Source organism: Pan troglodytes, chromosome 3, assembly GCF_028858775.2.
Source record: "Pan troglodytes isolate AG18354 chromosome 3, NHGRI_mPanTro3-v2.0_pri, whole genome shotgun sequence".
NCBI classification, from domain to species: domain Eukaryota; kingdom Metazoa; phylum Chordata; class Mammalia; order Primates; family Hominidae; genus Pan; species Pan troglodytes.
In genome coordinates, this window is record NC_072401.2 from 181,273,450 (window position 1) to 181,561,807 (window position 288,358).

The window sequence follows — 288,358 nt, forward strand, 5'->3', positions numbered from 1 at the left end:
ATTATTTTTTGTAGAGAGAGGGTCTTGCTATTTTTCCCAGGCTTGTCAAACTCCTGCCCTTAAGGGATCCTCCTGCCTTGCCCTCCCAAAGTGTTGGGAATATAGGCATGGGCCACCATGCCCTGCCAGTATATTTTATTTGAATTTGGTAAAACCAATACAAACTCATAACTCTAAAGGAAAGAATCTCGCTCTGTCGCCCAGGCTGGAGTGCAGTGGAGCGATCTCGGCTCACTGCAAGCTCTGCCTCCCGAGTTCACCCCATTCTCTTGCCTCAGCCTCCTGAGTAGCTGGGACTACAGGCACCTGCCACCACGCCCAGCTAATTTTTTGTATTTTTAGTAGAGACAGGGTTTCACCGTGTTAGCCAGGATGATCTCAGTCTCCTGACCTTGTGATCTGTCTGCCTCGGCCTCCCAAAGTGATGGGATTACAGGTGTGAACCACGGCGCCCGGCCGGAAAGATTCTTTTTAAACATCAAGTAATAACTAATCAGTGAACTGCCAGTTAATTTGAACTGATTGGTGATACAAGCAACATGAGACATTAGGACTGGCATTCAAGGATGAAAATAGAGCTACAAATAATCAAATATTATTATGGATGCCCAATTATTAAGCAAACAACATCTCATTGAATAGATTACACATCTCCAGAGTAGTTTATATTATATGGGTGTAGGAGTATTAAAATATAGTCACTAGACCTTCAATAACAGTGAAGCTCACTTCTATATTACCTAAAAATATTATTGTTTACATGGTATAATAATGCTCCTGGGAAGTCTTCTCAGATATCTGAATATAAACAAAGTCTCTTAATGGAAGGGGCTGTCAAAAATTGTAGTGTAATTCCATATGTGTGGCTTTATGAACATTCACATACAAAACAACACACACGTGTGTATGTGTCAGACATATGGTGTTGTAATGCCTTTATAAGACGGCTTCACTACATATAACTTACTATAAAACAAATATTGTTATTTAAATTATTATCAGCAGAAAATTGCCTGTTGTACTGTATTTTATAGAGAAGACAGCTCATAAATGCACTAAAGTGCAAAGACATTTTAAAAAAGGCAATAATGAATTTTCAATAATGAAGCCTAGTAATAGCAGTGTAAGAAAGCATCTGAAAGCTGATAAAATCTATATTTTAGCACTGTTTCTATATGTACAAGGTAAGGCTTTCTGATCTCAATTGTCAGTATGAATTTTTTGTTTCAATTTATAAAGATCAAATTCACATTTTTGAAGTGAGTTATTATTGCATATCTTCATTTAAGGTCAGGCACAATTTTGAACATGTTAATCAAAAAGAATACTTATTGTCATATCTCACTTCTGACATTTAAGAAAAACTCTTCATGCAAATTAAGTATGTGACTAAACTACCAAAAGAGTGTATCAAATACTTAACACAGAAATACAATGAACTTCTCTATATTGACTGAAGTCCTTCATGTGCCTCTTCTCAAGTGCAAATTAGACTCAGATTTCTCCTCTTTGAAGTACAGTTACCCTTGTACATACGCTGCTTAAAGCGTTACTTATATCTATCATGAATCAAAATTAAAGTATCCCTTTAAAATATTTCCAGGCACAAGATTTTTATATCTTATTAAAAATACCCAATTCAGAAGGATTGTTGGATTCATCAAGCTATATTTTTGTAACTTATAATTGGCTTTTTAAAAACTTAAAATATTAGTTTATTTTCTCCTAAGATAATTTCCTTCAAATACTCAACTTCTTTATCACATCTGATTTTTAATGATTACCTATTTTCTTCTAATTTCCAGAGTCTCTCTATTTATAATACAAATTGTACTTCATCACACAGGAACCTTAATTGGATATAATTGGGATGAAAGTGTTCTCACTCATGCTTTACGAGTCTCAAAGGCAAAAAAAAAAAATGTAGCAAATCAGCAGAAAAACCCACACCCTTCTTTCCACAGTGGTGGAGAGGAAGCTCACAGGAAGCCCTGGCAGTCAGACTTGGCAACGGCTCACTCTCACTGGAGCTTTCATTGCTAGAGTGAGCACTCCATTTCCAAGAGTCTTTCATCTATCTGAGCATCCATTGACAATCATGTACAGCAGAAAATAGTACCTTGTGTAATCAAGAGTGTTTTCCAAAACCTGGTAAGTAAAACCAGGATGCCAGGCAAGGTTAGAATGCCACAGAATAAATAGGGGCTGCTTTGTTCTGGTTTAGTAAATTTGTTTAGCTTTTCTTATGTCCCATTTCAATGATGTGCTGTTGTTTCAAAAGGGATAGGACAAGGTATTTGCCCTTGGCTTCCAAGGGCAAAATCTCTTGGATTTTACTCTACGTAGAGGATATGTCTTTGATCATGTCATTTTTTTTCTGTCTCTCAAATTTATATTTAACTATCCTTTAATAAATTAGAGAGCATCATGCAATTTCAACAACAAAAAATTATTGCTTAATTCTATGGGGTCACATTGTGAATTTATTATCTAATTTTGGTATAATATTCATCTTCTATTATGGTCCAATAAGCAGAAGAACAATGAGACTTCATCTCTTGTTTTAAATCCTACTTTAATTCTTACCAAGTGGTTTATTTGATCATAATTATTTTGGCATCAGTGTAAACCTGGCTATTATTGTTTATCCAGCATAAGCCCGTGAGACACCTGAAAACTTCACATGACAAAATGATGCAGAAAATTTCATTACATTTCTGTAAAAAGTCATACACTTAGTGTTGCAGGTCAGGTTCCCTGGGAAACAGACTGGAGCTGGTGATTTGTGTGCTAGAAGTTTATTAAGGAGTGCTCTCAGGATCAACTCCTGAGAGAAAGAAAAGAAAGCAGGATTTAGTAGGGAGAAATTAGGCTGCTGCATAGTCACTACAAAGGCCTAAGTCTGTCCTTTAGGTAGTTCTAGAGCTGGTATGGCCTACCAAATTTGCCTTATGAAAGGTATGGTATCTGGATCTTTATACCTCATAGCATCCAACCATGTACTCATGAGATCACAGATAAGGCAGGAGAAGCAAACCTCTTCAGCAAAGGGCAATCAATCACCAGGAGCCACAACACTGTGGCACCACAGTTAACGCTCCAAGGATCCAGAGAAATGTGTGCTTTCACTTTGAAAGGTGGTGTGGAATATTGGAGTTGTAGCCTGTGGCATCCATTACTCACATGTTAATATATCTTGATTCAGTACTAACCTTTTTTTCTTGAATTTTTGGAATTAAGGGCTTGGTACATATTTGACCATTGGAAATCCAAATACTTCCTGTTTTATATCACAGAAATGTTGGTGCCTTCATAGCACCAAGACATGTAATTCATCAAAATGGTACATATAGTTCCTTTCCTTTTTTCTGTATCCTTGATTCTTGTCCCACATCTTATGTGTACACTTTGTTAGAAGCAGATCTTTGAGCAGCAACTAAAGAAGTGTTCAGCTAGTCCTGTGTCTGCTGTTATAGGAGGAAGTGTGTTTCCTCAAAGTTAGAGTAGATGTAGCCAAGTAGATCATGAGTAGCTACTGAAGTGCTAGCAGCAGCAGTATGATGCAAAAAAGCACATGCTGGCACCCCTTTTTGATAAACTAGCAGATACAATGATTTTTTCTTTCCATTATAAATACAACTATTTGGGCAGATACAGCAGTAAGCCTTGATCAATTTTCATGGAAAGATAACAGTTATGAATAATAGTGTAAAACAAACAGAACACAGGCTTATATCATTTGCAAACTCAATAACTGAATTTTGAAAAGTTTAAAATTGACTGTATAATGAAATATTGAAAAAGAGTTGGGAATAAGAGAGAAGAACTATGCATTAGACAGTTGTATCCTCTGAAATGTTACTGCTTATTGGATCATCCTTGGGCACTTTTCCTGAGAAAGGCTCAGACAAAGCTGTAAATAGAGGCAGTTTGGGGATCAATGGCCAGAACCTAGGGCCCTGAATATTGAGTCAGAGGTATGGAATCTATCACAGTTTCAATCAAACCACGAAATGTTTGGAAATGGCCAATAAAAGCCCAAACAAAAAATCAATACATTTCTAACATCTAGAATTGAATAAGTAACAGAAGATGGTGATCAAATATGGAACACAAGATTCTGAAACAACAAATCTGACTGGCAGAATAATAAATAGTGCTCTTAAACAGCAGGTGTTAAAAAGGTTGTGAAAATATGATTGCAAGTCATAAAATATCTTAGCACCTAAAATGTTCAAGCACTGAGCTATATCAAATTTTCAGGATGTGTCCTCAAATAATATGTAGAGGCATGTAAGTTGACGAAGAAAGAAAGAGGGAAAGAAAGAGATAGAAAGAAAGGAAGAAAGAAAGAAAGAGACAGAAAGAAAGAAAGAAAGAAAGGCTTGTAGTGCTCTTATATACCAGATATTAGCTAAGCATCCTAAAAGGTTTTTGTTTGGTTTTTTTTTTTTGAGACAGGGTCTGGCTCTGTCACCCAGGCTGGAGTGCAGTGGCACAATCTCAGCTCACTGCAACCTCCAACTCCCAGGCTCAAGGGATTCTCCCATCTCTCAGCCTCCTGAGTAGCTAGGACTACAGGCATACCCGCCTAATATTTAAATATTTTGTAGAGACAGAGTTTCGCCATGTTGCCCAGACTAGTCTCCAACTCCTGAGCTCAAGCCATCCACCGGCCTCAGCCTATCATAGTGCTGGGATTACAGGCGTGAGCCACCACTCCTGGCCTCTAAAAGTTAAAGGATAATAATTATATTTCTTAATTTAAAAATAGATAGATATACTCATTCTCATCTTATATTTGAGGAACTGGCTTGGGAAAGTTAAGTAATTTACCCAAGTGGACACAGCCAGTAAGTCATAAACCAGATATTTTTTCCCTCTCCAATTTCTTTTCTATTCCTCTTAAGTTTTCCTTTAAAATAAGTACATAATAGGATAACACTGTTTACAATTTTCAAGATTGTAGTAATTTTTGTCACATTTTCTGTAATATTTTTCACTTGATAAAATTTGAAGAAAATTACAATTATGGTAATCATCTTTATGTATACAAGACTCAGCATATAATGAAAAATGTTATAGACAAAAAGCATCACAAACCACACTCACTCATTTCCATCTCTATTTGAAAACAAAAGCTATGGCCCTACTTGGATGACATGCATGAAGCCCGCAAAGCTAAGGTAAATGTGTAACTTTTCCAAAAGAAAATGGACCTATTTGGGAAGGTTGGAATTTTACCAAAAAATTTTAATATAAAGACCCCTTCAAAGTTGCTTGTTGGATGGAAAATCAAAAGAAGTTACAGGATATCAAAGAGAGTGTGGTAAGTTCATGTATCCTGGAAATTATTCAGCTATTTCATAAATTTAATCAGAGGAGTGGAATGTAATTACCATGCCTGCCCACTGATGTCGTCACTTTTGAATCACTCGTCTTTCTTCAGTATTTTTCAGTAAAACATAGTAGATTTCTCAGCTCTGCCGCTTTCTGTCAACACACATCTGCACAACAGTATTTGTAACTTCTCAGCAACCTAGTTTTTAAGCATCTGTCTATCCAAGTACATGTTGAATTGTAAAGGAGAATTTCTATTTTGTGATGCCCTTCAGAAAACAAGAAAGGCAGTTGATACTTTCAAAACCTGCAAATAATTTCTAAGTAAAAGTTTTGAAGAAAAGTCTTCTTACTCTGAGCTCAGATAGAAAACATGTGATGTTGTGTATTTCATTTAATTTTGCTACATGAATGAAGGATACAACTCCAGATGGCTTTGTGACTCATGATTTTCTATGTGAATGCTCATTAGCATCAATGCCTCTGCTAATGAGGCCAAAATGCATTTTCCTATAGGGATGAAAATCTTAACTTTATAATCTGGGTCAAAGAAGATCTTGATTAAATAAAGTCTCTGAAGAAACATTAGGATGATATATCTTTATCTATTATGTAGAGAGTCAGTGGTTTCTTAAAAATAGGACATATCTTAAAACATACCTTTGTATATAAATAATTGTTTTTTGAAAAGAGATTGGTCAATTTCTGAATAATTCAGGAAGAATGAATTCTTCCAGTGCCTCACTGTCTTGGATGATTTTGACCATATTTATGAGAACCCTTTTTCTTTCTTTAAGACCCTGAGGTCACCATTATGGATGCTGTTTAAAGAACCATGTAGTCTTTTCCATCCTGCCACTCTGGAAGAAGAAATCGAGAGCTCAATTATGCAAACTTTGCAAAGCTGGTAAAAGCACTTCTTCAAGATGGAATTGACAACTACAAAGTCTTGTCAGTTTCTTTGTGGACAGAAATCTCCAGATACCTGAAAACAAAGAACATTTTAAAATGTTTCCTTCAGATGAATTTAAAATTGAAATGTGGATTCATAATACCTTCTGTGCTAATAGAGTCAGCATCCATAATACATCCCCTATCCAAATTGACTTTAGCACCAAGGAGGTAAGAAAAAGGAAATATTGTGCCATTAATTTAATTAAAATTAGTCGAGAAGAATTCTGGCATTATTTGGCACAATTCTATCTTTATCCGAAAAAAGTAAGTAGGAAGTTTCTGCTTATTGTGTATATTTGAAGCTACATTCTTGAGTAGGATTTTGTATTTCCAAAATCATAAAATGTGCAAAATGTTGTATTTGTTTATGTTCATTATTATCAGAAGGAGGTACTTAGCTTTTATCAAAATATCCAAGGAAAGTGTCACTCCAAAGTCTTCATTTCCTCAACATAATTATTTTAAATAAAATAATAAAAATACAGTATAATTGTAAAAATAATATGCATTTATATATCATTTTATAATTCATTACAGTAACAGTATGAGTTCTGATTTCACTTTTTGCACTTGAGAAATGAGGGACTTAAGAAAATTAGACAGCTTGTTTAGGGTAACACAACTGGTAAGGGGCAGATCCAGGTTTTAACAAGTGTCTTCTTACCCTAAAGCATACACTGTGCTGATTTCCTTTAAGGAGAGGTAAGTAAAGGGCCCCCAGGGCTCTGAGGGAAGGCTTGATCCTAAGTGGTCCCTTAGACAGAATTTTAAAGGAAGTTAGTGTTTGAACTGAGGCTTGAAACAAGACAAGAATTTAATTGGAAAGGGAAAAAAAATCCAATTCATGGTACCAAAATAAGCAGAAACCAAGAACAGTACTTGTGAAGACAGGCTGAGTCATCTGATGCAGCTCTTTCTATGAGTTTTTGAAAAATTATTGTTACGGTCATCTCATTTTGAGAAAGGAGGAAAGGAAGAGCAGATGGCCTCGGGTTGGGGAATTTCCTACAATATATTGTTATAATTAACTTACTTCGGCTAAAACTAAGACTAGAGATTAGAGAGCGTATGCTTAGGTGGTAGACATATTTGGTTTATGATGTTCTATGCATCAGAGACAATTTGTAAAAAGAGGGGAATGTTAAAATTTTGAATATGATTAAGCTTTGTCAGCCTAAGTGTGTTAGCTATGAACTGATAATGATTAGGAACTCATTTTTTCCAAGCTGTCTTGAGGCATCATGGCTGAGCCAGTAGCCATACAGTCCTCCTTCCATGCTGGCAGAGCTTCGGTTTGTTCACTTGCTCCTTTCTCTTCCTAAGACTCAGAGTCACATCTTTATTAGTATAAGCCAGTCATTTAGGTCTCATGTCCCTTAACAGCACTTTATTTGGGAATAGATATTCATTGCAATTTTGGCCAAGAAACAGAAGTAAACTGCTACAACCAACTTTTTACCAGGAGAGAGAAAAGCCAACTAATGACTAACGGAGAAAATAGTAGGAAAAGAAACCTGGGGCACTTGGTGACATCAGTTCTTCAAACTACAATACCTTGAGGAATTTCTTAGTGAGCTAAAACATATTCCTTATTGTATAAGGTGATTCCATTAGAGTTTTCTATGCCTTGCAACAGGAAGCTTTATCACTGACACGACCTGAGTGAGACTAACTCCAATGAAACAGAATCACAGCATTAAAACTGTCATTTATTATGTACTTAAATCAGGAAAATGTACTTAAATGTACTTTAAAAATGTACTTTAAAATGTGCTTAAAACACAAAATCAGTAGTAAGATATAACAGCAAATTAAGGAGAAAAGTAAACATTTATACTAAGAAGGGAAGTTCAGAAAGGTAATTGGGGTTTTTCCACAGTGGAATATTAGCCTGGTATTTTGGGAAGACAGTCCTGACAGAATTTCTGTAGAACAGTATAAAAACTGGAAAAATGTAAGATATATCAGAAATGTCAGATTGATAATAACCACGATTCTTTTTGACCACAGGGAAGACTGGTAGACTAAAGATGGCTGCACATATTTAGGGAAACCCCATTGAGAGAATGGGGCCTTATTCCCCCTTCCCTTGAATCTGAGGTAACCTGTGACTACTTTTGACCAATAAAGTGTGGCAGATGCCATGACATCATGTGGTTCTCAGTCTTGCCTTTAAGAAAATGGGCAGCTTCCTTCTCGCTCTCTTGGAGTCTTTTGGGTTGCTGTATCAGAAGTCCACTCTCTTGGTAAGACCACAGAAAGAAGCTCTGAGTTGACCTCAGCAGAGAGAATGGCCCAGAGGAGCCCATTGTTCCAGATGTTTATGCCAAATTTCAGGCATGTGAGTGACATAATCTTAGACACTCCAGACAAACTTAATAACCAGTTCAGTAACACCAAATAACCCCAGAAGAGGCCACATAGAGCAGAAGAATTGATCAAATTCTTGATCCACTAGTGATGAGATAAAAGAATTGTTTTTTGAAGCCCCTGAATTTGGGGGATTTTTTGCATTTTTTTGTTATTGTTGTTGCTTTGTTAGCACATGGGCACGGTGGCTCATGCCTGTAATTTCAGCACTTTGGGAGGCCGAGGCAGGCAGATCACCCCAGTTCAAGACCAGCCTGGTGAAACCGTGCGTTTTGTAAAAATACAAAAATTAACAGGGCGTGGTGGTGCATGCCTATAGTCCCAGCTACTCGGGAGGCTGAGGCAGGAGAATCGCTTGAACCTGGGAGGCAGAGGTTGCAGTGAGCCTCCCAGCCTGGGCAACAGAGCGAGACTCCACCTTAAAATAAATAAATAACTGAAATAAATATAGATAAAATAAATGTAGTTATGAATTCTTAGGTTATTGTGGTTACTTAAACCCAGTTTGCCAATGGACTGAGGACATTAAGAATACCAAAATGCAAGATAACTCAAGAAATGGTAAAAATATAATATTGATAGAATTTAGTGATGCATGAAATTTTGATGGTCCAGTGAAGGAGAGGGAGGTGTGCCAGATGATCACTTTATGCTATCCTAGAAGGCAGAAAATATTCTGTCAATTGTCTTAACCAGTATCTGGAACTGAGTAGAAAGGGCACATTTCTAAGGAAGAGGTGTAGAATAAGTTTCACATTTTCTGAGAATTCATTTGGATGTCCATGGAAATTTTAGAGTTCAGAAGATAAAGAAAACCAGGCTGGGCGTGGTGGCTCATGCCTGTAATCCCAGCGCTTTGGGAGGCCGAGACGGGTGGATTGCTTGAGAGCAGCCTGGCCAACAGGGCAAATCCTCGTCTCAACTGAAAATACAGAAGTTAGCCGGGTGTGGTGGCAGGTACCTGTACTCCCAGGTACTTGGAAGGTTGAAGCATGAGAATCCCTTAAACCCAGGAGGCGGAGGTTGCAGTGAGCTGAGATTGAGCCACACTGCGCTCCAGCCTAGGTGACAGAATAAAACTCTGTCTCAAATTAAAAAAAATACAAAAACAAAAAATAAAGAAAACCAGAGATAATGTTTAGAAGTTACAGACAAGGCAAATTTCAATGCACAGAAATATTTTAATCCTCGTAAAAATGGTTGAATAAAATGCTGCTATAGTTCATTCATATAGAAACTATATATTTTATACTATTTCACTGGACTTTTTCAAAATTTTACAAAGAAAAACTCAGTCTTTTAGGCCCACCTACACCAAAAAAATAGCATTCTTATTTACTCTCTTGGGCATTAGCTACAAAAAATGAAGAATTGTGTTAGTTTCTGTGATTTTTTTAATCTACAGAAAAATTGTGTACTTAAAAAAGTCAAGTATTTAACCTGAATTATTTCTCAATTGAAATAAACTTTCTTTAAAAATCTATAATTTTATTTAGGCTGCTGTTTAAACTGTAGATAAAAGTGTGGCAAATCTACAATTATGCATTTCATTTTCTTCTATTTTTTATGAACATGAGGCATTTTTCTTTATTTAAATATTTAAAGTTTCCTTATATTAAAGTATATTAAAACACAATTTAGATTTAGGATTGACTGAGCCACAACTTGTTCAAGAATACTTGAATTATTTTTCCAAGAACAGTTTTAGACAAAGTTTGATTCTATGATGAATGCTCTTTCAATGGAAATAAATCATACTACTGAAGGTAAAGAAGTCTGTTATTGAGGTCAATTACCATGTCAGGGTGTCCTTGAAGCCTCAGCAATTGAATGGTCATGTCTATAGCCTGGAGAATGTAAGGCTGGAAACATATTTTTGATGATTATGAGCAAGTTAGTGTGAATGGTGACTGCAACAAGCAGAACTGTAGGTCTGGAGGGGAAATAATAGTCACTGGCGGCATCTTCCAGAGCACTAACAAACAATGATTCCTGGCAAGAATGACTATATCACATTTTGTAGAAATACAGATGAATTTCAAGCCTATTCTACCAGCCTAAATTTAAGAATTACCTGGCTCTGTTCAACCACCTCATGAATGCCTCTCATGATACTTAAAACTAAATAAACTTTATCTAGAGATCTTTCTGCATAAAATTTCTGTTTCTGTTTTTCATTTTTTCATATACACAGACACACAAACACAGGATGTAATAATAAAAAAATCACATGACTTAATTCATAATTGTCATTAAATATAACCAAATGCTAAAATTTGTATGCTATATGCATAGATATATAGATACATAGATATTTATGTATATGTCCATCTATGTGGATCAGTAAGATGTAAATATATATATATATATGAAATTATGTACATACTTAGTTTTACATTGGAATTTTTCTGATTCTAATGCAAGGACAATATATATGTATATATATTCATTAATTCACACATGTATTCATATATATATATATAAGTTTTCATCAGCTATGAACATATGGCAGATAATTCACTAAAAATGAAACTTTCCATCATAAAATTGTAGGCATTTATGTGAAATAATTGATCTTGAATTAATGTGAGAAATATACTTGTTTCCTTCCTTCTACCACAAAAAGTACATGAGGAGCAGTTAGATACCTATAAAACTGCAAATAACAGAGAAATTTTAATTTATGATTCAGATGCCCAACCTCTTTCTATAGCTCTCAAGTCCATCTCAAATACTAGTCCCAATGGCTCTTGGTATATCAATTTAGATCAGAGCCTCTCCTCTAAGGAGATGCCATTTGGTCTTAATGCTTCTAGACCTCACAGAGGTTCCCAGTCTCCTGGCCCCAGAATACTCTGTTTTTACAGAGGCACATTGCAAAACCTGAACTTTCAGGAAAGGGTGACAACGTTTTGGTGATGCTTCAGAGTAACTGTAAAAGGAGTGTGAGTTATGGGATTGCTTGTCAAAGGAGAGTCATAGCATGGACCTGCGCTCCCATTACAGCTTCCTGGGCAGCTTTGGATCAACTGCCATTAGAAGGTACTATTAGTCCAGCACCTTGATCTTGGACTTCTCAGCTTCCACAACTATGAGAAAATAAACTTCTGTTCTTTATGTTCTTTCTTTCTTTATTTTTTTAATAGACGGAGCTTCGCACTTGTTGTCCAGGCGGGAGTGCCAATATCCCTGATGAACATCAGTGCAAAAATCCTCAATAAAATACTGGCAAGCTAAATCCAGCAGCACATCGAAAGCTTATCCACCATGATCAAGTGGGCTTCATCCCTGGGATGCAAGGCTGGTCCAACATATGCAAATCAATAAACGTAATCCAGCATATAAACAGAACCAAAGACAAAAACCACATGATTATCTCAACAGATGCAGAAAAGGCCTTTGACAAAATTCAACAGCCGTTCATGCTAAAAACTCTCAATAAATTAGGTATTGATGGGACATATCTCAAAATAATAAGAGCTATTTATGACAAACCCACAGCCAATATCATACTGAATAGGCAAAAACTGGAAGCATTCCCTTTGAAAACTGGCACAAGACAGGGATGCCCTCTCTCACCACTCCTATTCAACATAGTGTTGGAAGTTCTGGCCAGGGCAATCAGGCAGGAGAAAGAAACAAAGAGCATTCAATTAGGAAAAGAGGAAGTCAAATTGTCTCTGTTTGCAGATGACATAATTGTATATTTAGAAAACCCCATTGTCTCAGTCCAAAATATCCTTAAGCTGATAAGCTACTTCAGAAAAGTCTCAGGATACAAAATCAAGATGCAAAAATTACAAGCATTCCTATACAGCAATAACAGACAAACAGAGAGTCAAACTATGAGTGAACTCCCATACACAATCGCTTCAAAGAGAATAAAATACCTAGGAATACAATTTACAAGGGATGTGAAGGACCTCTTTAAGGAGAACTACAAATAACTGCTCAAGGAAGTAAGAGAGGTCACAAACAAATGGAAAAACATTCCATGCTCATGGATAGGAAGAATCAATATCATGAAAATGGCCATACTGCCCAAAGTAATTTACAGATTCAATGCTATCCCCATCAAGCTACCATTGACTTTCTTCACAGAATTGGAAAAAATTACTTTGAATTGCATATGAAACAAAAAAAGAGCCTGCATAGCCAAGACAATCCTAAGCAGAAAGAACAAAGGTGGAGACATCACACTACCTGACTTCAAACTATACTACAAGGCTACAGTAACCAAAACAGCATGGTACTGGTACCAAAACAGATATACAGACCAATGGAACAGAACAGAAGCCTCAGAAATAACACCACACATCTAGAGCCATCTGATCTTTGACAAAACTGACAAAAACAAGCAATGGGGAAAGGATTCCCTATTTAACAAATGGTGCTGGGAAAACTGGCTAGCCATAGGCAGAACACTGAAACTTGATCCCTTCCCTACACCTTAAACAAAAATTAACTCAAGATGGATTAAAGACTTAAATGTTAGACCTAAAACCATAAAAACCCTAGTAGAAAACCTAGTCAATACCATTCAGGATGTAGGCATGGGCAAAGACTTCATTACTAAAACACGAAAAGCAATGGCAGCAAAAGCCAAAATCAACAAATGGGATCTAATTAAACTAAAGAGTTCTGCATAGTAAAAGAAACTGTTATCAGAGTGAACAGACAACCTACAGAATGGGAGAGAATTTTTGCAATCTATCCATCTGACAAAGGACTAATATCCAGAATCTGCAAGGAATGTAAACAAATTTACAAGAAAAAAATAAACATCTCATCAAAAAGTGCAAAAAGTGGGTGAAGGATATTAACAGGCACTTCTCAAAAGAAGATATTTATGTGGTCAACAAACATATGAAAAAAAGCTCATCATCACTGGTCATTAGAGAAATGTAAATCAAAACCACAATGAGAAACTATCTCACTCCATTTAGAATGGTGATCATTAAAAAGTCAGGAAACAACTGCTGTGGAGAAATAGGAATGCTTTAACACTGTTGGTGGGAGTATAAATTAGTTCATCCATTGTGGAAGACAGTGTGGCAATTCCTCAAGGATCTAGAACCAGAAATACCATTTGACTCAGCAATCCCATTACTGGGTATATACCCAAAGGAGTATAAATCATTCTACTATAAAGACACTTGCACATGTATGTTTATTGTAGCACTGTTCACAGTAGCAAAGACTTGAAACCAATCCAAATGCCCATCAATGATAGACTGGATAAAGAAAATGTGGCACATATACACCATGGAATACTATGCAGCCATAAAAAAGGATGAGTTCATGTCCTTTGCAGGGACATGGATGAAGCAGGAAACCATCGTTCTCAGCAAACTAACACAGGAACAGAAAACCAAACACCCCATGTTCTCACTCATAAGTGGGAGCTGAACAATGAGAACACTTGGACATAGGGAGGGGAACATCACACACCGGGGCCTGTCGGGTGGTAGGGGGATAGGGGAGAGATAGCATTAGCAGAAATACCTAATGTAGATGATGGGTTTGTGGGTGCAGCAAACCACCATGGCACATGTATACCTATGTAACAAACCTGCACATTCTGCACATGTATCCCAGAAATTAAGGTATAATTTAAAAAACAAACAAACAACAAAAAGAAAAAAAACAGGCCAGGTCAAATATATCTGCAAGCTGAGCTTCCAAACTCGTCCTCAGTTTAAGGGCTCAGATAATCAACACGTCTCTAAACCCAGGGGCTACAGATCGAATTGTGTCTCCGCAAAATTCATATGTTGAAGCCCTAAGCTGCAATGTGATGATATTTGGAGATGATGCCATGGTGAGATAATTAGGTTTAGACGTGGTCATGAGAACAGGGGCCTCATCATGGGACTAGTGCTCTTCTAAGAAGAGAAGGAGACTAAAGCTTACTGGCTTGGCTCTGTGAGGACACAGCAAGCTAGGAAGAGAGCCTTTGCCAGGAACTGGATCTGCCAGCACCTTGATCTTGGACTTCTCAGCTTCCAGAACTGTGAGAAAATAAACTTCTGTTCTTTATTTTATTCATTTATTTATTTTTTAATAGACGGAGTTTCACACTTGTTGTCCAGGATGGAGTGCAATGGCTCAATCTTGGCTGAATGCAACCTCCTCCTCCTGGGTTCAAGTGATTCTCCTGCCTCAGCCTCCCGAGTAGCTGGGACTACAGGCGCGTGCCACCACGCCCAGCTAATTTTTTGTATTTTTAGTAGAGACAGGGTTTCATCGTGTTAGCCAGGATTGTCTCGTTCTCCTGACCTCATGATCTGCCCGCTGTGGCCTCCCAAAGTGCTGGGATTACAGGCATGAGCCACCATGCCCAGCCAACTTCTGTTCTTTATACAACACCAGATCTATCATATTTTGTTATGGCAGCCCAAACTGATTAATAAAACAGCAGCGCTTTAGAGTCAGGTGTTTTAGTTTTTCTGGGTGCCAGAGTTAAGGTAAAATGCCAGGCATTTGACTAGAAACGAGGTTTCAAAGCCTGATCCATATGTAGAAAAGGAATAAAAATAATTGTACATGTATCTTTGGAAAGAAAATGGAATGAAGTCAAAGCAGACTTATTAGTGAAACACACTAAAGAAGCAAGGAATAGTCAGAGGTATCAAGACTTCTCCACTGCAAGGAGCTGGATGCAAGAACTGGATCTGGTATACCGTGCTTGAGGACATCAGACTGGCTGTCCTGAATGTAGTTAGGAGGCCAGCTTCGGAGATACTGAGATAGAATCTGGAGCATGCTTTGGAGATATTGATGTTTCATATGCATGTGAATGAAACTGTGAACAGGGAGAGAGCTGCTAGGAACACTGGTGGTTTTTCACACTTGGAAGTGAAAGAAGACCTACTAAGGGGACAGAAGTCACTGGCTCAGTGTAAAGCAGCAAATCGTCTGGGAAGACCTGTGAAGTGTCAGAAAATCTTTAGGATTCAGGGTGACAAGAAACACAGGGAAAATGGTATGGAAGATAATTTAGAGGAATGCACTGATGAGAAGACTAGACAGAATTTACGGCCTGTTTACCATGCAGTGAGAGCGCTCCTTTCAGACTTGGGCATCTAAGAATTCAACAATCTAAAACACCTAGTAATCCTGATAAAATGTAAGAATCATTCTTCATATTGCTAGCTAACCTTCAAGACATAAGGTAACGTCATAGAAACCAAATTTAAAAAGTAGCAGGAATCCAGAGTAATGGATTAAAGCTCAAGCTTGTCTCGGGCAATTCACCAGAACTCACTGAGTCCCTAGATTTGTTTCAGCAAAGCTGAGCCTTTCATATCATCCTCCGTTGAAGGGAGAACTGGAGGATGGATATACAGGATGGGGTTTGTGTGTGTGTATGTGTATTCTAGCAGTACATACTCTGGTGACAAGAGACATCAACAAAGCTTGTCTCTTGTAGCCCATGTGCTGGGGTAAACTATCTTTCCACTGGAAAATTTACACTGCCCTTCTTGATCAAAGTTAAGAGTCAGATTTTTATTGACAATATGACCAAGTAAAATCACAGTCACAAAAATAATGTAAAAGGGATTACATTTATAGCTTCACAGGTTCTTTGCAAAAGGAAAAGCAGATCCTCTCAGGTGGAACAAATGTTCAACGCAGGCTTCCTGCATCTCCCATAAATAAATCTTCATGGATCTGAGCTTACTGATCAAGTATCAAACAGAGAGAGACATAAGCCAACGTCACCCAGAGACGTTAGAATTAATGAAGAGCAGAAGGAGACCCCCAAGAATGTTGATTTTAGAATCAGGGTTTTAAAGTGTCTACAGAACTAAAAGTTAAGCACTATCCCAAATATTAGGCAAATACGAAAAAGCAAAATAGAGTACTTCTAAAAATGAAAATAAACACTAAAATTCAGATCCCAAAAGACTGCTAATTATAACTTACTAAACAGTGACTTGGTGAAAGAGGTATTAAACAGAATTCAGTTAAGTGAGAACTACAGAATCTTAATAGAGAGGTTAGAAAAACGCAGATTTAATAGTGAGATATAGTATTATAATAGAAATGCAAACTACATAAGAATGTGAACTGTATTAGAGACATTCACTATTATGAGCTATATAATATACATAATAGATACATGTTTGAAATTTCAGAAGAAGCAGAGAGAAACAGTAGCAAAAACCCATGTTTAATAGCATTTTACATTTTTTCTAGAAATAATTTTAAATCTAAATCTTTAAATTTGGGAACTATTTTAAAAAACAATGTTACCAATAAACAGAGACTAGCAGATTGGTCTGTTGTATTAAACCTACAAACTAAAAGCCAAGAAGAATATTATAAAAGCAGCCAGAGAGAAAAGAAAAAAGGCCCTAACCCAAGACTGACCATTGGAATAAGAGAAATCTGCAAATCACAGGAGTTTAAAGCAGAGGATAGTCGAGTTACAAATAAAGAACACTGAAATAGATGGGGCGGGGTGGCTCACGCCTGTAATCCCAGTGCTTTGGGAGGCCAAGGCAGGTGGATCACCTGAGGTCAGGAGATCGAGACCAGCCTGACCAACATAGTGAAATTCCGTTTCTACTAAAAATACAAAAAATTAGCTGGGCGTGGTGGCGGGTGCCTGTAATCCAAGCTATTTAGGAGGCTGAGGCAGGAGAATTGCTTGAACCCCGGAGGCAGAGGTTGCAGTGAGCCGAGATCACGCTATTGCACTCCAGCCTGGGCAACAAAAACGAAACTCCATTCCCCCCAAAAAAGAATATTAAAATAATAGCCATTAATCTAGAACATTAAAATTGCTGGTATATCATTCAAGAAAAATAAAATAAAAACTGTGACATTCGCATCTTCTTCCAAAAATGAACTTCTAAATGTTGTGCTATAGGAAGACTACAAAATCTGAATACACCTATATTCATTAAACAAACAGAATTAGGAGGCAAAAATAAGTTTAAAAATTGGTCCTGACGAATATTTAAGAGAGAAAAGTTGCAATTGGATACAAAATCTGCCAAAGATTAGAGAACAGTGGAACACTCTAAAATTCATGTCATACTAGTTATAACCTTAAAAAACAAACCAAAAACAAGATGAGAAGGTAAATGAGACAGGATAGGCTAGGCTGTTTTGCATACATTATTTCAATACATTCTCAGAGCTACCCTATGAGATAAGTACAGTATAATTATTTACTGTTACAGATAAAGAAATTCAATCCAGAAATGTGAAGTTACTTGTCCCATGCTACGCAAAGCAGAGACAGGACGTTAACGTAGTTTTATTTAAGAGACTGCAATTACTAATGTGAGACGAATATCCTGTTTCCACTCCTTTTTAATTATGTAATCTTGGGCAAGTAATTTAACCTTCCCAAGCTTCAATTTCTTCCTCTATAAAAGGAAGTATGTATACTAACAAAAGAAGTTTTCATAATTATTAAGTGTAAGTAGTTTTGAGGATTATATGCGATAAAGGAGCAGATTTAAATCCATATAAAATCTGTAAGCCAGCATCTAGTGGAAAAATATTAAATACCATTTATTAATAAATTATTAATGTATGAATTTTTATTATTGTGCTCTACTCAATATTGTAAATGTGTGCTTTTTTTAAAAAAAACTCAAATATATTTAGGCTAGAATGTTTATGTACAGTGAAAAATGAGACCCTCTAATAACATGAATCTCCAAGATTTCCTGGAGGGGCTATAAACTAAGCCCAAGCTGCCTACCACTCAGCAAGTGCTGGGCAATTTGTGATTATATGAACATACCATAGATCTTATTAACAGTGTCTTTTCAAGGTTTCCTATTTTAAATAATTCTTTCTATATGTGTAAAATTACAATTGTTGTCTTTGACAAGATGGTCTGAGAGTAAAGGGGGACTTTTAAAGATATGGACTGTGAAATTGCCATTACCCTGGGTTTCACTCTGTAATCATTATTTTTCCAATTAGAAAAATTTCACACATGACTACAGAAATAATGATGTGAAAATAATTTTTTTCCTATTTCAAGAATTTCGAGTGTTTTTGGGAGGAGGTTATATAATGAAGAAAATAGTAGCTCTAAAATAATATATTGGCATACTGGAATCTTAAGCTTCATTTCTGCAAATCACATACTTTATTCCTTTGATTGAAAAATAGGCCTAAGTTCATAGAACATAACAGGGAGAAAAAGAAGCCTTATTTTTAAAAATTCAGTTTATGTAAACTGCCTCCACGTAGGAAAAGATGTGATAATTTTAAAAACATCTACCTAACAGATAATTAATATTGTACAAATAATTGAAAACAATATTAGCATTTTGTGGATATTTTAAATTTTTAATTGTACTCATATTGTGTTCTTAATAATTCTGATGACCTTTTCTAAATTATGTCTAACTCAACTGATTTGCTGGACCTGATACTCTGGGCTAATGTCCTTGACCACCTTTTCAATGAAGGATAGGTTCTAGAGAATACAATCTAAATCATGGCAAATGCAGGATTAGGGCTTTAACAAAATAAATCCACATCAGCACAATCCTGCTTCATCTCATTCATGCTTTGCCTGCTCTTCATTATCCCAACTCTGCTGCTATGGTAATTATTTATGCTGTGAATTATTGTCATACTGTTAAATATAGCTTTGAAAATGACAAGACCAATCTTTATTTATTGTCAACCAATCACCCTGCCTAGAATCAACAAAAGTAAATTATATTTCTGTTAAGCATTTATTGAAAACATTGCATATTATCACTTAACTTCTTGGAGGAGCAGAGCCAAGTGGGAAGCTAAACAATGGGAATGAAATGGCTCGGATTCTCCTGTCTCAAACACCCTTTACAATAGGTATGAAATGGCCTAAAACTAACACTTTATGATTCCATAATAAGAAACAAGAAATAAATTTCTGATCGTCATCCCTATATCTGCCTCTCCCTCAGATTCTCCCATCTCACTTTTTCTTTTACTGCACAAATGAGTTCTTTCTTCAAATCTATCCCACCTCTGACCTCTTCTCTTCATCTGCACTGCTAATGTTCTGGAGCAAAACGCTGTTGTGTCTACTCAGATTCTTGCAATAACCCCATAACACGTTCCTCTTCTTCTGCTTTGGCCACCAATCCATCTATTCTCAATTTGGTAAGCACAGTGACCACATGGAAAACCAAATCCTTCTGTCTGAAAACACTCCAATGGTTTTCTAGTTCTAGAATTTATCTAAAGTCAGCCTAAAAGTTCACCAGGCCTTACAGGACCTGGTGCCTGCCCTCCAAAACCTCTCTGGACCCATTTCCTACAATTCACTCTTGTTTGCTCTGGCCCAGCTATATCAGCCCTCTTTCTGTCACTCAAAAAATGCACATGCTGATGAACAGAAGAGAACACTGTTGGTGGGAATGTAAATTAGTACAACCCCTATGGAAAATAGTATGGAAATTTCTCAAAGAACTAAAAATAGAACTACCATACGATCCAGCAATCCCACTACTGGGTATCTACCCAAAAGAAAATAAATCATTATAGCAAAAAGATACCTCCATTGGTATGTTTATTGCAGCACTATTCACAATAACAAATATTTGGAATCAACTTGTGTCCACCAATGGAAGATTGCATAAAGAAAGTGTGATACACACACACACAAGAATAGTAATCACCATGAAGAAGAATGAAATCATGGCTTTTGCAACAACATGGATGGAACTGGAGGTCATTGTCTTATGGGAAACAACTCAAACACAGAAAGACAACTACAGTGTATTCTCACTCATAAGTCTAACTAAATAGTGTGTAAATATGGAAGCAGAGTATAGAATGTTGGACAATGGGGACTCGGAAGGGTGGGGAGGTGGGACAGGGTGCATTGTTTGGTGGGTACAGTGTGCATTGTTCTAGTGATGGATGAACTGAAGGCCCTGACTTCACCATAATCCAATATAACAAATGCAATATAATCAATGTAGAAAAATTGCACTTCTACCTCATGAATATAAACAAAAAATACTAATGCACTTGCTTTTACTTCACTGGATATTCCTCTTCCTTCAAGATACCAACATGGGTTTCTATCATCCTTTATTTCCTTACACGTATTATTCCTTCCTTTGAAGTCTTTTTCACTGCACTCTTACAGATTTCTTAAAAAACAACACACACACACTCCTCACATTCTCTCTTTCCCTCTCTCTAGCCCCTTCATGCTTGATTTTTCTCATTGTGGTTAACATCATTGAACTTACTGTAATTGTACTTACTGATTTTTCATTAAAGTCTGTTCTCCCTATTTTCACAACTAAAGGTAAGCCACATAATATCAGGGATTCTTGCCTGTTTTATTCACTGGTGGACTTCCAGTACCTGGAATATTGCCCAACACATGTTAACCACTCATTATATGTTGAATGAATGCATGAATGTGAATGCATGACTGAAAAATTGAGAACTTTCCCCAGCAACATTCAAATCAGTCATCTGTGTCACTTTCCTTTATGAAACATACAAACATATCTACGTCTGGACCCATCCTCTCCTCCTGTGTCTTGCTATAAGTTTTCAGCCAATTCCTGTACACTTGCTATGCCCATAATGAGTATTTGCTTACCTAAAAAGGAACTTTAATCTTTTAACTTCTGAACATTTTCTCATTTATTAAACTTCTTTTAGTTCTCTTCTCCCCCTTACCCAGCTGGGATTACATTACTCTATTTTACTAAATCTTCTTTCAGTAACCTAACCTCCCTGCCTCTCACTCTTTTTATTGTATCCATCTAGCAAAACAGAAACCTAGATGAACTAATTCTATCAGAGACTTCCTCCATGCTTAATCTGGGCTGCACTGGATAATTCAAGTGCTCAATCTTATTGGCATTCCTACTACATGAGTCAGGTCAATTCTGATCAGCTCTGCACTAGACATTTCTATTTGCATGTCTTAAAACACAAACATGTAAATGATAGCACAGCAAACATTTAGGGAAGACAAGATATTTCTAATGAAGGCCAGTAATGGATTCAAAATGAATTAAAAACAACAATTGAGCAGAGTCCAAATCTACCTTAGAGACATCTAGGATAATAAAATTTTTAGGTGTCCCCTGTATGGTTTCTTTCATACTTCTGTGACAGCTTAATTAGCCATGGAACTAAAATTTCACGACTAACGTTCTTTAACTATTAAAACGAAGAAAGAGAAACTGATTAAAATGAAAATCAAACAAATACACTTGTGACATAGCCTATACTGCAATATTGATTAATATAAAACAGTTTATTATCATTAAATCAAAAAATTTGAAGAATGCATGTTCATTCAGTTCCTAGGAAATAACATATTTTAAATATCTCTCCAGCTGAAGCTGATTTTTTCTTCCCCTGTAGATCTTTTCTGTTTAATAACTCACCAATCTTCCTCAGTGCCAGATCTTAGAGACTTAACCCTCAAACAGAGGCAATCTCATATAAATGAAAGGCCAAGCACACACTGCACTCCAATTGTGTGTTACATCCCTCAGGCACCTATGGGTTTATTTCTCAAATCCACTGCCCATTTTGTTTTTATTGTCACATCCCATAAGATAAAACATATCTAATCAATAAAATCAGAAAAATATAATAAAATAAAATGTTTCATTACTATTTGGCAAATGGAAATTAAAAAATGAAATATATAAAAAACAAAAACAAATAAAAATACAAGAAATAGGAACACTTTTACACTGTTGGTGGGACTGTAAACTAGTTCAACCATTGTGGAAGTCAGTGTGGCGATTCCTCAGGGATCTAGAACTAGAAATACCATTTGACCCAGCAATCCCATTACTGGGTATATACCCAAAGGACTATAAATCATGCTGCTATAAAGACACATGCACACGTATGTTTATTGCGGCACTATTCACAATAGCAAAGACTTGGAACCAACCCAAATGTCCAACAATGATAGACTGGATTAAGAAAATGTGGCACATGTACACCATGGAATACTATGCAGCCATAAAAAATGATGAGTTCATGTCCTTTGTAGGGACATGGATGAAATTGGAAATCATCATTCTCAGTAAACTATCGCAAGAGCAAAAAACCAAACACTGCAAATTCTCACTCATAGGTGGGAATTGAACATTGGGAACACATGGACATAGGAGGGGGAACATCACACTCTGGGGACTGTTGTGGGGTGGGGGGAGGGGGGAGGGATAGCATTGGGAGATATACCTAATGCTAGATGACGAGTTAGTGGGTGCAGCCCACCAGCATGGCACATGTATACATATGTAACTAACCTGCACAATGTGCACATGTACCCTAAAACTTATAGTATAATGATAAAAAAAAATTCGAATTTAGAGTTGCACGAAATATTAGTAATTATATAACAAAATCTGTTTAATACAACTGGATTAATACCAAATATCAATTGATAAAATAAGTAATAGAATAAACACCTGTTGGTGCTCCAAACTTAGTTGAATCAGAGTTTTCTAAAAAATATTAAAATAGCTTGGGCTTCTGGAGATATGTCTACCAGATTAACAGCTTGATCAAATCTATAGAATAAGTTGGGAGTGAGATCTAATTAGCCTCACATTGCATTTGAATTTTTTAAATTATATTTTCAAAAACTTCTTAAGGTAAATAGTAGAATGCTATCTTCATTTACTTGGGCCCCTATAATAAAGCACCATAATCTAGGTAGCTTAAAAACAACAGGAATTTAATTCTCACAGTTTGGAGGCGTTAGACAGTCCAAGAGCAAGTTTCCGGCAGATTTTGTGTCTAGCGGGTGCCCACTTTCTGGCTTGTAGTTAGCCTTCCTTTGGCTATAGCCTCACATAACAGGAGGGGAGAAGGAATTTTCTAGAACCTCTTCCATAAAGACATTAATCCCATTCATAAGGGCTTCATTCTCATGACATAATCATCTCTCAAAAGTCCCGCCTCCTAATAATATCACCTTGGGGAACAGGATTTCAATATATGAATTTGGGAGGACATAAATATTCAGTCCACTGCAATTACATTTTTTCTGGTAATTGTGTATTTTTTTAAATGAGGCGAAATTCATCCAAATAAAGACAAAGTTTTTATTTTTCTTACTAAAAATATAGAGAAGCATTATTTCCTTAGCCAATTGAAAGATCATTGATTGTATTATACATAAGCATCAAAAAAATTCACATTTACATTAAACATATACCTGTATGAAAAAACAGAAAACATAATATTTTTGTTCTTTTTATTGATAATCCTATGGGATTTGCTTATATATGTATATTTTTATTATACATAGTGATTTCTCCTTACTCTGGCACTAGTCTAGTATTAATAAAAGACAAGTTTGTTATCTATTTAGTATATTCTTGTCTCTGAGCTGATCAAGATAAGAAATTATTTTTAGGGCCAGTGCAGTGGTGCAGGCCTGTATTCCTAGCACCTTGGGAGACTGAGGTGGTAAAATTGCTTGAGCGCAGGAATTTGAGACCAGCCGGGCCAACATGGTGACATGGTGAAACCCTGTTTCTATAAAAATATACAAAAATTAGCCCAGTGCGTTGGTGCACGCCTGTAGTCCCTACTACTTCGGAGGCTGAAGTGGGAGGATCCCTTGATCCTGGGAGGTAGACGTTGCAGCGTGAGCCAAGATCATGCCACTGCACTCCAGCCTGGGCGATACAGCCAGATTTTGTCTCAAGAAAAGGAAGAAAGAAATTCTTCTCAGGTTTAATTTCAAAATAACTATTTTTAGAAAAGTTTTATTTGAATTTAGCTACTTTAAGAAATATTGTGGCTTTCCCACCTATAAAATATTCCCATAAGTTTGAGTCTATATGTCCTTCTATAGAATTATGTCACTTATATTAAATGCAGTTCTTTTTAGTGCCTTAGTGTCTTCAAGTGACAGATCTGTCAGAAGCTCAAACCTAAAACACAGACTGAAAACATAATAAGTTTTACTGTCCTACGCCTGTTCTGTAAGTTTCCTCATGTTTCTTGCAATAATCATAATAAAATGATAATGTGTAATATAATGAATTCCTGCTCTAAGAAGTAAAAAATAACACACTTCTTGCAGAGTGGTCTCATGCTAAGCATGAAAACTGACAACAGCAAGATACTTAAAACCATCAAGCCTGATAGAGTCCTGATGTGGTCAGCTGGGCCACCTGGCAGCCAGGCCTTACATGCTGTAACCACAAGGCTTGAACTCCAGCCTCCTGTTCACACAATGGGAGGGGCTGTGTTCCTGAACCACGGCAATGGCGGGACAGCAGATTAGGCCACTGATTTGTCTTGTACATCTGCAACAATGAGTCCTGATCAATCCAGAGAATGGTATCACGTGCTTCCTCCCATGAAGGATAAACTAGCAAAATTGGGCCGGAGCCAAGTATTTGCCACAGTATAATGTGGTTGAATCCCAGGCCCTGACAATCTCAGGGGCAGGCCTGGGCCTCTTCCAGTCTCATAGCTCAGGAAGTCCTTCCTCCTTCTCCCAGGGCCTACTGTCTGACCCTGCTGGGTCCCTGTCGTCTGAGTCAGAGTAAAATATGTAATAGGAGATCCAAATACCTACTTTTTATCCTGCTTCCCTGTTGCCTTAGTAAACCTGTTGCCAGCAAGCCTGATGTGTGTGTTGTCAAATAAATTATATTTTTAGTTATTAAGTGACAAGACAATAGGAAGCCTTTTCTAGCTTCAGAGGAGGTTAGGCATCACTCAGACATCCTGAGCTTTAAGTTGAGTGTGGTGACTGGATAGGACTTGGGTTGTGTCTCTGAAGAAGGGTAAAAATGTGTTCTATGTGTGGGAATTAGAATGCACAAAGATTTTCTCCTTTTATATTAAGCAGAGTAGTAGCTGGGAGGTGGCTGCCCACACAGGAGCTGTACCTCCATGCCCCCTTGTAGCTAGATGTGGTCATAGCACTGATTCCTCTCAAAGGAATGAGAGCAAAAGGAATGTGTGCTGTTCCAAGGCAAAGGGTTTAAGATGCAAGAATGGAGTGCGGGCCCGAGGTGGGTTTTTTATTTCTACTTTACCACTTGGAAACACTCAATAAGGAAGCCCTAGGAAATTATGGAATCATGTAAACGAAGAAGCCTGGGCTGCTGAAAGCTTGCATGGAAAAGAACTGTCTCTGAAGATGAAAAATCTCTTAGAACTGTTACGTAAGACACAGATGTCTGTGGTCCCTTACATATTTGAGTCTATTTATTTTTACAGCCTGAATTCAAGTTTAACTGAAAGAAGTCTGCTTGTTATTTTATTTTATTTATTTATTTTGAGACAGGGTCTCACTCTGTCGCCCAGGCTGAGTGCAGTGGCACAATCACAGCTCACTGCAGCCTCGAACTCCCGGCTCAAGCAATCCTCCCACCTCAGCCTTCTGAGTAGCTGGGACTACAGGGACACCATCATGCTCAGCTAATTTTTTATTTCTTATACAGTGTAGGGGTCACACTATGTTGCCTGGCTGGTCTCAAACTCCTAGACTCCAGCAGTCGTCCCTCCTCAGCCTCCCAAAGTGCTGGGATAATACGTGTGATCCAACATGCCTGGCTTACATATTTTATTAAGTGGACAGACTTGGTACTATTTATTAGTATTCATTGGATGATCACATGATCCAAATTCATAAATATCAGGAGAGCAGTTATAATTGGGTAAAGTGAGGAAACACATGGCATATCCCAATAATATAGATCATAGAAAAAATGAAAAAAGGGTTAGTATTACTGCAAAGAGGAGAGTAATTCTAGAAAGGTGGTTCCTATTCACTGATATTCTGATTTTCCAAAACATTAGTTAGTAACAATGTCTAATGATGAGATAATCTAACTAATTTCAATATTAGGTGTACTTTAATATATGTGCCATTATAAGTCACCAGCTCATTAGTTCTAATATGTTAGAACTTAAAGTCTTCAATTAGACTGCACTGCAATCTAGGACAGCTAATAGGTTCCTCTCTCTCTCTCTTTCTCTCTCTCTCTCTCTCTCTCCCCCCCCCTCACTCCCTCCCTTTCTCTTTTATAATAAATAATTTTCCTGATTGGCCATTCAGTTGAGTATGTGAGTCCCATTTGCACCAATTAACACATCCACCAGCTTGGAGCTCCCACCCATTTAAATGGTCTGATATTCTCCCAGGATTCCTCTCTCTATGTGGTTCCTCCAGCAGCCTTTGGGCTAGGTCATAATCTGTCATCACCACTGGGCCTAGCTCTGCATCCTCTCCAGGCTGTTCTCCTTTTGCCCCCTTAATGGAAATTCCCCTGCAGCCCCCTTGTGGCGGCCTGAGAAAGGAATTCAATTCTGGAATTCCATCAATATCTAATTCTTTTTTCCTTTTCTCACATCTTTTCTCAAGTTCCCAAAAGTTCAGCTATGGCTCAGAAACCCATAGTCAGTCATCAGCAAAATGTCCTATATTTCTACCCCTGTGTCATTGCTTATGTCTCCCAGAATTTCATTCTTCCCTGCAGCCGTGGATGTCTACCGCTACCAGTGACACCTGTGCAACCAATCATGTCCAGGGCTCTCACCTTCACTAACCAGCATAAAAATGTCTAATAATTCTCTCTATCCACACTTGCAGAAGGCATTCTCAAAATAGAGGTTATAAACTGACCTTGCATCACAGTGTTTTTTTTTTTTTCCCAAAAACTCTCCCTTCTATTATCTAAAATGGGTGAGGAAAGGAGAAAAGTTGGGTTAAAAGATACTTGGAGGTAGTTTCCCATTGTGCATATGACCACGGATAGCAGCCAAGATGGATGTTCAGGCAGTCTCGTTCCCACATACATTTTCACGTGTGATAATTTAGTTTCAAATTTCTCATTTTTCTTACCCCCAGCTTGAACCCTTTTGAAAAAACCTTAGTACATCAGATAATATGTACGTATTTGGTTACCAGTTATCACAGAGCAAGATGTCACAATGTCCGCTATCAAGTTCTCTGCCTCAGAGCTGAAAGCAGGATAGAAAGGAAGCTACAGAAATCTGTGCGCCACAGATAGTTTTCCCTTAGATCCACTCAGCTTTCAGCAAACTGGAGAATTACAGACCCAAAGACTACTCCAAGGAGTGAGGGATTTCCCCTCAGACAGTTTTCACATTACCCTTTACAGGGGTGCATATGGAGCTCAGTAGATCTGCCTGAGTTTCAAAATACAACCTCCACTCTCTGGACAACCCACTCTTAGAGCTTAGGCATCACTATATGCCTGAAACCTGCAGAACTGATGCCATTATATCCTTTGTCCTATTTTAAATCTGCCCACTTCAGAGATCCTAGGACCAACGACTATCCATTTATTCTGGAATTCTCTCAACATCTAATTATTTTTTCCTTTTCTCACATCTCTTCTCAAGTTCCCAAAACTTCAATTATGGCTCAGAAACCCATAGTCAGTCATCAGCAAAATGTCCTATATTTCTACCCCTTCTCTAACTTTCCTTTCCTTTTATTGAAGCCTAATTCCCTAAGGACCACTTCCCTGCACTGCTGGAAGTAGCATCTGTCTTCTCTCCCATGGCCTTCATAGCTGGGCCTGGAGGTAGAATTTTGATATTCTAGTTCTTCATTATTTTCCAAGATCATCATATTCATGCCAACAGATTATACCATGCACTGCATCTCCGTGTCTCACTCTTCTGCAAAACCACTGTGTCTCCCACTCATTTCTTGAAGATTCTAACTCCTGGAGTTAGAATCACTATCTTCATAGTTCATGTCATAATTAATGATGATTTCTGTATCCATTTAGTGTATTTTTCCAAAATCCTGCATTCACAGTTTTTGCCCTTACGTCTACTGATGACCTTGTTCTCCACCCTGTTTGTCTCTCACTCCATGACCATGTGTCTCGTCATTGTTAATCAATCCAAGTCTTCTTATTATATCAACTTCGAGCATCCCAATTTTCAACCACCACCACGTACCTTTTTAGTTCATTCCCTGTAATACACTGATTCCAACCATTCTTCAACCTCCAAAATAACTACATGCATCTTACTGCCATTTTCTGTGCATTATCATTCCCTTATCATCCTCTTATTCTTAATTCTGATCTAAAGGCTTGGATTTTATGGTACATCATTATTTTCATGTCTTGCATTATTCTTTATTTTTGTTACCTCTCGTTTTCTTGTTTCATTTTATATACTTTTAGCATAATTCCAGTGCTGATTAAATTCACTTCTCCACCTACTCTGGGCTTGTCACCGTGAAGCTGCATGGACTACATCATTTTCTGATAGACCTCAGTGTAAACTCATGACCACAAACCTCAAAGGGAAGTTATCCCACAGTTTGATAGACAATTTAGCCTTTTCTCTTACAGATAATTTTTTATACTCTCTCTCTCCTCAAAATTCAAATACCACATGCCATCTTCCCTCCCAATTGATCTATTTTATGTATAAAATGAAAGCAATCTGAAAGAACTTCTAAAAGCTACTTTATTACTTTTTCTCAGCTGTGATGGTTCACGTTATGTGTTGACTTGACTGGGGCCACACGGTGCCCAGACATTTGGCCGAAAATCTTTCTGTGTTTCTGTGAGACTGCGTCTGGATGACATTAACACTTTATGGGTAAACTGAGTATAGTAGATTGCCTTCCCTTATGTGGGTGGACCTTACTCAGTCAATTCAAGGCCTGAACAAAAGAGACAGGCTGAGTAAGCAGAAACTCCTTGCATCTGACCATTGGTGCTGGGACATCAGTCTTTTCTTGACTTCAGACTTGAAATAAGAAACTGGCTTTTCCTGAGTCCTGAGCCTGTGGGCTTTCAGACTAGCACTCCCACCTTTGGTTCTCCTGGTTTGCCAGCTTACTGACTCTGGATCTTGGGACCTCCCAGTCTCTATATTTGCATGAGTAAATTTTTTATCATAAATGTTTCATGTAGGGCATCATAAAAGATGGTATCATTGTCTTACTTACCAACCACCCAAACCTTCTCATCCCGAAGTTTAGTGTAGTGTTGATGAGGAGCTTCTAGTGAATTACTCACAGAGATTGATAACCCTGCCAAAAATTAACGTGCTCTGGCATTGCAAAGGAATGTAGTCCCTGCAAAACCAAGGCAGGGATGGAATAGGAGAAATAAGAACCCCACGTATCTGTCCTTACAGTATCATCTCCAGCACCTTCCATTAACCAAGCCCAGCCAGAAGCCTGAGGGCAGGAAGCAACTGGAGTCCCTAGGGCCAGCCTCCCAGGACACAAAGCCAGGCAGATAAGCCAAGACGAAAACAGGATCACAAGCAAAACCAAGCAAGCACGCACATCCTAAATATACACATTTGGTATACTCATAAAAAAAGCACATGTTCATTTCTATTCAATTAAAATGCCATCTAAATCTTTCTCTTAATTTATTTTTCACCATGACAAAGCACTTTTAGTTCTATAATAAGTAAACTGGTAAGTATTGAACATACCTATTTTGTTCTTTAGTATTATTTCAATCTTGAAAGTGAAATTTTTATTATATTCTTATAGATAAAATAGCTAATTTTCAAAAATGAGCAAAGTTTATAGATTGATCATCTGTGCATAAATCTTTGGCTTCTTTACATAGTTACATTAAAGTAATTAATTCAATACTTATGTTGGCATTCATCAGATACAATCCTGATTTTTATATACACACATATGTATGTGTATATATATATATATACACACACACATTTTAATATATATGTATATATAATGATTTCAAATTAGTTCCTCAAAACTATGCAAGAATCATATTTTACCTAATATGGTTGAAAGTACAATATAATTGCCTTAATAATTATGATATGATTTCCTCAAGATTTGTGGGGAGAGAACTTTAAATTTTAAACACTTACATATAAAAATAGGAATTCTCTTAAAATTCATACTTTAATTTTTTTATTTTACTTTTCAAGTCAAAACATAAAAATAAGTGTATTTAAGATTTATTTCTATATATTTGAAAATCAGGTGTGCTTACCTTAAAAATTACTACAATGTAATTTGTAAGATAATTTGTTTTGCCTCCCAAATGTTATGAAAGCATGTTGTTAATTTAAATACCATGGGTTAAAACCTATTACAGAATATGAAAACATTTCACACCTCTTCTAAAGCATAATTTAAAAAATACAATTGTGGAATTCTCTCTCATTTTGATTACCTAGAAGGTACCATTGTGATATTGTGGGTGCTAGCATAGAGCTATATTGTTTCTCTCTAGCTAGATGGCTAGGGCCAATATGATACTTAAAAAACTGTTCTAAAACAAGAATAACGATGTTGCAAAATTATCGGCAGTACTATGTTAGCAATCTCTTTTGAGCACTTGTGAATATATTTCCAGGAAATTCTAGCAACATCTTCCATGTGTATAATTGCACAGACTCAGATTTAACTTTTTAAATGATCTAATAAAGCAGTCAAAATTTTAGATTTCTTGAAGAAATAGAAAATATTTTTGTGTTTCTGTCATAATTATGCTGTTATTGTTTAAACATTCCTTACAGTGAATAGACTAATGTCTTGAAACTATTATAAGGCAATAGTCACATTGGCTTTTTTCCAACTTCTCTATTTTATTTATGTCTAACCATTTTACTTTTCCATCTTGAGTACTTTCTTTTATTATTGTAAATTAACAAATTATGGTTGTATATATTTATGGAGTACAAAGTGATGTTATGATTAATACAATGTAGAAAATTTAATCAAGCTATATAACATATCATTACCTCAAATACTTATTTCATGTGATGAAGACATTTGGAATTTACTCTTCATGATTTTGGAATGTGCCATACACTGTTATTAACTATAGTCACCACATTGGGCAATAGATAAAAAAAAAAACCATTATTTCCCCCAAGGCTTTAAACCCTTTCACTGTCATCTCCCCATTCTCCCCATTTCCTAGCCTCTGATAATCACCATCCTTTGTGTTATGACTTTGACTGTTTAAATTCCAAACAGGAGTGGGAACATGTGGTATTTATCTTTATATTCCTAGCTTATTTCACATAGCATAATGTTCTCCAATTCCATCCATGTTCAAATCACAGAATTTATTCCTTTCATAAGGCTGAATATATTCCCTTGTGTATATGTACCATATTTTTAATGCATTCATCTGTTGATAGACACTTTGCTTGATTCCATATTTTGGCTGTTATGAACAGTTCTGCAAAGAACACTGGAGTGCAAACATTTCTTTGACATACTGATTTCAAATCTTTTGGGTAAAGACTTGGAAGTGAGGTTGCTAGATCATATGGTAACTATATTTTTACTTTTTTCACAAACCTCCCTATTGTTTTTCATAAAGGCTGTAACTTACATTCTCACCAACAGTGTACAAGGATTCCCTTTTCCCCATATACTTCCCAACATTTATCTTTTTTATATATATAATAGCCATTCTAACAGAAGAGACAAGCTCTGGTTTAATTTTCATTTCCCTAATGATTAGTGATGTTGAGCATTTTTTCATCTAGCTGTTGCCTATTTGTATGTCTTCTTTTAAGAAGTATCTATTTCAACTCGCTTACTCATTTTAAAATCAGATTGTTTTCTTTCTATATAGTCATTTGGGTTTTTTATGCATTTTGAATATTAACCTTTTATCAAATGTATAGCTTGCAAATATTTTCTACCAATCTATATGTTATATCTTCACTTTTATTTGTTTCATTTGTTGTGTAGAAGCCTTTTTTCTTGATACAATTACATTTGTCTATTTTTGCTTTTGTTGTCTATGTTCTTGGAGTCCAATCTTAATAATTATTGCCCATCCCAATGTCATAGAGATTTTCCCCTAAGTTTTATTTTGTAGGTTTATAGTTCCAAGTCTTTTGTTTAAGTTCTTAATCCATTTTGGGTAAATTTTTGTACATGATGTGAGATAAGGGTCCAATTTTATTCTTCTGCATATGGATATCCAGTTTTCCCAACATAATTTATTGAAAATACAGCCTATTTCCCATTGTGTATTCTGGACACCTTTGTCAAAAATCAATTGACTGTACATGTTTGGGTTCATTTCTGGACTCCCCATTTTGTTTCATTGACTGATGTGTCTGTTTTATGCCAGTACCATGCTGTTTAATTACTATCAGTTTGTGATATAGTTTGAAATCAGGAATTTTGAGGCCTCCAGCTTTGGGTTTTTTGGTCATGATTGCCTTGGTTATTGTGGTTCTTTTGTGGTTCCATATGAATTCCAAGATCATTTTTTTCCATTTTTCTGAAATATGGCATTTCAAACAGTATGGACATTTTAACAATATTTTTTCTTTCAATCCATGAACATAACATTTCTTTCCATTTATTTGTATCTTCTTCAACTTATTTCATTAATGTTTTATAGGTTTCAGGGTACAGGTATTCCACTACTTTGGTTAAATTTATTTTTAAGAGGTTTTCTATCTTTTTGTAGCTGTTGTAAATGGGATTGCTTTCTTGATTTCTTTCTCAGAACGTGTGTTGTTAGTGTATAGAAACGCTATGGAATTTTCTTGTTAATGTATCCTGCAACTTTTCTGTATTTGTTTATTAGTTCTAACAGGTTTTTGGCAAATTCTTTAAGGTTTTTTATGTATAAGATCATGTCTCTAGCAAACAGGGACATTTTCACTTCTTTCTTTCCTATTTGGGTGCTTTTTACTTCTTTCTCTTGCCTACTTGCTCTGGCTAGGATTTCCATTACCATGTTGAATAAAGTGATAAAGAGTGGTTACTCTTATCTTGTTCTGGATCTTAGAGAAAAGAGCTTCAATTTTTTCACCATTGACTATAATGTGAGCTGTGAGTTTATCATAGACGGCCTTTATTGTGTTGAGGTGCATTCCTTCTATACCTAATTTGTTGAGAGGGGTTTTTTTTAATCATTAAAACGTATTTGAATTTTGTCAGATAAATTTTCTGTGATATGACCATACTTTTTTTGTTCTTCATTCTATTGTTACAAGGTATCACATTTATTGAGTTGTATGTATTGAACCACCCCAGAATCCCAGGGTTAAACCCACTTGATAATGGTGAATGATCCTTTTCATGTGCTGTTGAACTCACTTTTCTAGTATTTTGCTGAGGATTTTTGCATCTATTTTCATCAAAGAAATTAGCCTAAAGTTTCCCTTTCTTGTGATATCCTTGTCTACATTTGGTAAAACGATGTTACTAGTCTCATAAAAAGAGTCTGGAAGTATTCTCTCATTTTCAATTTTTCAGAAGAGCTTATAAGGATTATGCTAGTTTGAATGTCATTTGCCCCACTAAAACTAATATTAAAATTTAATCCGCAGTATGGCAGTTTTGGGGAGTGGAGCCTAGTAAAAGGTGTTTGGGTCATGGGTTACATCTCTTATGAATAAATTAAGATTAAGACCCTCCCACAGGGGTTAGTGTGTTCTTCCTCTTGTGAGGATGGATTAATTATCACTGGCATGGGTTGTTATAAATAATCTGGTTTCTCTGGTTTCTCTCTCTCGCTTCCTCTCTCACGATATCATCTCTCGGCACACATGTGCTCCCCTTCCACTTCTCACCATGAGTTGAAGCAATGTGAGGTCCTCTCCAGATGCAGCTGCCCAATTTTGAACCTTGCAGTCACCAGAATTGTTAGCAAAATACACTTACTTTCTTTATAAATTACCCAACCTCAGTCTGTTATAACAACACTAAATAGACTAAGGGATTATTTGTTATTTAAATGCTAGATTATTAGATCTTTAAATGGTAGACTTCAGCAGTGAAGTCATCAGGTCCTGGGCCTTTCTTTGATGATAGACTTTGTTTATTATTGATTCAATCTTCTTACTAGTGATTGATCTATTCAAACTTTATATTTCTTCATGGTTCAGTCTTGGTAGACTGTATGTGTCTTAGAATTTGTCCATTTCTTCTAGGTTACCCAACTTCTTGGCATATAATTGTTCATCTCACTCTATTCTCTCCTCTCCTAAAAGCTCATAACTTTCATGGCATTAAACACACACACACACACACACACACACACACACACACAATTTCAAAGAAACTGATTTTTAAAGCATAGAAAAAATGTGTTGAGATTACATTTGTTATAAGTTAATGTTAAAGTTATCTTAGAAGTATATATATATATATACACATATATATATGTTAATCATTAACAACACTGCAAAGAGATGACAGTGATAGTAACATGCCCTTGAATTTCGTTAAGGTATATCTTAGATTTAACCAAGACACACTAGTTTACAGGAGCTGGAAAATATATTCTAAAGTGTCTTTTGGAAGGTTCGTAGAAAATACTGAAAATGCAAAATGGGATAATGTACATAATTTTCTTATTTTTCAGAAGTTAAAGGGAAAAGACATTTCCTTGATCAAAATGAAAGGTGAAAGTAAAAGTGAAACACATGAGCTAGGCAGAGATGGAGTACAAAGCATTTTGAATTTAGAATTTGTTTTGTATGAAGAATTTTTTAAGAGATGCTCAAATAATTAAGTTTCCAGAGACAACATCTTTTTCCATGAAGTTATTAAGGCTATGAAAAGACCTGTAAATTTTCTCTTTTGCATTTAAGATTACTGGGTTTTATAAAATTTTGATGTCTGTTAGGTGATTTATATGGCTGGAAAGCAGACAACAGAAAATATATATTTTTTAAACAGAATAACTCACTTTTTATTTACTTAAAAACTTATAAAAAGTTAACTGAAATATTGACTGATTTGTCTAGGCATTTCATTAAACTTCTTAGGTCTATTGGGATACATATCAACCCAGCATATAACTAAATAAAGAAGTGGTTATATGTGTCAGTAAATACAATTAAACAAATTAGTTAATGTAGACAATTCAATTTTATTTCAATGAAAAATAAGTAAAACAATTCTTTTTGGAATTTAAGCAAGAAATAAGGACTTGATGCAGCATATTTAATAGATTTAGGATTGACTTTGGTTATTTCTGAACTTTCTAATATTTCAGGAACTAAGAGCTGACTGTCAAAATTGTTAATTTAGAATACTTGTACTTTAAATGTGAGTATAATATAATTTACAATTATACCCAATACATTATTTGCCATGTGTAAATCAAGTAATCAAGAGTTTCATATATTCTTTTTTCAAAAAGCAATTACAAGAATAGAAGAAAGGTGATGTGATTATAATACACTAATGACAGAATTTAGTGTCTTAGCTGATGTTTCATATGCTTCAAAGTATGAGTGCCACAACCATATAATAACAGGGAAAAACAACTCATGATTTACATTTCTTCATGAACAAAACCTTAAAATGAATATCACCTTAAGGTCAGGAGTTCAAGACCAGCCTGGTTAACATGGTGAAACCACGCCTCTACTAAAAATACAAAAAGTAGCTGGGTATGTAAGCGCATGCCTGTAATCCCAGCTACTCTGGAGGCCGAGGCAGAAGAATTGCTTGAACTGGGAGGTGGAGTTTGCAGTGAGCCAAGATTGCGCCACTGCACAACAACCTGGGTGACAGAGCGACACTCCACCTCAAAAAAAAAAAAAAAAAAAAAAAAAGAATATTACCTCAATTATGGAAGTACTTTTAACTCAATCTTCAAAGCATATATAAAATGTTGAGATTATATAGTCTTAATTTAGAGGAAAAGTGGTACAGATTAAATATATATTTACCATCAAATAAATATCTTTATTATTATCTTGTTTTTATTGCCTTATTGTAAATTTCTCTCTTTATTTTCCATATGCATAATCTACCTGGGTCAGGAAAGAAGATATAATAAATAAATAGGAGATACACACACACTCAAAACTGTGTTTTCATTCTTGAATATGAAAAGATAATTAAAAGCATCCTTATTGAAAAATAAAAAGAGAGGGCAGCCAAGATGGCCGAATAGGAACAGCTCCGGTCTACAGCTCCCAGCGTGAGTGACGCAGAAGATGGGTGATTTCTGCATTTCCATCTGAGGTACCAGGTTCATCTCACTAGGGAGTGCCAGACAGTGGGTGCAGGACAGTGGGTGCAGCGCACCGTGCACGAGCCGAAGCAGGGCGAGGCATTGCCTCACTCAGGAAGTGCAAGGGGTCAGGGAGTTCCCTTTCCTAGTCAAAGAAAGGGGTGACAGACAGCACCTGGAAAATCAGGTCACTCCCACCCTAATACTGCGCTTTTCTGACGGGCTTAAAAAACGGCGCACCAGGAGATTATATCCCGCACCTGGCTCGGAGGGTCCTATGCCCACGGAGTCTCCCTGATCGCTAGCACAGCAGTCTGAGATCAAACTGCAAGGTGGCAGCAGCTGGGGGAGGGGCGCCCGCCATTGCCCAGGCTTGCTTAGGTAAACAAAGCAGCCAGGAAGCTCAAATTGGGTGGAGCCCACCACAGCTCAAGGAGGCCTGCCTGCCTCTGTAGGCTCCACCTCTGGGGGCAGGGCACAGACAAACAAAAAGACAGCAGTAACCTCTGCAGACTTAAATGTCCCTGTCTGATAGCTTTGATGAGAGCAGTGGTTCTCCCAACACGCAGCTGGAGATCTGAGAACGGGCAGACTGCCTCCTCAAGTGGGTCCCTGACCCCTGACCCGCCTAACTGGGAGGCACCACCCAGTAGGGGCAGACTGACACCTCACATGGCCAGGTACTCCTCTGAGACAAAACTTCCAGAGGAACAATCAGACAGCAGCATTCGCGGTTCACAAAAATCCGCTGTTCTGCAGCCACCGCTGCTGATACCCAGGCAAACAGGGTCTGGAGTGGACCTATGGCAAACTCCAACTGACCTGCAGCTCAGGGTCCTGTCTGTTACAAGGAAAACTAACAAACAGAAAGGACATCCACACCAAAAACCCATCTGTACATCACCATCATCAAAGACCAAAAGTAGATAAAACCACAAAGATGGGGAAAAAACGGAGCAGAAAAACTGGAAACTCTAAAAAGCAGAGCAACTCTCCTCCTCCAAAGGAACGCAGTTCCTCACCAGTAATGGAACAAAGCTGGATGGAGAATGAGTATGACGAGTTGAGAGAAGAAGGCTTCAGATGATCAAACTACTCCGAGCTACAGGAGGAAATTCAAACCAAAGGCAAAGAAGTTAAAAACTTTGAAAAAAATTTAGACGAATGTATAACTAGAATAACCAATACAGAGAAGTGCTTAAAGGAGCTGATGGAGCTGAAAGCCAAGGCTCGAGAACTACGTGAAGAATGCAGAAGCCTCAGGAACCAATGCGATCAACTGGAAGAAAGGGTATCAGTGATGGAAGATGAAATGAATGAAATGAAGTGAGAAGGGAAGTTCAGAGAAAAAACAATAAAAAGAAATGAATAAAGCCTCCAAGAAATATGGGACTATGTGAAAAGACCAAATCTACGTCTGATTGGTGTACCTGAAAGTGATGGGGAGAATGGAACCAAGTTGGAAAACACTCTGCAGGATATTATCCAGGAGAACTTCCCCAGTCTAGCAAGGCAGGCCAACATTCAGATTCAGGAAATACAGAGAACGCCACAAAGATACTCCTCGAGAAGAGCAACTCTAAGACACATAATTGTCAGATTCACCAAAGTGGAAATGAAGGAAAAAATGTTAAGGGCAGCCAGAGAGAAAGGTCGGGTTACCCACAAAGGGAAGCCCATCAGACTAACAGCGGATCTCTTGGCAGAAACTCTGCAAGCCAGAAGAGAGTGGGGGCCAATATTCAACATTCTTAAAGAAAAGAATTTTCAATCCAGAATTTCATATCCAGCCACACTAAGCTTCGTAAGTGAAGGAGAAATAAAATACTTTACAGACAAGCAAATGCTGAGAGATTTTGTCACCACCAGACCTGCCCTAAAAGAGCTCCTGAAGGAAGCACTAAACATGGAAAGGAACAACCGGTACCAGCTGCTGCCAAATAATGCCAAAATGTAAAGACCATCGAGACTAGGAAGAAACTGCATCAACTAACAAGCAAAATAACCAGCTAACATCATAATGACAGGATCAAATTCACACATGACAATATTAACTTTAAATGTAAATGGACTAAATGCTCCAATTAAAAGACACAGACTGGCAAATTGGATAAAGAGTCAAGACCCATCAGTGTGCTGTATTCAGGAAACCCATCTCATGTGCAGAGACACACATAGGCTCAAAATAAAAGGATGGAGGAAGATCTACCAAGCAAATGGAAAACAAAAAAAGGCAGGGGTTGCAATCCTAGTCTCTGATAAAACAGACTTGAAACCAACAAAGATCAAAAGACACAAAGAAGGCCATTACATAATGGTAAAGGGATCAATTCAACAAGAAGAGCTAACTATCCTAAATATATATGCACCCAATACAGGAGCACCCACATTCATAAAGCAAGTCCTGAGTGACCTACAAAGAGACTTAGACTCCCGCACAATAATAATGGGAGACTTTAACACCCCACTGTCAATATTAGACAGATCAACGAGACAGAAAGTTAACAAGGATATCCAGGAATTGAACTCAGCTCTGCACCAAGCGGACCTAATAGACATCTACAGAACTCTCCACCCCAAATCAACAGAATATACATTTTTTTCAGCACCACACCACACCTATTCCAAAATTGACCACATAGTTTGAAGCAAAGCTCTCCTCAGCAAATGTAAAAGAACAGAAATTATAACAAACTGTCTCTCAGACCACAGTGCAATCAAACTAGAACTCAGGATTAAGAAACTCACTCAAAACCACTCAACTACATGCAAACTGAACAACCTGCTCCTGAATGACTACTGGGTACATAACGAAATGAAGGCAGAAATAAAGATGTTCTTTGAAACCAACGAGAACAAAGACACAACATACCAGAATCTCTGGGACACATTCAAAGCAGTGTGTAGAGGGAAATTTATAGCACTAAACGCCCACAAGAGAAAGCAGGAAAGGTCCAAAATTGACACCCTAACACCACAATTAAAAGAACTAGAAAAGCAAGAGAAAACACATTCAAAAGCTAGCAGAAGGCAAGAAATAACTAAAATCAGAGCAGAACTGAAGGAAATAGAGACACAAAAAACCCTTCAAAACTTAACGAATCCAGGAGCTGGTTTTTTGAAAGGATCAACAAAATTGATAGGCCACTAGCAAGACTAATAAAGAAGAAAAGAGAGGAGAATCAAATAGACACAATAAAAAATGAAAAAGGGGATATCACCACCGATCCCACAGAAATACAAACTACCATCAAAGAATACTACAAACACCTCTACACAAATAAACTAGAAGATCTAGAAGAAAGGGATAAATTCCTCGACACATACACTCTCCCAAGACTAAATCAGGAAGAAGTTGAATCTCTGAATAGACCAATAGCAGGCTCTGAAGTTGTGGCAATAATCAATAGCTTATCAACCAAAAAGAGTCCAGGACGAGATGGATTCACAGCCAAATTCTACCAGAGGTACAAGGAGGAACTGGTACCATTCCTTCTGATACTATGCCAATGAATAGAAAAAGAGGGAATCCTCCCTAACTCATTTTATGAGGCCAGCATCATCCTGATACCAAAGCCAGGCAGAGACACAACCAAAAAAGATAATTTTAGACCAATATCCTTCATGAACATTGATGCAAAAATCCTCAATAAAATACTGGCAAACTGAATCCAGCAGCACATCAAAAACCTTATCCACCACGATCAAGTGGGCTTCATCCCTGGGATGCAAGGCTGGTTCAGTATATGCAAATCAATAAATGTAATCCAGCATCTAAACAGAACCAAAGAAAAAAAACACATGATTATCTCAATAGATGCAGAAAAGGCCTTTGACAAAATTCAACAACCCTTCATGCTAAAAACTCTCAATAAATTAGGTATTGATGGGACATATCTCAAAATAATAAGAGCTATCTATGACACACCCACAGCCAATATCATACTGAATGGGCAAAAACTGGAAGCATTCCCTTTGAAAACTGGCACAAGACAGGGATGCCCTCTCTCACCACTCCTATTCAACATAGTGTTGGAAGTTCTGGCCAGGGCAATCAGGCAGGAGAAAGAAACAAAGAGCATTCAATTAGGAAAAGAGGAAGTCAAATTGTCTCTGTTTGCAGATGACATAATTGTATATTTAGAAAACCCCATTGTCTCAGTCCAAAATATCCTTAAGCTGATAAGCTACTTCAGCATAGTCTCAGGATACAAAATCAAGATGCAAAAATTACAAGCATTCCTATACAGCAATAACAGACAAACAGAGAGCCAAACTATGAGTGAACTCCCATTCACAATTGCTTCAAAGAGAATAAAATACCTAGGAATGCAACTTACAAGGGACGTGAAGGACCTCTTCAAGGAGAACTACAAACCACTGCTCAATGAAATAAAAGAGGATACAAAGAAATGGAAGAACATTCCATGCTCATGGGTAGGAAGAATCAATATCATGAAAATGGCCATACTGCCCAAGGTAATTTGTAGATTCAATGCCATCCCCATCAAGCTACCAATGACTTTCTTCACAGAATTGGAAAAAACTACTTTAAAGTTCATACGGAACCAAAAAAGAGCCCGCATCGCCAAGTCAATCCTAAGCCAAAAGAACAAAGCTGGAGGCATCACGCTACCTGACTTCAAACTATATTACAAGGCTACAGTAACCAAAACAGCATGGTACTGGAACCAAAACAGAGATATAGATCAATGGAACAGAGCTGAGCCCTCAGAAATAATGCCGCATATCTACAACTATCTGATCTTTGACAAACCTGACAAAAACAAGCAATGGGGAAAGGATTCCCTATTTAATAAATGGTGCTGGGAAAACTGGCTAGCCATATGTAGACAGCTGAAACTGGATCCCTTCCTTACACCTTATACAGAAATTAATTCAAGATGGATTAAACACTTAAACGTTAGACCTAAAACCATAAAAACCCTAGAAGAAAACCTAGGCATTACCATTCAGGACATAGGCATGGGCAAGGACTTCATGTCTAAAACACCAAAAGCAATGGCAACAAAAGACAAAATTGACAAATGGGATCTAATTAAACTAAAGAGCTTCTGCACAGCAAAAGAAACTACCATCAGAGTGAACAGGCAACCTACAAAATGGGAGAAAATTTTCGCAACCTACTCATCTGACAAAGGGCTAATATCCAGAATCTACAATGAACTCAAACAAATTTACAAGAAAAAACAAACAACCCCATCAAAATGGGGGGAAGGATATGAACAGACACTTCTCAAAAGAAGACATTTATGCAGCCAAAAGACACATGAAAAAATGCTCATCATCACTGGTCATCAGAGAAATGCAAATCAAAACCACAATGAGATACCATCTCACACCAGTTAGAATGGCAATCATTAAAAAGTCAGGAAACAACAGGTGCTGGAGAGGATGTGGAGAAATAGGAACACTTTTACACTGTTGGTGGGACTGTAAACTAGTTCAACCATTGTGGAAGTCAGTGTGGCGATTCCTCAGGGATCTAGAACTAGAAATACCATTTGACCCAGCAATCCCATTACTGGGTATATACCCAAAGACTATAAATCATGCTGCTATAAAGACACATGCACACGTATGTTTATTGCGGCACTATTCACAATAGCAAAGACTTGGAACCAACCCAAATGTCCAACAATGATAGACTGGATTAAGAAAATGTGGCACATATACACCATGGAATACTATGCAGCCATAAAAAATGATGAGTTCGTGTCCTTTGTAGGGACATGGATGAAATTGGAAATCATCATTCTCAGTAAACTATCACAAGGACAAAAAACCAAACACCGCATATTCTCACTCATAGGTGGGAATTGAACAATGGAACACATGGACACAGGAAGGGGAACATCACACTCTGGGGACTGTTGAGGGGTGGGGGGAGGGGGAAGGATAGCATTAGGAGATATAACTAATGCTAAATGAGGAGTTAATGGGTGCAGCACACAAGCATGGCATATGTATGCATATGTAACTAACCTGCACATTGTGCACATGTACCCTAAAACTTAAAGTATAATAATAATAAAATCAAATAAAATAAAAATAAAAAGAATCTTCCATTTAAAAGGTAACTTTTGCCACCGGATCTCCAAGTGTTCTATATCCCCTAATCAAAACTCATAATATTGTGGAAATATAAATTGTAGCATAATGAGTGTTCACCAGGTAGAGAGAATCCATGTTTCTATATTTTGACATAGACTTGTGGAAATTAGAGAAATTTTTTTCAGCTAACCTACTTAAGAACCTTACAGTACATAGACACCTATATGTATTTTGTATTGATTTTCTTCCTGGATATATTTATATTGTTACCATAGTGTTTTGTTTAATTTTGTTGATAAAAACCATGTGAAATGAAGATAACTAATGAAAAAAACCATGTATGATCATTTTATCTGCCCATATTAGCAATTTTGAACATTATTTCAAAGTGTCCCAGTTGCCTTACAATCCTTAATTATTTGGCTAACTGTATCATTTTATTTTGTGTGCACTGAACAGAAGAGAAAAAGCATCAAGTTAATACAATTATCCTATCACTGTAAAAATTGGTCCCATTTTCTTAAAAACAATTTATATCTTATTTTAACAAAATAGGAGACTATATTTTTGTTTTGTTTTGTTTTTGAATCGCAGACTGTAAATTGAATAAGATTAAAACTTTTTTTGTGACAAAGTAATACACCTTTTATTGGATGCCTTGGGAAACAAAACTTTTTAGTTTAGTTTTGTTTTCTAGAAAAGCTTCTTTAGTGATTCAAAGTTTGGGAAGCTTGTCTGGTGGCCCCACATTAAGGAAAGGACATCAAAATCCCCAAAGGGAACCAACCTTATCGTGAGAAGGGAGACTCTAGGCTGGAGACACCAAGAACATAAAGTTGGGGCTGAAGTATATAGGACTATTATATCAATCTTAGGGAGTAAATTACTTATGAAGTCCCTGAATAACAATCCATCAAATGAAACAAACGCCATTTTGAATTTGTGTAGCAGGACCATAAGCAAATAGCACCTGTGAAGGAATGACATTTTCTATTTTGTTCTCTACTTGGAGGATGGGAGAAGAACTGAGCTCTTGGAACTGAATAACTTAACAATTCTTGGACAAATAGACAGAGGAGGAAGATATACTAGTATTTATGTTGCTAATGGTCAGTTGTGCCTTGGTGTTTACTTAGAAAAGTAAATGATATACAACTACATTTAAATCCTGGGTTCATAAAACTCACTATAATAGTCTATTATACCAGATATTCTGTCATATCTAGCTCTGATTTAATTCAGCAAGTGTTTATTGAAGATGTATTATGTATCAGGAATTTTAATAATGCTACAAAATCCATAATATATTCTGTCAATCAGTTTTTCATAGGAGAATTCTGTTAATATGTTCAAGGTTAGGCTAATTCATGCTAACATAAACTTCTATTATAAAGCAAAATTTCTGAAATGCTTCATAAATATTTTTAAGTCCAAATAAGATCAAATATATTGTACATTTCTATTCTCTGTGTTCTAGACTCTTTAAAGTACCAACTTTGCTATGCTCCATTTTTTTGCCTTAATAGGTGCATTAGTTTATCAAATATGGTTTTATCGATTATTAAAGAGAGATGCTTCTTCTACCCTTACAGAAGACATAGTGATTATGCTCTCATGACATAAAATCATTTGGGTAAAGAAGAAAAAAAGTCTCATTATCCAGATGTTGAGTTTGAATAATACTAAACATCTGGTGTTTTATGATAAATTTTTCTTCACTCTGAAAAGCTTTAATTTGAGAGACCGAAGACTCAAATGTCAGCCCTAAAATATGTCTTAGCCTAAAATTAACACACAAGTATTTGTAATATGTTGGAGGAGTTATTTCAAGAGGTGGCTGACACAGAAATGCATAATCTGATGCTCTGAACCTCACCCAAAAGAATCATTCTATGAGTACACAAGCAGAGAGATTCTCACCTAAACATTTTGGCTTTTAAGTTTCCTGTCATTTATTTGTCCAATGGCTTCTCTTATCCATATGCCCAGATTCTAAGTGTTAATAACTGTCCAACTCTCAAAATACATAATTTATCATTTATTCAGAGTGGTTAGGACTGGAAAGTTTGCAAGTTCTTACACAAAGACCACAAAAATTAAGTAGCAAAGGTATTTTTAAAATAAGATTTGCCATGTAGTATGGGATATAATTTACTTACTGTGATGAAAATAAGAAATTTTTAAACAGCTAAATATATGATTGAAAACCAAGTGTTTACTATAAACATACCTGTCACAAATTTTACATACAACCATCTACAATTAATTTTTTACTTGGTGTAAAAGTCAAAGTTTAATTTTTCCCCATAGTGTACCTAGCATCATTGATTGGAAAGACCATCCTTTTCTACTGCTAGAGAGTGCCACCTTTGTCACAAAGCCAATGTTATATTTGTGCCAGTTCTGGACTATTTGATCCTATTGGAAGTTTGTCTACATTTGTGTTACCACCATACTGTCTTGCTTAATTTACTTTTTAATAATCTCACCAGCATAATAAAAGGGGGAAATAGGAATTACTGTCATGAAAGTTAGAAATCCTTTTTCACTGACATTGTTTAGAATTCCAGTTCATGTTGATAAAAAGTAACCAACATCTTGTCATTTTTATTATAATTTTAAAAATCTGTATAGATGGTTTATCTCCTTGTGGCCTGAAGCCAGTGTGGACCATTATATCACCCACCCTCTTCCTGTTCTTGATAGTCTGTCTATAATTTATTTGTTATGTGGTCTAAACTTCGTACCTTTTTTTTCTCTTTTTTTTTTTTTTGAGAGAGTCTCTCTGTCAACAAGCCTTGAGTGCAGTGGTGCAATCTCGGCTCACTGCACCCTCCACCTCTGGGCTCAAACTATCCTCTCACCTCAGCTCACTAGTAGCTGGTACTGCAGGCGCACCACCATGCCGGGCTAATTTTTGTATTTTTTGTAGAGATGGGGTTTCGCCATGTTGTCCAGGCTGGTCTTGAACTCCTGGGCTCAAGTGATCCACCAACCTTGGCCTCTCAAAGTGCTGGGATTACAGGTGTGAGTCTCAGCAATTTTTAATTCCCTGTAAATTTCATAATTGATATAAAAATGAAATAAAAGATAATAGCAACAACAAAATTGCAATTTTCACTGGAATTGCAATGAATCTTTAGAGCATCTTGAAATTAATTGGCAAAGTCTATAGAAGGAGAGTTCATGCATGTTGGAATGGCATAGGCTATACTCCTTTATACTTTGTTTTAATTTATTTTTCTCAATAATGATCTATATTTTTCTGCATACACAGCTTGCATATCTTTTACTACATTATTATAAAGTATTTTTGAACTACTCCAAATGGCATTCCTCATGACATGACTAAATTCATTTATTATAAAAAATTATCCATAGAAGTGTTTGAAATTTCCACCTAGGAAACCTTGCCATCTGAGGATAATTTTGATGGTACATTTAAATATGAAAACAAATCAATAAAACACCAAGAGACATAAAATGTTCATGATTTTGATGTAAGGTGACCATTTTTAACAAAACACAAAAAAATCACAAAGGGAACAATTGATCAATAGAACTATGTATTAATTTTTTATTGCTGTGTAACAATTACTGCAAATTTAGTGGCTTAAAACAACACCTGTTTATCAGCTTTCAGTCTTGTAGATCAGAAGGCCAGAAATGGCAGAGCTAGGTTCTCTGCTTAGGGTCTCTTAACATTAAAAATAAAGTGTCAGCTGCCCTGTAGTATCATCTGGGAGTTTCTGATCCCATATGGTCTGATATATTTCAGTTCCTTATGGTTGTGGGAATGAGGTTCTCTTTGAGAGGGGCCACTCTTAGGCTCTAGCTCTGGTGACAACAAAGGGCAGAAATTTGGGGCCATCTTAGAATTCTGCCTACCACAGCTGTGTTTAAATTAGTTACGTTCTTTCATTAATAGAAGACTTTTGCAATATATGTAACCATAAATAACTCATGTTTATAAATTATAAGGAACTTCTAGAAATGAATGAGGACGAACATAAGGAATATCTGACAGAATCTTATCAGTATTGAGAATCTACAGCATTATGAAGATAAGAAATCAAGTGAAGGAAATTTTTACAGTATAAATGTATATGACCATAAAGAGATCCTATTTGTAAGTTATAGGGAACTTAGAGAAATCAATGGGAAAACATGGAGAAAGTCATACAACATAGAGACTCATATAGATTTAAATAGGCCTTTAATAATTATACTTCATCCAAATGACCATTAAAACATAAAAAGTGGATGTAGTTATTACACAGAATCAGATAGTTGAAAGTACAGAGTACGTCCACATAAAGCTTCACTAGACTTAACAGATGCAGTGAAGAAAATAAGTAATAGCACAAATCAGAAAGGTCTAAGACTTTCAGGTGCAGGACTTGGGTCCTTTGACTATTTCACCGTGTATGCCTTATCTTATGATTATTAACCACAAGGTTACAATTTTATTGAGTCTCTCTTATATTTCATCAGTCATGTATCTAAAAGCATACGTGTAATCAGATAAACCAGGTGCAAAACATCCATGTACGCATTTTTACAGAGCATCCTATCCACACTGGTGTACGGTGCTTCTAGGCAGATTCTGATATTGAACTGCATAGTATAAATCACTACCTAGTATATTTCACCCTGATCTTGGCCAGAGATTAATACCGTAGTTCCAGACACCATTGGAGAAAAAGCCTAAAGTTCCCCTCAACTAGCTGCAAGTTAACACTCTGCCTGTATTTTCTTCAGTCCCATTATTAATCAGAGAAAAAATGAAATAAAACCTCATTTGCGTATCAATAGTCCATTAAGTGGATTCAAATTTAAAGACTGAGAAGGTGTACATATTATGACTGAAATTTCCATTCCTGCATACGTGCCCAATAGAAATGTATGTACATATACTTCTTACATGTAAGCAATAATAGCTGAAAATTGTAAACAACCCAGATTCCATCATAGCGATATGTTTAAATAAGTCATGGTATTTTCATATACTTAATTACCACCTAACAATGAAAATAAACCACACTACAGGCAACAATACAGTAGAAACTCCCAAACATAATATTCGGCATACGATGTTAACTTAAAAGAATAGATGAATCTATTTATACAAATTTCAAAACAAGGCAACACCAAACTACAGTGTTTAGGGATGAATTTGTAGCTGATAAAATAATAAGCATAAGCAACTAAGCGGTTACCATGAAAATCTTTTGAAGAGCAGGGAGAAGGTATTGATTAGCTGGAGAAATGAAGTAGGTTTCCCAGTGGAGTCTGTCTGGATGTTCAATTTGAAATAACTTATTGAGCTGTGTGCTATACTTTTGAGCACTTTTCTGTTATGTGTTTATCACTCATAATTGGAAGATATAAAATGTTCAAAATATTCAGTTGAATTTCATAAATATGTCATGATTTTATACAAATTGAGTTTCAGTTTACCTCTAAATAAAACAAAGTGACAATATTTAATACATACATAATTAGAGAGATGGTCACATGAAATTACATTACTTATCAATTGTGACATCAGAAGTGTGAATTTTAATACATAGTTATCCCCATAAAAGAAGTCAGCAGGCCGGGCGCTGCGGCTCACGCCTATAATTCCAGCACTTTGGGAGGCCGAGGCGGGCGGATCACGAGGTCAGGAGATCGAGACCATCCCGGCGAACACGGTGAAACCCCGTCTCTACTAAAAAATTAAAAAAAAAAATAGCCAGGCGTGGTGGCGGGTGCCTGTAGTCCCAGCTACTCTGGAGGCTGAGGCAGGAGAATGGCGTGAACCCAGGAGGCGGAGCTTGCAGTGAGCCGAGATCGCGCCACTGCCCTCTTGCCTGGGCAACAGAGCAAGACTCCATCTCAAAAAAAAAAAAAAAGAAAGAAAAAAGAAAAAAAGAAGAAGTCAGCAGTTTGGGGTAATAAAAACTATTCATCTAATGATTTTTTTTTTTTTTTCTGAGACAGAGTCTTGCTCTGTTGCCCAGGCTGGAGTGCAGTGGCATGATCTCAGTTCACTGAAACCTTTGCCTCCCAGGTTCATGTGATTCTGCTGCCTCAGTCTCCCAAGTAGCTGGGATTACAGGTGTCCACCACCACGCCCAGCTAATTTTTTGTATTTTTAGTAGAGATGGGATTTCACTATGTTGACCAGGCTAGTCTTGAACTCCTGATCTCAAGTGATCCACCCACCTCGGCATCCCAAAGTGTAGGGATTACAGGCCTGAACCATGCTGCCCAGACCATCTTACGATTTTTTAACTGAAATCTGCAGAGATTATACGACAAGGTGCTGCAGCACTTGTCAATATTCTACTTGCTTAGCTTTACTTTACTTTTTCAAATTGTTTCACCCTTAACATTAAGAGTATCTCCTTTGTTTCCAGAATTTATGAGATTTTTCACCACCTGAAATAGTGTTTGACAGGCATTTTCCATCTGTCTGCTTTGAACTACACCTCTCTCTCCTCATCATCCCATTTGGGCTGACAACACACTGTTGATTAGTCTTCTGATGCCTAGGACATCACTTCATCACTGCACTTTCTACTCAGAGTAAATCATTAAGTATTTTTATAGTGTTAGTTTGAAAGTTGAATAATCATTTTTAAAAAGCAATTTGGAACACCTTTGCTGTTTGGATGCCTTTGATGTCTACTAATGGATGTTATTTTTCTGTCAAATTTTGCATAACATTTTTAACGGAAATATATAATTTTTTTATATGAGAACAATTTGGAAAGTTTATAACTTTTATTCTGAAGTCTTGGTGCATAAAGAGAAAAAATCCACTTTGATCTGCTTCCTCAGATTAAAGTATTAATAAAACCAAGAGAGCAAGTTTAAACTTTCTTTATAAGTTGGTTCCTTTTTGTCTATAACATTACAAAGATGTAATTTTGTGCAGTAGGGGGAATTGGAAAGCTGAAAAAGGCTGAAGGTCTTTGAGTGGTCAAGAAGTAATGATTCTGTCACAGCCAAAAGAACAGTGAGATGAGAGAAACAAAACAATCTTTGTCAAATTTAAGAATGTTTATTTTTTTCTCTTCCCCAAACTGCCAACAAGGAAAGTATTATACTTATTCTTTCTCCAGAAACGAACCCTCCTAACTATACTTTAATTTTAAAGTCCAAAGTTTGCAACAAATTTAAACTAGCCCCACCAAGATCACTCTGTATTATTTCCTTCATAATATCTATCACTAACTATAATTATCCACCTTATTTAATTGCAAATAATTATAAACCAATGTTGATTATTTGCCTCTTCAGCTAGAATATTGTCTGAACTCCTGGTCTCGTTTTTCGCCTATTCTCTTCACTCATTAAAACGCAACTTCTCACTACAACCCCAATGACGCTGCTATAGCTAAGATCAAAATAACCCCAAGTTTTCAATCCAGGGGCCATTTCTCTTTCAATATCTTAAAGGCTGCTCAGCAGCATTCTGAATTTTCAAACACAACCTCCCCTTCCATCTTTGCCCCAAGGCCCCATTTAAATCATTTCTTCTCTCCTATTCTAGGATCAGAGGTGTTTCTGGTTTTCCTCCCCTTCACTGGCCACTGCTTTAAAGTTCCTTTGTTAAATCATCTTTCTGTACTTGAACTTTAAAAGCTGAGTGCCTGGGAACCCCAGTCTAGCCCTGCTCTCTCTTCCCTTCTGCAAGCCCTCTCTAGAAGCTCTCTTCCCTCTCTTCCCTTCTGCAAGCCCTCTCTAGAAGCTCTAGGTTAATCTGTGGAGAGACCTGTATGACCTTTCCATGTGAGTGTGGAAAAAAATCTCAAATTTCACGCATTAAAAATGGAAATTTTGTTCCCTTTTCTATGCCCCAAATATATTGTCACTGTTCTGTTTGGTGTTCAGGAACATATCTATAGGTCCCAAATTACTTTAGATACCAACAAATTTTTCTTCTCACAAAATAAAAATAAGGGTCAGGTACAGTGGCTCATGCCTGTAATCCCAACGCTTTGGAAGACTGAGGCGGGAGGATTGCTTGAGCTCAGGAGCTTGAGACCAAACAGGGCAACATAGGGAGACCCTATTTCTAATCCCCCCCCCCCAAAAAAAAGCAGGACACGGTATCACACATCTATAATCTCAGCTTCTCAGGAGGCTGAGGTGGGAGGATCACTTGAGCCCAGGAATTTGAGGCTTCAGTGAGCTAGGATCACACTGCTGCACTCTAGCCTGGGTGGAGTGAGATGCTATCTCTAAATTAGTTAATTAATTAATTAAAGACAATCATTCCTCAGCAAAAATATGATGAATGGCACTTACCACTTGTATTAAGATGATTGTTTGTTTGCTCTGAAGAAGGGTGAACACAGATAATTAATTCAGTAATCAAATGAATTCATACCAGACCAAATAGAATCCCTTATATATATATATTTTTTAAAAAATGCTTTTTTTTTGTACTGTGTCTTGGATGAATTCCTGAAATTATGCACTAGTGCCCTACTTCTCTGATCATGTGTGGCTTAGAGTTTATTGTCTCTATCGAGGTCATTCATCTCTTTTTATGATATATTTTTTATTTCAAGGTTTTCTAATTAATTACTTTTATATCCATTTTTCCTTGCTTCATTTCTGCCTGTTTTTACTCATTTAATAATTTCTTTTCCTTTTTATAAATGCTGTTTTTCACTTACATTTTGAAAATTCTAAGCATGCATTTTTTACAATCACTTTACTGTTTTCTTTACATATCAGTAGATGTATCTCCTGATTGTTGATTTCCTTGCCTAACTTTTGAAGTTCTGCTCACATATTTTAGAATTTTGGTTTGCACACCTGAGTAAACTTTCTCTCTGCTTTGGTGATGATTTTTTTCTGTTCTTCCTCTGAATGCCCCCGTAGGGGGGGCATTTGCAATCTGCATTTGCAGTCTTCCTACTACCTTTGGCAATATTGTAGAACCAAGAGTTAAGGGAACTGTCTAGCCTGGATGAAGTCCACAACCTGCTGCCTCCCGAATTCCTAGGAAAACAGATTTATAGAAGCCCTAGTTACAGGTACAGCTCAGCAGCTCAGCAGTAGCACTTTTCAGCCTCCTTTCAAGGGCAGAGGGACTTGACAATAAATCTTTACTTCAGGCAGCGTGTCTGGCTCCTGTTGTATATGTCATATTGGTTGATTTACGTACTCACTGTCCTTCAAGGAGATGAAACTCCAGTCCGTCTTTGCAAGCTTGTATTCTCAGATCAAGTCAGCAGATCTAATTTCACATCGTTTTTTGTTTGTTTCTGTTATGCTTATTATTGTCCATGAACTTTTTCTTCTATTTTTTGGCTGCACCTTTTTATTCAGCTTATCATTGCTGTATATCTGAAGCAGAGGAAAAACTCAAAAGTATGAACTTACGATGCCATCTAGACTAAGAATTTTCTTGGTATTGAAGTTGTATGCAAAAAGATGACAGGACTGGTTTTTGTCTTTATTTTTTACACTGAATTTATAATAATTTCTTAAATAGATTTCACAGTGTTTTGGACCTAGTGCCTGTGTGTTGAGAAGCCTCATCTTTTGTTAATACTGAACATTAACTCACAACTCACAATTTTTTTTTCTACCAAATATGCCTTTTTTATTTCTTTATGCAAAACATGTGGAATGGTAAAGCTAATTATTAGAGGATGACCGTCAGGAAACAATAAATAGTTGTTAACCTGCATTATTTGTTATGTTAATATTTCTACTCTAAAAATATTTCTCACCAAGTCTTATAAGTTCCACATTAGATGTTTTATATCGTTTAACATGTCATTCTTCTTTAACTCAAAATACTAAAAAATGACCTTAAAGTGACTCCATTTATGTTGCCTGGTTTTGTTTATTTAAATAGCCTCAGGATTAGTGCACATTGGAGATTTTGACAGGTTTAATTATTCTACACATTTAACTGGTGAGAATTTAATTACTCTAGTGTTCCCAGAGAGCTGATGACACAGGTGAGATCTTAAAAAATAATAAATAAACAAAGATATGTATAATGTGTGTCTCTACCAATTTATAGTTAGGAATATTTTACACTTCATAGGATATACCTTATTTAAACCTCCATTTAACAATTCTGGAATGTTAGTGTTTTCTAGGTTAATTAGCATCTAAAATTAATTGAATATAATATCAAATATATATTATTTTATTTGCATTATATACTTATGTAACATATAACAGAAATACATAATATATATAGATATTTCTAAGGTTTTCATTTTGAAATAGTTTTGGATTTAACAGTAAGTTTGGAAGAACAGTACAAATACTTTTCATGTGTCCTTCCCTTCAGTTAGAGATATCACAAATGTTATGAAATATTTGAAAGTAAGTTACTAATGCGATGTCCCTTTAGTTTTAAATTCTTCATTGAGTGTTTTCTAAAAGCAAGGACTTTTTTGTAGGGGGTGGGTGGCTTAACTACAGTGCAATGATCAAAATTAGAAAATTCACAGAAGTAGAATCCTATTATCAAATCTGCATTCATTGTGTAAGTTGTATCAATTATTCAACTAACATTTATTATAACAAATACGGTAAAACAACGTCTTTCCTGGTCCGGGGTCTAAACCAGCATCATATGTGGCACACACCTCACTCATGTCCTTTAATGTGGAACAATTCCACAGTCTCTGTTTGTCTTTTATGACTTTGACATTTTTTTTCATGTAAGGGAACAGGCTTATTATTTTGTTGAATGACCTTGACTTGGCTTTCATGATATTTTCTAATGATTACATTATGCATTTTGGGCAGGAATACCATCAAATTACTGTTGTACCCTTCACAATAAATTATAGCACCTGGATATCATACTTATTTTTTCTCTGTACCGGTGAGGTTAACTTTGATCATTTGCTTTTCTTCACTTTAAAGTTTCCACTTTCTCTTTGTAATTAATTTGTAATAAACTGGGGAGCTATTTTAAGACCATGTCAAATATCTCATTTCTTGTCAAAATTTTATTCACTGTATTAGCATCCAGGTAATTTTTGCCTGAAACTATCATTAATATGATGCCACCTGGTGATTTTCCAGTTTTATCATTCATCCTACACTTGTTAGTTGGTATTCTAGCACGAAGAAAACTTTTCAGTACTGTCCCATTTAATTATGTAAGCATGTATTTAATTAGGTATGTATGAATTCATGGTTCCTTATTTTATTCAATGGCTCATAATCCATAAATATCATTAGTATTACCAATGCTTACACTGTTTTAGATTTGGCCTCTGGAAATCCCTCAAAGGTTACTCATATGTCCTTTGAATTGTCACCATTATTCTTTGCATGGTCCTTTACTTTTTGAAAAGCACAAAAAGATGATTCAGATCAACTGTATTAAGAATTGGGTATTTCTGCAAGAAGCTCTCCTTCTTTTATGTGGAAAATGTATTTAGAAACCAAAATATGGACACTAGGTGTCCTTACTCATAATGGAATGTCTTTGCTTCTAGGTCCTTTTATCAGACAGTTATAAACTGCAAATATGCATACGTAGACTTTTCCTGTCTCTTTACAGCTTCAAGATCCTCCATTGTATGGATATGTCAGAGTTCATTCAGTCCTACATATGGGCATTTAGCTTTTTTTCAACTTTTTGCAATTACAAACTGTATTGTAATGATTCGCTTTGTACATATGTTTTTTAATGTCTGCCATAATGGTAATTTCTAGAATTGAAATTGCTGCTAAAAAGGTAAAATATATGTAATATGTTAGATATTGCCAAGAAGGATGTATCAATTTGCTTTTTCACAGCAGCATCTGAGTGCTGGTTTCCCACTGCGTCTCCAATAGAATGTGTCCTCATACTCATTTAAACTTTTGCCGTTCTCTTAGGTGATAAATGGCATGTCATGCAGCTTTAATTTCCACTTCTCTAATTCTGAACATATTTCATATTTCATATGTTCAGTGAAGCTGAACATATTTTGCTAAGTTTAAGAGCCATTCATATATATTTGTTGTGAATTGTCTGTGATTTTTGGCCCATTTTTCTATAAGATCTTAAATTTTTTAATATTAGGGATATTAGTTGTTTATCTGTAATATACTTTTCATTTTTTTTCCAACTTTCAGTTGTCTTTTGATAGTATTTATAGTGCTTGTTATCTGATAAATTTTTTTTACGGAAAATTCATCAATATTGTATTTTCTTTTTCTTTTTTGAGATGGAGTCTTGCTTTGTTGCTCAGGCTGGAGTGCAGTGTCATGAGCTAGGCTCACTGCAACCTCCACCTCCCAGGTTCAAGCGATTCTCCCGCCTCAGCCTCCCGAATAGCTGGGATTACAGGTGCCCACCACTATGCCCAGCTAATTTTTATATTTTTAGTAAAGATGGGGTTTCACCATGTTGGCCAGGCTGGTCTCAAACTCATGGCCTCAAGTGATCCGCCTGCCTCAGCCTCCCAAAGTGCTGGGATTACAGGCATGAGCCACCATGCCCAACCTGTATTTTGTTTTTCCTTTTGTTTTTTAAGTCTGAATTCTGAGTCATAGCTAAAAACAAAACAAAACTTTTTCTGCTTTCATACTGCAGAGAAATACATCCATATGTTATTATGGTTGTTGTAAATATTTTCCTTATTGTTTGTTTCCGTGTTTGCTTACATTTAAATTTTGGTTTCACTTTGAATTTATTCTTTTGCACATTATGATATTTGGATCTAATAGTACATGTTTTTCAAGTGGCCAACTAGTTGTCCCGGAACTATTTGTTGGAGTTTGTCTTTGATCTGAATATTTAGATGCTATTTGTATCAGATATCCAATTTCATATGTAGGTTTATTTCTAGACAGCCTTTGTGGATTTGTACAGTTGCCTACTTACATGCCCATACTCCACTGTTTTAAAATAAAGATTTTTATATATTAAAACATCATAGGTTGCCAATCATTCCTTACAGTTTTCTTTTTCATTGATTTCTTAACAGCTTTTGCATGCTTCTTCCCCTGTGAACTTCATTATTAACTTCTCTTGCTCCTCACAAGCATTTTTTGGTATTTTTATTGTGATGACATTACATTTATAACTTTCTTTATAAAAGCTGACCTATTTATGATGTTGAGTCATTCTAAACACTAATAGAAGTTTAATAGAAGTTTTTTTCTATTTTTTATTCTCGTTTATGGTGGTTGAAGAGAAATGCACATACTTTAAAGGCTTAGAAAATGTGGTTATAATTAACATCAGCACCTATTTTATTGATGCAATCTAATTTCTAGGTTTTTTTAAAATTTCTCTTTTCAAATATGTTGTATGAGCTATGTCAAGCACTTATCTAAGATACCAACAGCTAACCTTTCCTGATTTTCCCACTTTGTAATAAGTGAGAGATTATTTTCTTCATGTGTAGTAATTTTTCTCTCTATTCCAGTGCTTTATGTATTTGTTGCCATATCTATATTTTACAGCTCTCATACCTGTTAAAGAGTAAGTTCAATGAAATTGTAGTTTCCCTCTTTTTCATGTATTTTAAGTTACATAAATTAAAAGAGATGTTTATGCTAGAATGTTTATGTGTAGATTTGACAATGGTGCCAAATTAACACAGGTAAAATGCACAAAACTGATATTTCAGACATAGGCTTGAACTAATCACCTAAATTATATATAGTATATTATTTTTTGTGCCATACATTAGAGCCTATATACAAGATATATCAACCAAAAGGACTACTTAATTATATATTTTTAATTGCTGTTAGAGCATTAAATCTATTTTTATTTAAAATGTATGTAGTCATTTTTTGTTATTTAAAGAAGTATAGCTACGGAAATAAGAAATGTAAGTTGTATAGTAGGAAATATTATTGGAAAACATTAATGATTATACAAATAATCAGATAATTATTTTCTAGCATAGTAATATAACTTTCAAATTTAGTGTAAATTTGAAAAATGTTTACACTGAATCCTTATGTGCTTAAAACCTGGTCTTCTACTAACATTATATTATAATTGTTTATCACATTTCAACAGATACACCTTTTTCTCTATCCATCCATCAAACTGTCTTATTTATGATGCCTTTCAAAGTAAATTGGAAGCATCACTGCACCTTCCCCTAAATACTTCAGCATCCGTGTCATTAACCAAGGTTCAATATTTTGTTATAATTTACTCAAATGAAATAAAACAAATTTTAATTGTCTATTCACTAGGTTCTGAAAAATACCTGTCCTTAGTAATCCTTACCTCTACCAATATATAAAACAATACAACCAACTCAAATCATTTCCTTATGTGTGTTTCTAGAAAATCCCCTCACCCCACTCTCAAGACAAGCACCTGACTTTTTTCCAAAATAGATTAATTTCATGGTCATAAAAGTTTACATGCATGGAATCATATCGCATGTGCTCTTTAGTGTAAGTTTTCTTTCCATTATTGTATAGTTTTTTGGTATTAATCAGAGTTGCGTGCATCAGTAATTTTTCTTTATCTCTGGGTAGCGTTCAATTGTTAAATACACTAATGTTTTCTCGGTGAATATTGGAGTACTTTCCAGTTTTAAATTATTATAAAGTGGCTATTAATATTCTTGTACAGGTTTTTGCGAACATTTTTCATTTATCTTAAGTACATGTCTAGGAATGTCATCACTACATTACGGAGCAAGTTAATATTTAGTTTATAGGAAACTGACAAATTGTTTCTCCAGTGATGATACCATTTCAAATTTCCACCAACAATTTATGAGAGTTGTAATTGCTCAACACACTTGTCAACACTGTTTTGTCAGTCTTTTCCTATTTTTAGTCATTTTGGTGGATGTGTTGTGGTATTTCATTCGTAGTTTTAATTTATATTTCTATAATGATGAATAATTTGAGCACTTTCTAACCGTGTAATGGTAACTTGCATATCTTCATTTTGAAGTGTCTAGGTACTTTGTCTTTTATTATTTCTCATAGGAGATAGATGTACATTTTCTATGTGAGCCCTTTGTCACATACATAGGTTATGAGTGTTTTCTGTTGGCTAATGCTCACCTAAGTTTTTTTTTTTTTTTTTTTTTTTTTTTTTTTTTTTGAGACGGAGTCTCGCTCTGTCGCCCAGGCTGGAGTGCAGTGGCGCGATCTCGGCTCACTGCAAGCTCCGCCTCCCGGGTTCACGCCATTCTCCTGCCTCAGCCTCCCGAGTAGCTGGGACTACAGGCGCCCGCTACCACGCCCGGCTAATTTTTTGTATTTTTAGTAGAGACGGGGTTTCACCGTGTTAGCCAGGATGGTCTCGATCTCCTGACCTCGTGATCCGCCCGCCTCGGCCTCCCAAAGTGCTGGGATTACAGGCGTGAGCCACCGCGCCCGGCTCACCTAAGTATTTTTTAAAGATGCCTCTGCTGTGGTTCGAATGTATGGGTTCCTCCAACATTTATAAGCTGGAACCTAATATCCAATGTGATAGTCTTAAGAGGTGGGGACTTTTGGGAATTGATTAAGTCATGAGCTCTCCTCTCACATGAATGAAATTACTGCTGTTATAAAAGAGGTTGAAGGGAACACTATCGTTTCTTTTTGTTCTTCCATCCTTTCTGCCATGTGAGAACACACTGTTCATCACCTCTAGTGGACACAGCCACAAAGTGCCATCTTGGAAGCAGAGAGTTAGTCATAACTAGACACTGAATCTGTTGACATCTTGATCTTGGTATTCCTAGCCTCCAGAACTTTGATAAATACATTTTAAATCTCTTTTTGATACTATGTCAATGCCACAGTTTTGATTATTCTGGATTTATAGTAGCCATGAATTCAAACAACATGCATTCAATTTTTGTTCTTATTTTCTAAAATTTCAGAGGTATTCGAGGTCTCTGGTGTTTCCATATACATTTTAGAATCATCTTGTCAATTTACTTTATTAAAAAAAGCTTTTGAGAGGGATTTTAGTGGGGATAACTGTAAATGTATGGATCAATTGGGGAATAATTAAAATCTAGATACTACTGACTCATCTATTCCATGAATACTGTATACATATTTATTTAAAATTTTTCTTAGCAATATCATATCATTTCTAGAATTGGTAAGGATACAACTAAAACATTTGATTATTACTTTATGTTTCTACTTCAGAAAACGACACTCTTAATATCACTTTACAATGTTATGTGATGAAGATATTATTATATTTAAAAACATCTACACTGATACGAGTTATGGAGAGTTAATACTTAAGTTCAAGGTTTAGGTAACCTTGACTATATACAAATTTGCAGCCTCTTATAAGACCTTGTACATTGATTTGACTCGTGTTCAGTTGCCTGATTATGAATGACCTTTTGATGAGCGATCTAGGGCAAATTACTTTATCTCTCTGTAATTCTGTTTTCTCAGCTCTAAATGGGTGAAATAGTGGTGGGGTTGCAAGGCTTTGCAGACAGAATAGAAGTAAGTTCTTAGAACAGTGTTTGAACACTGAAAAGCACCATAATGATCAACTGTTTTCCTTTTCATTCATGACCTTTTCTTCCCTTTCCTTCTGCATGCCAAGCCCTTCCCTGCTTTAGAGTCTTTCTGTTCCCTTTGCCTATTTTCTCAGCTCCTCTGAGGGAGACTTCCTTTTTATCTTTCACTCATAGCTTGAATGTTCTTTCTCTTGAAGAAGATTCCCAATCATTTAATATGAAGAGAAGCTCTCTGTTCTCTATCTCAACAATATGTTTATTATCTTTATGGCAATCAAAAGGCTTTCAAAAAGTGCTCTTGTTTTGTTTTATATTACTTTGCATATTTGTTTTTGATATTCAATGTAGAAATTAGGCACTGTGCCTCCTATGTTTACCAATATATGTTAATAGTATGGTACAGTGCCTTTCTAATGTAGATACTTAGCTAATATTTATCAAATACATGAATCTTCAATGAGGCAGAATAGCCCTGGCTATACTCTAAATGTTTGTGTCCCCCTAAAATATATATATTTCAAACTAGTTCCCAGTGTAGTGTTATTAGAAAGTAGAACATTTGGGAGATGATTAGGTCATGAGTGTGTCACCCACATAAATGGGATGAGGGCCCTTATAAAAGAGGCCTGAAGGAGCTCTGTCATCCTTCCATGTGAGACACAGCAAAAAGGCACCATCTATGACACAGAGAAGGAGCACTGACCAGACACTGAATGAGTCGGCCCCTTGATCTTGGACTTCCCAGCCTCCAGAACTATGAGAAATAAATTTCTGTTGTTTATGAATTATGCACTTTGTCGTATTTTGTTATAGCAGCCTGAATGAACTCAGAAATACTTTATTACTGAGAAGTGGGGTGCTGATGTAACAGATACCTAAAAATGTGGAGGCAGCTTTGGGACTGGGTAATGGGTGGAGGCGGGAAGAATTTGCAGGTGGGTACTAGAAAAAGCCTACATTGCTGTGACAGGAGCATTAAGGACTGTTTTGGTGGGGGCTCAGAAAAAGAGGAGAGCTGCAGAGAACCGCAGTCTTCACAGAGATTACATACATTGTTATGAACAGAATATTGGTAGAAATATGGATGGCAAAGACCATTCCGATTAAGTCATATAAAAATGAGAAACATGCTTTTTTTTGGAAATTGGAGGAAAGGTGATTCTTGTAATAAAATGGCAAGGAAGTTGGCTGAATTTTGATCATGGCCTAGTGTTTTGTGGAAGGCTGAACTTGTGAGCAATGAATTTAGGATATTTGGTGGAAGAAACATAGCAAAGTGTTGAGGGTGTGGCATGCCTTTTGTTTACTACTTATAGTAAAATGTGAGAAGGGAGAAATGACCTAAAGATAGAATTTCTAGTCCAAAGGGTAGCACAATGTAAAGATTTGGAGTATTCTAAGCCTGGTCATGTTGTGAAGAATAAAGACACTTGTTTGGGAGAGAACAACAGCAGTGCAGCAAAGTGACTGATAAGGACATTGCCATGGATTTGCGGAAGCCAGGTGCTATTTATCAAGACAATAGAAAATGACTGCAAAAGTGTCTCAGGGATCAGCAGGGCTGCCACCCTCATCAAACACCCAGAGTGCCAGTACCTGAGGGACAGAACTATGTCAAAATGGGGGTGTCAGGCACTTGTCAGATCTCAATGCTCATTGTTCTGCCACTGCCTCAAGTCTCTGCTCCCTAAATTTTGGTATAGGGATCCTCAGCTGTCCCAGGTATGGCTCCAGTGGCCCCACAGGCCACAGCGACCACCTTTCAGGGGACACAGGCAGTAAACCTTGGAAGTACCCATGTGAGCCATCTCCACCAGCCAGCAGAATTGAGGGTTGTGGGGCATGGCTGCCTACATCATGATCTCAGTGGATGTCCCAGAGCATCGCAAGGCCCAGGCAGAGAACTGCTGCAGGGGTGAGGCACCACAGAGAGCCTCCACTAGGGCAATGCTTAGTAAAGCTATGGAGACAGGGCCACCTCTGTGATCCCAGGCTGGTCGAACCACAGACATTCAGTTCCAGTCCAGAAAAGCCAGAGAGCATGACGGCAACCTGTGAGAGCTGTGGTATGAACTGCACCCAGAAAAGTTATGAGACAGGGCTTCCTGGAGCCTTGGGAGCCCACCCCCAACCCCAGTGTGTCCAGAAGGCTGGACATGGAAACTATTATCAAAATTACTCTGGATACTTAAGATTTAATGTCATTTTCCCTGCTGAATTTTGGACTCGGTTGGAGCTTGTCACTTCTCCTTTCTTTCCTATTTCTCCCTTTTGGAATGGGAAGATTTATCCTATGCCTGTGCAACCATTATATTTTGGAACCTCACAACTCACAGGCTCACAACTAGAGAAAAATTTGCCTCAGAATAAATCTAACCTTGAGTCTCACTGATGTCTGATTTAGAAAACATTTAGATAACGTCTTTGGACTTAGGCTTTAAAGTTGATGCTGGGACTAGTTAAGATTTTGGGTGCGTTTGGGATGGAGTGAGTGTATTTTCCATATGAGAAGGATGTGGATTTTGAGTGGACAGGGGTGGAATACTACAATATGGTTATTTGTTTTTTCTCCCCCAAATTTATATATTGCAACCTAATACCCAATTTAGTAGTATTAAGAGACAGGACCTTTGGTAGGTGATTAGATCATGAGGGCTCCACCCTCATGAATGGAATTCTTGACCTTATAAAAGAGGACTGAGGGAGCTTGTTCACCCTTCCAATATGTGAGCACACAACAACAAGGTGCCATCTATGAAGCAGAGAGTTTTCCCCAGACATGGAACCTGCTGGCACCTTGATCTTGGACTTCCCAGTCTCCAGAAAGATGAGCAAGAAATCTCTTTTATTTATAAATTGCCTAGTTTAAGACATTTTGTTGGCTGGGCGCGGTGGCTCACACCTGTAATCCCAGCACTTTGGGAGGCCTAGGCGGGCGGATCAGGAGGTCAGCAGATCGATACGATCCTGGCTAACACCGTGAAACCCTGTCTCTACTAAAAATACAAAAAATTAGCCGGGGGTGGTGGTGGGCGCCTGTAGTCCCAGCTACTCGGGAGGCTGAGGCAGGACAATGGCGTGAACCCGGGATGGGAAGCTTGCAGTGAGCCAAGATCGTGCCACTCTACTCCAGCCTGGGCGACAGAGTGAGACTCCATCTCAAAAAAGAAAAAAAAAAAAAGATATTTTGTTATAGCAGCCTAAATGGACTAAGATAGCTCTCATTTTAGAAATTTTGATAATGGTTCTTAAGTAGAAATTTTGTCTTTTCAAATTCACTGCAAAGTACCATCTGTGAGTTCTTATTTTGAAATATTGCCAACATTCAAGATAATAATAATAATATATATATATATATATGGCTATTCTTATTCTTCCCAGTAACTTGAAATTAAGACGTGTGGAGAGGATTTTCAAGGTGCACTTATTGTCAACAAAAGGGTCCTCTTGTCTCCAGAATTAACTATTCAAACACAGTTCTTACAAAATTGTTGTTTTTGTTTGTTTCAAATAGTGCTCACAGTACTTATTATTTATTAATTTAGCAAATACTGACTTTTTTCTAGATTCTTAGCATTCTTCTGAGAGAAAACATGACTGAACAAGACAGAGCTCATGTTACAGAGTGTTAAAGGAGCACAAGATTTTTTTAAAGAATATTGAAGAGGACCTGAGCAAAGACTTGAAGGAGGTGACCTCTTTCTTCAATTTCATTTTCTGCCCTTTTTCTTTAAAGACTTACCATATGCCCTGGCCACATAGGATTACTCTAAGTCTTATACATTCTATATTTTTCCACCTCTGTTTTCTTGTTTTCATATTTTCATATTTTTCCTCCACCTAGAATAGGTTTTCTTTGTTTTTATGTCTCTGCCACCATCCTGGTTATAGCTACTATTACAGCTGCTGTTACTTTTTACTGGTCTCCACAATATCCTTTCATCCCATACAGTAAGTCCTCACTTAACACCATCCGTAAGTTCTTGGAAACTGCTACTGTAAGTGAAACAACATGTAATAAAACCAATTTTCTTATAGACTAATTAATATAAACAAGAGTTCTGTTTGTACATATATTTCTGATCACAAAACTGTCACCAAATTCTACATAAAGACCCAAACATTTCTATTAGTAAAAATTGGAATAAATGTAAGCTATACATACATTTAAGAAAGATTAATCAAAACAAGTAAGATAATTATTTACCACCTTTCGGTGATGGTGAGTGACTGTGGTCATCATGGAATTTAATCAAGGAATACATGTTTAATCAAGGAATACATGTTTGTGAAGCAAAACTTGTAAGGAGCAACCTCCCCTCACCACAAAGTTCAAAAGCAATCATAAAGAGGGTGAGCTCACTGAGTGCTTTCCTACCACACCGTTCATTGCCACGCATCTGTATGATTGTTGTCTACTTGGTGAATTTCTAGTTTACAATCATTTGTATTTTTTCATTCGCTCATTTTTCAACCTGCTTATTTCAGTTCAGGGTTGCAGGTGGCCTCAGCCTGTCCTGACAGCTCAAGGAGCTAGGCGGGACCACCCCAGCCAGACACCCTCCCATCGCAGGGTGACTCATGTTCACCCACAGACACTCACACTCGCCCACACTCATTCATCCACATTCACTCACACTCACCTACATTCACTCTTTCATCCACACTCACCCTCACTCAGTCACACACTCAGCCACGTTCACACCCACACTCATACTCAGCTATACTCACATTCATCCACACTCAGTCACTCTCACCCTCACTCACCCACTCACACTCACCCAAACTCACACTCACCCACACACTCACCCATACTCACATTCATCCACAGTCACACTCACCCTCACTCACCCACACTCACCCAAACTCACTCACACTCACCCACACTCACCTATACTCACATTCATCCACATTCACTGACACTCACCTACACTCACTCATCCACACTCAGTCACACCCACACTCACACCCACACACACCTTCACTCACACTTACCCCCGATCACACTCAACCACACTCACATTAATCCACCTTCATTCACTCACCTACACTCATCCAGACTTACACTCACCTATACTCATTCACTCTCACACACACACATACCCCCACTCACACCCCCACTCACATCCTCAAACACAAATTCACCCACACTCGTCCTCACTCACTCGTACTCATACCCACACTCACACTCACCCTCATACTCACCCTCATTCACCCTCACCCACACTCACCCTCACCCTCACTCACCCTCACCCTCACTCACCCACATTCACCCACACCACTCATACCCACACTGGGACATGGGAAACTGCTAGGAAACTTAATGGGCACAGCTTTGGGATATGGGCGGAAACCTTAGTGCTCAGGGAAAACCTAGGCAGAGAGAACATGCAGACTCCACACAGACAAGGGCTCAGACAGGAACGAGACAGGTGGTAGGGCTCGACTTCAGAGACAAGGCTTGGCCACCAGACCAAATGGAGGACTAGTTAAAACAGCGACAGGGCAGAAGCACCTCCTCATAAGACACACCCACCAGTGTGCCATTGTCAGTTTACCTCTGCCATAGCAACATCTGGAAGTTACTGCCCCTTTCCATGGCAACAACGCAACGAGTCAGAAATTACCACCCTTTTCCTAGAAATTTCTGCATAATCCACCCCTTCATTTGCATGTAACTAAAAATGAGTATAATTATGACTTCAAAACTGCCTCTGAGCTGCTGCTGCTGCTCTGGGCACACTGCCTATGGGGTAGCCCCACTCTGCTGGGGCAGTACCTCCACTGCTGCTGGGGCAGTACCTCCACGGCTGCTGTACACTGCGCTTCAGTAAGAGTTGCTATTTCACATCACCTGCTGGCCCTTGAATGCCTTCCTGAGCGAAGCCAAGAACCCTCCCAGGCTCGACTGTCCTGCATCAGAAGCAAATGTTTTCCTTATCCATGTAATAAGGAAACAACGTGGAAGAAAAGGCTGTTCTGCAGGACCTGCTCCGCTCTCCGCAGGCGTTACTGACCAGTTAGTCAGGACTATATTTCCAACCGATCACTTCGTTATGATCATAAAAGACAAAATAATGCCTCAGCCCACAGGCCCTGTGCGATGTGCCAGTGACCACCCCCTGGCGGCACTCATCATCTGCCATGTGCCACCTGTTACTACTCTGCCCATCATTCCAGGGTCTTTCCGGCTTCAGAGCCAGAGCATGAACTACCCCTCTGCCTAGACTCCCCTCTCACCCATGCTGGGCATTGCTGACATAACGCCCGCTCATGATGCAAACACAACAACAATTCACTTCCTTAAGCAGCTCCCTGCTTGCTATCCTCCCCTACCTGTCCTTAGCCAATATTCTATTACATGAGTACAGAACACCCCGAATCTCCCCTTTTTCTAAAACTATATTAAAGTCCTGCTTCGGCTGGGCACAGTGGCTCATGCCTGTAATCCCACCATTTTGGGAGGCCAAGGCAGGAGCATCACCTGAGGTCAGGAGTTTGAGATCAGCCTGGCCAACATGGTAAAACCCCATCTCCACTAAAAATACAAAAAAATTAGCTGGGCATGGTGGCACACGCCTGTAGTCCGAGCTACTTGGAAGGCTGAGGCAGGAAAATCACTTGAACCTGGGAGGCAGAGGTTGTAGTGAGCCGAGATTGCACCACTGCACTCCAGCCTGGGTGACAGAGCAAGATCCTGTCTCAAAATTAATAAATAAATAAAATTTAAAAGTCCTGCTTCATCAGTTACTCTATGTTTGCTTTACCTTCTGTTATAAAGAAGACAGGACTGTTTTTTTGTTTTTTTTTTTTTTTTTTCTTTTCTTACTGAGTGCTGCAATTTACCTCCTTGGTAAATCTTTTCATAGAGTAGATTTTTAATAAATGTTTGTTGATGAATGGTCTATTTTTTATTAAAATGACTCTTTAGAAAGATAAAAGAAATGCCCGCAAGTTAAACAGTTTTAAAAGCTGACAACCACCAAACAACACAAAATACAGAAAAATAGTATATCTATTGCCTGCCAGACACACTGCTTAACACATTTCCCCCCTACATTTTGTGTACTCTTTGATTGCCTCTGCAAATGACAATTTTGTATTTTTCTATGGAGAGAAAAGAAAATTAATGTACTCTTTCTTCTTGCATAGTGTATTAAAATGTGTTCTTTTTTTAAATGATAGCTGGGGCACATAAAACATGTGATTTCACACACAAATGTGCTTATTTCTATCAGTTTGAGTCTTTAAATGTGGGATTTTGGTAGCTTTTATTGACATGATGCGACAGCCAGGTAGGAGGGGGGTCCTTGGAGGAACTCCAACCAGCCTGACCACTGAAGTGGAGCCTCTTGAGAAGTTCCTGATGTTTGCAGCAAGGAGGGACCTGGCCCTCCTCTTCCTGTGTGGAAACTAGGATTCCAACTGCAGGGTAGGAAGTGCTCTAGCAGGGACTCCGGCCTTGCAAGAGTCCCTGTTTCCCCTTTTCACCCAATAAAACCCTGTTCCGCTCACCCTTCAAACCATCTGCGAACCTACATTTTCATGGCTATGGAACGAACAAGGACCCTGTCTTTAGCTGAACTAAGGAAATGTCCTGCAACAATGATACACCTTAAAGGCATATGGTCCATTTACTGTATACATCTTGTATTATTATACATATTTCTGACATGAGAATATTGTCCTTTTGACTCTGTTTTCAATTTCAGGTGGTTGATAATTGGTGGTGTTTTCCACACACTGTCTTCTTACGTTGAATGTCTCAAACATAGGCTTGTCTTTCATCCTCAAACTTGGAATTCTGGATGCCGCAGGACATGATTATATAGTAATGCGGCCCCTACTCTTGCAACTGTGTGTCTTGAGGCTTGCAAGTCAGCATAGTGGTGATAGGAGTGCTTTGGAAAACCATTCCTCTCTCTGGCTCTGATAACTGCTAGGAACTAAATTACACACTGGAGTGATCTGAGACCCCATGGATATCCCAAAAACCCCAAACTAAATTTGTTCTCAAAGCAATTTCCTCTTAGATAAATCCTAAAATTGCCATCTTGCCATTCCAATGCTCTCTTGGAGGAAGGGAAGACAGAGTAGAAGGAAATAACACTCAATAGATTTTGATTAAAATATCTTTCCTTTAAACACATGGCCACGTGAGCACATCATGAGGATGCTTCACTGGACTTATGAAAGAGCCTCTTTTGGAGGTGAAAGTTACTGAACTTCAGCAATTGTAAGCTTTATGGTAAATCCATTTCTGTAATTAATTATTTGGGATATATTTTCTGCTATGTCACTCAAATATTAAAAAACCAGACCAAGGTTTTGTGATTTAAAATTGTCTTTTAGGAAGGGCAGAATGTATGATGTCAATTTTGTCTTGTTTTGTCTTGTTTTCTGGAGACCCAGAGGTGGGGGAGAATTAGCACTTTTTAATTTCAGATTATTTTGATCATTTGCTTTTCTATAAGTTGTTCTTCTCAACCTCTCTTCACTTTTTTACTGCTTTCCTCTTTTGTCCTTTCTTTTTACCAAGATAAAGTGATTGGTTTTATGAATGTAGCTACCAGTCCAAGTTACCAGGCCCATACAGTATCGTGGATTATGGAAGGAGGGTCCCCAATCTTCTATTACGAAACCAAGTGAAGTTTCTGGGGTGATACCTGCAGATAGGACTTGACAAGTAAGAGGAAGCATTTTCAGGGGTTAAAAAATGGCTGGTTTAGTTCAATGAAGGGACTTTATGATAGCCTTCCAACGGAGATTTGCTGTTATCTTCACAGCCTTGCAGCTATGCCAGCTGAAGTCATTATGTTTCAAATACCAGGAGCAGGATAACCCCGTGTTTACAGCTCTCGACATCAGTCTTTTCTTTCCTTCCAGTCTTTCCTTTCATTCTTTCCTTTCTTTTCTCGCTTCCTTTAATTTCTCTTTTTCCTTTTCATATATTTTTATTGTTATTGTTTAATATTTTTGCATCTATAGATACATCAACCTCTAACTTTATATTCTTATCATATGTTTGTCATTTTTTAAATTTTTTAAAATTTGGTTTGCTAGTCTACCTTAGCAAGTTAGGAAATGTTCCTCATTTGTGCATTTTGTAAAATATAAAGGATGGGTTTTTTAAACATAAAGTTCTGTATACCTTGCACAAGCATATAATAGGGGCTCAATAAATAATTATTGATTTGATAACTTGCCAACAACCTCAGCTTTCTTCAGTTATTTTATCCTCTCTAACTTTATGCCTTTATATTAGTGTCATCTTTTTAGCTCTAATTTCACAGCTGCTGTAATAGCTTCCAGGAAGAAATTTCCGAATCACTTTGACAATGAAGTCTAAGTGATTAGACTTGGTTTGATGGTATGATTTGGCATGTTTTCTTCTCCATAGACTTTTTGAGTTTTGTCAGGAAAAAAGGAATATTGTCCCAATGTATAATTCCAGGGACTATATGTAATCCATGGGGGAGAATTTGTGTCTATGCGCGCGCGCGCGCGTGCGTGTGTGTGTGTGTGTGTGTGTGCAAGTAAAGGAATGGGTTTTTGATTATTGAACTTTCTGATACTCATCCCACAATGGTGGCCCATGTGGGAAGTGGTAAATGACACTATTGCTTCATGAGCCTGGCCCTAAATATTGCTACATACATAACCATGAATCCTAAGGTGCGATGAAAACCAGGGCTAGATGGGGTATAAGTAGGGCTGCCCTTTCTTGTGCTACAAACAGCTCTTTTCTGCTTGAACCTTCGTGAGACTGCCAGAAGGTGAGACAGAAAATATGGAAGAGATATACGTGATTTGGAGTTCCCCCCAAACTCCAACATTAGAGCTATCATTTAAGTCAGTAAACTGGGAGAGGCAGACTCATCCTCAGTCTGGGTGGGCACCATTGAATCAGCTGCCACTATGGATTGGATAAAGGCAGGCAGAGGAGTGGGGAAGGACTGGACTGGCTGAGTCTTCTGGCCTCCATCTTTTTCCTGTGCTGGATCCTTCCTGCCCTGGAACATCGTACTTCAAGTTCTTCAGCTTTGGGACTCTTGGACCTTCAACCACAGACTGAAGGCTGCACTGCCGTCTTCTCTACTTTTGAGGTTTTGGGACTCGAACTGGCTTCCTTGCTCCTCAGCTTGCAGACGACCTATTGTGGGGCCTCACCTTGTGACCCTGTGAGTCAATACTCCTTAATAAACTCCCCTTTATATATACATCCATCCTATTAGTTCTGCCCCTCTGGAAATCCCTGACTAATAAATCTTTCTTACTTTTTTTTTTTCTTTTGAATTTCCTCCCCTTTTAGGGTCGGGGTTTTGATCTGTTTGATTAAACATTACTTGAAAATTTTAGTTATGTGCTCTGCAATTATGTGCCTAGTTAGGCATGCTATTGACATTTTTATATATTCCACACAGGAAATCCTCTGCAGTAATGCAGCTTTTCACTTTGGTTACAATTATTAGACATACAAATTTCTGCTTAAACTTCATTGTATCCTCACAATCTGTGGGATAAAGACAAATTAGCAGCTCTCCTTACAGAATGAAAACAGAACATGCTAGTTTATTCTGTTTAAATTTTTCATGAAACGCATCAATGAATTCAACATCAGCTTGTCAGTTGAACCTATTTCCCCCTTTTATCTCAGATAGCCACATAATTTATTTTGGAAGGTATCTGCTTTGTTGTTTCTATCTCACTGAATTCTCATTTCCTGGATTCTCTGCCATATGGTAGTACTTTTTTATAAAGTTCCAGTTCAAAAATGCCACACATAACCAAAAAAATACACAAAAGAGAAATTCAATGACAGTCAATGATTCCTAGTCACATAGACTAGAATCAGCTTTCAAGGAAGGTGACATGGCAAGAATATTACTTGTAAGAACAAGGGACTCTGATCTATATCACCGTTATTCACCCCAACTCTTGTAAAGATGTCATTAAAATATTTCTTGTGTTAAACATTCCAATATGCTATTAAAATAAGGTCATTTATCCTCAAAGATCTGTGATAAGACAGTCTTTCTCATTCTTAATAATTGTATCTAGATTACATATTTGCTATTAAACCTATCCTTACTTTTGGTAACAGTATAATGAATCATAATAAGAGTTATATTAGGCCAGTTGCGTTGGCTCATGCCTGTAATCCCAGCACTTTGGGAGGTTGAGGGGGGCAGATCACCTGAGGTCAGTAGTTCCAGACTAGCCTGGCCAACATGGTGAAACCCTGTCTCTACTACAAATACAAGAAATTAGCCAGGTATGGTGGTGCATACCTGTAATCCCAGCTACTCGGGAGGCTGAGGCAGAAGAATCACTTGAATCCAGGAGGCGGAGGTTGCAGTGAGCCGAGATTGTGCCACTGCACTCCAGGGGGGTGACAGAGAGAGACTCTGTCGCAGAAAATAAATAAATAAATAAAAATAAAAATTATGTTATTACATCATCAGACTTTTAAAAAATCATTGAGCGATGAATTGAGTAACATATAATAGGGATAAATATGAATTTTAAATCCTAACCCATAGGTACATTGTCTTAGAAAAGTTAAACTGCTTTTACATGAAGTAACTACTACTACTAATACCAAAGTGATGAACTTTATAATCCAGGCATCTTTATATGTTATACTTGTATGTTTAATAGACAAATTATTTGTATAGTGTGAGAAAGGTTAAAACAATACTGATTTGAAACTGAGTAAACCATTAAGAATGAATTATTTCCATTTATACTTAGAAAGAAAGATACATTAAAAATTTTCATGCTGAAATGATATTAAAATAATTATATTTATTTTTAAGATAATATTTGATGATTAGGACAAAGTTTCAGCATAAGAACTTAAGGATAGAATTAAGATTTATCAAATGTACTTTTAGTACTTTTGTGCTATTTCTTTCAAAATCTTCAGTTCATTGGATACTTACCTCCATAGAAAGATTACTTAGTATTTGTAGCATATTATGTGATTTTGTCTTAGACTCAAAGAAATCTCATTATTGTGTAAATTCTCTAGGCTTCTAATATAATATCAGAGTCTGGGATACGTCGTTCAACCTTAAGAGAATATGGCTATATAAGCCATAAACCACTTAATGGATTTCTTCAGTTATAATAATAACCAATTTCTATATAATCCTTTAGATTAAACATAATGGTATTCACGCATATCCGTATATCTAAAACAATTATTTCAAATGAGTACTATTGAAATAAAATAACATAGGCTAATGAAATACCCACCCCTCCCTCAAATTGATACAGCTTCATAATCAGAATCAAAATAGTATCAAATGGATACTGTTTCCAATTCGTAGCTTCAGAATGATAAATTACAATTTTTTCTGAGCATATGCTCAACATAGATTTTAAAACACAAAATCTACTGTAGCTGTTGAAAATTTAGCAGATAAAATCTTATGCGTTTCAGAAGTATGGATGAAAATAAGAACAATGAAATCACAATTATTTTCTTTAAAAATATAAGTGTTGCTTTAGGTGGAAAAATGTTTTTGCCTAAATTAAGAAGTGTTACATTCAATTATGACCTGTGAAAGTAAAGCTGCTTTCTCTAATAATACAGAATTTTCTTCATTTCTTTGTGTAATAATAAATATTTTGAGGTATTATGATTATCTTGGAAAATGCTTATGTCAAATTTTATTAATTTACTGTAGGGATCTATACTTAATCTTTTACTGTAATTACAGTAGGAATATCTCTATTTTTAGCTCCTTAATCTTTTACTGTAATTACGGTAGAAATATCTATTTTTAGCTCTACTTCAGGGGTTGTCCTTCCGGAAAAAAATGAACTTCTTTAAAGGAATACTTTGCTAGTAATTTTTTTCCAGTTTCTTTCTAAAGTAAATCACTTCAACTTTTAAAATTATCACTTTATGTTTGAAATGTTATTTGTTTTCCAAGGCATCAAAAGACATCCAATAAGCAACTGCATTAAAATTTGTTTTACATATTTGGATTGCATTCCATCTAAAGATATTTTTAATTTCAGTGAAATCCAGCAATTTTTTATGTTTTACATAATATTTAATGTTGTTAAAATATATTTTATGATCTTTTAAATCTCATTATTTTATTACAGTCATTTCTTTCTTAATAGTAATTAATATAATTATGACCATTGCTGATATGCTTTGGCTGTGTCCCCTCCAAAATCTCTTTGAATTGTAGCTCCCATAATTCCCATATGTCAGGGGAGGGACCTGGTGGGAGGTAATTGAATCACAGGGGTGGGTCTTCCCCATGCTGTTCTCTTGATAGTGAATAAGTCTCATGAGAGTGGATGGTTTTACAAAGGAGAGTTCCCCTGCACATGTGGTCTTGCCTGCCGCCATGTAAGAAGTGCCTTTGCTCCTCCTTCACCTTCCGCCATGATTATGAGGCCTCCACAGCCATGTGGAAGGAACTGTGAGTCAAAGCTTCTCACCATACCAGTTTTGGGTACATCTTTTTTAGCAGCATGAGGACAGACTACTACAATTGCTAATATTAACAATAAGAACTGATTATTCAGATCTATCTCAAATGAATCCTTATGTGGGGCAACTTTTCAGGTATTGTAGTTAGTGTCAGTTGATCATTCTATTTCTCTCCTCACAAACACCCAGTTGTAGGTTGAATTGTTTCTCCAAAATGATATACTGAATTCTAACCCTGAGTATCTGTAAGTATGACCTTACTTAGAAATAGAGTCCTTGCAGATGTAATCAATTTAAGATGAAGTAATTCTGGATTTGGGTGGGTTCTAGTTTAATATAACTGGTGTCCTTACGGGAAAAGCAAAGGGACATTTGTCCATTTAGTAAAATATGAAGAATAGATTTTTTAATTGTAAAATTCCATATAACTTGCACAAGCATATAATAGGTGCTCAATAAATATTGATTTGATATCTTGCCAACAACCTTAGCTTTCTTCCATTATTTTATCCTCTGTAACAGACAGTGACGACAAGAAGAACCAAGGGGCAACAGAAGCAGAGATTGAAGTTGTGTATCAATAAGCCAAGGAACAGCAAGGATTGCCAGCAACAGCAACAGCTGAAAGAAAGAAATAGGAACCAAGTCTCCCCCAGACCCTTCAGAGAGAGCATGGCTCAACTGATGCTTAGAATTCACACTTATTTCTGACCTCAAGAATTTGAGAGAATAAATTTCTACTGTTTTAAGCCAGAGAGTTTGTGATAGTTTGTTACAGCAGACCTAGAAAACTAATACAGTTTCTTTCACCTCTTCATTTAAACAGTCATCCATTGCTTTTATAATTACCGGCTCATTTCTGTTCCTTGGATTCTCAAAGGGAGGGTCATAATCCTTTTCATATCTGTAATGAAAATTCCTACCACAAAATAGTTGCTTAATAAATGTAACATAATTGAATTAGTTAACTGGTAACCATATTAGAAAGAAAATAAGCATGATTTTTTTAATGTAATGATAGAACACCTATCATTATGTTATACATTTACTAGCATTTAAACCCTTCACTTAATTCTGCTAATATTTGCTGGTTGTACTTTATTATGAGCCTGCTGGGATAAGTATGATCTGGAGTCATCAGGGCTGGAGAAAATATATAGACAGCTAAAAGGTGTAACATAAACATTTTTTAAAAATGATTAAATTGAAAATATAAGAGAGGATTAAGCTACACACTTATCAAACCTTGACAAATATTGTTTTTCATACTTTTAAAATTATTTCAAGGACCATAATTTAGGTAAATGGTTGAAAACATGGAATAAATATGAATGTAAGAGTGAAATGCCAAATTTTATGTTAGTAATCATTTTATGAATGCAGCCTATGTTACAATGTAGTATATAAACATTTTGTAATCAGGCTGATCTTTTACATATGTTTACAAGCTGTAGAAAATTTTGGTTATGAGTTTTGACTTTTGTGTCAGGGTAAATTAAATTCAATGCTAAAATATAACAATTATCTAAAATGACACCGGGAATATATCTTAACCTCTTTTACATTCACTTTCTTCATTTGTAATCATCACTTATGTATTCTATATCTAGAGTCATTCTTTCATAAAAGGAATGAGGGTTCTTTGGACAATGGCTAATATTATGATTGGGACAGGAAATTTCATAATGAACCTACAGCATATTAGAGTGCCAAATATTGAGTGCTGAAAAAAAAAAAAGTAGGAAAATTCTAGAGGCAGTTGACAGACGGAAGAAAGTACTACTCAGGTGAGGTTTCTGTTTTTATAGGTCTTAGCCTGGGGACAAGTCAAAGCTGGTATCATGTACAGTGGCTCAAATTCTAAGAGAAAACAGTCTTTCCAGCTTGGAAAACCAAAACACAAAATTTGAGGCAATAAAAGCTGCTGGAAAGTCAGGTGAGAAATCTGAAAAGGGAACAGCTAAAGCAAGGGAGAAAGAAATTCTGTAAATATCTACCCCAATCCCTTGGGCATTCCAGAAACATGTCAGGGTGAGACAAATTCCAGCTAAGGATAAAAAGCTTCAATGATAATTGAGTCATCATCTCAGAGACAGCTTGCAGTTTGAGGACAGTGAAGTTAATTACTTCTAAAAACAACAAATAAAAACAAAATCCAGTGTCATAGCAGCATAACATTTAATTGTCTAGGATGAATGTAAATATGGTTCAACCTCAAGATAAAGACAATCAACAGAGATAAACCCTGAGTTTTCCCAGCTTTAGAAGTAACAAAACTGTAAAGAAATATTTGCTTTCCTATGCCATATACTTGCTTATAATAAATAAAAAGATAGGAAATCTCATCATGTAAATAGAAACTACAAGACAAAACCAAATTATATATTTTAGAGATTTAAAAATTACTTTGGGGCTTAAGAGCAGAATAGAAACGGCATATTAAGACTTCAGGAATTCAAATATAGACCAATAGAATGTATCCAGTTTGAAGAATATGAAGAAATATAAAACTAACAGAACCTAAGGTATTTGTGGGTAATATCAAAGTTCTAAAATATGCATAACTGGAGTCATATAAAAAGAGGAGAGAATGAGGATATAGCAGGAAATTAATATTTACAGAAATAATTGCAGAAAACTAATAAATTTGAAAAATAAAACATAAAGTGACAGATTCAAGAAGTTCAGAAAATACCCAGGAGGATTAAAAAGCAGCACTACATGCTTCTTCACAGCTCAGTTAGACAACTACAAATTAAAGGCAACATTTTCAAAACATTGAGACAAATATACTTTAAATATATGCAAACAATAGCTTCAAAATCCATTGACAATGCATCAGAAATCATGGAGGTAGTATTGTAGGATCCTTCAATCACTGAGAGGAAAAAACAAAACACAAAAAACAAAACCTGTGAACCAAAAATTGTATCTCTACTGAAAATATCTGTAAAAAATGATAAAATAAAATATGTTTAGGTTATAAAAGTAAATAATAACTTTGTTCCACCCCCAAATTCATAGGTTAAAACTGTAACCCCAAGGGCATGGTATTGGGAGACTGGGCCTTTGGTATTAATTAGGTTTAGATGAGTCCATGAGAGTGAAACTCTTATGATATGATGAATGATCTGATAAAAAGAAGAAGAGACAAAAGATCCAGGGATTAATGACCTTATAAAAAGAGGAAAATACACAAGATGCATTTCCTTCCTTCCTGTGAGAATACAATGAAAAGTAGCCATCTGCACACCAGAAGTGGGCCTTTTCCAGATACCATATCTGCCAGCATATTGATCTTGAACTTTCCAGCCTTCAGAAATGCAAAAAATAAATTTATGGGTTTTTGTTGTTGTTGTTGTTGTTGTTTTGAGACAGAGTCTAGCTCTGTCACCCAGGCTGGAGTGCAGTGGCGCGATCTCAACTCACTGCAAGCTCCACCTCCCAGGTTCACGCCATTCTCCTGCCACAGCCTCCCGAGTAGCTGGGGACTACAGGTGCCTGCCACCACACCCGTCTAATTTTTTGTATTGTTTTTTTAGTGGAGACGGGATTTCACTGTGTTAGCCAGGATGGTCTCTATTTCCTGACCTTGTGATCCACCTGCCTCCGTCTCCCAAAGTGCTGGGATTACACGTGTGAGCCACCACACCCAGCCTAAATTTATGTTTTTTAAGTCACTCAGTCTATAGTATTTTGTTATAGCAGGCCAAGCCAACTAAGACAATAACTAACAGAATTCAGCACCATCAGGCTGCAATACAAGAAAAAAAAACCTCTAAAGAAAGTCTTTTAGGTGGATGGGAAATGACACTAGATGAAACTAATGCAAAATATATGGATGCAGCTAAGACAGTCCCAACAGGCAAATTTATAGCTTTAAACATTTACACCAGGACAGAATATAGGTCTTTTATAAAAAGCCTGATTTTTTTCATCTTTAGAAGCAATAAAAAGAAGAGAAAAGAAAGACAAAACACCTTAGATATACAAATATAAATATGCATAGACACAAACAAAATTTAAAAACATAGGGAAAATTACCAAAGACTGAAATTGGTTTTTGAGGTAATCAACAAATTTTCTGATAGCTAGATTAAGAAATAGGGAGACAGTAGACAAGTTAGCAGTGTCAGGTATGAGAGGGGATTATAACTAAAGATCCTAAAGATACAAAATTGAAATAAGGGAAAGTTATGAACGATGTTATACCAAAAAAAGGCCATCTTAGATGAGAAGAATAAACTTTTTGAAAAATATTATTTACCGAAAAGGACCCTAAAAGAAACAGAAAATCTGAAGTTAATAGCAACAGAATAGTGTGCCTAGAAATACATTTAGCAAAAATATTTAAGAAATGTTTACAGAGAATGTTATAAATTTATTAAAATTACCTCTAAAAAATTTAAAGCCCATATCCTTATGTTTATAGGTAAAAACATAAGCACTTCAACATGAAATTTCTCTTCAAACTAACCTTTGAATCCAATACAGTTTTCATTCATAACACCAATATGAATATTTGGGGATTTAATAATTTGAGGCTAAATCTATTCAACAAGAGAAAAATACCAGACGTAGGATGTGGTTTTATTATATTTACAAGCTAAGGCATTCTGTCACTCTTTGCTGAATGCTGGCAAAATAGATAATATTTCTGGGTCAGGGACAAAGGACTTCAAAACTCACGACACAGCAAACAGCATCAGTTCCTCCTGCCTTCAGTTCTCATGAGAGATGAAGATGGTTTAGAAACATGTCTGTAGATGCACTAGATTGCATTACAGGAGAGAAACATTAAGTATTGGGGAATTTGTCTGTTTATGGGAAACAGTAATCAAAGCTATTCTTTATACACAAGGGTAACATTACCTTATCCCTCAAGAATGTTGGTTGTAAATACAACTGAGCAATGGCTCAGATATATAGGGATCAAGGCCTGCATTCTTACACCTAGGATTATGGGAGACCCATGGAGGATTGTACTTCACACATAACAGTGTAGAGAGTATATTGGCATGGAGATAGGTTCACTGACAAATAGAATTCAACTGAGTACCAGAAAACAGATCTATACAGATATGAGAGCAAGATATATGACCAGACATTGCACTGCAGATACAAAATAGGAAAAGGATCCAAAATAAATGGTGCCAGTAAAATTCATCATCTACATGGGAAAAAATGAAATCAGATCCTTACTTAGCATTATACTGTAGAATCAATTCAGGGGATATAAAGAGGATTTTGTACAAAATTAAACATTTAAATTTAGAAAACATATAGAAGAATGCCCTTATGACTGAAATCGAAAAGGATTTCTTAAACAAGACAAATCATAGGGTAAATTTTGAAAAGCATGACTATTGTAAGAGTTAAAGAAAGAGAAAAGAAACATGAAATGTGGCTTAACAGTCAAACACTGGTTTATCTTAGAGAAATAAACCTGAGAGGAGCTTCTGGCTGATTTAGGTCAGGAGCACTCTCTCTTACAGACTAAGAACATATATTGGTTTTAGGGTAAAGGGTTTATCACAAGCTTGGAATGTTTCTGTGTGGGGAAGAAGTTTATGGCGGGGTTGGAAAGTCTCTGGGCAGAGGAGAGGTTATCTTGGGACTGACATCTTTCCGGACGGAGGGGAGGTTATCTGGGAGATGGCATGTCTCTGGTCGAGGAGGGGTTTGGAATGTTTCTGGTGGGAGATGTTATTCGTGGTTTATGGTCATGCTGAACTTAGCTATTAGGCTGATGCCCTTTGGATTTAGACAGTTTTTGATCAAGGTGAGCTTAAAATGGTGGTACTTGTCCAAGATGGCGATGCTCCTGCTATGTCAACTGTATTAAAATGAAAGCACTTTTTCACTAAATGATACAACAAAAATGAAAATACCCGTCTTTTTCACAAATTAAGATAAAATATTTATAGCACTTTAAGCTGATAAATAAAGTCCAGAATGTAAAATAATTTCCCATGAACCAAGAAATAAAAAGCAAAAACCAAAACAGACAAGAGCTGAGAAGATTGGGTGGTGGAGGGAGAAGAGAGAGAGAGAGAGAGAGAAGAGTAAAAGCCATAAACAGGCAATTCACATGAAAGAGAGAACACATTGTGAGAATGAACAATGGAATTAGAGCCCAGCTTTTCTAGTTATCAGGGGAATATAAATTTAAACCATAATGGGCATTTTTTTCATACTTACCATACTGACAAATATTAAGAATTCAAAGACTATTTTGAACCTTCATAGAATTCTGAGGCAGTTTATACTTTTTCAGCTTCATCATACCTGGCAAATGCAAGACACACATAGCCTACTAAATTTAGTCAATCCACTTGTATATAGGACAAAATACATACATCTGTACATGAGACTACATGAAAAAGTGTTTCTGGCAGTATCACTTCTAAAGTAAAACATGGGAAACAATTCAAATGTCCAGTGACAGTATATTCACAAACGTGTGTGTGTGTGTATACAAATGTGTGTGTGTATATACAGATATTTGTATATATCTATATATGTGTGTATATATGTATACACATGTGTGTATATATATGTATACACGTGTGTGTATATATGTATACACACGTATGTGTGTATATATGTACACACATAGATGTGCGTATGTATATGTATACACACATAGATGTGCGTATGTATATGTATACACACATAGATGTGCGTATGTATATGTATACACACATCTATGTGCGTATGTATATGTATACACACATCTATGTGCGTATGTATATGTATACACACATCTATGTGTGTATGTATATGTATACACATATGTGTGTGTATATATGTACACACATATGTGTGTGTATATGTACATGTGTGTGTATATATGTACACACGTGTGTACGTATGTATGAACATATGTGTGTATGTATGTACACACATATGTGTGTGTATATATGTACACATGTGTGTGTATATATGTACACACATATGTGTGTGTATATATATGTGTATATATAGATATATATACACATAAATATTCAAAAATATCAAAAAATATAAATATCATAGTGAAAATAAGATAACTAAAGTTACATAACTCAGTATGAATTTGTCTTGGAAAATAAAGAATGAGTATATAAAAGGTTGTCACAGAAGAAAATATAGAGTATGATATAGTTATGTCTTTTTTTTATTATTATACTTTAAGTTCTAGGGTACATGTGCACAACGTGCAGGTTTGTTACATAGGTATACATGTGCCATGTTGGTTTGCTGCACCCATTAACTTGTCATTTACATTAGGGATCTCTCCTAATGCTATCCCTTCCCCGTCCATCCACCCCACCACAGGCCTCAGTGTGTGATGCTCCCCACCCTGTGTCCAAGTGTTCTCACTGTTAAATTCCCACCTATAAGTGAGACCACACGGTGTTTGGTTTTCTGTCTTTGCGATAGTATGCTCAGAATTATGTTTCCCAGCTTCATCCATGTCCCCACAAAGGACATGAACTCATCCTTTTTATGGCTGCATAGTATTCCATGGTGTCTATGTGGCACATTTTCTTAATCCAGTCTATCATTGATGGACATTTTGATTGGTCCCAAGTCTTTGCTACTGTGAACAGTGCCACAATAAACATACATGTGTATGTGTCTTTATAGTAGCATGATTTATAATCCTTTGAGTATATACCCAGTAATGTGACAACTGGGTCAAATGGCATTTCTAGTTCTAGATCCTTGACAAATCGCTACAGTGTCTTCCACAATGGTTGAACTAGTTTACACTCCCACCAACAGTGCAAAAGCATTCCTATTTCTCCATGTCCTCTCCAGCACCTATTTTTTCCTGACTTTTTAATGATCACCATTCTAACTGGTGTGAGATGGTATCTCATTGTGGATTTGATTTGCATTTCTCTGATGACCAGTGATGATGAGCATTTTTTCATGTGTCTGCTGGCTGCATAAATGTCTTCTTTTGAGAAGCATCTGTCCATATCCTTTGCCCACTTTTTGATGGGGTTATTTTTTTCTTGTAAATTTGTTTGAGTTCATTGTAGATTCTGGATATTAGCCCTTTGTCAGATGAGTAGATTGCAAAAATTTTCTCCCATTCTGTAGGTTGCCTGTTCACTCTCATGACAATTTCTTTTGCTGTTCAGAAGCTCTTTAGTTTAATTAGATCCCATTTGTCAATTTTGGTGTTTCTTGCCATTGCTTTTGGTGTTTTAGTCATGAAGTCCTTGCCCATGCCTATGTCCTGAATGGTATTGCCTAGGTTTTCTTCTAGGGCTTTTATGGTTTTAGGTCTAACATTTATGTCTTTAATCCATGTTGAATTAATTTTTGTATAAGGCATAAGGAAGGGACAAGTTTCAACTTTCTACATATAGCTAGCCAGTATTCCCAGCACCATTTATTAAATAGGGAATCCTTTCACCATTTCTTGTTTTTGTCAGGTTTGTCAAAGAACAAATGGTTGTAGATGTGTGATGTCATTTCTGAGGCCTCTGTTCTGTTCCATTGGTCTATATCTCTGTTTTGGTTACCAGTACCATGCTGTTTTGGTTACTGTAGCCTTGTAATATAGTTTGAAGTCAGGTAGCCTGATGCCTCCAGCTTTGTTCTTTTGGCTTAGGATTATCTTGGCAATGTGGGCTCTTTTTTGGTTCCATATGAACTTTAAAGTGGATTTTTCCAATTCTGTGAAGAAAGTCATTGGTAGCTTGATGGGGATGGTATAAATTACCTTGGGCATTATGGCCATTTTCACAATATTGATTCTTCCTATCCATGAGCATGGAATGTTCTTCCATTTGTTTGTGTCCTCTCTTATTTCATTGAACAGTCATTTGTAGTTCTCCTTGAAGTGGTCCTTCACATCCCTTGTAAGTTGTATTCCTAGGTATTTTATTCTCTTTGTAGCAATTGTGTGTGAATGGGAGTTCACTCATGATTTGGTTCTCTGTTTGTCTGTTATTGATGTATAGGAATGCTTGTGATTTTTGCACATTGATTTTGTATCCTGAGACTTTGCTGAAGTAGCTTATCAGCTTAAGGAGATTTTGGGCTGAGACCATGGGGTTTTCTAAATATACAATCATGTCATCTGCAAACAGGGAAAATTTGACTTTGTTTTTTCCTAATTGAATACCCTTTATTTATTTATCTTGCCTGATTGCCCTGGCCAGAACTTCCAACACTATGTCGAATGGGAGTGGTGAGAGAGGGCATCCCTGTCTTGTGCCAGTTTTCAAAGGGAATGCTTCCTGTTTTTGCCCATTCAGTATGATATTGGCTGTGGGTTTGTCAAAAATAGCTCTTATTATTTTGAGATACATTTCATCAATACCTAGTTTATTGAGTTTTAGCATGAACGGCTGTTGAATTTTGTCAAAGGCCTTTTCTGCAGCTATTGAGATAATCATGTGGTTTTTGTCTTTAGTTCTGTTTATGTGATGGTTTACATTTGTTTATTTGTGTATGTTGAACCCACCTTGCATCCCAGGGATGAAGCCAACTTGATCGTGGTGGATAAGCTTTTTGATGTGCTGCTGGATTCAGTTTGCCAGTATTTTATTGAGTGTTTTTCATCGATGTTCATCAGGAATATTGGTCTAAAATTCTCTTATTTGTTTTGTCTGTGCCAGGCTTTGGTATCAGGATGATGCTGGCCTCATAAAATGAGTTAGGGAGGACTCCCTCTTTTTCTATTGATTGGAATAGTTTCAGAAGGAATGGTACCAGCTCCTTTTTGTACCTCTGGTAGAATTCGTCTGTGAATTCATCTGGTCTTGGACTTTTTTTTGTTGGTAGGCTATTAATTATACCTCAATTTCAAAACCTGTTATTGGTCTATTCAGGGATTCAACTTCTCCCTTGTTTAGTCTTGGGAGGGTGTATGTGTCCAGGAATTTATCCATTACTTCTAGATTTTCTAGTTTATTTGCGTAGAGGTGTTTATAGTATTCTCTGATGGTAGTTTCTATTTCTGTGGGATCAGTGGTGATACACCCTTTATCATTGATTCTTCTCTCTTTTATTCTTTATTAGTCTTGCTAGCAGTCTATCAATTTTGTTCATCTTTTCAAAAAACTAGCTTCTGGATTCATTGATTTTTTGAAGGGTTTTTCGTGTCTCTATCTCCTTCAGTTTTGCTCTGATCTTAGTTATTTCTTGCCTTCTGCTAGCTTTTGAATGTGTTTGCTCTTGCTTCTCTAATTCTTTTAATTGTGATGTTAGGGTGTCAATTTTAGATCTTTCCTGCTTTCTCTTTAGTGCTATAAATTTCCCTCTACACACTGCTTTAAATGAGTCCCAGAGATTCTGGTACGTTGTGTCTTTGTTCTCATTGGTTTCAAAGAACATCTTTATTTCTGCCTTCATTTCATTATTTACCCAGGAGTTATTCAGGAGCAGGTTGTTCAGTTTCCATGTAGTTGTGTGGTTTTGAGTGAGTTTCTTGGTCCTGAGTTCTAATTTGATTGCACAGTGGTCTGAAGGACAGTTTGTTGTGATTTCTGTTCTTTTACATTAGCTGAGGGTGCTTTACTTCACACTATGTGGTCAATTTAAGAATAAGTGTGATGTGGTGCTGAGGAGAATGTATATTCTCTTGATTTTGGGTGGAGAGTTCTGTAGATGTCTACCAGGTTGGCTTGGTGCAGAGCTGCGTTCAAATCCTGGATATCCTTGTTAACATTCTGTCTCGTTGATCTGTCTAATATTGACAGTGGGGTGTTAAAGTCTCCCATTATGATTGTCTTGGAGTCTAAGTCTCTTTGTAGGTCTCTAAGGACTTGCTTTATGAATCTGAGTCCTCCCGTATTGAGCACATATGTATTAGGATAGTTAGCTCTTCTTGTTGAACTCATCCCTTTACCATTATATAATGGCCTTCTTTGTCTCTTTTGATCTTTGTTGGTTTAAAGTCTGTTTTATCAGAGACCAGGATTGCAACTCCTGCTTTTATTTATTTATTAATTATTATTAGTTTTTGCTTTCCATTTGCTCGGTAGATCTTCCTCCATCCCTTTATTTTGAGCCTATGTGTGTCTTTGCACATTAGATGGGTCTCCTGAATATAGCACACTGATGGGTCTTGACTCTTTATCCAATTTGCCAGTCTGTGTCTTTTATTTGGGGCATTTAGCTCATTTACATTTAAGGTTGATATTGTAATGTGTGAATTTGATCCTGTTATTATTATGTTAGCTGGTTATTTTGCCCATTAGTTGATGCAGTTTCTTCCTAGCATCGACGGTCTTTACAATTTGCCATGTTTTTGCAGTGGCTGGCATCGGTTTTCCCTTCAATGTTTAGTACTTCCTTCAGGAGCTCTTGTAAGGCAGGCTTGGTGGTTGCAAAATCTCTCGGCATTTGCTTGTCTGTAAAGGATTTTATTTCTCCTTCACTTACGAAACAGTTTGGCTGCATATGAAATTCTGGTTTGAAAATTCTTTTCTTTAAGAATGTTGAATATTGGCCCCCACTCTCTTCTGGCTTGTAGAGGTTCTGCTGAGAGATCAGCTGTTAGTCTGATGGGCTTCCCTTTGTGGGTAACCTGACCTTTCTCTCTGGCTGCCCTTAACATTTTTTCTTTCATTTCAACCTTGGTGAATCTGACAATTATGTGTCTTGGGGTTGCTCTTCTTGAGGAGTATCTTTGTGGTGTTCTCTGTATTTCCTGAATTTGAATGTTGGCCTGCCTTGCTAGGCTGGGGAAGTTCTCCTGGATAATATGCTGAAGAGTGTTTTCCAACTTGGTTCCATTCTCCCTGTCACTTTCAGGTACACCAATCAAATGTGGATTTGGTCTTTTCACATAGTCCCATATTTCTTGGAGGCTTTGTTTGTTTCTTTTTACTCTTTTTTTCTCTAAACTTCTCTTCTTGCTTCATTTTATTCATTTGATCTTCAATCACTGATACCCTTTCTTCCACTTGATCAATTAGGCTAGTGAAGCTTGTGCATGCATCATGTAGTGCTCATGTTATGGTTTTCAGCTCCATCAGGTCATTTAAGATCTTCTCTACACTGTTTATTCTAGTTAGCCATTAATCTAATCTTTTTTCAAGGATTTTAGCTTCCTTGCAATGGGTTAGAACACGCTCCTTTAGCTCAGAGAAGTTGTTATTACTTACCTTCTGAAGCCTACTTCTGTCAGCTCCTCAAAGTCATTCTCTGTCCAGCTTTGTTCTGTTGCTGGCGAGGAGCTGTGATCCTTTGGAGGGGAAAAGGCACTCTGGTTTTTAGAATTTTAAGTTTTTCTGCTCTGGTTTCTCCCCATCTTTGTGGTTTTATCTACCCTTGGTCTTTGATGATGGTGACCTACAGATGAGGTTTTTGTGTTGATGTGCTTTTTGTTGATGTTGATGCTATTCCTTTCTGTTTGTTAGTTTTCCTTCTAACAGCCGGGTCCCTCAGCTGCGGGTCTGTTGGAGTTTGCTGGAGATCTACTCCAGACCCTGATTGCCCATGTGTCACCAGCGGAGGCTGTGGAACAGCAAATATTGCAGAACAGCAAATATTGCTGCCTGATCCTTCCTCTGGAAGCTTTGTCTCAGATGAGCACCCAGCTGTATGAGGTGTCAGTCAGCCCCTACTGGGAGGTGTCTCCCAGTTAGGCTACACGGGGGTCAGGGACCCACTTGAGGAGGCAGTCTGTCCATTCTCAGAGCTCAAACACCATGCTAGGAGAACCACTGCTCTCTTCAGGGCTGTCAGACAGGGACGTTTAAATCTGCACAAGTTTCTGCTGCCTTTTGTTTAGCTATGCCCTGCCCCCAGAGGTGGAGTCTACAGAGGCAGGCAGGCTTCCTTGAGCTGCAGTGGGCTCCACCCAGTTTGAGCTTCCTGGTGGCTTTGTTTACCTACTCAAGCCTCAGCAATGGCGGATGCCCCTCCCCCAGCCAGGCTGCTGCCTCGCAGTTCAATCTTGGACTAGCAGTGAGCAAGGCTCTGTGGGCATGGGACCTGCTGAGCCAGGCACGGGATATAATCTGCTGGTGTTCCATTTGCTAAGATCATTGGAAAAGTGCAGTATTTGGGTGGCAGTGTCCCAATTTTCCAGCTGCAGCCTCTCATGGCTTCCCTTGGCTAGGAAAGGGAAATCTTCTGACCCTTTGAGCTTCCCGGGTGAGGCAATGCCCCACCCTGCTTCAGCTCACCCTCTGTGGGCTGCACCCACTGTCCAACCAGTCCCAATGAGATGAACCAGTTACCTCAGTTGGAAATGCAGAAATCACCCATCTTCTGCGTCAATCAAGCTGGGAGCTGGAGACCAGAGCTATTCCTATTCAGCCATCTTATTTATATCATTTTCAAAAATAATTATATCTATTATACATTATGAAATAAAGACTTCAAAGTGAAACAAGAAAATTATTAACACAAATTAAAGACAATAATACCTTCAGTGGGAAGAGGGAGCTGTTCGTTGTATTTGTAATATTCTTTATACAAAGCTTGCTGTTGATTACTTGGGTGTTTCCTCTATAAATGGTGGCAAAAATATCATAACTACATGTGTTATACATTCTCTTTTATTTTAAGAAAATAAGAAGGAAGTAAAACAGGGTCCAAGGATCACCGAGGAGGATGGTTAAATTATATATAACCATATTGTTGTGATGTTTTTGAACTCCACAAATAAAAATAAAGTTTTCAGACAGTAAATATAAAAAATTTTTCAGACAGTAAAGAAAAATAAACCTTAAAAGTAGTATGCTGCTAAAATATAAAGTCACATGGCCATCAGCTGTGATACAAGTGAGATGACAGTAGAGAAAAGCTTTCTATGCACTAGCAAAAAACAACCTTAAAACCCAGAATTCTACGCCAATTAAGTGTACACTAAGATATTGATACATGCCACATTTAGTTGTATGTATATATATATGGCACCGAGGGCAATTCAGAGATTGTCAGAGCTGCCTCATTAGTTCAATGGTGAGACCATCACCTGGGTTTCAAAAACCCAGATGGCTTCCTGGAGTCTTGAGGTCAGGGATGTCTGGAGTCTTGGGAATGAGGCTCTCACTTGGCAGAACATAGTGGACCACAAGACTTACCCCAGTGGGTCTGGAAGGTGAGGGATTAAGCCAAAGATTACTCTCAAGCTTTAAGGCCTAAGCACATTTACTTTGCTAGGTTTGCTAGGCTGGTTTTGCAGGTTCACAGATGGAGAGGAGTTTTGCTTCATGATAAATCATACCTCAAGTCTCACCTGATTTCGATTATATTTAAATTAGACTTTGGACCTTAGATCTTAATTGATGTGAAATGAGTTAAGACTTTGGATGCTGCTGGAATGGAATGAATGTATTTTGCATGCACAAAGGACATGAATTTGACTAAATGATTGTGTTCCTCCAAAATTCACATACTGAAACCCTAACATCCAATATGATGGCATTTGGAGATGGGCCTTTGGGAGGTAATTAGGGTTAGATGAGGTCAGGAGTGTGGGGCTTTTATGCTGGGATTAGAGTTCTTATAAAAAGAGAGACATGGCAGCTATCTGTCCACCAAGTGAGGACATAGCAAGCAGGTGGCCATCTGTAAGCCATGAAGAGAGCCATCACCAGGACCTGAATCAGCTGGCACTTTGACCTTGGACTTCTCAGCCTCAGAACTAGAAGAAATAAATTTCTGTTCTTTAAGCCAGAAACAATATATTTTGTTATGGCAGTCTGAGCAGACTAAGACAATAAACTTAAGTATTTCATTTCAAATTATAAAAATAATAATCAGAAAAAGTAGAATTGATAACAATGGTTAAATAATAGAGAATAAAAGTTAAATAAATAATTTATATGCGAATATTCCATTACAGTTTATAAATGAATAATGCTTATAGCTGGTAAATCAAAACAGCAATATAATCATAATATTTAGGTATAAAAATAACCATTAGGAGAATTAAAAACATAAGTGGTTGAAGATATTTTTTTCTGAGGACTAGTCAGTAGAAAGACGATGTATAATTTCATTCACTTTAAGTGTGTTTCATTTAATTTTTAAAAATCGCATACATCACTTTCATTCAAAAAGAGGAAAACCAAAACATGCAGAATTCAGCATTATTATTGGCATTGTGAAAGCAGTCTTGTATAAGCATGGATTAAAATTCCCTGAAAGTATAAAACCTGCATTTTCTAATTCCTCTGCATCTCATCATAGCACATAGCAGAGCATTTTGCATATGAGGGAACTTAACAAATACCATAGATTTACAAAGTTTATGTTAATAGGGAGATAGATGCTGCAGCGATATCACACAAGAGTTGTGATCCTTGTGTTTTATTTGGTCCAAATGCCTAGGTAAGGACGAAAAATTGATCAGTTTGGAGCCTAGCTCATTAAATTAATAATGAAGGCCAGGGATATAGGGAACATAGACTCTGTCATTTCTCTTTATAAATGAGAAAAACAATAAGAATGCTGTGACTTTAGGAGAATAAAAATATTAAAATCTAGACTTATCTTGACAAAGTTAACTCATCATGCATTTAAAGCCTAATCAATTTTTAAATTCTATTTCTTCTTAATTGACTTTAATTACCAATTCTTGTCAACAAGGACAAACAGACCTTGCATTTTAAATGAAAAGAAGCAAGCCATTTTAAATGTTGCCTTGACGTTTCCAACCCATTTCATATGCATGAAGTAATATCTTTTAGGAGCCTTTGCTTCTATAGTAAAACAGAAAGAATAAACTATAGCTCAGATATTCTTAGAAAAACCATATACTAATAAAAGGCTGATTTCATGAAATAGTTACATATTTTCTCTATGAAATCTATCATGAGCTTACATGCAAGAAAAGAAAATGGATGATCTTAGCACTTCAAGATTATTTTTGCCTAATCTACTTAGGGCACTATTGTAAAATGGAAGTGTTCTTTTGTCTTACATTTTGGATAAAAATCATCCAGATTCAAACTGGGTGAAACTCTCTAGGCTGCTACCACAATATGAAACGTCTGGGTGTTAGTATAAAAAAGATTTTAAAATATTTCAAATCTCCTAAAAGCATCTAACAGGGATTAATCCCGATTGCTGTCCCTACATCTTTCAAAATCCAGTGAGAGTCTCATCTAATACTCAGTGAACACGCTGGTCAAAAAGTTGTCCACAAAGAGAAACAGGAAGCTTTAAAAATTAATTATTCAGCGACTTAAATAAAAACAAAGTCATTTAAGAATGTGTGAATCACAGTCAAGCTGTAATACCAAAACTAATATGAGCTTATTTTTAGAAAGTTTCTGTTCTTTAGCCAGAAAATCAGGAGGGAACAAATAAATCTGCTAAAACCAACAAGTCACTGTTCCGGGTGTTCCATCTCAAGCGGGCTAGTGCAAATTAAATTTCATGTGCCCCTCCAGAAGTGAAAAGTACTCCTTTACATTTTTACCTTTTAAATATTTATTACGTTTTAATTAAAACATTATCATGCTAATTGAGTAATATGTGCATAGAGCAAAAATCATTTTTGGAGATTTAGTATGTGAAAGATTTCATGCACGTGGCGATATATGGTAGAATGAACCTTTTCTTTGTCAGATGCATTTTACTCTTTGCATCATATTTAATATTTAACAAATTTGTAAGGATACATTTTGTGTTTAAACATGTGTATATATGTGTGCTAAAAAGATATTAACCTTCCTCATACTTTGCTAGAATTCACCAAAAATGCTATGCTTCCCTAATCTAGATGTCCTTTATGTTTTATTTGTAGAAAATTTGCCTTTGATTCTACTGCTGTTAATTATGGTAAGAACTCAATGGGAATTGAAGTATAGCTATTCCACAACTAAAGACCATAATTTTGCACTGAAAGAAACAGTATTCTTTCTGTAAACTTTGGCCAGTAACCTCGGTGTTTTTGCTTGTTAGTTACTTTCAGGTTTGTATTTATGACAATACAATAATTATTGTAAAGCCATAAAAAATATATTCTTTGTGATAACACACAAAACATGGTACAATTTTTAAATTATCCTTTATTTCAAAAAAGTTTTTAGTTTGGGCCGGGCGCGGTGATGCACGCCTGTAATCCCAGCGCTTTGGGAGGCCGAGGCGGGCGAATCACGAGGTCAGGAGACCGAGACCATCCTGGTTAACACAGTGAAACCCCGTCTCTACTGAAAATACAAACAATTAGCCGGGCGTGGTGGCGGGCGCCTGTAGTCCCAGCTACTTGGGAGGCTGAGGCAGGAGAATGGCGTGAACCCGGGAGGCGGAGCTTACAGTGAGCACAGATCATGCCACTGCACTCCAGCCTGGGCGACAGAGCGAGACTCCAGCTCAAAAAAAAAAAAAAAAAAAAAATACAAAAAATTAGCCGGGCGTGGTGGCAGGCACCTGTAGTCCCAGCTACTCGGGAAGCTGAGGCAGGAGAATGTGGCACCACTGCACTCCAGCCTGGGCGACAGAGTGGGACTCTGTCTCAAAAAATAAAAATAAAAAAAGATTTTTGTTTGAACTAGGAAATTACCTTCATAGAAAGTAACACAACCATGCTTGCATTAATATCAATAATACTTATCTTCAGACACTTAGTGGCCAAATAGCCATGAAAATGTGAGCCATTTTTGAGCAACTAAATATACAGTCATATCTATATCATGTCTGACAATTATACTAACCAGAACATTTTGAAAAAAAGTCAGTTCTTGTATATTACTGAGTAAAAAGAAGTGAAGACTACTAAATAGTATACACAGCATGATCCTGTTACAAACATCAGGATCATGCTGTATATACTATTTAGTAGTCTACTAGAATAAGAATGGTATCTGTTAAGTACAAATAATTACTAAAATTTTCAACAAAATATCAACTATAATTGTCTCTGGATAGTGAGATTTTGCTAAATTTTATCTCTTTTTTATTTACATACTTGTTTTTTCTTGAAAATATATTATTGTCTGGGGAAAAAATTATGATCAAAAGAAATTATTCCTCTTTGACTTCTATAAGAATTACATGTTAAAGTTGTCTTGATGTGTTTCAACAGAGACAGAATTATTATTCCTTAAAAGTAAAGGGGCCATTTGAAGTACTCAAATACATGTCATAGAAGAATATCTTTTAAAATCTATCTAGTGTATGGAATTTTACTGTTTGAAAGGACAACTATTAGTAACAAATTACTCATATATCACTTCCCACAACTAGTCAGCCAAATGCAATTTTTTTTTTTTTTTTTTTTTTTTTTTTTTTTTTTTTTTTTTTTTTTTTTTTTGAGATGGAGTTTCGCCCTTGTTGCCCAGGCTGGAGTGCAATGGCGCTATCTCAGCTCACTGCAACCTCCACCTCCCGGGTTCAACCAATTCTGCCTCAGTCTCCCAAGTAGCTGGAATTAGAGGTGCCCATCACCATGCCTGGCTAATTTTTTATATTTTTAGTAGAGACGGGGTTTCACCATGTTGGCCAGGCTGGTCTTGAACTGCTGACCTCAAGTGGTCCACCCGCCTCGGCCTCCCAAAGTGCTGGGATTACAGGCGTGAGCCACTGAACCCGGCCTGCAATTCTTGCTATGAGTTAATAAAGGGATCCAGTAACTGCTCCCAGGGAAAGGATATCAGGTAAGTCCTGCTGCCACTATTAAAGATGAGTTTCTATTCTAAGGTCAGGATGAGTAATAAGCAATTACACCATTCAGGGCTGAGTTAAAAAGTAGTTGCTGTTTATATGACCTTCCATGAGTAGTTTAGTGTATTTATAAATATTTGCCATTCTTTTGCCTTTTGTCATTGACGGAGGATTGACCTGTGTCACTTGTCACTGACACTTAACACCAAAATGAATTGAAATTCTGTCTTTAGAAATAGGTTTCCTTGATACTGTGACATTTATAAATGGACCTTTAAAGACTGCACTTTTTCTATACACTTTGTTTCAATTTCCTGTCACTCTCAAGTGGAGATTTTTATAATACTAAATTTATCACATCTTTCCAAGATCATTTATCTGACTCTAAGCTTCTGGTGTACACTTCATCTTTGCGGGAACCTATATTTACTTTCTCCCCCTTCAACTTACAACAAAGTATATATAAAAGCACTTTCAGGACAGGATATAGCATTTCTTTAAAAAAAAAAACATGAAAGTATAATGAATCATTGGCTTCAATATCCAAGTTAATTAGAAGGCTTATCATTATGTAGTTTTTAAAGATATGCCAGTTTCAGAAAATGTCAATCTAAGACTTTTCCCTTTGTTTTGTAATAAGAAGCTTAGAAAGATGGGAAATATTTAATTGGTTTTTGTTAGTAGGTGAGCTACAGCTTAACTACAGTCTTTTTTTTTGCATCTAACCTGTCTTGAATGGCTTTTATCCATCTTATTTTCCCTTTTACTTTTGTAAAGGAATTTACAGCAACTTTAAGCTTGCTATGTGAATTCTGTTGCATACCGCCATCATTTTTGCACTTTCTGCTTTTTCTTAACATCTTTGTAATTTTTTATAGTCCATTATTTTTCATGAAGTCAGGCAACTCAGGATTCTCTTAACACAGTTACACAAGTTCAAAGTTTTTTTTTCCCTCACATCATGTACAAGCCTATGATGGCGGCCTCACAATGAGTCAAAATAAGAAATCAAAATGTTAAAAGAAAAAAATCCCTTACTTTGGTAGATGGATAATTATTTTCAAAAGCTTTTTGCAAAATAAATTTGCATTTTGTATCGTATCTACTTCAATGTGTTGCCACTGTTACGGAGAAAAAAAATGCCAGTTTTTAAAATACCTAAATGAATGTAACAGCATACTTTATTAGGTGTGTTAATTATACATTTTAGTCCATTCTTTAGTTTATTAGGTTCCTTTTAATATGTATAGAACAGCACTATTGCCACAAGAAGATAACGTCTAGACTTAAATGTCCATTGGGCACAACTATTGGCATTTTTTCCCTGCTTAGGTCATGAACCCAATTAATCCTCATTGCAGAAAGGATAAAGGAAATACCAGTGATCACACACACTAAATGTTATCTGAATCTAATCTGACAGTCATTGCTGATTGAACTTGGTATACCCTGAGGCCTAACAAATGAGTCTTAGCAGGCATATAGATTTCTCTGTATTTTCCTAACAGCTACTCCAAATGCTTTTGAAAGTCAGCAAAAATGGAACTGCAGTTATATGTGGGATTAATTTTTATTGCATAGGCTATAATGAGTGTGAATATCTGAAAGTACTTCATGTTTTTATACAGAATACACATCATCTTTACTTTAAAATTTTGCTTATGTTTGCTGTGACATCCTTTACATGAAATTGACAACCCGTGAAGTAAAATGTTAGTAATAATAATCCTAATAAATATTTAATAGCTTTTCTTTCTATATTTTTAAGAAGGAGAGAATCTTGTTGCTATTTCTAATTTCAGCCATTTGCATCATTCTTGGATCATTTTAAACTGTCAACAAACATTTGCTGAAATATATACAATTACATACAAATATGCATATAAAGCTGTACCTAATATTTTAGACTGTTGAAATTACTATTTACAAACAATTAAATACCTATTATATTAATGTATTTCTTACATTATTATGGTCTTCATAATCAAAATCTCTCATATGATTTTTAAAACTCTGTTTCTAGATGATGGTTTTCTTAACCTACAGCCCATATTTGGAATATGTACTGAGACAATTTACACCTAGAATAAAATTAAATACTCGTGTTAATGTGTCAAGACCAAACTAAAATCCTTTCTCATAGAATTCGCTCATTCTATTTCCCATCTTACTGTTACAAAATATGCCCAATCTTCCAAACTGGAAATGGACAAGTCATTAGAAATGGAAATGGAAGCATTTTAAATGCCTTTTCTCCTTCCTATGTATACTCAATTATTTATCAGTTTTTCTCTACTCTACTTCACAAATATCCTTCACAACTCTCTAACCTTACATCACTAGCTGAGTGCTAATTATTCTCGTCCTAGATGAATGCACTACCTTCCTAAAAACTGTTCCTACTTGGTCCACTTTACGCAAACTTCAAATTGCTTTTTTAAATATCAATCACTACCTCTCCTTCTTAAAAGAGAAATGAGTAGCTCCCTTTCTTCTAGTGGATACAATTAAAACTTTTTAGCATAGCCAGGATGGTGTGCTAACCTGGTTCTCGTCTCTCTCTCTCTCTAGTTAATTGATAAAACATCTTACATCTCAAGGTTATTCACACATCCTCAGCATAAAAATCTCCTTGCCTAGTGCTTTTCTGTTGTGGGCAATCCTGGAAATTGTTAACATATCATACAAAGATCTTCAGACTCATATTACCTTCATTGGGACTTTTTTCCCTAAATTTCTATTCTAAGGTTCAATATCTGTCTTAGGATTCGTCTCCAATCTTTGGTTGATTCTTAAGTTATATTGTGTGCAGGGAGAGATCCCAGAAAATAGCTCCTAGGAGGCTGAAAGTTGAACAAATATTAAAGCATTCACACAGTGTCATAGAGATGTTAGAATTTTGACCCCACCAGCCTGAAAAACCTTTGAGGATAGCTCAGGTACTTATTTGAAAGGCTGCTTGATAGGAGTGAGTACAATGCCCTAAGAGCAAGTACTCCTCTTTAGGAGCAAGAACAAAACTGGAAATAGGCACATCCTAACAACACCTATATCAAAATCCTAAGAGCACCAAGAATCTCCACCAGTAATTTGACTGTCTCTCATAAAACAACATGACATTATTCAGAGGAAATTAAGCTTTAGAGGATCTGTAGAGTATCACCTATAATATACATAAAAAATTACTAGGCTAGCAAAACAATAGGAAAAATTAATCAGTAATCTGAAGATAAGATAGTAAATAACACCAAAGAGATGATCCAAATATTAGAGTGAGCAGGCACAGATTTTCAAACAAGTATAACTAATATGTTAAAGAAAATAGAGAAAAACACAGACCCTGTGGATAAAAAGAAGTATGAAGAACAGAATATTAGAATCTATACACACCAACCTAACAAACGTTCTAGGGGTGCAAAATTCTACCTAAAGTTAGGGACGCGTGAGATCAGTTTAACAGCAACTGAGCCCTGACAAAGATAAGATTAGAGAACTTGAAGTCAGTTTAGTTAAGAAATAAAATCTAAACTAAAGCACAGATGGGAAAACATTAAAATAATACAAAAAACCCGAATATATACATTTTAGAGAATAACAATTTCTAATATATCGGTCAGTGAAGTCATAGCAAGAAAGAAAAGTGATGAGAAAAAAACAGGAAAAATATTCTTAAAATCTGGTGAAAGATATTAATATATTCCCACTGATTGGAGAAACTCATTAAACCCCAAGAAGAATAAATGTAAATAAAACCTCACCTCAATAGGTATATAGTAGAAAATCACTGAAAAAACTGAGGGACTAACAGCAAGAAGGTCAGCTGACTTCTCAAGGGAAATTACAGAAATCAAAAGATAATGAAATGGAATATTTTAAAGTGCTGAACGACAAAAACAAACTGTCCATATAGAATGCTATAACCAGTGAACATAGCTTTCAAAATTAAATCAAAATAAATAAATGTTATCAAAAACAAATCTTAGACTTCATTACTGACAGGCCCAAAGTAAAATAAATACTAAAGATAAACTCTTTTGGAGGCATTAAAGTATAACAGGGAATAAACATCATTAGACATTGTAAATATATGGGTAAATACAGTAGTTCCCCCTTTTCCAAGGGGGATGTGATCAGAGATGCCCAGTGGATGCCTGAAACCTCAGATAGTACAAAACCCTATATATACTATGTCTTTTTTATTTTATTAACTGAGAAGTCTACTAAGAGACTAACGAGCAGCTAGCGCACACAGCATGGACATCTGGCCAAAGGGATGATTCACATCCTGGGTTGGACAGGCATGACAGCATGAGATTTCATCATGGCTACTCAGAGCCATGTGCAATTTAAAACTTAGACATTGTTTTTTTCTGGATTTTCCAGTTTATATTTTTGAACTGTGGTTGACTGCTGATAACTGAAACTGCAGAAATTGAAACCACAGATAAAGGTGCGGGACTATTGTATATAAGAATTCTCACTTTTTTTTTTTTTTTTGGTGATGGAGTCTCGCTCTGTCGCCCAGCCTAGGGTGCAGTGGCGCAATCTTGGTTCACTGCAAGCTCCGCCTCCCGGGTTCCAGTGGTTCTCCTGCCTCAGCCTCCCAAGTAGCTGGGACTACAGGCACGTGCCACCACGCCCAGCTAATTTTTGTATTATTTAGTACAGACGGGGTTTCACCATGTTGGTCAGGATGGTCTCGATCTCCTGACCTTGTGATCCGCCTGCCTTGGCCTCCCAAAGTGCTAGGATTACAGGCGTGAGCCACCATGCCCGGCCAAGAATATTCACTATTTCAGCAATCATAATAAAGGTAATAATATTGTCTTGGTTTTTAAATTATGTAGAATTAAAATGCAGACAAGGACACAAAAAGAAAGATGCCACTAAATACATTTAAAATATTATACCATTTTACACATTATTTGAGATGTGGAAAACTATTTTCAGATAGACTGACATAAGTCAAGTATGTATTTTATTATTTCTATGGTATGACACTAAAAGAGCAACTCTAAAAGCTATAACAAAACCCAAATAGAAGCAATTAAACAAAATAACAAAATACATGATTAATATACAATGAAACAGAAAAGGGGGCATAAAAGGACAAAGGCCAGATGGACCAAATAGAAAACAATCAGCAAAATGTCAGGCAGTAATTAAAATGTACTTGTTGGTCCTTCTGGGGACTTGGAAACACTATATTTCTTAGCATGGGTTTTGCTCCATAGAGATTTTTGTTTGATGTGTTTTTTGGTTCACAGTTTTATAGGTAAATAATATAAAATTGGAATATTTGACATCATTCACACACAGCCAAATCAGCTAGTGTTGATTACCAAAAGCCCAAATTCAAGGGGATGAGGATCACCAGGATATTTCATTTTCCAATAGGCTTGCTTCATATTAATTTATCACCTGTCTTTTGTAATATATTTATGATCTCTTCTCCCTAAACCCTCTACTCCATGAAAGCCCTAACCTTTGTTTTCTTTAAACATCTCATGAATCCGATCATTTGTGAAATGGCAGCAGCATGTTGTAGCTTGGCCTACATCCTCACTTCAAGAGTTGACTTCATAGCTGGTAACAACATGGAACAGCAGCTGTATCGTCAAGGAATAAATGACCAGAGGCCAGCTAAATGGCCTTTTTATTTTTCAGATACGTTAAATCCTCTCCCAAAGCTGTTGATGCCTGGCAGAATTATATACATAAGTTATTTTGATGTCTCATTAGCACATTTTTTGTTCTCCGACTGTTCCCAGTGTATGGAGCTCTACCAGTGAAATCATGATACTTTGCTGAGGCTGCTAACTTAAAATATTCCATGTTTGTTAGGAGAGGTGTGCATGTGTTAAAAGTGAATCATGTTTTGGTCAAAGGAATGCTGGTAGCAATTAGTGCTTTTGTTATTATTAAATCAAAGAATCACTTTATTTTAATATTATTAAATAAAAGAATCACTTTAAATCATTTTTCAAGAATGATTTAAAGACACCCCAACTAGGACCTAACCTAGCAACCCACCAGGTTGTCAATACATATTTGGTGAAGGAATGACACATCAAAACTGGGCTAGGGAAGGATAAAGATGAAAAAATATAGGGATTCATAAACAATCTGGAAGATAAATAAAATCATTGGATAAAAGATGCATGAAAGATACATAAAATTATATCTCTTTGCTCTAAAGGATAATTTTACTACAAATAAAATGAATGATTAATTTCATAAGTTATATGCATGTAACTGATGAGACAATAGTTTAGCCAGCGCGCGTCCACACTAGTTTCGTAGTTTAATCACGAGAGATGGTAAAGGTCTGTAATTAAGTAGTTGTCAAAAGGGTGCCTGAGACATTGTGTGGAGAGACAAGGGAAAGACTTAGTGACTACTCATAATAAGAGGTGAAACACAAAAAAATTCAGAAATAAATGAGCTTAATAGCATCTCAATTTCACCTTGAATTCTGACAATAGGAGATGAATGTAAGATTAATCAAGACCAATTATACCATCTGGAGGCATCGGCCAATAAAAAGTCAATGTCATATTCATTTTATTCTTGGCAGCTGATAGTAAATGTAACAGTGGTCAGTATTGAAGGACTGCAGCAAAGCTGGCTTATCTTTCTGCCCGTTATGCTTAGCTCTATTTATTTACCTGCTCCATTCAAAAAGAAATATCTCCCATAAAAAAGGTAGAAAGATACATTCTTGATATTTGTCTTAATTATTTTGATATATATTTTGCTTCGCCACCATAATTTGCGAATAGATGGACAGAGGGCTTCTTGTCCATACCACGCCATGAGTTTAATTAAGTTTTGTAATCTTTATACCAGATAGGGAAGATCTTCATCTCCTTCTTTCTGTATGTCTGCTCACAGCACCTGAACCTAGTCCCAACTGGAGAATCCTGCATAAATTGACATAGGATTTATAAAGTTTAAATGGGAATTAGAAGACAAGAAAGGAAAATATGATGTAATGTTCTGTCCTCTCAAGTGTGAGTTAGTTTGGAATAATGATAGATCCTCTTTAAGAGGCTAAAGAAAATATAGAGCTTTCTACCTTTCTTCATAAGTGGTTCCAATTTACTTTCAACATATGAAATTTACAACTCTGAAATATTGAGGGACCTATAACCTTTACTTTTTTTTTCCTCCCAAGTTTGCTATATGAGATAGAATTAAGCAAAACGAATACATTTCCTTATAAGGAAGTTTGGCTTCAAGTGCGGATGTAATGTCCAGTCCATGTGTTTCTTTGAACAGGCTTCAGTTGCCCTTTGTGAAAATAAGACTGTGGGGGATCATGCAGAAGAGGGAGCAAAGGGCAATCCCCTAGATGGACAAGAGAGTGCATGACTGTGAGGAAGAGGTTCACCGAGGCTCAGCTGCGATTGATTCCCCCACGCTCATCTCAAACTCTCTTAAGCAAACTTTCAGCCCCAGATGCTTACACAGAGGTATGACTTCAATCGCAGTCAATGAGTCAGCTCATTAGCAGTAATAGATGTTCCCACGCTTGCTAAGCACCTAATTCGCTACTAGGAAATGATTTTATGCATAAAGAAAAAGAAGCCAGCATATTATCATAGCTTCTAAGATAATTAATAAATGCTAGGCAAATATAATTATATATCCAGATACACTTGAATTCTGTTACATACCATATATGTGTATATATATACTTATTTATATCTCCTAACATATTTATTTCAATGTATCAATCATTTCAGTATTTGCTATGACTGGTAAAGTACATGTGTTTTGGGAAACAAAATAGTAAAAATAAATCAGGTCCCCTAAAACTTTTATTAAAGCTGAAAAATAAGGCTGACAAAAGTGAAATAGTAGCACATCATACGTGACAAAATATAATTTCACGTTGTGGTGGGTAGTATAGATTAACTTATTGACAACTCTGTGAGTAGAAAGAGGACAACGAAAAAGCTTTCAAGAAAGGTTTTGTTGAGTAAGAGGAACTTGAATTAGCATTCAATTATGGACATGCTTTTCTGATGGAAGACTTTTTTCTTAGGGGAACATAGAAGAAAAATACTTGTTAAAATCCCTCCCTAGTCAATTTGCATGTTCATATGGATAAGGGACCAGTGTTTACAAGGAAAACAGATCAAGTTAAATATGCATAGAAGACAAGGAAGTGTATATTCTCCTGTTGCTGGCCCCAAGGTTAGGTGCTCTTACAGATGAGTTGTTTTCTCTCTGGGTGGGTGTGTCTGATTGCTAACTCAATGCTAGTGACATCTTCCTGCATAAACAGACAGCTCCTTGGGCTTCTATTTTGGTTTCTAGGACCCTATTTTGGTTGCAAGATCAAAGAAAAGAGCAATACAATATTGAAATATCTACATGAAGCGTAGCTTGTGCTGTCATACTAATAGACCCTTTATGAATTTTCTTTTTCTAACCAAAATGTCTCCTTCTGCTATCCTTGCATGTCATGTGCCAAATCTTTGGGGTAAGGCCTCAACCTGTGAAGTGGAAAGAGAAGAGAGAAACCCACATTTTAACTGTTATTAAAGAGATCAGAATATGTTTTGTTCTATTTTATTGCAAAATCTCACCAACTCGTTTCAATTTCCCTCTGATTCATTGTACGTTTAAAAAGATATGAACCTTAAATCTCCTTTCTCAAGGCAAGATAATAACAGCAATAATCTTTAAATACACATGCTGTCACTTACTCTCTTATCCTCATTGCCTCAGAAGAAGATGATCATAAAGGAATCTTTAAGAAATCTCTACCAATTTATTTGGTGGAAAGGAACAGTGGAAGGCATTTTGATGCTTAATACTATTTTTTTTAATGTACAGAGCAAAAATCAGGATATTATTCAAGTGCCTTGTATATAATAGCAATAAAACAGTCAGGAGAAAATATTAATTGTGAAAATGTAATTGAAAAATAAACGTTATAAAGTAAACTCAAACTTTCTATATGACAAGAAAATGCAAACTACGAATGTAATTACTTTTACAAATATGAATTGTTTAGCCAATAACAGGTTATTCTTTGGGAGGGAAAAAAATGACATGAGGCCTCTAGGAAGGCTTTGCAGAAAAATAGTGAGTAGATTTTGTAAGTGGGTTGGAGTCAATATCACATATCAAGTTCCTGGATATTTAAAAGTAATAAAAGAATGACGCTTGAATATATGGAAACATGAGATGAGATATTTGTAAAATGATGATATTTAACAGGCCTGAGAACTCCTAGAACTTATAACATATTCTCTGAGAACTGACTGAATGTTTACTACATACCAGATAATTAATAAGTAAGATGTAATTGCATGAAGTGCAGCAAAGACCTTCACAGAGCATATCAGTGTTATTGGAACTGACACATAAAGGCAAATGTGTCTCCCACAAAGGATGTGGGAAACCAATTCTTCTAGAAACGATGTAGAAAACACCCTTTAAAATATTGCACTACTAAGGTAAAAAAAAAAAAAGTCTATTCAATTCCCACCATCAGTTTCTATTTATGTACCATTATGCACCACATGACGAGGTTTTGGTCTGCAATGGACGACATATGTAACATGGTCCTGTATAATTATAATACTGTATTTTTACTGAAGGTTTTCTATGTTTAGAAATTCTTAGATCCACAAATACTTACCATTGTTTTACAACCGCCTACAGCATTCACTTTGGTAACATGCTGTAAGAGCTTTGTAGCCTAGAACCAATAGGCTATACCACATAGCCCATGTGTGTAGTAGACTATACCTCTAGTATTGTGTAAATACACTGTGCGGTATTTGCGTGACAAAATCACTTAACTATGCCTTTCTCAGAATGTATCTTCAATGTTGAATGATGCATGATTGTTAGTACAACACTGCACTAAGTATTGTAAATATTTTATTATAGAATAATTACCATTAGTACTGATAAACTTTAAAAATGATACATATATGTTTTTGAAAGACCAAAAATAGGTGTATATTTCAAATATATTTTTAAAATACAGAGAGAGAGAAATTACCCCAAATTATCTCAATAGAGCCACCAGGTGAAATCTTGGGCAGATTCTACAGATGTGCCAATTACTTAATTCAGTCATTCAATGGATATTTATTGAGAGTCAAGGATAGGCCAGATATATTTCAACAGACTAAAATACAGTCCTATATAATATCTTCAAGTTGTATCAAATTTTCAATATTTCATCAGACTAAAATACAGTCGTATATAATATCTTCAAGTTGTACCAAATTTTTAATATTTCATCAGACTAAAATACAGTTCTATACAATGTCTTCAAGTTGTATCAGATTTGCATATGCTCCCCTTCCTAAGACTTGTACCTAAATTAGTATTCTAATGTGTGTCTATTGGTAACTTAGGCAGGATTGGGACCCCATGCCCTTTGCTGCAGGTGCTATCCTGTTACCCCATGGTTATGCTATGTTAACTAGCAAAAAGGACTTTGCAGATGGAATTCAGATTACTAATCAGCTGACTTTAAAATGAGGAAATTGTCCTGACTGAATAAAGTGAGCTCAGTATAATCACATAGGCTCTTAAAATTGGAAAAAGAAGATAGACATGTCAGAGAGATGTGGTGTGAGAAGGGATTAGAGGAAGGGGCCATAAACAAAGGAATGCAGGTGACCTCTACACACTAAGAAAGACCTTCAGCCAATAGAAAAGAAATGGGCACCTCAGTCCTATAACTACAAGGAACTGACTTCTGCTTGCAACGTTAATGAGCAAGGAAATGAAAATAGATTCTTCCCTGGGCCTCAAGAAGAAAACACAGTCCTACTAACACCATTTCTCTAGCTTTGTGAGATTCTAAGCAGGGACCCAGCCAAGCACACGGGATTTCTGATCTGTAAAAACTGTGCAGTGGCATGTGCCTGTAATCCCTGCATATTGGGAGGCCAAAATGGGTGGATCCCTTCAGCCTAGGAGTTTGAGACCAGCCTGGGCAATATGGTGAAACCCCATCTTTACCAAAAAAAATACAAAAATTAGCCACGCATGGTGGTACATGCCTGTAGTCCCAATTCCTTGGGAGGCTGAGGTGGGAGGATTGCTTAAGCCTGGGAGGTCAAGGCTACAGTGAGCCGATATGGTGCCACTGCACTCCAGGCTGAGCAACAGAGTGAGACCCTGTCTCAGAAACAGCAACAACAACAACAACAAACCTGTGCGGTAATAAAGTTGTGTTGTTTTAAGCCATGAAATTTGTAGTAATTTTTTACAGAAGCAATAGGAAACTGATATAACTATACTTACTACGGTTACCGTTTTTAATTTTCAATCCTCCGCTCTACTTACTACTCATTGTTTCTGACCTTCTGGGTGCAGGTACACTCTGACCAAGATTCTCTTCATAGGAGCTCTCTGACATTCTCTCCCACATTAGGGTTCTGGGTGCCCTCTCAGGCTTCACATGTCCATAGTGTTACCCCTTCTGAAATGTCTGTATTTATAGGTCACATTAGTTGCTGTCTAGAAAAATGTTCTAAGTTTCAGTGACTTTTCAAAACAAAGTTCATTTCTTAGTTAAGTAATAGTTCAATATTTCTAGTTGATGGTGATTCTCTTCCATGTGATGATTCAGAGGACAAAGTTTCTTAAATCATGTGACTCCACCACGTTCTGGTGGACTTAGACATGTCTACATTCATCCAGAAGAGACAGAAAGATTACCTGGAGAAGGCACCTGTTTCTTAAATGCTGTGGACTTAAAGTGACTTTCATCATTTTTTTTTACATGCCATTTGGAAAAGATGTGACGCAGGTTGAGAAATGAAGACCTTATTTGGGTGGCTGTTTCCTACAGATCATTTTATACCATAAAATGAGAAACACGTTTAGGTGGAAGAAAAAAAAAAAAAAAACAGCCTCTATCTCAAGGTCCCTTAACTGATCCAGTTGGTTCTATTCAGCAGAGCTCATTTGAAGATAGTCATAGTCCAGATTACTTTCACAGAGTTTGAAGTCTGCCCCCAACACATTCTCCTTCCTGCTGCTTTCACTGGGATTGTAACACACTCCATTACTGCCACTTCCCTCTGCTCGGCTTTCAGCAAGGCAGCTATAGTCAAACTTCTGCCTTCAACTTTCTCCTGCTGCGAGCCAGGCACCAGGACATTGGTCCCCCAAATTCCCAAAGTTTGAACTCTTCCTGTTGTTCTATCAAAGACTTCCTTGTCATTTGAATTGGGATGATCCAAAAGCATTGATAGACAAAGGACATAAATATATCTTTTGTGGACTCAAAGTGTATCAGAAGCTTTCTAAGTCCCCCAACTCCATACTCTAAAATGCATTTAAGCATAGAAAAGAAAAAGCACATAATCCAAAATTGGTCATTTTCCATGGAATCTTAGAGATGGGAGGAAGGAAATGTCACAGCATTTCAACTACTCTCTCTCAAGTAGCTCTCTCTCTCTCTCTGTCTCTTTCTCTCTCTCTCATTCGATATTTTTCAGCCTCGATTCACTTCATCCCTCAAGGTAGGTGATGGGTTACTATGTCAGAACCAGTTTAAAAATATCTAAGCTTGCATGGGTGTCCTGAACCACTCTTTATAATGAGAATAAAACATGTCACACTGTCTTTAGCTTTGGGTCCACTGTAGAAATGCAATACACACACACACATGCACAGAAAGTCCTTTTGAATATTCTTTTAAATAGACAAGAAAAAATGTGTATACAATTCATATATATATATAGAGAGAGAGAGAGAGAGAGAGACAGAGAGCTCTGTGACTAATTTTAAAATGCATTTTAAAATTAGGATCAGATTTTATTATTTTATAATTGGCATTTTATAATTGGCACATAAAATCATGAATATTAATTCATGCCATTAAATATTTTCTAGACACTAAGTTTAAAAAAGCAGTCCTGAAATAAGGATGTCTGCTATTATTGCTTTAATTTAATATTTCTGTTGGCAGTCCTTACCAATACAGTAAGAAAAAAATCATAAAAATTGGAAAGGAAGGAATAATATTATTATAATTTCTATTAATAAGTCTCAGTAGGAAACCTAGGAAAATCCACAGAAGAATCTAGAAAATTAATAAGTATTTCTATAATGGTGCTGGATATTAGATCCATTTAGAAAAATTAATTAAATTCTTATAAACAGAAGATAAAAGTATAAATTTAATTAAAAAACAATTTGCAATAGCAACCAAAATTATAAAGTTCCCACAAATCAACCTAAGAAAAGGTATGCATGGCCTTTTTTGAGAAAATTATAAAAATTCATTAAATATCATTAAACTATGGGCCATGCATTTATGCATGGCCAAATAAGCCCTGTTCATTTACAGAATTCTCAATATTTTATAATTTAAATTCTCCCTATATATTCAATGTAATTGTAATTAAAATTGCAACAGATGTCTATATATGTGTTTGAATCTTGAAAATCCGAGTCTAAAATGTATGTGAAAGAGAAATGGCTGATAATAGTCATAATGATTCTTAAAGAGATATTAAGTTGAGAGCTTCTTTTTATCTATCAAAACAAATTGAAATAGTTACAGTAATTGAGATAATGTGTACTAATGCAAGGTTAAAGAAATGAACCAACAGAACAGAAGGACATGCTAGAAACAGACTCACATACATAGGGAAACTTGCACATATGTTTGAAGAGCATATGCAATAAATGATGCTGGAAAAATTCATCATTCTTATGGAATCAAAGTGTATATCCCTACCATATGTAAGATGTGTAAACCAAGTCCAGGAGAAGTAAACACCTAATTATGTAAAGCAATACTGAAGATTTCAGAGGTCAATACAGAGAGTATCTTTATGGCCTTATAGGAGTGGAAGATTTCCACAAAATACATACACAAACAATCTTTTAAAAATGTTGATAAAATATTCTATATTTAATTTTAAAAATATTTCCGTGAAAAGACAAGTCACAGTTGTCCTTGAATTGATGAAATTGATGAAGAAATTTGTAATACATATGACCAATATAGGAATAGTTTTCAGAGTATATAATTCACTTTCAACGACATTTTAAAAAGTAATAATAAAAATCCCAATAGGAAAATGTGCAAAAGTTATTAAAGAAAATTCATAGTAGAGAAAGCCTGATGAAACAAGCATATTAAAAGGTGTGAATTTTACTAGTTATCATAGAAATGGCCATCAAAATCACAATAAGAAACATTTCACGATCTTCGAACTAGCAAAAAATAAAAAGTCTGGAAGTTCTGATACACACGTGGCTGCAGTTGACGCGGACCGTTGGCTGGCAACTCAGCTGCAGCTGTCTACTGAGGCACCTACATTTGTATAAATCTTAGAGGAGGCAACAATTATCTTCCACCAGACACTTCCTATTACTTCAAGCCAATTAGAGCATTAGCTGGGTCATGTCTGGGCTACAATTATAATAAGGTTCAGTCTATCTTCAGATGCATCCCTTGCAACAGATCGTATTTTCCAAAGACGGTTGCAGGTTGCATAAGTTTGCCATCCCTCATTCTATTCTACAATGTGGTCTTGTCACATCCCATCAAGTGGGTGAATCTAAACCCCCTCCCCCTTGAATCTGGGAATGTTTGTGTTGTCTTTCAAAAATAGAATGCACACAGTCAATGCTATGTAACTTCTGACACTGAATCTTAAGAAGCCACACAATTTCTACCTGCTACTCTTGAGTTACTTTCTCAGGGAAATCAGTAACTGCTATGTGAGAATACCGAATATCAGACACTGCACCCGAAGGGTTTCAGGCCGTGTCTAAATTCTTAATTTTCCTGTAGATGGCCCAGCTTGACCTGCAGCTGACAGCTAGTAGTAACTGTAAGCCACATGAGCGAACAATCTAGGCCATCCAGCCCAGAAGAACATTAAGATAACTGCAGCTCCAGCCAACATCCGGCTACAGCAACCTACGAGAAGCCAAATAAGAGCAGCGTAGCTCAGTCCTCCCAGAATTTGGGACCCAGAAAATAAAAGTGAAACTAAACAAGTAAACAAGTTGTTATTTTACAACGCTGTGTTTGAGAGTAATGTGTTATGCAGTAATAGGCAAGAAATTCTTGTTCCTCTCGTGTGTCCTTTTGGGTTTTTACTTGGGAGCCTGGTATAATCGGTCTCTCCGATTTTAAGGATGACAGACTTCGCACCTCTATCCTGGAGAATTTAACATCTCCCACTCTGATACAGTTTGGATGCGTGTCCCCTCCAAATCTCATGTTGAAATGTAATCCCCAGTGTTGGAGGCGGGGCCTAGTGGGAGGTGTTTGGGTCATGGGTGTGGATCCTTCATGAATGGCTTGGTGCTGTCCTCATGACAATGAGTTCTCACCATATATCTTTTTCTTTTTTTAAGTGTGTAACATCTCCCCAGGTCCCCTTGCTCCTGCTCTCCCATGTGCGTGCCTGCTCCCTTTGCCTTGCACCATGATGAGACCTCACCAGAATCAGATGCCGGAGCTATGCTGGCACAGCCTGCAGAATCATGAGCCAATTAAACCTCTTTTCTTTATAAAATTCCCTAGCCTCAGGTATTTCTTTACAGCAGTGCAAGAAAGGCCTAACACACACCCCATCCAGCTTCAAGAATCAGAAAAAAGCTACACCTGGTCTGGTCAACATCAGTTACTCTCATAAAGGAAATTAAACCACGTTGATGGATGGATGAACCAAAAGGAAAAGAGATCAATGACACAGATTAATTTGCTTCTGAAGAATATTTTTCATTGTGTATAATATGCTATGGAATATGAGTATAGTAGGTTCTGGAATGAGCTTGTGTTAGCTCAATGCTGAAACACAGATGACTCTGTTTAATAATCAAAGCTGTAAATTTTGGGCATAATAAGTAGAAATAGTTGAATGTGAGTTTTGACTTTTAAAAGTAAACTTATATAATACCACTAATATAAATATTTAGCTTAAAAAGTTATGCATGTGGCCAGGCACGGTGGGTTATGCCTGTAATCCCAGCACTTTGGGAGGCCGAGGCGGGTGGATCACATGGTCAGGATATCAAGACCATCCTGGGTAACATAGTGAAACCCTGTCTCTACTAAAAAAAATATATATATATACAAAAATTAGCTGGGCATGGTGGCACATGCCTGTAATCCCAGCTACTCGGGAGGCTGAGGCAGGAGAATCGCTTGAACCCGGGAGGCGGAGGTTGCAGTGAGCTGAGATTGTGTCACTGCACACCAGCCTGGTGACAAAGCTAGACTCCATCTCAAAAAATTAAAAAGAAAAAAAACGTTATGCATATGATGACTCTTCGTAATCCCTTCAATAAGATTTTTTTTTTTTTTGGACATTTAAAATATACTATGATCACATATCTGCAAATCCTGCAACAATGTTCCTGGACTTTGTGATTGAGTGACAGTTTCCTACACCAGGTGACACCACTACCAAATGCCACTGCAACCCCTAACTCCAACTAGCAATCTCAAGATGTAAGACATCTGTCACAATTGCCGATTCTGCTTGTGAGTTTCTGGGAAAGAGATTCAATCAATAGTGAAATCCCTTTGGAATGGAGGCTTTTTTTTTTCTTTTCTTTTCTTTAAATCAGGTACTGAGTTGAGTTTCTGGTATTGTCTGGGAATATTTAGTAAACACATTTATCTTATTTTGTTTTAATTTTACCAACTTCTTGGGAATCCTAGTAAAAAATCTTACATGATAAGTTTTTATTGTTCATTCTGAATGTGAAGCTGGTATTTTTACCTGCAAAGATCCAAAAAGTGACAGAAGATTTGTGTGGTAAAATAAACTGTAGTAACAGTGGAGATTGAAATCCAGTGGTCAGGTTGAGGTGCTACAAACTGCTTTTTAAAAAATCATTCTCGTGTCATTTGGTAAGCGCAGGAATACACATCTTTAAGCTATATAGATATTAAGAAATAAAGAATGTGTCTTATTTTTTAAAAAATGAAAAAATACATAAATAGTAGTAGTATAATGAGAAACTATATAGACACGCAAACTTGAAAAATCTTCTATTAATTTACATGATTACTGTAGCATAATCCCAAATTAAACTCACTTTTTCTGGATGACTGACTTGGGTAAAAAAATTCATATATGAACAATGTGGGTAAAAAGAAAAAAGTCTCTAGTTTACACTATAAATGGAGTGATTTTATCAAAGCAAATATTAGGAATTTATCCTTGGCTTTTTAAAACAAAAAGATACTAAAATACTTGAAAATCCTAATTTGATAATACTGAATAATGCCACAGTTTATCCTGGCAGAGTAGGACATTTTAAAAACCTATAAAATCCACTATATACTCGGCCGAGCATGGTGGGTCACGCCTGTAATCCCAGCACTTTGGGAGCCGAGGCAGGTGGATCACTTGAGGTCAGGAGTTCAAGGCCAGCCTGGCCAACATGGTGAAACCCCATGTCTACTAAAAAATACAAAAGAATTAGCTGGGCATGGTGATGGGTGCCTGTAATCCCAGCTACTTTGGGAGGCTGAGGCAGAAGAATTGCTTGAACCCGGGAGGCAGAGGTTGCAGTGAGCTGAGATTGTGCCATTGCACTCCAGCCTGGGTGACAACAGCAAAACTCTGCCTCAAAAAAAAAAAAAAAAAAAAAGTTCACTATACACTCATAGACTCAACCCTCACTACATCATTGAATAGGTTAAGATATAAACAATAAAAATAAGAGATGGTTTTGTCTAAGCTATATTACAATAATTTGTACCACTATAATATTTTTGTTATATATGGTGATCAGTTGTGTGATTATCATATTATTGTGCCTCCTTTTGAAAGTATTCATCTAGAGACTTCAATACATTTAACATTTAAAAGATTAATCAGACCAGGCACAGTGGCTCATGCCTTAATCCCAGCACTTTGGGAGGCCAAGACTGGTGGATCACCTAAGGTCAGGAGTTCAAGACCAGCCTGGCTAACATGGTGAAACCTCATCTCTACTAAAAATACAAAATTAGCCAGACCTGGTGGTGCACACCTGTAGTCCCAGGTACTTGGGAGGCTGAGGCAGGAGAATCACTTGAACCTGGGGGACAGAATTTGCAGTGAGCTGAGATCATGCCGCTGCACTCCAGCCTGGGTGACAAAGCAAGACTGTGTCTCAAAAATAAATAAATAAATAAATAACATAAAAGATTAGTCAATCTTAGAATTAATTTTAAATACATAAATAACTAAAATTTGCTTTGTCTATTATATAGATGATATATAAATAGAGGAAATATGATTTTATAAAGATCCCTAAAAAGAAATCTTCTTTAGTCCGTTTTGCATTCCATGCTAGAAATGTCAAAAGGGAATTAGAAACTGACTTTATGAATTTATTTTTGGTGTTCACATATATTAAATGAAAACTAAAATTATTTTATTAGGTAATGTTTCCTCATTCATATTAATTCTTTTCACTAACATATACATACCTTAAAGTTACACAAGATTTTTGACTAAGGCTTGGATGAAAAAAAAAAAATGAGGGTGTTTCACAATAAAAATATTAAGAATGATTAAGGTGATTAGGGTGATGATGTTGACCATATTTGTCGAGTGATTGTCTTAGTTCATTTTCTATTGGTTATACAGAATATCTGAAACCAGGCAATTTATTAAGAAAAGGCATTTATTTCTTTCAGTTAGGGAAGCTGGAAAGTCCAAGAGTTGAGGAGCTGAATCTGGTGAGAACCTTCCTGCTGGTGGGGACTCTCTGCAGAGTCCTGATGCAGTGCGGAGCATCACATGGGTGAGGGGCTGAGTGTGCTAACTTAGGTGTCTGTTTCTCTTCTTATAAAGCCATCAGTCCCACTCCCCTGATAACTCATTAATCTATTAACCAAATAATACATTAATCCATTCATGAAGGCAGGGCCCTTGTGACCCAAACATCTCTCAATGGCCTCACCTCTCATCACTACCACATTGAAGATTGTCAGTTTCAACGTGAGTTTTGAAGGCCAAAAACATTCAAACAAAAGCAGTTCTTGACTTGAGTAGGCCAGGTATGCTTTGTCTGACTGATGCAGTGTGACTCCTCTGTTCCATATTAACATCCTCTATGGGCTGCTGCTGTTGAGATGAAGTGGCTTTCTTACACTGCACAGCAGGTGATGCCTTACTTAAGCAAATCAAATGGCATGACAGTTGTCTTAGTCCGTTCAGGCTACTCTAACAAAATACCATATTGTGTGGCTGATAAACAACATAAATATTTTCTCACAGCTCTGCAGGATAGAAAATGCAAACTGAGGTGCCAGTGGATTTCATGTCCAAGGAAAGCCTCCTTCCTAGCTATCTCCTCTCTGTAACCTCACATGGCAGAAGGGGCAAGGAAGCTCTCTCAGCCTCTGCCCTCATGACTTTTCACCTCTCAAAGACCCCACTTTCTAATACCATCACCTTGAAAATTTAGATTTTAAATTATGAATTTTGGGAGCACACATTCAGACCATAGCAAAGGTTATAGTCTATACCCTTTAAAAAGTCTATAGCTTTTTAAATGGTACACAGGCCATCTTAATCATATTAATAAAAGCAATGTACTTGTATGAAGTAATAATATTGGGGCAAAAGTTGTTATATTAAAACACAAAATGCAAAGGGGTTTTACAGGGTTAAATACTAATGATTAACATCACACATATATATGATTTTATATCACATATGCATGATTAAAGAAGACCAGTGGTTAGTAGAAAAAGATAGAGGTCAGTGCCTGTATTTTTTGTGCTTAACATGAGTGTGAGCATTAGATCTTTCTCCACACAAGGACCTTTCCCTTGAGATTTTACAACTTTTATAAAATAATTGGATGGTTCAAAGGGGCAAAATGGAGTTTAGACAGAGGGATTCAGAACAGATTCACTCCCTAAGCCATGTGCCTTCCAAGCAGAATGTCAGAATAATTTATTTTAATACTCAAATATTCCCTGGTAAAATATTTTAAAAAGAAATTTATTTTTAAAACTTTAATTGACAGGTTATCTGGTCAAGATTGAAAATGAACTATTTAGAACATATATTGGTAACTATATATTGAATCATTTTATGGTTATCCTTATTTTCTAGGAATACTATATTAAATATTATTGAGAAAATGCAAGTAAAGTAATAAATAATTGACATTTCTACTTTGAACATAGTTCCATTTAAGTAAGCTTGACTTTCTTAGATTGAAAAAAAAGTGAATATGGACTCATACTCAGTCTTGCTAAGATTTCAAGTGTTACAGAAAAAACAAAAGATGTGGTTGAAGTGAAATTAAGAAATTGGCATAATCGGCTTGGGGACACTTTCTATAGTCTCTTGAATATAAAAGAAAAGGGCAAACTGAGTAGGAATGGCAGGCGCTGGCGGAGAGCTCTTAACTTCTCCTCATCTGCCTAAAATGTGGGTCATTATTAAACGGGCAATATTAATCAGTGAAAAAAATGATGTCTTAGCCAAATTAGTTACCAAAGTACCAGAAGTTCTAGCTGTTGGAGTCCAAGAGAACAGATAACAAAAGTGACCTCTTGCTAAATATTGGAAAACCTCACTAGGTATTGGAGGCCCAGACAAGCTCTAATCATCCTTTCTCTCTGCATTGCACATTTCAGATATAGCCAAGTCTGGGGAAGAATGTAGCTTCTTCAGAAGGAGAAGAAAGTAAAAGACAAAATGAAGAGGGGAGAATAAAGGCTCATATGGAAATTGCTCATATAAACCACTTCTATCACCACAATCTAATTTTAGAACCTTGCTATCACCCCTGAAGGGAAGTAGTACCTCGTAGCATCCCCATTCTCCAGCCCCAGGCTTCTGTTATACTTTCTGTCTGTATAAATGTGCCTATTCTGGACATTTCCTATAAATGAAATGGCAGGATATGCATTTCTGTGCGTGAGACGGGCTTCCTTTACTGAGCACAGTGTTGTTCAGACTCATGATGCTGTGGCATGTGTCAGTACTACACAACGGTGTAAAGATGACTCTGTAAATGTATTAAAAGCCATTGAATTGTACACCTTAAATGGGTAATTGCTTGGTATGTAAGTTATATTTCACAAAGCTCTTTAAAAAATGGAGAACCTCACAGGGAAGTGTTCATGTCCACTCAGAGACAACCAGAGGGGCTCTGGCTTCCTCATCTAAGGAGATTAAGGCAGAAGGTTCATCGGGAGAGTCAGGAGCATTCAGGAAATGGAAGCATCCCTACCTAATTTCAATCATCGGTCAGCATGCAAAATCACAACCTCGAGAATTATCACCTTAAAATAAGTAGCTAATAGAAATTACGTTCCTGGGAATATTATGAGCAGAAACCATCCAGATAATTAAAAGTAAATTAGGTACCCAAACAGATTGAAACAGGACATTAAATGTCAGATCTGCCTGTTCAGAGATTTATATAACTATAACCTATATTTGGGGAGTTTATTAGATCCTACCCACAGGTAATGCAAACTAGTGACCTTGTTTTTTCTTCTCTTAGCAATCCCACTGTCAACATAGAATGAAAAACTGGCCGTCAGGGAATGTAGGGTGTGAGATGAATATTTTAGTACGTGTAAAAAATTGGATATTTGATCCAATACTTTGTATTGGTAACTTACTGAGTTCTAAATTTGTTTTATGTGAAACTAGAAAAGTTGAAAGCCAACAAAAATGAAAAATATTTATAAGAGCATTTGGAACACTCCAACGGAAATGTCAACAGAGATTGCAACTAAAATGTGTAAATCAAAATATAACAGCTTATTTAATGAGCTTACACACTGTGGTAAAATTATGAACCTACCAAAATTATTCTACTTAAGAATTTCAACCAAGTTTAAAAGTCTCTCATGACTCCTGATATTAATTTGATTACATGAGCTGGTATTTTTAAATGGGTTTTAACAGCCAGAATAATTCAATATATATATTTTCCTCTAACAGCCTTTTGAAAAGTGAATCCCAACCTTAGGGCTAATGGTCATAAAAGATAAATAATATTAGTTCCCATAAAAAAAAGGTTACCAAGAAAAACTTCAAAGGTCTGACTTTGCCTCTGCTATTTTATTTATTACAGTTTCCTATTACATGTACAAAATGTTATCTAAGCTATTAATTATGTTACGCTTTACATTTCTAGTTCCTTCTATTATCTCTTTTTTAAAAAATTAATACTCTGGGCACATATTAATTGTGACATCATTTGAATCAATTTCCTAGAAATTTAATTTCCAACATTTGGATAAAAACATAATATAGGTAATTCCTTTTTTTTTTTTTTTGAGATGGAGTTTCACTCTTGTTGCCCAGGCTGAAGTGCAGTGGCACAATCTCAACATGAGATGTGGCTTCACTTCTCACGGCAACCTCCGACTCCCAGGTTCAAGCGATTCTCCTGCCTCAGCCTCCCCAGTAGCTGGGATTACAGGCATGTGCCACCACACCCCGCTAATTTTGTATTTTTAGTAGAGACGGGGTTTCTCCATGTTGGTCAGGCTGGTCTCGAACTCCTGACCTCAGGTGATCTGCCCGTCTAGGCCTCCCAAAGTGCTGGGATTCCAGGCGTGAGCCACTGTGCACGACCAATATAGGTAATTACTAATGAGAGTTTAGACAAGACCCAGGCCTCAAACACTTTCATCCTCTCCTTTAGTTGAATCTTTTAAAATTAAAAATAAACATTCTTTTCTGGATTCTAACCTTTTGAGACTTGGCAAATGTTATGGTTTGGATCCGTGTCCCCACCCACATCTCATGTTGAATTTTAATCCCCCACATTGGAGGTGGGGTCTGATGGGAGGTGATGGGGTCATGGGAGTAGATTTCCCCATTGGCGCAGTTCTGGTGATAGTGAGTGAGTTCTCCTGAGACCTGTCACTTAAAAGTGTGTGGTACCTCCCTCTTCCCTCTGTCTTCCTCTTGTTCTGGCTACGTGAGCTGCTCGCTCCCCCTTTGCCTTCTGCTATGATTGAAAGTTTCCTGAGGGCTCCCCAGAAGCCCAGCAGATGCCAGCATCATGCTTCCTGTACAGCCTGCAGAACCATGAGGAATTAAAGCTCTTTTCTTTATAAATTACCCAGGCTCAGGTATTTTTTTTATAGCAGTGCAAGAACCGACTAATACAGCAAATTTTTAAGATTGGGTTTTAAATCAGAAATAAGAATGGTAGAAAAATTGCTGGTATTTTGGTCAGCACTTCGTTTTAGATTTTTGTGAGGTTTCTTTTGTTTGTTTGTTTTAAATCTCAGCTTGTTTTTTGTTCAGAGAATTGATGGTGAGAACTGGCAGTCACTTACTAGCCCTCTGCTTATGATTCCTTATATTTCTCTTGTGTGTCATTCTATGTCTCAGGTGAGCAAAATATAGATGATAATCCAGGCTATACATGATTTTATTGTGCTAAGTTTTACCAAGTTGCTCAGGCAACGACTTCAGTTAGAAATTTTAAAGGTCCAAAATCCTAGAGTTACTACTTAGAAAAAAGATCTTAGTGCAGTGCTGACCAATGAATATAAGGCTGTGCACCAAATAATGATGTTTCCATCAATGGCCAACGGCATATATGACGGTGACCTCAAGAGATTATAGTATCATCATTTTACTGTACCTTTTTTATGTTTAGATATGTTAAGACACACAAATACTTACCATTGTGTTACAATTGCCTGCAATTCAGTACAATAACATACTGTACAAGTTTGTAGCCTAGGAGCAATAGCCTGCAACACATAGCCTAGGTGTGTGGTATGCTTTACTATTTAGGTTTGTGTAAGTGGATTCTGTGACATTCACATGATGACAAAATCACCTAAAGACACATTTTTCAGAAGGTATCCCCATCATAAAGTGACCCATGACTGTGTAATACTAACTGCCTACATAATTTTAAACATTTCATAGTTATGTTAAAAAGTCAAAAGAAAGTGAAATTAATTTTAAACATATATTTAACCCGATATATTCACAATATTATCACTTTAAAATGTTTTTGATATAAAAATGATTGAGATAATTTGCAGTCTTTTTTTCATACTCAGTGTTCAAAATCAAACTTGGACTGGCCACATTTCAGTTGCTGAGGAGCTGCACGTGGCTAGCAGCCATGATACTGGACAACGAAGGCTCAAATAGCATCTGAGTGATGTTGAACAGTGATGCCACATTGACTAAGATCGTCAAGTCTGATTGTTACAGCAGCCAGCATCAGTTTCACCCTGGAGGATGGATTATTTATATAGTGTGTTCTACTTCACTGCCTGTTCTTCAAGAAATAAGGAAATTTCCCCTTCCTCTTTTCTGTATTAAAAACCTCTTCTTTGTTTCTCATCCACTGTCCTTATCCTTATGAGTCAAATTTTTTCCTTTTCAGGATGCCCAGTTTTATCTAGGAGAGAAAAAAGGGACTGAGCAAGCCAGCATTATAAGATCATTGTTTGGCAGTGGACAAAAAGAAATTGTCAAATTATTCTTTCTATTGATGTGAGCCAGAGGAAGAATGACCAGACTTCAAATACCATGAGAGAGAATGAAGTGTGTGTATGTATGTGGGCAGTTATCTTTTAGATTCGAATTTTATTTTAGATTTAATTCTGTCATATTTAGACATAGTAGGCTTTACTTCAGGGCTGTTTTTTCTATTCCTCTGTCTGTTCTTTGACAACATTGGGCAGATTTAATTAACTTTATTAAATGTTGTTCTCTGATAGAACATGTCTCAAGCACTCCTCTTTGTTCATTATTTTCTTGGATGCTTTACCACATATTTCTTTATCTGTTCCCATAGGTGTATATGGTGAGAACGTCATGTCTTTGGTCCATGGCAACTGATCATTATTGGTAAAAGCTTATCTCGTATATTATTCAATCATATTTGCCTTTACCCTGTGTGCATCTCACTTCACCCGAAGGCTTCCATTCTAATGCGTTGCACATGTAACATTAGATTTGAGTATAACTTTGGTGTGTAGTGATATTTGAATCATGTTTTAAATTCAGTTAATTGTGGTGCTGTGAGTTTAAATCTGGCTTACATGATTTATCTCTCACCAACATAGTTCTTAAGGCCTAGGCATGTAACACATATTACTTCAATGAACATTGGAATCACTTGATGTAATTGAAATATTCGATTGATGTTTTGATTGTCATTATTTCAATTGTAGAAACTTACCCCTGTCGCATCACAGTACGTCAGTAAAATGTAATAATTTACATAACATACTAGGGATTTTACACTCTTCCTGCTCATTAAAGGTAATTTTTTGGTTACACTTTCTACATTGTAATTATAAACTAAAAAATCTATTTTTGTCTATTTATTATACATCCATATCCTTTACCTACTTGTTATGTTTATATTCTGTCTTTGCCTCTACAATGTAATCTCCATGAGGGATTTTTAACTGCTTTACTTAATACCTACAATACTGCCTATTGCTCAATATTTATTTAACTCTTTTCCTGCTACTGAGCTACATACTTGGGATATAGTGGTGGAAAAAAACAATCAGTCTTAAGAACTTTACGGTCTAGGAGGGGGCAGTGCAGAGAGATAAACAGGCAATGACATTATGGTGGTCACTGCAAGAGAGTAAGCACGGTGAAGTAAACGAGCATGAAAGTGACCAACCCTACAATTTCCCAGAAATGTTTCTGGAAAATGTGATGGCTAAATGGAGACTTGAAACTTATTCAAGTGTAAGTTAGATAAAGAAGAGTGAGGGAGGCAACAACAGGTGCTGCAGAAAGCGGAACAAATGCCGAGGTCTGGAGGCAAGCCTGAGTGTGGTATGTTCAGCAAACACATTTCAGGTTCCACAAAATCTCCTAAATCACCTCACTGACAAAAAACTGCCTTCACCTTTCATTCTCAATATTAGTTTTCCTTAAATACAAGTGTCCTTTTTCTTGTAATTTTAATAATATGTATAGCTCCAGTGTTTCTTTTCTTCTCATTTTTCAACTTCAGTGTGAGAATGTGATAGTAGGTAGTCAGGCAGACATGAGCAGGGCAGGAGAAGGGATCTCTTCCCAGGAATGTCAGGCGACCATCCGGTGATGGCCAGGCAATTGTTAAGCTGTCTCTCTAAAATAACAATTGGTCACAGCCAGCACCAGGGAATATCAATCTCCTAATAGACAACATCGGGAGGTGGTGATCAGCAGCTTCCCAGTAAGATCCCAGGAGTTAGGTGAGCTGGCTCAGATATGCACACTAAAAGGCAAAATGGTGGAGCTTAACTCGTATCTGATCTTCTAGAAACACTCGACTGGTAATGAAAAAACACCTCAGGTGAGCATGCACACAACTTCAGAAAACACACTGCATATGTGCTCCCTCTGGAGTGCTGGCAGACGACTGCACATGCAGACAGCCCACCCCGAGGGAAAAATCAAGGGAGGGCAAACACAAACCCCAGAACCATGCCAATGTTAAAACCCCAAGTCAAGGGCTACACAGGGCACCTGATCTCTCAAGGTGCCTGCTTGGCCCTCTTCCAAGTGTGCTTTTCTCCCTTTCGTTCCTGCTCTAAAACTTTTTAATAAACTCTCGTTCCTGCTCTAAAACTTGCCTCAGTCTCTCCCTCTACCTTAAACCTACTTCTGCCCCTCAGCTGAATTATTTCCTCCGAGGAAGCAAGAATAGAATTGCTGAAGACCCACGTGGATTCATCACTGGTAGCAAGAAGAGTCCTAGATGGTTGTTAACATGTGAAGGAAAGGACTTTAATTCATTTTTGTTCCCCTGACTCACAGACTGACAATACCACTAACAATTAAAAATCCTCCTTTTAGGTAGTAAACAATAAGATTAGTTGAAATACTTATTTTTTAATTCTTGTTGAAAATTCTGATACTTATTAGCCATTACTTAAGTGTGGATCTAACGATCCAATAAAAAAATACTATTCGCCAGAAATATATATATTATTGATGATACGATGTTATCTGTGATACTCTCCAAGCCAAAACTTTGAATGAAAAGCTAAATATTTACGACAGTCATTTTTCATCTGAATTAGTCAGGGTTATCTAGAAGGACAGAACTAATAGGTTATATGCATATATGGAAGGGAGTTTATTAAAGAGAATTGACTCACACAAGGTGAAGTCTCATGACAGGCCTTCTGCAAGCTGAGGAGCAAGGAAGCCAGTCCGAGTCCCAAAACCTCAAAAGTAGGGAAGCTGACAGTGCAGACTTCAGTCTGTGGCCAAAGGCCTGAGAGCCCCTGGCAAACCACAGGTGTAAGTCCAAGAGTCCAAAAGCTGAAGAATGTGGAGGCTGATGCTCAAGGGCAGGAGCCATCAGCACAGGAGAAAGATGAAGGCTGGAAGACTCAGCAAGTCTGCTCATTCCACCTTCTACTGCCTGCTTTTTCTAGTCTTGCTGGCTGCCAATGGGACCAAAATCCAGTGGGGCAGTCATTAAATCTTAATGACTCCAAGTCTCACATCCGGGGCACACTGATGCAAAGGGTGGGCTCCCACAGCCTTGGGCAACTTCTTCACAGGCTAGCATTGAGTGTCTGTGGCTTTTTCAGGCACATGGTGCAAGCTTTCAGTGGATCTGAAAATGGATTTCAGACCATTCTGGGGTCTGGAGGATGGTGGCCCTCTTCTCACAGCTCCGCTAGGCAGTGCCCCATTGGGGATTCTATGTGGGGGCTTCAACCCCACACTTCCCTTCCAACTGCCCTAGCAGAGACTCTTCATGAGGGCTCTGCCCCTGCAGTAGACCCCTGCCTGGACATGCTGGCATTCCCATACGTCCTCTGAAATCTAGGCAGAAGTTTCCAACCTCAATTCTTGACTTCTGTGCATGCACAAGCCCAACAAACACCACGTGGAAGCTGCCACGGCTTGGGGCTTGTACCCTCTGAAGCAAAGGCCAGAGCTGTACCTTGGCCCCTTTTAGCCACTGCTAGAGCTGGAGAAGCTGGGACACAGGGCACCAGGTCCTGAGGCTGTACGAAGCAGCGGGGCCCTGGGTCCAGCCCACAAAATCATTTGTTTTCCTCCTATGCCACAGGGCCTGTGATTGGAGGGGCTGCCATGAAGATCTCTGACATAACCTGGATACATTTTCCTCATTGTCTAGGCTATTCACATTCAGCTCCTCATTACTTATGCAAATTTCTGTAGCCAGCATGAATTTCTCCCCAGAAAATGAGTTTTTCTTTTCTACTGCATGCTCAGGCAGCAAATTTTCCAAACTTTTACGTTCTGCTTCCCTTTTAAACATAAGTTCCAGTTTCAGATCATCTCTCTCAAGTTCAAAGTTCCACAGATCTCTAGGGCAGGGGCAAAATGCCACCAGTCTCTTTGGGAAAGCATAGCAAGAGTGACCTTTCCTCCACTTTCTAGTAAGTTACTCATTTCCATCTGAGACCACCTCAGCCTGGACTTCATTGTCCAAATCATTGACATTTTGGTCAAAACCATTCAACAAGTCTCTGAGAAGTTCCAAACTTTCCCACATTTTCCTATCTTCTTCTGAGTCCTCCAAACTGTTCGAAACTCTGCCTGTTACCCAGTTCCAAAGTTGCTTCCACAATTTCAAATATCTTTATAGCAGTATCCCACTCTCAGTATCAATTTCCTGTATTAGTTTGTTTTCGCACTGTTCTAAAGATACTACCAGAAACTGGGTAATTTATGAACAAAAGATTTATAAACAAAATTGACTCACATTTCCACATGGCTGAGGGAGCCTCAGGAAACTTACAATTATGGCAGAAGGGAAAGCAGTCACTTTCTTCACAGGTTGGCAGAAGAGAGAAAAGAGCAAAAGAGGAATTTTCAAACACTTATACAATCACTAGCTCTCATTAGAACTCACTCACTATCATGGGAACAGCATGGAGAAACCACCCCCATGATCCAATCACTTCCCTCTCTTGACAAGTGGGGATTACAGATCTCTCCTTCAATACATGAGAAGTACAGTTTGAGACGAGATTTGGGTGGGGACGCAGAGCCAAACCATACTGAAGCAGCTACATTGTCTGGGATATATACCCTGGAGTTTGTTGTCACGCAGCAGGAAAATTTAGAACACAGACACACAGGAGGAGTTTAGGAGCAGAGGTTTAACGGGTAGAAGAGAAAAGAAAGAGAAACTGCTTCCTCTGTAGAGTAGGCATCTCTGAAAACAAAAGGACCAGCTGGTGGCAAATGCTCTATTTTATAGTCTGGTTTCAGGAGGCGGTGTCTGATTTACATAGGGCTCATAGATTGATTCAATCAGGTATGACATTTACATAGTGCAGGGAAGGCTGGTCACCCCACCCTAATCTTCTCATGCAAATGTGCCATCTTGTCTTCTCCTTACAGTACTCGTGCCTGGCAGAGAAAGGAAGATGGAGCTACCATCTTGAACATGTCTAGTCCTTAGTTCCTGCCAGCATTCACTGTCAGACCTCTGAGCCCGAGTGAAGCCATTATATCCCCTGTGACCTGCACATACACATCCAGATGGCTGGTTCCTGCCTTAACTGATGACATTCCACCACAAAAGAAGTGAAAATGTCCTGTTCCCGCCTTAACTGATGACATTGTCTTGTGAAATTCCTTCTCCTGGCTCATCCTGGCTCAAAAGCTCCCCTACTGAGCACCTTGTGACCCCCCACTCTGCCTGCCAGAGAACAACCCCCATTTGACTATAATTTTCCTTTACCTACCCAAATCTTATAAAACGGCCCCACCACTATCTCCCTTCGCTGACTCTCTTTTTGGACTCAGCACGCCTGCACCCAGGTGAAATAAACAGCCTTGTTGCTCACACAAAGCCTGTTTAGTGGTCTCTTCACATGGACACGCATGAAATTTGGTGCCGTGACTCGGATCGGGGGACCTCCCTTGGGAGATCAATCCCCTGTCCTCCTGCTCTTTGTTCCATGAGAAAGATCCACCTACGACCTCTGGTCCTCAGACCAACCAGCCCAAGGAACATCTCACCAATTTTAAACCCAGTAAGCAGCCTCTTTTTGCTCTCTTCTCCAACCTCTCTCATTATCCCTCAACCACTTTCTTTCAATCTTGGCGCCACCCTTCAATCTCTCCCTTCTCTTAATTTCAGTTCCTTTCATTTTCTGGTAGAGACAAAGGAGACACGTTTTATCTGTGGACCCAAAACTCCGGCGCTGGTCACGGACTCGGGAAGGCAGCCTTCCCTTGGTGTTTAATCATTGCAGGGACACTTCTCTGATTATTCACCCACATTTCAGAGGTGTCTGACCACTCAGGGATGCCTGCCTTGGTCCTTCACCCTTAGCAGCAAATCCCATTTTTCTGGGGGAGGGGCAAAAACCCTGACCCCTTCTCTCCCTGTCTTTACCCCTTCTCTGCTTTTCTGGGGGGCAAGAACCCCCTGATCCCTTATTTCCATACCCCGACCTCTTATTTCTGCACCCTGATCCCTTATTCCCATGCCCCGACATCTTATCTCTGCACCTCAACCCCTTATTTCCATGCCCCAACCCCTTTCCTGCTTTTCTGGAGGGTAAGAACCCCCAAACCCCTTCCCTCCATGTCTCTACTCTCTCTTTTCTCTGTGCATGCCTCCTTCACTATGGGCAACCTTCCACCCTCCATTCCTCCTTCTTCTGCCTTAAAACCTAAAACCTCTTAAAAACCTAAAACCTCTTCAACTCACACCTGACCTAAAACCTAAATGCCTTATTTTCTTCTACAATGCCGCTTGACCCCGATACAAACTTGACAGTTGTTCCAAATAGCCAGAAAATGGCACTTTCATTTTTTCCATCCTACAAGATCTAAATAATTCTTGTCGTAAAATGGGCAAACAGTCTGAGGTGCCTGACGTCCAGGCATTCTTTTATACACCAGTCCCTCCCTAGTCTCTGTTCCCAATGCAACTGGTCCCAAATCTTCCTTCTTTCCCTCCCGCCTGTCCCCTCAGTCCCAACCCCAAGCATCACTGAGTCTTTCTAATCTTCCTTTTCTACAGACCCATCTGACCTCTCCCCTCCTTACCAGGCCGAGCTAGGTCCCAATTCTTCCTCAGCCTCCGCTCCTCCACTCTATAATCCTTTTATCACCTCCCCTCCTCACACCCAGTCCGGCTTACAGTTTCATTCCCTGAGTAGCCCTCCCCCACCTGCCCAGCAATTTCCTCTTAAAAAGGTGGCTGGAGCTAAAGGCATAGTCAAGGTTAATGCTCCTTTATCTTTATCTCAAATCAGAGAGCATTTAGGCTCTTTTTCATCAAATATAAAAACCCAGCCCAGTTCATGGTTCGTTTGGCAGCAACGCTGAGATGCTTTACAGCCCTAGACCCTAAAAGGTCAAAAGGCCGTCTTATTCTCAAGATACATTTTATTACCCAATCTGCTCCCAACAGTAAATAAAACTCCAAAAATTAAATTCTGGCCCTCAAACCCCACAACAGGACTTAATTAACCTCACCTTCAAGGTGTACAATAATACAGTAGAGGCAGCCAAGTAGCAACATATTTCTGAGTTGCAATTCTTTGCCTCCACTGCGAGACAAACCCCAGCCAAATCTCCAGCACACAAGAACTTCCAAATGCCTAAACCGCAGTGGCCAGGCCTTCCTCCAGGCCCGCCTTCCCCAGGAGCTTGCTACAAGTGCCAGAAATCTGGCCACCAGGCCAAGGAATGCCTGCAGCCTGGGATTCCTCCTAAGCCATGTCCCATCTGTGCGGGACCCCACTGAAAATCGGACTATTCAACTCACCTGGCAGCCACTCCCAGAGCCCCTGGAACTCTGGCCCAAGGCTCTCTGACTCCTTCCCAGATCTTCTCGGCTTAGCGGCTGAAGACTGATGCTGCCTGATCGCCTCGGAAGCCCCCTAGACCATCAAGGACGCCGAGCTTTAGGTAACTCTCACAGTGGAGGGAAAGTCCATCCCCTTCTTAATCAATACAGAGGCTACCCACTCCACATTACCTTCTTTTCAAGGGCCTGTTTCCCTTGCCTCCATAACTGTTGTGGGTATTGATGGCCAGGCTTCTAACCCTCTTAAAACTCCCCTACTCTGCTGCCAACTTAGACAGTACTCTTTTAAGCACTCCTTTTTAGTTATCCCCACCTGCCCAGTTCCCTTATTAGGCCGAGACACTTTAACTAAATTATCTGCTTCCCTGACTATTCCTGGGCTACAGCCACAGCTCATTGCCACCTTTTCCCCCAGTTCAAAGCCTCCTTCACATCCTCCCCTTGTATCCTCCCACCTTAACCCACAAGTATGGGATACCTCTACTCCCTCCTTGGTGACCGATCACGCACCCCTTACCATCTCATTAAAACCTAATCACCCTTACCCCACTCAACGCCAATATCCCATCCCGCAGTGCGCTTTAAAAAGATTAAAGCCTGTTGTCACTCGCCTGCTACAGCATGGCCTTTTAAAGCCTATAAACTCTCCTTACAATTTCCCCCATTTTACCTGTCCTAGAACCAGACAAGCCTTACAGGTTAGTTCAGGATCTGAGCCTTATCAACCAAATTGTTTTGCCTATCCATCCCATGGTGCCAAACCCATATACTCTCCTATCCTCAATACCTCCTCCACAACCCATTATTCTGTTCTGGATCTCAAACATGCTTTCTTTACTATTCCTTTGCACCCTTCATCCCAGCCTCTCTTTGCTTTCACTTAGACTGACCCTCACACCCATCAGGCTCAGCAAATTACCTGGACTGTACTGCCGCAAGCCTTCACAGACAGCCCCAATTACTTCAGTCAAGCCCAAATTTCATCCTCATCTGTTACCTATCTCGGCATAATTCTCATAAAAACACACGTGCTCTCCCTGCTGATCATGTCTGACTAATCTCTCAAACCTCAATCCCTTCTACAAAACAACAACTCCTTTCCTTCCTAGGCATGGTTAGATACTTTTGACTTCAGATATCTGGTTTTGCCATCCTAACAAAACCATTACATAAACTCACAAAAAGAAACCTAGCTGACCCCATAGATCCTAAATCCTTTCCCCACTCCTCTTTCCATTCCTTGAAGACAGCTTTAGAGACTGCCCCCACCCTAGCTCTCCCTGACTGATCCCAACCCTTTTCATTACCCACAGCTGAAGTGCAGGGCTGTGCAGTCAGAATTCTTACACAAGGACCAGGACCGCACCCTGTAGCCTTTTTATCCAAACAACTTGACCTTACTGTTTTGCCTAGCCCTCAAGTCTGCATGTGGTGGCTGCCACTGCATTAATATTTTAGAGGCCCTTAAAATCACAAACTATGCTCAACTCACTCTCTACAATTCTCATAACTTCCAAAATCTATTTTCTTCCTCACACCTGACACATATACGTTCTGCTTCCCGGCTCCTTCAGCTGTACTCACTCTTTGTTGAGTCTTCCACAATTACCATTGTTCCTGGCCCGACTTCAATCTGGCCTCCCACATTATTCCTGATACCACACCTGACCCCCATGACTGTATCTCTCTGATCCACCTGACATTCACTCCATTTCCCCATATTCTTTCATGTTCCTCATCCTGAACACACTTGGTTTATTGATGGCAGTTCCACCAGGCCTAATCGCCACTCACCAGCAAAGGCAGGCTATGCGACAGTATCTTCCACATCTATCATTGAGGCTACTGCTCTGCCCCCCTCCACTACCTCTCAGCAAGCCGAACTCATTGCCTTAAGGCAAGCCCTCACTCTTGCAAGAGGACTAAAGGTCAATATTTATACTGACTCTAAATATGCCTTCCATATCCTGCACCACCATGCAAGAGGTTTCCTCACTACACAAGGGTCCTCTATCATTAACGCCTCTTTAATAAAAACTCTGCTCAAGGCCGCTTTACTTCCAAAGGAAGCTGGAGTCATTCACTGCAAAGGCCATCAAAGGGCATCAGACCCCATCGCTCAGGACAATGCTTATGCTGATAAGATAGCTAAAAAAGCAGCTAGTGTTCCAACTTATATCCCTCACTTTCAGTTTTTCTCCTTCTCATCTGGCCTCTCCCACCTACTCCCCCACTGAAACTTCCACCTATCAATCTCTTCCCACACAAGGCAAATGGTTCTTAGACCAAGGAAAATATCTCCTTCAAGCCTCACAGGCCCATTCTATTCTATCGTCATTTCATAACCTCTTCCACGTAGGTTACAAGCCACTAGCCTGTCTCTTAGAACCTCTCATTTCCTTTCCATCATGGAAATCTATCTTCAAGGAAATCACTTCTCAGTGATTTCCATCTGCTATTCTACTACCCCTCAGGGATTGTTCAGGCCTCCTCCCTTTCCCACACATCAAGCTCCGGGATTTGCCCCCACCCAGGATTGGCAAATTGACTTTACTCACATGCCCCAAGTCAGAAAACTAAAATATCTCTTAGTCTAGGTAGACACTTTCACTGGATGGGTAGAGGCCTTTCCTACAGGGTCTGAGAAAGCCACTGCGGTCATTTCTTCCCTTCTGTCAGACATAATTACTCGGTTTGGCCTTCCCACCTCTACGCAGTCCGATAGTGGACCGGCCTTTATTAGTCAAATCAGCCAAGCAGTTTTTCAGGCTCTTGGTATTCAGTGAAACCTTTATATCCCTTACAGTCCTCAGTCTTCAGGAAAGGTAGAACGGACTAATGGTCTTTTAAAAACACACCTCACCAAGCTCAGCCACCAACTTAAAAAGGACTGGACAATACTTTTACCTCTTTCTTTTCTCAGAATTCAGGCCTGTCCTCGGAATGCTACAGGGTACAGCCCATTTGAGCTCCTGTATGGACGCTCCTTTTTATTAGGCCCCAGTCTCATTCCAGACACCAGACCAACTTGGACTGTGCCCCAAAATACTTGTCATCCCTACTATCTTCTGTCTAGTCATACTCCTATTCACCGTTCTCAACTACTCATACATGCCCTGCTCTTGTTTACACTGCCGGTTTACACTGTTTCTCCAAGACATCACAGCTGATATCTCCTGGTGCTATCCCCAAACTCCCACTCTTAACTGTTGAAGTAAACAAATAATCTTTGCTGGCAGGGCTATGCTGAACCTCCTTAGGCACTCTCTCATCAGATGTCCTGGGTCCTCCCAATTCTTAGACCTTTAATACCTGTTTTTCTCCTTCTCTTATTCCGTTTAGTTTTTCAATTCATACAAAACCATATCCAGGCCATCATCAATAATTCTAAATGACAAATGTTTCTTCTAACAACCCCACAATATCACCCCTTACCACAAAATCTTCCTTCAGCTTAATCTCTCCCACTCTAGGTTCCCACGTCGTCCCTAATCCTGCTTGAAGCAGCCCTGAGGAACATCGCCCATTATCTCTCCATACCACCCCCAAAAATTTTTGCCATCCCAACACTTTACCACTGTTTCATTTGATCTTTCTTATTAATATAAGAAGACAAGAATGTCAGGCCTCTGAGCCCAAGCTAAGCCATCATATCCCCTGTGACCTGCATGTACACATCCAGATGGCTGGTTCCTGCCTTAACTGATGACATTCCACCACAAAAGAAGTGAAAATGGCCTGTTCCTACCTTAACAGATGACATTGTCTTGTGAAATTCCTTCTCCAGCTCATCCTGGCTCAAAAGCTCCCCTACTGAGCACCTTGTGACCCCCACTCTTCCCACCAGAGAACAACCCCCGTGTGACTGTAATTTTCCTTTACCTACCCAAATCCTATAAAACGGCCCCACCCCTATCTGCCTTCGCTGACTCTGTTTTCGGACTCAGCCCGCCTGCACCCAGGTGAAATAAACAGCCTTGTTGCTCACACAAAGCCTGTTTGGTGGTCTCTTCACACGGACGCACATGAAATTCACCTGTGCAAGCTCCCAGCTTTCAGGCTGCTCTTTGTTAGAAAATGATTTGGGGCTGCTTTTCATTAAAAAGAAAAGCCTTACTGAGGACTCCCATACCCTTGCTATCTGCCTAAGTGATTTATTCTTAACTCTTATATCAATATCACCATCAAAAGTCATGCATTGACAAATGTACCCACTTTTGACCAAGGTTTTGTGGCATTGTTGGAAATTGTATTCCTAGAGTAGATATAGGATTTTTACAAAATGTAATTAATGGGGATAAGATTTATTGGGAAACAGTTAAAATAATTTTGACTTATTTAGAAAACGTCTTCCTTTAATTTCCTGCAGTAATAAGGTACTTGCCCTTTTTCTAGTTGGACTCTTAGATACACAATAAAAATAGATATATTGTGATCTTTCTTTCTATGACTGATAGATACCTTTTTATAAGTTCACTCTTTAGTCAAGTTCTGGAATTTCACACCATTGATAAGAATTTGGCCCATTCTGAAGCTACTGAAGCTGTGCGTATCTTGAAGGTTAATTAGATTGTTTGAATTCCAAAAAGAAGGTAGGGGATGGTAAATTCAGTCTCAGTCCTTAGGTAGCTTTCAGTCACCATAATCGAGAAGATCAATGAAAATTTTTAATCAATGAAAGTCAGAAATATATATTGTGGTATCCAAAACATGAAACACAGCACTGAACTCTTCACTAATATAAATCAGTGAATGAGGGCAAGGTCAAAAGGTACATTCTAAAGGGACATGTTTTATGTCAGGCCTCTGAGCCCAAGCTAAGCCATCATATCCCCTGTGACCTGCACGTATGGGTCCAGATGGCCCAAAGCAAGTGAAGAATCACAAAAGAAGTGAAAATGGCCAGTTCCTGCCTTAACCGATGACATTCCACCACAAAAGAAGTGAAAAATGGCCTGTTCCTGCCTTAACTGATGACCTTACCTTGTGAAATTCCTATTCATGGCTCAGAAGCTCCCCCACTGAGCACCTTGTGACCCCCACCCCTGCAGGCCAGAGAACTACCCTCTTTCACAGTAATTGTCCATTACCTACCCAAATCCTATAAAACGCCCCCAGCCCTATCTCCCTTAGCTGACTCTTTTTGGACTCAGCTCGCCTGCACCCAGGTAATTAGAAAGCTTTATTGCTCACACAAAGCCTGTTTGGTGGTCTCTTCACATGGAGGCGCGTGAAATTTTGCTCGTTGATGAAAAGAGTCAAACTCTGTAAAATGTTATTCTGAGCCAAGTATGAGTGACCATGGCCCATGACACAGCCCTCAGGAGGGCCTGAGACTATGTGCCCAATGTGGTCAGGGAGCTGCTTGGTTATACGCATTTTAGGGAGGCATGAGACATCAATCAAATACATTTGAGAAATACATTGGCTTCCTCCAAAAAGGTGGAAAAATTGCGGTGCGGGGGAGGAGAGGGGACTCGTTTCTGGGCTATAGGTAAATTTAAACATTTTCTGGCTTACAATTGGTTGAGTTGGTCTAATGACCTGGGATTAATCGCAAGGAAATGTTTAAGTTAAAAGATTGCGGATACCGAGGTTCTTTTGAAGTCTCATAGTGGCTGCCCTTAGAGACAATAGATGACAAGTGTTTGATATTCAGACCTTCAAAAGGTGCTAGACCTTCAGTTAATCTCTTCAGGATTGGGAGGGCTTGGAAGAAGAAGATCTAGTTATGTTAATAGAGATTCTTTACAGTTGCAAATTTTCTCTCACAAGGGATGGCTTTGCAGGGCCATTTCAAAATATGGTCAAGAAACATGGTTTGGGATAAAATATTTTCATTTTCCTCCTTGTCACATAATGTCATGCCAGAGTCAGATTGGAAAGTAAGTCATGACATAATAGGGTTAAATAAAATCCATCTGATGAGAGTTTATGGTTTGTAGGGCATGACTTCCCAAACACTAATAGGGTTAAATAAAATCCATCTGATGAGAGTTTATGGTTTGTAGGGCATGACTTCCCAGACACCGTAGATAAGAATTTGGGCAAGATGAAAAACAAAACAAAACAAAACAAAAAACGAGAGCTTAGTCCTCACGCTTATTGCATGGAGTGCAAAAAGAGTAAATTTGCCTTGATGTGTGCATGCTTCCTGAAAAAAGGGACAGAGTTTTTGAAAGAAAATGACGTATGCCTTATTCGTTACTGTTTAAATGGTACCCTGAAGCTAGGAATTCATGATACTCACAGTTTCCTAGAAAAAGGAGGCAGTGCGTGCCACACATGGCCACTTGGGAAAGCACCAGGGTCCATCAGAGGCAGAGGGTGCATGAGGAAAATGTGGGTACAAGCTTTTACAGTGGTTTCTGCAGGAAGGAAGGGGCAAGGTAGGCTACATGGGCTTATACTTGGCTAGTTTGAATAATTTCAGCAGGCTCTGGGGTACACCAACTATTCTTAGTTGTCTGGTACTTGGCCCTTGAGGGATCAGGGCAGGGAAATAGTAACCTACAAAAGGGCTAGAAGAGGTGGCTGAACATGTGGGCTCGCTCTGCCTCGGTTGGTTTGCATTTGAAAGGCACCATCCCAGAAGAGTTGTGTACTCTTTCTCAGAACTGGCTATCCTTGAAATGGACTGTCCCTTCAGGGTCAGCAAGCCTCCAAGATGTCAAAGGACCAGAATACAGACCATGAAAGAAGTTATTTATAAAGTTAAAAGGAATCTTCAGTTAACTAGAGCTAATTATTTAAAACAGGATCTTCAAACGGAATGTACCTACACACAAAGTTACTCATAGCTTCAGAGGGATACTCAGGAATGAATACATAGTTAAGGGACTTTTTCAACTTCCACTGATACAATTCTCTTTAATCTATTTTAGACCCTACCCTACCCTTTTTTTACTCCCCTTTCAAAATTGCCTTATGACACTTTACAAGAGAAGCAAAGATCTTTAACTATCGTGAAATACCGGTGCATTACCATGTTGTGCACAAAACCTCCCTGTACATGACAAATGGATATTTCAATATGTTTCTGTTCAGCTTGAAAAAAATGAATAATTTTAAGAAAATTGTATGCAAACCAATTGGCTTCCATTTCTTTACTGTCAATACATTGAAGAAATACTTAATTGAGGTTTCAGCTGGTAGGTCATTAACAATATGTTTTGATTATAAATTACCAGGCAATTTTTTGTATCTAACTTTGGAGGAATTCAAAATGTTTTGTTGCATTGTTACAAAGCTTTCTGCCAGTTACATATCTTTAAATGAAACACCCTTGTCAGCACATATACTTACAAAAAAAGAAAAGTAGAACTTATGCTAACCAGCATCTCAAGCAATATGTACTATTCATTACTACATATAAACATTAATTTAAAAAGAAATCAAACAGCCATTTTTTACTATTTAATAGAAGCATTTCGAATAAAAATTTTTCTATCCTTTTAAAAATTATTACATTTAGTAATATACAAATGCTCTAAGTTTATATTAGTACAAATCTTAATAGTAAATAAATACAGAAACATAATATTTATCATCACAGAGCATTTTTTAAATACATATAATTTATATACACATTTTTGCTTCAGTACAGTATGATCAATAAAACACTATCAAGTATAAAATTATATTTCATAAGAAAAAAATTCTGGAGAGAAAGTAAAATACAAAGATAAGGGAGAATAAGTAATATAAAATTTCTGACACTTAAACTCATTTTCATATATTTCTCTGAATGAATGATAGTATCAAATGTCAATTAGATTTCAATGGACACATTTTAAATAGTTAAGTGCAGTTTTATTTTAAAGTGTTAATAGTTGCAATTTGCCAAAATGTACTATTTGCAACTATTTAAATTTTGACAAATATTTTGATGTCAAGATAAATATATGTAAGGATACACATAGGCTTTCAAAATACTTTAACAGGTTAATCAATAAATAACTGTGACAGCCAGTGCTTTACTAAATACTAGCAGTACAAAATCAGGAATGTGTAGCGGAAAAGAAAAAAAAGAGTTGGAGATATTAGCACACAGGACAGCAAGGACAAAATGGAAACATTTACACTGAGAAAAGGTATTTTAACATTAGAGGAAAGATGAGGGAAATCAAAGGAGTAAATGAGACCTTTTTTTAACTCATGGAAGAATAATTGGGTGCAAGTGAAGCAGAAGAAAATGAGCTTGAGATTTGAAGCCGAAGTTAAAATTAAACTCAATGTTATTTCATATTAACAGTCTAATTTCAGTTACAAAATGTATCTGAGGCTCAATTTTCTCAAATTGAGAGTCTGTCTTTACACCTTATTAAAGACTGAACATGGTAATGATATCACTCAGCATCTATTAGACTTGATGAATATTTATGGAATTAATGAAAAATTCAAATAATTATGAATATAGTATATTTTTTTCTTATTTCCTATTGGTGGTATACTTTTTTTGGTCACTGTCCCAATTAAAGAATCTTAATTAGGAATTGTTTGTACTAGTAATCACAAATTGGTTTGGACTTCACCAAGTATCTGGTCATTGGATTAATGCCCAGAAAAAGTATGGTGTACTCATCATTTCATATACCTGAACACTTTCCCTTTGCATACAAAGGGAATGCACTGATAGTGCCAACAGTGCCTAGCATGGATGATGTTATTAGATGCACTAAGATCAAAATGCTTGAGATGTAAATTTTTTGCATCTGTAAGTACAGTTTTGGGGTATATGAAATGTGATATTTGATCTGCTATAAGAAGATCTCTACTCATTACTCTTTGACCTTCAGAAATGCTAGTCAGCCAATAATAGAGTGCAACCATAAACTGATATGTTTGCCAGAATGATAGTTAATAGAGAAGGAGACAGTGTGCTGTCTTATGACTTCAAAATATTAAATATGATTGAAATATTTCTAAGTGTTGCTTCGCAACTGAGAACATGCCTAATCAGAAGCCTGAGACACACAAATATATTGTTTGAAAAAAAGTTATCTTACCTATTACATACTTAAGGTAACTATAATTTGTAATTCGAAGGTGCAAATCACCTTCACAGCTCTTGAAAGAATATACCAATAGTCAATTTTTGTTGCAAAATCTCTGATACACAAAATATCGTTATTTCTTATGCTGAATTCACAACAGAAAATAGTATTTATTATCATTCCCTAATACTTGATAATGTATAATTGTATTTATATAACTATTTCAAAATACTAAGACTTTTTCACATAAACTTTTCGAATGCCATTGTGATAACTGATGCTATTTTACATTGAAATGCAGTAAGCAAGTTCAGATATATTCACCAGACCTTAAATAGCATTTGCTTCTGAGAGACTTTGACCTGAGCATTATGCTAATGACAAAACCAAGTAATCTTTTTGTTTGCTCAAGGTCACGATCTATACTGAACTCTAGAAATATGTCAAAGGAAAACATATCATTAGGCTGACAATTGGAGACACTATTACGCATTCTTAAGTGAGGGTTAAAGATTTTAAGACAAGGATGTGTTAAATTAGCCAATCAGATGTTCACAGTTTGTTTCTTTGCTTTATATCTTCCTCAGGAAAAGTTGCTGTCATTTTATTGAAAAAGTAGGGCAGTTCTCCAGTATGGGAAAATATTAGTTTACTTTAAATTATTTTTCATAAATGCTCTAAGAAATTTAGCTTAGATCATCAATGAATTAAAAATAATACATACTCAAAAGGTTTGTTTTATGCGATAAGAAACAAAACACAGTCCTTTGTTCACTATTACATATTTAAGTGACTCAAACTTAATTCTTTGAAGACTTTCCTCTGTGTGACACAAACTTTGCTGGGTTTAAACATGGAATTAGAGTTTCATAACAGCTTAATTACTTTGAAGGGACACTGGCATCTTCATTAGTCCTTATCCTTTCCATAGACCATTCTTAACAACCTTTTCTCAAATAAGTACTCTAGTTTCTTTCAAGATTTTTTTTCCCTCTAACAGTGTTTTGTGAATATTGACTTACTTTATAATCAGTAAGACTTTTCAATACCTTTTAAAACCACATAGTCAAACACTAAAGGTAATATAAAGTGATATATTAAGGATTTAAAGTATAAAAGTTAAATTCTGTGGTGGTTTATGCACATCTAAATGCTACAAGAATTTTATCAATACATAATAAATACTCAAATATTAAACAGTTACAGCTACTGTATTAATTGCACAGTTGATGCTTGAACAGTGTGGGGGTTACAGGCACTGACCCCCATGCAGACAAAAATTCACTTGTAACTTTGATTCCACCAAACCTTAATTACTAATAGCCTACTGTTGACCTGAAGCCTAACTAATAACACAGTCGAATAACACAGATTTTGCATGTTAAATGTATTATATACTGTGTTCTTACAATAAAGTAAACTAGAGAAAAGAAAATGTCATTAAGAAAATTCTAAGAGAAAATATATTAACTGTTCATTAAGTGGGAGTGGGCCATCATAAAGGTTTTCATCTTTGTCATCTTCACACTGAGTAAGACTAGAACGAAGACGAAGAGAAAAGGTTGTTCTTGCCATGTCAGGGACAGTAGAGAGGGAAGAAAATCCATGTAAAAGTGGTCCCACATGGTTCAAAGGGTCAACTGTATATCAATACATAATCTCAAGGGTCAACTGTATATCAATACATAATCTATTAAAAATGTATTATTAGTAAATATTTATTTCATTAAAAATTAGTGGCACATCATACCACATTTTTATAGTAATACATTATCATATGTACAAACTTGATTGAGAAATTTCTCACAGATTCAGGCACTAGTGAAACTGGATAAACTAAGAAACTAAGTGTATTAGCCTGTTGTCACACTGCTAATAAAGACAAACCTGAGACTGGGTAATTTATAAAGGAAAGGTTTAATCGACTCACAGTTCTGCAGGGCTGGGGAGGCCTCAGGGATCTTACAATCCTGGTGGAAGAGGAAGCAAAGACGTCCAGCTTCACAGGGCGACAGTAAGGGGAAGTGCTGAGCAAAAGTGGGGAAGCTCCCTATAAAACCATCAGATCTTGCCCGGGCACGGTGGCTCACGCCTGTAATCTCAGCACTTTCGGAGGCCAAGGCGGGCGGATCACGAGGTCAGGAGATCGAGACCATCTTAGCTAATATGGTGAAACCCCATCTCTACTAAAAATCCAAAAACTGAGCCAGGCGTGGTGGCGGGCACCTATAGTCCCAGCTACTCGAGAGGCTGAGGCAGGAGAATGGCGTGAACCCGGGAGGCGGAGCTTGCAGTGAGCGGAGATCGCACCACTGCACTCTAGCCTGGGTGACAGAGTGAGGCTCCCGTCTCAAAAAACAAACAAACAAACAAAACAAAACAAAACAAAAAAACTCATCAGATCTCGTGAGAACTCATTCATTATCAGGAGAACAGCATGAGGGTAACCACCACCCCTGATTCAATTACCTCCCACTAGGTCCTTCCTATGACGTGTGGGGATTATGAGAACTACAATTCAAAATGAGATTTGGGTGGGGACACAGACAAATTCACATCACTAAGCAAGCTACGAAAGTCAGAATGACTTTTAAAATTTGTAAGACCAGTTCTCAGCAAGGTGTGCTACCTGGGTAACTGTCTCTTGATCAATGATGGTATAGTCCAGTTACTATAACAAATGTTTAATGTCAGCAATCTTCCCAGTGAATAAGTTAATCAGGGATCTCTTATTAATTTTCTTTGAAGCAGATAATTGACTTATTGCAAAACAAACACAGTCTTTAACTAATCTTGATATTTCTTTTTTTTTTTTTTTCCTTTTTTTTGGGGGGGGGGTGGGGGGAGGGGGACAGAGTTTCACTCTTGTTGCCCAGGCTGGAGTGCAATGGTGCAATTTCAGCTCACCACAACTTCCGCCTCCCGGGTTCAAGTGATTCTCTTGCCTCAGCCTTCCAAGCAGCTGGGAATACAAGCATGTGCCACCATGCCCAGCTAATTTTGTATATTTAGTAGAGATGGGGTTTCTCTATGTTGGTCAGGCTGGCCTCGAACTCATGACTTCAGGTGATCCACCCTCCTCGGCCTCCTAAAGTGCTGGGATAACAGGTGTGAGCCACCACACCTGACCCTTTCTTTTTCTTTTTACTGTTTATATAAAGGTTTCTTTAAAAAAGAAAAATCCCATCATGTTATATATTGTGTATGAACACAGATTGTGGAATGCAATCGTAACGTCACAGAGGAGAAGGGTACATGAAAACCTTAGGGTGATAGTTTTTTGTTTTTTTATAATTTTATTTTATTTTAAGTTCTGGGATACATGTGCCAGACATGCAAGTTTGTTACATAGATAAATGTGTGCCATGGTGGTTTGCTGCACCTATCAACCCATCACCTAGGTATTAAGCCCTGTATGCATTAGCTATTTTTCCAGATGCTCTCCCTCCCTGCTTCCCAATGACAGGCCTCAGTGAGTGTTGTTCCCCTCCCTGTGTCCATGTGTTCTCAATGTTCAGCTCCCACTTAGAAGTGAGACCATGCAGTGTTTTGTTTTCTGTTGCTGTGTTAATTTGCTGAAGAGAATGGCTTCTAGCTCCATCTATGTCCCTGCAAAGGACACTGATCTTGGTCTTTCTACTGACTACTCCCAGTTAAGAAACTTTGGGTTGAAGTGATTTTTCCTGACTCTTTTTCATTCTTTAAGGAAAAAATGGAAAATCTTTATTTCCTTTTTCTGAGAAAAGTTTACACAAACCACTATTGCTTGGTAAATCACTTTTTTTCAGAACAATTCACGCTATGTCCCTTATTTTCTTATTAATAAAGAAGTTATGTTAAATAATTGCTTTAAAATCATCACTTGATTTTTATTAGTGTTATTGCAGTCACAACAAACTTCTGTGCCAATTTAATATTTTTAATATAATGGAAAATTTTAATCATAAAGAAATGTTGAAATAATTTTAAGTGAACACCCATATAATAACCACCTAGATCCTACTGTTAACATATGATGTACACATATTACATGATTTAGCATATATAATCCTATCCATCTTATTTTTTATGCAATACAAGTATATTGAAGAAATCTACATACTTCCACTGAATGTTTCAGTCTTCACAGCATTAACTAGAATTCAATACTTGTTTAGTTTTTTCATTGAACGAAACATTTTCATACTCTCAAATTCAAAAATATTGAGTGGGCATGTGCTAAGTTTTGACAAATGTATATATTTTTGTTATCAAGATATAAAACATTGTGATTGCCTCAGAAAGTCTTGTCTTGCTTTATTCCAGCAGGTCACTATCCCTATCTTAAACCCCGCTGTTTTTATATTTTCTACCACATCATAGACAGCATTTACCTGTTCCATTCATACAAATAGAATCTTACAATGTGTACTACGTGTGTCTAAGGATCTTTTCACTCAGCACAATGCTGGCATTCATCATTTTGACCAATGTAATGTGTCAGAAATAATGCTGCGTATTGTTCTCTTTTATAAATACAACAATGTGTTTATAGGCTCACCTCTTTATGAACATCTGGGCAGTTTCCAGATTTTAGTAACTAAAAATAAAGTTTCTCTGAATGTTTATGTAATTTTTTGTGCATGTGTGTGTGTATATATATATAAAGCATATATATAAAGTATATATATATAAAGCATATATATATGTAAAGTGTATATGTATATATATATGTGTATATATATATACTTTTTCTCAAGTTGCTTTATTTCTCACCACAGTGTGAGAGTTCAAGTTGCTCTCCATCTGTATTAATATTTGGTCTCAAGAGTCTTTTTAATTTAAGTTATTCTGGTGGCTCTCATGCAGGATTTTTAGTTATTGATTTTTTTTGTTGTTTTATTTATTTTATTTTAACTTATAGGGTACATGTGCACAAAGTGCAGGTTTGTTACATATGTATACATGTGCTATGTTGGTTTACTGCACCCATTAACTCGTCATTTACATTAGGTATTTCTCCTAATACTATCCCTCCCGCATCCTCCCACCCCACCACAAGCCCCAGTGTGTGATGTTCCCCTCCCTGTGTCCAAGCACACGTGTGTTTATTGTGGCACTATTCACAATAGCAAAGACTTGGAACCAACCCAAATGTCCATCAATGATAGACTGGATTAAGAAAACATGGCACATGTACACCATGGAATACTATGCAGCCATAAAAAAGGATGAGTCCACCTCCTTTGTAGCGACATGGATGAAGCTGGAAACCATCATTCTGGGCAAAGTATAACAAGGACAGAAAACCAAACACCACATGTTCTCACTCATAGGTGGGAATTGAACAATGAGAACACTTTTGTTGTTTTTTAAATTCTGTTTCCATATTTGGTAATGAGTTTTGCACTAAATGACAAACTTCCACTAATTGACTTGCTATAAAATACTAATATCCATTATCTTTATTTCAAAGGATATTTTTACATGAGTTCCACAATTAATACAACCATATTATATTTCATGAGTGAAAAAGTTAAAACTCTAAAAAGTAAAGAATATAACAATATCAGAGAAAAATTATTTTATGAATAAAATTATAAAGCACAAATCTTAATATATCAGTGAAGAGTTGGATTAAAACCATTGTTCTTCAGAATTTTCTCTTGCATTTTATTAAGAAATTGATAGAAATGTTTCGGAACTCAATTTAGACCAACTCTGAGAAGCTGAAAAATTAAAGTTGGGAAAGATGCTATTCAAAATGAAAGATGACATGAATGATCATGTTAATAGGCATCATTTAATGTGGGTTACTATTTTCTTAATGAGGCAATTGATCAGGAGAAAGTCCTCGGTGAGAAACAGCAATATGGCAGAGATACTTTTATTCTCCACCAGGAATATTCATTTTTCAATTTATTTCTCTGGTAATATTCAAGAAACATAACCTTGGAAAATCATTCTTAAATGATAGTGTTATATCAGCTGCTTAAACAAATTGCTCCACTATAGTCCATAGGCAAATCTTTACAATAGGGTTGAGAACAGGCTTTACTGCTTAGTGAACAAGCTCCTGGACCAGAAAACGTGTGCCTTGCTTTTGAATCTTTCATAATTTCTTTTTGCTACTCCTACAGCTAGGGTTTGCTCGTTCTTTTCTTAAAACGCAGTTCCCTTTATTGACTCAAAGATTACTATCAGGCGTCACCTAGACCACTTAACGGTATATCATAATGCCCATTAAACTATGTTTCTATGAATGTATGAAAATCGTACTAAATAATGCTGGGCACAGAGCCTCAGTGCACCTATGTATCAGAATAAGCAATAAAATGTTTTACTGACTAGAGAGGTGGTACTTGAAGACAGGGTACAAAAGGTCCCCAGTGCCCTCTTTAAGAGAATATGTCAAATGATTTCATTGGATGCTGTTTGCATGTGAACTAACAAAACAGGAGATACATCTAAATGATCCTTCCTCCTGCTAATCTGTCACCCAGAAACACTGAAGTTTAAGAATTTCTTAAGACTCTAATTGCGTCCTTCTATCTTTCTCAATGAGTGAGACAGCAGGGGTCAGGGAATGAATGCAAATATGGGGTGACTATTTTAAACTATGAGAGCATAACTATTTTAGTTTATAACATGAGACTTTTCCAAGCAGGCTACCGTTACTTAGTAGTGAAGAGCACACTGCCACTAAAAATCAGCGAAGAGCTGATGAATATGCAATGCATGAAATTTGAAAGCTAAACACTAGTTAAGATATTGTTTTCTAATTCTTCTGCAGCATTGCCAATATTACAAAACAGTTTAAAATCTTTACAATTAAAAAAATTATGTAAACAGTTACCACCTACATTTGAATATTTAACAACCCCCTGAACAGAAAGGCAATTTCAAACATACTCTAAATATTCTGTCTTAATTTGAGTGATAACATTGGTAAATATCACCCACAAATTTGTGTAATTATTCACGTATAAGAGAGCATTTACTTAGCATTGAATATTAGGAGATAGTAGTAAATAAAATACAATCCCAAGTTTAAAAGTACTTTAAAACCAGTAATTATTGAAATTGTTATTCTGGTAGTCATTTAATTAAAGTCTCCAAGTACACGGTAGAATTATCCTTTTCTACCACTTTAAAGTTACATGTGACTATATGACGTGTTTTGGTCAATGAACCATGAGAAAAGTGATGTGTACTACCTCTAGACAGAGGTTTTAAGAGCTAAAGGGGGATTTTCTAGAGTCTCCTTCCTCCTACTTTAGTGCCTTACAAGGCTTCAGATATAGCCCCTCCATCTTTCTGCACCATGTGGGAAGACATGGAGTAGAATGGAGACCCCAGTCAACCCAAGATTTGCATAAAGCATGAGCAAGAAATAAGGCTTTGCTGGGGTTTTTTGGTGCTACAGCATAACCTGGACTGTCTTGACCGATACTATTAAAGAGATGCTGCTAAAGAAAATGTGACATTGTCTTACTCCTAAATTGAAAAGCAGGGAATAAACAGATGTTGCAAAATGGAATGCGGAAATACATATGGCAGAAGATTCGTTTAATTTGTTGCCTTCATTCATTTGTGAAGCAGACAATATACCTAAAGGATTGCAGCTGTAGAGAAAGAGGTTGCAAAGTAGAATGTTATTTCTGTGTATTGATTGATAGGACTGCATTGGATAAGGCAGTATAAAAAGAGGGAATCTAAGAAAGAAGAGGTTGGTTTAATAAAATAAATAAAGAAGAATAAAGTACAGAAATTTAGAGATTTGCCTGACTAGAAGGGGTAAGGATTCTTTAACCCCAAATGATAAATGATGAAATGGAAAAGTTTAAAAGTCAAAGCCATTTAAAATTCAGCCTTGTGGCAAATATTTAATCAATGCTAAAGTTAATAGACCCATCATTAAAATATCTAAATGAATTAAGATGTTTCAGAGCAGAAACCAAATTAAGAAACCTAGTAAATCCTTTCAATGAAAGAGGTAACATAGAGAAAGACTCAATATGGGACTCTCAAATCCAAATCTTAAAAGTCAAGCCACCTCCAATTAAGTTGTGATAAAAGGCATGAGGGAAAGAAAGCAATAAATGTAGTAAATTTAAGAATTGTGTCTAGAAAAAGCTTTGGATGTAGCTTTTAGCACAGGGAGATCAATGAAATAAAATGAAGAAGTCAAGTAAGTTTTAATAGAATTACATTACTATATAAATTAATAAGTAACTCACAAGCTACAACTAAGAATATTTATAACTCCTTGAGAATTCAAAAGTTGTTGAACCTCCAACCTTCAACAGTAGGAAAGCAGATGGAGAAAACTGCTCACCTCAAAGAGAAAGTCTTCTCTAATGCTCATATAGTGCGGACAAGAAAAACGATGAAAAATGAAACATATCTCAATAGGCAGAAAGTAAAGGAACATGGACAATTATAGACTGAGTCCCTCCCAGGAAAATGAGTGTGAAGTTACTGAAGAAATATGAGACCCTACCAAAGTGATGGCCCATCTCCACAACGTCAAGTGGAATGTCGGAATTGCTATGATCCCCATACCACATTTTTCCAAGTTGGGTTGTTCATTGTGGTTGCATCAGCCGTAGTTTCGTCATTTCATATTGAATGTGCAGGGCATCTAATTTCTATTTTTTTAAATTTTTCAATTCATAGATTTCTAGATGAGAAGGGCTATATGCAAATAGATGCAAAGTAGATGATGAAAATGCTAGGCCCCACTCAAGCTCTTAAACTTTGAGTTGGACCCAGTGATTGAATGGAATTTTTGGATTGTCTGTCACAGAGAGTGTGAATACATTCCACATGTAGGAAAGAGAATATACAGTATTTGGTGACAAGAAGGTCAGATTATAATAGTCATTAATATTCCACCTAATATTCCCAGTTCTCCTTCAGTGCACAGATGAGTCTTGGCCTTTCCCATCTCCTTAAAGTTAAGTGACATTGTTTGACTTGTAAACGAATATGAAAAGAATTGGCAAGCACCTCTTTCAAATGGAATATTTAGAAGTCCATGTACTTTCCCTATACTTTCTTTCCCTCTGCTATTCTTTCTTTCTTTTTATTCTGCAATTGTCCAAACAGTGGCTGCTTTTCAGCTGATGTTTAAGAATAAAGGCTCCATTAAAGAGAACCCCCTCAGCAAATCTGAGATGTCCAGACATACCGCATCTTATTGCACTTCACTTTATTTTGCTACAAGACACTACGTTTTATACGAATTGAAAGTTTGTGGCTAACCTGTGTTGAGCAAATCTATTGAGTCGATTTTTTCCAATGGCATGTGTTCATATCGTGTTTCTGTGTCACATTGTGGTAATTCTCACAATATTTCAAACATTTTCATTATTATTATATCACTTATGGTGATCTGTGTTTAATGATTTTTGACGTTACTATTGCAATTGTTTTGGAGCACCTCTAAATGTGTCCATATAGAACAGCGAACTGAATAAATGTGTGTGGTCTGACTGTTCCACTGACTGGAGTTTCCCTCTCTCTCTCCCGCTCCTTGGGTCTCCCTATTCCCCAAGACAACAATATTGAAATTAAGGCAATTAATAATGCTACAATGGCTTCTAGGTGTTCAAGTGAAAGGAAGAGTCACCCATTTCTAACTTTAATTCAAACCTAGAAAGGATTAAGCCTAGGGAGAAAGGCATATCCAAAGCTGAGATAGGCAGGAAGCTAGGCCTCTTGGGCCAGTTAGCCAAATTGTGAATCCAAATAAAATTTCTTGAAGGATATTAAAAGTGATACTCCAGTGAACACATGAATTATATGAAAGCGAAACTGTCTTTTTGCTAATATGAAGAGAGTTCGAATGGTCCGGATAGAAGATCAAGCCAGCCACAACATTCCCTTAAGCCAAAACCTAATCCACAGCAAGGCCCTAACTCTCTTCAAATCTATGAAGACTGAGAGAGGTCAGGAAGCTGCGGAAGAAAAGTCTGAAGCTAACAGAGTTTGCCTCATGAGGTTTAAGGAAAGAAGATTTCTCCATAATCTAAAAGTGCAAGGTGAAGCAGCAAGTGCTGATGGAGAAGCTGTAGCAAGTTATTCAGAAGATCTAGGTAAGATCATTGATGAAGGTGGCTGCACTAAACAACAGATTTTTGATGTAAACAAAACAACTTTCTCTTGGAAGAAAATGCCACCTTGGAGTTTCACAGCTAGAGAGAAGTCAATGCCTGGCTTCAAACTTCAAAGGACAGGCTGATTCCCATTTGGGGCTAATGCAGCTGGTGACTTTAAATGAAAGGGAAAAATCCAGATGAAAACAATGAGATTCCAAATTTTACCTATGAAAACAGAAAGCTTTTTAAATTCTGAAAGGTATTGTTTGGTCGATACCCTCATAGACTGGTGAAGACTCCATATTAATAAAGCAAATTTGACAAATTTTATGTAACTCTTCTTAAAAGTGCATATCTTGTGACTTTGTAACTCTATTTCTAGAAATGTATCTTTAAAAAACACAGATTTCATGAATAATAACATGCATAAAAAACCTGTAAACATAAACATAAAAAAATCTGTTTGTCCTAAAAGGTATTTGTCGTTGCTACATATATCATTGTAAGTAACGGAAAGCAGTATGAAAGTACAAAAAGGTGAATGGTTGAGTAATTTCAGCTGTGTCTTCTCCCTGGTTATGTAGTCTTTAAAATTATGTCTGTAAAATACTTCAAGAGAATATGGAGAATATGAAAATGTTCTTATTTAATAATTATTAGATATAAGTGGGATAAACAAAATATGAAAAGATTTACTAAACTTTACTATTGGAGGATTGCAGATAACTTGAATTTAATTTGTACACTATTACCAAAATTTTCTCCTTAAGCTAGAATCAGTTCCTTAGGAATAAAAAAAGCAAATAAAACCTACATTAATTCTTTCAAAAAAAAGTCAAGAAGAAGGGAAATTACTAGCTTTAATGAAAAAATAAAGAATGTGACTCTTTTTAATTCTAAATATGAGTGATTATCAATAAGAAGCAAATAGGGGAATGTCCATATGATACAAAGTAATTATAGAAGAAATACATTCTGAAGATCAGCTATATTCAGGGGATACATCCTTCTCCTGTAAGCCTCTAAATCACATATATTGAGAAATAGTATTTTTGCCACAGTAGGTTTTTCTAGTGAAATTTAATGTTCTTTTGAAAAAACTGAATGTAATTCCTCAAAAGGGTCTAAAAGTCAAATTTAAATGTTCTAACACTTTACTTTTAATTCTATTTACATGAGACTTGAACTGTGAAAGAAACGCTTTTTAAAAAATATTTGCTTCATTTTGTTTCACACAATTTCAATAAATTAGTACATAATCCAATGAACACAGTTCTGTTAATATTTTGTGTTAAAATATCCTTTGCATCAAAATCAAAATAGATTTAATTAGGAAAGGAATCAAAGAAGTGTTAACATCATTATTTTTGTCAATTGTCTCATATAAAAATCAATGGGAATTAGTTTAAAAAGAAGCATAATATTTCATTAATTACACTAAATTCGAGTTGAGCAGGTATAATGGAGCATTTCCTTTACAGAAAAAAAATTGTAGCAGTTAACCTTGGCATTTATATCTACAGTTTTCAACTTTTTCAGATACTTCCGCATTTTGCAGGCTCTTACTACATTGGTTTTAATATTTGCATTAAAAAACAGAAGAGCAATCACATTTACAAATTAATGAGAATCTTCTCACCAATTGTTTTATAATGTCACCACAATTTTTAATTAGAAATGACCTTAGAGGTCACAAAATGAGACTGAAAAACTAAGGTTAAATTATTGGTCAAAAGCTACATTGCAAATTAGAATCCAAGATGGGGCTGAAATTTAGACTCTTCATACTGTGTTCCATCTATAAATCCAGTAATGTAAATTTTCATAAGAGAAAATAGCATGATTTTCCAGTTTGATTGGTAATCATGGAATTTTCCAGAACTGTGCAGTGCCTATAGTATTGTATATCTTTCATATCATTTGTTGAAGTGAGCTGAGGTAAACTACTCTAAATGCTGTTTTAGTATTCAGAATTATTTTTAAATTACATAATGAAAGCAATTCCCTTGATTTCAATATACATGAGGAAGAAATAGAGGTGTTCAATTCCTACAGCATCAGTAAAATAATATCAGTCCTAGAAGTAATTTAGGAAAATAATATAAATATATTATAAAAGAAACATTGCCAATATATAGAAATGAAAATTGGCTTCTCACATTACTAGCCTCTTCGGTAAACAGTGGCATGTTCCTTTGCAATATTTTATTTGCAGAAAATATGTATGCCTACATGCTATTATGTTATTTCATCATTTAAAAATATCATTTTAACATTAATTTTTAATCTAGGATATTAATGATATTTCTTCATTTTGCTAATGAAAAGCAAGTTGTAATTCACCACTATGAATGATATTTGTGGACTGGATTAAGCTATCATCTTTCTATGAATAACTGAAGTCAGTATATATAAAATTACATGCGATGTCTACACATATATTGACTGAAGTAAATAATGAAAATTACATATTATCAAAAGCATCCAAGCAGTTTACGCTTGACTGTTTATATAATATTTATTGTCTGAATAAAAATATAAATCAAGTCTCTCTCACTGAGAATATATAGATAGATATTTTACCAGGTGGTTAAATGTTTGGGCATTGAAAAAAAACTGTATTACTGGATTTGAGTCCTAGTTTTGCTATTACTGACTCTGTGACATTTCCAAGTCAATTAATTTATCAAAGTTTTTGTTTCCTCATTCAAAAAATGGGAATTATAACAGTACCTACATTAGGAGGCTATTGTAAAGTTTCAATGCAGTAATACTTAGCAACATTACTGGCATAAAGTAAATTTTTGCTAAATTTTACCAGCTATATTACATAAATGATATTCACATAAAATTTCTATATGACAACAGTAGGCAAATGGTATTGGCTAGAAAACTTTAAGAAGTTACTAACTTCTACATAATGGAAAGGGCAATTAAAAAATAAATACAGCTAACTTCATGTTTCATGAAGTGACAAAATAAAAATTTAAGTGTCATAGTTCACTTGGCTTAATTTGTTTATTCACACTTTGTTCATTCTTCTCTGCTTCCCTCAGACACAGTAATCTAAAATTTATCTATATTTTAAATTTGTTTTTCTACAATGTTTCCAGCATCCTCCCCAAGTGTACCTCTTGTATTATCTATCCTATTCTCTGGCACCATTGTATCCTCCACCATCCTGTGCCCCACGTGGGACAGATACCACCAAATAGCCACCTCACTCTGCCTGGCTGCAGCCTTCTTTACCCAGACTCAGCAAACTTCTCAACACCGGCAGCAGGATCAACTGAGTGGAAACTGCCATTCCTATCTTAGCCAGGATATGTCATCTCCCTTCATTTAAAAAAATAACATACATTAGTAGTTCTCACTTAAAATAGCAATACTTTATATAGAATGACAATAAAATTGTTAGCTGTTTTGACAAGTAAAATTAGTCGTAATTTTACTGCAGTTTGATAGCTAATTTTGAATGCATATAATAATAATTAACATGGTTGAACTAACTTAACACTCCCACCAACTGGGTATATGCCCAAAAGATGATAAATCATTCTACCATAAAGACACATGCACACATATGTTTATTGCAGCACTACAATAGCAAAAACTTGGAATCAACCCAAATGTCTACCAATGATAGACTGGATAAAGAAAATGTGGCACCTATACACCATGGAACACTATGCAGCCATAAAAAAAAAGAATGAGATCATGTCCTTTGCAGGGACATGGATGAAGCTGGAAGCCATCGCTCTTGCCAAACTAACACAGGGACAGAAAACCGAACACCACATGTTCTCATTCATAAGTGGGAGTTGAACAGTGAGAACACATGGACACAGGGAAGGGAACATCACACACACTGGGGCCTGTCAGGGGGTTGGGGGGAAGGGTAGGGATAGCATTAGGAGAAATACCTAATGCATGCTGGGCTTAAAACCTAGATGATAGGTTGATAGGTGCAGCAAACCACCATGGCATATGTATAACTATGTAACAAACCTGCACGTTCTGCACATGTCCCAGAACTTAAAGTAAAAAAAAAAAAAAAGAAGAAAGAAAAAAGAAAGAAAACCTTTAAAAAAAGAGTAAATAATCAACATGAATATTGAAGACCTTTATTAAAATAGGCTTTATTTATCAAAATTTGGGGATAGAAAAAGGTAAAGCAGTGTTTTTGTAGAAATTTTTCCATGGAACACAGTTACGGTTGTTGCTTTTCATAAAGGAAGAATAAAACAGATCCACTAAAGAGTACTGTGGTTTAAGATGTACGCTTAATCAGAGATCACTTTGTGCTGGTCCGAAAGACTGGGCAGAAAAATATTTTGCTTTATGTTACCCCAGTGTAATTGCCAAGGGAAACAATGCATTAGAATGCATTCCCCCAAATGGATGTTAGGAAGAAAAGGGGCTATGAGAATAAAGTCACCATGTTTGAGGCGCCATCCTAGGAGGAGATGGGTCACATTGGTGGGATTCACCGGCTGCTGGGAAGGAGTGCAGGCTGCAACTAGACAAGACAGGAGTGCTGAGAGTTAAGCAGGCGAGCCTCTGTGACACATAACTGGATGTTTAGATTATGCTGTGAATCCAACGTCGGATTTAAGAATATTCCCAGATTCAGTTATTTGCCCAAAGGGATGCAGCTAAGAAGGGTCACAGAAGGGATCTGAGCTGACAAGGGTGTAACTAGACACACTCTGGATCTAGAGACCACCAGGAAATACCACCTCTTAATAGTGAGAATATCCCACACACTTTCAGGTAACACAGACAATGGATGATACTTCAAAAAAAGTGTTTTTTTGGCCAGGTGCTGTCGCTCACACCTGTAATCCCAGCACTTTGGGAGGCTGAGGTGGGTGGATCACGAGGTCAGGCATTTGAGACCAGCCTGGCCAACGTAGTGAAACCCTGTCTCTGCTAAAAACACACACACACACACAAAATTAGCCAGGCATGTTGGCGGGCGCCTGTAACTCCAGCTACTTGGGAGGCTGAGGCAGGAGAATCGGTTGAACCTGGGAGGCAAAGGTTGCAGTGAGCCAAGATCATGCTACTGCACTCCAGCCTGGGAGACAGTGTGAGACTGTGTCTCAAAAAATATATATATATATATATTTTTTGGCTTCCCTGCTTCCTACCTCTTTATAATGGCCAATGACTAGCTGACATTTATTATTCAAAGAAATTGGTGCAAAGTGGGCTCAGTTTGGTAAACAACAACAAGTGGTGTAGGGAAACAGAAATAAGCTGGCCTGGAAAGTATTCTACAAGAAGGGATAACATGCAATTTATTTTTCCCCCAATCTTACAGTGTTGATTTAAAAATTGCCACTGCTCTGTTTTTAAAATATATGCTCCACAGACTTTTTTCCCTCTCAGGGAAAATAAAAGGGGCCACATGCAAACTACAAAGGAAAGTGCCTAACACAGGGCAATAAGCAGCCACTTAGAAACTCATGGAAAGCTCACACAGTTTCCTAGTGGACAAAGTGCTTAACTCCATTAGTGCCATAGGCTGATTAAATCACCCACATCACATTTCAACGGTGTTTCAGCCAATTAAGCCGGCTCAATTCATCTCTGCTTTCTGGGGTCATAAAGACATTAGAATCAAATTTATGAACAGGCCTGTTAGTGAAATGGCTTGTAGAGTTGTTTTTAAATCAGGGTGGCTAAATGAATTTTTTAAAAAGTTTAAAATGGTCCAAAACAAGTAAATTTTTTTTTAAATATTCGAAGTCACCATGATATGGCCTTAATTACATTCAGCAAATGCTTTTCCCCTTCTTTCTCAAGGCTGACTTGGAAAGCAGTGAATGGAGGAAATCAGCCAACTGGAACAGAGGAAGAAATAAGCTGAATTCATTTTCAGTCAGGTGGCCTCATTGTGGAACTATCTTCTGGTAGCACTCAGTTCTCCTGAATGATGATGCCACCAAGCAGCACATGGAAGAGGGCAGATTTGATCCCAGAAGTAACATGCATCTAGTAAACGCCATTTAAACGATTAGGTTGTGCAATTTCTAGAATGATACAGATACTGCTTCTGATATTCCTGCATAATTCGTCAAGCTCCCCACAAAAACACCATGAGATCTTTGACCAAAATGAACACAAAGAACTCATCAGGTATGAGTAAATTAAGTGTATGTAAATTGACAGCAGCAAATGCTTCATGAGTAAATAAATTTCTATTTCATTATGCTGAATAGAACCAGGAGTATTTATTGTTCATGATACAGTTTAACAAGGGTTTAAAGATACTTTATATTGAAGGAACTGGATTTTGACTAATTTTTAATAAGAACAATGACTGTACAAAAAATATATTTTTTTAGACTGAACTCACCATCAGGTATAGGAAAATGGCAAGTCTAGGGTCAATCATTAGAGCTGCCTCTCATTTATCATAAATGATCACTGGATTCAATAGCCATCCTGAAGGTCTTAAAAATCCACCTGCCCATAATTAGTTAGAGTGTACGTCTGTCTGCTTGCAAGAGGCACTCATTTCAATAGTGGCTTACACAAAAGATTTTTTTTCTGTTTAGTTTTTGTTTGATGTAACACTACACAGATAGTAAATGCAAGGCCAGTATAATGGCTCTGTTAGAGAAATGCACGCAGGGACCAGTCGTCTTCTATCTTACTGCCCCATTATTTCTGCAATTTTTCTCTTCAAGCGTTGTCCAAGTTGGCAAAGTGCATTTCAGCCAGCAGAGAGGATGAAAAGAACAACCCTTAGATTTAAGAACACAAGTCAGAAGATGCATATTTCATTTGTATTCACATGTCATTTACGTAACTTAGTCATAGTAATATACCTGATTACAAAGGTGAATGGATAATGTTGCACTATTCTGGCCAGTTTTGTACTCAGCTGAAATTTCTATTGGCTTGGAAGAAGGGGAGAATAGATAACTGAGAGGTCACTAGCAGACTCTTCTATAGATGGGAATACATAATCACCTTAAACAGGTAAGTAACAAGAAAATATCCTTCAGGAAATCAGCAGAGGAAGAATTTCACATAGTATACGGGGCTCAATTCCTATCTAGTTTCTAGTCATGAGGTGTTGAAAAGTGCGTCTTCTGATAAAGCTGCAATCTTCAGTGCTCCATAGACTAACCACCAACAAATGCAAACTGACACTTCTGAAATGGATTAGTGTGCATATCAACAATCTCCTAATGGCTTTCATCCTTTCTATCACATTTGACCTTGCCTTTTGGAGGCATTTGATAAATGATTAATTATTCATTCTAGAACTTGATCCTTGAACAACTAAACTACTTCCCGGAAGCAAATACGGATGTGTATTAGGGCATCAGAATCAATCAATTATTCATTGATGGTATGCTTTGTATTTGTCTAGCCTGTGACAATCTCTAAGTTAGGTGGTCTGTAAGATATAAAAATAATGGAATACATGGTCTCTGACCTCAAAGGAGTTACCACTAGAATGAAATAAATACTAAGCAGGATGTGCGGGCTGGGTTCTTATGACTGACTGTATTATCTGTCTTCAGGGTCTTCCACTCAATTCTGTGAGCCTGGGCCAAATTACAGAGTACTGAGTAAAGAAAGAGGATTCAAAACAAAACAAACTGAAAAAAAGACGCCCTTCAAAATCTGAAAATGTCCCTCATTGAAAACTCTGGTGGTATTGAAGGAAAAAGAAAAACACCACAAGACCTAAATTTGAGATTAAGATTATAATTTACTGTTATAATGCATACAGGAAGAAGTGGAGAAGAACATATACAGCTCAGATATCAATGTCTTAATGAGTTACTGATGGCAAGAAAAAGACAGAATATGAGTATTACATCCTGGGGATAGAAGAAAGGGAAAATCGGAATACAGAAAAAGGAGGCTGAAGACAGAGAATTATGGCTCAGAGAGGAAAATTCAGCGTGGGGACCCAGGACAGTTGGTCTGTCAGTTCCAAATCAGGGGAAAGAAGGGAGGGAAAGTCCAGGTTTGTATTTTCTGAATATGGTAAATTTTCATTCATGGAAGGATATATACTAAGTGCCTAAGATCTGTAGGTCTTTGATAGATTGGAGCATATCAGGAGTTTCCTTGTTCCTTTGACTTCAGAGATTTTTTTGTTTGTTTGTATGTTTTTAAAGACAGAGTCTCTCTCTGTTACCCAGACTGGAGTGGTGCAATCATGGCTTACTGCAGCTTCCACCTCCTGGGCTCAAGTGATCCTCCTGTCTCATCCCTCCCAAGTAGCTGGGACCATAGGTGTGTGCCACCACACTTGGCTAAGTTTTTATATTTTTTTGTAGAGACATTTCTCACTATGTTGCCCCAGCTGGTCTTGAGTTTCTGTGCTCAAGCAATATTCCTGCCATGGCCTCCCAAAAGGTGAGGGATTACAGGTGTGATGGAATTTTAGAGGTGTGAACCACCACATCCGGCCAGAGATGCTCTTTTACATGTATTTACATGGAACAGTTATGTCCACATAGCTTGGCATTTTGAGAAAAGGCCAGGGGTCTTTCTTTGGTAACTAGTTCTCTCTGTGGTCAGGAGCAACAGCTGGTCCCACCATGATGTAAGAAAACCATGTGAGAGAGGCAGAAAAGGGAAGTTCTGACAGAGTGTAGGATTAGTGGGCTTTTATTACATCCCCTTTGTGACTCCTTCTGAGTTGCTTCTTCTATGAACTGCTTGATATATAAGGTTTGGCATGATGCCTGGTATAGCAGGCTCACTGGTGAGTTTAAGATAAAGGTTGTTAGACTACATGCTGGGTGTTGTATGATGATTTACGACGGTGTTTGGAGACAGATGTAATGTACTGCCACAGAGATAGTGTTGGTCATTTGAGAGACAAAGGCACATGGCAGGAGATGGTGAGAAAAGTAGACGTTCAACAACGTAAAGATGTTTAAAGAATTTTATAGCAAAATTAACTGAACAAATTCTAGGTCTGTACCAATGGCTGAGTCTTGTTTGAGGCCTCATTTGGTCTGCTAATAATGCCCTCTTATTGACAAAGCTGCTAATACGATACAAAACTTAACAATTCTTGTTTAGATTTTAAGTTCAGCCAGCAATTAAAAAAATTTTTAAACATATCATATTGTAACCTTTGCTTTAAAGACTTTTGAAAAATACTTGGTCTCATTTTAAAGGTTTAGTTAATTAAACACCTTTTACATTTCTAACTGCACTTAGAGTTTAGATTGCTATTTAAAGCACTAAATGAACAAACAGAGCCTTCTTGAGCATTAATATTTATTTTTAAATTATCTCTTGTCAAAATGTGTTTAACTCTATAAGGAGGGAAATAGCAAGATGATGAAGTTGTTTCAAAACAGTGTAGGATATATAGAAGTATACATAATTACTGACAGAAAAAACCTGGAATAAAAATGTAAACTTACAAAATTGATCAATACACAATAGGGCAATGCAGCTATGACTTTGTGTTCTGATCTTTTCTCTTGGACAGAGGTTATTTGGATGTCTGTAAGACAAAATTCACTTATGTCACTCTCAGACAAGAATCTGTTGCCTGGCTATTTCTTTTCAACAAGTTAATCTTTATCCTTACAGAGTTGTAAAATGCCTTCATCAATAGTAAATGATAAGTAAAACAAGAATACGTTCTTATAAAGAATGAGATAATATTTGGATCTCTTATTAGGCAACGACACAAAATGATAGTTCTCCCTTTGCCTATTTCCAAGTTTTGGATTTTTTTTCCTTAGTGTACCACTCCTCATGATTTCAACCAATCTCTAAAGATTTTTTCTTAACGTTTATTTTAAGTTCGGGGATACATGTGCAGGTTTGTTGTATAGGTAAACTTGTGTCATGAGGATTTACTGTACAGATTATTTCATCACCCAGGTATTAAGCCCGGTACCCATTAGTTGTTTTTCCTGATCCCCTCCCTCCTCCCACCCTGTCTCCTCCAATAGGCCCCAGTGCACGTTGTTCCCCTCTCTGAGCTCATGTGTGCTCATAATTTAGCTCTCGCTTACAAGTGAGAACATGTTGTATTTAGTATTTTGCTCGTGCATTAGCTTGCTAAAAATAACGGCTTCCAGCTCCGTCCATGTGTCTGCAAAGGATGTGATCTTGTTCTTTTTTGGGAGATTTTCATTTTTATTTAAAAAGTTGCCTGATCTCACTGTGTTTCAGTCTGATTTGTTTACATATGTGCAGCAGAAGGTGCTAGTTGACATACTTTGTAATACGGTCAGCAAATCAAAAGTCACATAGTGTTAAATAACTAAGACCAAAAAGGTAATTTCCATTTAGAGATTTTGAAAGAAACTGGGGATTGGATTTTTAATATGCTTTATTGTTCTAGGGATTTATTAGCTCATAGTAGTAGTATTAATATTTGCTCTTATATTAAATGCATATGAGACCAAACCCCAGAAATTCATTTTCAACAAATTTTATCTGCAGTATCAATAAACGTGTTTGAAATCCCCCTCTACAATCTGCTAAGTAATTTACCTGATAGAAAATGACTTATCCTCTGACGTGTAAGGCTGGGACACTGTTAGTTACAGAGCTGTACCAGACCATTTGCCTAGGAGGGCTTTCTAGTCATTGGTTCCAGACAAAAAGTACAGCCTTTGCTTTTTAATGGTTTGCTTTAACACCTGAGTGAATAAAATTTATTCTCAAATATGACACTCCAGAAAATTCAAACACAATTTGAACAATTGATTTGTTAAATTGCATCCTGATTTTCAAAGCAGGGGACTGATGCTTGTTGTATTAATTAAATCACCACAGTGCCACTGAATGTGAAAAAAATCAGAAAAGTGTTCGTTCCTGATTTCCTTAAATATCATCAAAGGGGATAAAAGAGCTTTCAAAATAACATCAACAGTATACCAAACAAATAACCATTATTAACTTTTCTTTTTCAGTTCTCTCATTCTTACTTTGTTGATTTTTTGTTCTAAGAGATTTTGGGCCTATAGTTTACTTTTATGAAATCTTCTGCATCTGTATAAAAATAAGTTCTGTAATTGTTGACTCAGTCCTGTGTCACACTCTGACATTTGTCTATGTTATATCAGCCCAGAAGCCAGTATTATTAGTCTTTCCTTGAAGTATTAATAGTTAAGACTCGCTAACATAGTTCTATCTATGAAGCTCTGAGACTGACCTTTGTAGCAGAGCAAATGTCTAGCCTGCTGTAGCTTTTAGCAGAGCCTCTGAAAAGCATGAGAGAAGAACAGAAACCACTTATAGATAATAAGACTTGATGACTGTGTTTAATTTATTACATTAACCAAAAACCTCAAGAGTGAAGAAACATAAAAATACTTTATCATACGTACAATAAATAGTTGGTTCAAAACAAATTGATTAGTGTTTTCTGGAAAGAATGAGAAACATTTAATGAACACAAGGTTACTACTAAATATTCAGGACCTTCCTCTGAAATCCACAACCTCTGTAACATACTTATAGTAATAATAATTTGCCTGAGCAAAATTGATCTAAAAGAGGGTGAGTTTCCCTTTTAATGTGATTGCTCTTTTCATAAATTAGCCAATGTGTTGTTGAACTAAGTAGAAACATGGAGCATACCAAAAAATAATTTCTAGCACTCCTCTTTTTTATCAGGTTGGTGCAAAAGTAATTAGTTTCTGCCATTACTTTTGATGGTAAATAATATTTGGTTTTCCAGAGACCCACCTGGAAATCTTAAATACAGCTTAAATGTAAAAAACATCTTGACTTTTTTTTTCTTTTTTTAATTTAGGAATTATTTTAGGGGACAAAATTACAAGCATTAATGTGGTTCATGTGATTAAAATAATAGAATATAATTTTTTGAAAGCAATGAAAGGTTTTAGATTATTACCTATAAATATGAGGAACAGTATAATATCTAAAATTATAAACATAAGAAAGTATCACCATCATAATAAATGTTATTCCTTTCTTTCAGAAGTGAGAAACTTTTACTCAATTATTTTAAATAATCAAAGATACTAAAAAGTTGGCATAAAGCATAGAAAGTTACTCTGGTGAGATACAAAATTTCTGTCAACTAAAAAGATTGCAGAAAGGGGACAGATCAACTTTTACTATCCTTTGTTATGAGCAGACTGGATGTTCTAACACCAATTTATCATTTCAATAAGCAAAAAACAAAATTTTAATTTTTCATTATTATGATTTGTAACATTAAGTATTCATATATTCTTTAAACGAACAACTCTATCAAAATTGAGCACATTGGCTAAAATTTAGCCCGATTTATTGTCTTTTCAGACTCATTGTTTGTCATTACTATAAATGAAGGTGAATGAAGTTTCCTATTTGTATGCAAATTTTCTACAACCTCCTAATTCCATTCAAATTTTATGAAAAAGTACATTCCTTACTCTGCATACATGTGTTTCTGTGCAGTTTCTAATATAGTCTAACTCACATTAGCTTAACTTTTAAGCAAAGTAAGTAACTCTTATTTTGTTACAATTTTGACAACTGAGAACTGTCTCTAAAATATAAGAATTTCAGAGGCCAGCAAAGTTCATGAGTACAGATAGTAACGACCTACAGCCATGTACGTACCAGTCACATCATTTAAACAGGTAAAAAATAAAAGCACACTTGTTAAAATAACCCGGAGGCATAATGATTTTATAATATAAAATATGAGAAAAATATACAATGTATGAGATTATATACGTATATACAAGTGTGTTTGTATGTGTGTGTACATGTGTGTAATGCTTAGTAACCAATGTTTTAATAGTCAGTCTTACTTGAAAATTATCTAGGTATTCTTAATTTATTCATCAGTTAAATCTATCACTATCAGTGCAAAGTTGCAAATTTATCTCATCTTAGAAATTTAATATGACACATTACATAATATAATTACTCTTGATACTGAAAATTTCAGAATCATAATTCAAATTTTATGAAACACAAGTTTACATTTTTCCTAATTGTAAGCATTATATGGAGGTAACATTAGCTTATCTGATGAGTAAATAAGAAGTTGTATAAGCTCGGATTATTTAGTCTTGTCATTTTAAAAAAGCAAATTATATTTTAAAAAATATAGAAAGTATTCCTGCCTTATAAATCATGGATAAAACCAGAGATTTGTCCAGGGATTTATTTTGTTTAGATAAATATGGATTGATATATCTAAAAAGAGAGAGATGGTTACAAAACAACAACAAAAAACTACTTTTGAGCTAACAGTATTTGTGAGAATAATTTTTCTACTTTTATAGCTAGCATATACATTTTAGTTTATATTTTTCCAGGAATATTTGTGTTCCTCTATATTTGATATATATATATAAACCTACAGTTCTGCAAAGCAATTAAAACAGCAGTTTTATTTAAGAAGTCTTATAGTGTAATTTATTGAAATATTCCAGAGCTAGGAAATATTTCCAATTCACATAATGAGAAATAAAAGTTTTTTCTCAATTATAGAAACACAAAACATACAGAGATTCATATTTGCTTTTACAACTTCATAGTCAAAGTGAACACAAAACACAAAAATCACTCCAGTTGAGATTTCAAAATGCTGTCTCTTTTCCAGTGTGACATGATATTGCATCAACACAAATGACTGGGGAGCAGATTCCTTGTCACCTCTTGCCTGCCAGAGAAGAGATCTCTATTGCTTCAAGACAGAGATGGTAGATTAGCCAGACAATGAAGCCACATTCTCAGCCATTACTAGGGAAATGGCCATGAGGAAGCCAGATTAGATTCAAACTTGGCCACTATCAGAAACAGTAGCCAAAAAAAAAAAAAAAAAAAAAGAAGCAGCAGAACCAGAAGAAATGATAGAAAAAAAAGAGTTGCTGGAGGTAGTCTCATCATTACTTAGGATTCATTTCAGAGACCAAAAAAAGTATCTGAGCCTAAGAATTCTACATCTTAACCAAGACCATTTCAATGGCGTCAGCAGCCGAATCCTCATAGGCATTTCAATAGGATGTCCAACAACTGTCAAAGGTAATTTTTAAATAGTTGAAAGTGTAATTTTCTTACAAAAGTAAACTAAGCATGTGCCAAGGATTTCTTGAATTCAATAATGAGGGAAGCGGCAATGTGGGAAAGCTGATTGTTAAATAATTTTTATAAATTTTATAAATCTCATTCATAGTGTATCCGAAGAAGTTTTAGTTCCAATAATGAGTATAAATTGAATAAGATTTTACTTAAAATAATTAACCAAATAAATTGCTAAATTTTGCATCTTAAATTGAAGTTACAGAACTGATATTCTAACAAGGCTAAATTATATTTAATATATATTATATATTATACTATATAGTATATATTGTAATATACTGTATATAGTATATATCGTATGTAATATATAATGCCAAATATGTTTATATTACTTCTTAAAACAAAAATTAATAACATATTCATATAGCCCATATGTGGGCTCAAATGTAAACATAACCTAAATTGTTTTGCCTATTTTATATATTTTCTGCTACCAACCAAATTGATCATTTAATAGAATAGAATTTTCATTTCCATTTCATATATATATTTATGTAATTGTCTTTTAATTTTTTTTTTTTTTTTTTGAGATGGAGTCTCACTCTGTCACCCAGGTTGGAGTTCAGTTGTGTGATCTCAACTCACTGCAACCTCCGCCTCCCGGGATCAAGTAATCCTCCTACCTCAATCTCCCAAGTAACTGGGATTATAGGCTCATGCCTCCATGCTCAGCAAATTTTTGTGTTTTTAGTAGAGATGGGTTTTCACTATGTTGGCCAGGCTGATCTCGAACTCCCAAACTCAAGTGATTCTCCTACCTTGGCCTTCCAACATGCTGGGATTACGGGTGTGAGCCACCACGCCTGGCCTTTAAAATTCTAACTCTAAATATTTTTTAAACTTGATGGGATAATAAAGTATACAAATATATATATAGATTAATATTAAAGACTTTAGATGTTGCTGGAAAAATGCATGCTCTCATATTTCTACCATGCAAAACTAAGAAATATTTGAAATGATATTCAATTTAATTTTGGCTTACAACTTCGAACTAGCATTTAAATTAGTTGTCTGCAATTTACTTTAAAATATTTAAGCATAGGCAATGTTATTTTAGTACTAAACTGGGTAATTTAAAATAAGCCATAATTCCACTTAGTTGTTTTCTCTAGGAATTCAAATTTGAGGTGGAATTAGCTGCTTAGAAAGGCTAGGTTCCAAAGGTGACTACGACAAGCATATCATTTCTCTTTATCTCTGATTAACACCAGATGGTTTGGCTTAAATTAGAATTATTTGTTTTGCAATAACATGTTTGTGTAATACAAATAGTTTATACTATTATCAAATAGGGAATGATGTCACTTTAATGTAGAAATTATATTAATTCAGATATGAAGTTTCCCAACTTGTTCATTATGCACCACCAAATCACAGCAGGTGGACATCAAATCCACTAAGACAGCTACATAGAGCAAACTGGAAAAATACAATGCTGTATGTGATGCTTGGTCAACCGAAATTGTTCCTCTTGGCTCTGCTGGGCCTCATGGTCTCTCTTGGAAATTTTTATTATAAATTGTATAAATAAATTATTTTTATTATAAATTATGTCTGCTCTTTTTGCATCTTGCTCTCATCTAACATAACTCAGCAGCCTCAACCCTTCTTTATGCATTTTTGAATGAAGTAACTTCAACTTATTTTTAATCATGAATGAAATCTTAATATATTCAAAATATCAGATGTTAGGAAAAATGAACAACTATATGATTTTTTTTTTCTAAATAAGTCAGAGGTAGTCTATTTCTTTTCTGGTTACACTAGATCAGTTGCTTTTATTACTCAGCAATATTTAATGCTCTCTGTTGCCCCTCCCTCTTTTTCAGAAGAGACCTCTGTTTAGAGTAATAAAGTTTCTTATCTGTTTCTTGGCCTATGGCTTATTTTTATCAATATAACACTTAAACTTTCTGTGGACAATTCATAGCAGCATAGCCTAGAATTTAATATCACAGACTGTGGTCAGACTGCTTGAATCTTGGCTGCAACACTTACTGATTGCTTCTAGGATGGGTTATTCAATCTCCTCTGTGAGAATATTTTACATTAAAATATAATTTCTTTAAATAATATAGAAAAATTCAGGAGCTATATTTTTCTTGATTATTTGTGATTTGGGTTTTTCAGGGAATTTTTCTACTTCAATAAAGTTAAATTTGCTGAAAAATGATTCAATGTATCCCCTAATCTTCTAATCTCCATGGGACCTATAGTGATGCCCCCTCTTTTTTGTGTTATTTTTCAGCAATTGTTATTAATTTTTTTAGTTTGTCTAACTAGAAGTGTAATAATATTGATTATTTTTAATCAATTAGCTTTTAGATTTATTATTTTTCTCTTCTTGTCATAATTTTTTTCTCTTCTTCATAATTTATTTATTAATAGTTTTATCTTTATTAATTATTATGCTAATTTTGACTTTAATTTTTTCTTCTATTTTTAGTTTAATCAGGTTGAAGCTTAGATCCTTGATTTTAAAACTTGTATTCTTTTCTAGTATAATCTCATAAACTACAAATTTCCCTCTAAGTACTGTTTTAGCCTCCTACAACAAAGTTTAATATATTCTGACTTTAAGTTGAAAGTATTTTCTAATTTTCTGTAACACATGGTTTATTTTAAATCGTGTTGTTTGATTTCCAACTAATTAATTTCTAATTTAATTTTATTAAAATCACAGAGTAATGTTTTCATCCTATCAAATTTTTGAAATGTGTTGAGACTTGTTTTATGCTCTAACTTGTTGAAAATTCCCTGCCTATCGAGAGGAAAACATTAAAATCTGGAAGAATAATTGAGGATTTGTCTATTGACAAACAGACAATAGGGTTATGTCTATTGTGTTTTGGAGTGTCAGATTTTGCCTTTTCTTCTTTTTTTAATCTCTGTTTTCTATTAATACATATTTAGGATTGAAAAATATCTTTATATTGCAAATACATTCACTCCTATTGTAATATGGAATGCCCCTTTATCCCTGGCACCAGTTTTTGTTATAAAGTCCAGTTTGAAATTAATTTAGCCCTATCATCTTTCTTAAAACTAAGAATATATATCATATCATTATTTTGTCATTAATTTTACATTTTAATCTTGTTATCGAGTCTCCTTAAGTAAATTGTACTTGCTTTCTCTTAACTAGTTAGTTTCATTGTATTGAAAATGAACTTATTTTAGAAAGAACAGTTTGGAACTCGTATGTTTACTCATTTTTATGTTTTCTAACTTTTAATCTTTTGGACTATTTATATTTAAAATAATTTTCCATATATTGGGATGTATTTGTAGATATGGAGATTTTTTAAAATCTTATATGTTCTTTGTTCATTTACTCCTCTTTTCCTGAGTTTATTTTTTAGGATGGCATTTTATATTCACTGTTGGAATGTTTGCTTATGGTACTTTGATTTTTAAAAAATATTTTGTAGTGTTTAATTCTAGGATTTACATTAAGCGTGTAGCCTACTTCTATAAACTATAACAACACTTTACACATAACTACCACAATTATCTAGGTGCATTGCTTCTCCTATCACTATGTCACATAGTTTACTTCTACACATTATAAACCCCAAAGTATCTGTTATATTTGGTTTAAACAATTATATTTCAAACAAAATTAAAATATAAAATATTTTATATTTATTCATAAATTAACCATTTTTGTGTTCTTTATTGCATAGATCCATTTCCATCTGGCATCATTTTCCTTCAGCCTGAAAAACTTGAGGTAGAATTTCTTATAGCTCAGGTCTGCAGATAAATATTGATAAATCATACAGATTTTTTGTCTTATCGTTATTTTGCCTTCATGTTAGAGTTTGCTGGTTTTATAATTTTAAGTTAACTTTTTTCAGTATTTTAAAGCTTGCCTAAATTTAAAAGAGACTTGTGAAAATTTTTATTTTTGCTTCTCATTACATATCTTATGTGTGTGTGTGTGTGTGTGTGCATTTCTTTTCTGCTTTATCATTTGTTCTTAATAAGTTGATTATAAAGTGACTTTGTGTATTATTTGTTAGTTTTTGTATTGCTTGCAGTTTGCACTAGTTTTTGGTTCTCTAGGTTTGTGGTTTTCATCAAATTTGAAACATTTTCAGATATGATTTCTTCCAATATATTTTCTGCTTCCTACCCCTTTCTAAGACTTCAATTACATGTGTGTTATTATTTCATAAGCCATTTATGTTCACTTTCTTTTCTTTCTTTCACTGTGTTCTCTTCATGCTTCATTTTGGATGTTTTATGTTACATTGTTTTCAATTTCTCCAGTTATTTCATTGAATCCATTGTAAATCCCATTTAGAGAAATTTCATTATGTATGTTTTATTTTACATCTCTTTTAGAGTCTTTGCTATTTCCATCATCTTTGCCATTTATTTATTTTTTATTGTCAGATTTTTCTCCTGATATGGGTCATATTTTCTGCTGTTTTAGCAAGGATGTTGAACATTGTTCATTCTGAACTGTTAAGTGCTGGATTTTGTTATATTCTTTCCAGTTTGCTGAACTCTGTTCTAGTAGAGAATTCCACCACACACAATTAGTTTTAGCTTCTTTTTTTTTAAGTTATTTATTCATTCGTGTTTTGGTGGGGTACAGGAGCATTTTATTTTCAGACTAGGCCTATTTTAGTCTTACTGCTAAGGTCCAAGTATTCTGTGTTCTTTACTGTGTACCTCTGGTATTCAGCAGATTCTGACCCTTCTGGCCTTCCAAACGCTGAAGTTTTGTGTTAGCCTGGGAATTGCTCTTTCTCTAAATTTTTCTTGCTATAGTCTTTATGGAATTTAACTGAGGGCACATGCTGATTGGCATTTAGCCAAAGTCTCACAGACCTTTAATTTCTGGAATTGTTTTTCTCTGCGGAGTTGTTTCCTCTCGGGTATTTTAACTCCAAAATTCTAGCTGCCTGAAACCTCCTTGAACATCAATTTCAGTTTCCTTAATGCAAGTAGACTTGCTGAGCTTGGTTTGGTTTTCCCCTCCCCACACTACAGTCTTTAAATTGTTCCCCAAGCAGAAAGCAAAACTATCATAGGATTCACTCTCTCCAGGATTACAATGCTGTAGGGCCTGCTGTCCAGTGACTTAGAACTCAAGTTTCCTGTATTTTCTCCAAATTTTAGTTGTCTTTAGTGGAAGAGTAATTCTAATAGGAGTTACTTCTTCATGGACTGAAAGAAAGTCACCAAAACACCAGGCTAATTCAATGTTTGTGTAAATTACAAAAGTTCACATTTTTTTAATGAAGATATTTTCTTTTTTTCCCCCCAAAGACTTGAGTCTTGCTCTGTCGCCCAGGCTGGAGTGTGGTAGTGAGATCTCAGCTCACTACAACCTCCGCTTCCTGGATTCAAGTTATTCTCCTGCCCAGCCTCCCAAGTAGCTGGGACTATAGGCACCTGCCACCACGCCCAGCTAATTTTTGTGTTTTTAGTAAAGACAGGGTTTCGCCATGGTGGCCAGGCTGGTCTCGAACCTCAGACCTCAAGTGATCTGCCCACCTCGGCCTCCCAAAGTGCTGGGGTTACAGGTATGAGCCACCATGCCTGGCAAAGGAAGATGCATTCTTAAGCATAAAAAAATCACATTAGTGTTAAAGCTGACTTTCCTACTTACTCATGGTAAAATATTAGTATTTATTCAGTGACTATCACTAAACAAGGATTCATTTTAAATGCAAATAATTCTATGCTCTTACCTTTTGCAAATTTAGAGTTACTTGAAGAAACTATTACTTCACTTTTTACTTTTTGGTAAGCCTTAAAGTATGGGAAATTGATGGTTGGTTTTTGTGAAACAGATTTCTATTGAAGACAAGCATTAGTTCCGTTAATACTGGTATGACAGTTTCTACTGGAGTGACAAATTTCTTTTGACAAGTTGTCGGGGTGTCCATCGTCTCTTACGTAGGCTCTCCTAAGGATCAGAAACTTTAATGATAGTGCCAAGAAGGCTGACTCTTTTATTGAGGCAATCCAACCTAGGGGTTTCTGACATCTTCAAAAGTCAGAAAATCAAATGCTGTGTGAAATAATTTAAGGCTAGCATAAAGGGTGACTTCATTGGACTTCAAAAGCAGAACAGAAAAACCTAACAATATAGCTCATATTGTACCTGTAAAGGCAGGCAAACCAGAGTAGAATATCAGGGCTCAATATTCATAAGAAGCAATAGCGAGTGAACAACTGTATAGACTTTTTATTCCTTTAAAATGTTTCCAGTCTTGACTTGAGCATTTCTGTTAGGTCACTGTACAGTCAATAGTTTCAGGACAAGTCTCATCTTTCTATACATACGGAAGACTTCACGTAAACAGAATGAGGTTTTCAGATTTTCCCACTAGATATTCAGGGAAAATATACTCAGAATCCATGAAGAGAAAACTATAAACTGAGGTCATCTCTGCTACATTAGTCTGTTCTTGCACTACTAATAAAGGCATACCTCAGACTGGGTAATTTATAAAGGAAAGAAGTTTAATGGACTCACAGTTCCACATGGGTGGGGAGGCCTCATAATCATGGTGGAAGGCAAAGGAGAAGCAAGGGCACATCTTACATGGTGGCAGGCAAGAGAGTGTGTGCAGAGGAACTGCCCTTTATGAAACCATCAAATCTCATGAGACTTATTCACTATCATGAGAACAGCATGGAAAAAACCAGCCCCCATGATTCAGTTACCTCCCCCTGGGTCCCTCCCATGACATGTGGGATTTATGAGAGCTACAATTCAAGATGATATTTTGGTGAGGACACAGCCAAACCATATCATCTGCTATTCCAATTACAATGTTATAGACCAGGAATCATTAATAGTCTACCATAAAATGATTGGAGTACATGTTCTAATCTAGCCTTAAAATAAGAACCTATTCTCTTTTTTAAGTCTTTCTTCATGAAACTGGCAGGGATGTGTAGTGATACAAGTGTGTGTCTGACTTACAGAGAGACAAGCCCCTTTTTACATTTTTCCATCTGAGAAAACGCTGCATTCTAGCACGGATTGCTTTTCAGGTACTGAGCCAGATAAGGCAGTTTCGGGTACCAGAAAGGATAGAAACAGAAAGTAAGATGACTTTGTCCTGTTTATACTCACCTGGCAGTTTCCTCTGTTATACTCAGAGTCCATATTGCTGCAAATACAACCAATACTATGCCCAGGTGATGCAGTAACATGACCACAGACTCACGTTGTAGGAGCAAGAAGAAGAACTTGGAAACACATCATGAGCTGAAAGGAGAGTGGCTCAACTCCTCAGCCTCCTTAGTACTTCAAAAATATAAATGCTTCTTTACCTCATTGTAATTAGCACATATGTCAAAGGAGTGGTAATCATTGGAAATTTATCAATCACCCATATTCTCCCTCCAAGAACTCTCCCTTTAGTCAGTGGTCTCTTTTAACATAATGACTATGTGCCCAGAGGTTTTTTGTACCACAGGAAAAGGGATGCTTCTGTCAGGACAGATGTGAAGTGAAAAAACATGTAAGGAAAGCCAAGGAAAGCCAAGAAGCCCCAGTTGGTTGGTAGAGAGAGAGAGATATGCAGATAGATAGATGATAGACAGATAGATAAGAGATAGAGATAGCTAGATATTAGATAGATTAGACAGATACATAGATAGAGATGATTAGAGAAAAAGAGAGATTCCTCAGGCTGTTTTTTTTTTTTTTTATGAGATGGAGTCTTGCTCTGTTGCCCAGGCTGGAGTGCAGTGGCATGATCTCGGCTCACTGCAACCTCTACCTCATGGGTTCAAGCGATTCTCATGCCTCAGCCTCCCAAGTAGCTGGTACTACAGGTGCCCGCCACCATGCCTGGCTGGTGTGTGTGTGTGTGTGTGTGTGTGTGTGTGTGTGTGTGTGTGTTTAGTCGAGAAGGAGTCTCACCATGTTGGCCAGGCTGGTCTTGAGAACTCTTGGCCTCAAGTGATCTGCCCTCCTTGACCTCCCAAAATGCTGTGATTATAGGTGTGAACCATTGCACCTGGCCCTGAGGACATTTTTTAAACTGGCTGACAGCTCCTACCTGCATCTTGATCATATTTCTTCCCAGAATAATTATTTTTCTTCTCCTTTGATTCTACAACATAGAGGTTTTCTCAACTCAGTCCCAGGATGATTTTTCTAAAACTTCAGAATAACAAATAATCATACTTTTGATAGCATGACAGCACAAGGTCATGGAACATGGCTCTGGTTTCTTACACCATCTTTATTTGCTACAGTACCTCTTATTCATAGGAACTGATATTTATTGAGCAATAACTATGTGTGAGATGCTGTTCTAGTACCCTCATAACATGTAAAGTCATTTAACACAATAACTTAATGAAATAATCCACATTTCACAGATGAGGAAAGAAGTTAAATTATTGCTTCCAGTTTACACAAATATGTGATTATGCAAGGTTTCCTATCCAGGCCATGAGACTGAAAGCCAAACTCTGACCCATTATAGTATAATATATCTTTATAGTCTTCAGAGTCACACATAGTTTTGTGAATACAATATGAACTAAATAAATATTTGTTGAACAATAATTACTGAGGTCAAATAGGCTGTTAATATATATAATTTTTAAATGTTATGGTTAATGTGTATATTACTGGGCACTGTTCTTTAGAATATTAAGAGGTTTTTGTATCCCCCAAAAAAGGAACCTAATAACTGTATTAAGAATGACATAATTTTATTTTAATATTATATCAATCTAATAAGGTATGAACAGATGCATAGAACCACTTATTTGAAATTTTCTGTAATACCACATCTAATTTTCACAATGTTATCAATTTAACAGGGATTCTAGAACTCCTGTCACAATTTTATTATTGAACTGCTTTTCTATTTTGGTAAAGTACTTTACGTTACTTTCAGTTCCCACTTCTGAAAAAGAAAGATAAATAATTCTTACATAAGTTCAGGAGACAACTCACAGAGAAGTAAATGAAAGACTCTAGGCATTCATAGAATTCTGGAGTTATGCTTGACCTTAAGATCTCATTTATCCTCCTGGGAATCTAGTTTCTTGTAGTTACATATTTTTTCATTTTTTTGTGTGTGTGTGCAGCTCCCAATGGTATCTTAAAAATTGCCCTAAGGCATTAAACAAAAGGAAATATGGACCCTAAACCACTCACAGACCTTTTCTTTAAAGACCCATTGTGATTCAATATGTATCTGTGACTTACAATGACTTATTCTTATATTGTATAATTTAACATGTAATTATTTGTTTTGGCCTTAATATCTCGGTAATTTTTTGTTGTCCTCTTCTTCGTAGCTACCTTTCTCCCCATCACGAGAATTTTCCTGTCAAACCCCTCATGAACATTAAGTATGTTTAGGTCTTCCTTCTTGGTTTTATAATACTTTTAAAGTATCTTCCAAATTTAAATCTCCCTGCCTTCTATTTGCTTTGTCTCATTAAACTAAGGTTCTTGATGAGGTCTTTATTCTCTCCAACTCTTTTTTAGGCTTAGCCTGTGTTTCTACCATTTAGAATGGTACCTCTTGCAATCTACACTTGAATGCCGACCTAGGGTTTATTAATATACTCCAAATTCAATGGCATTTTATTACATATTTCAGATTCATTAATAATAGACTGTAGACTCATCAACTCCTTTAGCCTTTATTCCAATTCCTCAAAAGGCAAGTCATTTATTGCTAACACCATATGTTGCTTTTTTTGTGTGCCCTTGTAGTTTTTAGTGTATATGTAATGAGAATGAGAGTATAGGATAAAAGAAAGTATACATTTAAAAATTTGGAAACTTGAAAATGTAATGGATGTTATGAGCTAGGAAATGGTTGAAGGTGAAGATAAAATGTTAATCATAAAAGGCTAGAAAATGTTGAGCTAGATAAGTAGACAACTGATTGTGCCACTAACAGAAATTTTGAATTCGAGATACAAACACATTTAGCAGGAATGATTGTGGTTATGCTGAATCTGAGTTGCTGGCAAATGCAATAAGACATAACTCCTTTACTGGTAGTTAGAAATTTATGACCTCAGAATCGAGATTGACATCAGAGTTGAAGATATAGACCTACACATTTTACAAAGAGATGACACTTGGAGCCATAGAAATAGATGGAATTTTAAAGAAAAGGAGCTTCACGCTTGAAAAAAAATCAATGAATCAAAGGTGGTTATAATGAGAAATGCTGACATGGAAGCACCATAAGGAAAAAAGCTAGAAAATAAATTGTTAAAGACAGAAAGAAAAGCAGAGGTAATAGTATCATAAAAGCATTTAAAATCTTAATCTGAAGTATAAGCTCAAAAAATTAAAACCAGAGTGTCTATATGTAGATAGAATTCAAAGTATTTCTGGAAATGATATTTGTAAATCAGTCTATTTTCTTTAAATAGTATTTTAATTTTTTGCATGATTGTAAGCAGGGAAGTGCTGTTACTAGCATCAATTAATGATTTTATCAAACTTCTTATCCTTTATGAGAGATACCTTGGAAACTGAATATTTTTAGTAATTCATAATAAATTTGAAGAAGTTATACCCACCTCATGGAATGTAAGGAATCCATATGGTCCAGAGTGCCTGATGCTTTAATAGAGGCTGATTCCAGTTATTGCAATTCAGGACCTGAAGAGCCAGAACATTCCCGAATTATATGGGAATCTAAAGAATCAGATGAAGACTAGAACAGTCTAGTAGTCACCTGCCAAGGGCCATGCTGGTGGTGAGAATCTACCTTCCAAATTAAGTTATAGGAATGGCTACATTTCATTGATATTAGGGTCAAATCAAGAAATCCTGGGTATCTATCTTCCCAGTGTCTATTTTTAAACCAGAAATTGACCTTGCAGTTATGAGTTTACGAAGGACACTGTGGGAAGAAGGGGTTTTCCTTTCTGGTTGTGATGTGCTTGTTTGGTAGTCTTCTGCACTGCATGTGGTTTCCCAGTGCCAAGCTCCTGCACCGTGAGCAACTTGTCCAGCATTAGGGTCTTGCCGTGCAGGTGGCTTCTCCATCAGAAGTGCATGAAGGACAGCAGCAACTATCTGCTAGCAACTTTTCTCACCCTCCCCTGGGTAGTTTTGCATAAGAGTAGTTTTAGGGCGATAGCTTCCTATAAACAGCCTTCCAAGGCCCTAGAAGGGATTTCCAGCAAGTTGCATCAGCATCCATCACAGCTGATTCTCTGCTGAGTGAGCCACGGTCATGTTATCTCTCACAAGGCCTGGGTCTAAGCCTGGGATGATGGTGTGTGTGGAGTTTTTCCTTGGGTGTTCATGTCAACTGTAGGTTTAGTGGATGCTCCTGGTATCTGATATTCCTATACTCTAGATTTCTCATTATTTCTTATTAGACATCCCTCATTATTCCAACCTATTGTTACAGTGAATAGTTCTTTATATTTCAGTTTCTCCCTTCAAATTACTGCATAATATCTCTCTCCTGATTGGGCCCAGGCTGATATATTAACCAAATGGCATCCTAGAATCAAATTTATGAAACAAAATGATATTTCATTATTAATCAGAGATTATGGTACTTAGCATAATTAGATAGCATAGCTTCTGAAAATCTCTGTCCCACATGGATTATCGATCTAAATGTGAATGAGAAAATAATACACCTTTTGGAATAAAATATCAAGGAATGTATTTATAACCTTAGAAAAGACAAATATCCCTTACATAGAACCATTGCAAAAACCATGAATCATTTAAAAAGACGAATTGTATTAAGTTCAAGTTAAGAACTTTCATTCATCAAGAGACACTATTACATGATCAAAAAAACAAGCTGGCTTCATTTAGTATATACAACATAAAAACTCATAAATCAGTGGAAAAGCTAACAGTCTGAGAGGAAAACAAGCAAAAGACTTGAACATTTTGCAAAACAATCTAGAAACCCAAATGGCCAGTAATTATATAAAAATGCATTTAACTTCATTAACATTGGGGAATTACCAATTAAGTCAAAATGTGATACTACTACACCTATCAGAATAACTTAAAAAAAGACTGGCAATACCAAGTATTGGCAAGGGTATGGAGCAACTGGAATGCTCGTAAACTGTTAGCAAGAACCCAAATTGGCACAACTCTGACAAATTTTTTTGCCTATGACTACTAAAATGAATATATGCATACTAATTACCCAGAACACATGTTTGACAAAAATATGTACAAAAATGTTTATAATAGCGCTATATATATTAGTCTAAAATTTAAAAATAGCCCCACTGTCTATCAACAATCAGATGGAAAAACAAATTGCAGTATATTTAAGCAACCAAATATTGTACAGAAATGAGAAATATCACATTATTTTACACACAGAAAGCCAGACATAAAGCAAATATTTACAAGTGAGCCTTGGTGAATTAACGTCAACTTTTGTGGAAAAAAGTATCTGGATCGAGGCAACTGGAGACTTTCGGGTGTTGGTAACTCCTGGCTCTTCCTTGGGGTGCCGGAATGGCAAGTGTATTCAGGTTTTGAAATCTACTGAGGTGCACACTGATGAATTAAACACTTTTTTGGATGTTTATTATATTACCAGAAAAAGTTTTTTTAAAAATCCTAAAAATAAGATGGCACTGCCATGTAACAAGAAAATTCCTTGTGCAATTAATAATACATGACTGTCCAGTTCTCTGAAGCACTGGAAGTCCCAGGGGTGAAATTACTCACTGAATTATTATTCATTCACAATTATCTTAATTAATGTTACTTTTTAAAGAGTATTTTAATTGACATTTAGTCACTTCTTTTGTCCTCTTTTCACTGGGCCTATAAACTAGCCATTTAGTTACCTGCTTATAGCCCGAAGCACTTCATTTCTCACAGATTTGTGTGATAAATAACAACCTAAATGATATTACTTGGAGAAAATTTTATGATTCCCAAAAAATCACCCAGAAATAGGTCATATGTAACAATTTACTAAATGCAATAACAACAGCTCCTGCTTTATACATTCACTACCAAATCCAGATTTTAATGGCAAAGAAGTAAACATTAAAGCATAAATTAAAGCAAAAGTAATAGTAAGAGCTGACATAGTTGGCAGAGAAGAATCCTTTCATTCTGCAATCCTCAGATTATTTAGTTTAAACCTTGAGGCCAATAGAAAGTTGAAGTTTTAGAGTCTTGAAATGCATTTTATGAGGGACATGATATGGTGCTCAATTGGTGGATTAATGTGTGCTGCTGGTTGCTATGCTTGCAGTCTAAAGAATGACTCACTGCTTCGCTATTTATTATTTATGGATTACATAGTGGGCCAGTAGAGAGAGGGAAAAAGAGAACTTGCAAACTAAAATCAATACAAATAATAGCCTCTCACAAGAGAAATCCCAGGAGGTTAAGCAGCTCTCTCTTGTCTTTCCTTGACACATCTTTTTCTCTCTGACTTTTTTCCTTCCTCTGTTTGCTCTAAAAAAAAATTCTCTATGGAGGAATGTTTCACTGTTTTGCTCCATTATATTGTTGGTAAATAATCATTATTAGCATTTTTTTGGCCCTGCATTTCCCTAAATGATCCATTCTAAGTTAAAAATGGTAGCAGGCAGACTACCCTTTAATTAATTCTATAGTCTACTACAATGTGTAGAAAATAAATGTTGGGCAGTGTACGTCATTCCAGATGAGGAAGACAGTAAACTTAATGAATAATAAAATATGCTAACATTATATTTTGCTCTTCCTAATACCCTTGTGAGATTTTATTTCCTTCCTACTAATTTTATTAAAAGTAAGTTTACATAATGAGGTCAAATAAATCTACAGAATGTATCTGTGTCATATACACACATGATTTTGATCAGGTTTCCATGTAAACTCATAAAGGATTTCATTTTCCTGACTAGCACTAGACAAATTATGGTATCACATCAATGTAAATAGTACCTCAGTATTAAATATATCATTAATAGAATCAGAATAAAATTTTAAAGTGTGCAAATACAAAACATATTATTTTGAATTACTGCAAACACAGTTTCAAAAAGCAGGTTTTCCAGTGTTTTACTTGTATTCACTAAGGTTTAGTAATAATTTAAGTAGGAGAGAAGAACAGAGTTTATGACTTATTTACTTTCTCTTAAGAGAAATAAGTGATATTCAAAATAAAAAAAACCCTCTGAGGTATATTCTTAGATTTTTGGTAAAAATCTGTATAAAGATCTACATAAAAATTAGAAAAATAATTTTCTTAAATTTATAAAAATGTCAATATTGCACAAAATTATATTTGCTTGTATCCATTTGAACCAGGATTTTGGCTATTATATTTATATGGCTATATTCTTTTATGGTCAGGTGTCTAACTGGGTTATCTTCTTGACTTCTTTGAGTTACATGAACTGGGTTATATTCATTGTTTTTACATAAAAAAATGGGAACTTGACATAATATAACAGCAATGAATGACAGTAACTGAGGCAAATTATGAAGGGTCTTGTGAGCAATAGAAAGACGTTGGCTTTGAGTATGGGCATGGTAGGAATCCATTTGACAGTTATCACTGATGAAAACTATATGAAGATTTAAATTTTAAAAGCTTCACTGTAGCTGTTCACTAGACAGTGAACTGAAGAGGCCCAGAGAGGAGCTGGGAAAACAGCAAGAAATAATGGATCAAGTTGAAAACAGTGGAGATGGTAAATGAAAATGGGTTCTTGATACAGATTTAGAGATTCACTGTCTCCAGCAGGATTTCCTGATGGCTTGGACATGCAGTTTGGGAGGAAGAGTTAAGAAAGACTAAGATGGCTGACCTGAACATTAGAAAGATGGAGTTGCTCTTAACTAGACTGAGAAAGTCAGAGGAAAAGTAAGGTTTGGGGAAAACATAGTAAGTTTGAGATGGCTATTGGACATCCAAACAGTAATGTCAATCAGGCAGTTATATACAAGAATCCAGAGTGGAGAGAAGAGGGCTAGGCTAAAGGAACAAATTCCCCAAAGACATATTAAGTATTATACTTTATTATTGAATGTTATGCTGAAAGGATAATATGTTTTCAGAAAATGTTACTTCAGCATCTTGATTTCTGCCACTAAGCTAAGTATGTATAGATATTGAGAATGAATGAGATTAAATTTACAATAAGCATTGTCTAAATATTCCCATACTTTACAAACTTTTTTAAAGGTTAACAAGTACTTATAATTTGGCAATTAATTATGTCTAAATTTGGAATTATATAGGTTTGTTTATAATAAACTGTATTATAAATACATTTTAAGCATTATAGTAACTTAAATAACATTGTGGAGTTTTTAATTTGTTTCATCTTACATTTTCTAAAGCTAGATTTTGCTTCCCTTTTTTACTCTAAATTTATATTATATGTCAGATTTTTATTCCGGTGTTCTAGATTTCAGATAATCCCTGCATTCGCATACCACTGTACCTAAAGCCTACCAATTCAAACCAGTCCAGATGGAAAGGTAGGGAGACAGTTAATTTACATAATTAAACACTCTAATCCACAGAGTTTGTAGAATAATTGAGTTTCATGGCTTTCAATGACTTTCAGGAACTCAAAGTATCTATTAGATATCACACATTAATGAGTAGCTAATTATCGTATGAAAATATCCAACTCTCAATACTCACCTTTACTTACATTAGAGGCATGCTACTTGCATATTGCTTAGTTATAAAAATACTCGCAATCTTTTAAGTACAAATCTCTTTAACTTCGCTAACATTAACCATCTAAACATTTCAAATTAATACATATTTCAATTCAAACAATATCTGATTATTACACATTTTGTTCAACATTACTTCAGCTGATACTTAAAGCAGTTATGAAAAATTCAAAGGTACGAATCAATTACCGAGGATTTTCTAAAGTTTATATTTCTCTGACATTTTTCTAATTATTTCAAAACATTGGAGAAAATCCTATATGCTCTGTTTTCAAAAAGGTATCACTTTCTTGTTCCTCAATGATTATTTTGCTTCTCAATTGTTTTACGTACATGATGGTTGGTCTTGATACCTGTTGGCCCATTGAATAGTTTTACACCCAACAAAAACTAAATTGCCCTTTTGGAACGACATTTCAGAAAAAAAAATGGAGTGAATAAGTATTACAGCAAAACAATTTTCCTAAGAGTCACTGCAAAAACACATATGTAAAAGGCTGTGGCTTGAAGGCTCACAAAAGAAAGTCGACTTGAGGGATGGTATATGGAAATGACAATAATACTGCATTATTTGCTTCCATTTATTAACCAGTAAGTAATCTGGAAATAAAATGTGGATTTCTTTTCATGTATATTTGTTTGATCTATGCTTTTGATTTTTGTCATTATTTGATAAATAGTGCAATTTAGACATTCATCAATGATTTTACTTTTAAAAACATTTAGACACATACCATTTGGGGAGAAAACTAATTATAGGAAACTCTGTTCTTGATAATATAAACCAGAAGTGTTTTATTAAAACAATATCTTGACTAAACCATATAAATCATACATCTTAATGTTTTTACCAATAGAGATTATGTGTAGTTTTACCAAGTTCAAATCAATAACAGAAATAAATTAATAATGACATAGCAAAGACCATATGGTAAATTCAATTAAATTAATTAAGAGTTTAATTAGAAACAAACATGTGCCTAGCAGTATATTAAATATTGAGGGGCATACAAAAGAAGCACAGGGCACCAGGCTTGTTTTCCAGATGCCTGAAACATTATTAAAGACACACGAGATGCACACCTGGGATAATTAAAGATGATTTAGAACCTTGGAATGGGAGAGACTTTGTGTAAAACTTAGAACCACTATTCCTAATTCTGTAATGTTGGGTATATTGCTTGAATTCCTTAATTCTCAAAGCCTCGCCTGTACAATCATGATAACAAATACATCAATGAGTCACTTAAAGGAATTAGTGAGATATAAATGAAAAGTACTTTGTGTGAGCCTTGCCATATTGTAGGCATTTTTAAAATGGTAAAAAATGAAAATATGCCAGTTATGTCAATCTGTGCTGTAATGGCTACATAGTACCTAACTGAAATGGACTCGATGGTCCCATGGATATTTCTTTCAGATAAACATAGAAACCGGCCATTCCGGTCTTAAAGCTGGAAACTTACAATATCAAAGGACTAAAACCAGATCATTGTATTTAGACAATGAGACGCCAGGCTCCTCATTGATCATGATTCCTTCCTTATCCCTCCTGAGTTCCAGTTTTCCCATACACAGTTACATTTCTTCCCATCTATACTAACCCTTCATGTTAGATGGTCAGGGGATGAAGTTGAGACTGATCACCAATCCCCTTGGCTGTAGCACCCACCATGGGTGATAATCATTTTCTCAGTGATTGGTTTTCTGTGGGACAAGCAGCAGGCCCTAGATCAAACCCCTGGGGTTTCAGTAACATAAACATATGGAGATGCAACTGTCAGAGGAATGAAAACCAGAGCAACTCCATCTTGAATAGGAGCTGGGTAAAATGAGGCTGAGACCTACTGGGCTGCATTCCCAGACCGTAAAGGCATTCTAAGTCACAGGATGAGATAGGAGGGCGGCACAAAATACAGGTCATAAAGACCTGTCTGATAAAACAGATTCCAGTAAAGATGCCAGCTAAAACCCACCAAAACCGAGATGGTGACGAGAGTAACCTCTGGTCGTCCTCACTGCTATACTCCCACCAGCACCATGACAGTTCACAAATGCCAGGGCAACATCAGGAAGTTACCCTATATGGTCTAAAAAGGGGAGGCATGAATAATCCACCACTTGTTTAACACATAATCAAGAAATAACCATAAAAAAGGGCAACCAGCAGCCCTCAGGGTTGCTCTGTCTATGAAGTAGCCATTCTCTTATTCCTTTACTTTTCAAATAAACTTGGTTTCAGTTTACGAACTTGCCCTGAGTTATTCCTTGTGTGTGATCCAAGAACCCTCTCTTGTGGTCTGGATTGGCACCCCTTTCCTGTAACATCTTTCGGGAGACTGCAGAAGAGACTATAATGTGGAAATCCCCAGCCCAAAGGCTAACTTTGGGTAAGTTGTGGGGTCCGGTAACATCTTTCTTGCTAACTCTGAAGGGATGATACTGAAGAAACCTCCTGACCCAAAGGAAATAGACTGATCAGCCAGCTTTGGGTAAGTGGTGGGGTACCCAGGTAAAGGATAGGATTGGGTAAGAAGCCCAATTTAGGAGAGTTAGAGTCTCTCCTAAGACAGAGTGGGTTAGAAGGCCCTCTTAATAAAAGGCAAGGACACTTAACTGACCTTGAGTTTGAGGCCCAAAAAAAACTTAGGAAGGTTACAGTCCCTTAGAAGATTTAGTGGGTTAAAGCCCCTCTCAGTAAAGTCCCTCTCAGTAAAGTCCCTTTCAGCTAAGGATGTTAACTGCTATTCTCTTTGGATTAATCTATTGTGCACTCTTTGCTGAAGGCTGTGGGTGGCAGGATTAGGCATACACAGGATCATGGGACATGGGGAGCTTTTTCCTCCCTAAAAAGGGACACTTCAGAGCTGATGGGACTGCTGGAAAAGATTTCTTCTTGACTGATAAGCAGCCTCCTGTACTTTTCGTGTCACTACAATTGGTGGGTCTTTCTCTGGCCTCCCTGAGCACCACGCCTTCCCCACTCTGCCTCAGGCAATGCTTTCTCTCTCTCTCTTTCTCTCTCTCTCTCTGTGTGTGTGTGTTTGTGCAAACTGGTTAAATGGTAAAAATTACTGTTTATCTCTTGTAAAGTTTTGATTAATGTAAAAAAGGGTTTGTGAGGCTAGTCTTAAGCTGCAGCCAATCTGGTCTGCTTTGTGTGGCTTCCTGTATCATTCTGTCATAAAGAGGGGTACCTTACGGTAGAACATGAGCTTAGGATACCTGTAAGCCTACTGTTCAAAGATGACCCAGCAATCTGGTCAGTTACAAACTTTGCTGCAGGTCCCTGAGAAAACTGAATGTGGTTTCCTTTTTGTCTTGCATATCCTTAGGAGCTTGACCTTGTAACCACATGGCAGTACTATCTGTTGGTCTCCACCATCACAATGGTGGCCTGGCTTCAGTGTTCCATTCCTGGTTTGGAAGATGAGTCCTTTATCTTCTTCTGTGTATTTATGTTTATTATGTGTGTGATGTTTATATATGAGAGCTTTAATTAATTGGTTTAATAATAATAAGACCTTAAATCAAATATTTTGTCAGAAAAGTAAAAAGTGTAATACCTTTTGGGTCATATAACTTTAGTAATCTTTTGGAAATAAAAACAGTTTTAAAGAGTATTGGTAAAGTAGAAATATCTTCAAAAATGTAAACATTTAGTTTAAATTATGCAGGCCAGATATTAAGCTTGCTTTAAGATCATAAACTGCTTCTTTGACTTTTGAAAATTGTTCAATTTACCTACCTTGAAGTTATTAGTTTCTAGAAAAGGCCTGTTGACATGTAGAATTAGCCATGCCCCCTATCTATGAAAAGAAGTTCATAAAGAAAAGAAATTTTATATTATAAAGTCTGTTGTATGGTAAATTCTTGTCCTAAAGTAAAATGACTGTTTCTTTGTAAAAAAGGGATGTTTAGGACAAGTCAAAAAGTCCAAACATATCACACATGGTCTATGTAAGTCATGAAATAATTTATAAAAAGGAAATTTATGCAACAAATGTTGTACAATTTAAAGGTGATTAGGCCTCCTAAATCCTTCTTAAAATTCCACTGTGACTTTCACTGTACAACTTGACTGCTTTACAGCTAGGGAGGGCTGGAACATGTGAAGTTAGAGGCTAGAAAGAGCCAGACCTTATCTGTACTTCTGTCTGGGTCCTAGGCTCCACACCTACTATGTAATTAAAATTGTGACTTACCAAGGTTTTCACCAAAAGTAAGTCACTAAGAGTTAACATTGTAACATGTAATTAAGACTACTGAATAAACAATTTTACATGCAAGGTGTGTAAGGAAAATGTGTTTTTGGCAAAAGGTTATAGGAAGGCCTGGGAATCTGGATTTCTTGCCTAAGTTTAGAGGGTTAAAGGATTGTTTTAAGTTAGAATAAAGCTGAAGGTTTAAGCAAGTTGTGGAAGGTTTGTGAAAAATTACTTGTAAAAGATACTCTGTTTGTGAACATATTGGCTAAAGTTAAAGTGGTATTATTCAGTTTTTCTGTAAATTAAGCATTGGAATAAAAGCACAAGTTTTTCTTAGAGCACTGATCTGCTCTTTAACAAAATTTGTAAAGGGTTATAAAAGTTTTATGAAAATCTTAACTTATGGCCAAATTGATTAAAATTAAATACATTCATCCATAAGGTTTTATTAAGAATTGGGTTTGACATCAATAATGCACTAATGCCACAGTGACATTTGGCTTATTTGTTATAAAAAATCGTAAAAGAAGCATTGTCAAATGTAAAATAGTGTTTGGCTTTCTTTGGGCTATATTTGTATAAATATTTATTGATATGTGTTCCAAAATAATGGGAAACTCCTGTAATTCTGATATGACTCCGTGTATGTTAATTAATAATTATAATTATTGTAAGCCACAAAGGTAACCAAATTTCTTTGTCGATCATGTTTTTGACTGTGGCTGTCCTAAAATTTTACCATCCACAAAAAAATTTTCTTGTTTTCATCCTCTTTAAAATGTGCATTTATAATCAACTATAGATGTTCTTAAACGCAGGTTTTATGATAACTTTGGAAATTTTGATATCAGAATACAGGAAAAAGCTTTCAGTACTCATGGAGAGCTGAAATGTTCATGAATATCAAACAGAACAGGAGTTAACTGCATAAACTAAACTAATGAAGTCTGAGGTATTCTTAACTTTTTGATTAAAATGTTGCTGGTCCTTTGTTTCATTTTTCAGAGTCAAGTTTTAAGCTATTTTTAAGCTATTTCCAGCTTTTGAAAATTGAGTAATGTATACTCCTGTGAACAAATTTTGGAGCATGTGTTTCTCTCTATCTGATTTATCCAGGGTTTGGAAACTATTTGTCAGTATTCTTAATTTATGGCAATAAAGTTATTTGCATAAGTGCAATAAGAATCTGTTTTCTTTTGTAACAGGAAACAATTGGGGAAACTGGTTATTTTATGAAGGCTTTGATTGGAATGATGTGTTTTCCTTTAAGGAATCAAACTTCACTTATAAAGCCAATAAAAGCCTCTTGAGGAACTGGCCTCAGACGTTGTCTACAACAGTCCCTGTACAGGGTTTCTGACCTGTGGTAAGTAAAGAATGTCACTGTCTAACAGGTCCAGGAGCCCCAAGTTATCTTGGGAACCCAAGAGAAGAGGAATTTACTCAATTCATAGGCATTTGAGGGTACAAAGCCATGGTAGGTCTCAGCACTAAAAAAGTCTTACCTGAGATTCCTTCTATGGAACAGAGTTCCATCAAAGCCCATTTAAAAAGAGCTTATGTGAAAAGTAATTATTCTTCTTGCACATTATACAAATAATCAGGCCAAATATAATAAAGCAAATCAATTTTACCATGATTTGTCTTTAATAAAAATGAGAAAACTGTAGAAAGAAATTATGTTTCAAGAACTGTGGTACATTTGTTATTAGATTCTAGTCTCATCAGTTGTTTTTAAGTTTGTTTCTGTCATTTAGGCTAACCTGCTTATTCCTGTGAAGCAACTGTGATCTCTGGCTGCTATTCACAAGAAACAGGAGTGTTGGGTAATGTAAAAATCTGGATCAATATTCTAATTCTGGGCACATTGGAATCAGCTAGCAACTCTATATCAGCTTGGTTCCAAGAGTTGCCCAGTTCATGGAAAGACTTCTAATTTAATTTACTTGGGATAATTTTACTTATTTTGCTTTACTGTTGTGGAATATATTGCCATTGTACTCTGTGTAGGAATGCCTGACAAGCTTACTGAATGTTTTTCAAATTGAACACTTATTAATCTTCCAGATATCACCTCTTGTCAGACCTCAAGAGTCATGAATGGCCCTCACCATACTGATGCTTTCTGATTGAACTCCTCTCTACCCTGAATATGAGAGACCTTAATAGTTAGGAAAGAAGGTCATTGTCCCTATTCAGCCTCAAGAAGTTACAGAAGATAGGTCTTCATCTCTCTGCAACCTTTAGGATTAACAGTTCTCTTATAAAAGGGAGGGGGAAATATCAGAGGCATGTGAACCAGAGCATGAATAGGAGCTTGAATAGGAGCTGGGCAAAATGAGGCTGAGACCTACTGGGCTACATTCACAGATCGTTAAGGCATTCTGAGTTACAGGATGAGATGGGAGGTCAGCACAAGATACAGGTCATAAAGACCTTGCTGATAAAACAGCTTGCAGTAAAGAATCTGGGTAAAACCCACCAAAACCAAGATGGCAACAAGAGTGACCTCTGGCCGTCCTCACTACTATACTCCTACCAGCACCATGACAGTTCACAAATGCCATGGCAACATCAGGAAGTTACCCTATATGGTCTAAAAAGGGGAGGCATGAATAATCCACCCCTTGTTTAGCATATCATCAAGAAATAACCATAAAAATGGACAACCAGCAGCCCTTGGGGCATCTCTGTCTATGGAGTTGCCATTCCTTTATTCCTTTACTTTTCTAAAAAGCATGTTTTCAATTTACAGACTTGCCCTGAATTCTTTCTCGTGCAAGATCCAAGAACCCTCTCTTGGGGTCTGGATCAGGACCGCTTTCCTGTAATACAATGATTTTGTTATTAAGAGCAAGATTACAACTATGTACAGGATCAGGCTATGTAGGATGATAGCTAAATAAACTATAATTTTTCAGATTGAATGAGCTAATAAGTGATATTTATATTTTAGTTTTGTTTTTATGCTCTGTATTTTTTGAATATTTTAATAACAATTATAGATTACTTTTTAATCACGAAATTGTATATGAATAAAATACATGATGAAGACATTAAATTCTAACTGCAACTAAATATGGAAAATTTATTATCATTGAATGTTATCTTCTCCACTATTTAATAGTTACAGAAAATATAGTGCATATAAGCCATAAACTTAAATTCAACACAGTATATAATAAGCATTTAGTAAACATTCATGGAATTAAATAGAATTGTCTACGTTATGAGCTTTTGGTATGTAAATCACTCTGAAACTAAGGATTGTAACTAAGGATTTACAAAATCCTTCCAGACACAGAAAGTGTCACAAGACACTTCAGCAGCCTCTTAGTAAATATTTTTTAAGTAAACGAATAAATGAATCCTAACCAACTTAAAGGGCTGTCGTGAGGAAAAAACAGACAATGCATTTATAGTGCCTGACCCAGTACTTGATACATATGGTAAGTATTAACTAAATGGTGTTTCCTTCCCCCACACTCCCCTTTCCACAGCTCCATCTTTCCCTGTCAACTTAAAATCAAGTAAGAAAATTATTTTGGGAAGGTTATGCAGGACAGATTTTGGTCTGCTCCTGGGAAGTAAAGTGTGAACCCTGGAATATTCTGCCCAATGAGCATTCTTGTATGCCTGATGCATTGGGCTACCTGGTATCAATTTGATCAGATAGCTTATGCAAAATGTAGTTGATGAAAAACCCTTGTCTTTTCTCTGGGGAGCTGGAGTCTGAGTAGCAGAGGTCATTTCCTTAGGGGCTGCATGTCTATGTGATTCACCTCAATAAAAACGCTAGATACCAAGGCGTATGTGAGCTTCCCTGTTTGACAAAACTTTGAATGCATTCTCACATATTATTTCTAAGAGAATTAAGCATGTCTGCATGGCTTTCTGGGAGATAATACATGGAAATTTGTGCCTAGTTTCTCCCAGATTTTGCCCTGTATACATTTTCCCCTTGCTAATTTTAATCTGAATCTCTTCATGACAATAAACTGTAACCCAAACTATAACAGCTTTATCTGCGTCCTGTGTGAATCATGGAGCATGAGGATAGTCTTAGGTAAACTCACCCCAGGGGCAAAAATTTCATTCTAGAATTTGTGAAGAATAAATCATATCAAATTACTGGAATTGTATTAGGAAGATTTTAGAACCCACGGTAAAATACCTAGACTTCATCTCAAACGCAAGAGTTTTTGACTAGGGGACGTGCATGAAAATTTTAATTTTCACAAGATTAGGTTGATAGAGATTTGCAGAATGAATTAGGGTACAAGAAATCTAATTTCATAATAATGGCATTGGAAAACAATAGGAAAGTAAAATGTTGACCATTACAAAGAACTAGTTTATAATTGATAACTGAGCAGCTCTCTTTCCTCATTTGCATTGTCTGGTCAAACTATTTCAAACAGGCTCTCTTTCTTGTTAAAATAAAAGAGATCTTATGGACGTGACAGATGATATAAATCCCTACAGCTGTCATCAAATCTCAATGTTCATTCTACGTTACTTTTCAGCAGCATTGGACATAGTCACTACTCCCTCTTTGAAACCTTTTGTATTAGTCTGCTAGGGCTTCCCTAACAAAGTACCACAGACTGGATGGCTTAAACAATAGAAATTTCTTTTCCCACAGTTCTGGAGACTAGAAGTCCAAGATTGAATTGCCATCAAGATTGGGTTCTGATAAAGACTTTCTTCCTAGTTTGCAGGTGGCAGCTTTCTGGCTGTGTCCTCATATGGCCTTTTGTCTCTCTCCATGTGTGCATGTGGTGTATGTGTGTGTGTGTGTGTGTGTGTGTAGAAAGAGAGAGCTCTAGTGAACCCTCCTCATAAGGACATCAGTTCTATCACATTAAAGCTTGATGATGCTTGGTAACCTCTTTTAAACTTACTTACCTCTTTAAAGGTCCTATCTCCAAAGACAAGTCGCTTTGGGACCTAGGCCTTCAACATCTCAATTTTGGGGGGTCCATAAGATCTTCATTTCTTTAAGTTTCTGTAAGACACAGTTGCCTTTGATGTCTACTTTCTTTTCCCCCAACATTAGGGCTGATTTCATGGGTGTGCCACCTGTGCAGTGTTACAGAGCTTCCTACTTAAGAATCTTGTGCTACATTTGATTCTCTGCTGCTGCCTTCCTAAAGTTCTCAGTAATTAAAAAACTTAATAAATGTTAATTGTTAAAGCCATTGTAGGTTCAGAGCAAAATTAAGCAGAAAGTACAGAAGTTCCCATATATCCCTCCCTCCACCCACCTGCCACTACAGTCTCCCCGATTATCAGTGGGCCCCAGCACAGAGGTACATTTGTTACAATCAGTGAACTTACATTGACTCATCATAGTTTACACTGGGGCTCATTCTTGGTGGTTGTACATTCTATGGTTTCTGGACAAATGTAGAATGACATGTAACTACCATTTTAGCATCATATAGAATAGTTTCACTGCCCTAAAAATCCTATGTGTTCCACGTATTCGTCTCTCCCTCCACGAGCCCCTGGTAACCACCAATCCTTTTCTGTCTCCACACTCTTGCCTTTCCCAGAGTGTCATATAGTTGTACTCATACAGGCATGTAGCCTTTTAGATTGGCTTCTTTTACTTAGCATTATGTATTTAAGATTTTTCTATGTCTTTTCCTGTTGATAGCTCATTTCTTTTCAGTGCTGAAAAATATTTTATTGTGTGGTTGTACAGTAGTTTCTTTATTCACTTACCGACTATAGAATATCTTGTTTGCTCCAAAGTTTTAGCAATTATGAAAAAGCTGCTATAAACACTCATGCAAATTTTTATATGGATGTAAGTTTTCAATTCATTTTCATAAACAACAAGAAATACAATTGCTGGATCATATAGTAACAGTATGTTTGGTTTTATAAGAAAGTGCCAAACTATTTTCCAAGTGGTTGTACCGTTTTGCTACAACCAGGAAAGTTCTGGTTGCTTCACATCCTTGTCAGCATTTGATGTCAGTATTTTGGATTCTAATAGGTTTGTAGTAGTATTTCATTATTTTTTTACTTTGCAAGTCCCTATTGATATACAATATTGAGCATCTTTTCATAAGCTTGTTCACCATCTGTTTATCTTCTTTAGTGAGGGGTCTATTCAGGTCTTTTGCCCATTTTTAAATTGGATTGTTCATTTTCTTATTGCTTAGTTTTAAGGCTTATTTGTATATTTGGATAATGGTCCATTATTAGACATGTCTTCCACAAACATTTTCACCTTGTCTGTGGCTTGTCTTCTCATCCTCTTGACAGTTTCTTGTTTGTTTGTTTGTTTACAGGAGTGAAGTTTTAAATTTCAATGAAATACAGCTAATTATTTCTTTCATAAATCATCCCTTTGGTGTTGTATCTAAAAAGTTACCACCATACCCAAAGTCAACTAGATTTTTTCCTATGTTAATTTTAAGGAAGTTTATAGTTGTGCATTTTACATTTAGATTGTGATCCATTTTGAGTTAATTTTTGTCAGAGATGTAAAGTCTGGGCCTGTATTTGTGTGTTGTCATGTATGTGCTAAATGGTTCCAGAACCATTTGTTAAAAAGACTATCTTTTCTCCTTCGTCTTGCTGTTGCACCTTTCTCAAAGATCAGTTGCTTATATGGATCAGTTTCTGGGCTGTCTATTCTGTTTCATTTATCTATTTGTCTATTCATTTGCCAAAACCACACTGTCTTAATTATTGTAGCTTATAGCAACTTTTGAAGTCAGGTGGCATTAGTTCTTCAACTTTCTTCTTATACTTCAATATTGAGTTGGCTTTTCTGTGACTTTTCATGCACCATATAAACTCTAGAAAGAATCTGATGATATCTGCAAGATAACTGGTTGATATTTTTATTGGGATTGTGTTGAACTTATACATGAAATTGGGAAGAATTGACATCTTTGCAAAATATCATCTTCCTACTGTATGGCATAGAATATTTCTTCATCTATTAAGTTCTTGGATATTTTTCTTCATATTTTTATAATTATTCTGTACAGGTTTTCTTGTCTATATTTGTTAGATTTATGCCTAAGAATTTTGTTTTGGGGGATGCTAATGTAAATAAGTGATAATATGTTTCTAATTTTAAATTCTACTTGTTTATTGCTAGTACAGAGGAAATAAATTGACTTTTGTATATTAACTGTGTATCCTACCACTGAGCTATAATTGCGTTTTCAGTGCCATGATTTTTTGTCAATTCTTTAAGATTCTCTATACAGTCAGGTCATCTGCAAATGATTACAGTTTTATACATTTTCCCAATACGTATGCTTTTTGTTTCCTTTTGTCATCTTATGCATTTTCTAGAATTTATAGTACAGTGTTACCAATGAGGGATGAGAAGGGACATACTTGCCTTGTTCCTGACTTAGCAGGAAAATTCAGAGTTTTTCATCAAGTGTGATATTAGCTATAGGTCTTTAGTAGATGTTCTTTATCAATTTGAGGATGTTCTCTAACCCTAGTTTGAAGAGAGTTTTCATCATAAGTGGTTTTGAATTCTGTCAAGTTATTTTGTCTTTATTGATATAATCGTGTGATTTTTCTTCATTAGTCTATAGACACGATGGATTACATTAATTGATTTTCATATGTTGAACCAGTCTTGCATACCTGGAATGAATTTCACTTTGACATGGTGTATATTCATTTTATACATTTGTTGGTTTCAATTTGCTACTATTTTATTGAAGATTTTTGCATCTAGGTTTATGAGAGATACTGGTCTGTAGTTTTCTATTCTTGCAATATTTTTGTCTAGTTTTAGTATAAGGTGATGGATGATGTTTGCCTCACAGCATGAGTTAGAAAGTATGCCTTCTCCTTCTATCTTCTGGAGGAAACTGTGGAAAATTGGTGTAGTTTATTCCTTAAATGTTCAGTAGAATTCACCACTGAATCCAGCAAGGCCTGCTGTTTTCTCTTTTGGAAGTTTACAAGTTATTAATTCAATTTTTAATAGATACAGGCCTATTCAGAATGTTTATTTCTTGTTGTGTGAGTTTTGGCAGATTGTGTCTTTCAAGGAATTGGTCCATTTTATCTAGGTTATCAAATTTATAGGCAAAGAGTTGTTCATAGTATTCCTTTATTATCCTTTTTATGTCCATGGCATCTGCAGTAATAATTTCTCTTTAATTTCTGATATTAGTAATTGGCATCCTCTAACATTTTTTTCTCAGTCAGCCTTGGCTTATTGATTTTATTGGTCTTTTTAAAGAGTGAGGTTTTGATTGTTGATTTTCCCTATTTCCTCTTTTCAATTCCGTTGACCTCTGCTCTGATTGTCATTTATGTCTTTTCTCCTGCTTACTTTAAATTAAGTTTGCTCTTCTTTTCCAAATTTTCTAAAGCAGTAGCTTAGATTATTTGGTTTGGATCTTTCTTCTTTTCTAATTAATGCATTCGATGCTATAAATTTCCCGTTAAGCACTGCTTTCACTACATATCACAACTTTTGATAAGTTACATTTTCATTTTAATTTAGTTCAAAATATTTTTATATTGATCTTGAGATTTCTTATTTGTCCTATATATCATTTAAAAGTGTGTTGTGTAATCTCCAAGTATTTTGGAATCTTTCAAGTGACTTTCTGTTATTGATTTCCAGTTTAATTACATTTTGGTCTGAGAACAGATGGTATATAATTTCTATTTTACATTTGTTGGCTGTGTTTTATGGTCCTGAATGTGGCATATCTTGGTGAACATTCTACGTGAGCTAGGGAAGAATGTGTACTATTTTGTTTGATAATGTAGCCTATAGATATGAATCATTTCCAGTTAGCCGATGGTGCTATTAAATATAGCTATGTCCCAGTTTATTTTCTTCCTACTGCATCTATTTCTGATAAGAGGTATGCTATGATCTGCAACTATAATAGTTGATTCATGTATGTCTCTTTGCAGTTCTATGCGTTTTTGCTTCACATATTTTGAACCTTTAATGTTAGGTACGTGTATGTTAAGGATTGTTAAGTCTTCATGAAAAATTGACCCCTTTATCATCATGTAGTGCTCCTCTTTATGGCTGATAAATTTTCTTGCTCAGAATCTGTCTGCTCTTTCTGAAATTAATATAGGCACTTCCATTTTTATTGGCGTTGGCATGCTATATTCTTTCTTTCTTCATTTACTTCTAATCTATATGTATTCTTATATTTAAAATGGAGGTTTTGTAGATAATATGTAGTTGAGTCTTGTTTTATGATCCACTCTGACAATGTCTTTTAATCAAAGTTTAAGGTGATTATTGATGAGTTTGGATTAATAGCTACCATATTTATTACTGTTTTCTATTTGTTGCTCTTGTTCTTTGTTCCTGTTTTTGTCTTCCACACATTTTCTGCCTTTTGTGATCTTAACTGAACATTTTATTATTCCATTTTATCTTCTTTCCTATCATATCCACTTTTTTTAAATTTTGTCTTTGCATGTTTATTTTTCCCTTTTTTAGTGCTTTCCCTAGAGCTTGGGATATACATTTACAACTAATCCAAGTTCACTTTCCAATAACATTACTCAGCTTCCCTGGTAATACAAGTACTTTATAAGAATAAGATATATCCAGTTCCACTCTTCTGTTCCTTGTATCATTGCTGTCAATCATTTCACTTAGACATAAGCATATATATACACATACAGGTAAGCATACATGATAGAGAACATTATTGCTATTATTATCTTGAATAATTTTTTATCTGATTAACTGATAACTTATTTATTAAATAATAAGAAAAATAAAAGGGTTTCTTTTACGTTCACTCACTCATTTTCTGATGCTCCTTCCTTTTTATATAGAATCATTTTACTGATCTATATTGTTCTTTCTTCATGAAGAACTTCTTTTAAGTCTTCTTGCACAGTGGTTCTATTTGCAACACATTTCCTCAATTTTTGTTTGTCTAAGAAATAATTATTTCTTCTTCACTTCTGAAAAATAATTTGTACAGTATAGAATTCTAGGTTGGTGTGGTTTCTTTCTCTTAATGCTTTAAACATCTGACTCCACTCTCTTCTTGTTTTCAGGATTTCTGAAGAGGACTCAGATGTAATACTAATATTTTCCTTTCTATATTTATGGTGCTTTTTTCCCCCTCTGGCTTCTTTCAAGATTTTTGACTGAGCTTTGATTTTTTGAAATTTGAATATACTACTAAGTGCAATATTGTGGGTTTTTTGGCATTTATATTTTTTGCTTGGTGTTTTTTGAGGTTTCTGGGTCTGTGGTTTGGTGTGTGACATTAATTTGGGGGAAAATGTCAGTAATTATTGCTACAGATATCACTTCTTTTCCTTTCTTTTTTCTCTTTCCAGTATTTCCTTTGAACATGTGTTATACTTTTTGCAGCTGCCCCAGAGTTCTTGGATATTGTGTTCTGTTTTTTTTTTCTATCTTTTTTCTCTTTTCTTTGCAGTTTTGGAAATTTTCACTGCTCTATCCTCAAGCTCAGATATTTTTTCCTCAGTTGTGTCCAGTCCAGTAAAGCATCCACCAAAAGCATTCTTCATTTCTATTACAGTATTTCTAGCATTTAATTTTTACTGTTTCTTAGAATTTCCATTTCCCTGCTTATAGTATCTGTTTATTCTTGCATGTTGTACACTTTTCTCATTAAAAGCCTTAGCATATTATAAAATAGTGTTTTTTTTTTTTAACTCTGATCTGAAAATCCCAATGTTCCTGACCTGACTCTAGTTCTGATGCTTTTTTTTTTTTCTTTTTTTTTTTTTCTGAGACGAAGTCTTGCTCCATCATCCAGGCTGGAGTGCAGTGGCCCGACGTCGGCTCACTGCAACCTCCGCCTCCCGGATTCAAGCAATTCTCCTGTCTCAGCCTCCCGAGTAGCTGGGACTACAGGTGGAAGCCACCACGCCCAGCTAATTTTTGTATTTTTATTAGAGATAGGGTTTCACCTTGGTGGTCAGGCTGGTCTCGAACTACCGAGCTCAGGTGATCCACCCATGCCTTTAAACTTTGTTTCTGCCTTTTAATAATTTTTTGTTGAAAGTCAGGCATAATGTCCTGGGTGAAAGAAACTACTAGAGTTGGGTATTTCCTTCTCCCTAGATGCACTGGGCTCTAACATACTCCCAGCAGGTTAAGCTCTTGTAAAATATTTTCTCCTGAGAGCAGGTTTTGCTAAAAAGAAGAGAATGCTCTGTTGTATTTCAAAACGGTTACTTTTCCCCTTCCCCAGAAACGTAAGAGGTGACTGTGATACCTGGTAGAGTTCCTGACGGTAAAATTCACAAAGGTAGGAGAACCTCCCTATGACTGGGTTTCTGTGAAGTTTTTGAATCTCCGACTTGTTCACACTAGCCTCTAGCAATTCATCGATTACTTTCAGATTTTCCAACCTGACCCTGGTTCCCAGGAGATTTCCGTTCCTGGGTTTCTACTGTGGTACATGTGAGTCCCTGTATCCACTTATCTGTCCTCCTAGTTGTGAGCTCACTTCTACGATGCATCTTAGAAGAGTTGTTGACTTTTTTTAGTTTGTGTGTTTTTACTTATCACGACAGAGTGACGACTTCTAAACTCCTTACATGCTAGATTAGGACCTGGAAGTTATTCAAGTTTCTAGAAATCTGTTTTAAAAGGGGCTGCATTTTTATTTAGTAGTGGGCTCTGCAAATTATATATGCCGGGCTGTTAGTGTTTCCAGGGACTTGATATTCTCTTTCTCGGTCTCAGTCTCACTCTCATATCTCACTAGGTAATCTCATACGTGCCAGCAGTTTAAACACCAGTCCTCTGACGACTCCCAGATTTATTATCCCCTACTGCCTATTTTATATCTATAGTTTAATATTTAATAAAAGTCTGAAATACTATATGCCAAAAACAAATGCATATTTTCTCCTTGAAGATTTTTTACCATCATAATAGGATCACCACCTTCCTAATCACACATAGCATTGTTTTTAAATCTGAGAATTATTTATTTGTCCTTGTATTCTCCTCAAACTCCACAATGAATCCAACAGAAGATCCCTGTCAGCTCTACCACCAAAACCAATCTCAAAACAGAACTCCTCTCACTATCTCTCCTACTATTGTCCTGGTATAAGCTGCCTCCAGCTCTCTGACCAATATTATATGAATCCATGTATATGAAGTGTTCATAAAAAGCAAATTTACAGAGACAGGAGGCAGATTAATGGTTGTCTGAGCTGCTGGTGGTGGGATTCTTTGTAAATAAGTGTGAGGCGTCATGGAGGAGTGAGGGAGTATGTTCGAAAACAGATTCATAATGATAGTTAAGCTGCTTGTTAAAGTTGCTAAATATTATTGAAGTATACACTTGCGATGGGTGAATTTTATGGTATTTAAAATACACCTCAAAAACATTCTTAGAAAACGACAAAAACCATAACAAATAAAACTTCTCAACTGGATTCTCATTGTTAAACGTACACCTACAGAATGCATTCTTCATTTAGCACCCACAGTAAAAATCAGATCAATCGCTCTCTCTGAGTCTTCCAACAACTTCTCATCCCAACTAGAATGTGTTCCCGATGCCCTTGCTGACATCTCTGATTTCATATTCTACTATGTCCTCAGCACATTCTACATGTATTTGATTTGTTTTTGTTTCTTGAACTGGACAAGCTTGTTCCTGACTTGGGCTCTCATATTTCTTATTTTCTTTGCTCCTTAGTAGGCTGTTTCTCATTATTCAGGCCTAATATCAGAGCTCAGAGGAGCTTCCCAGATTACCCAGCCAATATAGAGCCCTACTACACACCAAACACCCTCCATCATTTTATCCTTGAATATAGAGCCCTGCCTACATGCCAACACCCTCCATTATTATTATCCTAGCTTTTATAGAGACTACCTACACACCGAACACGCTCAGTCATTTTATCCTTGAATATACAGCCCTACTACACACCGAACACCCTCCATCATTTTATCCTAGCCAATATAGAACCACATCTACACACAGAACAGCCCCAATCATTTTATCCTTGAATATAGAGCCCTACCTACACACCAAACACCCTCCATCAATTTATCCTAGCCAATATTATACACTGAACACCCTCCATCAATTTGTCTTAGCGCATTTTCTCCAAACCATTTATTGCTCTCTGAAATTCTTATTTCTCTGCTTATGTCTTTAGTTTTGCTTCTTTCAGCAGAATGACATTCCTTAAAAACAAGAGTTTGGCTTATTTTGTTCACTACCAAATCCTTAGTGTCAGAATAATATCTGGTATATAATAGGGGCTCTGTATATACTTTTTGATTTACTTATTGACATTAGAAATAAACCCAAAGAAGGAATTGAAAATACACCTTTATTGTATAAGCAAAAGAAAAGACACGTAAGAAACAAGAGCACATCTCTTCCTAAATACTGTGCCATCTTTTATAATGTCCATAATACAAATGGCCCCCATGTCAGATTTTTTATTCACATTCTTCATCATTATAATCTTAATAATACTACTTAACACTCTTAGCATGTTCCATCTTCAAACTGCTTTATAAATGATAACTGACATCAATTAATTAGTCATTATCAATTGATTTGTTGAATTAATCTCATTTCTAAAATTTCATTTTTATTGAAGATAATTAAGAAGGTGTCCAAACAGGATCTCAGACCGTATCTAATCATATCTCCTGTGCATATATTGTGTCTCATTAAGACATGGAAAATTCTTTTTTCCTAGTATATTTCTAAATTAGTACTGTTAAAATGACCTTCAGCTAACACCTAATTTATTCATAGTCTCTGACTTTTCTTTCTAGATCTAAAAAATCTTCAAAATGTTCTATGATAATGCATTTTTCTATCATAACCCGAAAGGCTCATAGGTGAGCAGAATAAACTCACTTTCTCTTCCTTTTTGTCTTCAATACACCTTTAATTTTCTATCTCAGTAATAATGTGTGAGTAGCATTATTGTGTTTTATTACACTTTAATTGTCTCAAATTTGTAATATTTATAATTAACTCAAAAATTTGTACCAACTCTAAATTTTATATATTATGCTGTGTAAAGAATTTCTAAGATGTAAACTTTGCTCTCTAGGTGTTTCCATTATTCAAAACTAGGTTAAATTCATCTCTTCCTCCTTCTGCGAACCCTCAGAAAAAAAATGTTAACAAAGTAAAGTGATGAAAGCATAGAAAGCACTTTTACTAATATTTATAGAGAATTTAATGCTTTCACATCCTTCCTTAAGAGGGATGAGAGAAGATATTTTAAACACTTTAAAACCCAGTTTAAATGTCAGTTTTGTATTATTTAAGTGTGAATTATAGAAAACTAATGACACTCATTGAATAGCACTTTTACAAATTCTCAGTATTTGTGTTTGTTATCTTATCTCTAACTGTCAGTAACATCAAAATGAATCTTATTTGAACTATTCTATGGGGGTTGCTAGTCAATATAACAAAAATAACAAAATGTCAAAATGACTTGGTTAATCTTACTAAAAAAGCATAAAATAATGTTGTCTTAGTTTTATGTTTTTTAAAAAAGAACACTGGATTTAAATTTGGAGTCTTATTATTTCCATATTTAGGTAACTATATTCACAGTAGAATCTTAAGTCTAATTAAAAAAAAAATTTTCTCCTGAATCTGCCTCTGTAATCTAATTCACTCAAATTCTAGCAAAACAAAAACAATTAGAGACTCTAAAAAGTTAACAATGTTTTATGTGAGCCTATTAAACATTATTTCTTATTGAATGAGTTAATTAAATGCAATTGTGTAATACCTGTCAAAAAAATTAAAACCAACTAATATGAATAATTGACTATACAATTATCTTTATTTTGCTGTTATGGGCAAAAAATTCCCATAATAAAATATAAAAATGCAAATTTGATTTTTCTCTGAATAGGGCACATAATGTATATGAATAAAATCACAATAAAATATGAATACAATTTATAAAAATATTTATGATTATTCTTTTTCTAGTTGATCTCCATTCAAATCAGGTATGTTAAGTTTACATGGTTAATATCAAATTATAGTTTTGAATAAATGATAGTCATTTTAGTTTGAATGTAAATTTATACATTAATAGAGTAACAGGGGGAAATTCTTATCTTCAATTTTCTTATAATAGAAACAGTATGTGTGTGTGTGTGTTTTTATAAGCATATAATATTCCACCAGATAATAATGTTTTAGTCACATATACTATGTGGATCACATATACTATGGTGGTCCCATAAGAGTATAATGGAGCATACATGCAACCTGATATATGGCACTTGATATTGCCACTGCAGATCAAGAAGAAATGATTGATATTCAGCAATGATGTTGAGACATTTGGTTTTTCATATTTTAAAAATCTATATAAATAAAAACACATATACTATCTGGGATTGTGTGAGTACACTCTATGATGTTTGCACAATGACATAATTGTCTAAGAATGCATTTATTAGAATGTATCCCCATAATTAAGGGAGATACATATTTTAGAATATATCCTGATTATAGTGCATGGCTGTGTGTGTGTGTGTGTGTGTGTGTGTGTGTGTGTGTGTGTGTGATATGGTTTGTCTGTGTTTCCCAGAGGTCTAGGAGCAAAAAGTGGTTTCGTGGGCTGGGCCCAGGATCCCTGTGCTGTGTGCAGCCTAGGGATTTGGTACCTTGCATCCCAGCTGCTCCAGCTGTGGCTGGAAGGGGTCAACATAGAGCTCAGGCCATGGTGCAAGCTCAGAGGGTGCAAGCCCCAAGCCTTGGCATCTTCCACATGGTGTCAAACCTGCAAGTGCACAGAAGTCAACAATTGGGGTTTGGGAACCTCTGCCTAGATTTCAGAGGATGCATGCAAATGCCTGGATGACCAGGCAGAAGTTTGCTGCAGGGGTGGGGCCCTCCTGGAGAACCTCTGCTAGGGCAGTGTAAAAGGGAAACATAAGGTCAGAACCCCCACACAGAGTCCCTACTCCCTAGTGGAGCTGTGAGAAGAGGGCCACTGTCCTTCAGACCCCAGAATGGTAGATGCACCACAGCTTGCACTGTGCACCTGGAAAAGCCACAGACACTCAAGGGCAGCCCATGAAAGCAGACAGGAGGTAGGCTATACCCAGCAAAGCCATAGGGGAGAGCTGTACAAGGCCATGGGAGCCCACCTCTTGCATCAGTGTGATCTGGATATGAGACATGGAGTTAAAGGACATCATTCTGGAGCTTTAAGATTTGACTACCCGCCAGATTTCAGACTTGCATGGGGTCTGTAGCCCCTTTGTTTTGGCCAAATTCTCCCCTTTGCAATGGCTATGTTTACCCATGCCTGTACCCACAATGTATCTAGGAAGTATAACTAACATGCCTTTGATTTTACAGGCTCGTAGGCAGAAGGGACTTGCCTTGTCTCAAATGAAACTTTGGACTGTAGACTTTTGAGTTAAGGCTGAAATGAGTTAAGACTTTGAGGGACAGATGGGAACACATGATTGATTTTGAAATATGGAGACATGAGTTTTGGGAGGTGCCAGAGGTGGAACGATATAGTTTGGCCATGTCCCCACCCAAATGTCATCTTGAATTCCCAACTGTATTGAGAGGAACCCAGTGGGAGGCAACTGAATCACCGGGGCAGGTCTTTCCTGTGCTGTTCTCATGAGAGTGAGTAAATCTCACAAGATCTAATGGTTTTAAAAAGGGGAGTTTTTCTGCTCAAGCTCTCTCTTCTCATCTGCCATGATGCGAGACATGCGTTTCACAAACTTCCACCATGATTGTGAAGCCTCCCCAGCCATGTGGAACTGTAAGTCCAATAAACCTGTTTCTTTTGTAAATTTCTTTTCTTGTGTCTTTATCAGCATCTGATAAAGTTTCCTAATGCTATCTTAACAATGTACCATGGTCTGGTGTGCTTAAAACAACAGAAATTTACTTTCTCCGTTCGAAAATCAAGGAAGAGGCAGAGTTGATGCAACTGGAGGCTGTGAAGGAGAATGTGTTTTCCTGCCTGTCTCCTAGGTTCTGATAGTTCCCAGCATGTCTTGGTGTTCCTTGGCCTGTAGGCACATAAACCCAATCTCTGCCTCCATCATCATATCTCATTCTCCCTGTGTATCTCCACATCCAAATCTTCCTCTTCTTATAAGAGAAGACACTTCTCATAATTTGAGCAGCACTATTCAACCCAGTATACTATATTTTAGGAAAATTGGGAACCTCAATAATGTGAGATATTAACAAACTAACTTGGAGTTTAATTATTAATATATCAACCTAATATTTGGAACTTCATAGATGTAACTTCTTGAATTTGAGAAATAACTGGGAAAAATGGCATAAAATATTTGGCATCTTCACTTTTAACAATGTGAAAAAACTATCATGCTAATTATAAATATTAGACTATTTTACTAACAGAATTTACTACTGAGGTGTAGTGATCAAACAGTAAAGGTGAATTAAGCTTCAAATTTTAACTGAAGGAATTGAATTGAGCAATAACTTACATTTGGATATCACAAGTATTATTCTACTTACTTCCCACTCCCTCTCTCTAACACACATGTTTTTATTTAGTCCATTTTAGCACCTAAGGAAATTGCAGCTAAGATACATTCAGTTAATTACTTGATTCACACAGAAACTAGGAGACAGAGATAAGGCTTAAAGGCATATTTGAGCATGAGTTTTGTTTTACTACATTCTTCTTCAATAACTTTTGGCTCTTTGCTATTTATTTTAGTTATTACATCTTTCTTCTTTTCCTGGAATATAAAGGTTATTTATTATTGAACATTTCTATATTCTTTTCTATCTTGAAAGTGGTCTAGCATAAAGTCTACTGGAGAAAGACAACATGATAATATCAACAGCATTAAAGCATAATCGACAAAACAGAAATGGAAATCATATAATATCTATAGGCTGGTATAAACATGTAGGTCTCTGGAGGCTTACAACTATAAATTTTATTTTTAAAGAAATTATTTTAAACAGTTGGTTGGTCATATAATCATTGAGTATTAAAAAAAGGAACCAGGCTTAGGGCAAAGAAGAACGTTCGTGAAAATCAAAAGTGAGATTCATGTCATTACTGCTGTCACCCTTGGGGCCATGATACTACTTACTGCAGCGTCTTCTGTCAGTTCTTCAAGGGTTCTTGCCAAGCGGGGGTGAGTAAGGGAATGGGCCTAGGGTGGGGGCTCTGTAGGAGGATAAAAATAGAATTGGTGGATCCATCTACCAGTCAGAAAATTTCTGGAGCAGTTTAAAATGACTTATGACAATAATTATTACATTAATATTTATAATATCTGTGGGCAATAGCTTGAAATATCCTTATTATTTTTAGATTGGGGAACCTAAGATTAACAGATTAAATAACTTGCGCACATGGCAAACACATCCTGAACTGGGAACAATGTTCCCAGAACAAGATTTAGTATTTCTACTTTCTTAAAGTACAGGAAATCTTTCACCAAAGTCAGAATTCTAGCTCCAGATAGGCCTCTTAAAGTCTCAGAGGCTCCCATTACAAGGCAGTAAAGTGGTAAGCATGCTAGACTTGGCCTGACCATCTGGATTAAAATCCAGCCTCTAGCTAGGCTACCTCTTCCCTCCTCCCCAGTGCATGAGTTTCTGCAAGTTGCTTACCTTCACTGAACCTCATAGCTGCCCAACACTTCTGCTTCGCTGTGTTGTTCCGACAATCGAATGAGAATGTATGTACATGAAAATGCTAAGCCTATCAGTCTGGCACGTAACAGGCACTCCTGGAAACATTCAAGTCAGTTCATTACATCCACACATGCCTCTGGGAAACAAGATTGCAAGCCACAGTTAGAAGTCTATTCCTACCCTTAATGATGCTCAGATTAAGTCCCCGAAAACCATTCATTTAACAAGTCTGTTGCTCTCAGCCTGGTGTGCTTGAAGTATATTAAAAAGCACCTATTTGCCTCCTGCTGAAAGTCAGGAGTAAAACATGACTAACCCAGTAAGTCAGCCAGTTAGAATATGCCAGTAGTGTCTTCCTCAGAGCAGGCTTTGCCCTCACTCGCACAAAGTGGACAGGCCACACTTGTAAGTCTCAAATGGGGCTACAGTCGACAGCGATGTTAAGCAGAAAGGAAGGTGTAAAATAAATATCAAAGCATTTCTGTCAGAGGGGTAACACCAACCCAGAAATTATAGCTTAAGAAGTTTTATTCACTTGATTCAACTACCAATTAACAGTACAACTATTAACCTTTTGTGAAATTTCTTCACATAAGATTAGCATAATTTATATACTTAAACATTTTGTTGTAGAAATCTATATTTCATTCCGGTAGTCCTAAGACTAAAATGTAGTTTTAAGGTCATAAATATTTCAAAGAATGTATTATATTTTATCTATTACATGTATTTTATCTCTAAGTCATATAAACTATGATCTTGATTCAAAATTATAGTAAAATCGAAAGCATCAATCCCTCTCCCACAAATATCATAGTTTATTTTATATAATTGATTACATAAAAAGAAAGATGTATGCTTTTTGAATTTTGGAATATTTGAAGATACTTTTTAAGATGTTTTCCTACTTACAATATCTGCAAATCTTTCATGTGATATTTCCTTCTTTTTTGTAATGTAAAAAAGTCTACAAAATATAACTACTAAGAATCTGACTATTCTGTGATGTTATTTTAAACAACAAAACACCAAAAAATGAAAATAAGAAAGAAAAAAAAAACCTTTGTAGTCAACTCCAAAAGGAAACATTTTCAGAGCGGGTGGATGGGGAGTATACTATGTAAATTACAGGGAGTTAAAAGTCTTCTCTCGAGACTAGAGATACCTTTATTCACAGAGCACTCACCAAGAGCTGCCCCTTGGTTTCCTGCCAAGCTTCACCTGATCATCTAGGAAAGTATACCACCTCAGAGTTTATTTGTAATCTAAGTGATAGATATATCAATTCAAAAACAATTTCAGAACTGTGATTTGTTGTCCCAGGTAAGTATAGTTTGCAATTAAGCCCATTGTTTCTGTGAATCAGAGTTTGTACATTAAAAGAATAAAATATATATTTTTTTATTTTGTATATAAAATATATGTATTTATCTATAAAAAATATAAATATATATATATTTTCTTAGCACTAACAATGAAAACTGCTATAATCGAAGGTTCTGGTGATCTATTGTACAGCATGGTAACTATAGTTAATTATACTGTATTGTGTATCTTAACATGTCTTTATTATTATTAAAATTTAATTTAATTAATGTTAGCTATTTTAAATAGCTTATATTGATTTTAAATATTCTCAGCACAAAGAAATGGTAAGTATTTGAGGTGGCAGATACATTAATTAGCCTGATTTGATCATTCCAATATGTATACATATATCTAAACACCACATTATACTCCATAAATAGGTACAATTATTATTTGTCAATTAAAAAAAATTTTTCAATGAAAAATCTCAAGCCATTCCCAACACATTTATATATCAAATAGATTAAATTTGTCCTAAAATAAGTTTCTTGTCCATCATATTAAATGCAAAAAAAAATAAATGGAAATATTCAATTGCTTTCACAAAGAATCAATGATTACTACGTTGTGTTTTATGAAATAGGACTTCTGTAAATCACAAATTTTCTATTATTATTCTTCAATTATTTACATGAGTGCTGATGACTTAAAATTTCTGAAGGGCATATGTTGACATAGATAGTGTAGATGTGAACAATATATAACTAAATCCTATGACACATCTCTTATACTCCTATATTATTATTATTATGAAGATATTATTTTTATTATTATATGAAGAAACTGAATGCTAATGTGAAAATAAATAGTTGTTAATAGATGGTGATAATATAATAAATTATTTATATATAAATTTATCTAAACCCTTCTAAATCAATTTATGTTTTCACATTTTACCACATTTTAGAATAAATAGGCACCACAGATTTACTAGCTATGTAAATATAGTAAAACCGTGTCTTACAGAAATCAGCTTTCTAGAATGCCTCAAAAACCATGATAAGGCTGAGTGCAGTGGCTCATGCCTGTAATCCCAGCACTTTGGGAGGCTGAGGCAGAAGAATCATTTGAGGTCAGGAGTTTGAGACTAGCCTGACCAACATAGTGAAACTCTGTCTCTACTAAAAATACAAAAAAAAAAAAAAATTACCCGGGCGTGGTGCTGCACCCCTGTAGTCCCAGCTACATGGTAGGCTGAGGCAGGAGAATCACTTGAACCCAGAGGCAGAGGTTGCAGTGAGCTCAGACTGTGCCACTGCACTCCAGCCTGGGCAACAGAGTGAGACTCCGGCTCAAAAAACAAAAGCAAAAACCATGATTAAAAACTGCCACTAATACACCCACACCCCAAAGACATCACAGTGGCTTTGACGTAATTAGAACAGCCTCCAATACACAACATAAACCAGAAGAGAGAGAGAATGAGAGAGAGAGAAGGAAGAGGAAAAGGAAACAGAGGAGAAAAAGAGGAAAGGAAAGGAAGAGAAAAGCAGGATGGGAAGGAAGGAGGGAGAAAGTGAGGGAGGGAGGGAAGGCAAGGGAGGAAGGAAGTCCAATCCAAATTTTAAAGAGTATACCTCATGTGTTGTGGTTTGCTATCACATAAGAGAGGGAAAGTAAGTTTTTATGTATTTGAAGTCAATTTTTTAACAAGTAGGCTTTTTACACAAAAGCTTATAAACCACAATAGAAGACACGGGCAAAAAAAAAAAGCCAAAAAAGAAAAATGAAGATATTGCTAGTAGTTTGAACAGAATTAAAGGTTGCAACAGCTATAGTAACCATAGACATTGATGGCAGAAATCTTCCAATGAACAAATGACACAGAAAGTGAAGCAAGGTTTCCTTAGGGGTTCTACTGCCCTGGGAGCTTGAGGTGATTCATGTCTATGGGTATGCACTGGGGGTATGTCCACTGGGGGTAAAGAGAACAGACATCTGCACTTCAGGGACCCCCAAACTGAGTCTCTTTATAACTTCGCAGAAAAAGACTAGGTTGGCTGTTTTTGAATGTGCTGGTTCCACAGGAAACCGGAAAACAAAGCATCTGATAAATGGGAATTTCATCATCCTAGAGCATCAATGTTTACTCTACCACAAGGGTTAAGCCAACACAGGGATAGACAAAGTAGCTTTTGTTTGACCAACTGGCTTACCCTTAAAGAAAGATCATTTCAGAACCCTAGGCATGCCTTGGGATGGAAAACGGTCCGTTGCTGGACAGCTATGGAATTCACCCTGAAGAAGCAGGGTTATTGGTAGGGAATGTATTTGTTGTCCTCTTGCTCTCTGGTTACTCCAGACACTTTGTTGGTACACTTCGTGAATTAGGTTTTAATTTGGAAATTTAAATACTACTTCACAAGATGGTTTTGGGAAAAATCAATCCATTGTCCACGACTTCCACTACTTCACAAGATGGTTTCGGGAAAAATCAATCCATTGTCCATGACTTCCAATCAATAATTTGTCTTAAAATAATGTTTGGAATATAACTTATGATAGCATTCTGTTCACAGAATAATATTTGGAGCCGTTATTCTCACCTGCTGTCACTGCCACACTCTGAGGCCAGCATGCAAGTGATTAACTAAACCTTCTGACTCCTCCCTCCCTGAGATGTCTAGAAATTCCTCTTCCTCTTCTGCCTTCAGTGACACATTGAACTAATCTGTGAAGAGGTACACACTTCTCACGGTCTTCATAATGACTATTTGCTTCTCAGATAAACTCACTAAACGGTGAACTCTTTTAAGCAAACCGCATTATTCATCTTTAATTCCCTTGGTGTAGCTTTACGTATTTTAGTATTTTTGTTTTTCTTTCAAATGGGTTCATGTCATATCAACATGCTTTAATTCATTTTATTCCACATTAAATATGAAAATGGATCAGTTTTTAGAATATAAAAAGTGAATTTATTAAAAATGTTGAGACATAAAATCTGTTTAAATTTTAAAAGAGAAATTTATATTTTATAGTTTTCTAAATATTAGTGAGTTTTCTAAACTTTTTACAAGTTTATTTGACATCTTAAATTTTGAAATTTGAAAAATTTCTTGTTAAGCACAAAGCACTTAAAGATATTGAAAAAAATACTTTTGCTGTTAAAGGCATTTTTGAACTATTTGATCTTTGAAATTTCCTTTCCATTACCCCTTTTGTTAGACATTAATGCAGAAAAAAAATTTGTTTCCTTAATATAATATTTCCCACACTGATGTCAAACTGATCAGCTAGAGGCAAACCAGTGATTTTTTTTCTAAATAAAGGGTCTTTGCTACAAGAATCTTATAAATTGCTAGCTTAAGCTGAAACAATTATTATTATGCTAAGATACAAATCTCAGAAAGTCTAACAAGGTAAATTCAATCTGTACATTCTACAATTTCAAGGAGAGATGCTATAGTCTATCAAATAGCTCTAACATTCCCTAAAACATTGATCTCTATACACTGGTACTACCCTCATCTTCCACTAGAATTTAACACAGAACCTCTTAAATTTGTAAAGAACAGCTGCTTAGAGGGGCTTATTTTATTTAACATTAAGTCTGTAAACCCAGCACTTTGAGGGGCTGAGGTGGGCAGATCACCTGAGGTCAGAAGTTTCAGACCAGACTGGCCAACATGGTGAAACCCCATGTCTACTAAAAATACAAAACTTAGCCAGGGGTGGTGATGTGCAACTGTAATCTCAGCTACTTGGGAGGCTGAGGCAGGAGAATCGCTTGAACTTGGGAGGCGGAGGTTGCATTGAGCCAAGATTGCACCACTGCTCCAGCATGGGCGACAGAGCGAGACTCCATCTCAAAAAAAAGATGTTGAAAAGGGCAATGAAATCTAGGCACAGATGAAGAGCTAATGTGGACAAAGCCACAAATGAAGCATTTGAAATGCACCTGGTGTTCATCTTTTTGTACAAACTTTATATGTAGCAAGTATAAGGCCATTTCCTACTATCACGACATCTCTGCTTATCCAGATGTTGCAAAAATTCAATTAACTTCAATAGTATCTAGGTCTTCAAAGACCATATACAATCTCTAGGCAATATTTTTGCAATGTATTAGCCAGATGTGAAACCAGAGCTATGAACCAGTAATTTTCTGACTCAATATCACAGTATGTATTGTCTGATGTCTCCATCCACGTGGAGGAAAACGAATGCAGACTTCCCTCAATCAATATATGATGTAAAGATGCAGTAATTTGGATCATCTTATGTTAGGTTTGTTTAATTCTGCCCAGCCATCCTTTATGTTTTGCTCCAACGTGTTTTTTCTTCTGAGAAATTAGAAACATATATTGCAAAGTAATCACATTTCTTCCTCAAAATAATTGATTGCATTTCCTTATCTGTTAAGAACTGCTCCCTAAAATGCATGACTTTTATTAAGAAATCCAACTGTCTTGCCTATTACAAAACTCAATTCATATCTCAGCAGAGTTAAAGATGTCATAGAGCATTCACAGTGGATGTATTCATTAGAAAAGAGAAAGTAGGCTGGGCAAGGTGGCTCATGCCTGTAATCCCAGCACTTTGGGAGGCCAGGGTGGGTGGATCATGAGTTCAGGAGTTCGAGCCCAGCCTGACAAACATGGTGAAACCCTGTATCTACTAAAAATACAAAAATTAGCCAGGTGTGGTGGCAGGCACCTGCAATCCCAGGAGCACGCCACCTGATGCTGAGGCAGGAGAATCGTTTGAACCCAGGAAGTGGAGGTTGCAGTGAGCCGAGATAGAGCCTTTGCACTCCAGCCTGGGCGACAGAGCGAGACTTCGTCTCAAAAAAAGAAAAAAAAAAAATAAAGGTAGCTAGAGAAGGGTGTGTGTGTGTGTGTGTGTGTGTGTGTGTGTGTGTGTGTTTTAAAGCAGGTGGCATGTGAGTTCAGGTTATATGATGAATGTAATGTAAGAAAGAAGAGAAGTAAATTATTTTATCCAGGCATCCTCCAGTATATTCTTCTTAGCACTTCCATTTTCTTATGCATATTGCTTCTTTCTGTCTTTTTCCTATTGATTTGGACATATCCACATGTTAAAAAATGAAATTTTTGTCCTCCATCGTTTTAGACACTACAATCAATTCACTTTACTCCAGTCTTGGATTAAATGTTTAAATTCAAATTTAAAAATAAATTCCCGAATCTAAATCTGGCAATAGTTAAAGATACACTAAATTATCACATATATTTCATAAAGATTGTTAAGCAAAAGGAATTTTGAATTTTTAAATATAGGTAGCATCCACCTGATTTACCCAGAGATGGTGGTGATTTTCTTTCTATTTAGTGGTTTAATGGTGTTAGTGTTTAACGCAAGCTGTTTTTGCTGCTAGTGGTCATTAATTTTTTTTGTTTATATATTTTTTACTTTTAAAAAATTCAGTTAGATTAAGAATGCTATCTTTCTCATTTGTCTCCGGTTTCTGTTTTTTTTTTTTTTTAAATAATTCGATAGGAAGAAAAGTTCATGTAATGCAAATTCTTCATGAACAGTAAAGATTTTGAATGCAGGAGAGTGTAGTGAGTATGGTAAGACCTTGTCAAGGAATATGTGATTTCTATTTAGCTCTTCCTAAAGATAAAATGACCAAAGAAATCCTTCAATGAACATGACATTATTCTGGAGGAAGTAGGAACGACTGAAAGGAAATCTGTGAAGGGCAACTTGAGAAAGTGAACTGAAACTAGAACTTTCCAAGTTAACTGCACCTTCAAACTTTGCACGTTACAAGGTGCTTCTTCTCAAACTAATATTCTACTTTATATTCAAATTAAATCTAAAGTCATTAGCAGCACTTACATTAGAGCCTCTTCCTGTGATGACACTGTTCGCTTGAGAGAAAATTGAGTTAGGAAAAAGAAGTTTGGTTTGATGAAGTACAGTTGCAAAATTACGTCAGTCAGTGTCTGTGCCAGTTTATGACCTGGAAAATAAATAAGAAGAAGCAGTTTCATTATCGTATTTTCATTCAAGATTTTTATATTGGAAATGATCATTTATAAACACTAGAGCCAAAAAATTATTACAAATCTTGATTTCAGTTCATGTTCCCTTAAAATAGAAGAGTCTTCCAGTGTGCCTATTTCTGACTCAAAATGTGGAAAACCAGAGTATCATTTCTCAAAGGTAACAACCCCGCCACAGCTCTGCCCGAGGACTTTATTAGATTTAATACTGAGAGCTCACAGTCAGCTACCGCCATGAATCCCTTGAAAGCTAGAAACTTGGATTATCTTTTGTCTACATTTCTATTACAGAGACTGTTGTTAACCTTCCATTCCCAACTTGAACCTACTTAATGGCGTTGCCAACCAGCAGCGGCACCTCTGAGAGCCTCCAGCAAAATAAAAGCTAACCTAAGTAACATCTTAGGTGTTAATGTCGGTTTCCAAGAAGAAAGGTAATCTGATCTTTTAACATTCTGTTTGTACTTGCAAAGTGTAGCACATCTGCATTATGACATAGCTTCTGGGAGATCAGCATATGGATCATTTTGCAACTTTCAGAGGTGATTGAAACGTTTCAAATTAGAGTCCTGAAATAAAAGAGCTCATGGCCAGGGGGATTGTCACTTCACAGAGTGGAAAATGAGGTTTACTAGTTACTAAATTAACAGAAATAATAGAATTGGTAGGAATAACTTAGCTATGTGTTATTGGATCTTTTTTTTTTCTTTTATTTACTTGGAGATAATTTAAAAGATGACAAGTATGGTGAAAGTTTAACTCTTCATTACATAACTTCAATTTTTCTGGATATTTATACACTGCGAACAGGAATACACATCAGAATGCTTCAGGTTTATGTAAGCATGATCATAATTACTCAGTTATCCTCATGGATTTAAACTAGAAGACACACATTTTTAAATTTTTCCTTTTAGACACGTGTAAATTATGGAAAGAGTAGTTTTTCTCAATATAACAGAAAATGGGAATTTTATCTATGGATAAAAGTGACACAAGTCATTTGACAGAACAGTTCTTTATTGTGTATCCCCAGGGCAGCATGCTTTTATTAAATATATAAATCATTACTTTATTATTGATAAAACTGATTAGCTAACAGAAAAGATGAATGTATTTAGGTGAGAATTTTGTTGCATATAGTTCAATATTCTTATTCTACATTTAGAAATAATACTTGAGGAAGTATTCTACTGAAGATATATATTTAATTTGAAGGAAAAATTATGCAAATCGGCAAAAATAAAAATATTAAATTTACTCTTTATTTCTGATCTTTTTTACAATGACATCCCATGTTACAACTAACTTTCCAATAAATAAGAGAACTCTTTTCTTTCGTGTTAGATTATCCCAAACTAAAACGCAGGAAAGATTGCACACCACTCTCAATGAAACTGACCTGTCATTCATGGTCTTGAAGAGAGACGCAGAAGAAAACTCAATATGAACTTCCAGACTTAGCAATCAGAAGACAAAATTCATAGCATGATGATGATGATTGATGCTTTACAAAATATAGAAATGGTAATCCTTCTTTATAATCATGCTCATACCATAAATGACTAAAGTAAGCATTTTACCCTAAGAGGAAAATATAATGATTTTTATAGGAAACTAATATTACACATAGACACATTCCTGTGGCTATATGATGACTGAAAAATGATTTCTCTCACCATGACATATATAATAAATCTTAAAACCATGGAGAGGAAAAAAATATCAAAGTTTAAAGCTATAAGGAACTAAAATCAGTTAGTCAGACTTTCATACTTTATGCAAAAAGAGGCTAACGATGTGGGAGGTCAAGTGACTTGCAAAGGTAATAAAAAGCCATAGCTAACTGTCACTATTCTAATTCACATTCTGATTTTGTTCTGCTATGTGATTTTAAATATAAATTTACTATATTGGATATTATCTTAAGATATCTAAAACTTACTAGAAGTAGTGAGCTTTGCCATTACACGACCAAGCCCATATTAGAAATGTTTATTCCATCATATATCTGCTCTGTGGGGTCACTGCCAAAGAGAGAGTGTAGAGTTATCTTACAATATCCAGTCAGCTTGTTATCTTTGTTATTGTTGTTAACAAACCTTAATCATTACTGTAACTGGTTAACCTTGTGAATCTTCTAGCACGAGCAATTGGCTTGAAGTCTTTAATATTAACCAATAAAAATTGCCGACAGAATTTTTCTCTTGTTTAATTGTTTTCTGTTAAGTCTTAAAGCAGTATGTGGGGTTATCACTAAGTGACTGTGTCAATAAACTTTCTAAATGATTCATCAAATATTTACTGAGTAGTAGTTATGTTTGAGAAATTCTATAATTTGTTATTCAAGGTTGAGAAAGTACAACTTTTTCCACAATAAAATGATGAATTCTGTAAATATACAGAGTACACATTATGGCAGAATATTTGATTTGTCATAAGAGAAGGAAAATACAGTACTATGTGGTTTCAAATTTTGAGTCAATTACATTTGTTTGAGGAACATAAGGAAAGCCTTAAGAGATGGAATATTTGTCCCTGTTCCTAAGTAAATTTTTTAATTGTAAAAATGATGTTTTAAATTCCTTAACAAAAGAATATATGTTCATTATATGAGGAACAATAAGCAAAAACCAGAAAATTAAAACATATAAAATTCCATAGAAACGGATACCAAAGTCACTTAGTGCATATTATTCAATGTATGTACACGCATAGTATATATTTTTATATTTAAAATGAGATATCCCCAGGTAAATCAAATTTCATTCATGTTAATCATGGTGATACATACTTTACTTAAGAGAATATGTTTCTTTTGACACAGTTTCATTTCCAGGAATGAGAGGTAGAGAGAGAAGATTCTCCATAGAGAGGGGAGCAAGGCATTTTGCGTCTGCCACACCAAGGTCAGTGCAGAGTCAGGAGGACTTCTTCTTACAGGGAACAGCTGAGCTGGAGGTCACTTGCCCAGCAGTCCCCACTCCTGCCAAAACTGTCAGTAATCTCTGCTACAGGAGATTCCCCAAGTCCTCACAGGCCCTGAATCTTGTTTGGAGAGTTAGTCAGAAATCTGTGCAGCTTCATACCCTCAGAGTAGGAGCCCACCTTGAGCACCCCTACTCCTGCAACCTAAGTTGCCACAGCTTGGCACCATCTTGAAACCAGACCAACCACCAGAGTTATCCTGCCCTGGGGATCAGTAGCAATGGATTCTTTCCATTCCTGAGGTGCCACAGTCATTCCATTTTGTTTGTAAGAATTCCCATAACACCATGACTCTGGCTGCCTGCAGTCTAGGCAGATGGAATGATGAAGACCACAGCATTTGAACCCACACAGACCACAACCCCCACAGGGAACAGGGGGACTGGCACAGTGGAAGAGCCACTGAAATGCCAGCCTGCCTCCTCATCCACACCTGTCTGCTCTGCACAGCTGGCAGGCTTGCCAACACCACACATGCCTGCACCCGGCCAACAGCTAGTTCTCTGATAGTCCTGCCCTCTGACAGACCACCACAAAGTTGCCCAACCCCACCACACCCGAATGTGCCCACATCCAGCACAACACCAAGTCTGACAGCAGCCCCATCTATCCTGAGAGACCACCTCATGGCTGCTGTGTATAGTATTTTTATGTGACCAAATTAAGTTACTATCAGATTAAGTAGTTTATTATGGCTTTTCATGATAACCCCATGGTAACTACAAAGAAGGACATTACAGCAGATAAACAAATAAGAAAGGCAAAGGAAATAAAACTTAGTACAACAACAACAAAATCCCAGAAAACCAGAGAGGTAAAAAAAAAGAGGAAGAAAAGAACAACGGATCTACAAACTAACCAGAAAACAATTAATACAGTGTTAACAAAATGACAGGAGCAAGTCCTTCTCTATCAAGAATAACTTCAAATGTAAATGGATTAAATTATCTAATTGAAAAACATAACGTGGCTGAATGGACAAAAAGACCCAAAACCATATGTTTCCTACAAAAGACTCACCTCATCATTAAAGATAAACACAGACGTAAGAGAAGAGCTTGATAAACATATTTTATGCAATCAGAAACCAAATGTCAGTAGAAATAGCCATAGGCAGATCAGTTAAAACAGATTTTAAGCCAAACACTGTAAGAAGAGAAAAAGAAGGCCATTATATAATGATAAAGGAATCAATTTAACAAGTAGATATAACAATTATAAATATATAAGCAGCTAACATTGGAGCACCCAGATATTTAAAGTAAATATTGTTATACCTAAATCAAGAGACAGTCTGCAATTAAATAATAGTAGGGGACTCCAGTACTTCACTTTCACCAATGGACTGATCATCAAGACAAAATATCAACAAAGAAACCCTGGAGTAACAAGATCACAATAATATAAAATTAGAAATAAAGAAATAAATAAGAAAGACCAGGAGCGGTGGCTCACGCCTGTAATCCCAGCACTTTGGGAGGCCGAGGCAGGCGGATCACGAGGTAGGAGATTGAGACCATCCTGGATAACACGGTGAAACCTATCTCTACTAAAAATACAAAAAATTAGCCAGGCATGGGGGCAGGTGCCTGTAGTCCCAGTTACTCAGGAGGCTGAGGCAGGAGAATGCTGTGAACCCGGGAGGTGGAGTTTGCAGTGAGTCAAGGTCGCGCCACTGCACTCCAGCCTGGGCGACAGAGCGAGACTCTGTCTCAAAAAAAAAAAAAAGAAAGAAAAGAAAAGAAAAAGAAAAAGAAAACAAAAAAAAAAAAAGAAAAGAAGAAATAAATAGGAAAAACTTCAGAAACTTAAAAAATACAGAGATGTTAAATAATATGCTCCTGAAAAACCAATAGGTCAATGAAGGAATTAGAAAGAAAGTGAAGAATTTTCTTGAGACAAATGAGAATGAAAACACATCCTACCCAAATCTATGGGAAACAGTATAAGCAGATCTAAGAGGGAGGTTTATTGTAATAAACATGTACATCAAAAAAGAAGAAAGATTTCTAATAAAAACCTAAAACTGCACCTTAAGGAACTAGAAAAAACAAGGACAAATGAAACTGAAAATTGATGGAAGGAAGGAAATAATAAAGCTTAGAGAAGATATAAGCAAAATAGAGAATTGTTAAAAAAAAACTCAGATTAACAAAAGGAAGAGTTGTTTTTTGAAAAGATAAACAAAATTGACAAACCTTAGCTAGACTAAGAAAATAAGAGAGAAGACTCAAATAAGTAAAATCAGAGATGAAAAGGCAGGCACTACAACTGATACCACAGGGCGGGGGAAAGATAATATACTATTATGAACAAATATATGCCAACAAATTTCATAGCTTAGAAGAAATTAATAAGTTCCCAGACATTTACAACCTACTTTAAATTCTAAGGAGATTTCTAAAAATCTGAGTAGGTCAATAACAAGTGAGGAAATTGAACTGGTAATGAAAAGTCATCCATCAGATAGAAACTCAGGACTTGTTGGCATCATGGCTAGATTTTACCAAGCCTTTAAAGAATTAACATCAATTGGCCAGGCGCGGTGGTTCACGCCTGTGATCCCACAAGTTTCGGCAGCCGAGGCAGGTGTATCACGAGGTCAGGAAATCAAGACCATCCTGGTTAACACGGTGAAACCCCGACTCTACTAAAAATTAAAAAAAAAAAAAAAAGAAATTAGCCAGGCGTGGTGGCACACGCCTGTAGTCCCAGCTACTCGGGAGGCTGAGACAGGAGAATCACTGGAACCCAGGAGGCGGAGGTTGCAGTGAGTCCAGCTTGTGCCACTGCACTCCAGCCTAGGCAACAGAGCAAGACTCTGTCAAAAAATAAAAAATAAACAACAACAAAAAAAAAACCATCAATTTTCCTCAAACTATTCTGGAAAATTAAAGAGGAGGGAATTCTTCCAAACCCATTATACAAGGCTAGTATTTCCCTGATTCCAAAATCAGACAACAACACAAGAAAAACAGAGAATGATAGGTCAATAATCCTGATGATCGTTAAGTGCCAAAATTCTCAGTAAGATGCTACTGAATTCAACAGCACACTAAGAAGATTATCTACAGTGATCAAGTTGGATTCATTCCAGGTATGCAAGGCTGGTTTAATATATACAAATCAATAAATGTCATATACCACATTAACAGAAAGAAAGAAGAAATCATATGATTATTTCAAGAGACAGAACAAAGCCCTTGACACAATTTAACATCCCTCTATCATACACACTCTCAACAAACTAACTACAGAAGTTATGAATCTCAACAACGTAAAAGCCATATATGACAAACCCACAACTAACATCATACTGAGTGAGGAAAAGCTGAAAGAAAAGGGACAAGATGAGAATTCCTACTTTCACCACATTTATTCAACGTGATACTGCAAGTGCCAAGTTCTAGCCAGAGCAATTAGGATAGAGAAAGAAATAAAAGGCCTCCAAAATAGAAAGGAGGATGTTATATTGTCTATGTTTGCAGATGACATAATCTTATATATAGAAAAACTTAAAGACTTCATGAAAAAAATCTATATTAGAATTAATAAATAAAATTTAGTAAAGTTGAAGAATACAAAATTAACATACAAAAAGCAGCAGCATTTCTATATGCTAATATTGAACTATCTGGGAAAAAATAAAGACAAGACTAAAGAAAAATAAGAAAATAAGCTATTTTATTTAAAATAGCCACAAAAAATAAAATGATATCTAGGACTAAACCAAGGGAATGAAAGATCTCTACACTAAAAACTATAAAACTTTGATTAAAGAAATTGAAGAGGACACAAATAAATAGAAAGGTATCCCATATTCATTGATCAGAAGCATTAAGATTGTTAAAGTAATCATAGCACTCAAAGAAATTTATAGATTTAATACAATATCTGTCAAAATAACAATATCTTTCACAGAATAAAACAAAAAGAAAAAAAAAGATTTCTAACAATCTGAAACTTTGCCTTGAGACACTAGAAAAACAAGAAAAAATGAAACTGAAAATTGGTGGAAGGTATTATATTAAGCGAGCACAAAGAATAAACTTGAGACATCACACTACCTAACTTCAAAATATACTAAAAAGTTGTAGTATGCAAAACAGAATGGTACTGGCACAAATACAGACATATATACCCATGGAACAGCATAGAAAGCCCAAAAATTAATCCACACCTACAGCCAAATGATTTTTGACAAAGTGCCATGAAGACACACTGGGGAAAGACAATCTCTTCAATAAATGTTACTAGCAAATTATAGATCCACATGCGGAAGAATGAGACCCAACCCTTACATCTTATTATATACAAAAATCAACTCAAAATTGATTAAAGATTTAAATATGAATCTTGAAACTATGAAAAGACTGGAAGAAAACAGAAGAAAAACTTCACAACATTAGGCTAAGCAAGTATATTTTTTAAAAAACCTCTAAAGCACAGGCACCAAAATAAACAGATGGGATAAGATCAAAATAAAAAAAAGCCCTTTCACAGCAAAGGAAACTATTAACAGAGTCAAAAGAAAACTTACATAATGGGAGAAAATATTTGGAAACTACACGTCTGACAAAGGGTTAATATCCAAAATATAAGGAAGTTAAAACCTTGACAGAAAAAATAAATAACCCAAATTAAAAATGGGCAAAAGACCTTAATAGGCATATCTTAAAAGGAGACATATAAATGGCCAACACATACATTTTTTAAATGCTCAACTTCTCTAATCATCAAAGAAATGCAAATCAAAATCACAAGAAGATATCACCTCACTCCAGTTAACTGGTTATTATGAAAAAGACAAAAGAAAAAAAAATATTGGTGAGGATGTAAGCACAAGGAAACGCTTACTGTCGGTGGGATTGTAAATTAATATAGCCACTATGGAAAATAGTATGAAGCCCCCTACAAAAATTAAAAAGGACTATCCTATGATCCAACAGTCATGCTATGGGATATATATCCAAAGGAAATGAAATCAGTACGTAGAAAAGATATCTACGTTCCCATGTTTATTGCAGCACTATTTACAATAGCCAAGATACGGTAACAACCTAAGGGTCTAACAACAAATGAATGGATGAAGAAAATACAGTAAATATTCGCAAAATACTACTACTGTGACCTGAGGAAGAATGAAATCCTGTCATTTGCAGCAATATGGCAACATAGATGGAATTGGAGGTCACTTTATTAAGTGATATATGCCAGTCACAGAAAAACAATACCGATACTGCATGATCTCACTCGTATATCAAAATTGTTTTTTACTGACATTGATATCATAGAAGCAGAGAGTATTACCACAGACACTGCGGAGGGGCAACACGGTATGAGGGAAGGACAAGGAGAAGTTGGTCAACAGGTACAAAGTTACAATTAAATAGGATGAATCAACTCTAGTATTTTATTGCCTAGTAGAGTAGCTATGGTTAACAGTGAAACATCATATATAACAAAGTATCCAGATGATAGACTTTCAAATGCTCTCACCACAAAGAAATAATACATGAATGAGGTGACGAATACACTAACAACCCTGGCTGGATAATTATACAATGTACATATGTATTAAAACATTGTATTATACCACATAAATATGTAAGTTACAATGTGTCAATGAAAAAATAATTAATTAATTTAAAAGTAAACTTAAACAAAGTTAAAAAAAAAAACTCCGAGAGATCAGCATGTGGCTGTGAAGCCAAGAATGTTAGATTCTTATTTGTGAAACAGAAAATAGGTATTTTTGCCTATAGCAGAGATTATTCTAAATTAATTAAGGAGTAGGAAGCTAATAAATGTCAAAACACTGTTTAATTTACTATACAAAAATGTAATGAGTATTAAACTGCATTTTTGGAGTTATATACCTCCATATGACTAAAACACCCAAACATCTTTTAGTTAATAGTATCATAGGTATGTAAAGATAATTTGTTTCATTTTTTCATATTACAGTGAGTACATTGTGGTTTTTCTGTTACTAATATTTAGGGTCTAAGGTCATGTTACTAATATTTTAATTCCATATCACTTGGGGATTTTTAGTCTATTTTTTGTAATGTTAATATGATTGTGTTCTGCATTAGCAGATAACAAAATGTATTGTATAGGCTATCTATTCATTTCAGTAAACCCAAAACACTTTATCACATTTTCACTGTTCCTCTTTCGGTGAACTATTAAGTATAAGTAAAAATGATAAAGAGCTAAAATATATAAGTACTAATTTCTCCAAAGAAAATTTCCAATAATATGAAGGCTCACAGATCTCCAAATGTATTCAGTCAAGCCACTAATGATGAGAGTTCAAATGCACTGATCCCTGCTGTGTGTTATGAACTATGTTACTCTGTTTCAGAAACCCTTAAAATTCACAACTGCATAAGCTAGATAATATTATTCCCATTTAATAGTCGAACTGGCTGCAGCACAGAGATGATAAAATAAATAATATACACAAATTACACAGCTGGTAGGGGTGTGTACTGAAAGAGTTAGTCAAGTCACTAACTACTATGCAGTACTATTATACCTCTCATGATGAAATGTTGCTACATGTGTTCTTTCAACAGAGGACAATTTTCAGCAGAAATTTTTTGTTCTTCTTGGTTGAAAATTTTTAACATAAATCCATAGATTCCACAAAGGAGACATTCTACATTTATGGTTGCATAGCTTTTAGTGAAATTTAGGTCAGCACTTTTAGAAATATGTTCTTCGCAACACAAGGTCTATGAAATGTTAAAATATATTCCTTGAGGAAAGCTATCTGCAATAAATTAATTTGAAAAATTTTGGATTAAACAAAATTAAACAGCTTCCTACTGTGGCCATCTTAGACTTTAACATGCTAATTTACAATATGATTCTTCAAGAGGAATGGTATATACACCTCGCCATATGAAAACTTTTTGATTAACAAGTACTACCGTATTTGTTTAAATATTTAGGCGACTTTATCCCTTCTGTAAAATATGTTATATGATAGTGGGCATCGGGTAAGTCTTGTAATTCTACTACTGTTCTATTTGGTGAGGAATTTGGGAGAATAGTTTTGATAATTCAATATTTATCTGTACTGAATTGGAACGATATATCACTGTTTTGAATTTAGATATATTTAAAAAGTCTTATAATTGTAACCTTATAATTTGTAAACTTATTTCATGTTGAAGTGAAAGAATTTAGGAAAATCTTCAATACTACGTTGCCCAAGTCTACTTTTATAAAAATTTGCCCCTGCTATTTTATCATTTTTTTAAAATCTGAAGTTTAGTGAGGTGAATTTCATTTAGTAAAACGTGTTGAAACAAATTCCAAACATCTTTTTGAAAATATTGTAATTTTTTTCATTCATTAGCAGTGAGGAATTCTGCATTATTTATAAATTTTTTTCTATTACAAGTGCATTTACTTTATTTGTTTGTTTTGCTTTGTTTTTCTACCTTTATTTTAGGTTCAGGGGGTGCATGTACAGGTTGCTACATGGGTAAATTGCATGTTGCTGAAGCTTGGTGTACAAATAATCTTATTACCCAGGAAGTGAGCATAGTACCCAATAAGTAGCCTTCCAATCCATGTTTCCTTACCACCATCCCCTGTCAAGCAGTCCCCAGCGTCTATTGTTCCCATCTTGGTGTCCATGTGTATTCAATGTTTAGCTCCCACGTATAAGGGAGAACATGCAGGATTTCGTTTTCTGTTACTGCCTTAGTTTGCTTAGGGTCATGGCCTCCTGCTGCATCCATGTTGCTGCAAAGGACATGATTTTGTTCTTTTTTACGATTGTGTAGCATTTCATGGTGTATGTGTACTACATTTTCTTTATCCAGTCGACTATTGATGAGCATCTTGGTTGAGTCCACGTCTTCACTGTTGTAAATAGTGCTGCAGTGAACATAAGAGTGTATGTGCCTCTGATAGAACAATTTATTTTCTTTGGGTATATACCTAGTAGTGGCATTGCTGATTCAAATCGTAGTTCTGTTTTAAGTTCTTTTAAAAACCTTTATTTTAAAAAATTTGTTTAAAACAGTAATCGTCAAACTTTAAAGCACATTGGAATCATCTGCAGGGCTTGTTAAGCAGATTGCTTATCAGTAGATCTGGGTTGGGGCAGAGAAATTAGCATTTCTATTAAGTTTCCAGGTGATAATGATGCTATTTCTCAGGAGCGTACCTTCAGAACCACTGGAAAGCTGAACTCAGAGGAGAGTAGATAAGGCAATGTATTACTCAGCGTTCTCCAGAAAAACAGACCAATAGGATAGATGAGATATAGACATAGAAAAAGAGATTTATTATGAGAGATAGTTGATCTCATAGTTCCTTAACTATGAGAGATAGTTAGGGAAACTGAAAAGTCCCACCATTTGCCATCTGCAAGCTGGAGGTTGAGGAAAGCTATGGGCATAGTTCCAGTGCAAATCTGAAAGCTCAAGGGCCAGAGGCACTGATGTCCAACGACAGGAGAATATGGATGTCCCAGCTCAAACAGAAAGAGCAAATTCACCTTTCATCCACCTTTTGGTTCTTTCATGCCCTCAACAGATTGGGTAACACTCTCTCACTTTTGTAAGAAGGAATCTTCTATATTCAGTTTTCTCATTCAAATGCTAAACTTTTCTGAAAACACTCTCATAGACATAGCCAGAAACAATGTTTTACCAGCAATCTGGGCATCCCTTAGCCCAGTAAACATGACACATAAATTTAACCATCACAGGCAATAAGTATTTGTGATCCTAATGTTATTTTTAAGGGTTATAATTCAAAATGGGATATTCTGATTTCCATTTTTCTGATTAAATAAAAAACATTAGTTATTCCATTGAATACTGGCAAATTTAAAATGCAACATTTTAAAAAAGAAAATAAGATGAAACATTTTTTATCTTTTCACTCTCCCTAGTACTTTTCAGACTGATTGAATCATATTTAAATATCCAGAAAATATTACATGTAAAATTAATACTTTTTAAAATGCTGACTACAGTTTAATAAACCATGTTATTTATGATGAATATGATACCAGAATTAATCAGTAAAATATCATAAGCACGAAAATATGAAACATGACTTCAGTTGCACTTGGAGCCATTAGTGATGATAGAATACACAGAATTTTTACCAGATGTCTGGGCCTACTCAACTCTCCACCACCATGTGTGTTATGGAAAAAAAATAAACTGACAAGGTATTAATCATATAGACATCCTTCTAGAATAAGACAGTATGACTAGGTATATGGTCAGGAAGAGCAGATTATAGTGGACAGGATTAGAAGTACTGAGTTCTGCTCCTCCTTGTTTCATTATTATGTCTGGGGATAAATCAAGCAGACTCTATCTAAGTTGCACATTTGTGAAATGAAAGGATTTTGTGGAAGGAGCTCTGAAGCCTCTTATATTTTTGAAAAAAAAATGGCATACTGATTGTTTTTTCTTCTTTCAATATTTCTCAAGTCTGTTGCCCAGAACACTGCGATATTTTGAGACTGGCCATACTCAGTTTTACTTATTTAGTAAAATAAATTAATTAGGTGCTCTCTAATTGTGACAGCCATAAGAAAAATCAATTGGAAGTCATTAACAGATCATAATTACCTTTAAGTAGGTTCTACTATAATCCAAAATTCATGTTAGGTAAATAAGAACTTTTAATAAACTCTCTCCCATTAATTTTAGGAAGATTTCACAATTACAATTATAATAGTTGTATCTACATATATGTCACAAGAATATACAAAAGTAGCAAAGATAATGAATAAGTAGACAAGAGTAGAAAAAATAAATCTGGATAAGTTCACTATATTCATATACACATCATATACACATATAAAATTTTAGGTTGCAAAACGTAACACTCAGATGAAGCAATCATAGAAAGAAAATTGTCCTCCCAAATGTCAGTTAATGTTTGATCAAGTGTAAAGCTGATCTATACGTGAGTAAGAGTCGTTAGGGACCCAGAAAGAAGCCAAATCATAAGCATATTCAGGTGACTGACCATGTAAGATGATTTAGATTAGGGTCAAAACCTCAAGTCTAAATTAAACACTTAGCTTAAAGAAAAACTCATCAATTTAAAGTTAGCATGAGTATGACCCGTAATACAGAAAAAAAAAAGCAGCTTGCTGATATGTGTGTGGATCATAAGTCTAAAAATGACATTTACTAAAAGAGCAAAATGACGGCACAGATAAAAGAAATTACAAAAGAGCAAAAAGATGGGAATTTTTTTTTAACTCAAGCTATTCTATTTAGAGCAATAGTTTCAAAACCCACAACAAAAAACAATGTATCAAAGAGAAAGGCCTAAAAGCAGCATTTTGATTTTGTGGTATGTTGTGTTTTTAAAGTTGGAATGAGGTGGCCGGAAGAATATAATTATTGTTTTATTTACATAAATGTATGGGACACAAGTGTAATTTTGTTACATGCATAGATTACTTAATGTATTGATATAGTCTTCTAGCCATTTGCTTTTGAGATATTATGAGAATATAATATTAACTTTTTACCTTTAGGCTTTGGTAGTATATCATTGTTGTCCTGCAACTGACATTGCAATTTACCTGGTTCTGTTGAGACCACTGACTCTTTTTAATCATTTAATAAACTCAACACAAGCAATAGATTTAAAATCTAGTTACAATTATAAACCTGCAAATTTGGTTAAAATTATATCTGATTGCATAAGGTGGGGTATCTCCAGTGTTTTATCCACATGGAAAGAAATAGCAGGCAGTTTAAAAACTTTAAAATGGGTAAGACCAGGGAGGGAAATATGACCATCATAACTTATTCCAAAGAAAAGTCTCATTCAGAACTATGTATAACATATAAAATATATGTGATAAATGCACACAAGTGATGTTTAAATGATTAAAGCAGATAAGCAATGAAAATACATACAATTTTAAAATAAGAAGACGACAGAGACTTTCATACACCAGACATAGCCTTGTTGATGGAGAACTTTTAGAATTGACATAGATAATGAAAACAAACTGCACAGGAATTAAAATCAATATAATCTGTGAAGCAAATATGAAGACACTAGAATCTGGAGATAAATGACTAAAGAAAGGAAAAACAGTGACCTTATAATGCTTCCCAATTCTGCAATGGGGCAACTCAAGCACGTGCATTATAGATAGATAGATAGATAGATAGATAGATAGATAGATAGATACCATTTATATATTTATATACCATTTATATATTTATAAATATAAATATACATATTTATATATATACCATTTATATATATCATTTATATATATATATACACACACACACACACACACAAACATATAAATGATCCATAGTAAAAAGCAAATAAATGCAGGCTGGGAACTCAAAGAAACAAACATCTAGAATGTAAAATCTAGCCAGGAAATACATAGAGTTATGGGATAAAGAAATCATTCTTCAATCTAGTCATGACGGGAGCAATAATATATCTTAGAGAATATTAATGTGAGCTTTTTTCATTAGAAATTTTGCAATATGATCACAGTCAATCATTTTCAGTGTCATTAACCAATGTGAAAATGTGTCACATGTAACAGGCGGGACTACTGAGTTCTCAGAACTTACAGAAATGCAAAAATTGAGATCAGCTTTTTTATATGGAGAAATGATTTCAAAAAGATTTTCTAGAGGGCAATGTTGTTCAACTGTTGCTATACGGTATCCATAAATAAGTTATATTTATTTTTCTGCTCTAAATTAAAATAATTGTTCAATGGACCTTGAATCATAGAGAGCTTTTGAGGCTTTATAAATAAATTTAATTTTTTAAATAAACACAATAAAATTTCCACACATAGCAGTGAACAAGTAGCACGGTAGTTGCCTAGTGCAAAATGACCTCTGCCCCTGGTCTCTAATAACCAGCATCTCATAGGCCGAGTTTATCCTAGGGGGCACTGATAGCCTAGTTAAGGCTGTAGTTTTTTATGCAGTATGTTTATACGGATGACATCGTTCTGCATATAGACTATTGTAATGCTTCAACGTAGAAGCAACTATAACCCTAAATATGCTTAACAAGGCCAAATCATATAAGCTATTTCTATATACGAACAATGACCATTGGGGGTATCAGTTTTTCAAAACCTTTACAGTAACATCAACAAATACTTAGAAATAGGATTTGATATATTGTGCACAAGACTTGTTCATAGAAACAAGTTCATAGAAAAGTATAAAATACCACTGAGGCAAATTAAAGAAGACTTAAAGAAATTGAGATTTATACCACATTCATAGATAATAGAACTATTGTTAATACAGAAAATTTGACCAAAATGTGTCTATATATTTAATGTAATCCCAATCAAAATCCCATCAGATTTTTTTTTCTTTGAAAGAACTGCCTAGCTTGCTCTAAAATGTATATTAAAAAGCAAAATACTTATAACAGTAAAACATTTCTTTTAAAAGAAGAAGGTTGGAGGCTTACACTATCTGATGTCAACTTACTGCCGACCTAGTAATCAAAACAGTGGGGTAGAAAGACAGACATATTCTTCAATGGAAGAGAATAGAGAAACAAGAAATAGTATGCAGTTGAGCCTTGAACAACGTGGGGGTTGGGGTTCTAACCCCTCCGTGCAGCCAAAAATCTACTTACAACTTTTGACTCCCCACAACTTAACTACTAACAGCCTACTATTGACCGGAAGCTTTACTGATGACACAAACAGTCGATTAACATATATTTTGTATGTTAAATGTATTATAGACCTGTATTCTTACAATAAAGTAAGCTAGAGAAAAGAAAATGTTATTAAAAATCATAAGGAAGAGAAAACATATTTGCTATTCATTAAGTAGAACTGGATCATGAAAAAGGGCTTTTCCACCTTGTCTTAACGTTGAGAAGACTGAGGAGGAGGAGGAATAGGAGGGGTTTGTTTCGCTGTCTCCACGGGTGGCAGAGGCAGAAGAGGTTAAGGAGGTGAAAGGGGAAGCGAGAGAGGCAGGCACGCTCGCTGCAACTTTGCAGAAATACATCATAATTTCTGTCAGACATTTTTGCTTTTTCGTTTCTCTAAAAATATTTGTGTATGGTATCAATCCTCCTTCTACCGTTTGCATTAGTTTCAGTGCCTGCATCACAAAATAGTCCATGTCATAAAAGAAATCAAAAGCAGTCTTGAACAATCAGAGCCCTTTTACCAGATTGTCTAACGTCAATATGTTTTCTGGCCCTGCTTCTTCTGTCTTCTTTCTCATCATTTGCCATTGGTTCAGAAGCACTCATTTCCATCAGATTATCTTCTGTTAGTTCCTCTGGTGTGGTGTCTACATGCTTTTGAATTTCTTCATGATCTATATCTTGAATCCCTTACCACCACCCATCACACACAGCCTTTTTTTATTATTATATATAGCCACAATCTCTTTCATGATTTTCTTGATTGACTGTGTAGTAAATACTGGGAAGTCATGCACAACACCTGGACACAGTTTTCTCCAGCAGGAGATTATTTTGCAGGCTCGATGGCTTTCACGGCTTTTTCCATAATAACAATGGCATCTTTGTTGGTGTAATCCTCCCAGACTTTCTCAGCGTTCTCTTCCATAGCATTGACAATCCTTTCCATAAAGTGCCATGTGTAATGTGCCTAAATACTCCCTATGACCCCCTGATCTCAAGGCTGAATTAGAGACCTCATGTTTGAGGCAAGCAGAACACTTCAGTGCTTTCAGTGTTGAATTCATGGGGTTCTGGGTGGTCAGAGGCATGTCCAATATCAAAAGAATGTATAAAGGCAGTCCCTGACTGGCAAGGTACTTCCTGATTTCAAGGACAAAGTATCGATGGAACCAATCAAGAAAAAGAGTTATCCTTTCCAAGCTTTCTTGTTGTACAACCAAAAAACTGTCAACAGGTGTTTATCTTTTTTTTTTTCTAGGCTTGGGGATCAATAGCTTCATAGATAAGGACAGTCATGCATAATAAACTCGACTGCATTTGCAAAAATAGAAAAACAGTAGAGTTAGCCTATCCCTTCCTGCCTTAAATCATGGTGCTTGCTTCTCTTCTTTACTAACAAATGGCATTTTCCACCTACCCCCAGAATAGGGTATGTTTAGCTGCACTAAAAGTTTGTTCAGGCAGGTAAACTTTTCTCTCCAATGATTTTCTTTTTATTATTATTATTATTATACTTTAAATTCTGGGATACATGTGCAGAACGTGCAGGTTTGTTACATAGGTATACACGTGCCATGGTGGTTTGCTGCACTCATCAACCCGTCGCCTACATTAGGTATTTCTCTCCAGTGATTTTCTTAATGGCATCTGGGAAGTTATCTGCTGCCTCTTGGTCAGCAAAAGCTGCTTCTCTTGTTTTCTTGATATGTTTTAAGCCGAATCACTTTCTGAAAATATCAAACCATCCTTTGCTGGCATTAACTTCTTCAGGTCTAGATCCTTCACCTTCCTTTTAAGTAGTCATATAATGACTTTGCTTTTTCTTGAGTCATAATAGAGTCTATAGGTGTGCCTTTCTTATAGCAAATCTGTACTGATAGACAAGCTACCTTTTCAATATGAGATAAAAAGGTATCCTCCAAAGAGTACAAGATTTTTTTCAGCTGCCTGCATAGCTGCAAGGACAACATCACTGATTTATTTTTCTTTTTTTTACAGGGGTCCTTACACTGGATTAATTCATTCTGAAATGGCCAGTAACCATAGGTTTAGGTCTTATTCTATAGTACATATAAAACTATTCAAATTTTTCTTGTAATGTCATAACTTTTGTCTGCTTCTTGGGATCACTTCCAGCATTAATAGTGGCATTTTGTATAGTGTTATTTAAGGTCACAGTATTGCCCTAAACATGATGAAAATATGTGAGAATCATGAGAGATCACATTTACTGAGATAGGCAGTTTTCTGGAGAGATGAACTGCTCATTCATAGATGATTAGCATTACATAGTGTTTTAAGTGGATATTGGAAACACTTGAGCTTATCATAATAGCAACAAGAAGTGGCTGCAAACTTATTACAACAGTACAGTACCCACTATAGTTAATTATATGCATAGAGATGCTAGTGAGCTCCTCAAAGTTGAATTTAGAACAGTTCATCCAGTTATATAAGAAATAGTTATCAGAGCTCAGACTCAGTTTTTGTTTTGTTTTGTTTTCCATTTTAAAAATGGAACTTTGAAATTCCCTGGAAACAGAATTTATTAATATTCACTTACTTAAAAAAACCTGTCAAGTCTTCTTCCTCCAGATGTGGTTTCCAGATGGTCCATGAATTGCCCAATGAGAATCAAAAGGGTACATTTAGTCGTAATAAAGAGCTAGCACCTTTTTTCCCTTAAAAACCACTAGTCTTGAATCAGCTAGATATGCACTTAGGGGAAAAGTAATCACTGTATGTTTTTACAACAATAAATCTACTTTTAGCCATGGACACTTAAATGATCCAGTCCCTACATAATTTAGATAATTGTATACCAATGACAGACGCATGAATACATTAAGACAAAGACACGCAACAAACTCACAATTATCTCATGTCATTGTGGATTTGATTTCTTTTGAGATGAAAATCCAGGAAATTGCAAAGATAAAATGTGCATTTCTTCTCTTACCAAAACTCAAGAGAGTCTATTAGATTTTGAAATTTACTAATTTTTCTCCTACATTCTTTTCCTTTTTTGAATTTGTATAAAGAGGTTGTAAATATCCAAGGAAATAACCATTCCTTTAATTATCTCAAAAGGATTTGTAGTTACATGAAAATTTCAGGGAATCTGAGAGATTGATTCTTTGTTATCAAAATTTCCTCTTGGCTGAGTAAGATTTCTTATAAATGAAGAAGTGTAACTTTTTACAAACATTTACATAAACTTTTGTTTATATTTTTATACAAGAAAGGCTGTAACTCAGAATAAAGATTTGTTATGATAAATTCTGCTTTGCCTTTTATGTAAATATTTTGGTATTTCAAAGACCATATAATCCTACTAGTATCTGTATTATTTCCAGCGTAATTAAGCAACTTGGAAATTCACGTTCAAAGCTATTCAAATTAGCATCCATGAACTAAAATAAGAGGAAAAACATTATGAAAACTAAAGCTAGTAAAATTTATTTTAATATATATTATGTTTTCTTCAAATTATGGTTAGTCTAATAAACTTGGGAAAAAAATTTTTGAACAGAGACATATGTTAACAAGTGACAAATGACAATCATTGTGAATAACAGAGAATGCCTGATTTTAGGAAAAGGAATCACACTCATTTTAAAACTATACATCTCCATTCAACATGTATTCACTAAAGGTCTATTACATATAATGAAATGTGCCCATCACTACAGGGAATACAAATAAGGATAAAATAGAGCCACTACACCAGTCTAACTTTCTCTTATTCAATGAAAACAATAAAATGTATGCAAACAGCAAACACAGAACCTGACAAATAAGCTGCCAAAAATTAGATGAGTGCAGTAATATCACATTTTTAACTATTTTAACACATGAGGATCATAGAATAGTGATGGTGACAGTAAAGTCATAAAGATACAAAATAAATATTAAAGAATGTGTGTGAAATAAAATATGTGGGTAAATTTTTGTTTTTCACATGTTGCTGTTTAAGGACGTTGCAGTATGTCCGGTAATTCATCAAAATGACTCAGTGGAAGAAAGCTTCATTACAAGGCTGGAAGTGTAACACTTGATATACACTGGCTTCACATAACTTCCTTGCTATGATTTTTTTCTAGATAAACTTTAAAGTGATTGAACAATGACTTGCCAGCCCCCTGGTTACTTTTCTCTCTCATTTTTTTAGTCTTCATCAATTCAAATTCTGGATGACTAGAAAAGTGAAAACAATATCATTAAAACTAGAAAGATTGGTATTATTCAAACAGTATGAAATATAATACATATATTAATGTTAATTAATAACATTAGTAAAATAATCTCATGATCATTTTGCTAAAATAAGTATTCAAATTGATATTTTAAAAATATATATGGCGTATATGTTACATAAATATATAAACGTATGGGATAACTACTCAGACAAAACTGCATCAGTAGACAAAGAAATGATGTCACAGTAGTCAAATGAAATCACAGAAGTTTTCTTTTTTTTAAAGCAAGGACATACTTAAAAGTGTTCATATATTGATTGAGCATTCTTCATTCATTAATTTACAAATGTTTCTTAAATATATGCTGTGCATTAAGCACTGGATTATACATTATTGGATTAGACATTATTAATAATTATACATTATTAAGCACTGGATTAGACATTATTGGATTATACATTATTGTTAAAGAAACAACTGTCAAGAAGCTGATGTTCTAGTTGGCCTTTTACATTTACATAGTATTTTATAGTTTATAAAGATACTTCCTGACACATGAAATCATAAATCTCACAAAGTTATTCAAAGACAACACTTACAAAAACGGTAGCAGAGAACATGGTGCAGAATGGAAATCACCAATATATTAAAAATATTAATTAATTGCCTCAATTACCATCTTCTTCCAGAGACTCAGATACGTAATCATCATGAAATCTTATTGTCATGGAAACTTCAACATTAACGTGAACTAGCGATTGTTTTCACTTCAAGTAAATATTGTTAACACAGCAAGTGATAGCTCTCTGTCTTATCACAGCATGGCAGGTAGACAGTGGTTATCAATATTTGGTGAACAAATTTGTTGCTATTGTTTGAATGATAGTGCCTAGCCCTACCTTTGAACATTCATGTACTTCCCGAAGGACATTTCTAGAATTCCTTCTAAAAACAAAAAATATAAGAGACACATAATATAGTTGGCTCAAGGTACGTTGGGAATGTTCGAAAGTGATACCTAAGCTAGTCTAGATAAAATAGAGATGGTGTCTGAGGAAAGTGCTGCAGGAAATAAAAGTAGATGGTGGCAGTCAAGGGAAAAAAGGGATCTAAGAAGTTCTCCAAGGCTGGGAATAGGAGGATAAAGAAGAGAGACTAGTGCATGCAGACAATAAAACATATGTAGAGAGAAGAGTGCAAGGATATGAAATGACAATGGGTGTGCCAAAAAGATGCAAAAGCAAGCCATGATACTGTGGTGCATACATGAGCAAGCAAAATACGGAAAAAAGAATAACTATGTACTGAACATTTCAGTTATAATCAAAGACACAATCACGCCAATATCACCATCTTTAAAAATAGAAAAGGACATATTGTCAATTTGCACTTAATTCAAATAGGTAAGAGATGCCAAATTTTTACACGTTAGCGGATTTTTAGCTATTTGCCTTTTGAGGCAAACTAGAGGATACTGCAGTATAGAACTATAATATTATTTTTTAATCTTAGCATTTATTTTACATTAGACTTTAAAAAAAAACTATCCTCAGAGGCACTGTTGTAATGGACAAGCATGAAGTAATTTATCAAGGGTAACAGTCTGGAGACTGTGTTGTGAAATATTCTACATGAAAAACAGAAAATGTTATAGTAGTTCATGCTGTACTGAAAGATTTCCTCTGAGTTAATTGGTATGTGGAAACATTCTTAACTGCACAAAAAAAGAGCAAGTAACTGCCCTATTCTAACCTGATAAGTATTTTTAGCTTCCAGATTATTGAAAATTCAACACATGAAGGTTTAGAATAATAAACATTGTAGTGAGATTATAGAAATATTATTACGGCATTTTTATATGTTTATGAGAGTTTGATGAAAATTCTTTATTGCAGAAATATTAATATAATAAATGCTGCAAAGATTGTTCTGATGATATCTGTGATGATTAACATCCTGCGTCAACTTTGCTAGTCTATGGTAACTCATTGTTCTCTCAAACATCTAGATGTTGTTGTGAAGGCATTATTTTAGATGTTATTAATATTTGAATCAATAGACTGAGTAGAGTACATTCTTTCATAATATGGGTGGGCCTTGTCTAATCAGTGGAAGGCCTTAAGAGCGAGGACTACGGTTTCTGGAGAAAAAAGGAATTCTGTCTCCAGACTTCCATTGAACTCAGGATTTCCACATGAACTTTTTCCTGAGTCTCCAGCGTCTGCCAGCTTGCCCTGCAGATTTTGAACTTGCCAGCATCCCTAATTTTGTGAGCCTATACCTTAAAATCAGTCTCTCTCTGTCTTTCTCTCTCTTTCTCTCTCTCTGGCATGTGTGTGTAAAAAATTTTGTATTGGTTCTCTTCCTCTGGAGAACTCTGACTAATACAGTCACTCTTATATAATCCATGTTTATTCCTTCATTCACTCAATATGTATTTACTGAGCACTGATTGTATGCCTGGCTCAGTACTTAATCTTAGAAGTATGTTAATGGGAAAAAGCTAGTAGATAGAATTTAAAATATGGTGGTTAGTCAGCGCCTCTCACACTGTTTATTACCCAAATAATAATTCTCTGTTTATTACCCAAAACAGAGAATCAAACAAACAAAAAACTAATTATAATTCAGATCTCCATTGACCTTGATTTCAGGCAGACTAATCTTTAACTCCCACATATATTGCCCCAAATACCCACATTCGTTTATACCTATTTAGGATAAGTTCTTGTTAATATTCACTCATTAGCTTCTGAGATGGCAGGAATGCATATGTCCCCAACAATGGGTGCTATTAGCACCTTGCCCAGCCAAGTGGGCACACCCACCTCCCCACTGCTGCAGAGAATTGCCTTTAGTCTAAAGAAAATCCCCTCCCACCCAGGATGCACTCCTTGACAGTCAACAGCCAGAGTGACCAACATGGGGATTATAAAGGATAGTCCCCTTGTCTTGGTGCCACCAAATTTTTTTGGGGGGGTGTGGTGCAATACACACTGCCGAGCATAAATATTTTCTGTAAATATCTTCAATTTTCTTCTCTTTCCCTATCAAGGTCTCTCATTCCTCTTCTCCTAAGAGCCCTCCGTCAGTCAGCAATCACTTTCATAAAAATCTGCATTTCGGGTTCTGCTTATAGGTATCATAGTTGAAGACATGCCTCCTTGAAGAGAATCTTTCCTACTATTGGCCAAGTGGGAAATCCCTTCACCAGGAGATAGTCTAAAGTCCTGTGTGCCTGTTAGAGATGGTCTGGTATTTGCCACCTGTTCTTGCTCTCACTCTGAGCATGAGGGAGATGGCTATTTCTTCAGGGAGATTTTCCATTAAGGGATTCCCATAGAAAATGGTCTAGGCCTTCATGGTTGCAATTTTGAAGAGTATGTCATTTCCAATTTATCCACATGTTTCCCTAAAATATTCCCCAGTGACCAGGTGCATAATCAGTGCCTCTTGCAGTTACCTGTCGTGTGGAATTGAGTCTGTGTACCCATCCCAGTGTCCCCTTTATGTGCTGTCCTTTCTGGTACCTGGTCTCCACAAGGTTCAATCCTTTACATCCTTTTTTTTTTTTTTTTTTTTTTTGAGATGGAGTCTCACTCTGTCACCCAGGCTGGACTGCAGCGGCATGATCTCGGCTCACTGCAACCTCCACCTCCTGGGTTCAAGCAATTCTCCTGCCTCAGCCTCCCGAGTAGGTAGGACTACAGCAGCACGCCGCCATGCCTGGCTCATTTTTTGTTATGGTTTCACCATTTTGCCCCATCCTATGTTTAATCACTTGGAGTCACAAAAAGAAGGAATTGCCTTGCTGATCTGTGTGTATCTGAGGGTTTCCTCTGTATTTTGTAAAACGTGGCTATAACATTTACAGGAGTGAGACACACCATCATATTTCATGCAAGAGAGCAAAGCTCCAAATACCAATGATGTGTAGAAGTATCAATGATAGGCCATAGCCTTATTGAATAAAAATATTGCATTACATTTTAATCAAAAAGTTTTAAAGTAGGCCCAATTTTAGAGTTGTTCTTCAACACTACTCACCTCTCCTAATGACAAAACTGAAATATCAGGGTCTGTCATCGATATAGAGAAAGTTTAGAAGATGAATCTAGATGACTACAATGGTTACATTAAAATTTATGAATCAAAACAGTCATAAAATTTTCAAAATGTAAAAATTCCAAAATAAAAATGATATGTTGCAAAACTAGCTGGAGAATTTATTCATAGATGGCTTTTGGTGTTTTTAGCGTCGAGGTAATAATACTTTGTCTATTTATTTGAGTCCACCGATGTGGGTCAAAAAAGGAGATCATGGTGCAAGTTATAAGGTCATAGAGTTTATCATATAAATCAATCAACCTATCAACAGGTATTGATTTCTAAGAAGAAAGAAATAAAGCCCATCAAGGATGACCTTTTCATAAATTTCTCAATTAGTTTATTTACAAGTTGATAAAATGGCTATTTTTTTTGGACATGAAGGGATTTTTGCTTCAAACAGTCAAGTATCATAAATTTTCGTCTGAGTTATGATGATAGGCTTAAGAAATGACCAATTCAATCAGTTTATTAATTGAATCTGAATGGGAATGCTATGTACAAAAATTAGGACTGTGGGAGAACACATTTCCTGAGGGAAAGGCAGAGTCTGTTATGACCAGAATAGGCGCACAAGGAGGGCTACGAGATGAGATGAGGCATCAAAGGGACACATTACAAAAGGGGGACATGTCTCCCAAGCAGATTTATCTTATTAATGTTTCTCAAAAGTGGAATCAAAATCACACTGTGGTATTCTTTATAAATGTACATTGTCCCAACATGGAATTTTATGAACACTAAAGTCTGAGAATCATTCTGTAATTAATGGGGAACCCCAGAAGGGTTTCAACAGCAAGAGAAGGGAATAAATAAGAAGAAAAGAGAGCTATTACCAAAGCCAAAGAAATATAGAATACATGGAATAAAATCAAGTTCAAAATGTGACGCTATGGATCATTATTGGAATCACAATATCCTTTAGTCCTCTTTTTCAATCTATGTTAGATAGGACATCTCTATAAATATAAAGCCAGAAAACCATATTTTGGAAAAACTCAAGAATTACCATAAAAAAACCTCTTTCAAATAAATCTCTTAATTAAATGGAGAATTATATCACTCTAATTTTCTTTTCCCCTTTCAAATAATACTCTCAGGAGACATTATCTTCTAACCAACTTTGATTTTATTAAATTTCAGCTTGATTTGAGTTAATTTATATTTCCTTTTTACTAACTAAAGGATATAGTTTAATATGCATTATTATTATTATTATTATATTATTAGTTTTGGTGAGGGTATCAGGAATGAGGAAGTAAGTTGTGATGATTTCAGTAGCTAATTCTCTGAGCATACAAAACAAAACTAAGTTCTGGAGCAGTGAAATTAGTAAAGCAAAAGCTACTTTTTATCTTTTTACAATTGATTTTTAGAAAATCCTGAAAGGAGCAAACCTAAATCTCAGTGGGTTTCTAGTGGAACAAATAGCTACTAAATATAGTCTTTTAATTGACACAGAAAACATATATGCCAAAGCTGTTGGCTCAGATGGAATCCAAGTTAAAACTCCTCGAACTAAACAAAGAATTTCTGCATGCAAAATATCTTTCTGGAAAATAATGTTAGTTTTTCCATTTTAAGAAATTTGGTTATATCTCAGTAGCCAGATTCCCTAGATTTAAATATTTGTATTTGAGTCTTCTGGTATGAATGATACTGCTAGTTGACTATTAAGTCTCTATCAGTTTCAAGTGATATATAAAAGGGTCAAGATTGCTTAAAAGTCTATGTTTTACCCATAAATATCATTAAAATCAAATACATAATAGTACATTTTAAGTTAATTAAGCTTAGTACTTTATCTCTTAACAAAGTTTAAGAATGGCATAGGCAACTACTTCTTCTGTTGGTAACATTTACTGCTTAAAATTCCTTGCTGTAAAATTATTCATGCATTTTTGGCCCATGTGGTAGGTAGACTTTAAGATGACTCTACAATTCATGCTGCCTTGTATTCACACTCTTGTGCAATTCTCTCCCCTTAAGTGTGGAATGGACTGACTTGGTTGGTAAACTGTAGAATAAGTTTTCCAAAGCTTTAGTGAGTGTAGTGCATTTCAAGTACTTTCACAAGAGATCACCGCAAACCTAGCACCTAAAACAATGCACATTTATTATCTCGCATTTTCCATGGGCCAAGAGTCCAGGCACGGGTTAGCGGTGAATCTGCTCAGGGTCTCACCAAGCTGCCATCAAGGTGCTACCCAGGGCTGTACTTCTCACCTGGTGCTCATTCAGGGGGTTGGCAGAATTTAGTTTCCTGCAGATCATGTCTGCGGTCCCTGTTTTCTTGATAATACTTGTCTAAGGACTGACATCAGCTCTTAAAGGATGCCCCTGTCCAGCAGCAGTTTAATATCATGGCTTTTTTTTTTCTATTACACTTCCCAGTCTATCAGAAGAACACTCTATTAAAGAGCTCATTTGAAGAAATCAGTCCTATCCAGAGTAATCCTTTTTTTGATTAACTAAAAGTTAACTAATGTAGAGATTTGATTATATCTGAAAAATCTCTTCTACCATGTAAGGTGACAATATTATAAGAATAATGTATTTATAGGTTCTGTCAAAATTCAAGTAGAGGGAATGATACAAGGCTGAAGGTCACTGGTGGGACGTGAGACTCATTTTTGGATTCTACCCATTACAGAGAGAATAAAATCCTTTGGTGGGTTATCAGGTAAGATCATCCTAGATTCCCCCCACACAGGTCCTCGGGGCATTCCTTTCACCCTGGCAGTGAGAAATAAGTTTATGAGTGGAGCCCTAACATCACTGAAGAATCCCGCAGTAGATTTGCTCTGTAGATTAGAGATTACAGTGGTAACTGCTACTCTCAAACTGGGGATCCTAAACCCAATGAGGATGATGGGATCTGGGTTGGCAGAGGTCAAGTGGTAGCACTTCACAGCCAAAGGCAAAGTATAGTTACCATAATAATTAGCAGAGCCAATGCAGTAATCAGACTCACCTGACCAGCAGAGATTATGGACATTGGCTAGTTGTTTCCAGTGTCCCTAGAACTGAAATAGTGAATGGACAACCTACTGAAGTCTTGTTTCATCTATATTAGCAGAAAAAAATTAGGTTTAGTAAATAGCAATCTGCTTTGAAGCACCAAAACAGAATCAAAGGCCCTCAATCCATTCCTAGGTTTCAGCCAGGTCCCAGGCACAGATTTCCTTCCATGTGGAAGCTGAGAAATCGTGCAGAAAGGCCCTGCTACACTGTCAAATGTTCATAATGTTAACCTTCCTTCCAGCCTTTTCTTTTAAAGGAACCTGTAACAACTTACTAGAATGACCATATTGGAGAAGGGGAAAAAATTAGACATTTCAGAAATGACTGGACACTGGCTCTGAACTGACACCAGATTTTGGTACCCCATACATTATGGTTGTCTGCCAGTCAGATTAGGGACCTCGGGAAATTAAAGGATGATTGGAGTTTTGCTTTATGACCATCTCATAGTGAACCCTGTTGTTCCCTGAATCTGCCTTGTTGCTATGTCCTTGGTTTGGAATGCATATTAGGATATACTCATACTCATACTTCGAAACTGATAGAATTGCGATATTAGTTTCCTAATCTGTAAGAGTGAAAATTATTATATGACAAGTGGAATTCGCTCGAATTGCTTACCTATAAAAATAGTAAATTAAAGACAATAACACATTCCTAGAAGGATTGCAGAGATTAGTACCATCATTGAGGATAGGAAAAATGCAACGGTGACATTTCCCATTATATCCCTCTTTTAACTTGTATCTTTGGCCTATGAAGAAGACAGATGAATTTTGGAGAATGGCAGTAGATTATAAAGTTTATCATGCAGTGACTTCAATTGCAACTGCTGAACCAGATGTGGGTTTGTTGCTTGAGCAAATCAACACATCTCTTGGCAACTGGCAATCAGTGATCTGATGAGTGTTCTTAATTTCTTCCTGTTAATTAACCAGACCACAAGAATCAGTTTGGTTCTGGCAATACATCTTTACTTTTTTTTTTTTTTTTTTTTTTTGCTTCAGGGACAATCAACACTCTAGCTGTATGTTATGTCTTAGTCTGCAGGGAAGTTTGCTGACTTTCCCTTCCAAAATATAGCCCAGTGGTCCACTATCTGTATGACATTATGCTGATTGGACCTAATGAGCAGGAACTAGCAACTAATCCCAACACATTGGTAAGAAACCTGCTTGCCCAAGAGTGGGAAATAAAGTCGACAAAGATTCTCAGGTGTAGTACTTCAGTGACATGGGCAGAGCTCCAGTGGTCTGCAGGATGCTGATAGTCCTTCCAAGGTGAAGAGTGAGTTGCTGTATCTGGGACTTCTTGCTAGCACACTTAAATATGGTATATGGTGCCACCAAAATCCAAAGAAGCTCACTAAGCATCTTGTCTCTCATTTAAATGTGCTATTCTTTATTTCTGCTCCGCCCCACAACCCGCCCCACCAACCCTGACTTTTTTGAGACAGTCTCACTCTGTCGCCCAGGCTAGAGTGCAGTGGCACTATCTTGGCTTACGGCAGCCTCTGCCTTCTAGATTCAAGGGATTCTCTTGCGTCAGCCTCCCAAGTAGCTGGAATTACAGGCACACACCACCATGCTCAGTTAATTTTTTGTATTTTTGTAGAAATGGGGCTTCACCATGTTGGCCAGACTGGTCTCGAATTCCTGACCTCTGGTGATCCACCCACTTCAGCCTCCCAAAGTGCTGGGATTACAGGTGCGAGTCACCATACCTGGCCTAAATGTGCTATTCTTCCCTACTTACTGAGTGACCCAAAAACCTTCCATTTTTGAGTAGGTTTCAAAACAAGAGGAGGCCTTGTGACAGATTTAGGTTACCATGCAAGGTGCTTTGCCCCTTGGACCATATGACTCAGCAGATTTGGTTGTACTTAAAATGTCAGTGGGGGATAGGGACCCTGTTGGAGCTTTTGGTAAATCATAGCTCAGACTCTTAGCATTTGGAGCAAAGCCATGCTATCCCTATGGATAAGTATCCTCCTTTTGAGATACTGTATTTGGCTTCCTACTGAGCTTTAACAGAGACTGTATGCTTATCCCTGGGATACTACATTACTTGAGCTAGTGATCATGAAGTGAACATTTAAATAAGTAAATATTTTGTGGTAAACACAATTAGGCATGCAGAGCAGCCCTATGTCATCAAATGGAAGTGATATATAGGAGTTCAGGCTTGAGCAGGTCCTGATGGCACAAATAAGCTAGTGAAGAGAAATCCTATAGTCTCTGCTGCTGCTACATTCCCTTTTCTTTCTTAGCCCACACTTAACTCAAGTTGGTTTACAGATGGTTCTGCAAGGTACTGCCCAAAAGTAGACAGCTCCTGCACTGCAGCCCCACTCCAGATTGCCCCAAACAACAATGGCGAAGGGAAATCCTCCCAGTGGCAAGAACTTCAAACAGTGTACCTGTTTGTTCATTTTGCTTGTAAAAAGAGATGCCCAGAGGCATGGGTCTACAACATTTTATAGACCATGGCTAACATTTTGGCTGAATTATCAGGGACTAGGCAGAAAAATAATTTAAAAATTGGTTATAAAGGAGTCTAGGGAAGAGTTATGGATTGATTTCTCTGAATGCACAGAGTGTAAAGATTTGGGGGAACCATATAAAATGTTTCCTAAAAGATAACTTCAGCTGATACATTTTAATAATTAAGTGGATACAGTGACCCATTCTGTCGCTGTAAGTTAGCCTTTTCCCCCAGGTACTCCCACCATTCTGCAAAGAGCTCATGAGCAAAGCAGCCTTGCCAGCTTGGGTTATGCATGGACTCAACAGCATGGACTGCCACTCAATATGGCACTTCTCAATATAACCACTGATATCTGCCCATCCTGTCAACAGTAGGGTCTAATTCTGAGCTCCCAGTATGGCACCATTCCATGGAGAGATTGCCGACAGCCTAGTGGCTGACTGATTCTATTGGACCATTCTATTGTGGAAGAGGCTGTGCTTTTTTCTTACTGAGATAGACACTAATTATGAATATGGAATTTAGCACCCTGCTCCAATGTGCTACATCTTTACATTTTCTTTCCTTTTTTTTTTTTAGATGGAATTTTGCTCTTTATGCCCAGGCTGGAGTGCAATGGAGTGATCTTGGCTCACCACAACGTCCACCTCACAGGTTGAAGCAATTCTCCTGCTTCAGCCTGCAGAGTAGCTGGGATTACAGGCATGCACCACCGTGCCCAGCTAATTTTGTATTTTTAGTAGAGACGGGGTTTCTCCATGTTGGTCAGGCTGGTCTCCAACTCCCAGCCTCAGGTGATCTGCCTGCCTCGGCCTCCCAAACTGCTGGGATTACAGCCATAACCCACCTGACCCGGCCATCTTTACATTTTCTAATGTCTTATCCATCCCCACGGTATTCCACCCAGCATGTCTTCTGAATAAGAAACTAATTATATCACAAAAGAAGTAGGACAATGGGTTTAACTTAAGGTCATAGAATTCAGTGATCTTTTAATATTCTCCATAACTTGGGAGCAGCAAGCTTAAAAGAGTGGAGGAATGGTCCACTGAAGACCAGATAAGTCATCATGCAGAGTACAACAACTCACACAGCTCTGGTAATGTCCTCCAGAATGCAGAAGATATTCTAAATCCAGTAACTAAATTTCTTCCATAGCTAGGATCGATGGTTCTGTCAATCAAAGGTGGAAATTGGAATGATTTATATTACTATTATTTCTAATTAACCACTAACAAAGTGTATGGTTCCGCAGCCCATTATTTTAGAGTCTTATGTCCTAGGGATTCTTTGTTCCAAAGAGATGCTTCACAAGTGGACACACAACTATTTCACTGAACTGGAATTTGAGACTGCCACCTAGTCCCTTTAGACTCCCCAGGACAGTGAATCAATAGGAAAATAAAGGTTGCTATACTGGCAAAGAGGATTGAGCCTGAGTATCAAGGAAGATTAGTTTTCTAATGCATAATATGAACTAAGAATGGAAATGTCTAGATTTCAAGAAATGCACTACATTTCATCTGGTATTTCCATGCTCTGTGATGAAAGTAAATGGAAAACTATACAACCCAGTACAATCTGTACCACTAATGGCCAGGATCCTCCAGAATACAGACTTGGATTACACTTCCAGGCAAGATGCAACTGAATGTTTGTTGAGAGCAAAGAGTATATGGAATGGGTAGTTGAAGCAGATAGTTGTAAATACTAGCTATGACTACATGTCCAGTTGCAAAAACAAGGATGGTAAGAATTACAAGTATCTCTTTCTTATTTTATATGATTATGTTGTATATATTATAAACAACTGCTTTTCTTTTCCTACTTTTACTCTTTCATCTCCTTATCATTTAAAATAAGATGTGTTAATAACCTGTAGCTGTATCTCAGTTGTGAATTTAAAGGATATCAAAAAGGAGAACATTTCAACTAGGAGAAGAATAAACATCTCTCAAAGACTAACAGGGGACTTTAACATATTCTGGGGAAGGATTGGCATTTTTTCAATTGTAGGATAATTGTTTCATGTTAGGCGTAAGTGTGATTTGGTTGTTACTATCTTTAAAGTTTAGGTGTGGTTGAAGGAGATATGTGTGGTTTCCAGGCTGATAAGGGGTAGACCGTGATGACATCATGCGTCAACCTGGCTAAGCTGAACTATACTTTCCAGAATCTTGTTTCTTGCGTGTTTCTGGGAGGCCACAAGAGAGATTCTCCTGAAGACTTGGAGGATGGAAATAGAGCAGCAACCATGTAGCTGCTCACACACTGTTGCTGACTTACCTACTTGTCAGCAGTCAGGCCTGAAACTGCTCCATCTTCTCCTGGATTCTCCTTTTTTCATGGGGCAGCTATGCATATTTACCTCCATGATAAAGGGCCCAGCTTCTTCAGGTGCTTACACCACAGAGGTCAACGAGAACAAATACTAACACTGGCTTCGGACCATCCTTAAAGTCTGCAGCTTGTACGTGTGGTTTCTAGCTTGTTCTTGGTCCCCAACACCTTCCATCTTTTCTTACCAATTGCCTACTCTTCCAGCTCCAGCATCAGATGAGAAGACAACAGCCTTCCAGAGACTGGACAAACAACTGCTAAAATTGCATAAGAAAACATCCTGTAAAACACATATATGAGGATTTTCAACGTGATTGAGCCCCAACTGATATACACTAACTCCGAAACATCATGCTAGAAACGTTTAGATTACTAATCTCATTCATTTTACTACCTTTGAATATCCACCACACAAATGTCCGATCATCATGTGTCAAAAGTCATTTGTCTCACAGATGTGAAGCTCAGTTTTGACAATGACTCCTTTCTTGAACAGAGTCTCCTTGACCAACTCTAGTCAGGCTCCTCGGCATCCTCTTCTCAACTAGACCTCAACTGTGACCTGTAAAACTGCAAACTCTCAGCACAAATGATTTTCACCCACCCTTGCCTGCCCCTCTCAGATATGCCACGTTGAGACTTGAGCTAACACTAGCATACTTTCTAGAAGCTCAAGGCTACATCCCTAAGTTGATGACTCCAACTCTCTTAATTTCCAGCCTGAGAAAGCTCACAGTCCCCAGGAGAATTTACTGTTTGTTCCCGACAAAACCTTCAAGGAGAAAATTCTCTCTCTCACACTCTGTCTCTCTGTCAGTCCTTGTGGGAGGATAAGAAACTAACTTCAATAGGTTCCATGCTCCAATTTCCACCACTGCCTCCTGTCAAAAGATAGGAAAAATTTGTCTCTCCTCCACTTCAGTACCAATTACCAAGCCCAGATGACCAAGTCATGTGGACCCACCTCCTGCAGTCCTTCCCCTGAGCACACCCCAGTCTGTGAAAAGTCCCAGTCTTTTGTTTTGGTGAAGCTGTTCGGATCACATTGGATCCTATTCCCCACTGTGGTAGTTATTACTGAGTAAAATCTGCCCTTCCTGCTTTACCTCGTGTCCATCTTTGTTTGTCTTTCACAGTTAATTCTTTTGTGGGCCTGCATAACGAGCTACCATCCAGACCAGTGTGTATCCGGGAAATACCATGGCCCAATTGTAGACAAGGGGATAAGCATCAATTGTAAATGTGTCTCCCTTTAAAGGTGAACAGGAAAACTTAGTTGGTTTCAAAGTCTTTCAGATATTTTCATAAACTAGAGAAAATTAAACCTATAATTCCTAGGTTATATCTAAGTAATTTAAAATAAATCTGAGAAGAAACAGGAACAAGACTAGGAGCAGAGAGCTAAAACACAACTACTATTATTATTATTTCAGCAATCACTATATCCTTCAAACCTGACTAAGCCTTACCAGAGGACCATTGGAATTCTGAAGTGATTCATTACCTAAACTCAAGAACATTTTCCAGAATATTAGGAATAATACGACTCTAAAATTTCATATTTCTAAGTGTGGCCATTGTCTTATTTACACATAAAATATAAATACATTAAATATTTCAAAGGAAAGTAGACAGCAAGGGCCTTTGGTTTTGCTACATACAATCTTTAATTTTCAAAAATAAAAAAATTTAATGTAAATTGTTTTACAATGCATTGAGGATAGCTAATTTTCTTTTTTATTTCCCTTCTATGGATTGATAGAAAGGTTTTATTTAGGTGAGAGTAACTACTCCTTGCTGTCCCCAGTAATAGACATACTTCTATAGATTTGTGGTTTACTACAATGAAGCTAAGGGAATATATTTAAATTTGGTTTACTTCAGTGAAATTACAGATACATATTTAAATTTGGTATAAATGAATGTGAGGTTGCACTATATCCCCTGGTCAAATTCTTATCCTATAAATTAAACTATTCTGACTTACAGCAAGTGTCCTTGTAGGCTTGCCTGGCTCACTAGAATGTCAAATGTTAGATAGGTAAATCTGACTAAAAAGCAGACACACTGACTCTTTGGCTAATGACTTCTTAAAAGTCCCTTTTGGATTTGATGCAATCAACATTAGTGGTCTTGTCACTTTTTTTTCCTATTGATTTTCTGAATATCATTTTCTTTAACTTAAAAGGTCAGTGAGAAACAGAGTTTGTAGATAACGTTGAATGAATTTGTGTGTGTGTGTGTGTGTGTGTGTGTTTTGGTCAGATAAGGTTTACTTTTAAAACAAATTGATGAATAGTGTTTTCTTAATTTTAATTTACAATTCAGTCTAAAATAAAATAATTCTCCTGGTCTTTGATTTAGTATTCATTTCATCATAAGACTTTTCAACTCATGTTTAGTAACATGAAGGACCATAACAAGACCTGCATACATTTCTACAAATTAGTGGAGAAGAAAACAGAGTTGGACTTAGTTAGACAATAACTAGAATAGCTTATGTCACTGATGGGATGTTTCTATAAATAAAAAAAATAATAATCTGCTGTAGCCTAGGCTAGTTCTATACTTACCACACCTGAAAGTACTTTGGTTTTTAGAGGGAACATTATCTCCAGTTCTAAAATTTAATATTTGTAACCCCACTCTTAGATGTTAATTTTTTTTAGTTATTATATAACTTATTTTTATTTTGAGCACCTATTCTGCAAAAGTGCAATGTTAGTCATTTCCGGATAAATGAAATCATTTAAGTGAACCGGTTCAGGATAAAAGCTTCCTTTATTCCTTCTTTCCAAAATGACATCTAAGTTCTAGAGATAATTAAACTTGCAGTCACATTTGTAAAACCTTGGAGATACAGAATGGGTAGAGGGAGGAACTGAGAATTAACTCTCTAGAGCTGCCAGTTGTTGTCATATGACAAAAATGTTCCCCAGCCATTTGTATGGGTCCCCAAAGGGAAAGCGTATGTTAGAGGAGATTTCGGGCTGTGGCCTTGCCAGACAGGGGCAAACATATTCTGTGACCCGAAGTTGTAAGTAGTCTGCCCAGGCGAGGGTCTGCCCAGACTTGGACTAGGCAGTAGCCTTCAGCCCCTGCTTATCTGACTCTTATTCTCGTATTCCATGAGAAGCTAAGGGATTCATTTTATTGATGAGATTAGAAAGTGGAGGTTAGTGCAGACGCAGCCTAATAATTTTGGCTCTCTCTTGTGCAATGTGCCTTTTTACAGTTTGTGTGGTTTTTCTGTTAACTCTATTTCCGTTATGAAGTAAGACAAGAAAAGAAGATGCTCTGTGCTAGAATTCTGGCTTTTTTAGTTGTCTTGAACATGGTTTGTGGGAAATTCAAATGAAGACGTAAGGAGATGAAAGTTTGGCTCTTGGACAAAGCCTCATTTCACAATCCCACTTCATACATGTGGCTTGACCCTTCTTCCACTCCCCCTTGGTTCAAAATAAAAGCAAGAGGAAAAAATGATTTTCAGTCTTAAGACATCGACATTTTGTAATTCATCAGTTTAATGATTCATTCACTGATTCACTGAACAAATGATTAAGCACCACCTGCTATGTGTTAGGATTTGGGTTAGATTTTTGGAGAAAAAATAACAAACAAAAATCAGTAAGATTCCTAATCTCATATGTCTACTGTTTAGTGGAGAGAATAGATATTAGTGGAGAGAACAGATATTAAAAGAACACATGTTAAGTTTCAAACTGAGATAAACACACTGAAAGCACATTACCAAGGAAATTGAGTCTACTTGATTTTTTAAAGGGAAAGAAGAGGAACTGCAAGGAAGACGTCCTTATAAAAATGATCCCTGAGATGAGATTTGCAGGATGACTAGTTAACTAGAAAAGAGACTGGAGAAAGAGGATTTCTGTTGAAGGGTCAGCAGTAGCTACGTCCCATAATCAGGTTCATGTTACCAGAATCATGATGAGCCAGTTGACATGGCGAGGTGCTGACACTCTCGTGCAAAGATTTTAGGCAGTTTATGAGTATTGCGGGCCTTGAAAAAATCTTTTTTATTATTAATAGGGCCCAAATCTATGTTCTGTGATCCTAATTATGGTGGAAAAAAACATGGAACTCTCAAGGAACAGGCAGCCGGTTAGTGTAGCGCACAAGCAGAGACTGAGCAGGAAAGTGGGAGCCGGAAGTGCAGGTGGAAAGAACACAGAAGAGAAATTTCGTGATCAGGATTTTGGGTTTTATTATATCAACAATGGGTGGCAATTGAAGAATTTTATGATTAGATATGTGCTTTGAAAATTCACTCTGGTGCAACGTGGACAAAGATTTGGGAAATTTGGAGCAGTGGTAGAATAGGTACTAAGAGATGAGAGTATTTCCATTATCCAGATGAAAAATGATAATAGCTTAACCTAAGGTAGTAGCACATATTTTTAAGGGATATTTAGAACCTAAAACCAGTTCAGTGTATCAGAGAAACAGCTATAGCACGCTTGATAGCTATATCTTCAGCAACTTAACTCATAGTGGTACTGTTGTAGATTAGGAATCTTGGATATAGTTATGGTTAGAGGAAAAATGAACACAGTTTTGTATATGTTTAAATTCACTTGTATCATATGTGTGTAAGTCATGTAGATCTGATACTGACAGGAGAACCTAGAGCTCCCTATATAAAACAGAAAGTCATCTTGTAATAATGGAAATGAATATGAATGTAACTATGAGGTTTCTTATGGAAATAGCCTTGATTAAGTCAAAAACTGAGTACTTCCAGAATTTATCATCCAGGTAGAAGATGAAAAGTATCAAGAGAAAGAGAAGGACCAAGCAGAAACATGTGGGAAGAAAATCAAGGGCATGTGGATAGAAAGTGCTTCAAAAAGGATGATGCAGTTAACATATTTGGATGATTCTGAAATTTCAAGTAACTCGAATTACTTGAATATTTTCAGTATTTTTGAATACTGACATATTGAAAAATATTTACTAGAAGTAATGACATGAAAGTCATAAGTAGCCTTAGCAAAAATCATTTTTGGAAAATGTCTGTAGAGACTGGAATACTGGCATCCATTGAAAAGTAAGAAATGAATGGAAGATAGGCACATATATAGTGAGTAGGGACAACTCTATCAAAAAGATTGTCTAAAAATAAGAGGAGAGAGTGTAATAGCTGGAGGGGAAGATGAAGTAGAGTCGGTGTAGTTGATTTTATTATTTTTGAAGATATGTGGTTCAATTTTTCAAAAGAGAGTACAACAAATTTGATTAAATGTTGAAGGGAAAGACTGATTTTAAGGGGTGTGCTTGTCTATTGAGGTGAAGAGGGGAGATACAGTTTAAATACACAGATTGACAGATGAGTCTATGTAAATTATTTTCTCAAATATTTAGTAAGTGCCTATGTAACAGACATATCTGAGAAAGGGAACTACCAAGCATTGGGAACATTTCTATTGGTCCTGGGCTCGACTGGGACCATAGCAAAGTAAGATGTTATCAGGGAGCAAACTTTGCAACCTTTTCACATTCAACTCTTGGAGATATCATGTTTGTTATTCAAAAGCAATTTACTAAAGTTAATTCACTTTTTCATTTGTAATCAGATTCACTTAAAACATAAACCCTATGTGATATGTTCTTTGCTAAAGTGCTGCTTCAGAAAGGCACATGAGCTAAATGTATAAACAGACACCTAATTGAACTGTGAAATTTTACTATTGCTATTGTGCTCAATTTACTTTGCTGAATTTTAATGTGAGAAGACTATCAAAGCATAGCTACAGGAAAATGCCCTGCATTGTAAATGTATATACAGAATTCCATGAATGTTAATTATTGTATTCATACCAAATTCTCAAAATATTTCACAGAAACATTGAAATTTTCTGTGTTCATAACGGTTTTGCATAAAAATGTGTTAAAGAATTACAGATATTTACTCTGAGCCTAAATTTGAAAACAACTCTTTTGCTATCCTACTAAAGGAATGGAATAGCACTGTTGCTCAATTTGTTAACAGAACAAAAATGTAGGTAACAATAAAGGCTAATTTTTTTTTATTTCAAGGGCACTTCAACTTATCTGTCAATAGAAAATCTAGTCTACAGTCAAGGAGCTGTCATCTATATATTACAAGGCACGATAAAAGAGTTTTGCTTTTCACAAGTGCAAAGGGGAAAGTTAAAATGCCACAAATTGTATGGAACTTGAAGAATATGCATTCCAGCTTCATTTGACAAGAGAAATTTGTCAAACTCTCAGTTGTACTTATTAACCACATGCCTTCACAGTACCATGTTTTATCTCTCATTTCAAGTTTTATTATAAACTTAGCTTTCTATTTAAGAAAATATCCTGACATAATAAAATTACGTTTTTCATTTACTAGTTAAGATTAACTTGCAGCACTTAACTTTATTTATATTATCCTTATTATGTTTATGCATTCAAAACAAGCATGATTCCTAAGTTTACAGCTGGGTGCTATCTCCATACTCAGTTCTGAACAGCGCACGGTAACTGGGAAGCTTGGAAATGCTAATAGAAACAGGTGGTATTTTCAAATAGAAAATAGCCACTCCTGAGTTCATTTATATTAGGTAATTACACTTCTCATTACCTTTTCCTGTTGATGCCAGATTGGTTGTTACTCCACAGGGAATACATAGGTAAGAACTGCATTTTCACAATTAACTAACATTTATTTGATGGCAAAAACTGAATTCAGAATATGAAAATTTGCAGGTTGTGATCAGACATGATTTTCTTGCAGCTAAAATTGCACACGATGATAAAAACGTTCTTACTCAACACATTATCAAGACATACTCTTTTTTCTCCTTTCTATCAGCAGGGCCTTAAGCAATTTCTTAGGTAGTAAGAAATAGCAAATTCTAAAGAAACAAGCACACTCCTAATTTGAACAATTTCGTGTTAAAATTAAGCACTGAGTAACACAAGCAAATTCTGTTTTAAATAGATAGACAGGAGATCAACCTCAACTAGCCAGTGGTTCTGAAACTTACTCTTAATTAACAATTAAATATGGTGTTTGTTTTTGTATTTGTTTTGCAAGAACAAAGTGTGAAGATTTGTTTCGCTGAGGCAGGTAGATAGAGCTATCTTCAGGGTGGAGAATGAGGAGGAACTTTGCTTTATCTTAGAGACATGCAGATTCCTTCATCATGATCAATTTAAAAGCTATTGGCCTAAAGTTTATTGTTATTCTTAAATTTTCATTCTAATATCTTGATTATGCACTTGATTTTTATGAAAAATGCTGGTATATTTATCTTGGAATATTATGGGAAAATAAAGAAGAGAGAAGATAAATAATGCAAAGAAATATCTATACTGGCAAAAATGTTTATTCAGTTCCCTCCTCTTCCACGGGAACACCAACTCTTCCCCCATTTCTGACTTTCAATTCCAAAGACTCTGCTAGATTAGCCCAGAAGTTAGTAACTCAATTACAAGGACCTTCACTTTTTCTCCATTAATTTTATTTTTGTAACCAAGAGAGGTGTCTATACTTTAGATATGTTTGCATTTCTCTGTGCCAGACATCTTACAGAATGAATGCTTTCAGTTTTCAAGGAATTCTTCTTGTCACCATGTCTCACAGCCTTGACTACTTCATGCTCAGGGCAGCGGTCTGCATTCTGGAAAGCATCATTTTGCCAGGCGTTCTGCTCTTCCCTCACAATAACATGTATTCTTTGTTTAAACTTAATTAAACCTGTTTTGTTTACCTTTCACACAAATTTGTAAAAAGGTGATTTTCCATTGTATGATTTTCCTACTCGCAAGAAACTATTTCTCAAACGTTCTGCCCCACAGGCACTTTTCTTCATTTCTCTTCCTTTCTTGCTCAAGACACCTGTCAGTACATTTAATATTTTCTATTATCTCTTAAACAGAAGGGGCCTCAGGCTGTAGCTTGACAAAGACACCCAAGGGTATTGACATCTCAAGTAGATCCAGCTGTCACTGCCTCCCCAGCCCTCTTGTTCAAAACAGAGAATGATTGAAGTGTTTGGTCCAATGATGTTTTAACATTTATTTTGGGCTCATTTTGTGTCAGGTCTTTAACATGTAAAAGATACAGGTCCACCCTCCAAGGAGCTTCCATTCCAAGATATTCAAAGAAGACAGACATGCAGAGGAGCTCTTTGTGAAATGTATTTTCCCCAATGCAAGAAAACATACATAGGAAAGAAATCTGAAAACATTAAAGGGGAATTTATGACAGAGGCAAAGGAAACCATGGTCTCTCTCCCTCTTGCCATTTTAATTCTAGAGCCAGACAGTCTTAAACAATGAAAATAATTTATGTTAAAGCATCACACTGGTTAAAATAAAACTGTATTATCATTTTATATTCTTCATATTTTATTTATTTATTTATTTATTTTTGAGATGGAGTCTTGCTCTTTCTCCCAGGCTGGAGTGCAATGGTACGATCTCCACTCACTGCAACATCCGCCTCCTGGGTTCAAACAATTCTCCTGCCTCAGCATCCCAAGTAGTTGGGATTACAGGTGCACACCACCACACCCAGCTAATTTTTGTATTTTTAGTAGAGATGGGGTTTCACCATGCTGGTCAGGCCGGTCTTGAACTCCTGACCTCAGGTGATCTGCCCACCTCGGCCTCCCAAAGTGCTGGGATTACAGGCGTGAGCCACTGTGCCTGGCCATATTCTTCATATTTTTTAAAGGCTTCATGTGTATATTGATTTGGAGATGGCAACCTAAGATGACTCATTTCAGGACAACTCTACATGGAAAAAAATTGTTCTTTGTGGAAGTGGAAATATTTCTGTATTGTTTCATATGGGATTGAATCTTAAAAAAATTAGATAATTATTGGAATCTCTGGTGGCTTTGAAGTCTGGGAAACAGAAGAAGGGCAGATTTTAACTCTTTCTTAAATTGTAATCTTACTATAGGAGAAAAGACAACCTGAAAGGCACTGCGAGGCACACAGCAATGAAGGACGGTGCTGGCACTTTCAGTTCTGGATTTACGATAATGAGCAGTAGGGAACATACAGGAATTTCTCCCTATATCAGGGAAGAAGAATACGTTGTTAGGATATTTGACCTTTTGTAAGAGAGGTCGAAAAGAAGATTTGAATTGTAGGGGGAAGAAAAAAAACCTGGATTAAACCATAAAAAGAGATACCATGAAAAACAACATGTTATCACAGAAAAATGCAATTATCAGAGTGAAAAATATATGGGGAAAATGAAAATCATTTCTATAACCCATAATATCAGCATGTCCATAAGCAATCTAAAAGCAGAATTTTTAAGGGTGGAAACAGATATAATGAGGTATTCTGGAACAAGGATGTGTAATTTCTTCCTCTCTGGCTCCAGATAGTAAATTTTTAGGCTTTGCAAACCACACAGGTCTTTAGCAAATATTCAGTTCTGCTTACATAGCGTGAGGTAGTCATAAACAAGACATAAAGGCATGAGAGGAGCTATGTACCGATAAAACTTTATTTCCAAAAACAGGTGGCTTGACAGATTTGGTACATGGTTTGCCAATCTCTCTTCTAGAACCATTGAAGTTATTTGTAAAATGATTCCAGGTTGATGTTTTTGATCCTTCATTTCTATGGTTTCACTCTACGGTATTTTAATTTTGATTTTAAGGGGCAGCTTTACAAAGAATAAATAATATCAAAAAATATGTTTTGTGTAAGACAATATCTTTTCAGCTAAAACTAGAGACCGTGTAAATTAAAAATAATTAGACCGTATGGTTTTTTATTTGAACAATTGATAAGTTTCAGGCCACCTCATCTACATCAATAAAATAGAATGCAGTTAAATATCAACAGCGATTTAGGTCACATATAAGCACATACAATGACTGTAAGATCTTCTTAGTGTCATCTCACGTTTTTTTCTCACGCAGGGCTCTCTGTGAACATCATTCCCATTGTACTTCCTGTCTTTTAGGCTAGACCGGTGGCACCTATTATTCTCACAGGCAATTCCTTACTATGCCATTGAATATCAGCCATGCTCTGACTGGGCTCTGCACCCTGCTGAGTGATAATCACACAAGTGTGACCACAGGAGGATGGTCAGTGGACCCTGAATTAAGCTGAGCTTCTCAGGTTACAGTAGGCCTATAGCAAAGAATCATCTAATAATCCTATAACATAGCTGGCATTCTTTCAACAATAGCTGTCAGATGTGTATCTATTCATGCTACAGCCACACTCACCCTCCCACAAAACCTCTTAACTGAGATAAATTTGACATTTAGAAATGATTAAGAAATGGCAACTTTTGAAGAGTCAGCTCTGCATCAACCTCAACTAATTTCTTGACCTGTTTTATCCCCTATTGTGAAAAGCAACTGTCAGGACATGCAGGCTAATATGTGTGATTGCCTTGGTCTGGTCTCCCAAAGCCATGGGATCAAGCGCTTAAACAAAAAAGCATGCACACTTACCAATAACAATGTATTTTGAGCATATTGCACCTTAAATTCGGATTTAAGAGATGGGAATAAATCTCCAACATTTCAGAAACATAGTTCTGTTAGTAAACCTAAGTTGAGTTAATGAATTATGGTTAATGATGACATCACACTTTCTCCCAAGAACAATGAGGCTACTGGTTTTATATTCGTGTAAATAAGGGACTCCAATTAGTGATTTTCCCCAAATACAAGGAAATCTGTCAAAGATACATTGAACTTCTACCTCTAGACATGTAAAACCATAGTGACATCGAAATACAGGCAGTCTAGCTTTATAAAGACCAAGACTCAGTATTTACCAGGCACCCAGTCCCAATACAATTAGATATGCCAGTTATTGACAAAAAATACCCTGCTGTAATCTCTGAGGAGAAACTGAAAGCTTTCGAGGGAAGTGAGTGTCAAAGTATCTGGAAACAATCATTGTTGTAATCCCTTTGAAAGATGAAAATGCATTACAGGAGAACAAATGGAACTAGCAGTTTAAATATCTATTCAAACAAAATAACATAGTTTACCCTTGCTGTTTCTTCTGCTTGGAATTTTCTTCCCCTATGAAATCTTTGTAGTTCACTCTCGCTTCCTCTAGGTCTTCGCTCCAATGACCTCTCAGTGAGACCTTCTCTAGGCACCTCTATCAGAGACTGAATCCTGCTTCCCTCCACACTCCATCCCTCTACCTTATTCTATTTTTCTCATTAGCACTCAACATCATCCTGTTTTATTCAACCCATTCATTAAATGATTTCCTCCAAAACCCTGGGCTTGAAAGAGTGCTGTAAGAAGGCAAAGACTTTCACCTTGTACACCGTAGGCGTTCAGTAATTATTCGGTAAATAAATGATTGAATTAACGAATATGTGAATAAATAATTCTTTTTCACCAAGAAACTCCGCCATTCCAATTTCTCTTCACCAACATTTAATATCAAGTTAGGATTTGAGGAGACTTATATGCAATTAAAAATATACACTTCTACTTCAAGTCTGTCAGTTGTCAACAGTTTTATTCTCTTTGCTAACTTAGATTTTTATCATGCTGGCTTCAGCATTTGATGCTTGATAATGATACTGCAGACAAACACTCAAATACTGTGACATTACATCAGAGTCCACATAATTCATGTAAACATTTACTTTGTCTACTGATATGGAGAGAAAGAAGAAGAAACATGATTAATTAGTAAAAGTCATTCTACCCACATTTGCCTTAGCTGGTATAAGTGCCTGAGAGGCCTGTAGTGTAACCATCTCATCTTAAAGCACAGAGTGTTTTTCAAAGACGTATCTACCTTCTTATTTATAATACATAATATGGAGTTTAATCCCCAAACACAAGCTTAAACACGTGCTACATGTGCAAAAATTATTTCAATAACAAAGTTAAAAATATAAAATACTTCAAAATAAATTTATAGAGAAAGACAAAGAACCATTTGAAGAAAGGTATAAAAACATATTGAAAGTCACAAAATATCTGAGCAATGGAAACTATATTATGTGTTCCTGATGGAAAAACTTAAAAACCATCAGTTTTCACATAATTAATATAGAAGTAGAATCCAAATTTAATTAGAATACCAATAGATTTTTTAATTGGATAGAATAATCTGTAAATTTGTATGGAAAAACAAATACCTAAAAGTGACCATTGAATAAATGGCAATGAGGGGGGACTCCATTTGCCTAATTTTGGGGCACATTATATAATCAAATACATTAAACCAAATATTATAAAATCATATTGATATGATATGATTATAAGAAAACCAGACAAATCATGAGAACAATATGTATATATATACACACATATATATTTATTTATATGGATAGATAGAATAATTAAATACATGATCAGTGTGTCATTTATTAATATGTATTCTTAAAAGTAAAATGCTAGCAAAACTGACATTTGGAAGAAAATGTTAATTCATTTAGAAGAAAATAAAACTACACTTCTATCTTTCACCATATTCAAATAAGAAATACAATACAGATTAAGAACTTAAATTTTTTAAAACCTTAAAATCTTTAAAAATGTCTAGGACACTCTGTATGTAATTTAGCAATAAAAACATGTGTGATTGGCTATATAAAAATGAAAATATTTGTTTCAGAAAGAATACTGTGAACCAATAAATAGATCTACAGAAGTGTAGGAAAATCTTCTTAAACAGATGTCACCAATAGTTAAAAGTATATAATATAAAGTAGCTAAGCCATACTGATGGGAAACATTGGCAAACACACCAACGGAAAAAGAGTCAGAAGACTCGAATAGGTTTATCACTGACAAGCAAATGCTCATGGATAATAAACCATATCATAAGTGACTCAAATGCATTGTTTGCTTGAGAATTGCTAATTAAAGTTGCCAGAAATCTCAAAATAGACCCATAAACCTGACAGAAACTAAAAAGAACCATCACATCTACGACTGTTGGGATGGGAAGAAAAGATGCCTTCATATGTTACTAGTGAAAATATGCAATGCTATAGCCTTTCTGAAAAGAGAACAGGACATATCGAGTACAATTAAAAACACATGGACTCTGATTCAGCTATACTATCCTGGAATTAAACTCATACACACAAAAGCCTCCGTACACAGAGCATGTGTACAAGGATGATTATTATAGAACTATTCAAAGGAAAAATTAACTAAAATTTTGCTAGTATCCATGGATAAGGAAATGGCTGGGGAAATTACGGTAAATTCAAACTATGAAGTATCTTGAAGAGACTACATGTAATGAGTTCATCCTATGTCTGTTGACTTGGAGAGATTCATATTAGGAATAATTCAGTGAAGAAAGTGATATGCAGAAAAATGTGTTTATATGACAAAGTATATATGTATGTAAACAAACATAAGTATATATGCACATACTATATGGGTATATATACATATATGAGTATATGAACAGGTGACATGTATACGATATAAGTATATGAACAGTTGACAAATATGGAAAGATACATGCTAGTGGGTAAAATTGGAATACCTGATCTAGGCAGGTTAGGCAGGCATGAGTGTTGGGGAAAAGATAGAGAAATGGCAGAGTCAGGTGAAAAGCAAAAAGACAAAGATGGCACTAAAAATAAGATATACATGTATATATAAATATGATGACAGCTATGCATCTATTTAAAATTATGCACAGACACATTAGCCATCAGGAAAATGCATATCAAAACCACAAGGATCCCATTTCATACCCACTGGGATGGTCATGCTCAGGAAGACTGACAACAGGTGTCAGAAAAGATATGGAGAAACTAGAACCCTCATACACAGCTGATGTGAATGTAAAGTAATGCCACTTTATTTTATTTGTTTTTTTATTATTCTTATTCTTATTTTGAGATGTTTTGCTCTTGTCGCTGAAGTGCAGTAGCGTGATCTTGGCTCTATGCAACCTCCACCTCCTGGGTTCAAGAGATTCTCCTGCCTCAGCCTCCCTAGTAACTAGGATTACACCACCACACCCGGTTGATTTTTGTATTTTTAGTAGAAACGGGGTTTCATCATGTTGGCCAGGCTGGTGTCGAACTCCTGACCTCAGGTGATCAACCCGCCTCAGTCTCCCAAAGTGCTGGGATTACAGACATGAGCCACTGCACCTGGCAGGCAATGGCTTTAGAAAATGCTCTAGCAGTTCCTCAAACAGTTTAACATAGACTTACCATATGACCCAGAAATTCTACTCCCAAGTATATACCCAAAAGAAATAAAAAAATGTCCACACAAAAATGTACACAAAGGTTAATGGAGAATTATTTATAATGGCTAAACTTGGAAACAAAACAAGTGTCCATCAAATGATGCATACACAGGTAACATGTGGTAATAGCTACACCAAGGAATATTATTCAGCCATGAAAATGAATGAAATACCAAATTCTGCAACATGAATGAACCTGGAAAACATTATGCTGAGTGAAATAAGCTAGACAGAAAAGGTCACATATGATATAATTTCATGTGTATGAAATGTCCGGAACAGGCAAGTGTCTAGCGATAGAAAGTGGACTAGTGATTGCCTAAGGCTGGAGTGGATGGATGGATTAGGGGGTGATAGTTAAATAGAACAGTGTTTCTTTTGGGGATAGTGAAAATATTCTAAGTCTGATTGTGGTAAAGGATGCACAGCTCTGTCAATATGCTAAATGTCATTGAATTGTATACTATGAATTGATGAACTGTATGATACGTAAATTATATGGTTTTTTGGTTTTTGTTTGTTTCTGTTTGTTTGTTTTCAGAGGGATTCTCACTCTGTCACCCAGGCTGGAGTGTAATGGGGTGATCTTGACCCACTGCAAGCTCCGCCTCCGAGGTTCAAGCAATCCTCCTGCCTCAGCCTCCCGAGTAGCTGGGATTACAGGCACCTGCCACCATGCCCGGCTAATTTTTGTGTTTTAGTAGAGACAGGGTTTCACCATGTTGGCTAGGCTGGTCTATAACTCCTGACATCAGGTGATCCGCCTGCCTCAGCCTCCCAAAGAGCTGGGATTACAGGCATGAGCCACTGCCCCTGGCAGTGAATTATATCTTGATAAAGCTGTTCAATTATATACACACATACATGTATGAACCCATCTTTGTTAGACAAACAGTACCCACAGATTATGTTAAACTACCAACTAAATGTAGAACTTTTTTTTTTGCTTGACCTGTAAAATTGGCAAAATCGAATACGTGTTCAACATCCTGGTTTGCTCATTGGAGCAATTGCTTGTTGGAAATGAAATATAACTGTTTGAATTCATTTACAGTTCAATTCAATACTGAATTGCTGCCCCATTACTGCAGACAGTGTTGAGCTAATGTTGGCACCTTCTGGCTCCTGATATCCAATCGTGTGCCCTTCTTCCCAAATCTATATTCAGTAACATTGCATTGACAGCTTCAAATAGACCATGGTGGTGTATTTATACCACAAACCCCCACAAATACTATAAGTTAGTCCCCATGCTCACCTCACCCCACCACACTCTGATTTATCAGCACACACTGGTTACAGGTAAAGAGGCCCAAGGCTGAGGGAAAAAAGGCATGAAGGACCACAACATCTAAAGAAACCTTCCACCTTGCCACTAGTAGTTAGATTTGGAACCTCCCAGAAAAGCTGGCTGACTGACTCTTTCTCACCAACTCTCACTATACCCCTGCCTTCCCAGTGGCAGCAGGCCATTTCACCTTTTCCCTTGGGATAAGGGAGAAGGCTCACTTCTCCCTGAAGCCAGTTGAAAGGGAGTCCTAAGAGAATCCCCTTAAAGTCTGATGTGCGCATCCTGGAACAGTAGACTTCAATCATCATCCAGCGGGGTGCTTGCCGAGCTGCTGGATGTCCATGCCCAACCTGCTGCCACCACTAGAGCAAAGCGTGCTCAGAGAGATCCTGGAAAGATGGCCCAGGGGACACAGAGTATGGTGCAGCTCATTTTTTCAGACCGTCTCTGAATATGAGAACAATATGGGAAGTTTTCCTATGAGCCCACTGAGTTTTGGGTGAATACTTGAATAAAAAGATGGACACCCATTTTCGCAGAGCTTTCTGAATTCTGGAAGTCCTGTATTATAATAAGTGCCAGCATTTCTTTCAGCCCCTGGGACTTAGTGTGCCTGGAAAGAAATAGGGGCAATCCCTATACCATGTCCATTCTCTGTAGCCCTCTAAGTGTGTAGAAGAAGACCTCAGAGTTGCTTGTAGCTTGATGGGCTAGAACAATGGGGCTTTCCAGGTGGCCGCTGTCTATTGAAGAGTGGCCAACACAAGAAAGGGTGGAGGGCCTATCTTTGACAAGGCAAGGGAATCATGGCTGGTCCTCTACAGAACTCTTCGATAGCAATGGAGATGGGTAAAGCCAATTACACTTCCTAGATGGTATGGATACAACCGAAATGGAGGCCACCACATAAGCGTGGTTCACCAGCATCAAATAGAAGTGTTCATGAACCAGCCTGAGGTAAGGGATGCCTTCCTACCAGCAATATGGCTGTCATGTAAGGGAACATTCTCCTCTGCTAGCACCCCCACTTTTTTGCTCCTAACAACAGCAGAGCTACAAGAAGGGGAGGAAGAAGGCACCTCACTGTGACATCCTGCCCCCACACCACCTCTATGCACTAGCCAGCCCCACAAACAAAGCTTGCATGAAGATTAGGAAGAGGCCAACATACTGCCATGTTTGTAATTAAAGTTTTGCAAATAAACAGGAATGAGACTTAAGAGTCATTGAAAGTGTCAGGAGATTTATGGAATCTGAGGAAGCTATCTCTAAGGGACATACAACTCAGTGAGAAATCTAGATTCTACATAGTCTAGTCAAAAGCTGTGTCTGGGCAAAATAAAATTATTTAATGTGTATGTCCCAATGAGCTCTTCAATAAACTGGCTACAGTTTAATTACTACTCTGCTTCCCAGCTAGATCACTTCCATCAGCTTTTAAAGATGCCCCCACCTTTTTTTCACAACAAACCAGAATTTTCTTTTTCTCTTCAAAGCTGACAATTTTATTGAAAGTTTATATTTGCCATTTTTAATTTACCTTATTTTCATTTTTCATCAGACTTTCATCACTCCACCAAAAATATCTGTACCACTCAGTTGTTAAATCCAGTGGACATATTTCAATCATCACCTAATTTAGACGCAAGGCAGTACCTAATACAGTTAGCATGCTCTTAATTTAATTTATGTTATATTATAATATTCTAAAATATTTTAAAGTAAATCACCTACACCAATATATTCCATACCTGAATAGTTCAGAATATCTTTTCACACATCCACATAAATTCATACATAACTAATGCAATATTATAACACTCTGAATAATTGGTAATCATTCCTTAAGATTATCTAATACTTAGTCTATAATCAATATTCTATAATTGGCCCTTATAATTGGCCTTAAAATATTCCTCATAATTAAGGCTTTCTTCTCAAAATACTCTTTTCTCTAAGCTTTTACCGCTCAACTATCTCTTGATATTTCTACTATCCATCAGCCTAGTTCTCCCCTGAGTCCTTTCAAGCCATTGAACATTTAGTTCCCTCAAATTCACTGCCCTGGAGATTTCTTCTCACTCTGGTCTGTGATCTCACCCATGTCTATGATTTTCATTACCACGTTATATGATATGGTTTGGCTGTGTCCCCACCCAAATCTCACCTTGAATTGTAGCTCCCATAATTCCCACGTGTTGTGAGGAACACCATGGGAGAGAATTGAATCATGGGGATGGTTTCCTCCATACTATTCTCATGGTAGTGAATTAGTCTCATGAGATCTGATGGTTTTATAAGGGGTTTTGCCTTTCACTTGGTTCTCATTACCTCTTGCCTGCCACCATGTAAGACATGCCTTGTGTCTTCCACCATAATTGTGAGGCCTTCCCAACCACGTGGAACTGTGAGTCCATTAAGCCTCTTTTTCTTTATAAATTTCCCAGTCTCAGGTATGTTTTTAGCTTCGGCGTGAGAATGGACTAATATATTATATTAATATTGTAACACTCCAATTTTTATTCTCAATATCCCATTCATTGAAGATACTATCTTTACAGCTTTTCCTTATTCACTTTTCTTATCTCTCTGCCCACTACCTTAGGATAAGTTATTTGTCTCCTTGACCTCTGCTACTGAGGCCTTCTCATTGACACACTACCTATGGTTTTCCTTATTTTATTTACTTAGTCTTATATTTGACATTTCTAAATAATATTATTAGATATTTTATTATTTCTGAATAATATTATTTGATATTCTTAAATTTGATATTTCTAAATAATGTTATTATTTGTATATGCAGAATGTTTGCATTTTTCATCCAAACACAGGAGTAGCTGGTAGTTGAGAAAATATTTTGTAGTAAAAGAAATTAAAATATTTGACCATTTTCTTACTTAAGAACTTTAAGCAGCTTTCTATTTCTCTTAGGATGAAGTCCAAAATCCTTAACGTGGACACCAACAACAAAGATCTTGTGTGATCTAACTTGTAAGTACCTCTGCAGTCTTATTTAAAAATATTTTCCTTCAAGTTTTCTTCTTTCTGTTTAGAGAGATCTCTTTTTTCAGTTCCTACAACCCACGGTATTTTTTTATTGTTACCTGTCTTCCGAATGTTCACCAGTCCCCACCACTTTCATCTCCCACAGATATTACATGTCAGCTCAAATATCTTGTTCTCAAGGAAGTCTCGGCAGATTTCTCTGTTACATTCTCTTAGGAAAGCATTATAGCAGTTGATAAATATGACTCCTTTGTGTGATTATGGACTGAGGGCCCTCTCATCCATTAGTTTGTGAAGAATAAGAAGTCCAGGAAGGTGTCAGATTAAACCTATGATTTTACCCTTAACTCTAGCACACAGCTCTGGTGTCATAGGGGATACTCCATAAATGCCTGTGGAATGGATAACCAAATGAAGGGAGGTACATGAATTGTTGTTCACTTATCTGAGGCCTAATGTATTTTGATCATGTAGAACTGGCATGTAGGTTAATAATATTGAGTGAATGCATGATATTAAAAGTAGAATTTATTTAGTAAATATACCCTAACTTCCATGAATACACATTTGTCAAATGGGTCATGAAGTTTTGGAGGAAAAATGTTTCAAAACTAGACCACAAAGAATACCTCAATAAATAGAAATTTTTTTATAAAGTCATCTTAGTTGTGTGTATTAATAAATCTATACTGTGTAACAAAATGAGAAGCAAACAGAAATGAAATCACTAGCAGTATTTTTAACTAATAATCAATTCTCAATTCAAAGATAAAATCTAAAAAGAAGGATAGACTATTTTTCAATTACACTCGATTCTAAATCCTAAAAAAAAAATCCCCCAAACAATACACTGAGGGGAATTAGTGACTTTTGACCCTGTAATGGGTGCCAAATGGAATTTAAATTTTACATTTTTACCTTGCACAAAAAATAGTTCCCAAGAGGTAACTACTAACTGAAGTACTTTTTAAAAATGAGTGAGTGAATCATCATACAGAAAGTTAAAATAGAAAAGAACAGAGATTATAGAAACACAGTTATAGCGACTAAGAAAGCAAAGGGTCAGTATCTTTAGTAAGTAAACAGTTAAATTTAATAAATAAGAGAAATCTAAAGACAAGACAGTGAAGGAACAATATACAGCAAAAGGCAACTTGCTACAAGGCAAATATGCCTAGCAAGGTGATAACAATGAGGGAGCTTCAGGCCTGGAGGATGAAGGTAGCCACTGCAATTTAAATTTCTTCACTTACCCTTCAAAAGGATCATAAGTTCGACAAGGAATAAACATAAAATCATGCAAGATGTATAGCTTCAGAATCACTAGAAGACAGAGAACACCACAAAATCCAGACGAGCTATCAGTAGTAAACAAACTCTAAATCCCAACATAGCTCTCCCTGCCACTGCAAACCTGTGGGTAAGAGAGCCAGGAGAGGGAGGTGAAAGAGGAACCATGAAAAACAGGAGGGGAAAAGTGGTAACTGAGACAAAAAGTACAACAAAGAATCTCCTTAGAAGTTGGGCACTAGGCATGAACATTGTGAAAGCATTTCTGAGACACGTAGTTCCCAATACCAATTACAGAAAAGGGGCTTGAAATGAGGGGGATGGAGGTGACAGCCTTGATGAGGTACAGCTTCAAAGGCAGAAGCAGGTAGGGAACGGGGCTCCTTGAGAACATGACAGTGAAATCAAAGAAGAAAGAAAAGGGAAATTGAGGAATCTGTAGAAACCAGAGAGAGAGAAGGACCTCCAAAACTTCTCTTCCTGCTCTTACCACCATGGCCAACTTCATCCATTAAGGAAACTGAATGTCACTGTAGTGCAGAAAGGGGCATTCTCTCTAGTGTGTGTGTAGAAATAGAAGAGAATGTTTTTAAAAATAATTTAATATAACATCTTGTAAGAAAAAAAACCCAGGAAGTATAAGTCATATCATTTTAGCTAATAAAAATCAATGCCCTTTATCCCCCAAAGAAACAAAAATCAAATAAGAGCAAAAGAAAGTTGTAACACAACATTCCAAGCTGAATTATATATTCTCCAACAAACATATGGAGATAAGCAAACAAGAAAGAAAATAAATACAATACCAAATGCGAAAATCAAGAACAGAAATAGACTAAAATGACAAAACAACAGAAAAAAAATGCAATGAGGGTTGATTGAAGTCATGAAAGGAATTGAAGATAAAGACGAGATCATCTCAGACGAGGAACGAATTAAAATTAGCCAGGAATGATCAACTTTGAGATATATCTTAGTAAAATCATCAAACTTGATGGCAAAGCTATCCTCAGGGAAAGCAAACAAAAGTTTAAAATGTTTAAAGGGTAACATGAATAGGTTCCATTCCAGCTGTGTGTTTTCTGCTTCTCTTTGTTCTACTAGTTTTGTTGTTCAGTGAGAAACTGGTCCTTGTTTGGGAACCCGCAGCTGAAAAGACTATGCTGTTTACCATGGTGAGTGAAAAAACAAGGAAGGGTTCAGGGCAGATAAAATTATCATATTAAATTGCAGGTTTCAGGGTAACATAATTCTATGCTGCACTTTAAGACCAAGAGGTGTGCACCACTTTGTAAACTAATGAAAGTCTGTTGTGATTGACAGTTTACCAATGGAACAGATCAGATTCAGATTTGATGAGCAGCAAATCAATGAAACAGACACATCACCACAGTTGAAAATGGAAGATGGAGAAAAATTGATATAATAGAGGACAGTATAGAATACCAAAAAAAAAATTGACCTGATACTTCATAATTCTGTTCCTGTAAACAAGGTACATCTTCAAGTAATGAACAATTTGATTCCATGACCACCACATCCTTGCTGCTTTAATACTGTTTTCTCTCCCTCCTCATTTCTTTATTTTACAGAAGATAACTTTTATATACATAGATGAATGTGAATTTTGCAAATGTTGCATTGTTTTATTTTATTGTTTTACCAAAATGACCAATGGTATGTTTTGATGGACATGATCTATAAATGAGAGAGAGAAAAAAAAAAAAAAAAACTCCTGTTTTTTTTTTTAATTATACTTTAAGTTTTAGGGGACATCTGCAGAAATCATCATTCTCAGTAAACTATCGCAAGGACAAAAAACCAAACACCGCATGTTCTCACTCATAGGTGGGAACTGAACAATGAGAACACATGGACACAGGAAGGGGAACATCACACTCTGGGGACTGTTGTGGGGTGGGGGGAGGGGGGAGGGATAGCATTAGGAGATATACCTAATGCTAAATGAGGAGTTAATGGGTGCAGCACACCAGCATGGCACATGTATACATATGTAACTAAAACTCCTGGTTTTATAAAAATCCCTCTTTCTCCTTTAGGGCCTTCAGGTTTTAAATAACACACCAGACATTGTTATTCCTTCTGTGTAGCAGATACAAGAGGCAATATTTTCACTTTTATGTTGGAGGGGATGTCCTGGTATACCTGGGACCACTGGAGCTAACTGAACGTTGCATCCTGAATCTTCGTAAGGTTTCTCTCCCATCCTCTGGAGTTCCTGTGTCTTACTGAGCCTACAGCAGTAGAAGCTAGAAGCCAGCTCTTGCTCATCTTGCCTGCTCAACATGATGTCATCAATTCAGTGGATTAAAGTGAAGTACCACGTGATGTCTAGATGGCCTGGACTCTTCAGATTTTACTATGATGGTGTGCATGAGCACTGATACAGCTGTATGGAAAAACCCTGAGTAATTCTGTTGTCCATTGCACATAAAGTTAACTTTCTGATTATTTCTTTTGATTCTAATAGAAAAACATGTATTCAATCAGTTAATGATCATATACCACATACATGAGGCTTTGCTAATCTGCTTCAACCATGCTACAAAATGTGACATGATACCTCCAATCAGGATTACTATTTGATTGAGATGGCAGTAATCATTTTTGTGGTTCATCTGGATTCTTCTTCTGAGAAACAACTTGTGAATCAAATTTCTGACTGGATCACTCACTCATGCATGCATCCTGGAACTTTAATAGTAGCATTACTATCTGCCATACACCACACACACACACACAAAACAAACGCGCACGCTTAATGAGGTGGGATTTTGTTTTTGATCTACACAAAATGTCCGCAACTGGGAGGTTTCAGAGGATTTCACCTGTCTTCCCCATTAAAATATTAGGGCCCTTTTATGGGTGTTACTCCAAATGTCTTATATGTAAGCATAAATTTCATACTTGGGAATCAGAGAAATAAGTTGACAAGCACGTGGGCGGTCAGAGAGTGGATCCATTATTGGCCAGAATTTAACGGGCACTCCATCAATTACTTGGTTCCGTATGCATCCACTCTAACCAGAGAACAATGGTTTGCATCATATCAATGTCAACTTAGATATGTGTCCCATAGTTCACACATGGTCTGGATGTTCCCTTTTTCTCACTGTGCAGAAACTGACATAGTTTCTTTGAGTAAGGAAAATAATTCCAATATATATTTGTTGGGGTGCGGCAGAGTTCTTCCACCTAGAGACCTAGCTATCGCTTTAGTTCATGAGTTCCAGATTTAAAACTGGGCTGTTTCTCAAATGGAGCAAGGGACATAGCTGGCTACCTAATTAATGGGTCTCATAATTAACGGGTCTCAATGCAAATCAAATTGTGAGGTCCCTTATTGAAAAAGCAGAAAACAGAGCTGTTGACAGTAGTGCTACACTAATACCTGGGGCTGTTTCCTTTCTTTTGCTGTGTCTCATTATTTGTCATGACACTTTATATTTGTTACCTGATGTTTTCCAAGAAAAACAATTAATTTAAAATATTTTTAAAAAATAATTATTTTGAAATATTTTCTAAAAAATAGAAGTAGAAAATATAAAACTTGGAGATCTACCTGAAGTAGCAAAGTTGGAAATCAGTGGTGATGGGTTCCTCAATTTTCTTCTGAAACTACTGTGGCTATTTAATAATAAAAATGATACAGAGTATCTTTACTGAGTTATCTAAAATTATCATATTATTAGAATGGGTTTCTCCTCAGAGTTTTACTTTAATTTGTGAAGAAATAGCTAGTACTCTTGAAGATGTCAGAGAAGGCTTCAGAAGTTTCAAAAGAGGCAGGGCGCGGTGGCTCTCGCCTCTAATCCCAACTCTTTGGGAGGCCGAGGAGGGTGGATCATTTGAGGTCAGGGGTTCTAGACCAGCCTGGCCAATGTGGCGAAACCCCATCTCTACTAAAAATATAAAATTAGCCAGGCATGGTGGTGCACACCTCTAATCCCAGCTACTCAGGAGGCCGAGGCAGGAGAATCACTTGAACCCGGGAGGCGGAGGTTGCAGTGAACCGAGATTGCAACACTGCACTCGAGCCTGGGAAAACAGCAAGACTCTGTCTCAAAAAAAAAAAAGAAGAAGAAGTTGCAAAAGAAACAGAAAAACTGGTTGAATTCATACACCGTCAATGGAAGATGTATCTACATGGAATTGTGGAATTTTGAAGAAACCAGCTGTTACACTGCTCCATATGGATTTGAGTTTTTTTGTTTCATCTGCATACTGACTTTACAGAGAAAATAATTCCAATATTTTTTCTGAGCAATGTATGTATGTATTTTGTCATCCTAAACTATTTTTGAAGAGTTATCTTTAACATTTTGGCACAATATAACAATATTTTTTGCAAATATACCATAGAAAAAAATATGATAGCATAAACCAGAGGCTTTTCTCATATAAAGGGGTTTTTCTGAGTTATAAATATAATGCAATTATATTTATGTTGATTTTTATCAAGGAATAATTATAAATATTTTTAAATAAAAAAATAAAAGTAATTGGGCATAGTGGCTCACGTCTGTAGTCCCAGCAGTTTTGTAGGCTGAGACAGGTGGATCACCTGAGGTCAGGAGTTTAAGAACAGCCTGGGCAACATGGCAAAACCCCATCTCCACTAAAAATACAAAAATTAGCTAGGCACAGTTGCATGAACTTCTAGTCCCAGTTACTTGGGAGGCTAAGGTGGGAGGGTCACTTGAGCCCTGGAGGCATAGGCTGTGGTGAGCTGAGATCATGCCACTGCACTCCAGCGTGGGCAACAGAGTGAGACCCTTTCTCAAACAATAATATTAATAATAAATTTTCTGCATGGATGTTATAATGTAATGTGCCTTCATATTGTACTATGTGATTTTTAATTGCAAAGAATGAGAGCATTTCATTGATATAAGAAATCACTGAAATTACACAATTTGTATTTTATAACTCTGACATGGCTCTGTATTTCATTCTTAAAAGAACAGTGGAAACACTGCGCAAACGTAACTCTCCCTCTTAATACATTCACATTCTACCAACGCTCCGTAAGATGTGCACCTTATAGTCACTTTGAGTCTCCCACACAGTGTGGGTGCACTGGAGTTCTATGCTCGGGGGCATCATGAACTTTGTATGTGAGTGAGGCAGCAAGGACTTGTAGGAGATGTGCACACTGCATAAACCTCCTCTGCTCAGGCACAAGCTTGATTGGCCCATTAGACTTCACTTACAAAACACAAGTTCAAAGGAAAAGTTGGCAATAATTTTAAGGTGTAAATAGCAGAGCATTAAATTAAATGTGAGGCCATTTTGAGCATGGGACCCTGTGTGACTACACAGGTAACACACTCAAGAATCCAGTCTTTGAAAGAGAATTTTTAATTTGTATGAATTAGCTGGTATCAGGCTTCTCCTCCTCCTTTTTTGTCCCTACAGGTGCTATGTTCAATTAAATACTGCAGGGAATGACTCTCTGCAGGCCTAGCCCCACAACTACCAGCTGCGGCCCCTCCATTGTCCCTATGACTTGGGAGTCCCATCACCCCCACAGTGTCACCATTTCTCTTAAACAGCCTTAAATTCTCAAAAGAGCATTTTACCATTCAACATTGCACTTCCTAGAAACTGAACTAAACCAAACTTTATTTTCCTTAAAAAGTAATTATTTCACCAAGATTCCAAATTTATTTGTGTGGAACTCTGCTGGTCTTTACTAGTGTCATGTGGCTATTGAGGACTTGAAACGTGGCTCGTGTAACTTGAGATTTGCTCTAAGTGTAAAATAAGCACTAAATTTGTAACATAGATGCTCTCAACTTATGATGGAGTTTGCAGGGCCTTAGGAACCTTTGGGACTATAACAAAGATTTAACATTTATGTCATAGGAGTCTGAAAAAGAGATGAGAAAGAGAGTAAGGCTGAAAAAGGATTCGAAAAATTAATAGCTGGGAACTTCAAATTTTGGCAAAAGACGTAAATATACTGATACAAGAGTAAGGGAATCCAAAAAAGGATGAATTCAAAGAAATATACAACAAGCCACATCATAATTAAACTTCTGAAAACTAAAGATAAAGATAAATGTTGAAAACATCTAGAGAAAAGGACACCTTACCTATAGGACAAAAAAAATTCAAATGACAGCGGGTTTTTCAAATCACAAAGGACATGGCACACCATTTTTCTGGCATGCCAGAAGGACATGGCACACCATTTTTCACATTCTAAAAGAAAAAGATTGTTACTCTATAATCTCATATCCAGCAAAATTATTCATTCTGGTAAGAGAAGGAAATTAAGACATGCTCAGATAAAGGAAAACTAAGAGAATCTGTTGCCAGCAGTCTTACTCTAGAAGAATGGCTTAGTGGAGTTCTCTAAATAGAGAAAGCCAAAAGAAAAGGAACTTGAGAACATTGAGGAGAAAGGAAGAACACGCTAATCAAAACCATGAGTAAATATAACACACTTTTCTTCTCTAGAGTTTTCTAAATTAGTCTGATGCTGAAGCAAAAATTATAACACTTAACACTGTCTGATGTGTTTCTAAATATATACAGAAGAAACATTTAAGATAATTATAAGTGGTGAAGGGTAAAGAGATGTAAAAGGAGGTGAGGTTTCCATATTTTACTCAAACTGGTAAAGAAATATCAGTAGACTGGGATAAGTTCTGTATGCATAACTAAATTAAAAAGCTATACAAAAACACATAGTCAAAAATACTATGGATAAGTAAAAATGAAATTGTAAAATATGTTTAAGTAACCCATAGAATGGTACACCCACAAAAAAAAAACAGGATAAAAACAGAGGTAATAAACATAAAACCAAAAAATAAAAAATAAAATGGCAGACTTAAGTCCTAACATATCAATAATTAAACTAAACATAAATCATCTAAACATCCTAATTAAAAAACACAGATTTTCAAAGTGGATTAAAAAACGTCTCAACTATATGTTGTCTATAAAACTCATTTAAAATATAAAAACCTATGTAAGTTGAAAATAAAAAATGGAAAATATAGACCATGCTGCAGTTAGGCTGAAATATGTCCCCCAAAGATAACAGGTGGTAATTCCTGGAACCTGTGCTACCTGATTTGGGAAAGAGGTCTTTGATGTAAGGGTAAATGAAGGATCTTGAGAGGAGGAGCTTATCTCAAATTATCTAGACGTGCCCTAAATGCCATCATAAGTGTCCTTATGAGAGACAGGAGGAGACAGATTAAACAAACAGAAGAGGAGGTAACATGATCTTCGAAGCAGAGATTTCAGTGATGTAACCTGGAAGAGGCAAGGAACAGACTCTCCCCTAGAGAGAGTGTTCCCCTGCCAACACCATAATTCCAGACTTTTGGCCTCCAGAACCGTGTGAGAGAAATTTCTGTTATTTTAAGCCACCAGTTTGTGTTAATTTGTTAAAGCTGCCACAGAAAACGAATACACATGTCAACATTAATAAAAAGAAAATGGGAATGACTTTATTAATATCATATAGAATATATTCAGAATATGACCAAGAATATGACCAGGGAGAGAACAGGACCATATAGAATGTTAAAAAGCAAGCCATCAAGAAGACATAGCAATTCTAAGTATGTATTACCCAAACAAGAGGCCTACAAAATGTGTGAAGCAAAAATGAATAGAACAAAAAAATAGTCAAATCAAGTATTGTATCTGGAAACTTAACACTCACTCTCAGCAATGGATAGAACAATTAGAAAATAAACAAAGATGTAAAAGGCCTAAACAATACTATTAGTCAGGAGGATCTAATCAACAGTTACAGCACAGTAGAATACATGTGACTGTCAAATGTCTGCAGAAAGTCTACTAATATTGGCCAAGCCATCGAACAAATCTCAACAAATTTAAAACATATGCTGCGTCCTCCAAATGCAATGGATTTAAATTAAAAATCAATAAGAGAAAGATAATAGAAAAATCTCCGAGTACATAAACTAAACAGACTTAAAAAAAAATCCATGGGTAAGGTAAAAGGCTTGTACATGTTCCACTGAATCTAAAATAAAACTTTTTTAAAAAATCCATGGTTAAAAGAGAAATTATGAAGAAAAATTTGAAAAATACATTTAATCCAATGAAAATTCAATATACTAAAATTGGGCAGATACAACAAAAGCAGTGCTGAAAGAGAAATCGAAAAAACTAAGCACATACATTAGAAAATAAGAAAAAGTCTCAAATCAGTAATCTAAGCTTCAACCTCACAAGACTGGAAACAAAGAGTAAAATTATTGCAAATCAAGGAGGAGGAAGGAAATAAATGTAAGAGCAGAAATTAATGAGATTTAAAATAAGAAAATAATAGGTAATAGCAATCAAACAGAAAAAGCTGGTTATTTAAAAAGTTCTATAAAACTGAAAATCCTCTAATAAGACAGATAAAGAATAAAAGAGACAAGAAATAAATTGTCAATATCAAGTCTGATATAGGTCTACTGACCCTGCAAACATCAAAATGATAATAAGGAAATAATACAGACATCTCCACACATAAATTTGACAACTTAAATAAAATGGCCTGATTTCAGAAATAAAAAATCACATCTTACCTCATGTGGAATAGTTAATTTGAAGCCACATAACTCAAGGAATTTGAATATGTAACTTTGAAATCCTAAAAATAAAATCTCTTAGCCCAGATAGTTTTACTTTTGAATTACATCAGACCTTTAACATTTTTATACACTGTCATCCAGCAAAGAGAATATAAGGGAACACTTCCCAATTTATCTTATGAAACTAGTATTACCATGATAACAAACTAGACAAAGCCAGTACCAAAAAAAAAGTAAGAAAGAAAGAAAACTACCAAATATTAACTTTCATGAATATAGACAGAAAAATCCTTAACAGGATATTATCACATACAATTCTTCACCTCACTAATCAAATGGGTGCATTCCAGCCAGTGATGTAGTTTGGTTCAATGTTTGACTATCAATCAATATTATTCACCATGTTAAGAGGATAAGGAAGATCCTATCAATCAATGTAGAGAAGGCATTTGACAAAATTCAACACCCATTCATGATGAAAACTCTCAGAAAACTAGTAATAAACAACAATAAGCACACAGGGAAAATCTACAAGTAACATTTTACTTAACGAGGCAAGATTGAATGTTTTCCTCCTACAATTGGGAATAGGACAAAAACATTCACTCTCAGCACTCTCATCCAACATAGTGCTGGAACTTCTAGCCAGTACAAGAAAACAAAATAAGTGGCCCGAGTGTGGTGGCTCATGCCTGTAATCCCAGCACTTTGGGAGGCCGAGGTGCATGGATCACGAGGTCAGGAGTTTGAGACCAGCCTAACCAACATGGTGAAACCTGTCTCTACTAAAAATACAAAAATTAGCCCGGCATGGTGGCGGGTACATGTAGTCCCAGCTACTCGGGAGGCTGAGGCAGGAGAATTACTTGAACCTGGAAGGCAGAGGTTGCAGTAACCTGAGATGGCACCACTGCACTCCTGCCTGGGCAACAAAGTGGGACTCCCTCTCAAAAAATAAATAAATAAATAAATAAAAATAAAAGCATACAGATATGAGAAGAAGAAATAAAACTGCCTTTATTTACAAATGAAATGGTTGTCTATGTAGAAGATATAAAGGAATTTAAAAAAAAAGAAGTAACAAGTGAATTCAGCAAAGTCACAAAATATAAGCTAAACATTTTTTAATCTATCATATTTTTATACACTAGCAAGGAGAACATGAAGCCTGGAATTAAAAATACATTTGCATTTGCAATCAATAAAAAAAGAAATATTTATGTGCAAATGTAACAAAACACATAGACAACTTGTATGCTGAAATCTACATAATGCTAATGAAAGACATAAATGAAGTAAATAAACAAAGAAATATACATGTTTCATGCATTGGAAGAGTCAGCCTAGTAAAGATGTCAGTTCACTTTCCATTGACGTACAGGTTGACCGTAATTTCTAATAAAAGCCCAGAATGATTTTTTTGAACTATAGACAAGTTTATTCTAAAATTTCTTTGAAAATTTAAAATACTAGAATAGATAAATCTATTTTCAAAAAGAAGAATAAACTGAGAGAGATCAGTCTACCTATTTTCAAGACCCATTGGATAGCTACAGTAATCAAGACTGTGATAGTAGCACAGAAATAGACATGTAGATGAATGCAATGGAATACAGAACCCAGAAAGGCCTGTGCAAATGCTGTCAACTTATTTATGACTACGGTTCAAAAGCGACTCAATAGAGAAAAGATAAACTTCTCAACAAATTTTGCTAGAGCAATTGAACATTTCTGGAGAGACCAAAAAAGATAATTAACCTTAACCCAAGTTTCACACCTTACACAAATCAATCTTAGAGCTAAAATGTAAAATGTACAACTGTAAAAGTTTTAGAGAAAATAAAGATAAAATATTTGAGATCTAAAGCTAAGCGAAGAGTTGTTAGACAACACCAAAAAGCATGATTCATTAAAAAAACACAAAAATTTGACTTTATTAAAACTAGAAGCTTTTGCTCTATGAAAGACCCTGTTAAAAGAATGAAAAGACAATTTAAAAAGTAGGAGAAAATATATGCAGACTACATATAGAACAAAGGACTAGTATCTAAAATATATTTTTTGAAAGCTATCAAAACTCAACTGTTAAATTCTAAACAATCCAATTACAACATGAGCAAAACACAGAAAGAAACACTTTCCCAAAGACATACTGATGGCAAATAAAGACATGAAAAGATGTTCAACATCACCAATAGGTCAATGCAAATTAAAATCACACTGAGATATCACTCTATGCCTATTCAAATGGCTAAACAAAAATAGCATCTATAACAAATGACGGCAAGGATGCAGAGAAAATGGATCCTCACATTGTTGTTGGAAACGTGACTTGGTACCACCAGCATCACCACTAGAAAGCATTTTGGCAGTTTCTTTAAAAATTAAACATGGAACTATCACATGACATAGCAATTTCACCCTTGCTGGGGGCATCGATCCCAAATAAATAATCTTTATTTTACTGCTAGTGATGTGTTAATGTTTCCTGTTGTTAGCATGTTCCTTTTTCTTCTCAATCTCTGGTATTTTCTTTTTTGTATATGTAATTAATGTGTATTTATGAGAATATGTGGGTGTTTGAGCATATTTAAAGCACTGATGATCATAATTGTTGTATAACCATTCTGAATTGTTTTTATTACTAATCATAGTCTTTTTCTCATTTACTGCTTTTCATCTGAACTATATTTGTTCTGATATAAAATTCTCAATCCTTGTTTTTTTATTGTTTCATTTGCCTGGCGGGTTTTTGTTCATCCCTCTGTTTTTAGTCCTTTCGAATCACTGTTTTAGGTGTGTTCCCTAAGACTGGGTTTACCTTAATAAACCACTCTGAAAATCTTTGTTGTAAATTATTAATAGTAAAACACACTAATGTTTATTGATGACATATTGTCCTCAACTTTGTCATATGTTTGTATTATCACTCCTGGATTATAATGATAAATGTCATCATCAAATTTGCAAGGGTAATTATTTATTTATTTACTTTTGTTATATTTTAAATTTACTTTTGAACTTCTTAAAAGGCTTTTATTTTTATTTTAGTATTTCCTTTGCATTTACAAATTTGATAGAGACATTTTTTCTTGCTTAACATTTTACAACAGAGTCTGTCAGTTTTGAATGGCGATTTTAATTCTTACTTATTCTCTACAATACAGTCAATGACACCAATATACTTTGTCTTTTTTTTTCTGTGCTCTCCTTTTTTGGTAATGATGCACTATTTCTGTGTTGTCAAACATAAAATATTCTCATACTTTTCTTCACCCATATCCTTATCTTCAGCTTGGTATTACAATTAAATATATTTAAGGTTTATATCAGCCTTTTGCTATAACTTCCCCAGTTTTCTTTTGATTGATTAACTTCATCTTCCAGTAGATTCTTCCAGAAGCACATGTGTATGCATTATTTCCTGAGTTAATTCATATTCCAAACTATATTCGGAAGACTTATATATCTAAAACTCATTTAAATACAAATTCCTTAGTTTATACGTTTTTTCTCAAGCCTCTTGAAATTGCTACTTCTCTTTTGCCTTGACTTCTATGTTATCTTGAGGAAAGTAATATCACTTGTTATCTCAAGCAAGAAATTCACTTAAATAACAAATTCTATGACATAAATGGAAACAATCCAGGAATCACTTATTTAGAGTAATTGCCCCTAAATAAAGATCAGTGTTGGTCAGGCGTGGTGACTCACGCCTGTAATCCCAGCCCTTTGGGAGGCCGAGGAAGGCAGATCACAAAGTCAGGAGTTTGAGACCAGCCTGGCCAACATAGTGAAACCCCGTCTCTAGTAAAAATACAAAAAAAATAGCCAGATAGATTGATAGCTGTGGGTAAGACAAATGGAGAAAGGTTAGTGGAAGAGGGAGGTATCACTTGTAGCCCTAAAATCAACTGCAGAGCTGGGAGCTGCATAGTATCTTACTAACTTCCTTCGAATTTCTTCCTCTAGAAGACAAGCCCACGGGAACTGTGGAGAAGGTGCTCTGCAAATATGCGAGTAGATTTGAATCCGTGCAGTAGAAAGGATGAACTATCTAGAGGGGGCATCACCCTTTTTCTTAACCTCAGCACATGATTTGAAGATAAGAAGGCTTACCAAAACTTCTTGCTCCACACTGTGTATTTGCATTTCAGAACTAAAACGCAGAAGCATGTCGTGTATTTTAAAAGATTGCTTTTAAAATGATTCTCCCAAGCCTTATATATTTCTAGAGAATAAAACGGAGGTGAGTCCATGAATAGAAAAGACCTAATCTTTCTTTTGATTCATGCTTATATATCTGGAATAAAGCACAGAGATGTCTAATGATTTTATGATAATATCAACTATTTTTCCTGACTTCTTTTATTCAGCAAAGCAGAGTTGCTTCTGATGGAATTCTGAAATAGAAATTGTTCCTGAAACTAGGAACTATTAACTAAGAAGTGTATTTGAGGTTCTTAGCACTTAATTTGGTATAATCATGCCTTATGAAGTAATAGTCAAGAAGCTGTATAGTGTTTCCAGCTGACAGACATTTTTATAAGAAAGGGTCCTGTTATCCCCAACCAGACATAGGGCTTCACACCCATCTTGTTTCCTGGGCCCTCCAACATAATATAGTAGATCTGCAATTAGCCTTCAGGATGTGACTTATTGTCTCTCTAACATCATCTTAGTTGTGTTACAGAGGTAGACTATCATTTTCAGAAAAACAATCCATACTATACAAACGATATCCTTATAGCACACTGGAACCCAAAAGCTCTTTATTATCACATGTAGGGTGAAGCCCACAAGAGCTTGAGGGCTTGAGAAATGATACTCACAAGTGAGTCACAGAAAGTTCTCTGAAGAGGAAAACTGGGAAAGGATTGAGATTCTGTCTCAATCTTCTGTCCGCTCCATCCTTCGCTTTCCCTTTGATTTCCTCCATCCTTCATTCCTCCCGCTCTCTCATTATCTCTTCACTCTGTTTAGCCTCCTTCCGTCCTTCTCTCCTTCTCCTTGCCTCAATACTTTCTCTCTGTCCCTTCCTTTATCCTTTGCTTCTATTTCTGCCTTATTTAGAATTGTGAATGGAAATCAGCTTCACCTTAAGCTAAATTGTCTTATTTACAAATATTTAAAATAACTTAAAAGACTATAAAATTTCTAGCAAAAAGAACTTTGCAATATAGGATAAGTATGGACTACCCTTTTACCTATTTTTACCTTTAAACTATTTCTTCTATTAGAAGTAACTTGCATGTGTTCATGTCTAGAGAGCAAGTGGTGGTTTAAAAGACGTATTTTTTATCTTTTTTTGACTTCTTTCATTCCAAGACATTACATTATTAAATGTGATATAAATACCAGAAAGAAGCAAAAAGTTCTCATAAAACTGTAACTACTTAACAAAACTTACTAAGGTATTTTCACACACAGACACCCACCAGAGTGCTGTGAAATGAACCTACCACGGTACCCTTGGTGAGTGAGCGATGGGTGGTTATGCCCCGTTTCTCCTGCAGAGGGCAGCTCCAGACACCTCGGAGCTAAGGCAGTTTCTGTAACCTCCTGGCCTGCAACTGGGATGATTCCTGTAGCGGGAGCTAAGACACCATGGCCTGAAAACTGCTCCTACCGGCTGCCTGAAAGGGGTATCCACCAGACACCTCTGACTGGGGCCAGCAGCTACACAATGGGGACTCAGTTGTTTTCAACCAATACAGAATAAATGGGTGTGAATTTTTCAATTGCATATATGGGCCTGATTGTGAACTAGGGTGGAAACTGTCACTAAGCCAGTTCCACTCTTTGCTCTCCCAAAGGAACGTTCCCGTTAACAAAAGAAGTTGTGTCTCCTTATCTTCAAATTGTGTGTGTTTTTTTTTGTTTTTTTTTGTTTTTTTTTGTTTTTTTTGTTTTTAGAAAATAAAGCTTTCCTTTGCTTTTCCTCGGGGGTACCTCGTGATCTTTTCTTTTTCTTTCTTTTTTTTTTTTTTTTTTTGAGACGGAGTCTCGCTTTGTCGCCCAGGCTGGAGTGCAGTGGTGCGATCTCCGCTCACTGCAAGCTCCGCCTCCCGGGTTCACACCATTCTCCTGCCTCAGCCTCCCGAGTAGCTGGGACTACAGGCGCCTGCCATGACGCCCGGCTAATTTTTTGTATTTTTAGTAGAGACGGGGTTTCACCGTGTTAGCCAGAATGGTCTCAATCTCCTGACCTCGTGATCCGCCCGCCTCGGCCTCCCAAAGTGCTGGGATTACAGGCGTGAGCCACCGCGCCAGGCGTGATCTTTTCTTAACAGTATAGATACACATTAAAAAGGCAGACAGAGAGAGAGAGAGGGAGACAGACTTTAATATACATTATCCATAATTGTTAGTGGAGAGTATATTATGTATATTTTCTATAATATGTGCTAATAGAAGGATCTCTCATATCCATAGATTGATAGTTCCAAGTCAAAGGTTGCAATAACTATAGCCTATTATTACACGGACAGTTAAATTGCCTGGAAATATAGCCTCCTCTCCCAGCTTCTCTTTTTAGTGAGTGTTCCCCAAACTTTGTAAAACAAGTTTCATTTCATTCATATACCTGCTAATATCCTTGATTGGATATATATTAAAGTCAACATGTACTAAAGATAACAATTTATTATCTAGTTGCTATCTTTTAAAACAGCAATATGGAGCCTCTTAACATCTAAACATCTCAAATATATTTCTAAGGATAAATTGTATGCATGCACTGTACCTATAAAATTGTATATTTGCACTACTATTGTCACTAATTATACAAAACACAGGTAAACCTATCCTATAAACTATGTACTAAAATTACACTAATGTACCTTGAACTATATCAAAGTGGGGCTATATATATTTTTTCTGGTTTTAAGATGATATGATTTGTTATAGTCTTAGTCCTTCCCTGTCTTTATACCCATTCCCACATGTAGGATGAAAGAGAAATAGAAAAATAGCATATGAGGTATAGAGTTTTTTTTATAATGATAAGTAAGAAAATGATACACCAGTTTGAAATGCAGCGTTTCAAACAGTCGCTTTCATTGTTATTCTGAATATTCAAATAAAAAAGAATAATCTCTGTGGATTCTTTTGGAAAAACAAATAAATTACAAAATGAGGAATGTGTATTTGCCCATCTGTGCATTTTGCAGCCATCATGACAAATTGTTGATTTGAGACCATGGGCATTATTAAAATCAAAGTCCTGCCAATCCAGCTTTCATACATAACAGATTATACTAATTATCTATTGGGGCCAAATTCACACTCTAGCTATTAACTCTTATTTACCTGAATAGAAAAATCAAGTACCCACAATATAAAAGCCAGCAATGTCCAAAACAAAAAATAATTGGACTGGAAGATGACATTAACCGCCTAATACATTCTGATATCAATTTCATTTCCAATTTTTAAAAAATTGAAAAAACATTGTACTACTTTGAATCAGGCTTTCTGATACCGAATAGCCCTTCTAGTCTTATTACTCCAAACAAGCCAGTGAGTGACTAAATTTTAAATTTCGACCTCTCCAGCAATATTCTTTAATTTATCTGAGCACCTGTGTTTTCCCTCAGTTTCATTTCTATTCTCTCTGGATGAAATAAGGAAAGGATATAGTGTGTATATCCTCTGGTGGATCAATTAAATTAATGAATTAATGAATATTTGTTTAGCAATCATTTACCACGTGTATATTATGTGTCTGATAATCTAGAGTCTATTCCTCGTGAATTTTAATTATATTATTATTAAGATCGTAATGTTCCCAATCTCTATGCTCTCTAATGTAAGAGCTCCATTCTTTCATGAACCACCCCTATCTAAATACGTAATAAAAGTTCCAGGTGGGCTTACATTAAGATCCTATTATCCGTTCTCACTGCAGTGCCAGGCTGGACAGTATCACCACATTTTCACTCACAAGTGCCCATTGGTGCTGCTGTTATCATCCTGGTGTAGCATAAGGCAAGAGGTTCATCTGGCTCACCCTTTTGGAGAGGGATGGGATTGAGTGCTTCCATTCTTGAGGAACGGAGTGATGAGAGATACAGTGAAAAGTTCACTAAATTAACTGAGCTGTAACCAACATTCTGGCAAAAATTCTTTCCTCCTATCCACACACACACACACAGGAACAAAGACACACATTTTTCTTCACCCCCACCCAAAGTCCCCCATGAGTTCCCAAATTTATTCAACATACTTTCTTTGTGGGATGGTTTGGCTTATGTACCTTTAACTCATAATGTCACATTCCCATCTGACCTTTATTTTCACCTCTTCACTAAAGCTTTTCTCACTAAAGTCCCTGACTTCCGTATCACCAAATCTAACGGGCACTTCACCATGTATAAACTCCAGCAGCTGACCTGGTGGTCCACTCTACTTTTTCTTTCTTAAGACACTATTTTCCTCATTGTTTCATAATACCCCATGGTCCATGTTTTCCCCAAAATTCTTATGCTCATTTTTATCAGTTTTCTTTGCCAGGATTTACTCACCTAATTGATCTTAAAGATTAGTTCCCCATGTCTCCAACTCTTGTCTTCACTCCATCTTTTTTCTTCTCTCCCTTTTTCTCTCTACTTTTTCATCTGCTAGTTCTAATAGTTCCACCTGTGCACTTTTCAGCTATGAATTTCACAATAATCTATAGACAGACAACTCAAATAGCTATTTCAAACTTTGATTTCCCTGCTGAACTCTAGGCCAGATTACCCAGCTGCTTTTGATGGCTGCAATAAGATGCAAACCCTTCAGATAGAGGCAGCATCTTCAAAACTAATGTCACTCTCCCCATTCCTTATATAATATACCTCATATCATTAAATTGTACCACCTTCCTCAAATATGTTCAAACGTGAAACATGGCAGTCCAATATGCCTCTCTTCCTTTCTTATTTCTCCATTTTCACTGATATTATCTCTTAAATATCACTCACCTCTTTTTCCTGCCTTCAACCTAGCCCAAGACATTGTCTTAAGAAAGTATCTCTGTAGATTTCAATAATATCTTTTACTTTTCTTTATACAGACCATCTTCTACAATGCAACAAAAATGTTATACTTGAAACACAATATGATTATCTTACACTTCTGTCTAAAATCTTTCAATAGTTTTTCATTGCTTTAGGAGAAAGTTCAACATTTTTAATGAATTTGAACCTTCTTCCTGTTTGTTCTCAGTATATATGCACATTCGACTCCTTCAATTTCTTAAACATTTCTAGGTGTGTTCTCAACTCCATGTCTTGAGATCATCTAAAACCTCTACCTTGAAGCAGTCATACTCACCTACCTCTCCTTCCTCCCCAGCTCAACTTAGATGTCACTTAAGACATTATTTCTATCCCCGGCAATTTTAAATTGCCATCCCGTACATTCAGCAAGCACCCATGTACTACAACTCTAGATTTTTCACTAATTGTATGTCTCCTGCACTTGACTGTTGAGTCACAATAGTAATAATATCTTCTGAGAGAAAAAGGATGCAACTATCTCATTCTACTTTAAGGTCTGAGAGAAGATGGCCCAAGGATGTCAAGTGCTATATCTCTTTTAATACCAAAGTCACTGTCTCCTTGGATATGCATATGCAAAGAGAGTCACTGGTTCTTGATGAATTTTGTTACCAATCCTCAAACTATATCCAGAATGAAAGGATCATTCTGACCCATATAACTTGGAATCAGGTCTGGATTGATGGTCTATATGTCTTCTTCCTTATACTGAGTTATATTTAGGAATCATAATTCCTTTCCAATATCCAGACACATGTTGGAGCCATCCAGTCTATCATGGTCTTGTGCCCTCTTGAATTTCATTTATGGTCAGACTTCTTCTCTTTTTCTTTTGCAGGATTCACCTCAGTACTTGTATAAGTAAGAAAATAATTAATTGCCTGAAAGAAAGTTATGGTTAAATTAATTTTCATCAAATTTCCAGCTCCTGCCCAGCAGGGTTGTACTATTATAGACAAATTTCTGGCAATGTGCCAGGAGCTGAATTTATACAGATGAAAAGACATGGTATCTGCCCTGAGGAAGTATGAGAGAGCATTTTATGTGTCCATTTGTGTAGGTTACTGTAGCAAATTATTCAATGAAATATTAATCCGGATTTTTCTGGGAAGATATCTGGTAGATGTGATTGAAGTCCTTTGTGAATTAATTCTAAGTATGGGAGATTATACTAGATAATCTGGGTGAGTCTGGTTTGATCAGTTGAAAGACCTTTCCAGAGCTAAGACTTTCCGGAAGTAGGAGAAATTCTGCCTGTGGACAACAGCTTCAGCTTACACCAAGAGTTTCAGCCTGCCTTTCCTGACAGCCTGCCTGATGGATTTCAGTTTGTCTAGCTAGCCTCCATAATCGTGTAATCCAATGCCTTGCAATAAATTTCTTGATACACATTTTACATTAGTTCTGTTTCTCTGGTTGAATACTGACACAAGAAGGAGGAAGAGACGAGTAAACAAATAATGACCTCAGGTAGCAGCACCATGAAGACACAGAGAGGAAAGCAACGATGTCTATGCACAGAGAGGAATGGGGGTTCAAAATATATTATGGAGAAGTTATGAGTTGTATTAGTTCCTGAAGGATTAACCATAAATTATGTCCTAATCACAAGCCAGGGTAAAGACAGCCAAAAGCAGGGTGGAAAAAAAACACATGAGAAAAGTAATGGAGGCATGGAACCTCATGGCAGATTTTAGGAAAAGCAAGTTGTTGCTGTACAGGTATGGCAAAAGGACAGAGTAGATGGGATAAAGTGACAAATAAGGAATCTAGAAACAGGATATAGATCATGAAATTTATTTAATGCCATGTTTAAGGGTTCTGAAAACGTTTGAGCAACAACACAAGATATAGAGCTGTGTTCAAATACAATCAAAATTTTGTGTTAGAAAAAGCTACTTTTTCTACTCTGTGGGGGATGAGTTAGAATGGAGCATATATGAAGACGTGATAAACAAGAGTCAGATTCAATGGCAAATGTGAGGAATGTGGAAAGCCTGAGGCAGGGGAGTGCTGCTGTGGGTGGAAATAAAGGGACTAATTATAGATACATCCAAGAGCATGTAGTTACCAATTGAATATAGGGAGTGAGGGAATTTTCCAAGTCTAGAAAGGCACTCCATTAATAACTATACCAGAAGACCCTGCAGCAGTAACGAAGATACCTAGGTCAAAAAGGGAAATGGAAAATCTGAGAATATAAGAAATGTAAAATGATTTCAGTGTTATATATCTTCGGCCTGAGATGCACATGACTAATGAATATACTAGTTTGTACCTCAAGAGAGGCTGTTAGCATTCATTCAGCTATGAATAACAGAAAACTTTCACTTGAATGACTTAAACAGATAAAAGGCTTATTTTGTCTGATTATACAAAGTTGAGGTTGGCATTTCAATGTTAACAGGGTGTCCAGTATTGCTCCTGAGAACCCAGACTTCTTCCATCTTCCTTCAAACTAGCTTGATGTGTATTTTTCCCCAGAATCCTAGGGGTGTGTGTGTGTGTGTGTGTGTGTGTGCACGCGCACATAGAGGAATTCCTTCGTCAGGCATTTCTAACTATACGTCATTATCAAAAATCCTGCCGAATAGTCCATCTCTAGATACAAGAAAGACAGTGATATTGACTATTTTGGTTTCCCAGTGTGTACATTTTTTTAAAAAGACAAAGAAAACGTGACTGAGTGGTGTGGGTTCTGAGTGAGCAAACCATTTGTATCTTCCACACAGGTCATTTTTAGAAAGATAGGACTAGGCAGGGTTAAACATATTGGTAGCAAATAAACTTTTGTGATTAGGAGATAAGAAGAAAAGCACAGGAGTTAAAATAATATATTGTGCAATGGATAAGGACTACACAAAGTAGAACGGAAGGAAACTACCAAAAATCCAGAAAGATAATTAAAATATGGAGATGTCACTAAGCAAAATGAAAAGGATTTCAAAAAGTAATGTCTAGGAAATTCAGATACAAAAAATGCTGAAACACGAACATTCTATTTGTTGATTACGGGTTTGTTTATGACTTTTGTCAAATCAGTTTTATTGGAGCATTTTTAGCGTGATGTTTAAAGTGATTAGTACAGTCACTATTCTGGGCACGGGGAATGCAATAGTGAAGAAGACAGATATGGTTCCTGCCTGACCCCATAAACTGCATATAAAGGTGGAACAACAGATACACATTTTTTTAAAAAAGAATTAATGAAGGTAATAAAGGCAGTGAATGGATTAAATGAACAAGAAACCAAGAAAATTAGAGAAGGGGACAAAATCTAGGTCAGGTTCTCATAGAAGATCTCCCAGGTGAGACCTAAATATAAAGAACTAAAAATGTAAAATATCAGGGAGAGGAAGGGATTTTTTTGCTAAGTAAGTGGTAATTGGAAAAAGAACCTCAATAGCAAAGGCAATTCTAAGCAAATATAACAAAGCTGGAGGCATCATGCTACTGGACTTCAAACTATACTACAAGGCTACAGTAACCAACACAGCATGGCACTGGTACAAAAAGAAACAAATAGACCAATGGAACAGAATAGAGGGCCCAGAAATAAGACCATACACCTACAACTATCTGTTCCTTGACAAAGCTGACAAAAACAAGCAATGGGGAAAGGACTCCCTATTCAATAAATGGTGCTGGGATAACTGGCTAGCCATATGCAGAGAATTGAAACTGGATGAACAGCTTCCTTACACCGTATACAAAAATTAACTCAAGATGGATTAAAGACTTAAATGAAAAACCCCAAATTATAAAATTCCTGGAAGACAACTTAGGCAATACCATTTTGGACACAGGAACTGACAAAGATTTCATGATAAAGATGCGAAAAGCAATCACAACAAAAGCAAAAATTGACAAATGGGATCTAATTAAACTAAAGAGCTTCTGCCGAGCAAAAGAAAGCATCAACAGGGAAAACAGGCAACCTACAGGATGGGAGAAAATATTTGCAAACTACGCATCTGACAAAGGTCTAATATCCAGCATCTATAAGCAACTTAAACGAATTTACAATAAAAAATGCCATTAAGAAATGGGCAAAGGACATGAAGAGACATTTTTCAAAAGAAGACATGCATGCAGCCAACAAGCATATGAAAAAAAGTTTAATATCACTGATCATTAGAGAAATGAAAATTAAAACCAATAAGATAGTATCTCACAGCAGTCAGAATGGCTGCTATTAAAAAGTCAAAAAACAACAGATTCAGGTGAGGTTGCAGAGAAAAGCAAATGCTTATACACTGCTTGTGGGAGTGTAAATTAGTTTAACCATTGTGGAAAACAATGGTTATTCCTCAAAGAAGAATTCCTCTGGTGATTCCTCAAATTGCTAAACACAGAACTGCCATTCAACTCAGCAATCCCATCACTGGGTATATACCCAAAGGAATTTAAATCATTCTATCATGAAAACACATGCATAAATACGTTAATGGCAGTACTATTCACAATAGCAAAGACATGGAATCAACCTAAATTCCCATCAGTGTAGACTGGATAAGGAAAATGTGGTACATATACACCATGGACTACTATGTAGCCATAAAAAAGAATAAGATCATGCCCTTTGCAGGGACATAGATTGAGCTAGAGGCAACCATCCTTAGCAAACTGTCACAGGAAGAGAAAACCAAATACCTTTATTCTCTTTTATCAGTGGGAGCTAACTGATGAGAACACACGAACACATAGAGGGGAACAACAGGCACTGGAGACTCTCAGAAGGTGGAGACTGGGAGGAGTGAGAGGGTCAGGAAAAATAACTAATGGGTACTGGGCTTAATACCTGGGTGATGAAATAATCTGTACAACAAAACCCCATGACACAAGTTTACCTGTATAACAAACCTGCACATGTACTCCTGAACTTCAAATAAAAGTTTTAAACATTTTCTCTGAGTTAGAAAGAGCCTGACATGCTTGAGAACCTGAAGATAGCTCAACGTGACTGGGGCATTGGACTATACCATGCTGAATTTTTTTTTTTCCATTTAAACTGTTTAATTATACAGGGTAGGAAGAATGACATCTGTCTGCTTTCCAAGAAAACATGGATTAAAGAAATGACCTTTCACTTGTTGTGAAACTCATTAGTTGTGTATTTGAACTTGGATGGCTTCAGCTGGGCCAGGCATTTTGTTGCCTCCATGTATATGTCTAAGACTGGAGATGAATGAAGCTGCATCTTCAACTGGATTGATTTGTTTATTAGCTTTTTTTTACAATGATTTATTAGCATTTTTTACAATGTCACCATCTGAAATACTTTTCCAGAGAAGTGTCTCTTCCTGTAGTTATTCCTGGTATTTTGTGGATTTATATGAATGTAAATGTATCTGAAACATCAAAGGGACAAGAAAATGATCTTTGCTTTGAGTCACAGAATAAGAACAATAAATCCCCACAGATCAACAAGAACTATTCAAAAGACACAGGAGCATAATTGATGGGACTGTTGATCTTTTTATAATTAAAAAATATTTAGAACCAGAAAAAAGTCATGGAACTAAATGTCAGGTGTCACATTGTGAGAACTGTATTATTAATTAGTACATTTCATTACTTTTTTTAAAGTAGGGTTTCAAACTTTATTTTACTTTATTTTTATTTTTCAGGAGTACGTGTGCAGGTTTGTTATATAAGTAAACTTGTGTCGTGGGGCTTTGTCGTACAGATTATTTCATCATCCAGGTATTAAGCCCAGTACCCATTTGTTATTTTTCTTCATCCTCTGCCTCCTCTCCTCTATCCTCCAATAGGCCCCAGTGTCTGTTGTTTCCCTCCGTGTGTCCGTTCCTTTGTCCTGGATGGTATTTTCTAGATTGCTTTCCAGGGTTTTTATAGTTTTGGGTTTTATATTTAAGTCTTGAATACATCCTGAGTTAATTTTTTTATATGATGTAAGGAAAGGGTCCAGTTTTAATCTTCTGCATATGGCTACATGCTGAATGAATTAGGTCATGAAAAAGAATTGGGATTTTATCCCACTTGAAATGTAAAGTTTATTTTTTAATTGACAAATAATATTCATACATATTATTGGGGTACATAGTGATGTCTTGATATGTATAATATGTTATTAGTCCATTTGCATTGCTACCAAGGAATCCCCGAGGCTCAGTAATTTATAAAGAAAAGAGGTTTAGGGGACGGGGGTGGTGACTCACGCCTGTAATCCCAGCACTTTGGGAGGCCAAGGCGTGCAGATCACCTGAGGTCAGGAGTTCGAGACCAGCCTGGCCAACATAGTGAAACCCCGTCTCTACTAAAAATACAAAAATCAGCTGAGTGTGGTGGCGGGCACCACACTTGGGAGGCTAAGGCAGGAGAATCGCTTGAACCCAGGAGGCAGAGGTTGCAGTGAGCTGAGATTACGCCACTGCACTCCAGCCTGGGGAACAGAGGGAGACTCCATCTCAAAAAAAAACAAAAAAAAAAGGTTTATTTGGCTCATGGCTCTACAGGCTGCACAAGAAGCATGGTGCCAGGATCTGCCTCTTGGGAGGGTCACGAGAACCTTTTCTCATGGCAGAGGGCAAAGAGCGAGCAGGCATGTCACATGGTGAGCGAGAGAGCAAGACAGAGAAGCGAGGGAGGTCACAGACATTTTAACAACCAGACCTCGTGTGAACTATAGAGTGATAACTCATTCATTACCTCCAGTCACATATGACTGTAGTGGAGTAAGTGCCTGGGAAATACAGGTTTTCTGTTTATTCTGAGAAGAATGAAAACGTTTGGTGAACACATAATATTATTTCTGCCACCAGAGATATTTTGGAGATAGAATTGATGGGAATTTTTGATGGGTTGTACATGTATGTGTGCTGGTGTGTTTTATAAAAAACTAGGAGATCTTGAGGTGAAATAAGTATTAAGTAAAACTGAAGGCATTTTCTGGATTGTTAAAATATTGGCAGCTCAGTGGTTTCAATATCTCAATGAGTTGTCATAGGAATACTTGAATGAGTCTATTCAATGGCACAGGAAAATGTGAGAATACAACAAAGTTTCGAAATCAAAATTTCAGAGTTAAGACAGGTTCTAGAAGTAGGCAGAAGCCTAATTATGATGCATTAGAAATAATAATTAGTAATCATACAATGTTAGTGACAATAGCTATGCCGTTCAAAAAGCTTAACGGAGAAAGGAGAATATTAGCATAGTAGGTAAAGGGAGGCAAAAACCTAGGTCACTATAGGCCTGGCGCGGTGACTCACACCTGTAATACCAGCACTTTGGGAGGCCGAGGGGGGCGGATCACAAGGTCAGGAGATCGAGACCATTCTGGCTAACATGGTGAAACCCCGTCTCTACTAAAAATTCCAAAAATTAGCCGGGTGTGGTGGCGGGCGCCTGTGGTCCCAGCTACTCGAGAGGCTGAGGCAGGAGAATGGCGTGAACCCGGGAGGCGGAGCTTGCAGTGAGCCGAGATCGCGCCACTGCACTCCAGCCTGGGCGACAGAGCGAGACTCCGTCTCAAAAGAAAAAAAAAAGATATATATATATATATATATATATATATATATATATATATATATGAGTGGTAGACACAAGAGAGTCCATCTCAAGAACTGTGATGGATTGGGTTTTCTTAAAATCTGGACATACTAGATATCTTCCAGACAAATGGAGCTCGGAGAAAATACAAATGCACTAAACACACATATAGGAATCTCATAGTTTGTCTCAAATATTTTTTTTCTAATTTTAACCCCATTAGATAACAAATAAGAACAGATTCAGGAAGGCAGACAGTGATGGGGAAGGGGAAAGGGTAAATATGATGTGGATACCACAGCTAAGAAATTAGGCGCACATTCAATTTTTTCCATCTTCATTTTGTGTGCTTATATTCATAAACATAAGAATAATACTAATGATATTAATGAAAATGATGATGATGATAATAAAAGTCATCCCTACGTAATACTTTCTGTGTGCAAGGCACTGTTCTGAGAGGTTTTGATTGTAGTTTGCCATTTAAATTTTACGACACCATGAGTTAATTACTATTATTACCCTCATTTTACAGGGAGAAAACTGCATTGCTAAATCTATGTAAACAATATAATTGTTTTATCTCAAGTAAAATAAAATGGGATATTGACAAAAGCAATCTTAGGATCTTGAGCAAATATTTTTAAAATGATAAAATGATAGTGTATTTAAATAAATAGTTCAAATATAGTGAAATTAGAAAGTGTGTCCTGATTTCTTCTTATATTGAATGTCATGGAAGCATTAATAGTCATTTGAAATCACACTTGATAAAGACCCTGAATGTCAAAATACAGCACCTCTAAGCTCCCAAAGAAAACTTATTTAACCTTCTATACCAATGCCAAAAGTTTCTGTAGCACTGACATTGGCAAACCTTTCCTGTGAATTTATAACATCATAGAGTCTTAGAACCTGAGATCATTTGACTTTATAAGGCTTTAAAGGTTAAAGGCATAGAATAATTTAAGTATTAAAAAGAGGAAAGGAGTGTTTTCTGAAGCAAAGAAATTACTCTAGTTATTCAAAGTCTTCCTTTTCCTCAGGGCAGCCAGAATAATTGGATTTACGTGTATCTGAATCGCTGGCAGGGGGCAGAGGGGAACCAATGTCACTTTTTATATTCATCCTAAAATATTTGTTTCATTTTTATTATGTCATTTAAAAATAAATTTCTTAACAGAACTAAATACTGAATATGTAAACTAAGATCTCAGGCAAATTATTTGACCACAATGTAAAGGAAACTATGTAAACTTACTTGTAACGTCAATTAAAGTTAACTTAAACTGGATTATCACTTAGGCAATTGACTATGATACTTACTTAAATTATTCTATTTAACTCACGCCTTTATAAAATTGATATTACCATTTAACAAGATAAATACCATGTCTAACCAAATTCTGAATTTTATTTTGATTTTTTTTTTCCTTGTATTAGCTGCTAACTCGTGAATACCACTCTACTTATCACAAGATATAAAAGGCATTGGGTAAATAATTATATAATTATGATGAAACACTCATAGAATTAACTTGACAGTGTTTTTATATATTAATATCAAAATGCAGAGATATACATTCATATTTCTTAGTTGATTCCTATAAAGTAAATTTTTGTATAAGATTTGACCTTGGCTTAACATATTGTGGATTGTTGGTGACATTAAAAAGATGAAAAAATACTGACTTTTACATCATGGATATATCCTAGTATAAAGTGGCAGTATATCTCAGTGGGGATTGTCAGCAATCAAATTTTGTAGAATACTAGTTGGCACTAATTCTTAAAAGGAGAAAGATAGGTTGAATTGGTAAAAACTAACAAAAAAAGATCATTGAACTGATAAAAATAAAAGGAGAAAACTCTTAAAGCACTGCAGATACTATTAATTAGCAGCAAAAGGCAAGATGTCTACAAGGACCCCTAGGGAGTAGCATGAATGTGTGTGCTCACATTCTGAAAAGACCATCTTCCTAACCACTGACAGAATGTTTGAGGATACTGCAATTCGCATTAGGGAACAGCCTGTTTAGTTGGTGATTAGCTGAATGGTGTGTCAGAAATGGGTCTAGGAATAAAAGTAGGTCTGGAAACAAGTGGTCACTTCACAGGGAAACATGTTGTGCAATACACTCATATGCTGCTTCTAAAGAAATGAATCAGAAAAGGCTACATAGTTCCCTGCTCAACTGATCATGTTTGGTCAAGTGGAGATTAAAAGCTAAGTAACAAATTGGTAAAATATCTCTATCTCCCTGTTACTCCGAAAACTCCAGAGAGATCATGGTCATTCACAGAGGCATCTCTTGCACTGTTAGACCTCACTAAAACTCTCTAAGTTACACCATTCAAGTGATTTTATCTGACACTTTATGATTTATTAAATGTATTTCACTGGATGTGGAGGGTTAATTGAGACTGTGTATTCAAAATCACCTCGTGTATCATATATCGATACATGTCTTCACAAGAATATTTCCAATTAGGTTCAAAATTTAAAATCCTCAAAGAATTAAATATGTACTATAAATGTTCAAAAACAAAAGGAAAATATTGAGAACTGAATATAAAGCAGGAAAGCTACAGCAGAAGCCTTCCCAAATATCATTTAATATTTACTGACTAGGCAATACACATTTCTTAATATCTCTTATGCAGAAAAGAATTGAAGTTTTTTAATAAAATATTATTTGAAATAATAATATACCTGCAAGAGGATATTGACAGACTTTTTCTAAAGCAGAAAAAAAAAAAACCCACAAAAACCTGTGTTTATAATTAATGCTGCTGGATGCTCGTTGTTATGGGTTAAGTCATGACCTCCCCAAATTCATAATTTGAATCCCTAACCCCCAGTACCTCAGAAGGTGACTGCATTTGGAGACAGGGCTTTAAAGGGGGTAATTAAGTTAAAATGAAGCCTTTAGGGTGGGCCCTAATCCAATCTGGTGTCTTTCTAAGAAGAGGGCATTTCGACACACAGAGAGAGGTACATTCACACAGGGGAAAAGCCATGTAAGGACAAAACAAGAAGGGATCCCCACTGTTGGGCATGGAGGCTCATGTCTGTAATCCCAGCACTTTGGGAGGCCGAGGCTGGCGGATCACGAGGTCAGGAGTTTGAGACCAGCCTGGCCAACATGGTGAAATCCTGTCTCTATTAAAAATACAAAAATTAGCCAAGCATGGTGGCATGTGCCTGTAATCCCAGCTACTCAGGAGGCTGAGGCAGGAGAATCACTTGAACCCAGGAGACGGAGGCTGCAGTGAGCCAAGATCATGCCACTGCACTCCAGCCTGGGCGACAGAGCAAGACTCTGTCTCAAAAAAAAAGAAAAAAAGAAAAAGAAAAAGAAAAGAAAAGAAAAGAAAAAGGGGGGGGATCCTGAAGTGACAGAGGCTTCAGGAGAAACCAAACCTGCTGACTCCTTGATCTCGGATTTCTAAACTTCAGAACTGTCAGAAAATAAATTTCTTGTTGTTGAAGGCACCCAGTCTGGGATACTTTGTTATATCAACCCTAGCAGATTAACACACCCATATACAGTTGATTCATGTTATTCATGGGAATTACGTTTTATAACGTTGCTACAAACACTGTATTAGCAGTAGTTGAACCACCGCTTTGAGGAAAAATAAAGGAGTAGGTTTCCTGCAAGCATTTGATTACTGATTTTCATCAATTGATCAATAAATAACATTGCTTTATGTTTGTTTCTGTTTAAAGACAACTTTCTGAATATATGTTGTTGATTCATTAACGTTCAATTGAAAGCCAACAGCACTGTAACACACCCCTAACAAAGCTTATATATCACACATGTTTCCATCAGGCACCTTGCAGCCAGTTCTGGAGATTAGGAGTAGGAGACAGCCCTTCAGCACTACGCTTGGGGGAAGTTTTAACATTGAAATAATCAACATTAAGCACAGAAGTGTGAGAAATACAGCACTAGACAGATCGTGGAAAGGACAGTTGTGTAGAGTATAAGAGCTGAAACAAGAAGACAGAAAGTCACTTTGTTCATTGGCAACGTGCATCTTGAGTGACTCAAACTTTTTGTCACTTTGTACATCCGTGAATTGCTGCTAAAGCACCAAAAATATTGATTTGGGGGTTACAAATAAATTTTATAGATAAGCAAATTTGCAAATGTGGAATTCATGAATAATGAGGGTGAACTGTACTGAGAATTTTTTTCCTTAAATGCACCCTTGCAGTCTCACACCTATTTCCCATGTCACATAATTTTAACTTCAGAGCCCACCTTCCTCGTTGTGTCTCCAGGATAAGTAAGCCTGCTGAATACTTCTGTATTCAGTTAGGTATTTCTTATATGTGGATAAATTACAGGCACAAAATCAGGTTATCCGGTTCAATTTATTGTTCTTTTTTTCTTTTTTTTTTTTTTTTTTGACGGAGTCTAGTACCTCTGTCGCCCAAGCTGGAGCGCAGTGGCGCCATCTCTGCTCGCTGCAACCTCCGCCTCCCAGGTTCAAGCATTTCTCCTATCTCAGCTTCCTGAGTAACTGGGATTACAGGCGCACACCACCACGCCCGGCTAATTTTTGTATTTTTAGTAGAGATGGGGTTTCACCAGTTAGTCAGGCTGGTCTCGAACTCCTGACCTCGTGATCCACCCGCCTCGGCCTTCCAAAGTGCTGGGATTACAGGCCTGAGCCACCATGCCCGGCCTCAATTTATTGTTCTTTTACATTGTTTGTGGCCCTGACTCCTACAGGAGAATAGCTGAGGGTTTTACACTCACTCTCTGCCTCTGTTCAGGCCTGTGCTGTGGATTCTTAGACTCACATTAGGAGTTCAATCAAAGAAACTTCTTCTGGAACATTGAAAATATATGACATATATTACTTGTTTCTGTTTCTTCTGGATTCCACAACACCTCCTTGCCAAGAAAGGAGCAAATTATAGAATAATCAATAGATCACAACATAAACAATAGGTGTTAGCTGTTAAGACAGCAGACATAAAGATATCACTGTAACTTACATTGTGTTTGAATTTATTATTTCAGTGTTGTTATTGTTCATAGTGCAACTGTTTTCTAATACTCTTCTATTGATCTTTTATTTCTATGTTTTATAGCAAATGTTATTCAACAAAGCCATTTAGTTATTTTATACAGATTCTAGTTCTTCTAAGTAAAACAATATATATTTAATCTCTTTTTTTTCCTTTTCATTATTTGTGAAAGGTTTCATACTACAGTCGTCAGGGTGGTGTAATCTCTCCTACAGGTAACATATTTTAATCATGACCAGCTCCCTTTTGAACCATTGGTATATCTCTATCTGCCTTCTGTTTTCTTGAAGTCTTTGAAATGGAAAAACCTATTCAAAAATAACTTATTTTTGAGAAATTAAATGTGAAATTCAAAGAATATAACCTCTGCTTACATGAATAACAGCAATCAAACAAAAAACAAAAGCCCTTTGAGTTTACCAAGTTCTCATTTAAATACCAAATCACTCTACCTTCAAATAAAAACATAGCTCCTTCTGCTTAAGAAGGGATTCTGATTCACAATTTTCTTATACTTTAGAAAATAATATAACTATAAAGGAATATACTTGAATTGTATATATTAGTATGGCACAATATAAATATATTCATATATAAATACAATATGAATATTAAACATTTTGAAGATAAATATTAAAATATGTGTATTTTAGAATTAATAAAATGTTACCAAATATAAAATCAATTAATTTTCACAATCAATTTTAAAATACCCACTGGAAATTATGGAGGGAAATAGAAGTGGTAATTACAATAATTATTTCAATAAATGAATTGTGTACATTGTTTGTTTCTAAGTTTATGTGGATACTCCCTTTATATTTTTAATTTTTAATTTGATTGCTTCACTTTTTCTAATGAAGCCAGACAAATTACACAGGTTTCTTTCTGTAAAAAGAGGCACTCAATAATAAATAGGGACAATTTGATTGTCACTGCATAAAATCTTCTTTCCCTGTAGCAGGTTTCTGACTCTTGGTCTACTTGCAGGGGGCTTTACCCCTCTTCCCCTCTCACCCTTCCTTTACGCGTGGAAGCAGGCCACTCAGCTCTGCCTACAATGCTCTTTAACCACTGCTGTGACATCTATCATCTAGGATATGATCCAAATGAAATAAAGCTATTATCAGAAAGAGAGAAAATTAAGGCTTGACTGGAGCCTACATAATGGCTGAGGCCAAAGAACAAAAAACAAGGCATTTGAGATCCACAAACAGGCCTACCCAACGATGGAACAACACAAGTGCGCATTCCTTGTCTCTGTCTCATGGCATCATCATTCCCCCAACTCTGTTCTTAATAATAGATCTCCATGGAAATGCAGTCAGACATATTTCTGTTTCTGAAGGGTCTGTTTTGTCTTACATTTTTAATGAAAGCCCATAGAAATAGGGATATCTGCTCAATAAATTATAATCTGGTCTTTGACCAATCATTGTCACTGACTTTCATTTAATCCAGTTGGATCAGTGAGTATTGTAACTATTTTCAACAGGCCTAACTAGGGCCAAATGTAAAAAACAAAAACAAGCAACAACAACAAGAACAACAACAACAACAAAAAAAAAAAACAAGGCGTTCTTAATCTATGGTAAATACAGCTTTAACTTTTAAGAAACAGATAAAATATCCTAACAAATTTAAGATTCTTGAAATCAATTTCTACATTTAACCCTCGATATTAATATATTTAGTTGCTTTTTACACTGTAGAAAAAGATAAATAGATTTTATATCAAATATTTAGTAGAGATATAAAAAATGTTTTTTTGCCTTTGTCTGAAATCAAGTCTACATAGTGGCTTTAAAAGTTTATATTTTACATTTGGTCTTGATTTTTTAACAGGTTAAATGTAGCATGTGATTTGATATGGGGAAAGGTTTAGCCTGGTTAATAAAAAAGGAAATGAAATGCTGAGATTACACTTGTAGGGAAAAAGATTTGTCTGGAAAATGGTTTGCAGAGTATTGGGATATCACCCTGAATTAAGAATGGAGGGGCCAGGCGCGGTGGCTCATGCCTGTAATCCCAGCACTTTGGGAGGCCGAGGCAGGTGGATCACTTGACATCAGGAGTTTGAGACCAGCCTGATCAACATGGTGAAACCCTGACTCTACTAAAAATACAAAATTAGCCGGGCATGGAGGTGCATGCCTGTAATCCCAGCTACTTGGGAGGCTGAGGCAGGAGGATTGCTTGAATCAGGAGGCAGAGTTTGCAGTGGGCCAAGACCACACTATTGTACTCCAGCTTGGGCAACAAGAGCAAAACTCCTCTCCAAAAAAAAAAAAAAAAAAAAAGATTGGAGGGTGAGTGATGGTAGATAAACAGGTTACTTGAAGGCTACTCTTGCCAGATTAGGATAAATATGCAGATGCATGGCCTCAAATTTTCATTAAATTGAATATTTATTTCTCTTCACTTTCAATTTTGTTATTTGAGATGCATATTGGGCTATTTTTTCAAATATTTACCCCTTACTACCTATTATATAGGTCAATATTACAAAAAATAAGTATGCTAAATTCCGTTGTGATACTTGAGTATGTTAGTTAAAATAACATATATTTCTAGCCAGAGCAATCAGACAAGCGAAAGAAATAAAAGGCATCCAAACAGGAAAGGAGGAAATCAAATTACCTTTCTTTGATGGCAATGTGTTTCTATACCTAGAACACATTTAAAATGCTGTCAAAAGACTCCTAGACCTGATAAAAGACTTCAGCAAAATATCAGGATACAAAATCAAAGTACAAAGATCAGTAGCATTTCTATACCCCAATAACATTCAGTCTGAGAACCAAATCAAGAACACAATCTCATTTACAATAGCCGCAGAAAATAAAAAATAAAATGCATAGGAATACATCTAACCAAAAATACAAAAGATTTCTGAGGAAAAAAAAAAAGAAAAGCAATTCCATCTTCATGTTGTGAAAGAATCAATATAATTAAAATGTTTATACTCTCTAAAGCAATCTACAGATTCAATGTTATTCCCATAAATTACCAACATCATTTTTCACAGAATTAGAAAAAACTATTCTAACATTCATATGGAACCCCCCAAAAAGCTCATATAACCAAGGCAATCCCAAGCAAAAAGAATAAATCCAGAGGCATCACATTACCTGACTTCAAATTATACTGCAAAGCTACAGTAACCAAAACATCATAGTACTGGTACAAAAATAGAGACATATACCAATGGAACAGAAAAGAGACCATTGAAATAAAGCTGAACACCTACAACAAACTGATTTTTGCCAAAGTCAACAAAAATAAGCAATGGAGAAAGATATCCTGTTTAATCAATGGTGTTGGGATAACAGACTAACCATATGGAGAAGAATAAAATTAGACCCCTACCTGTCACCACACGCAAAAATGTACTGAAGATGATTAAAGACTTAAATGTAAGATCTCAAACTATAAAAATCCTAGAAAAAAAACCTAGGAAATCCTCTTCCAGTCATTGGCCAAGGCAAAGAAGTTATGATGAAGACTTCCAAAGCAAATGCAGCAAAATCAATGTAGAAAAATGAGACCCAGTTAAATTAAGAAGCTTCTGCATGGGAAAAGAAACTATCAACAGAGTAAACTGTCTACCTCAAGAATGGGAGAAATTATTTGCAAACTATGCATCCAAATATATTTTCAAACTATGCATCTTGATATGTTTAGTTCCTTATAAAATGTTATAAGGAATATTTTAACATGATGTTATAAGGAACTTAAACAGATCAACAAGAAAATGATCAAATAACCTCATTAAAAAGTGAGAAAAGGACAGGAACATATACTTCTCCAAAGGAGACACACGAGTGGTCAAAAACCATGAAAAAAATGTTCAACATCACTAATCATCAGAGAGATCCAAATCAAAACCACAATGAGATACCATCTCTCATCAGTCAGAATGGCTATTATTGAAAAGTCAAAAAATCACAGATATTGATGAGGTTGTGGAGAAAAGTGAACTCATATACTGCTGATGGAAATTTAAATGTGTTCAGTCCCCACAGAAAACAAGTAGTTTGGAGATTTCTTAAAGGCTAATAAAAGAATTACCATTCAACCCAGCAATTCCGTTACTGGGTATATACCCAAAGGAAAAGAAATTGTCTTTTGAAAAATACACCTGCACTCATATGTTTATCACAGCACTATTCACAGTAGCAAAGACATGGAATCAACCAAGGCACCTACAGAGAGAGGACTGAATAAAGAAAATGTGGTACTTATACACCATGGAATATTACACAACTATAAAAAAGAACAAAATCATGTCCTTTGCAGCAACACGGATGCATCTGGAGGCCATTATCGTAAGTGAATTAATGCAGGAACAGGAAACCAAATAACTGCATGTTCTCAGTTATAAGTGGGAGCTAAACACTGGGCATGCATGGACACAAAAATGGTAATTGAAAGGGGCAAGGGATGAAAAACTACCTACTGGGTTTCATGTTTGCTACTTGGGTCAAGGGATCATTAGAAGCCCACGGCATCACACAATATATCCACACAACTAGCATGCACATGTACTCCCTGAAACTAAGTTTAAAAATCAAATTTAAACGTAGAA